Raw genomic sequence first — 288358 nt, forward strand, 5'->3', positions numbered from 1 at the left:
CCCTACCGGGTGAAAGTTCAACCAGCACTTTTTCTACTCTAACTGCAGTTAAACCCACTTCTAAGATAAAACTGCATAGTTCAACATGTCACTTACATTCCTCTCTTAAATGGTCGATGAGCATTTTGTTGAATAATTCCATATTGACCCTGCTGAAGCAGTCGAAGTGTGTGAACACTTGTGGAGGAGTTGACCACAGCTAAAGCTAATCCCAGCGAGCCATGCCTGGCACCAGAAACAAAACTAAGCAGCAGAAGATATGTTAGGATTAAGTGGAATTAGTCGACTACGCCATGAGCCTTTCCTCATTTAGATACTCATTGATACAGGCGCCAAAGCTAGTTAGAACAACTAAGAATATAACTCCAGGAAAACTACCTCTCTAACCCAAAGATAACCAGACGGAGTAGCTTAAGAAGCATATTTACACGTTGTTAGGGGTTTTACACCAGAGAAAGCTCTTTCATGCAGTGTTTAGTATTTATTCTATTGAAATTGCAATTTTGTGTATGGTACAAATTGTTATGCTATTACTTGTTTATTACTAGGTTTATTGCCATTAATTTTTCACTATACATAATAAGTACTATACATAATCTTGTTCCACTTTCTAAATTTTTATACAAATTGTCATGATGCCTGAATACATCTAGATCAATCATTCAACCCTGTTATGAGAGATACTGTGTTAATAAAATGATCAAAAAGAAATATAAGTTTATCAGCAACTACAACCAACATTTAGTCCCAAACTAACTAGACCCCACTGAGAGATGTTGTAATTTAGGCTAAATCTTCTATCCTTTTACCTACTCCTGTAAAATCTTTCTTTTGGTAGTGGCTCCTTTCACCCTTTGTTGTACAAAGAACAAAACTCGGATTCCATTTACAAAACAAATGTTGTACTCATTTGTAGAAAGTGGCAATTAAGTTACTCTGTTTCAGGATGCAGTCAAAAGAAGCATGTTGGCCTACCTTCTTTTTGGTAAAAACATGCAAAAGTTAAGAAAACAACCAAATCATCTAAACATGACAGGACATTATCGGTCATTACTTATGCCGAGTGATTAGCCTTCTAAACAGTGAGACCACGTAGCATGTAACTGAACACATGTAGGACTCAATGTAAAATGCGTGAGGATCTTTCAGGCATGTTCAATAATGAATGGAGATTATATATGTTACAAAACTCCTTGACACAGAGACACAGGAGAAAACAAAAGAGAAGACTAGCCCACCTCAGCACTCAGAAATCACAAGACATTGGGTGTGAGTGTGTAACATGACCTCCCCTACCTATAGTACAGAACTCAGAGGTTATGAGGTGCATTAGCGTACGCATTTTTAAGTGGCCCTTGCTAAGTAAGCATCTATGTTGCTGCTCATACTTAATGTCTGAGGTACTGATGTTAATGGACTCTTCATTTGGGCCAGTAAGCAACCACCTTAAGCACCCTAACAACATTGCAACATTCTGGCAACCTCCTAGATCAGTTTAACATTTTGGTAGAGAGTTAGCAAACAAATGAAAAATAAATAAATAAAAGAAAACATAACTTTTTATTTCAGGCCACATTAAATAAATAAAATTTCCTCAGCATTCTTCTTTCCCTTCTGGATTCCATGGTTTACGATTCGGTACAATCTAAAAATTGTGTCTAATGAAATTAATGATTAAAACTTTTATGTTTAAAATGTAAATCAAATTTAACTAAACAACAAAACATTGCATTTTTTATTGTGGAACAAGAAGTTGCACGACATAACTGCATATACATTAAATAAAAATACCTTGGTTGCATGATATTCCATAAAAAAATGTGATATTTCAGTATGATATATTAGTATACAATAGTATATATCACTTTCATAATTTCTTTTTGACAGGTTGTTGTGAAGGTCTTTTATAGGTATTTTATTTCTTTCTTTCTTACGGACATGCTCTCTGCAGTCCTCAAACATTATATGTTTGTGGATTTGCATTATGTTCTCTTATTGCACACCATGATTGGTCAGCTATATACAAAGCTTGCACACTAAGTTCCCTATCATACACCCGGTGCGATACAATGCAAGGCACAGCGCAAGTGTGTAAGCTAGTTTCAGTCCGGCACCGTTCGCATTCTCCCATCAAGCGCCACGTTGTTTAATTAGCAAATGCATTTGTCCGCCAATGGGCGTGCTGGTCTAAAATGAGAGGTGTGTTCACGGCATGCGCATTACACACAGTGATGTGCATCACACAAACATGCCAAATATTAAAAACAAAAGGATTACAGTGTAAAATAATATTATTGTGTATGCTACATAAATATAAAAATGTAATGATGGATAGTCATTGCCTGTATTAGAATTAGGCTATCTGTTTGCAATTCAGCCTATTACTACTACTACAGTGTTCCTGTAGCTCAATTGGTAGAACATTGCGTTATCAAGCGCAAGGTTGGGGGTTTGATTCCCCGGGAACACATGATAGGTAAAAATTGATAGCCTAAATTCACTGTAAGTCGCTTTGGATAAAAGCATCTGCTAAATGCATAGATTTAATTTAATTTAATTTTACTACTTATAATGATTAATGAAATTAGCTAATTCATTGAACAATTGTGCCAATACACACAAATATATATTAAGTGACTCATCGCACAGAGCTATTTGAAAGCCTGCATACAAAGCATCATCCCACGCCTTCTTCACCTCGGGAAGCTTTGGTGGATTCCTGCTTGTACCTTAGATGATCTGCTCACGCGTTTTAACTCTGCGCATGGGCAGATCTGTTTCTTCGCTAGAGAAGCATTCAGCTTTTCCGCCATGTAAATAGCGATCTGCCATGGCGCGAGCGCATCTCGCTCTTAAAGGGAATGGGAAATGACACTCTGATTGGTGTATTGAATGTTAGGCCCACTAGCCTTACTTATTAAGAGAATGGGGACAACCCTTTCCAAAAATGCGCCCTGGCACACAGACCGTTTTTCCGTCGTTAAAATAGCAAAAGTGGATACTTTACACTTTACACTTTGCTTTTAGATTATTAAAATAGGGCCCTATGGGTCAAACTATAGTCTTCAGTCATTACCTTCAGCAAGTATAAAAACAATAATAAAACAAACCCATTCAAAATCTGGTCATTATAGGTCATTTAAAAATGCCGATACTATTTTATTTGCACATGTTGTCTGTGCTTGTTAAGCATCCAAAGAAAAATGCAAAAATTTTGTACTGCACCACACATCAGATATGCCCGGTTAAAATGTTCCACAATTTGCTGAATTATTGCAGCCACAATCACAACAGAATATACACAAACATTTAATTAATGTTTTATTTGATTAATACAATTCTGCAATGAAGGTAAAAGGCAAATAGAAATACTTTGTGTGAAAATGGTACAATCTAATAAGAAGGCTAATTTACGTATAAAGGAGGTGTGTTTGCCCGCTTAATTTTAATATGGTGCAGCACTTCGCACCTGTATTGTAGGGTGTAAGGTCTTGCACTGAAATACTGTGTACAAAAATGGCACAATTATAAATGTAATGCAATAATGAATTCATTGTATATTTGTTTACCTGTTTTGCCCAGATGTCATCTCTGCCTGCTTTGTATCCAGAAAGCAACTTTACGAAAGTGCTCAGCACTCTGAAACATTTAAAGATAATACATTTTGTACTATGATAAGTCGCCTTATTTCACCTTTTTAAAGAACAAAAGTCAAAGCAACTTGAGGAGAGTAAGGAAACAGGAGCCAGGACTGCCAAGGGAAGAAAGGAGACCTGAGCTAATTTACAAGGCTGTGAGTGGGTGGAAGTTTCAATTTAACCTTTGCAGGAAAAAAAAACCAGAAGAAAGACTCATTTTAAGACAGCATTACAGTGACAACAAATTATATTTAAGCTGTCAAAATAGGAAAAAGTCAATCTAAACAAATATATATATATATATATATATATATATATATATATATATATATATATATATATATATATATATATATATATATGCACATTAAGAAGTTAGCAAATGGCACTTGACACAAAACTTTTTGCAAGTTTTTAATTTTACTCCAAGTATACTATATTTAACCGGTTGTACTACAGTATTATTATTAATAATAATATATTAATTCGCCATGCTACTGCAGAAATTACCAATCGCTTCCCAAAATCACTCATCATCATTGAATCTCATGAAACTCATGTTTACCTGAAACTTTAGATGCAAATCAAACACATCCCTATGAAGTCTCATTGTGACAAAGCCATGTATTAAACCAAGGTACATGTACAAGCACACATTCAAAGCACTGAATTACAGCCAATCCCACACCTGAAGGTATAAGCAAATTACTCAAATTTGGTTATCTAGCCCTGCCCTTACGAAGTTCATCGAAGACATTAAAAATAAATGCATTTAAAATAACTAACAAAACTCAAGCCAGTTCCACAGATAGCTCTACTGTTTGTCTTTAGTAAAAACAGATTTTTTTTTTCTCTATTAGCAAAGAACTGCAATGTGTTTAACTAATACTGTGGTGTCCCTAATTCTAAAAACCTACAAACACTTGATTTTAGATCCAAACATTAAGCAAAAGGTAAAAGCCAACACCATGCAAGTAAATTAACTTCAACTTACAGTTTGCCATGGCTTTTACATGCTCAGGTATCAATCAGTCATAGCCTCCCGTTGCAGAGGAAGGAGACTGTGCTAGTTACTGCCTACAGTTGGGTTATCTCTCTGTATTATGTATTATTCATCAACAAAAAGTAACACAATAGTGTAATAACATGCTTGGCTTCTGATGGGTACTCTAATAGCAGCTCCATGTTGCTGTTAGGCAGAGGTGACCTATGGAAGAAGGCATGCAATATCACTTGCAGATGACATATTAAAACAGGCAGATGTTTGGACACTCATACTGTAATAGGTGCAATGGGGCATGACACCAGACATCAGGCTATATAACAGTGTGTTAGAGTTTCTACCTACAGTGGAGGCACTAGATAAGAGACCGCTTGATTTCTTTGAGGTTATGCTGTTGTTCTGGTCTGACTCAACCCACAATGACTCTGAGAGTGCAACAGATGGTACTGTGATCCAAGCCTGCACTGCTGAAAATATTTAAAGACTTCTCTATCTTAGAGAGACATCTAGTGTCTTCACTTCTGGCAATGACAGCACCATTACCAAGCAGAAAAGGTTATTTCAGTATCGGTCTGGTAAGTACAGATATATTTAGTTTCTCCATTTGTAGCGTTTTATTTGTACCATGTCACAGAACTTTTTTGGCAAAAGTTTTTTTTTTGAAAGCTAAAGTAATAAAAAAGTATCCAGACTACCTGTCCTTTGTAGGGTTGCCTGTTCCAGCGTCTCGGGCTGAAAGAAGCGAAACAACCTTGGATGGGTGGATGGCCAGCCCATCACATGGTTAACACACGAACATACACCGCTATCTCTTCTGCATGTTTTAGGATTATTGGGTAAAAGAGAGCAGAAACGTAATCTTCACACAGCAAGGATCCTAACATGACCAAGGTCCTGAAAAGTAGTAAGGACATCGTTAAAACAATCCATGTGACATAAGTGGTTCTAACGTAATTTTACGAAGCTACAAGAATACTTTTTGTGTGCAAAGAAAACCAAAATAATGATTTAATTCAAGCATTCATCTCCTCCACATCACCCTAGCGCGATTATGGAAAGTATCACATCCGTTAACAACATAGGCTGTTCTGTGTCAGCAGCATCCCACACGGATACGTTAAGTTACGCTTTAATCTGAACGTAAACGATGTATAGATTCAAGATTTTTTATTCATCACATAAACATACATCACATACGCAATTATATATAGAGCATATATAACCAGCAGCGAAATACAGCAGCGAATACATTATACACATTTATACATTGCATACGTTCTGGTTACATAGCAAGCCATTCAGTTGCAGTATAGTTACAACTATTACGAATCAAATAGTTGAAATGCTGCTATTGGTGATACTGTTTTTTCTAAACTTTCATTTACATATGTGACCTTGAAAGAATCCAAAAGTAATCAGAATACATTGAGGTACTTGGATTACATTATTGAATACTTTTTTTAATTAAGTAATATGTAATTGCAATGGAATATGTTTTTAAAATATTTCTCCCAATCCTGGTGTTTAGTTAATGGCACAAGTCACAAAGTCCCACCAGCAGTTCTTTAAGGCTACATTCAAGCCACTATTATAAGCTGCGGTGTCATTGGAGAACACCAAACTTTTTATAATATAGTGTTAAAGAAAACCGTGTATATGTTGGAGCTTATATAAGATTTAACAAACCCAGAAAAAAAAAAAAATGATGTAGCATGAACTTTTTAATTTTAAAAGAACCACCGCAAGACTGCTAAAACTACTTCTTTATGATGATGGTTCTTTGCTGAACCAAAGGTGTTGCACAGGCCCAATTTAGACCTATAACAATTTGCCGGTTCATAGACTAGTTACGTGCCACATACAAATGCAAGCCATCAATCCATTCTACCCTTCTCTGCATCGATCAACACTGACTTCCATCCTCTCTTTGCTTGAGTGGATGTCCAGTAAGTTACAGCATTCAACTCCCATTATAATTCCCAATTATTGGCAAGCATAGACGAGCACCTTTTTCTCTGTCAATCAATTCCAGCAGCCTTTCACACTTCACTTGTGACAACACTCACCAACAGGGGCTGCTGCCCAACCTCTATGCGCCTGTTTATCTGTGTGTCCTGCAGAGACAGAGCATTATACTTGAAGAGCTGCAGAAAGCTGAAATATTCATGGCTGCTTCTCCGTTTCTCTTGTTTGTTATGAAGCTCCCGTGGTGTTCATTAGGTCCCTCCCTTGCCCGAGGTTCAGTTTTTAAGCCGGAGGAGACGCCAGATGCCATGTTGCTCGCTTGCTGTGTGCACCCTACAAAGACTCTGTCAGAAGATGCCGCTACCTCTTCCTGTGTACCTTCATCATCTCTTTTTACCCTCCCTGTCACTTTCCTTCCTTCGCTTTCTGTGTTTAGCACTTTCTCTCCTGTGACTAGCCCAGGAAAACATCATAATTCGAAGCAGTGAGAAAAAGCCGGCACTGATGTTTCAACCTCTAGAAAGAGGACTATCAATCACAGGCTGATGGGAGGACCAGAGGCAATCAATAACTCTGTATGAAGTCATTCACGTCTCGGCCCATGAGGAGGCCCCTCGTCATGCATCACACTGACACATCCCCCCGCCCCCCCTTCAGGTCTCCCTTCATTTCCAAAGGGGTCCAATTTGATCAGGCTCCTTAAGTGGTGCTACCTCAACTGGATCTCCCGGGCTTGAGTTACCACAGCTAAAGTGCCTCATTTCCTGCTCTGTTGGGTTACAAATGGTGAGGTCCAACCCACAGGCGGAGACACAGCAGTGGCCGTAATGACCCCATGATTAGTGTGGGCACTGGGCCCACAACCTACTTGGACTGAATCTCTGTACAAAGGCCGGCCCCCCATTTCAGACAATGAGCCAGACAGACACATTACCTGTTCTGGGCTCTTATTCAAAGTGGAAAAGCACAGTCTCTGTGTTTCACCAACCCCCCCAAAAATACTAATGCATTATGGTGGTGGGAGTGTGCTGCTGTACAGTTGCTAAAGTGTTCTGAATGTTTTGAGAGTGCGGCTATGCAGATGTTTGGGTGTTATGGGTGATTGCAAGGGCGTTTCTGAAGTTGTTGCAAAAAGCTGTCACTGGGGGTGGTACCTTTTCAAAAGTACACTTTTGTACCTTATTTAGCAATGAAGGGTGCATATTAAAACCTTAAAGGTACATATTCTTTGTGTTATTACCTTTTGAAAGGGTACCACTTTTGAACCTTTTTTGAGAGTGTAGGTAAAAAAAGTCCCTCTATCTGAATATGCTTATGTAAAAAGCAATATGTTCAGTATGTCCAAATGCACAGTATTCATTCAATAGTAAGATCCTGAAATGTGCATCTGTATCCAGTAAATACTCTCAATTTGGATCATTCTTGCGATATTCTTTTTTATATGGCAGTTTAATTCTTGGGGGTTTGTTCCAGTCAATAATCCTAATTTTAAGATCGTGAACACTACACATAATAATACTTATTGAGACCTTGAAAAAAGTGGAATAACTGCACTTAGTCTGATGAACTGCTGCATTAATAAGCTACTCAATGCAATGCTTTGCTGTGACCAGCTGTTAGTAACAATAAAAGCAAAGGTACTGAGTGAATGCCAAAAATCAACCAGCCCAGCATTGAGCAACATTCTGCACTGTATCAATGATTATAATCTATTGGTGATCCTTTGCCTTTTGTAATTAAACGGATTTTGCAGGTTGCATTGCCAAATGTGTTAAATTATCAGCAAGACCCTGTCAAAGCCGGTTATGACGATATGAAGATGAATTAAAGACTTTAATTAATCAATCCAGAGAAACACGTCATACGTTCTCCATTGGACTGTGGGGCTGATGCCTTAGGCATATGTTCGACTTACATTGCCGGTTCATCATCTCTCTCTGAACATTATTCACTCACTGTTTGACATTTCATGCTTGCCATTTCCTTACAATGACAATAAAGATCATAATGAGGAAAAAAGGCCATGCCGACAGATGCCTAATGCAAGATGCTCATGGTTATTAAGATATGAAATAGGGCTCATTAATGCTCAGACTCATGCAGTACATTATGTCCCCTTCATGTATGACATGATAAATGTATCAGATAAAACATTAAATTAATATAACACTAATATAATAATATAATATATAATAATATAATAAATATAGTTTGTAAAGATGGAAATCACACATATTTATTTAGTGCAACAAATAAAGGATATTTACTTATTAATAGCAATGCATTTTTGTTAAAAGGAAACAACAGTACATTCATTAGTATCTACAGATAAGTTGCAGAGGTCCAGAGGAACAGAACAGAATTGACCAATATTATCATAGTTTATTTTCAGTAAACAATTTATGGACTTATGGACTTTTTGATTATGAAAAATCAGTGTCTATTTATGCATAAGGGAGAAAGCTGACCTTTGTCTCGTCATGCATCATTTGTGTAAACTATCAGCTTCAACAGCAGAAGACACACAGCTGTCTCTTCATATTCGTCTCATCATTTCATTGTTTTTTTTCTCAGCTTCTTTCCACAATCAGTGCATCACAGCTGGAGATCCAGTGTATTTACACAGTCGTCGTGATTGTTTCCATACACACTTGAGTCTGGGCTGTTGTGAGGCAGGTGTTGATTCAAATGGCTTTGCCTCACGGTGACAATCATGTCAAATTCATCAAATCCCCCAAAACTGAAGGGCCAGCCAAGGTTAATTTACCCATCAAAATCCAGATTTGACTTTTTGTGGTTTTCTAATAGCTGAACAGTTAAATGTATTTATTTATTTTTTTTAATAAATTGAATTTATTGTAAAAAGAAAAATGTAATAATAATAGCCAGCCTTAGCAATCTAATAATTTGTCTTTACTTTAGAAAAAACAGCTTTACACAAGCGTTTGAGTTATGCACTAAATAATTGCTTGTCATTTCAGAGTAGCGATTCTAATTGAGATGTGTCCGGTACAATGCAAAAGGAACGACATGTAATTCAGTATATACGACAGCAGAAATAAACGAGGAACACACATTTACTGTAGCATGATGACTTTAGTTGCTTATCACTGTGAGTACAGCTGTATCAGAGTTTGGCTTCATGTCTTTCCGAAAAAAAAAAAAAAACAACCCACTATAATTAGTATTTCATTCCTCCTACCATTTCAATCACTTCCAATTTCAATTAACCTCACAAGGTTGTGAAATCCTACAAAAACAAATTTACTATTCATAGCAAGAACAGTGGACAATGCAGTGGAGCAAAAAAAAAAAAAAAAGAGAGAGAGAGAGAGAGAGAGAGAGAGAGAGAGCAATGAAATAATTTTAACTTAACCTGAATAAAGAGAAACCATCATAAATGAGATATAAGATATGAGATCTCAAAATGTGTTTAAATGTGCCAAATTAGTCAGAAGTGTCAAAATATTTATTTGGAGAATATAAATTATAAATAGCTAATAGAATAAACAGAATATGCATAAATACTTTAGAGCTATAAAGTTAAAGAACAGATCTTAGAAATTTCCTGAGAAATGCTCGCCCTGAAAATCTGTGCCTTGTTCATTTTATGGTTCTATACTGTTTATACTCCTCAGAAGAAAAAAAATATCAGCAGAAACATCTAAGACAATGGACAACTAATTAAACAACTGTTTTCCTTCTGTTAACTAAAAATCTCCAGGGAATCCTACAAACACAATCTAAATTCCGTACACATTACTTCAAAAGTCACTTCCTTTTTCAGACCAACTAATGTAGTTATCAAAATGTTCTGAAAGATATATTAATAAAAGTTAAGTGCAAACAGTGGAAATAAAGATGAACAATGTTTTGCACTATATGAAAATCATTTTAGATTTAATGACGGATTCTTGGAAAGATATCAAATATAGTGTAGCTATGGTGGAAATAGAGTTGTTCTTACCAGAGGTGAAAGCAGCTGTCTCCAGACATGTTGGACAGTTCTGCACCGAACGATTTGGATATGTGAGGCTGCTTTTAACACAATTATCTCATCCAAAGTGAAGTGGCTTCAGTGGGCGAAAGCATCTTAGCCCACACACTGGACTCAAGACCAGATAATAATCATAATAACCATCATTCAAAACAACTCCATCATAAAATGTCAGATCGGTGGGAATGTATGAGGAGTTTAGCCATTGGGGAACAAGGACGACAAATCTGAAATGGGAAATAAACATGCATTATGACACATTGCTCAGATGTTCTTAAGAGTGTGAAATACTTCATGAAGTTCAGTTAGGATTCATTTAAGCTTCAGCTTCATTCCAGGATGCTTCTTCTAAAATTCCTTACACAAAAAATTACATATATGCACAATTTACATACAGTAACAGTCTAGGGATTTAAAATTAATTTGGATCTATAGCTCATGTGTGATCATTGAGAATTTAATTTGATGAAAAATTGCAGGCTTGACAAATCCAAAAACAATTTGAGACATTGTTGAGATCTTTTCTGAAACTCAATACTAGAGAAGATACATTTGAAACTAATATGATGTTTTTGTCAGGAGGAACATCTGAGAAGGAGATTTTAACATTCCATGTGCCATTTAATCTTGTGTGTGTGTGTGTGTGTGTATAGTAGAAAGTGGAGATGATTTGAGATGATTGAGATCTCATTTCGGAAGTATTCTTTCCTAATGCTTTTAGTGAAAAAAATAATAATTAAAAAAAAAAAAAAAAAAAAAAAAAAATTATATATATATATATATATATATATATATATATATATATATATATATATATATATATATATATATATATATATATATATATATATATTATAGCTCAGAAAAATAGTCTGATGAATTCACAATTGTAACTCATACACTACAGACATATAATATAATACATTCAATCAAGTCAATATATTCACTCCTGAAACTCATTACTCATGCATACCAATCAACTGATGAGCCTTCATTACTACACTGTAACAAATAAATAAAACATCCAGCAAAAAAATCTCAATTCTAAAACGTTCCAGAGGAATTAATAGTTCTGTTTTAAATGAGGGAGAGCAAGTAAGGTGTCTGAAAAAAGATTTGTGGAAAGCTATAGATTCTCTTGGCAGGTTTGATGGGCGCTGAGGGTTTCAGACACGCGTCAATAGACTGATGTGGCCAATGATGAGGCCATTGTCGTGCAGGGGGACGTGAGCTGAATGTGTTCCTGCTGGAGCGCCGCTAAATCTGCTCACCATTGTGAGGGGCTACTGGAGCATGACTCCCCCCAGCTGCTGCTGGAGATAGCAGATGTACTGCTTTACCAGATCCTTATTCACACAAGTAGCTCAATCTGACCACCACCATCATATCACATTACTTTCAGGTTTCTGTCTGCCGTTTCTGTCTCTTTACCTCTTCTCAGATGATAGTGTTTTCTCAGCACAAACATAATCTTGTAATGTTTTTGATCATTAAAAGCAGGTTGCATCTGTTTTCTAAATGCATGTTATTTATATTATTTTGAATGATTCATCTATGCTTGTTTTATTTGTTTTTTTTTTAAAGGAGTCATGAACTGATAAATCTAATTGCCCTTGATATTTTGACATATAAATTAAAAATGTAAAATACATTTATGCATTTAGCAGTCACTTTTATCCAAAGCGACTTACAGTGCATTCAGGCTATCAATTTTTGCCTATCATGTGTTCCTGGGGAAATCGAACCCCCAACAATTCGTTTGATAGCTCAATGCTCTACCACTTGAGTTATAGGAACACTATAAAAGACCATTGTAGTTTCAAAATTTAAACTTGTTAGTTCAAAAACTACGTCTTTTGAAAACAAGCTGCCAAAACAACTCGTTTTGAAATTTGTCATATTGTGACATCATATCAGTGCGCTGATAAAAGACGATCATCAATACCTACTTCTACATTATTTGCTTTTTAGCCCCGCCCACTGATTTGATTTAGACATGGGGTACTATTAGGAAAGAGCTCCAGATTGTGTCGGTGGAACACTGCTTGCTTTACTTCATTTCTAAACTAGACAGGTCGGCACAGGCTTTTCTGAGAAACTGAAACTGAAAGATGATGCAGTGCTAAGACTGATGCCCACACTTGCGGTCTTTGCGCTTGACCACTTAGATGACGTATTTCCTCTATTCGGCCCAAGTGTTCAAGTGAGAACGAAGACCGCAAGTGTGTATCAAGCTTTTCATTACCTGATGGGACAAACATATAGTGTTTTAAAAATGCAAGTGTTTGCATAGCTTTTGATGTTATTTAAAAAAAAATCTTTTGATTTTAAAATCAGCTTCTAAATGTCTGTTCAGTAGTCCCTATAACATGAGACAATTTAATTTGTGGTGCTTTTAATGAAGTGATAAAAAGCATATGCAAATGTTGTACAAAATAAGTATCACCACTACTCATCTTTGCAACAATGATGCAACACTTTGCATTTCTACCAAATTTTAGGCAACATATTTATTATATTAATATTCAATGTACATTGGAAACCGGGGGCAGGGAGGGCTAGCCCCCCGACCTGCAGCTCCTGAGAGGGAGCACCCACAACAAGCTACGAAGAACCCCACAGAAATATACCCCCAGGGATACCCGAGAGGGGGGGAGAATGAGCATACCAATCGGACGGAATTACCGGTAACGACCCAAGCAAATGTACAACGGATTACGAGCGCAGTCTGTATTTGCGGCAAGGTCTGCAAAAACCTGAAGGGCCTGAAGATCCACCAGGCAAAGATGGCCTGCCTCAGGAGGGATCAAGTGAAGCTACGCTCAGGTACGGCAGCTGGGGCAGCAGTTACTGTCACACCGGCTGCTGAACCTGGTGAGACGGAGGAGGAGCCGGGTCCGGAATCTCCCCACAGTACCCGGAACCTCCATGCCACACAAATTCCCCCACCAAGCAGGAAATCGGAACACCGTAGGGTGAAGTGGCCTGCCGCAAACAATAAGGAGTGGCTTAAGCTGGACGAGGATGTAGACAAGTGCCTGGAATCCATCTCAAGGGGCAGTGTCGACCAGAAGCTCCAGACCATGTGTACCATCATAATGAACATGGGAGCAGAGCGGTTTGGTGTCGAGGAAAGAAGAGGAGGTAGGAATCCAGCGAAGCTCAACCGGCGAGAAGCCAAGATCAGTCAGCTGAGACAAGAACTAGGCCCACGAGCGTAAGAGGGCTAAATACGCAGGGCTCAGCTCGGAGTGTCGGAACAATGGCTGGAAAACTCGCTGCGAGCCAGTCGAGGTCGGGTGCCGAGGCTTCGCTGGCCACTCACTGATGCGAACCCTCAAACTCCTTGGAGTGAAAGGACTGCAATTGAAAAAAGCCACCACAAACATCTTAGAGGCCGCAGAGAGGGCTTCTCGGTGGCTGTGGATCCGTAGGGGGGATCCGTGGAGCAACCTGCCACTTGGACACAAGCCGGGGACTGATCACCCCCGGTTGGGTCGCCCGGGTGAGGGTGTATGAAGATTAAAGACCCGAAACACCCTATGACCCCGGGTTTTTCACTGATGACGTGTCCAAGTAGCACCAGAAGGTGTATTCAAACTCGAAAGTTTTCTGTGATCTCTCGCAAGAACTCGGCAAAAAGTCTCACGATTTAGTTCCAGAACATGATGCATGACAGAGTACATTAGGCCTCAAATAGTGTGTTTTTTTGGTGTGTGTTAAGGCATTTTGCTCGGTGCGTTGGCGTTTTTAAGACCTGGGAGAGTCTTGCACACTTAATTCCGGTCACATGCACGCGCTCTCAAGTGGACAAGACCGCAAGTGTGGGAATTTGGACAAAACATGACTATATTGGTCCAATGTCATGACACATAAGTGTGAGTAAACATGTTTTTTACCTCTATTGCGTAGTCTGTTCCATAGTCTATTAAAAATAAATAGCATATTACTTCCAAATTATTATGTTTTTAAGTAAAAACAAAAAACAAACAACAACAAAAAAACTTTAAAATTGGAACTCGGATAACATTTTCAAATAATATAATAAAAAATAGTTTGTGAATAATTTTTAAAGAGGTCATATGTTTTTTTTTTTTTTTTTTAAAGATCATTTTGTGTATTTGGTGTAACAGAATATGTTGACATGCTTTAATGTTTATAAAAACATTTTTTTCAAATACTGCACATAATTTTTGGTCCTCTATGCCTCGCCTCTCTTAAATGTGTCATTTTCTACAAAGTCCCTCATTCCACATGCACTCGTTGGAAATGTAACTCCTCTTTCCATAATCGCGAGCTTCATCTTTCAAAATAAACGTAAAGAAGGTTAATAATGTCCTGACTCCAGTGTGTGACCCTGTCTCTCTCTCTCTCGCACACATGCAATGTGCAAAACTCCACATTTGAACATTCAATAGCAATACTTAAATTAATAACAAAACATACTTACAGTAGCTAATTCAGAAGTATCAGATTGTCGTAGTAAAAGCAGAATAACCTCCTCTCCTAGGTTTCACGAAACGGTTGTCCATAAAATGCATTGCTATTGGAAGTAATCTTAAATATTCCTAAATGCATCTACTTTCGGAAGGCCAAATAAAGTTTTTGCTTTCTCTTAGATACACACAGCATCTCCCTGACATGGCTGCTTCTACACTAACTGCGGTTACTGAAACCATGCCTTCTTTCTTTGAATGAACATTTGGACAGCATTACACAAATATTTCCACATCGTGACGTAGACATGTGGGGACGTGTTTGAATGACACGTTTTAGGGGGCGCGAGTCTTAACTTTGATAAAGAATATCTCTTTGGATTTGAGACTTTAGTCTTTGCAACTTTACAGATCTTATTCATAGACCAAGAGCTTGTACCACTCCAAAGAGAAAGGACATTTTTTTAATGCATCATATGACCCCTTTAAAGAGCCAGTAAGATGAAAATTCTAAGCTTCCTTTCACTGTTTATAAGTCCTGTACAATAGGTTTAAATCCATCCAAGGTTAAAAAACATTGTCATTTTGTCAAAATATCATTTTAAAATTACTTCAATTCTCAGAGATCCCCAAACGGTTCGCGCGAAGCTGTTCCACAGATTCAGTTTCCTTAAACCCCACCTTTCGGGAGCATACTGTGTTCTGATTGGTCAACTGACATAGTCAGGTTTGATTGGTTGTTCCGCACACACCTCCACGGTAAACTATGCGTTGGCATCTGTTTGGGGGGAATTATGTCGTATTCCTCTCACCGCGAAGCAAACAGTAAAATAAAAAACTTGAACAGTCTCGCTGCTTTTTCTTCTGTGTGTGCGTATTCAAGCCGCGCGCTTCAGTTTGAATCTGAATAGCGCGTTCAGCGCGGGGGCGTGGTCACATTAGATATAATGAACGGAGACGTGAAAAACGGACATCGCATTGTTTTCATATGGATTACTTTATCAGAAAATATCTGTTAGCAGCACTTCTTTAGTTTTAAAGTAGACATGTCAAGCTTTCTATAGATATCTCTCTCATGTCTCTTCGTTGAGTATTCACGGAGTTACACTTGATTTTAATGACATTTTTGTAAACGAAGATCAGCGCAGAGAAAGGCTGCAGACAGCACACATACTGATAAGACGCTCGGGAGAAAACAAACACATAACTTCATAATCATACTTCGCGTTGTGATTCGGAGATGCTTGTTGGTCCAAATAAAGTTGGTAATGAACCCTCTTTTATGGCAAAACGCTTTGAAAATCCCGCTGTACTCACCGTGATTAGAAAAGCAGTCATCAGTGAAATGTTGTGAACACAACAAAAGGGATTTGTTGTACTGCTCTGGTATTGTGGTAAAAATGAATTTTAGCCATTGGTTCTTCTGATCTTCATTCTTTTGGCAGTGAAAATAAAACAAACTTGCCTTTACAATTAAAAACACACTGTCTCCTCAACATGATGCTATCACACCAAACAGAGCATCTGTGATTATTATGCAAAGTGTTCTAGAGGATGTACATAGAGATGGGCAAAAGATTTGAAATCTATAATGACTCATTTCAGCCATTCAGAGTCGACTCCTTACTTTAGAAGCCAATAACTTTATAAATCGTGTACTTTTTGGTTTAATTACTTTGCACATTGTTTACACTGATGGACGGCTACATCATACACTGTAATACAGGTAATTTTTGATTTCCCATCTGTGTGGCTCTTTAAATAAACTCAATCATCCGGATATATTACAGACTTCTACTTACTGCTTAAACCCCACCACTTTCAAAAAGCTTGACCTCAGTCTCAAAATTCAGATAATTCTTTATCCAATCAACAACCAATGGATAGAAAAAAAAAAGGGCAGGGACTTTTTTATTTTACAATAATATATTTCCCTTACATGTATGTCACTAAACAGAAAAAAAAAAAAAAAAATCTGTTGCTTCTTCCATTATGTCGCAACTTAAAGGTTAGATGTAGATACCTAGGGCAACAAACAGTTTTTTTTCATTGCTTTAATCGGCTGTACAAAACCCAGCATGCTACTGCAAGTTTAACCACTGCAAAATTAACCAGACAAATTTGACTTAAAGACACATCACACTGAAACACAAAACCACATGTGGTCTGTGCTTCATTTTTGAGGCTGGTTAACATGGGCTGCTGAATTCTACTGCATTTGATGTGGCTTGTTTGAAATCATTATGCAGTGCCTTGATTGAATCTATATTTACAGACATCTTTGATGTACAAATTGAATTCAACATTTCATCTACATACGAAGTGAACTTCAATCTCCACAGGAAATGGTTCATCATTTCTTTAATGATTTAATCAAACCTCTATTATCCACAAATAAATGGCATTTGAATAAATGCCTAGCTTATGGAAGAAAACACTGAATTAAAGTTAAACATGCCTTACTTTTATAAATATCGCAAACAATTCCTAAAATAACAACTTATAACTAACTCTGGCTCGTGTAGGGTCACTTTACTGACTCAAACACACCTGTCTGGAAGTTTTTAGTGATCCTATAAACTACAGGCAGGTGAGTTTTTAACCAGAGTTGGACCCCAAGAGCCAGAGTTGAGAACATTGAGCAGGTTCTTATGAGTTTAATAAGATCTTGGTAAGCACCCCTGCTATAACTAAACCTACATCAAAGATAGGCAACTTTGGTCCTGCAGTTTAGCTGCAACTCTGATAAAAATGCACCTGCCTGTAGCTTTCTAATGAAACATCTTTGATGTTTATAACTGACAACTAAAGAAAATCCTAAATTCAGTATCTCAGAAAATTTGAATATTGTGAAAAGGTTTAATATTGAAGACACCTGGTGCCACACTCTAATCAGCTAATTAACTCAAAACACCTCCAAAGCCTTTAAATGGTCTCTCAGTCTAGTTTTGTAGGCTACACGATCATGGGGAAGACTGCTGACTTGACAGTTTTCCAAAAGACGAACATTGACACCTTGCACAAGGAGGGCAAGACACAAAAGGTCATTGCAGAAGAGGCTGGCTGTTCACAGAGCTCTGTGTCTAAGCACATTAATAGAGAGGCGAAGGGAAGGAAAAGATGTGATTGAAAAAAGTGTACAAGCAATAGGGATAACAGCACCCTGGAGAGGATTGTGAAACAAAACCCATTCAAAAATGTGGGAGAGATTCACAAAGAGTGGACTGCAGCTGGAGTCAGTGCTTCAAGAACCACTACGCACAAACGTACGAAAGACATGGGTTTCAGCTGTCGCATTCCTTGTGTCAATCCACTCTTGAACAATAGACAGCGTCAGAAGCGTCTCGCTTCAAAAAGGACTGGACTGCTGCGGAGTAGTCCAAAGTTATATTCTCTGATGAAAGTAAATTTTGCCTTTCCTTTGGATATCAGGGTCCCAGAGTCTGGAGGAAGAGAGGAGAGGCACAAAATCCACATTGCTGGAGGTCCAGTGTAAAGTTTCCACAGTCCGTGATGGTTTGCGGTCAACTGTGTTTTCTGAGGTCCAAGGTCAAAACAGCCGTATACCAGGAAGTTTTAGAGCACTTCATCCTTCCTGCTTCTGGCCAACTTTATGGAGATGCAGATTTCATTTTCCGACAGGACTTGGCTCCTGCACACAGTTCCAAAGCTTCCAGTACCTTGTTTAAGGACCATGGTATCCCTGTTCTTAATTGGCCAGCAAACTCACCTGACATTAGCCCCATAGAAAATCTATGGGATATTGGGAAGAGGAAGATGCGAAATGCCAGACCCAAGAATGCAGAAGAGCTGAAGGCCACTATCAGAGCAACCTGGACTCTCATAACACCTGAGCAGTGCCACAGACTGATCCACTCCATGCCACGCCGCATTACTGCAGTAATCCAGGCAAAAGGAGCCCCAACTAAGTATTGAGTACTGTACATGCTCATAGTTTTGATGTTCATACTTTTTAATTGGCCAATATTTCTAAAAATCATTTCTTTGTATTGGTCTTAAGTTACATTCTAACTTTCTGAGATACTGAATTTGGGATTTTCCTTAGTTGTCAGTTATAATCATCAAAATTAAAGAAATAATAACTGGAAATATATCAGTCTGTGTGTAATAAATGGATATAATATACAAGTTTCACTTTTTGAATGGAATTAGTGAAATAAATCAACTTTTTGATGATATTCTAATTATATGACCAGCACCTATATATAAAAATATTTGTGCCATTTCATAACTTCTGGTAGTCTGACTACTAAGTAGACATCTAGAGATTAAGTTCTGTGTCAGCAAGAGACCTTTGACAGAAAGAGCAAACGGCTCATCAAGCCTTCAGAGGCTTGTATAACACTTCATCCATATTTATCCGCCAGAAGGATGAGTCTTACGCCAGCATTAAGAATACTGCAATATGACTAACATCAGTGGTACTGTAACAATTGTATTAACTGCCACCATGATGTGACAGTGTAGGTGGTTTCCAGGGCATTGGCATGCAGTTGTTCAGGCGTTTAGAGTGGTTTTAGTGCATTTTGTGTGATTTCTATGACTTTCTATAGAATGGTTTCTGGGCTGTTGCTAAGGTAAGCTTGGTGGTTGCTTAATGGCCTAAATAAACTGTACCCAATGCTAGCCCTGTCTTGCTGCTGATAGGCAACCTTAGTTTGAGGTCTTCAGAATTACTAGCCCTGCATCCATACAGTATATGCCTACATCCCCACTATAAAGTAAAAAAAAAAAAAAAAAATGTATTAAGTGTAGTAGTGGTTTACCTGAATTCATAGTATTCATATACTACCGAATACTTCCGCCCAGATTGGGAAGTGCATAACCAGTGGACACCTTTCTGTGAAGCCACTGGAAAGGAGTTGTGGATGGCAACTGGCAATGACAACATGGCAAATGTAGTACATTTGGATTTAATTCATACTACACATTATTCATATACACTATGTAGGCACAATGTTTGCTCCTCATCAAGTGTCGTTCCTACAAACACAGTAACTTTTAATTTCAGACACATTTCAAAGAACATGACTGGACAACTCTTACCCTCAAGATCCAGTTGAATCCTCTTTTTTTATCCAATCTTGATCAAACTCAGATGCCTGTAGCTTTCCAGTAATCCTGAAGACATTGATTAGCATGTCCAGGTGTGTTTGGTTTGTTTAATTGGTCGGAGCTAAGCTCTGAGGAAAGTGGATCTCAGGGAACAGATTTGCCACCCCCCACTGTACAAACTTGCAGGTGTGTTGGAGCTAAACTTCAGGAGCAGGATTGGACACCCTTGTAATCATCCACTTAATGTCTGTAGCACCAATATCAGAGGGCAATTTACGCACTAAGGTTTAATACTCAAGGCCAGTGATTTAAAAGAAAAAAAAAGAAAAAAATATCTAACCCTAACTATGAGCAAAAGGTCTTTATTGGGGTGTCATGTTTTGCTGGACCTCTAGCATTGCCTTAATCATAACAAAAGACATTATGAACGTGTGGGGGTCGGGTATGGAGCTCATTTTGTCATAATAATAGCTCCATAGTCTGGCTGCTGGTTGGTTTACGCTTCTCCAGGCCTGAGGGAGGAATTTCTAGCTGTCTCATCTTGCTCTTGTCCCAGTTTGATGAGTCTCTCAGTTGCCTGCGTCACCTCGCCTGAGCACGACCGACAGTCAGCCAGTCAGATTCATTTTCACTATATCCTCCCACATGCGCCACCATGAGGTAATTCCATTTGACACAATCAATGGAAAATGCTACAAAAATGGACAGAAATAGTGTCCATGCTAGAAACTCATTTATAGGTATAAATGAATGAATTAATCATTTATATAGCACTTTATTGTGTATTCCTGTACACCCAAAGTGCTTTACAATCATGCGGTGGGGTCTCTCCTCAACCACCACCAGTGTGGAGCATCCACCAGGTGGTGGACAGGTGGAGAGGAGAGAGAGAGCCAATTCAGTGGATGGGGATTATAAAGAGGCCATGACTGACAAGGGGCAGTGGCGGCAATTTGGCCAAGACTCTTGGGATACACCCCAACTCTTTAACAAGAAGTACCGTGGGATTTTTAGTGACCACAGAAAGTCAAAACCTTGGTTTAACGTTTCCTCTGAAAGACGGTGTTTTTGACGTTAGAACCCACACAGACCACAGGGTGAGCACCCACTGCTGGCCTCATTAGAAACTCTTCCAACAGCATCCTAGTTTTCCTAGGAGGTGTCCCATACAGGCTAGACCCTTCAGTGGGCAGCCAGTCTTGGGTTTCAGAGTGATATGGCAGTGGTACAACAAATTAGAGCTATTTTTAATTAAAAGCTAAAAGTTAACACTTAATTGTAAAAATCTGTGGCGTTTGCTAATGCAAGTGTCACTATTTTTCATACTCAACTCGTCCTACACCATTTCAGCAACAGACATGAATGATACTCCACATAATGAGTTATAATGCATCACAACTTCACACAGAACACATTTTTAAATTGCAATCCACTATTTTCCATTGTTTTTTTTTTCTTTCTAAATATGCTAGATTGACATATTTGTCCGCCAGGCCTACGTATTCCTTTTGCATTGTCTTGCGCATGACAAGAAGAATTCTAAAAAAGTGGCACTGGAGTTGAAATGTAAAACAAATTGAGAAATGTTTCAATCTGCTGCTTACAGCTCACTTTTGTCAGTGCAAAAGCTACACTTAAAGTCATCCGCCAGAACGGCTTCCGCGTATGACAGTCAGTGAGAAAAAAAGTGTTTATTACATTTGACATTTAGATATTTATCTTACAAAAATGCATGGATTCGCTACAGGAGGCCATGGTTCTGAAAAGAAGAAAGTCACAAACACCTAGGATGCTTTGAGGGTGAATAAAACACAGGTTAATTTAGATTTTGGGGTGAACTAACCCTTTAAGGAGGATGGAACTAAACCATATCTAGGAAATAACATATCATGGAGACATGAAAACAGGCACTTTTCTCACCTAGCAACCACATAGTAACACCCACTCAGAAAAGCGGGTTTTGCACCACTCATATTTTCTCCAGAAAATGTAATGCTCTAGTTTTCTTTTCAGTATCTCCATTGGCTCACAGAGCACATGCTCTCGCAGCACTTACACGTGCTCTAAAACCCCAAACGTTTCCTTTGTGGCTGAACAGGTGAGCCCATCACCGCATCATTAACCAGGCTTATCGAAAGGGTCAAACCGAGAGAGAAAAATAAAGAATATGGCATCTGCTTATCCCTTCTCCTCGCAAAGGGCGCGATTATGCCTTCTGAAGACCATTAACAGGATCATGGAGCGCTTAAACGGCAAATCATTGCCCTTACCCGCTGAAATCCCATCGCTCCTCATGGCAGGGCATTGTGTTTTAAGGCACCACCACCAGTACAACAGCACAAACCAATGTGTTTCCATTGGTTACAACTCTGCACCCCATCTATCTGTATTGGCTGATAATGACCAGCAGTTTACATAATTTCAGTCCTTTTCTAATTTTCCCTGTCATTAACTCTTCAGAGAGAGCACACAAGGCGGTCAAACACCAGGCGATGCTTTTTAGGGCACAACGTCACACATATACTACAAAAAGAAACGAGACCTCCTGGTGTGTCTAGCCAAAAATAAAGATGAGAGGAGGGGGGGACTGAGAGAAATCTCTCTACGTACGTGTTCCTTGCTGACGTCTGTTCCTTCTTTCGTCATAACGCTTGAAGCCAACTGGGTGGAGGATGTGGAAAAGGGTGTTTTGATGGGGTTTTTTTGCCCTTTTTTGCCTTTTCTTGCTGATTGTATGCAACACTGAGTAAATGGAATAAATTAACTACTAATTACTTTTTATGTAACCCAAATGTGACACAATTGACCTGATTGATTTAAATCTACAGAATGCCAGTGTATAAGAGCCAATGACCTTTGCAGTGCTATACAAATAAAAGTACATAAAGCCTGGAAAGTTATTGAGACTTTCTGGAAATTGTCCTGATATACACCCCCACCTGCCTCTCTGCAGGTAATATCTATACAGTCTGGCATCCCATCATGCACCATGCCAAGATGACACCTGGGGCATAAACCGTAGCTCATGACCCAGAAAATAGAGGTTGTGTCCTTTTTACAGATCCCACAATCCTCTGAGCGTGAAGCGACGTCTGTGAACACAGTTACAGACCTGAAAAAAAAGAAAACACAAAATACACATAACAAAAATAGGCCACCAAATGGACTAAAAAATCTAATCCTCATGTTATACTGTGTAATTTCTTATTTAAATCTTTTGATTTTGAAATTAAACATATCGCAGTTCTTGACAGGTTTATTAAGATTCACCCGTATTTCTGCAGTGTGTAAGCAAAAATGATAAATCTTGTTATAAATGCAAATATTCAATCATCAAACAATTCAGAAACAGACATGATATCTAAATTAAAGTGGATTCATCAGGGAGCGTAAAACAGTATTTTTCCATTCAATCTCTGCCACAATTTTCAGTTTGCTGTGACGATTTTTGGCCCCCCCTCTGTCCCCGAGAGCAGCCATTTTGTCTCTCTCTCTCTCTGAAATGGGGTGCAGTGTGAATCATCCTCTCAGAGAGACGCTCGCCTCTGACAACCGCACACTTCACTGCTGATTGTGCAGGGCAGGAGACGCAGGCTGCCGGCAGGGCCGTCTCAGCCAGAATACATTACATCCCAGCTTTTTAAGTCGGCGTAGACTATTACCCAGAAGGCCTTTGGAAGTTCTTATCAGCGCCAACCAGATGGAGAACATGTGAGCGATGTCAGACCTGCAGACTTGTTGATAAAACAACACAGCCAGAAATCTGAAATTGAAAAGAGATTGTGCAGTATACAGATTTAATTTGGTTATTAATGAAATTTCATTCATATGTGATGTTCAGTTGATTAATATGTATAAGGTATTGAATCCTCTAGTTTGTATTTAGCACCATTAGTGGTTTATCCTAATGAGTGAATGTAATATTTACTGCACTTTTGTTTTCTTATGCAGACGTATGTGCCGTTTAGTGTTCAATCGACGCATGTTACATGATTACAGGGCATGCAAAAGCCACAGAATTTCACAGTTTGACTTCAGTCCAAGAACAACATGCATTCAATCCACTCATATCCTACAAATACACCCCTCAAAACCACAATAATCATGTGTGTCTGCATATGCCAGAAAGACATTTAACAATTCACTTTTACTGCAGAATGCATGTCTGCCCCCTGGTGTCTGAGAATACTTGAGGAAACCTGACCAGGACGTATTTCACTCCAAAACTAATAATAATAATAAAAACAAATAATATATATATATATATATATATATATATATATATATATATATATATATATATATATATATATATATATATATATAAATTTTATTGCCTTCGAATATAAAATCTTTATAGTAATGTGATTTTTTTTTTTTTTTATTAATATCAGTGTATTATTAGTATGGATAGCATAGTATATAGAATATATTATTTAATTTAAATGAGCTTTAAAATCAAATATAATTGCATACTGTTATTCAAAAGTTTTGAAAGTCAGAAAGATTTTCTCTCCAAAAAAACAAGTATAAAAACACAGGTATAAACGGCATTTTAAAATATATCAAAACAGAAAACGCGTATTTTAAATTCTAATAATATTTCACAATATTACTGTGTTACTATGGTTTTGATCAAATAAACACAGCATTCATAAACATAAGACTTCTGAACTATATGCATCATTTTCAGATGCATTATACTCGAAATAGGCTGCACTTTCTGCATATATTATTATTATTTTAGATTCACACTGATGGAAGTATACTATGCACACACATGCTGTAACTTGACAAATAACAGGTGAAATAGAAATAACTCATCAGTCGCATAATCAGATCATCAGTCGCATAAAATGGCTACTGTGACTAAGGCAATGAAATACAGAGCAGTATCCATAACTGTCCACACTTTAGTTCTGTCATAATGAAAGTGTCAGTGATATGCTGACCTGCATTAAACAGACACTGTATCATTCTTCACATTAGCTTGAAGGAAAAATGACCAGGATGTAGCTCAGTATGCCCATTGGTGCATGTGTGGGCCTTTGGCATCCACTTCCTGGCCTGACCCACTTAGAATGGTGTGTTGGTTATTTTAAGACACAAGTCGCACACCCTGCGGCAAAAACACGCAGCACGAACAGCGTTTTAGAGGATGGTGTGACAGTCCAGAGCAAAGCTGGTGTGTGACATCCAATACAATGGCTGCAAACGACATTGAGAACGATTTCTGTGCTTTACAAAAACAGCAAACCAATCAGAAGAGTGAGACAAAACAGGAAACACCACATGATGCCACTGCATTCCATACTGTGGAGGTGGACTGGTTGAAGAAAAAGAAAGAAATGTGCTATTATATTCGGTTTTCAAGGGCTTATACTTGAAGACTACAGATCTATTCTGAAACAATCAATATATATCATCTGGAAGATCTCTCCTGAAATCAAGTGTCTGGTTAGTTCTCTGTTAAACAGATCTGTCAGCTGGTCTGTGGACCTTAATACCTCCACCACAGAAACAAGCACTGATCACTATACTGTCTATGAAGGACAATGAGCCTTACTGTGGCGCTTTCCCAAAATCTAGTGAGCTGTTTCATTGTCTACATAAACAGCTACTTTCCAAGACAACATCCTAACTCAAATGAAACCTGATTAAATTATTGATCTGAAACACTCAATACCATTCCAGGGTTAGGCAATGCAAGTATCATACATTTAACTAAACAAAACAGAGGTTTAATATAAGCTATAGACCCCACTATAAACGGCAATGATGGTTTTACTCGGGTGGTTAACTGACTCTTTTCATAGCTTCATTCTCTGGTTTTTATCCGTCAAATCTCATTTGCCCTTTCCCCTATATGAGTGATTGTATGTTTATTAGAATATTTTATGTTAGTGTTCAGTTAATAAAACCCTTGTGCTCAAATTACGTGAGTAGTATATAGGAAGCACCTCTGTATGTCAAACACATAATGCACAGACAACATTAAACAGACTGAAGTCAACACATTTGACACTCTTTACAAACATGTTACCAGTTTAGTTGACAATAATGATTATCATGTACACATACATATACATACATACATAATATATATATATATATATATATATATATATATATATATATATATATATATATAATTTAATAATTTGACGTTTTCTCACACACAGTATATTCTTAAGTGGCATACTACATACTATACTATACTATGTCAGTATTATCTATTTAGCCGTTTGTTTTCACACAATACATTAGTTTACGATTATTTCATTCTTATTTAGTTGATAGATTTTTTAATGCATTATTATTATTATTATTATTATTATTATTATTATTTTATGCTAGTTTTCTAAATTTTAAGATCGAAGTTCTGTCAAGAGTAGACTGTACATACAATGCATTTTTTTAAATAATTTTAAATAAATAATGATGTAAACATTTCCAACACATTATTAATATAATCTTCAAGCACGATGTGAGTTATTTCGTACCATTATATCAAATTTGTTATTAAAATCTCTTGCAACTTTTTTTTATATTTTAAAAACTTTACTATTAATACAACATACTGTCACCATTTCATCAAATGTAATTTGAAAAAAGTATATAAAATGATACTTTTAGTATGCTTACACTGAAAGAGACTTACACTGAAGGAGTCGCACCATTACAACAACAATGCTGGTAAGTTCCAGTTCCACTACTCTCATGCTAAAAATATCTGACTGCTTTCTGTCATATTCTATACATGTGTGAGGCAGTTCTGAAAAGCATTTCTGGCTGAAAACACGTCCCCATATCAATCTGCTAGATTCCCATTCCCTACACAGGGACTAATGCAGTCATGACTGGTCGGTCATCATACAAGCCTGCAGGTGTGCTCTCCATTCATCAAGCTTTGGATTCTTATAAACGCAGACTCATGAGGAAGGATGGTGAACTCTGGCTCGAAATCATGCCACTGCACCTGCCACACATTCAGCTCGCATGAAACCGCCTCCGCAGCTGCTGCGCTCGGCCCTCATTCCAGTCACATCAGTTCTGATGCTTCAGGCCCCATTAGGTTCAAAGCATGGCGCCCCCTTCAGCGAGACCCTCTGGTACCTTCAGCCGTCTACACGAGGACCACAGCTGTCTGCTTTGAAAGGACAGCAGGTGGACACACTCTTAGCTTGTTTATGTATCGGAAGTCATCCCATCAGAAATGACTGCAATGTGAGGCCTTACTGGCAATCAGCAATCGCTGCTTTGTTTGGAAAAAAAGAGAAAGAGACAAACTAGAAGGAAAGATAGACATGAAGCCGAGAAAAAGTGTGTGAATGACAAAGATAGAGTCCCACAGAAAGATAAACAGCCACAGCGGAGCCCTATAATGGCTTTGCACCGCTAATTTGTCACTCCACTTGAACGGCAAACAGCAGGAAGACAGTGACAACATGCCGCACTGTCACTTCCTGCTGCCCAAAGACACGCTCTCAAGAACCTTCATCTGGGGCTCATTCTGCGGGTGAAGACTTCAGCTATTTATAGACCGCCAGGGAGGAAACATCCACCACAGGAAAAAAAATCACAAGTATGATATCTTTATACAGAATAAAATAAAAAATATTGGTCAATACAGCATTCCAGCCACAACTTATAAAAAGAGACACGTATGAACAGCAGTAGCTACACAACATCTCAAGGTGTTTTTTTTTTTTTTTTTGGTTTTTTTTTTTTTTAATAAGAATACAAAAACCAATTAGTTAAAGTGATATTTGCAGTGATTTTTCTTTTCACACATCACATCTCATGTTCCTCACTAACACTGCTGTCTCCTCGGGGAGAAAAATATAATTATTATTATTTGTTTCACACGATAAATACTGAAATGTCTCTTGTTTAGTCTATGGTTTTAAAAGTATTTAAGTATTTAATACTTTTAACTTGGAGGCTGCTCTGTCAAGAAGAAACTTCACAAATTCAATGTTTTGACCGAACATTTCATCAAATTCCTCCATCGTGTAAAATGTTGGTGTTTACCTGTGTTTTACCCCAGTGTCTCGCTCTCTGTGTATTTTGGCAAGTCTTCAAATTTTGCCTGCACTTCAGTAAAGGAACCTGAATTTCTCTTTCAATGCAACACTAGCTAAACACCCTCTGGCTCAACCTGCGACAGTAGCCACGCCCAAACCTTTCGTGATTGGCTGCACAGAGTTATGCAAATACATAGTCTGACACTGACGGAAAGAGGACACGATAAGACCATTTACTGTCTATGGATAAGACAAGACATCCATTCAGACCAAACGCAATGATTGGGCATACATTTTATGTGCCTGAGACACTCTACAGAATATATTTATATATTAAGACCACTTGATTTTTTGATTGCAATCAAGATAAGAAGAGACTAGTATAACGACAAAAATTTCATAGAAAAAAATACAAAATAAAAATGGCCTTTCCTACCTTTTAAAGGCATAGTCCACCCAAAATGTAAATTATATGATCATTTACTCACCTTTATGCTATTCCAAAACTGTATGACTTTCGTTTATCTGTGGTGGAACATATTTTGTGAAAGCTGATGCTTTTTTTTTAATGCAACATAAACCAATGGAGCCAAAATTATCCCTTTAACACTGTATTTCTTGTCCAGACTCCAAAATTAAAAGTTCGGTTCAAATGCACCTCATGACAAACAAAACACAACATCAATGGTGTCAGAATGCCCTCTAGTGTTCAGGCATGGAGTTCACTAGTGATTTCTCAACAGAGGTAACCGAAATAACAGGCCTTCACAACATCAAAGGTTCACGTGGTTCATCTATAGTGGTTCACATTTTGGAAAATGTAAATGTAAATACAGAAATACACTGCCATTTTACATATTGCATTACAAATTGAATATTGCTACCCATATGCTTCCACACATCTGTGATGCTATAATGCTATGTTTTCTCTTTCTTAAAAAAAAAAAAAAAGTAACCAAGAGAGCTTAATGAACTAGATTATTTAACAAAACAAACACAAACTAATCATTTATAGGCTATTTTGTCAATGTTTCTTTCTTTTGGCCTGTTTGTATTATTACTTTTTATTGGTTGTTCTATTGAAATATAAAGAGAGAATGAACCATCTCACTTTGTGATTTAAGAATAATTAGTCTAGTAACTCTCTCAAAAAAAAAAAAAAAGAAAAAAAAAAACTTTGCTGAATACTGACCGCATTTACAAGTTTACAAGGATTGATGCAGTTTATGTAGCTTATATTTTAGTTCCGTTTTCCCTCTCTTTCTTTGTTGATAACTAAAGCGTTTTAGCACACACAAAAATGTAACATATTTATTTAAAAGCATTATTGTTTTTAATAAAAGTATAACTTTAATAAAATAATTGTTTGATGTTAACATTTAAGTGTAATCATTCTGAAAACATTTACAAGTTTACAAGGATTGATTCAGTTCACATATGTTTTTAAATGGATGAATATTTTGGTGGGGCACCGTCACGGCTGCTACTGAAATAACTAAATTTTGCCAAATAATATTTGATAAACATAAGCAAACTTATGCTTATAAACTTCAGCAACAAAAGATAAAGAAATGTTAAGGTCCCTAGCAAGTCACACAGGTTTGAAATGACATTAGGGCGAGTGCATTTTCACTTGTGCTTAAACTATCCTTAACAATAATAATCATGATAATAGTAATAACAATAATAATCATCATCATTTTATAAAAATATTGAGTACCTAATACATAATTGTTCAAAACTCATTCACATAAATTAATAACAATAATAAAACAAACGTACTTTGAACATAAAGAGTCCATTCAGTTAGAGTTTATGCTCTGACATTAACTTTTTGCAGTTGTTTCATCTGAAACCCCTCGACAGAGATGAGCAGAGAGAGCACTGGTGAGGTTCTCGATCTGTGAGCGGAGGAACCTGCGGTCCTCCTGCAGGTCCTGCACCTGTCTCTCCAGAGCCTCGATCCTCTCCTGTTTGCTCTCCAGCAGACACTGGAGTTTAGTGACATTCAGCATAACACTGCTGGGCAAATCTTCCATGATCGGAGGTGTCACGGCTGAGAAAGAGAGAAAAACATGAAGATCTGTCTCTGTACATGTACTTATTCCTGAAGAAGAGAAGACAGACTCTGACTGACAACTGCCTGGCCGGGATTCGAACATACAACCCTCTGTTTAATGACAAAACTGTACCAATCGGATCACTGAAGCCAATATCTAAATGTCTCCTCTCTCATCACTGTGTTTTGGAGATGCTAATGAGCTAATTAACATTGGTTCGCAGTAAATAACAAATCACATACTGGAGGTGGAAGTGGCACTGCTCGGAGAGTTGTCCTGCTCGGTCTCAGCGGCAGCTGGCAGGGTGCTTACATTGTCCCACTGGATTACTAAGGTCTCTGGTTCCTGTTTAATCCAGCTGTAGCTGTTCACAGGACTCTCCAGTGTGGCAGAGCTGGAGTCAGCTTCACTGCTGGGAGAGTATGGAGCAAAGTCCTGCTGCCACTGGGGGTTCATCTCAACCGGAGAGCTGCACAATATCACATAACAATCAAAGCATAATTACACTTTTATATATTACTTTACTAATAATAACTACATGAAATCAAGTCTAACTCCATGTATGTTCTTAAAGGGATAGTTCACCCAAAAATGAAAATGATGTCATTATTAACTCACCCTCATGTCGTTCCAAACCAGTAAGATATTTTAGATTTAGTCCGAGAGCTCTCAGTCCCTCCATTGAAGCTGTGTGAACGGTAAACTGCCCATGTCCAGAAAGGTAAGAAAAACATCATCAAAGTAGTCCATGTGACATCAGAGGGTCAGTTAGAATATTTTGAAGCATTGAAAATACATTTTGGTCAAAAAATAGCAAAAACTATGACTTTATTCAGCATTGTCTTCTCTTCCGTGTCTGTTGTCTGATCTTTTTGAACCAGTTCACCAAATCGAACTGAATCGTTTTAAACGGTTCGCGTCTCCAATACGCATTAATCCACAAATGACTTAAGCTGTTAACTTGTTTAATGTGGCTGACACTCCCTCTGAGTTAAAACAAACCAATATCCCGGTTACATCGAATGAATATGACAAACTGCTTTGTTTTGAACTGTCTTACAACAGACACGGAAGAGAAGACAATGCTGAATAAAGTCATAGTTTTTTTTTTTTGACCAAAATGTATTTTCGATGCTTCAAAATATTCTAACTGACCCTCTGATGTCACATGGACTACTTTGATGATGTTTTTCTTACCTTTCTGGACATGGACAGTAGACCGTACACACAGTTTCAATGGAGGGACTGAGAGCTCTCGGACTAAATCTAAAAGATCTTAAACTGTGTTCCGAAGATAAACGGAGGTCTTATGGGTTTGGAACCACAAAAGGTCATTAATGACATTACTTTAATATTTGGGTGAACTAACCCTTTAATATTGGTATCTTTGTGCACAATTGATATGCACGTAAAAAAAAAAAAAAAAAAAAATGAGTTGTAAATAAACTCATTGTTTATGAGTTTATTTGTGGGGATTGGTGCAGTGGATAAAACCAAATTATATACCAAATTATAACAGATTACTTTTCAAGGAGTTAAAATGGTGAAAAACAAATAATAATAATAATTTGTATTTTCTTACATTAATTATAATACATAGCTACTAAACAGTGGATAATGAGAATATTTATGACGCCACTGATTGTTCTCATTCAATTTGCTTAATCCAGTTTAGTTTTTTGTTTTTACTGGCTTTTCAAAAGTCTAAAAGATGAAAGATGCTATAAAACAATTGTTATATGGTTTGCAAACAATTAAACAGGCTGAAGGCACATACGAGCATTGCAGTGGTAGATTCCGAATCTTCGTCCTGCGACTTCTCTGGTAGAGTCTCCATTTCTGCCTCAGATCCTCCTGTCTCGCTTTAGAGAGTTCAGCCACTGGAGGATGTTTAGTCTTTCCCTCTCTTTTTCTTCGCTGATAACTAAGAATTTGAAACAAAAAGAAAGTGTTTTAGCAAACACTGATATATAAAAGCATTATTGTTTTTAATAATAGTATAACTTTAAATATAAATTATTATTATTTTTTTTTTTTACTATTAGAATTTAAGATAATATGTGGAACACAAATCAAACACCTCTCTCGTCTTTTTGCAAGGTATCTGGCCCGGGCGACAGGATCAGCATTCACCTTTGCTCTATGTCGAGCAGATTTTTCATTGTTTGATAGTGGCATCTATAAATGTGAAAGCAAAGAAAACAAACAAACAAACAAAAGCTTATTACAACACAATAAATATGTGGAAAGAATATGTTACAAAAGGTATATGCATTAAAACTAGATAGTGTTGTATATCACAGCTAATCTAGATTTAATCTTAGCTAGACTTAGAGTTTATCATAACTGTAATGATAATACTATAAAAAAATTTACTTTTTGCAGTCCGATTTTAATAAAGCATGTGTTAAATCAGTATAGATTATAAATAGCCATTAAAAAGCTATGACTCCACTTAACAGTTTAACTTCTCTTGCAATTAATTAACATTACAGTAAAACTCCACTTCCAATCTAAACTGATCTGGAATAATTAGTGTTACTGTGCACACAATATTTGATTAATTTGATAACGAATTAAAGTGTTTATATTATGACACATATTACAAAACATAAGACAGCTACTGTATAAAGGAAGTATGACATCTAAAAACAACATGGCTCATGCATCAGGAAATCTTTGTGGTTCGTGTGCTACATCTTGCAGCGCGGGTGTCAAATGGAGTGATTGGTTACACCACTTGACATTTCAGTTACCACATTTGTCTTAAAAAGTACCATGTTTCATGAGCCTTCAAAGCTTCCCAGCTGTCGATATGTAATCAATAAACTTTACTACGTCATAAAACGATGAAATGATACACTACTTGGAAAGACATACTAACCTTGAAACACAGCCATGAGGATTTGAAGGGTTCGTCTCTGAGACAGCGTTTCCTGCTTCACGGTCACGTGACAGCTACATGTGGGTTACACCAGGAATGGGAGGGGCTCTGGTTACACCACACATAACAGCTGCACTAGCCTACTTGTTTCAAAGAAATTATAATAAATTGTATGCCAAACTGCTTAACAGAACATTTTAAAAAGAAACTATTTTTTCTGTTGTACTTTTTAGTTATAATTTAAGTTCGGTTACACCAACAAGACTGTTATTTATTTTGTAGTAATTATTTAAACTGCTTCTCGAACGCTTTCTTCACGAATAGGACCGAGTCATATGGTCTTCGAGTCAACAGAGAACCGTCCAGGGATGTTGTTTCCCAAAAGTATCAACTATGGTCGTACGTTCTGTTTTTAACACCGTTGGTTACGACCGAACTTGCAACAGCTGCCTTTGGGAAACGAATCCCAGGTCACGACTGTAATGATCAAATGGCCGAAAAGTGAGCTGATTACAAAGTGCGTCAAATGAGCACGTGACCTGGTCAACCTTACTGTCTGATTAGGTTCAAAATAAGTCACTTTCAAATTTGCGTTTACGACTTGATATCAGCACTCATTGGAAACAATGGATTCGATAGATAGATAGATAGATAGATAGATAGATAGATAGATAGATAGATAGATAGATAGATAGACAGACAGACAGACAGACAGGGTTGAAGACCTTGTTCATTAAGACAGAAAAATAACTACAATCTGTTGCAGCACCTTTAATTGTTACATAACTTGGCAGAAGAGCATTTTTAAACATTTAAAAACTAATTAAAAACAAAGTATGAAAACAAATGTTTCAAACATTAAAAAAAAAAAAAAAACACAAGCAGTGTTCTTGAGCTCTGACTCTTGAGGGTCACTGTCCAGCAGAGTTCAGCTCCAACCCTGATCTGATCCATCTCACCAGCCTGACACTTTCTAGCAATCCCTAAAGACCTCTGGATCGGCTTGTTCAGGGGTGTCTGAATCAGGCTGAAGCTAAACTCTACAGGACGGTGGAACTTGAGGGCCAGATATGAAGAACCTTCACATAAAGGAACAGGGTGACATTGTGTGAGAATATAACATTGGTAGAGATTTCTGTAAACAAACACATATAAGGATCATGTCAAACATACAAGCCCAATCTGTGCTTCGTGAGTGGACTGGATGGTCTGTTCCAGCAACAAGTGCAACTTAAATTTTTTTTTTATTAAAAATGCATTTATTACACAAACCACTTAAAACTTTAAAGAGACATACACAAAGTAATAAACCTAGTGAGAGTTAAAAGATGCATTATATGCATCACAATACATTTCAAATGTCACTCACTACTTCACTTTCTCCCAGCACCATTTCACTCAACAGTGGTGTTAGAGCGTCCCCTAGTGTTCAGTCATGGAGAATGCTCTTGTTTCTAGAGCAGTGCTGCTTCGCCATCGCTCCATCCTTTATGCAAGAGCTTCATCAGCAAATAAAAGAGCTGTTCAGTTGTGAAATCAATTGGTAGATCAACCCGGAAGACTGTGTTAGAGTTTTACTGATGGTTATCAGAATTTTTCAGATTCATTCATTTCATTTTCAGAATCATTGTTAACACAAGTATAATAGTGTAAGTTTTCATTTGACCAATCGTAAGGTGCAACTTGCCTTTTTAAAGCAACAATATAAGCACACTCATAAGTACTCATAAATCAAAAGCCCACTTGAGCAAGGCTCAGATATGAGTCATGCTTTCTGTGGAGACAGGACACACTGCAGGGCTAGCTGACTTATGTTTCCTCGCAAGGCCTGATCAAACCCACCAGATAGAGATTTGTTAGCAGCCTGATGCAGTTCTGCGATGAGGGCCACGTTGGGAATGTTGTCAGCGAGGGTTCAACCAGGAGCGCTGGCCCAGGCCATGATAGAGGGCCCAAATTAGGTCCTGGGCACCCAGACGCACGCTCGTAAAAAACTGTCCAAACTTGTGAACCTTAATGACGCACTTGGGCAGAAAGCCCTATTCATGCTCTTCTTCTTGATAAAGGCTGATCAAGACCTAGTCACAATGAGGAACAGACCCTGTTGGGAACAGATTGAAATGCAACTCAAAAATCCATTTCAAATTTGCCATTTTAATTTAGGCTTATTACTTCTGTAAGTAACATACTTAATTGTAATGAATATGCATTTTTAGTGCACTTCAAATTGCAAAATTATAATTAGTATTCTTGAACTGAACTTAAATGGCACTTTGTGATGTCAAATTAAAAGTTTTACTTTAAAGTAATTTCAAATACATTTTAAAGTACACTTGATTTGTTAAATAAAATTCTAATGTATATGTAAATCATTTATAATTTGAACTGCAGTGTGTTATGCAATGATACATATAAAGTTAATCTATTTTAGATGCCCTAGATTGCAACCCCATCATTATAAATGTGTTATTACAAATATGTTAAAATACATAATGTATGTTTTTCAATAGAAATTACATTAAAGTATGTTTTAGGTTACCATAAATTCATGTCAGTACATTCAGTGCAATTTAACCATATTTCAAGGCAACAGTAACTATGAAATGTCATATAAAGAGGTACTTAAATGGTTAGTTCACCCACAAATTAAAATTCTGTCATTAAAGGTCCCCTTCTTCCTGATCCCATGTTTTAAACTTTCACAAACAGGGGGGCGTGGCCTTGTTGCGCTTTTTTTTTTTACACGCGAAACATGAACACGTTATACTGCACACTGTAAACACAATCGAAGCTTCAAAAAAGCGCGAAAAACGGGACCTTTAATCACTCATGTCGTTCCAAACCTATAAGATCTTCTTTTATCTTTGGAACATAAATGAAGTTATTTTTGATGAAATCCCAAAGCTTTCTGACCCTCTTTAGACCGCAAGACAACTTTCTGTGTCTTAACCGTGGTTGTTTTTTTGCGGTTTATGAAGGGACAGAACTGTCTCAGATTTCATCAAAAATATCTTAATTTGTGTTCCGAGGATGAACTTACAGGTTTGGAACAACATGAGGTTAAGTAATTAATTATTTTCATTTTTGGGTGAACTATCCCTTTAAGTGGGTAAAAAAACCTGTATTTCATATAAACTTACCACATTTTCATTTAAATTCACTTAACATTGCAAGTGTCCAAAAACATTACATACAGTTTACACTTTATAACACTCTTTTAAAGGATATTATGTTTTACATGTATTCTTTTTAATTGCATGCTAAAATGTATTACTTTTTACAAGGGATCTTGTACAGGTAAGGCACATCATTTAGGAGCAATCAGGATACAAAACTGCTGATGTTAAAGTGCTAGTTGTCACATACCTCTCTTTCCTTTCTTCTTATGGCGTCTTTTTTTTCTGATGCTGCTGGACTCTTCAGATGAAGATTCATCAGTGATGCTCTCATCTTCAGCATATGAGCTGGACGAGCTCTTGTGCCTCCTCTTCCTTGACCTGGACTGAGAGAACACTGATGTGCTCGCTGCAGCAACAGAGAACAACAGGAAGAATTCTCCTAACCTTATCTATATACTGTCATGAAACCATTGTTTTTTTCTTTATTTAACCACACCTTCAGGCACTGCGACCAAGCGAGCGCCAGTGAGGTTCTCGATCTGTGAGCGGAGGAACCTGCGGTCCTCCTGCAGGTCCTGCACCTGTCTCTCCAGAGCCTCGATCCTCTCCTGTTTGCTCTCCAGCAGACACTGGAGTTTAGTGATGGTCAGCATAACACTGCTGGGTAAACCCTCCATCGAAGGTAATGATGCTAAAAAAAGAAATGAATATCTCGTCAGTGAAATAAGGAGATCCCAGTGAGCTCACGGATTTATAGGAAATGAAAATACTGTACTAGTGACAGCGCTGTTCAGATTCTTGTCCTTCTCAGCATCGGTGGCAGCATCCGAGTTTTTATTTTCCCACTGGACGGCTTCTGGCTCTGGTTCCTGTTTCACCCAACTGTGGCTGCTCACGGGACTCTCCTGTCTGGCGGAGCTGGAGTCCAGTTCACTGCTGGGGGAGTATGGAGTGGACTCCGGCTGCTGCTGCCACTGAGTGTTCATCTCTACTGGAACACTGCAAGAGAACATTTATCATAATTGCACTGCATATTTATTACCCCAATGATATTACAGCACTGGAAAGTTTCACTGTCTGTATCACTCCACCTGTCTTTGTTTACTGCATTCGGATCAGAGTATATAGGTCGAAGAAAGTTGTGTGAGTTATGAGCAGTATAGTTCTATTACAACAACACAACTAAAACGCTTATATTTTGGTACATCTTGAGAATATGTATTAGCCACTGCTAATAAAGAGCACTTTACTACGTCATGTTTTCACTTTGCAAAAATATTTTAAAAACAGTTGTTGTTTTTTTTTTTAAAGATACTGTATTATCACATATATCAATGTGATATTTGACCCTGGACGAAAAACAAAACAGTCATAAGTTGCACAGGTATATTTGTAGCAATAGCCGACAATACGTTGTATGGGTCAAAATGATTTATTTTTCTTTAATGCCAAAAATCATTAGGATAAAGATCATGTTCCATTAAGACATTTTGTAATTTTCCTATGGTAAATATATCAAAACTTCAATTTTGATTAGTAATATGCATTGCTAAGAACGTAATTTCGACAACAAAGTACGATTTTCTCAATATTTAGATTTTTGTTGCACCCTCAGATTCCAAGCTATGCATTAATGGGAAGCTTATTATATATTAAATTTATGCGTTTAGCAGATGTAAATTTCAGTGCATTCAGGTGCTCCCAGGGAATCGAACCCCCAACCTTGCAGCAGTGCTCTACCAATTGAGCTACAGGAACACATATTTATATATGTACAAACATAGGTATGTGTACTGCGCTACACTAACTGACACTTGTCATGGCGCTTGTAAACTGTTGTGGTTCCCTCTTGGTCTGATTGCTTCTATTGTTCTCATTTGGAAGTCACTTTGGATAAAAGCGTCTGCTAAATGATTAAATGTACATGTATGTGTAAATCTCAATTTCCAAGAACTGACCCTTATGACTGGTTCAAGCTCCAGGGTCACCTATTGTTTTCTTTAAGTATTTAAAGAAACAGTTCACCCAAAAATGAAAGTTCTGTCAGTCACTCATCTTCATGTCAATCCAAAAGACTTTCTTCTGTGGAACACAAAAATACAATGAAAGTCAACGGGGTCCAGAACAATTTAGTTTCAAAATTTAATCTTTTGTGTCGCATTGAAGAACGAGTAAAAGATGACATGATATTCATTTCTGAGTGAGCTATCATTTTTAATGTCGAATTACTTGAAGTAAGTCCTTTATTCTATAATTGACTTTCAATTAAAACTGACTTAAAAACAAGTCCAAGCTTTGACCGTGTTTTCTAGAAACATTAGACCTGCAGAGTGAGGCGTTCCAGGCCCAGTGTTATTTTATGAAATATAAGTATTGACATAGTTTGACATAGTTTGAAGTGAAGACACCCACTCTTGTTTATATTCTGAAGGTTTCAGGCTGAACATACCTGACACACACCGCCACGATCTCCCTCGGCTCGCTCAGTCTTTGGATCGCAGTGAGCCTCAGACTGTGGTTCGTGTAGATCGTTCTCGTGCCGGCCTCTTTGCATATTTTGGGCAGCATCTGGGACAGATAATTGACTCCCATCGGAAGTGGTGTATACCACATCTCATCGGTGATCACATAAGTCCTCTTGGGCTGCAGATACAGCGCTTTAGCGTCGGCGGGGATCTTGCTCAGGTATTTCTCCAGAGACGCGACGGGGCACCGCGGGTTGCCCGGCTCTTCATACATAGCCCTGCGGGGTTTCTTGTCCTTTTCCGGCATGTTTTTCGTGTCCTCCTGTAATGTCATCGTGAAGTATTTAAATCCGTTTGGGTCTCGATGCAGAGAAAACGAGTCTGGCTGCAGGTGTCGGTTGCCCTCCTTGCCCCTGAGTCCGAAATGTAACTGGATATCGTACCAGACCTTATTTAACAAGCCTCTCGGGTTGCCAGGGTCCAGTGCAGGTGAGTTCTTCAGTAGATGCTGGTCCTCAGGTGAAATCGGGGGGTAATGTGTTGTTATATCTCTACCGGAGCGTCGGATCTGTTTAACGACGCCTTTGAAAACATTATTGGCCGCCCTGAACTCGGTGTCCTGCATCAGATTCCACACCCGGTTGAGCGGAGGGTCATTGATGAACCGATTCAGTCCAGCCCGAAGCCCGACGTAGCTGCTGATGCCGTACAGCTCTCCTTTGCTCGTCCGAATAGATCCGTAAAACTCGCGCAGCACCGGGTTCAGCTCCGACTTCTCCACGGTTTTAAAGTCGATTGTCAGCTGCTTCTCAAGTAACCAGGCTTTGAAACATTTCACAGCCCATATTGTCTGCTTTACAGTACTGGATTCGTTCCGGTTGTGCTCTAATTCGTCTAAATCCGCGGAGGATACATTGGCACACCTGGAAATCTGTGCTGTTAAACTGGACTCTGCTCCCTCCGTCTCTTCCTCTTCACCTGATGAGCTTTCGCACTTCAGGTCAAACATTGTATTCATGGGAACACTATTCGTTGGTTAAACTGTTTTCTTCTTCTTTCGTTCAATGTCATAAATATTCAATATTCACTCATTCGCAGGTTCATACTACATGCCATACATAATAACTTTTCTGTACTAAGGTAGAATAAACAATTATTTAAAGCGACTTTCTGACCAGTACCATAAAGATCCACGAGTGTTTACAGGATTTCTTTGTTCTTCGTCTTCTTTGAGATACTAGAGGACGGAGCGCCACTGAAATATACCGCCACCTAGCGTTTACTGCGTAAGCTACATGCGCTCTGAAAGATAAGACTCGACTTCACTATTCGACTGAAATGTCTTCAGTTTTATGCAAATACCCTTTTATTTGGTTTTTAGCTAACACGCCATTGATACTTTATAACTGATATGTTAACATACTCATGCAAAAACAAATAAAGATTCTTAAAAAACCTGGGTTGCTTCTGAATTAGCTACAGTTTCTAAATGTTGCTGTTTTGATCTGCTGCAATTAGTTTTTTAAATACTTTTCTTTCTTCTAAGTTTCCAGAAACAAGTGTCCTTTGATTAAAATAAATAACCCAAATCATTATAAAATGAAATTAAGCTTCTTTTTTTTTCAGAAGTGTTAAAAGGTAAATATTCTGCAGGTATTCAACTCCTTTTGTTTGTTGTTGTTGTTGTTTAAATATAATAGATTACAAATAATTAATTATTAAGAAATGTTGAAGAAGAAGAAATGTTGAAATGTGAATTACAGTAAGACATTTTGTTGTTTTGTATTAACCTTGTTTCAGTGGTTGTTATGCAATATTTTAAAACATTCTTAAATATGTAATATTTATGTCCCCTTAGAAGAAACCACTGACCCGCCTCTACCAATGTTCACTCAGTTTTTTATTTTCTTTATTTATTTGTCCATTGATTTTTAGTATCTAATTTCAATAGTCTTCCTTTTCTTTTTTACACTTTTCTCAAATAAATATTTTTGAGGGGATCATATTATGCATTAAAAAAAAAAATGTCACAATAATATTGATAGTCATCCAGGAACTGCTTTATTTTATTCAGTTAATTACTTCAGGGAAATACATTTGTATTAATACAGAACATCCTACTCCAGATTCCATCTCATGTTTATTCATACCACTGTATGTTTCATTTAAATATTCAAATATTCCTGCGATTCATTTATACCAACTGACACATGGGGCTAGTAAACGTTCTTTATATAAATCTGATTAAATACATTTTTGGGAGAATAGCAGAACTTTGCCTGTATTCTTATGTTACAGGTATATTAAAATATACTGTACGTTATATTAAAATTATTTCATGTAAATGATATAAATACTTTAGTGTTTATGTTTGTGTTAGTCATAACAACACAGAGAATATTAATTGGGTGAGTAAAAAACGTTTCTTCAATAATTTCGATATTTTACCACAAGTGAAAAAAAAAACAAAAAAAAAACTGCAGAAGTCTCATAAATAAGCAACTGTTTCGCATAATGTAAATGTTACATTGTAGTTTTAGCATTTAAGCCTTACAAAGTCATTCACATAAATATTAAGATTCACATGGTCATGCACATTTTGAAACAGTAAAACTGTGAGGTTTCAGTGTGGAAAAACACTGCAAGATGGGAAATGCTGGCTTTGTATCATTCATGCATTGACTTCTCAACTTCATAATGTAACAATGTTATCTTATAATCCTGGAAACTCCACTTAAACTAATTCAACTGGCCAATTATGCCCCAAGAATAAGGAATGCCACAGAAACTGGACACCAATGCATGTTTTTGTTTGTTTACATGAGACATTTGAGTGGTGTTATGCATCTTCATAATATATACGAAATACATATTTGCACGGCATAATAAAACATTCATATCAAACATATTGTACTTGAAGCTTGTGTTACTAACTCTCCACTTCAAACTAAGCTATATAAAACATATATGACTGTAGTGAAAACCTCCTTGGTCCACGGTGAGCACTAGGACTGGGTTTCTTTAGTGAAGGATGGCCAGCAGCAGGCGCTTGAAATCTCCGCCGCATTCCGAACTGATGGCGTCTTTAAGAGACACGTCGTATTTCTCCAGGTACATGTCTTTAATGGTCTCCAGATCAATCTATTCAAACAGAAGAGTGTCCATTACAGGCTGTTTTATAAGACGGTCTAGCCTGACCTCTGTGTAACAACAGAACAGTATTCATTATGCAGTATAAACATACATCAAACTAAATATCAGTGTCTATGGAGGATATATGCGTAATATTCCATGATGCAATGCGTTCAACCTTTCATTTCCAATTGGAGAACTGAACCAAAAGTGCACAACAATTCAAAAGTACAGTATGGTTTATTATTAACACTAGATTTTTTGACAGATGATTTGATAAGTTGTATTATACCTCTGAGCGACACATAATGATGCGGATGAGAGTGTCTTCGTCAGTTCCAGCGCCTTTCATCGCCGCGTTCAGCTTCCGGGCAAAGTAAAGCTGAGGGTTCTTAGCACACCTCACTGTGGGTTCGATGGGAAGAGTTAACCAGTGAGCGAGCCCTATAGTATTACTATACAAATAATAAAAACTGGGACCTCTAAATATTACAAAACTCTAATATTTTACCAAGGCATTTTGGCTTTGTTCACAATGCACCCAATCTGTGTTTGTATACAGTATACAGACTAGAAGGAACAGTTCACCCCAAAAAAATGAAAATATGCTGCAAAACCAGGCCATTCAAGACGTAGATGAGTTTGACTCTTCATCAACAGATTAAAAGGAATTTAGCATTGCAGTGAATGGGTGCCGTCAGAATGAGAGTCCAATGATACCAAAATAATCCACACAACTTCAATCCATCTATTAATGTCTGTGTGTTTATAATAAACAAACCCATCAAGAGGCTTTTATCTTCAAACTATCAATTCTAGCTAAAATATGAGAACTCTATCCATAATATTACTTTCTCCAGTGAAAAGGTGCTCTAGTCTGCATCAGGAAGAAAATACAGTACACACACACATAAAGAGAAAACACTCCAAAACATTTCTAAACAAATATGTTGTTGCATGGACTATTTCACTGTAGAAAGCATCAATATGGATGATAGACTGGTATTTTTTGCCTGAAGTAACAGTTTTAAAGTGCCCATATTATGGATTTTTTAAAATGATCTTACATGCAGTGTGTAACACAGCTCTAAGAGAATGAAAACATCCTGCAAAGTTTGAAATCTGAAAGTGCAACGTGCATTACATATAAGTTATTGTCTGTCAAAAGAAAGAGTCGACTCCGAATCTTTGACGTGTGTCATTTCTAAAACGAATCCCAAGTAATTTCATGTTGACGTCAACATGAAACATTAACATATTTCCCGCCCACTTGTTGATCTTTTCGAGTTGGTTTGAATGAAAATGCTAATTCATTCTTTTCCACTAAATAGCAGCTTCCTCGGTAACGCTGTACAGAAAGCGGCACTGCCTCACAAACGCTGCTTTATCAGGCTTTGTGAAATGCAAATGAGACCAATCAGACCAATCACCGCAGATTAGCGTCACGCAAAGGTGGGGTTTGGAAAAATGAATCGTTTGGGAGTCGTTGAGCAAATAATTGTAAAAATAAATGCATATTATAAGACAATGAAAGTGTTTTTTGACCTTGCATGCATGTCAAATCTGTTATTGAGGACTCCCAAAACCAAAATATAAAACTTTTATATTTATAACTGACTGGAGTGGTGTGGATTATTTGTGGGTTATTGTGGTGTTTTCATCAGCTGTTTGGACTCTCATTCTGCCGGCACCCATTCACTGCAGAGGATCCATTGGTGAACAAATCTGTATCTACGTCTTGGAAGGCCTGAGGGTGAACTGGTCTTAATGTGAATGGACACCACCGTACCATCATAGTTTTTCCTTTACTTTACTTAGATGCCATGTCATTTCTTTGTTGTTCATACTACAATAATACTACAATAAAACATAGGCTTTTGGACAAAGCCTGTGTTTAATACAAACCGAGTGCAGTGTAGCAGTCGTTCAGAGTTCCGGAGGTTTCCTTATCGATTGCATCCAGAATCTCTGTTCCAGAAATCTGTTGGAGAATAAGGTGAAATACAATCTAAAAGTAATCCAGAGCTGTTACACATGAACTAACACAACGTATTATACATATCGTACATAAGTTACTGTCTTAAGCTCTTAAGCTCTAAGCAAACTCACGGCTTCATAAGCTTTGAATGTGGCCTGCAGTTGGAAGTAGTTCCTGGTGGCCAGGATGAAGCTGAAGGTTGACTCATCTGTGCCAAAGCTGCCCTCTCCAGCCTGACAGAGAATTAAAACATCTGGAATTGAACTTGGTATGTGACTAAATATTAAAAGCATTATTTTGCCATTGAATATTCCAGAGTGATCTCAATAATTGACAGGTATTTGTACGTCCTAGCACACATCTTTGTTTGTTTAGAAAGAATCAAGATTAACTGACATCAGAGAACCATGGACATGCAAATGTCTTATTATACACTACTGTTCAAAACACTGGGGTCAGTAACATTTTATATATATATATATATATATATATATATATATATATATATATATATATATATATATATATATATATATATATATATATATATATATATATATATATATGCAGCACATCCTATTTGACTTTGATAATATAATTTCTTTTGAGTAGCAAATTAACATATTAGACTGATTTCTAATCGATCACATGACACTGAAGACAAGAGTAACGTCTGCTAAATTCAGGAGTTCCAGCACAGAAATAAATACCATTTTAAAACATATTAAAACATATATATAAAAAGGTATTTTAAACTGCAATAGTACTTCTCAATATAAACAGTAGTTTTGATCAAATCAAAGCATCCTTATTGAGCATCACACACTTCTTTCAAAAGCGTCAAAAAATATTATTGTGCCAAGTTATAAATAATTAAAAGAATAATATTTGAGATGTTCCAGACATGTGTGTTTCCAGATGTGTATTAAAACTGAGGTTCCTACTTCAAACAGTGAGACGGCATCTTGCTCTGCCAGTGCTTCGTCCACCTCATAGCTCTCGTCTCTGTTACCCTACAAGAGAGAAAGTATTGACGCCCTTGAAATCCAATCTGAGTCACGTCACTGAATCCTGCTTCTACTTATCTAATGAAAGCTCCAGTGCTCTATAGGGACAGCAGGGAGAGGGAGGAGCACTAAACACAGGCCAACAGTGAGCGCTTTACGTCGCTCAGGAATGCAGAGTGGTCATTTTGTAAGACCTAAGCAACCATTTTGATTTCGGATGAAGCGGATTTACCTCGAGGAGCAATGTTAGCAGTCTCCTAACATCCCCACTGGTGTCTGCTTCAATGTCTGCCTCCAAATCCCTGTCATGCACTGTAGACAACAACATACAGGTGATCCTTACCAAACCTAGTTTGCTTTACTTGATAAAGTAATAGATAAACTGTTCAAACTGTGATCTCATAATGGAACTGATGCTGCTGTGTGGTTGTATTTACACAACTATGATGATTTTCACTTCTGAGAACCCCAAGAATGTAAAAAGTGTCTGTATTCTGGTCCCCGGATAAGCATAATAGATTTTATTTAATTTTTCACCCAATATATTGTCTCTTTACTACGACAGCGTTTTAGTGCCACATTGAAAAAATAAAATCTAAGATTACGAGATTAATGTGGTAATGTTTCAAAAATAAACTCGAAATATTACGAGAATAAAATCAAAATGTTACGAGATTAAAGGTCGAAATATTTTGAGAATAAAGTCGAAATGTTTCCAGAATAAAGTCGTAATAGGCCTACTACGAGAATAAAGTCATAATATTACGAGAATAGAGTTGATAAATTACGATAAAAATTTCGAAATATAACAAGAATAAAATCTAAATGTTATGAGATTAAAGTCGAAATATTTCGACAATAAAGTCGTAATACTACGAGAATAAAGTCAAAATATTTAGAGAATAAAGTCTAAATATTTAGAGAATAAAGTCGTAATACTACGAGAATAAAGTCAAAATATTTAGAGAATAAAGTCGTAATACTATGAGAATAAAGTCGTAATACTACGAGAATAAAGTCGAAATATTTAGAGAATAAAGTCGTAATACTATGAGAATAAAGTCGAAATACTATGAGAATAAAGTCATAATACTACGAGAATAAAGTCGAAATATTTAGAGAATAAAGTCGTAATACTATGAGAATAAAGTCGAAATACTATGAGAATAAAGTCATAATACTACGAGAATAAAGTCGAAATATTTAGAGAATAAAGTCATAATACTATGAGAATAAAGTCGAAATACTATGAGAATAAAGTCATAATACTACGAGAATAAAGTCGAAATATTTAGAGAATAAAGTCGAAATATTTAGAGAATAAAGTCGTAATACTATGAGAATAAAGTTGAAATATTTAGAGAATAAAATAAGTGAATTATTAATGCTAATAATTATTATTATTTTTAAATAATGCATTAAATACCTTTAATTAGTTTTAGACATAATTTAAAAAATTCAAATACTTTTAAACATGGCTTTAAAAGGACACACACATTTTAAACTACAATACTTGATGTACAGATCTATTTTGACATAGTTTGTCAGATGTTTTGTCGTGTTCGTTGCTATGGTTATCCCTGTTAATCATAGCAATTTTAGGAGTGACTCACGAAACAAATCATGAATTCTATAATTATATGCATCTGTCGCTCCTGAAACTCAGCAGTACACGTGGACAAAGGTCCTCTTAGCAGTATAAAACCACTAGACTTTGTCTTCAAATTATGAATGAATTAAAGAAATTGAGCAAAGAGGGCTCCCTTTATAGAGCTCACTCATGTGAAAACTTATAATAAATGAATCTAATTTTGAATAACTTAATTATATCGAGTCTACGCTTTTATTGTCTCAATACAAAAAAAAATACATAAAAAGAATAAATTAAAATTATATCCCAGATATATTTGCTTAGTAAGGTGAATATTTAATTTAATTTAATTTAATTTAATTTAATTTAATTTAATTTAATTTAATTTAATTTAATTTAATTTAATTTAATTTAGTTTTGTTTTGTTTTGTTTTGTTTCACAATAAGTTGATCTTCCTTTTGGTAGCCATAGGCAAAGCATTTTGCATTTCGTGCATAAATTTAAATGGACAAAATAAAGTGTTACTAATGACAATTTTAAAGACAGTATAGTTGAGACAATTTTTGAGCTTGGCAGTGTTTAAAGCACATTGGTTAAGTCATTCTTACCATGCATGTAGGTATCTTTGTAAGTGGCAATATCCTGTTAGAAAACAAAAAGTAGTAAATGATTCATTTCATGGACAAACATTTGCCCCAGCTTTGGGGAAGGTGACACACACAGGAACTTGCAGAGCAGACAGATGGACATACAGCATTGGTAGAAGTGCACAGAATCTCCACCAGGACATCCTCGTCTGTGCCAGCGCCCTTCATGGCCTTCCTGAGCTCTTTGACAGCAAACACGTGAGGAGGGTCCAGCATGGCAACAATGGCATTCTCAAAATTACCAGTCAGCTCACTCTTCAAAACCTCCACCAGCTCCTTCAGAGAAAACACAAATCTGTGAAGGCATGCTCGTTATTCTTTAAAATGATTTCTGTGCTGTTTTCAGATTACTCACGTCATCATATTTGTCAAAGTACGCTTCCTTGATCTCCAGTCTCTGAGCTGCACTTCGATTGGCGAGGATGTCTATGATGGCTTGCTCATCAGTTCCTTGAAAATGAAACAGAATGACCACAAACATATCCTCTAGTGATGAAAATATCCAGTAAATTGCAGACTTACTATAACTGCATCTAAAACTGTAATTGTACGGTATATTCATTTAATAAACATACTGAACGCTAATTAAAATGTAAGACTAACTTAAGCATCTCACCTAAACCTTTGCAGGCTTTGCGAATGGCCTTTATGTCAGCAACTACATCAAAGTCTTCATAAGGAACAACGGTTGGCTGTCAAATAAAACCGAGGAGAATCATTTCCAATGTTAATTTAGTTTGATCATGTTCACAGTCAACTACATAATTAAGTAACACAAGCCCAGATCACTAAATTCATGTTTTAGTATTCAACAGTTGTGAGTTTGACCTTGCCTTAACACTCACAGTCATTATGATTAGTTGAGTTAACAGTATTAAAAATTGACCATAATATCGAACTTAATATAACAAGTCATATTTCAATTACTCCTGCTGGAGCAAATATTTAATCGTCACTGTTTATTATTACAGAAAAATTTTAAGAAGCATTTTTTTTGCTGCTGTATATTGATTAGTTGAAATGAGATAAATCCTATTTATTTAAATATATATAAATATTATTATTATTTTTTTCTTCTAATGTTGCAATGGTCCCAAAACACGCCCATGGTAAAATATTTTTATGGCAACATCTACGGCTTCTTAGTTAAATTCAGTCTGGTCAGATTTTGGTCATCGGATATCAAATCTTAAAAATTGGTTGTTCAAAAAAAATAAATAAGAAAAATAATAATATATCTAAAATTGTGAATTAAGATAAGATCACAAAATACAATCCTGGTTTTGATTTGGATAAAATCCTCAGTTTGTGTTGTTCAAAAGATTTCGGTATAATTAGTATAGTATAATAATAAAAAGGTGTGTGAGTGAGTGTGTGTGTGTGTATTGGGGGGAGGGGGGGGGGTTCTTCTGATTCCAGCAGAAGGATGGATTTTAGGAACAAAAATGTAATACAAATGTAAAACTGGTCCAAAAAATAAAAAAATGTGTAACACATAATATATCCCTAAATACCTGAACAGCTGTCCATTTCAAACTAAAATATTATTTTTAATATTTAAAGTTGTTGTATTTTTAAATCACTGATTGTAAACTAAATTGGCACAATCGTCACTGATGGTCAGAAGTAGTTATTTGTGTAAATGCATTGCAAAACTAGAATGCAAAAAATTATATATATATATATATATATTTTTTTTTTTTTTTTTTTTTTTCACCAGGTCATGGCACTAGTGATCCAGATTTGGAAATCTAAAAAAAGTTTGTATCTGGATAAGGGTGATCCAATCCAATTTTGCTTTGAAAAACCGGCCCAAAAGTAAGAAGGTGTTAATTCTGATCCAGATTAAACTTTCTGAACAACTGGCCCCGGAAATTTATGTTAACTTTATACAAAGATATACGTTCAAAGACATCAAAATACTAATCCAACTACGACCAATCCCACCAGTACAACTAAATGAAACACTAAAATTATATTTATTGATTTTTAAGTCAAAATCTTTATTGAGCGACACTCTTTTTGTGAATAAAGAGGTTTATTGTCATACTAGAGCACCCAGTCTCCCCATATGAACAAAAGGCTGTGTGAGGAATGCAGGAGGAAGCGCCCAGCCCTGTCCAAACACACTGTGATCCTGATGGAGGCCCTGCATCAGGACTAAATGAAACTGAGTTTGTCCCAGTCTCCTCCCAATGCACTTCCTCTGACTCCTAACGGGAAACTGATACTCCCTTTACAATATCATATATACAATCAAAATCGCTGTAATAGCTATTCGAAAAGTGTACAAACAAAAGGATTTTTAACATTCAGCAGTAAAATAAAGCCTGGAAAGCTCAGAAAAGAAGCACGAGACGCATATAACGGCATCACATTCAGAGTCCACGCGATATAAAGCGCTGCGTTTGCCGAAAGCAGCTTGGCAGCGGAAGACGTGAGGAATCTTAACTGTCTTTATTATTTTCCCTCTATATCCATTTTTATTTCTTAAAAAAAAAAACGCTTTTGCGACGTGTCCCAGGCCAAACTCAACGCAGAATGTTGAAGTAACGTTAATAGTTAGCTATGTTTCTCTGACGTAGACGTATCAAAAAATGTAATGAAATACTCACTTGGCAGTTTCCCATGGTGAGAGTTTCTGGTGTTTGATGATCAGATGATCTGACCGCTGTCCGAGCTGCAGGCCACACGCGCAAGAGTTTCTGTAAGTGACGTCAGCACGCAGGGAAATAACGGGATGGCTTTACGCTCTCACGAGAGCCGGACAGCACCAACGCTTTGGACACCTGCATTTTGAAAAAAAACATTATAACCATCTATACAGTATTATTATACATAACTTCAACATATATTATAGCATAACTATTAATTCTGCAATTCTAACGTGTTTTTTTTTAAGCAGTAAGAAAATAGTTTGAAAAACATCTCCAAACAACAACACTGTCCACAAGACATCAAACCACAGAAAAACTGTTAGAAAATCACTTTATTCAATTTGCAAATATCACAACTGATTAGGGGACGCACAATAATCTATTTAATTTATTTTCCACCTGTAAAACGAGAAATGGCTCCCTCTACTGTGTTTTGCCTTTGAATCTAGTCAGCAACATTTCAGTTCATTTCAACGTCACATTTAAAAGCAATAGTTGTGTATTTATTTTATTTAATTATTATTATTATTATTTAATAATAATATTAAATTATTAATAAAATTATTAATAATATTAATTTATTTATTTAATTATTATTATTATTATTTAGACGAACTTAACAAATCAATGCTTATGTAAAGTGTAGAACAGTATTAATAACAAATCTGACAAGAAGAGAGATATTAATCTCTCTCGGATCAATTTAGATTCTACACAACTTGATAAAACACTCAAAGCTTTTAATCTGAATACTGTTTACATCATATTTGTTTTAAAGATATACAAGTTAAATATCCATTCTTTTTTGTTGAATGATTAAGTTTAATATACTAGCAGTTATTTTCATTATTTAAACAATCTTGAAGCTCTTGAAAAAAAATATTTAACTAATTAAAGACTGGGAGTTATTTAAAAAAAAAGCAATATAATTAAATATAACATGCAATATAATAGAGGTTACACATAGCATTTTATTATTTATGTTTGAACTCAAGAATGAAATGTTTTGTGTGTGGCTTATGATGTCACAATGCTCGGTCAAAGAGTGCACAAGTTGATGTGTCTTAACAGGTTTGCATACTTCACAGTTACACTGGCAGTGTTGGGGTAATGTATTATAAGTTGTGCAAGTGACATAAACAGATTATTAGTTTTTTACAAGTAACTAGAAAAGTAATACATTACTTTTAAATTTTCAAGAAAAAAAAAAATATCCGGGTTAGATTTTCAAATAAGTAATGCAAATGTTTTACCATTTCACTGACACCTCTCCTTTCCCTACACTTCCTTCCGCCTGAGGCTTAATTAACACCTTCCTGCTGAGGATCCGAGACCTGCTGCAAGCTCCTCTGACTTGCATGATGTGGTTTGTGTCTAGGGTTGAACAGTCGCATGTCCAACTGGGCACGCTGGTCTTTGTGGTAGCGGCAGCCACTCCCCTTTTTACTTCCAATTTAGCGTTCAGTATCATTCCAAGTTGCATGCTCCACTATTGAGAGCCAGCTTCTTTTCCTTAATCGTCTGTTGCACTTCTTTGTTACACCACCATATTTGCTAGACAATGAATATTGTTCCTCCCACAGTTTCTGATCACGATTCACCAATAAATTGTCCAGAGTAGATGTCGGTTTGTTCTTGTGCTTGTTGGATCTCCCACGCTTTATCTTTTTGGGCCGGTTGTTGGCATCTTTGTCGATTGCAGGAGGTCTATTGGAATGTTTAGGGATGCTATCATACTGGGTCACTCTGGACCATCCAGTAGTCAATGTGAATCTCGTGGCTCCCACTACTGTAGGTGACCAGCTGTTTTGGTCACTTCTTGAAATTCATATTAGTTACGGTTATGAGTTGTGGGCTTTACAACAGTCCAGGAAATGGCATCTGTTGTCATTAAGCATGCTAAGCACTTTACATATCCTTGCTTTTCTGAAACAATGTGCCCATACATTTAATTCGACATTTGTAGTGAGTTTTTCCTTGCCACGATGCCTTTGGCTTGCTCACTAGGGGTACTAAGGCAACTTTATTACCGCTTTGAGGTTCTTGTCACTGTCAGCATCCATAAAGCTGTCTTGATCACCGCTTCTGGAATATTTGTAAGGCCAGTGCCCCTGGGGTCTATGTCATGGTCTTGGTTTCTCAGATCGTTTCTGTGACCTGCATCCAAATATGCTTACCACTCTACAAGAGGCATTTCCTCCGAGGCAAGGGAGGCAGTGTTTCCTCAAAATATTGGATGATTTTTTTTTTTTAAGTAAAACAATTAAAAAATTAAAAATGTTTTCTAAGGAAACTTTGTCTAACAGCGACACTAGCAGGTAAAGTTACATCGGGAGTCCTTGTCTGTCTCGCTTCACCTGTGCCCATTTAGTTTTAACAGACCCTATGAAGCATGCATGAGTTTGGAGGAGGGTGATTGAGAATAAATGGGGTAAAGTCATGTGAGAGGAGGCAATTCCTTTATTAAAAAGCAATATAATTAAATATAACATGCAATATAATAGAGGTTACACATAGCATTTTATTATTTATGTTTGAACTCAAGAATGAAATGTTTTGTGTGTGGCTTATGATGTCACAATGCTCGGTCAAAGAGTGCACAAGTTGATGTGTCTTAACAGGTTTGCATACTTCACAGTTACACTGGCAGTGTTGGGGTAATGTAACAGACCCTATGAAGCATGCATGAGTTTGGAGGAGGGTGATTGAGAATAAATGGGGTAAAGTCATGTGAGAGGAGGCAATTCCTTTATTGTGATATGATTGGATACTGGTTAGGTTCGGCTGTGATTGGTTCATCAAGGTAGAAGTGGTCTTAAGTTGGATTGTATGTAAATGATTGTATGTATTGAATTGTATGGATTGTATTAAAAAAAAAAACACAGAACAATGACTATATTTCAGTATAACTCTACGTCAGAAGTTAAATTACACACATTTTAATATATAGGAAATACACAAACACAAATGTTTGGGTCCTGTCTCGACTACATTTACATTTATTCATTTGGCAGAAGCTAGTTCAACTGGAACAGGGAACAGACTTGTGAAAGTATAGAGGAATATTTTTTTCTTTCCCCTTTTTTTCCACCTTAAAAGCGCAGGGAAGTTCAATTAATGTCATTAACAGTCTTCATCACGTTTTAGTTGCTGTCTTTTCCACTAGATGTCAGTAGGCTACACCACAAAAGCAGTAAAAGGTTTGGAGCAGAATTGATGGATTCTGTGATGGGTTAAGTGTGCAATTTCCAGATTCATCACATAAAAAAAGGTACGTTCATTAAAAAGGCAAACTCATATGCACATTTATTTGCATATGAACTGCTCTGTACTTGTATTACAATAAATGTGTCAAAAATCAGAGCTAATGATCGTTAACACAATCCCTTATGGAAAATGAGTTTGTGACAGTTCTGCCTTTTTCAAGTAAAAAAAACATTGAAGAATATGAAGGCGTTTTACATGTTTGCATGATCAGTGGGTTACCAACAACCATAAAAGTTAAATAAATAAATAAAAATTGGTGCAGTATGAATGCACATTGCTGCTTAAATTTCTCAATTATATACTGATTAAAAATAAATAAAAACATTAAACACTAGGTAATAATATTTTATTCCAAATTCTAAACATACATGTATCCCTTGTCCTTTTTCTGCAGAATACTAATAAGAAAAGTAACCCAAATCTTTATAGCTCCTCCCTCTTTATAAGCTCCAGCTCCTCCTCCGAAATATATCAAGTGCTAGCATGAAAAATTACACACAAAAACTGTGTGTGTGTGTGTGTGTGTGTGTATATATATATATATATATATATAGAACATATGTAAATTCAAAATAAATATTTAATTGCAAAAGTTCAAGATTAACCAATGGTGTGTTGATTCATTACATAATAAAGCTGTTCCTACCAAATCAGTTATTTAACATAAAAAGCTGTCTTGTTTACTTCTAAAGGGTAAAGCGTTCAGCACAGAGCTCCTTAAACGACAGCAAGCCAAATTCATTTACCATCATTTACCAACCCTGTAAGTGAATATGTGTATGTAATATTTCTTTCACTACATAGTAGTTTAGGTGCACACTGTGAAGTATTCACTTAGTCAAAGGAGAGTTTTCCATTCTGAGCATGTGTGTGTGTGTGTGTGTGTGTGTGTGTGTGTGTGTGTGTGTGTGTGTGTGTGTGTGTGGCGTGGGTGGAATCGTGGAGTTGTAGCGTTGGTGCTGACAGCCAGGCGCAGAGGAATTTCTCATGGAAATGATCCTCAGTGTAGAGAGGGCCTTTAATTGGGTGAATATGTCATAAGGGCTCACAGTTAATCATAGCAAATAGAGAAACAGAGGACGGTTTAGAGGAGGTTTGTGTTGTTTGGGAAACGGTGAAGAATGTGGGCTGAGGTAGGTGGGTTTTAGCAACGTGTGGCATATGTAATTGGTGGATGAATTTTGTAGATAACTAAATGTTTCTCACTCATGACGGAAGCAGGAACTTTTTGAAACCATTATTCTTCAGTGCCTCTTAGATGATATATATATATATATACATTAGCAACATACACATGGCACTGTAAGCCTGTACAGTAAATAGTGACTCACTTAGCCAGAGTTTACATTAAGAAGAGTGATGAAAATTATTAAGGCATAATTGGTGTGCAATACATCTAATGTTAAACATACGAGCCCTTGAAGCTTCTGACTTAGCAAAGCAAAAAAGCTGAGTTTCTCTCTTGGTGACCACACTGGGCACAGTGAGTTTTGTATGGGTGTTGATGTGTGTGGTGATGAGCTGCAGGTGCGAGTGAACAGTAATCAGGGGAGAGTGAGTGCTGTGTTTTTGGGAATGTGTGTCTTTGACATCAAAATGTAAAAGAATGAGTTTCTTCATCAGAACAGATTTGGAGAAATGTAGCACTACATCACTTGCTAACCAACGGATCATTTGCAGTGAACGGGTGCCGCCAGAATGAGAGTCCAAACACCTGATAAAAACATCACAATAATCCACAAGTAAACCACATGACTCCAATCCATCAGTTAAAGCAGGGGCTGGGAACCTTTCAGTCATGAAGTGCCATTTTTAATCTGTGTCAGTCTTCGAAGTGTGTTCACAAGAGTACCACATGTATGGTGCTGCTAATGCAGGAGATTTGAGTGAACTTTTCTTTAAAATTATTTATTAACAGTAGTTATAATGCATATAGGTATTGAAAGGCAGTCAATGGTGAAACAAACCAGCTGAAGCTAACCAGTGACACCCTGACCCGCTGAGTACACATGACTAGTTTACTGACAGACAGTTGGTTAGTTGACTAGTTGGTTACGCAGTTAAACGCTACCTAAAAGTTGGAAGCTTGGCTCATGAATTTTAATTAGGTTCTGTGGCTGGGCACTCCAGGAAGTTAACCAAGGTACGTCAGCACGACCTAATTCATATTCATGAGCTTAGCCTTGTAGGATTTGTCACATCGCCTCCGGAACACCTTGATGAGTCATGAATTGTCCCATTACAAATGCGTGGCCCGCTGTATGCTGCCTAGGGGAATGAAAAACGCGTGTGGGTGTCTTGTGCTGGATTTATCTTCTGAGCACAGCCAGAGCTAGCAGGGATTTAGCTATACCCCTGAGCTCTGTGGGCATTAGACCACCCACTGTGACGGTCAGAAAGAAATTCTAAAGCTCTTCCTGATATTTTATGCAGATAGAACATCAAAACATTAAATAGTTGGAATGTACAATGCCTTGATTTTATAGAATGATTGTGACTTTTTTTTAATTTTTTTTTACCACTAGCAACATACATTTCTGGATAAGAAAAAGCTTAATGAAATATCATGTGTGAAAGATTCTTTCTTTCTTTGTTCTTTCTTTCTTTCTTTCTAGAAAGTATTTTGAAAAATGTAAAACATGAACAGTTTGCGATAGATAGATAGATAGATAGATAGATAGATAGATAGATAGATAGATAGATAGATAGATAGATAGATAGATAGATAGATAGATAGATAGATAGACTAATCTGCAGCCTATATGTTAGTAATATGCATTCTGATATGCAACTAGTTAATAGTGAGAATTGGTTCCTCACTATGGAAACACTTTCTGTGTTCAAAATTCGCAAAATGTATCTAATGAGCGAGTACATCATAAATTAATCTACCAAGCCGTCATCTTGTCTTATCACAAATCACTACTGTACATTTATAAAAAGTGATTATTTTTGGACTATTGTAGCCTGTTTGGGTCGTCAGAGCTGCGGATTAACACATACCTGCGTGAATCGCCATAGACATAAACTTGGAGAAGTAGCTCCGGTTAGAATGTTCTTCCGCGGGAAGCGTGCAGTTCTGTTTATTAACCGCTAGAGCGCCAAAATTTGCAAAGTGTTGCTTTAATTAAAGTGTTACTGAAACATTTTTGTAAAAAAATGTTTTTTTTTTTTTTTACATTCTCAACTCATGCTGGTGAACATGTGCCTAAGGTTTCATGAAGTTTGAGTGCTGCTGCATTAAAGCAAAAGGTAAGCATTCCAAATACTAAATAATTCATCTTCACAAGTGGTTTGGCCATAAGGATGTGAGTAATTCACAAGGCAGAATCAAACCTGTATCTGCTACTCAAGCTTTCAAGAACATTGCGCTAATTACTAGATCACAGTTCTAATTTCCATATGTTTCAATTTAATATAGAAAATAAAAGGCTACTCATAATTTATGTATGAAATATATGAAATTTTCCCTGCAGTCACAGATGTGATATGTGATAGCAAATCTGAAACAACATTCTTCTCCATTTGTGCCAGTGTATAGAGCGGCCAGTCTCACTGTATTGATTGGCTGTTCTTTCCACTGACAGAGTGCTCTTGAAAAGTGAAATCAATGCAAAAGGGATTTGTTTATACTCTTTTAGTATGCTTTTACCTTACATTACAGCTCATCAGGACTCGCAATCCAAAGAGTTAACAGCGCCCATAGGTCATTAAACCTTTAGTACTGAAGTATGGTTGAAGCTTGGGTTGTAGAATTTGCAGGAAGGTGAGAAAAAAATGCTACAGAGACCAAATATAGGCTTAAGTTTGGTCACCCAGTATTATATAATTATTCACTGATAAAATATCTGTAGTATCATTGATGGTGTTTTTACTGAGGAAAATGCCTAGGAACATTCCTACATTGTCTTCATACAGCAAGGTTGCCAGGTCTGCATAACAAAACCACCCTAATTAACCATTTGCAAAGAGCTTGTTTGACAGGGATTCTGACCAATCATAATGCTGAATCCACCATTTTGTCCGACAAACAAATCAGACAGGAGAGTATAAACTTTGGAGAAATTGATTGTTTATTTTGTGCCTCAAGTAAATATGAAAAGATGATCGGTTCATGTGTTCCGCTTGAACTGAGGCGCTAAGGCATTCTGTCACAACAGATTAAAGAGCCAAAAAAGCCTGTGTAAATTGTAAAAATGGTAAAATAACAAAATTTGAAAACAGACTGTTTCATACCAGAAATAACCTGCTCTGTCTTATCTGTCGGCATATTGTCAGTTATGCATAACAAAAATAATGTTTGAACCATATCACCTACCCTGCCTTTAAAGGATTAGTTCATCACAAAATGAAAATTCTGTCATTATTTATTATTAATTAACCTCATGCTGTTTCAAACCCATGAAAAATTTGTTAATCTACAGAACACATTTTTAATTAAATTCAAATGATTTCTGTCCATCCATTGTAATGATGGCAGAATTTTCATTTTGGGTCAAATTAACCCATTAAGTGTTATTTCAAACACCAAAGGCAACCCAGAACAACTTATCAACACCTGGCAACCATCCACAACAATCAAGAGTTTTACTGCAGCAAGCATCACTCACATATTCTTCTGAAAATCTAGTGGAAGAACTGGAATCAAGTATTCACATCACATTTGTGCAATAGTTGACTGGACTGATCTTCAGCAGCTTGGCTATTGACAGAAATTTGAGGAAAAACCTGGTATCGTCTTATCCACTTTCCCCATACAGAACACCAATTGATCTCTGTCAGAAAGACTTCAGCATCTCCATAAAAGCTTTTCAGGAGCTGAGCCAAACATTCATATGAATATCCTGAAGTGGTAACAATAAAGGCTTTTAAAGGCTTCCTTTAAGTTTAAAGTAAACAAACCTTGGAGAGAAATAAGACTGCCAGGATACAAATTTACTTTGAGAATAGGCCATGACCACTTAGCTGGAGCCTTTGTGGGGAGATCAGTCATTATTATTAATGAAAGCAAAAATGCTGACAATGTAAAACCAGCCAAGAGATTTTTGCAAATGCAACATATTGAACCGGTGAAGAATCAATAATCAGGGCTCTTTGTGGAACCGTTTTAGGTTTCATCAGTGTCCTGCTCCTAAAAACTGTGAGAAATGGTTTAATACTAACTAAAAAATGTCAAGGTCAGATCTGATTGGCTGGTTGTCAAGCACCACTGTTAAGGCACAAAAGGATTTATTTTTTATTTTTTATTTTTTTATGCTGAAAACAAACTTCTGTTTCAAATTTCCATAGAGAAACAGGCCAGAATAACACCAGTATATACTAGACCATTGTAAAAAAAAAAGCAATACAAGGTGCAATACAAGTAAAGTTTTCATTTAAGTTTCTTTTATCCCTTCATTTTGATTTCATTCAGTCAACACAGAATTGCATTTTGTAGAAATATTTATTGCAGAGGAGGTATTTTTATGTACATGCTATCACAATATTACACAATATAAATCTACCAAATATATCCATATGTGTATGCTATAAGCTTGTCATAGAGCGTTTAATATAACAAGCACATAATACAGTGGGTAGGGTACAGTTTCACTCACTATACAACTTGTAACAGTCCAATAAAGATCAAAGATTCTTTTTTAAGTTCTATCAAGGGCAGTGAAACACCAGTCTTACTAATTTCTCATTATCATGCAAAAGCAATGAGAGTTAGAGCTAAGACAATACCGCGTTAAGTAGTAGGAGTGTCCCCCCAAGCTGTGACAGTTGTGGGACACGCGTAGGGCCCAAGTAAACAAGCTAAATAACCAAAATCAAGTCATAAATAGATAAATAATCACTTCTGTAAACTCCAAAAATTGAACTAAACATTGCACTAAGACAATGTAATAGGCAAGGTTACCATTAACATTTACAGGTCATGGGTTGAGTGCTTACATCATACTACATAGAGGTCAACTGAGGACCTGCAGATGGGTAAAACTCGTAAACTAGAGGGATGCATTACGATACAACAACCATTCCCAGAAACATTCTCTATGTAACAAAGTTGGTCAATTTTACACATCCATCTAGGCATCTAGAGTATGAGATAACTAGACAGTTAAGGAGCAGTTGAACTACAGGTTGCTGAAAGTTCCCTTTAGTGTGCCTAAAAATCCATGAGCACATATTTTGATGAGAAAAGTAGAAATTTGGGCTTAGAAATTCTGGCAGATTACATAAATCAGGGATAGTGGTGATTCTCTCTTGGTTACCGCTTTGTAGTCAATACTACTTGGGTCATTCCTACTTGGCAAGACATTTTATATACCATTTACCAGAGCATATTTCTGAAAGTCTGGTGAAAGAAAGTATATATATATATATATATAAAAAAAATAAAAATAAATACTGCCGAAGAGGAATGACCAATGTAAATATGAGCATGGAAAGATAATTTTAGTTTTGTAAGTTAAATTGTGACCAGAGGTCATTGATACATTACCCCACTCTGGAGAAATGGGACGTCATTTGATTTCACACAATGCCAAGAATGATATATTTAGGGAAATGTTTTAACCTCTTTGGTAGCTATAACATCTATACATGGCAAAACCATTTATTCTGTATTCTTGCTAATTTATATTGTGCACATACAAAACACAAGAATCTGTCAATACATTTAAAAACCATTTAGCTACTGTAAGTTTGGGTCAAAATAGTTTGCGATCGCAATATGCCGACATTTATACAAACATCTCATAACTAGGCATCAACCTGTACAATAGTTCATGCCTCGTGTTGTGACACCATTACCTTGACATCATTACAGATTACCAATGACCATGTGCTGAAAAGGCATACAAGATATGTTAACATTCCAACAGTAATTTGAATTCACATCAGCGATCACTGGGTATGTTTCGATAGAAATCGATAAATGTAAAAAAATAAATAAATACGGTAAGAGCAAGATTTTATTTGTTAACTGGTGTAATCATCATGTTTAAGGGTACCAGATACATATAAAAGAAATTGAGGCTTAGGTTGGAATTTGATAAGAGATAGACTGGAATTTGATTTCATGTATTGTCATGAGTGTTCTAATTGTAAAAGACAAAAAGGAAAGACATTATAGGCGTAAATCTTAATGATTGTGCCCTACGCTGAGATAAATTATATCTATGGTCCCATGAACTAAGTAGTGGACTTTTTTTTCATAGCACACTTTTTTCAAAGCATTTACAATTTTGCAACATTTCTAATATATAAACTAAACTTCATTTCTTTTCAAAAATAAGATGCTGATTTCAATAAGTTTTGTAACGTGGGTTATGACAAAGGTTTCACATCTCCCAATACAAAGTAAGACTGGTACGGGACTATTTAAATAGGCACATTCAGGATAACATATCAGCAAATTTGGAAGCATTGGAAATGTTAAATTTTTTCTAGCGTTTTAGATAACTTAAAATTTTGCAGATGTGCACATATGATCGCAGAATGGCATAAAACAGCTAGGCCAAACAACAAACAAGGGCAAATATGAATGGAGTTCTGTCCAGTTTACATCTGTGTCTCTAAGCATGTTCTTTACTAAAGTGCTACAGGCTAATTTTCTAGCAGCCACATGAATTCGGCTCACTGTACAAATGTTGTGTCTCTATTATGTTGTTGAGGTTTGAGTTCTTAGATTTATTAGATTTTACCTCTATCTTTGGCAAATATTCATTTTTATTTAAACCAGATAATAATTTGTAAAACAAATGAAAACAAGGAAATGGATCAGGCTTACTCCATGACACTTCATGCATGGTCCACACCTATCTAACAAGAACTTGTACAATCTTTTGTGGAAGCCACAGTCAAGGAGAGGCTACAGATGCAGCTGTTGTGACAGTTCAAATGTTAATGAGGATACATGTGGTGAGCATAGGCATCTTGTTTACATTGCACATAAAGAGTTGCATAATTGTAAACTACCATTTCTATTTAAAGGTTCAACCAATAGTTTAAAATCTGGAATGCCTGGTGAGTTGTTGCATTTTTTTTTTTTTTTTTTTTTTTTTTTGTGTGTGTGTTTTTCCCTTTTATTCCAAATAATAATAGTAATAGTAATAAAAAAAAATAATAATAATACACACAAAGGGAAAACAAAAGATTGAAGAGAAAGGCAGCTTGTGCAAAGTTAATTTTCTTCTTCAAATCACCATAAATTCTATTAGAGTTTTCATTCCATGGTGTATTTATGAAAGAAAAAGCACATATAATGAGGACTAACTAATGGTTCTCTCAGGTAAAGTGTTATGCCTTTTTTGTTGATCCTTGGTCATCAAAGTCCCAGGGGCAGACATCTGACATTTTAAGACCACTAGTAACTCTGCCTTTGGAATTTGAACTTTTCTGTTTGCCAGCGGATGAACTGGTGCTCCGGTTGACTTCTTTACTAGTTGCAGCATCTTCATAATCCCAAGGGCATACTTCTGCTTGCTTGCTTTTTCCTAATGCAACATTTGGGCTTTTCTGTTTTTCCATTGAGACAATTTCTTGACTACTATCAGCATCCCATGGACAAACCTCAGCCAGTTTAGACTGGCTAACAGGTCTTTCTTTCGTTTTTCCAGAGGTTAACTTGTCTCTTGCATTTGATTTAATTTTGTCTTCATCAGGACCCTTAGCATTCTCTCTCTCCATCTCTGATATTCTCACAGGAGAAGTTCCCTTCTTTATAGCACGGGTCTCCTTTGTTTTAGAAACCTGAGAAGAACAAGGGTTTATTTCAGAGATGGGACCTGACACAGTCTCAAAGTCCCATGGACACACTTCTGCTTTAAATGGTGGCTGTAGTGTACTGCCTGTGGATTTAGTAGGCTCTGAGAAAATGCTCTTTGCTTTACCCTCTGTGGGCGTTGTACCCTTGCCCTTGACTTCAGAGGGTGAAGAGCTTATTTTCCCTTTGATCTCAGTTGGTGTGGTGGCCTTTCTTGGTCTGCTCTGATCAGGGGAGCAATCCCCTGGAGTGTCCTTTGGATTGCTTAACACTTCCTCAAAGTCCCATGGACAAACATCAGCTTTTAGAACCTTGGCAACCTCTCCAGAAGCATGGGGTTTGGACATGACAGGCTTAACACATGAGTGAGGCTTTGGGCCCACTGCCTGACCATGGTCCTCATTTCCTTCCTCCCACGGACATATGTCTGCTCTATCAGCAGCTTTCTGAGTTGGACGCTTGGACATGGAGGGTGACTGCTCTGTGCCTTTCTGCTTTTGCTGTTGTGACTTTGTCGCCTTGTTGCTACTTCCATGGACTGTGGTGGTCTGCTCAGGGGCAATAGACACATGTTTCTGGACCTTGTTTTCGGAGGGAGTTGGCAAGTCCTCCACTTCCCATGGGCACACCTCTGAGAGGTCATACAGGTCTTTCCCCTTGGCTGTTTCTGAGCAAATTGAGGGCTGGCTTCCGCTCATCTGTTGCTTCATTATTCCAGTTTTGGCAGCTGTCTGCTTGTACTCCACTGACTGACTGACAATCATCTTTGGATAACCCTCATTTTCTTCAGATTCTGTTGGGGTCTTGGCATCTTTGTTCTTTTGATTAGCCTTCTTGGTTGGATCCTCCGCTGCTTGGGCCTTTCCTGTTAGACCAAGAGTTTTCTCTTTGGCACTGGCAATGACGCTTAGAGATTTCTGCAGCATGGATGTTCTAGGGTGAATAGGTTTCTTATCAGCTGTCAGGTTGTGAGCGCTGGCTGACTTACACACCAGGGGAACAGACTCTGTTGACTCACTGGCTGCATCAATCTTCTCTGAGGACTTTTTGACCAACTTCTTGCCCATTAGGGTTTCAAGAAGGGAGCCTTCCGTGTTTGTGACTTCCATCTTGTCAGTTACTGAACTGCTGGAATCCTCACTGTGGTCCCGAACATGGTCATAACTGCTGTGGGACTTTTTGAGGGAGAAAACTTTGCTCTTCAAAGATTCATCTTTGGCAGGTTTAAGAGAGTGAGAAGGATCGAAAGGGTTCTTTCTCAAGACACAGATGCTGTTGCGGTTACTCCCATGTTCAACCAGGTCCTTGTCCTCACGGCTACATTGGCGGCCCATTGTCTCTGGAATCTCAGTGATGCGGCGCATGAGGGAGCGACCTAGGCCCTTTTTGGAGCTGCGTTTCTTCTGCAGGTGAGGATTGTTGGCCAGCATCTTTTTCCTCTTATATATCTCCAGCTGGGAGTAGAGTTTCTTCAACTCTTCCTGTGGATTTTAAGACAAAATGGGCCATTAACTCATAACATATGCCTAGATGTAGAAGCAAAAAAAATTAAATGATTCTAGTTACAGTGAAGCAGACGCTCTATTGCACAGAAAGCATGCATAACTAGTCATTATATGCAACTACAGACAGTGGCTCAAAGACGTTAGACCAAATCAACATGCTGTTTTACACTAATTAGAGACAGGACAGTCTGGGACAGTGTCAAATACGAAAATTTCATGTTTTATTGTTAGGTCCGAAAGAGCCTCAGAAGAACATCAAAGCATTTCATACAGCTGTGTCTTGAAGTCATCAACGACAGTTATACCAAGAGCAGAACTTTATCCCATTAGCAAAATGCCCTTTCTATGAACACAATTTGAGTCTTTGGTGAGAGACTTCTTCAGCTCTAACAAACAAACAAAAACCTCTGCTCACGTTGGTACGTTTTTCCCAAAGACTGTCGCAAGACCTTACGCCACAGCCATTAATAGAACTTAGCTGGCCCATTTCCTCTGGTGTCTGCAATAAAAAACTGCCATGGCTCAGTATGTTTGTCAGTTAGAGGACAAGGGGTCAAGAGATATTTGCAGATTATGAAATTTCAGTTAATTACTAAGGCAGGAGAGAGTCAAGGGGAAAAGAAAGCCTGAAAGAAATCAGGGCACCTACCCGAATATCCTCTGGATCCAGACTGTGCTCACTCCAGGCGGACGTGATGCTGCTATTCAGGTATGACCCTGACCGGCCCATGTCCAATTCATCTTCATAGGCCTCTGTAGCAATGTCATCCCTTAGATGTGTACCCGCAAACAAGAACTGTGGGAAAGACATGAGTGTTTAAGAGATTATGTAAAATATGATTTTAACCAACAAATGTTTCAGTGGATGGAAGAGGATTGGTGGGTTTACCTTTGGCACAAGCAGTAACCCCAAAGTGACAGTCACTGTCAAGTGTGTATGAGCAAAGAATAGCATCAACATCCAGTCCGGGTGCAGTTCAGGGGCAAGAGTGAACCTGTGGATGTATTTACAGAAAAATGAATAATCATCTACAATCATCTAACAATATAGTACAATACAATATAACTATCTGGTATGTGTGCATTTAAGATCTGGTCGTATTCCAAAATGCTTATTTCAACAACAAAATTCTTCAATAATTTAACTTACTTTATATGAATGCATATTAAATTAAATAAACATACTGATATAATTTACTATATATGGTATCATCATCAAGTGGGTAATATAGTAATGTTACTACTTTTTCCAGCTTTGAAGCAGCATCTAATGTGTCATGTTTTGCTAACCATTCTCCCCGATAAACCTTGCATGCTCTTATTACACTCTTACACTCTACACCATAGGTCACTAACAGGCGGACCGCGGTCTGGGTCCAGACCCAGAGGCCGTCCCATATGGACCCGGACCTACAACCAAAACGGAAGGTTATGACATAATTTAAAACCTGATAGGGCGATTATATTTAATCCGACGTAGTTTTTGTTGTTTATACGGTGGGGTAGTGGAAAAGCATAGACCAATTGCATGCGAATTAAGCCATCCCACGTGATACCACTCATCCAATCAAGCCTATGCATTCCAAGCGGGAAACATCGCGAGTCGTCTTCAGTGCAGACAGATGAGAGAATAAAAGCCAAGTTACACATTAAAAGATGGTAGAAATATAGCGATACATGTAGAAAACAGAGAGAAACAGATGAGTGAGACGGAGAAAGGGAGAGAAACAGGCGAGTGAGTCAAAGAAAGGGAGAAATACATGCAAGTGAGACAGAGAAAGGGAGAGAAACAGGCGAGTGAGATGGAGAAAGTTTAGAAAAAGATGAGTGAGACAGAGAAAGTTTAGAAAAAGACAAGTGAGACAGAGAAAAGGAGAAAAACAGGCAAGTGAGACGGAGAAAGTTTAGAAAAAGATGAGTGAGACAGAGAAAGGGAGAGAAACTATTGCAATGCTCTCTTGGCAGGTCTTCCAGTAAGTTCCATCAAACCTTTACAATTAATCCAGAACGTGGCACCAAGATTAATTTTTAATGAGCCGAAAAGAATACACATTACACCTCTGTTTATCAATTTGCACCGGCTACCAATAGCTGCCTACGAAACCACCACTGGCTCTGCACCCTTTTACCTAAATTCATTACTCCATCCCAGTAAAGCACAAAGTCACTTTAACTGACTTTTAAATGAAATGTTCCCTCTTGGTGGAATGACCTTTCCAATCCGAGCAGGTGGGTCCTTAGCTATCTCTTCTTAAGAATCATCTTAAAACACATCTCTTCCTTCTTTATTTGAACCTCTAACTTTTGGAATGTGAAGATCAAGGTAAATTGTACTTAATTTGTGTACCGGGAAACATACAAGTATCTTCTGTTGCTTACGAAGGGAAGAATTAAATGGAAAAAAAATATATTTCAACAAAATAAGAAAAATTTGGCCATCTTCATTGTGTTCAAATGTTTTCAACCCCAGCTCTTAATGCATCTTGTTTCCTTCTGGAGCATCAGTGAATGTTTGAACCTTTTAGTTGTGTTTGAGTGCCATCAATTGTCCTCAGTGTGAAAAGATGTATCTCAAAATCATAAAGTCACTGCTGGAAAGGGTTCAAATATGCAAAGATGCTGGAAAACTGAAAAATCTGCAGGACCTGAAGGATTTTTCTGAAGAGCAGTTCTCAGTTTTACTGTTTAGAACAAACAAGGGACTCATGCACAACCATCACAAAATAGAAAGACAGTCGTGGATCATCAGGTAACCACACACAGTATTAAGAACCAAGGGTTCCCAAACTTTTGAATGGGGTTATTTTTTTTTATTTTTTATTTTTTGTCTTTTGGACTAAACGTAAACATATTTTATGTACAAAATCTCATTCAGGACAGTACTAAATAAAAAATAACATGCATATAGTATGATCTCTCTTATTTTTCGAAAATTACTCACATTTTCCAAGTTTCTGCAAGGGGGGGGGGGGGGGGTGTGATCATTGCAATCATTCTAAGAACCTATTAATCCATAGCTTGAACCTGTGAGTGGATTTATAGAATCCAACTGAACAATCATCAATTTTTTTGGTGTTATAAAACAAAATTAAACCATGTATAAACGGTCACTTACTGTCAAAACAAAAACAGGAAACCTACTAAGTGAGTGATTTAAGAGAGTAGAATGGCACTTGCAAATTACACAAGATATTAGCGAACCTGCACTCACACAGTGATATAAGAGCATGTGCACAGCTCCAACACAGCAGGTTTATTTTTAGATTTATGCTTTTTTTATCTGTGCTTGGTCATATACAGTACAGTTTATATCTTTTTTATATGTGCTGACCATGTTTGCAGCGCTGCTGCTTCCAGCTCTTGGCTGGAAATTGATGGTCCCTCTGAGATGACAGATGCACTGCTACATGGAATAGCGTGGATATGTCCATTTGAATGCAGAAAATAAGGTTTCCTTATATTGTTGTCACATCACATTCTGAATTTGCCGAGGTAAGCTAGAAAGAACCTATGTATGCTGAAAACTCTGGCTGCAAAATGGACTAATTACTGTTTATGAAGAAAGGACATGGGTACTGTTACACCAAAATACAGATAGTTAAGTAACACAATCCCGTGGCTCTGTACTGTGATTAATTACTGTAGAAACAGTGGAGAGAGCAGCAAGCGATGCAGAACTTCTAAAAATCACATGCCCTGCCTTTGAAGTCAACTGCCTTTATCTTGTGTAAGAGTTCAAGCCAAGTCCCTGCCTGAATGAGTGCCTCATTACTGCTGAAGTTATTCATACGCTCCACAACCCTAAACCGACTCTTTAGAAGGCAGTGTCAGTCCATCGGGCAGGGAAAGCTAAGCTTCCTCAAAAATACATTTAAAATTAACATAAGAACTAAAAAGCCATAAAATTGTTTAAATTGCACAAGGGGGTTTAACCATGGCCCAAATGCAAGATCAGATAGCTTAATCAAAAATTCTAATATTCAAATGATGTCAAATCATTGGTTTCTGTCAAAATTGTGCCTGAAATGGGAAAATAATAATAAAGAATAAATGCTAACACTTTAGCATAGGGACAAATTCTTACTATTCCTACTAAACTAGTTGTTTATTAACAAGTCTGTTATTAACATATTGGCTTTTTATTAAAGCACATATTCTGCATCGCCATATTCTATAACCCTAATCCTTCCCAACACCTAAACTTTAGTAATAAACTAAAAAAAGTAATAAAAGTATTTATAAAAGAGGAGTTTATTCAGGCAAAAATGGTTTGTCAATGGTGCGAATTGGAAATAGTGTGACATAATAAATGAGATTTTTTTTTTTAACCAGTAAACTACTGTATCATTTTAGTGAAATATTGCAACATACGAAGAGAGACTGTGTATTCTGCCAAGTATACAAATTAGTTCTGATTATTAAAGGATCTCAAAGCAAATGAACAAATTAAAATTTCATCAAAGCTTAAAGAAATGCGAGTGGAGGATTTTCCATTTAATGAAACAGATTGATGGTTCTTAAGACCCAATGATCCCGTCGTAATGGTTAACATTCAATTAAAGAGAAGCAACCTATATTTAGATCTATTCTTCAAAGAAACCACATGACTTTTGCACAAGTCATTGTATCCTTTAGATTATTTCATTGTAATTGCATGTAAAAGATTGACTACTGAATTATTATAAGGGGTCTGGAGCGAAGATGACAATAACTGTATCTGTTGCAAGTTATTTGTATCTTTTAATATGGGAGGGGTTTAAAATTAAGACCTTTCAGAAGAAGGAAGAAGTCCATGGTGGCAAACTCTCACCTTAAAATGTGGAATATGGCAGAGAGGATGAGCTCATTGTGCACTGCGATGGCCATGTAGCGTGGTTCATGAAACGCCGAGGGGACTGTCCTCACCGCAAAACACAGATACACACCCCACAGGAGGAACAGGAACTCAGCTGTTTGAGAGAGGTAGTATAGAGTTAATACCCAACTGACTAGTACCTGGGACCTACCAGTTCCCAGATCAACCCGAGAATAATGTGGCTGTCAAAACCTTTCTGTTACAAACCAATATAGCGCTAGAAAATACCAGAATGATAGAGAGAAAAAAAAGATATTCAATAAATGCAATAAATGCCATCTAGATTGCAGGTGTTCTCTGGACGCCTCTTGACAGACAATTGCAAATGAAGCTGTGGAAGGCAGTCCAAAGTTTTATAGTTCCCCATCCCCTATTGGCACATCCTATACAATGTCAGCCAGTCAGCTGGCTTGACATCAATGAACATGTGTTCCCCGGTGAAACTCTGTCATCATCAATGTGACACTTACTGGTCCAGGTGTTCGACTGGGCACTTTCCAATCTGCCATGCTTGAGGGTAAGACATCAGGATAAACATTTGTGCTGAATTCGATTCGTCACAGTCCGATTGATGCTTCCTGTGAGATTCGCTATGTGTCTGCAATTAGTGCCAAGGCAGCCTTGATTCATCACTTTCTTGGCTTGTATTAACAACATGATGACCTGCATTGGTCTACCACAGTTGTTATGTTTAGGTTAGCATACTCTACACTTACAATGAATGCAGTAAAGAGTATGCACACTATGCAGATATTATTTTTTTGTATGCAAATCATTTGTTAAATTGAGTAGTCTGCACAACAGAGTGAATTTTATGGAATAACTACTTTTGCATATAGAATGTAGAATACTGATATTTGTCATAGCAAAATGTATACTGTTTCACTTACTCTTTTTAAAAACATAAATGCTTCAACTGTCAGGACTCAATATCTTAGAAGTAGCTGTTTGGAACAAGAACAGATTAAAGTTTTGTCTTCACTTACTGACAAATGAAGCACCATTTTATTTTAAAAATACATATAAATAATTTATGAAAGAGCTTATTACAGATGTCACAGACTTTAAATAAAATAAAATAGCTGTCCTACATGAAAAAGTACATGCATTTTAGCATACCTTTCCAAAGATGACTTATTATGGAAATAATATAATTACTGAATGTCAATTACAATTCAATTAAAACGTATTGTAGTTTACATTTTTATGAAATGCAATTAGCAGAACATGAGTGTTTTTTTACGTGTATTTTCAAAATTACTTCTATTGTACTGCTAAATGTACAGACATCTATGGTAAACAAAAATACACTTTTATAAAATTTCTATTAAAAACTGTATGCCATGTATTTAAATATATTTGTAATTGATTACACATTGTAATGTTGCACTTTAATGCACAAAATATATGAACTAAATGTAATACTGGTTAAAATTGATGACAATATTACATTGTAATTTTTTAAATGTACTTCTTTTTAATTTAAGAGTACTTTTTTTTGTAAGAGATGTGTATTTTATTTCTTTTTTAATAAGAATTTAGCCATTCATAGAAAGTAAAAGAATATATGGACTACATTTACGGTGCTCTCGTTTATTTATTTTAATTATATGGAAAAGAGCAGCAAGAGCATTCTGCTAAATACATTTTGTGTGTGTGTGTGTGTGTGTTAAAAGGATAAAAATATTGGTTTAGAATGACATGAAAGTGATCCATTCATTACATTTTTGTGTAAATTATTACTGTAGGCAGTCCATTGAAGAGATCATTTGTATTTTCTTTCATTAAAAAAGTATCCATATTTGGGAGCATTTCATCCAGACTGTTTGATTCCACTAGCAATTTATTCCAGCCTGTGCTCATTAAAATGCCAAATACTCAAACAGGAAACTCTTAGGTAACAGATTCACTCACCCACAGCTATCATGTAGTCCCAACGGTCCAGCAGACACATGCTGAACTGTAGCCCATCAGTGGTGAAGCCTACACTGATGAGAGCGAGATGTCTGCTTGAATTCTGACAAACAGCGGCGGTCCAGGCTATTGCGAACCATAACACAATCAGCAGGATGACACACAGTAGACGTAACACTCTCCAGCTGGTCATGTAGGGGATCCGTTGGGCTGTACGAGACAGGAACACCTTGAGGACCCTGGGAAACAGTGACAACAACCACTGTATCGTTATCACTTCCATATTGGAAAGTACATGGGATTGGATCTGGAAAATTTTGTAGTTTTAATATAACTGAAGAATTATAGAAGAAACTGTGCATTAAGAAATGAAAGGTCAATTTTGATTTAATCTGACATCATAATATATACATTCTTCTCTTTGGATGTAGACCAGTGTTTGATTTCAAAGTATTGTATGTCTCATCGTACAAATGTATAAATGGTCATAGCGTACAGTCTTCTCATTATCACCGTTTGTCTTTGTCACATTGATAAAGTGTCATCAATACACCTTTAATGAGCATCTAGTAAAAAAAATAAAAAAAAAAATAAAAAAAATAGTTATTTTTCACCCTAGTGAAGCACCATCACATTTCTGTCCAGATCTGAACAGAAGTCATTCATTTCTGTTGCCTAATTACAAAAACCATTAAGTTGTTTGGCATTTCCAGCATATATCATCCCCTCTAGCCCACATTTTCTTCTGTGCACGTTCTGTGCAAGATTCTCCTTCATCCTATCCTACTGCAGGCCAGATCCTCAGAACACAGGCTGTCTTCTGTTCATTTTCTATTTATGTTGTCTAAATCATTCAGTAAACTGTAATACATTGTAGCCATTATGTTCTAGGTACCTCCTATTATTGGTTTTCTCACAATGATTTTAAGCAGCCATTTTGGCATGTAGATTAATGATGTGAAATCTTTTTAAACAGTACTTTACCCCTGATGAACCAGTCGTAGGACATACGACTCTGACACTTTATTGGATGCTTAACTTAATTGGAAATTAGGGATAATATAAACTTTAACTGTGCTTAAAAGGGTTTCACAGCAGCTAAATCAGGAGAGGCAAATGCTGCAAGGTCACACAGGAAATTAAGTCTGTATAAGAGTAAGAAAAGTGCATTAGAGAGCCACTCTATGCTGACCTTCTTTTTAGCATCTAAAGTATTTATTAAATAATAGTCTAATTGAATCTGAACATTTTATTGAATATAATAGGGATAACAAAGTTAAAGTACAGTGTTTGATGTGATGGCCAAAATCTAAATAACAATTCATCTAAATGCCTCAAGTAACCTTTTAATAATTTAAGTGTGATTACATAGTAATAATCAAATGTAATGTTTTGTATAGTGCATGTTAATTGCAATACAATTTATGTACATTATAGTTTTAATTTATAAGCAGTTATAGTATTTTTGACCCACCTAAGACCTTGCTAAGCAAGCAATGATTAATCATGATTAATTAATTTTATTAATTTTTATTAATTTTATTTTAAAAAATCTTAAATATATACATGCATGTATGTGTATTTTATATATACATAATAAATACACACATATGTATTTATGTACTCCAAAACTTTTATTTTGGATGCGATTAATCACAATTAATCGTTGCCCAGCACTAATACATTACTTCTATATAATTATTTTGATTGTTTTTAAAATATGATCAAAGTTTCTGTTTAATGTTCTGACAAAAATTTATGTTGCAACTAAAATATTCTTTAATGCAATTTCTATTGAAACGTTGCTATATGTGATGTACTATACAGATAATATACTGTAGGTTTGCAATTACACATTTGTAGAGCTGCACTAAATATTGCAGTATCGAGTGCAGTTATCATGTTTAGGTATGAAACAGTTTCACAAACAGTCATTTAAACCATACAGTACCATTTCTAATATGTCTTACAACATTCATATTATCACAGAAATACTAGGATTTATGTATTTATAAGTGCGTCATTGAATCATTTATTCAAATATTTTTAATAATGTATTCAAATTACTTAAAAAAAAGATAGACTCTAGCAATTAATATTTTGTTACAGCCTGTAGCAAATTACGTTATTTTGCATGGTTCAGAATCATAGGAGAATCTTGCTTTTTTTTAAATTAATTAATTAATTTATTTTTCCTTGATTTTGGAATGACAAAATTACAATTAAGTACAAGCACAGTCAATAAAACTGAGGATATTTCATTTTCACAATGATTTACAAAGTCATGCAGTTATTTAAATATTTAAATTGCATAATATTGTTTATAAAAAAATTGTAAAAAAAAAACAAATATAAAAAAATAAATATATAGTTTTAATACTAAGAAGTGTTTATAATTTAAAATGCAATACTGTATGCAGAATTTTAAGTTGCTGTCGATATTTTTCTATTTTGGTTTAGTAATGGTTAAAGCCCTTGAGGAACAGACGCATCTAGCTGACTGTTCGGTCGCTGTAGCCCAGCCTTTGGCTCTCTCGCCCACTATCCAATCTGCTACCTGACACCCATCCAGCCTTACTGTTTTTTCCAGGCTTGATTCTGAAATGGCAAAGATCTCAGCAGGTTCCACCTCATCGGCCATATTAGGAAAGTGCAAGTTGTGACATTTAATAACATTGTGGTCTGTGAGTCATCCAGCATGAGTGGGTGTGTTATTGTGTGCACAGCTGCACGCGTATTTGTGTGTGTGTGTTTGTCTGAAGCAGATTATCTATTTAGCAGAGGCATCAATCTCAAAACTATCACGGACTGCAGGGTGTCATTCTCCGTTCACATAAGTCATTTTCAATATCTCTTTCTAGCCATTCCTAGGATTAAGATTTGTATCAATCGAAACAATTCATTATAACTAAGACTGTGACCAAAATAACAACACCACTGCGAGTTCTACAGGTATCTGGAAGAGTGACTCATCTTTTAGAATGTAATAAATGTCGTACCTGTAGAGTTTGAGAGTGACCGTTCCATAGACAGTGGCAAATCCGAGCAGACGAACCCATCGTAGTAGAATACAGCGGAAGACACTCGGCTGGAAGTACAGAATCACCACCTAGAAGATAATTAATAGGCACTTAAGGAATATGCATTTATTTTATTATCTAGAAATCTATTTATTCAGATAAGAGGATGTTTGATATGAGACCCCTACTGTTTCGTCATTGACTGATGGTCACAGGATGAAAAAGTAGTTTTATTTTATAATTCAAGTTTATTTGTATAGTGCTTTTTACGATACAAATCATTGCAAAGCAACTTTACAGAAAATAAAGTTTATTCAATATTTAGTAGTAGCTTATTAGTAAAAAATTATTACAAGACGTAGTCAACCAGACGATGAACATTATTATTATAACATGATGCAATCACACTTGTAGCAATATTTGTTAGTTCTCTATAGCCGCGTTTCCACCGCAGGAACTTTACCCAGGAACTAGGGACTTGGTCCGGTACTTGGTGTGTTTCCACCGCAGGAACCAGGAACTAAATAAAAGTTCTGGGTAAAAAAAATGCCCCCCAGAAAGTCCCTGTTGGCGAGGTGGTACTTTTTTAAAGTTCCGGAACTTTCGGGGGCGGGACTTTGGCGCTAAATTGGTTGAGTTCACGCAGCATTGGTTGAGTTCAACCACCATTTATTCGGATCAACATTTTCAAAATATTACTGTTATTGTGTCATGAAATGTAATTTTAAAAGTATTTCAGGCGAGAATGTAGTTGTTTCAAACTCAAATCTGTTGTTTATTAAGATAGCGCCTATTTAAAAATGTGTTCATAGATTTACCGGACTTGCGTCGTCGCGGACATCACACTCCCGAGACAAATGCACAAAGTCTGAACCAACTACCGAGGATGCACGTCCAAAATCAGCGTACTTTTTTTTTTTTTAATCAGCGGTACTTTGTTTTGAGAAACGCGCGCAGACCTACGTCACCAGTCTATTTGCCTAATCTACCCGGTACTTTAACCGCGGTGGAAACGCAGAAAGCAACAGGTCTGGGGGGAAAAAAGTTCCTGGGAAAAAAAGTTCCTGGTACAAATGTTCCGGGTAATTTCGGTGGAAACGCGGCATATGTTGTTTTAATTAAAAAATTAAAAACCACTTGAAAAAGTAATGGATAATAGTCTTGATGTTACCATGAAAGAACACCATTAACTACATACAGTAAACACAGTTTAATAAGCTGCGATAGAAAAAAATAGAAAATCAAATAAATTACATATACTCATTAATTAATAATATTTGCATGTATGTACATAATAAAAGCCCCGTATATAATAATGTCTGCAACCTTTTTGTGGCTAAAGAAGATTTTATTACTGTTTTTTAGCATCTTGCGCCATGAGTAGCACATTATGTTCTTTTTTTTATATTGTTATGCTTCGTCCAACTGTCAAATTTCATTGCATTTTTTAATGCGTATAACTGATTATACATGAAACATGAAATTTACACACATGAATACAAAACAAACAAACAAAAAGACTTAAACATCCTTTTAATAATATTTTTTCTCCCGAGGACTCATGAAGATGCATAAATCAAATTCACTTTTCATTTCTTTGTTCATCACTCAGTCCAGACTTGCAATGAGCCTTAAACCTATTTCAAAATGCAAACACTCTCTATGATGTGTCAGTGATGTGCGCTTTCATTGATCTTTCCATCCATCATCTTATCTGTCATAGTTCTCCAAACAACCCCGTCAGATGCCAAGGAATCTGACTGAGAATTCCAGCACATCACCGCAGTTCCGTTGCATCCACAGAGAGAAAGAGAGAGAGAGAGAGAGAGAGAGAGAGAGAGAGAGACACTAAAGGTGAACTGTAATTGAAGCAGAACCTCACAGCTGTGCCGCCCCTCTGTTCCCCCCGCGCTGGCCTCCGCTCAATCTCTCCATGTGCAAGCAGTGATGCGACGTTCTGTGTGTAATCTAATAACAACAGTCTGCTCACTTCTCAGGAAGCTCTATTATTGGATTTATTATGGAAAAATGATTCCGAGCAGATGAATTGCTCCAGCACGGACTCTTCTGTCTTAATTAAGTTGAGGAAAACTAATGACAGACACAGAGGCACATCCGTAGGGGGGCTCCTGCAGACCCCCACAGCTCTCTAACACACTTCTACAGCTACCACACAAATCTTAGAGGCTGACATGATCAAATAGTGAAGATGCACATCATTTAAAGTCAACATAAGAAGCTGTTCAGCATTGGTAACTCATTTAAGGGTGAGACTATAGTTATCCAACTGAAATTAGATCGACAACTGCTATTTAAAAGTCTTACCACCAAAACATAAAAGGTAAAACAGAAATAATTATATATATATATATATATATATATATATATATATATATATATATATATATATAAAGCTGAATTTGTTATGTCAAGCTTTTTTTTTTTAAGAAACCAGAATAAGAAGTTTCAATCCTTCAGTTATAGACATTATGTTGCCCTTTCATAACTGTTATCACAACATAAAAAATAAAAACATTCATTAACTATTAAATAAAGTACATGGAAGTAATTTTCAAAGCATTGTGTCATTATAGCTACTTTGATCTCAAGTCTTTCCATTGCATTTACTCGTGTCACCAGCAGATGTCCTCTGTGTTTCGAGCGCAGTGAATCATTTTGTGATGTAAATGGTTGAACTGATTCAAAGTAACTACGATTCACTGTTTCAGAAAGCTTTAGTCCTCGCATCACAGCAGCAGCTCCTTATCCATCAATATTATTTTATGAAGCAGTCAAAGAGGTATAACATACCTGGGCTGCTTCCCAAGACCATTATAAAATAGCACCAATGGTCTTTACAATGTACTTGGGCTTAGGATGTTTGGGGAAACGCAGCCCTGGTCTGTTGCACTAGAATGGTGTAGTTATGGCATCTACCAGCAGGTGCTAACTGCTAATACTAATCAGTCAAATTTGACTTTGTCAAAATGGCGCATATGGAGTCAATATAACGCCTTTTATATACGCAAAGAAATTAAGTACGCTTATCTATACGTTTCAGTGCGCTGGCGTCCTCCCACAAGTTAAGAATTTTTAAACAAACACTTGTAGTTAACCAAATGAAACAATACACACATTTTAATGCTATAAAAGTGTGCACATCGAGAGAAATAAACAGTAGATGTTCAAGGTAACAACTTCTTTAACTTGAGCCAATGCTGCTAATACACATATACATTTGTTAGTAAAGTTAACCCTCATGTGGTGTTCAAAACCCAATAACACCTGTGGTGTTCCCGGTCAAAAATGACCGGCCCATAAAAAAAAGCTTATAAATTACTCATTATACCATATTTTCACCCAATCTTGGATTCAATCTTTTTGTCAACTTGTTCTCTTTCAATTAGGACTGGTTTTATATTTCTGTTTGCATCTGATTAATCGTGGGCCTCATTTATCTGAGAGTAGGCATCTCATTTTTTGAGTAAAAAACAAATAATTTATGAGTAAATTTGGAAATATGAAAAGAAATTATGAAAAAAATGGCTACTGTTGATCACACTAGTCTACTCTAATGTTTCACCAGGAATTTTGTTTTGAAACTTTTGTTTTGTAAAAAATATGGCACATAGTCACACTTGTGGTGTTCCCGGTCAAAAATGACCGGCCTGTAAACAATAGCTTAGAAATCACTCATTATACCATATTTTCACCCAATCTTGGATTCAATCTTTTTGTCAACTTGTTCTCTTTCAATTAGGACTGGTTTTGCATTTAATTGTCAAACTATTTAATTGTAGGAGTCATTTATCCGAGCTTATGCACCTCAGTTTTTGAGTGAAAAAAGCATTATTTGTTAATAATTTTGTCAATATTGTGAAAAAGGTGAAAAAAAGTTCCATCTGTTGATCACACTAGCCTACTTTAATGTTTAACCAGGAATTTTTTTTTGAAATTCTTTTATTTTGTACAAAATGGCACAAAGTCACACTTGTGATGTTCCCGGTCAAAAATGGCCGGCCATTGAAAGTGAATGTAGAAGATTACAAAACACAGGGCTTGTATTTTGAAATGCTTTAATTTTCAGAAAAGGGGTGCACAGTAACACTTGTGCTGTTCCCTGACAAATCTGACCATTGTGACATACAAAAAATAAACACATTAACGCTGTCATATAGAGAACACAAATCAAACACTGTTCATTTTCTTTCAGTTTTCCAAATTATGAACTAACCAAAATAAGAAACTGTGACGGTCTCTGTGTGAACTCATGCAAGTGACTAACAAAAGCATTTTTAAAGTAACTTGCAATTGGTCAATTTGTGTCACTTATGCACATGACTGACAACAGTATAATGTATGTGCCTTGCAAATGTGCACTCTGCATTTGAAACAGACAGTGCCTGTTTTCACATCTTTTGGGGCACACAAACTGCCTCTCTTTTGTTTCTCTCCTTTGCCTGTGCCAGCTGAAGTACCTGGTTCTGGTGTTTGTATGTCTCTCACCAATGTAGCAGAGGGCAGTGCTCTGGGTATATCTTGGCGCCTCTGTATCAGGGGGGTCACCATGGATTTCCCCAGCTCTTCTAGGAACAGCCTCCTCCTGAAGGTTTTTCTTGTGTAATGCTCAAAAAAGTTTGTGTGTTTTAATGTGTGTGTGTCTGGGTAGCGTGTGTATAAATGTATCGATACATGCACAGGTCCAAGGGCTCGATGTTTGCAAGCACATGTGCTCATATGTGTACATGAAAATAATGAACATGCTCCTGAAAACTAAATTGTTCTGTTATTTTCAGTCTCTCCCATTCACTTTCAATGGTCGGCCATTGTGACCATTTTTGACCATGCCTACTCTCAGATAAATGAGGCCCACGATTAATAAGATGTAAACAGAAATATAAAACCAGTCCTAATTGAAAGAGAACAAGTTGACAAAAAGATTGAATCCAAGATTGGGTGAAAATATGGTATAATGAGTGATTTCTAAGCTATTGTTTACAGGCCGGTCATTTTTGACCGGGAACACCACAAGTGTGACTATGTGCCATATTTTTTACAAAACAAAAGTTTCAAAACAAAATTCCTGGTGAAACATTAGAGTAGACTAGTGTGATCAACAGTAGCCATTTTTTTCATATTTTTTTTTTCATATTTCCAAATTTACTCATAAATTATTTGTTTTTTACTCAAAAAATGAGATACCTACTCTCAGATAAATGAGGCCCACGATTAATCAGATGCAAACAGAAATATAAAACCAGTCCTTATTGAAAGAGAACAAGTTGACAAAAAGATTGAATCCAAGATTGGGTGAAAATATGGTATAATGAGTGATTTATGAGCTATTTTTTATATGCCGGTCATTTTTGACCGGGAACACCACAAGTGTAACAAGGTAACAAAACCCCCACAAAAAAGTAAGAAAATTTCCCAAATTTTTTTTAACTTTAGTTATACCCTTTGGGAACAAAGTCACTAAGTTTCAGTCCAAAGCGATAACATTAACTATTATTTTCGGGAAAAAGAAAATCTTCTCCGGGTCAAATTGACCCGAACACCACATTAATAAAACAAAAACAAAATGTTTTAATGCTATTGAATAAAAAGAAATGCCTCTGCTCATCGTGACAGGACCTGGAGAAGTGAGCTGCGTCTCGGGCAGATGACGTCACTTCCAGGGAGGCATTTTGTACACGCCCCCGTCCCTTGACTCCACCCCCACGTCAAAACAGTGCCACAAAACAAGACGCGCAGAAAAGTGAAGTGCAAAGGGAATATGGTATCACAAGCTCATACTAGACTGACACGCAAAATAAAAGCAGTGTTGAAAAAAATTAATAGATATGACCATGAAAAATATGTATTGCAAAATCATTGCTTTCGCGTGGTTTCATGTTTTGCAATTCTTTATTTTTGTTTGCAAAAAGCAAATTTATTTTCTTCAAAACTTACATTTTAATTTGCAAAACTTTATTTTCTTTTGCAAAACTTTATTTTTTGCATATATATATATATATATATATATATATATATATATATATATATATATATATATATATATAAGGCGTTATATTGACTCCATAGGCGCCCTTTATGCACAGTGTTGGGGGCAACGCATTACAAGTGACACCAGTAATGTAATCAGATTACTTTTTATGTAAGTATTAAAATAACGCATTACTTTTGAACTAAGTTACTTTTTTTGTCCCATATACTGACTGACAGCTCTCCTGACCGCATGTTGAGAGAAATCAAAAGTGCAGAGGTACTTCTAGACTAAATATGAACATGCATTTCTCCTCACTTGCACAAAATCAGATTCAGTGTTCATGGCTTATTCATTTCACTTTAGGTATAAAAGTACTTTCACATTTGCTCAGAAAATTGAACTTTTTTTATTAAAAACAAACAAGTAAGCTCATCCCAGATGTGGAAAAGTAACACAAAATGGACATAACACATGACTTTAAATAGAAAGTACCTAAGTAAAGCAGTACTGTAATGCATTACTGTTTTCTTTTTTTTTTTAAGTAACTTTCCCCAACACTCTTTATGTGTATATTACTGTGTTAGATGGTCATTACCCTAGTGTCACCAAAGTGTGCACTTGGGGAAGGACTGCAGGTCTTTAACAACATAAAAAAAAAAAAAAAAAACATAGAAAAAGTTTCTTAAAGGTGCAGTGACAAAAATGACTGCACAATTGTAAGGATCAGAGAGAGGGTGGAGAATGGATGGGGAAAGCTAAACTCAGATAAATGTAATGACCCCTTTAAATGCAATTTTAACATCCAGTGGGGCAGGAATGTGTTTAAGATGAAGTGTGTGTGTGTGTATGTGTGTGTGTGTAATAGCTGCCTAAGATCCTTTGGCAGAAGTGTGTGTGTGTGTGTGTGTTGTGGTTGTCAGGGGAGCATCCAGTCAGCCAGCTCTTAATTAGAACTGGGAGTACCACATGCCTCCAGCAGAACAGTTTTAACCAGTCACTGACAAACCATGCAAAACTAACACTTTACACCTCCTCATAAATATCTGATGCAGAGTAAACAGCACTCCTCTCAAAAATGACTTCATTGTCAGCATAATATTCATCTCAACTTAAGTTACATCACTGTTGAAACCTGTACCCTGTCAGCAATATCTATAATGTACTCCAGGAGTGACTAGAACCGCAGTGTTTCAAAGGCCTGTAATGTGTCAAAACGCAATTCATAGTGCAACGCAAGTATGCACAGCATCTCAGCTTTCTGGCAAAAGGAAGCTAGGGTGAGCATTAGCATAAACTGTCATCTTCTACATTCAGTTTGCCTTTTCAGGTCAGCTAATGTGAAGCAGCAGTTCGAAGAGAATCTTGCTGAGCAAGTGAAAGTTAGTTAAACTGTCAATGGGTATAATAACTTCAACAGCGCATTCGATGTAGTGACACAGAAATACAGTATTGTTCAAAATAATAGCAGTACAATGTGACTAACCAGAATAATCAAGGTTTTTAGTATATTTTTTATTGCTACGTGGCAAACAAGTTACCAGTAGGTTCAGTAGATTGTCAGAAAACAAACAAGACCCAGCATTCATGATATGCACGCTCTTAAGGCTGTGCAATTGGGCAATTAGTTGAAAGGGGTGTGTTCAAAAAAATAGCAGTGTCTACCTTTGACTGTACAAACTCAAAACTATTTTGTACAAACATTTTTTTTTCTGGGATTTAGCAATCCTGTGAATCACTAAACTAATATTTAGTTGTATGACCACAGTTTTTTAAAACTGCTTGACATCTGTGTGGCATGGAGTCAACCAACTTGTGGCACCTCTCAGCTGTTATTCCACTCCATGATTCTTTAACAACATTCCACAATTCATTCACATTTCTTGGTTTTGCTTCAGAAACAGCATTTTTGATATCACCCCACAAGTTCTCAATTGGATTAAGGTCTGGAGATTGGGCTGGCCACTCCATAACATTAATTTTGTTGGTTTGGAACCAAGACTTTGCCCGTTTACTAGTGTGTTTTGGGTCATTGTCTTGTTGAAACAACCATTTCAAGGGCATGTCCTCTTCAGCATAGGGCAACATGACCTCTTCAAGTATTTTAACATATGCAAACTGATCCATGATCCCTGGTATGCGATAAATAGGCCCAACACCATAGTAGGAGAAACATGCCCATATCATGATGCTTGCACCTCCATGCTTCACTGTCTTCACTGTGTACTGTGGCTTGAATTCAGAGTTTGGGGGTCGTCTCACAAACTGCCTGTGGCCCTTGGACCCAAAAAGAACAATTTTACTCTCATCAGTCCACAAAATGTTCCTCCATTTCTCTTTAGGCCAGTTGATGTGTTCTTTGGCAAATTGTAACCTCTTCTGCACATGCCTTTTTTTTAACAGAGGGACTTTGCGGGGGATTCTTGAAAATAGATTAGCTTCACACAGACGTCTTCTAACTGTCACAGTACTTACAGGTAACTCCAGACTGTCTTTGATCATCCTGGAGGTGATCATTGGCTGAGCCTTTGCCATTCTGGTTATTCTTCTTTCCATTTTGATGGTTGTCTTCCGTTTTCTTCCACGTCTCTCTGGTTTTGCTCTCCATTTTAAGGCATTGGAGATCATTTTAGCTGAACAGCCTATCATTTTTTGCACCTCTTTATAGGTTTTCCCCTCTCTAATCAACTTTTTAATCAAAGTACGCTGTTCTTCTGAACAATGTCTTGAACGACCCATTTTCCTCAGCTTTCAAATGCATGTTCAACAAGTGTTGGCTTCATCCTTAAATAGGGGCCACCTGATTCACACCTGTTTCTTCACAAAATTGATGACCTCAGTGATTGAATGCCACACTGCTATTTTTTTTGAACACACCCCTTTCAACTAATTCAACTAATTGCCCAATTGCACAGCCTTAAGAGCGTGCATATCATGAATGCTGGGTCTCATTTGTTTTCCGAGAATCTACTGAACCTACTGGTAACTTGTTTGCCACGTAGCAATAAAAAATATACGAAAAACCTTGATTATTCTGGTTAGTCACATTGTACTGCTATTATTTTGAACAATACTGTATGAAGATAACTCTATCGCCCCTTCACCAGTGAAGTGTGTATCTGCCAGACAGATGAAATAAAGTACATTAAATTTGTACCACGGGACAACACACTAGCAACACATTGGGCTAGTCTGCATCTGTGTACTGAATGTATATTGTGAGTTTGCAGTGTGTTTTTAGGAAACTGCTTTATTACAGACTCAGAATTGAATTAAATATTGATTTATATGCACTACATACTGAATACTTTAAAACTGTATATGAAACAGTACACAGTCTGCAACAATACACAGTTTAAACACTAGCTGTTTCTACAAGATTGCACATAATATAGTCCAGCAGTGTAAAATTTGCATTCTGTCAAAGCGTGTGCAGGATGTAAAGATGATCATCAATTTTATAAATTTAATAAAAAATGCAGTATGAATGCAAACAGTATATACTACAGTAAATTTTCCATGTTGTCATTGTCATGCGATCTACAGTATTATGTCACATTAATTGGTTACTTCTATAAATATGAATTTATGGATATGGCAACTTCTCTCGTTACCTTTAGCATAACCCAGGATCATTGGAAAAAACGTGCCTGTGGTGACAATTCTGCAAAATGACATTACACTGTTTCTTGCACAGTTTGTGACAGTTTCAAAATGCTATAAAATGGCACATACTGTACATCATTATAAATTTCTGTCTAAACAGAAAAATATGAATAGGGCACTGTTTTCTTATGTTGGTTATTTTAAGTGTGGAAATTAAATGTCCGATGTGTGGTTGTAAAAGGATAACATTTTATCACGTTTGAAAATGACACACCACCTACATTAAACCCTACCCTAAAGAGTTAGTGTTAAATGGTTAGTTCACCCAAAAATGAAAATTCTGTCATTATTTACACACCCTCATGTCGTTCCGAACCCGTTAAACCTAAATCGAGAGCACAAACAAAGTAATCTCGTAGCTTTGTAAAATTACGGTTGAACCACTGGTGTCACATGGACCATTTTAACAATACTTAACAGTAATTACAATGTTTCTGTGCCTTGCACATGGTAGGACCCTTGCTGTCTATAAAGGGTCTCAAAGCTCTCGGATTTCATCAAAACTATCTTTGTGTTTCAAATTTGAACGGAAGTCTTACAGGTTTGGAACGACATGATGGAGAACAATTAATGACAGAATTTTCATTTTTGGGTAAACTATCCCTTGAATGAGATTAAAAATGAATGAAAAATGCCTTTGCTGAAGCATCCATTATAATTTAAATAGTTTCTACAAGTCCTTGAGCTCTTTTATTGTGACTTGTGTTATACGGGACGTGAGCTACCGAGCAAGTTTACTACAACAAGTCTTTTATAAGTCATTTACATTATTTGACCCCTGCAATAATAATTTATATGAAAAGTTGTTAGTGTTTCACTACAGTGAACTACAGTGAACTTTTAATGTATATGCAATTTTTTTGGAGTTTTGCAAAAATGTAGGTAGAACATTTTAGACAGGTAGACTGATGGTGTGTTGCTCGAAGAATAATAAATTCGAAATGCACTTAAGATTCTTACTATTAGAAATAATACATCATCCGAGGGGGTTTGCCTACATTTTCATGATAGAGAATATTTGGATGTAACACTAGTTTGATACTGCTTACGTCATAAAATAGTGTAAGTAGGACGTGTGGAATATTGAGAGAAGTAATCAACAGTTTTTTTGTCTTTTTGTGTTAAAATGTGTTAGAATTAAAAAATGTCAAGTGATGAAATGATACTGCTTCAGCTAGAAGGGAACGTTCTCAGATGTTTTGCTAACATTCTGCAAAGATTGCTTAAACTTATGAACAAACATTCATCCAGAACTCTACAAATGCTGGGTTAAATACAACCCAGTGCTGGGAGAAATCTGGACAAACCCAGGAATTGGGTTGTTTTGACCCAGAGGTTGGGTTAAATGTTAAATGTCAGTTCCTGGGTTTGTCCATATTTCACCCAACACTGGGTTGTATTTAAACCAGGATTTTTTTAGAGTGTAACATTAAAAGAATGTTGATTCATCGTTATCTGTTCTTTAATAATGTTCTCAAAATGCACAAAAATTTTACATTTTAGTTGGATGTTTGCATTTTTTTTTTATGTTTAGATAACATTTAAAAGTACTGTTCCCATAATGTTTGCTAAATTATGAAATTGTTTTTAAAACTTGTGAACGTTAGCACAATGTTCTTAGTACAAATTTTAGTTAGCAGGAACTTCTAATTTGTCACACTAAAAATTAAAGGTCAAGTAAAGCAAACTGTATTCTGGGATGCATTACAGAAGTGCATGCTGGTAGTATACAGCACATATTTGCAAATAATACTAGCTTATCCAATAAATGTTCTACACGTATAGAAAATTGTGCACAGCTTACATAAAGAAAAATAAAAAAACAGGTGTTACCTATCATCTCCTCCATGCCACTCACAGAAATGCATAATGGACTTTCATTGGTGGCCAGTTGAAAGTTGATCCACACGTACATCAGTCAAAGATCAATGAGAATTAATGTAACCTGACCTCTGTGTGTGTGTGTGTGTGATGTGTGTCAGCACCAGAGCCCCATCCAAAACATGAAAGACAAAGAAGAACAAACATCTGAAGCTGCGTAATTATCAGTGTGTTGCAGATGTGCCGCGACCCCCCTTTCGGGACCGTTCGTGCTAATCCGATTAGCAAAAGCATTAATGGTCGTCCCACAGCAGTGGAAAAAGATGCAGGCACGTGGTTATTTTGGCTCACTAGCTCTGAGTCAGACGAGGGATGTGCCGCAACTCTGTGGGGGAAAGCCGAGAGGAGGCGACGGAAGTCCACGTTGCCTGGATCGGTGAGGCGAGACTGTATTTTACATGCTGCAGGGAAGTCTCACTGCGCTCAGAGCGTTACAAAACACACAGTGCTTCAAGTGGATGATTCCTCAGAGGGCTTGAGAACACAAAACGCAGTTGCCGTGGCGAGAGACGATGGAAAGCCAGACGGTAACCAGGTTGAGAAAAAACATTGAGTTATCTAATACTACACGATCCCTAAGCCTTCATATTGTTCAACCTTTATATGATATCTGATCTTGTGTGTTTACTCTCTAATAACTTAAAATAGTGATTTTTTTTTTTTTTTTTTATCAAAAGAACTATATTTACACCTAAATAGCCATTTTTGCCAATTCGACTCAAAATAAGAACAGTAACATGATTAAAATATTGCAGGCACACAAGAAGGTAAATGTATATTTTATATTATTATCAAAAAAAGATGTATATGTATACACAGAATACATATAATTATTAAATATTTGAAATATCATATCTAGCACCTACTGTGACACTAACACCTTAAAAATACCAAAAATGAATTAAAAAAAAAAAAAAACTTTAAAACCTCACTCTTGCGGTAAAGGGGTTTAGCTGAATGTCAGGGCAGTACGAAACGAAAAAAGGAAAGAGACAGCTCTGACATTTCCACAGTTTGCCCGGGGCACTTACATCCACTCTAAATATTAGTGATGAGAGGAACTTAATGACGAGACCTTCCCTCTTCCCAGAAAAACTGAATCTTATTGAGAGAGAGAGAGAGAGAGAGAGAGGGAGAGAGAGAGAGGTGCACAGAGGGGAAGGTGACGCATGTCTCGTCTTTGGGGATTTGACAGAGCTCTCATCCATCATGCTGTTGGGTCACACCTGCTACAGAGAACACTCATGCATGATCAGCACTAACTTTATATTACTGCATATTCATGAATCAGTTCATCTAGACGACCTATAACGGCTCAACATTGAATTTTAGAGATTTTTTTTTTCATGCATCACGAATGGTTCTGATTCAGTTTCTCCATTTTTTCACCCTTTCCCTAACCTGCAGAATAACTGTCGTTCTGAATAACTGAATTCAGCATAACTGCCTTCAAAAGTTTTGTGTCTTTATACTGGGATTTTGAGTCTCTTGTGATCACAGAGGCAATTTTTTTTATTTTTTTTTATAAAACATTTTTTAATCAAAAATACAGTAAAAACAGTAAAATTGTAAAACATTATTACTTATTAAAATAACTGTTTTCGATTAAAAAGGTAATTTATTATTGTGATGGTAAAGCTGAATTTTCAGCAGTCTTCAGTATTTCTATGTGCCAATCCAATATATCAGGTTTCTATATATATATATATATATATATATATATATATATATATATATATATATATATATATATATATATATATATATATATATATATATATATATATATATATATGTTGTTTTGCTGAATAAAGGTATTAATATAGAATATTTCATAAATTCAAATAAAAAACAAACAAATACTCGTCCCTTTAAGGCAATTAAAATGGAAGAGGATATGAAATCAACAGAAACACATGGCTTATAATTTTATAAAAGCTGTTACATTAATTCTTTTATGAGCTGTAAAATTGTTCTCATCATTTTAGGGTCATTTAAGGTTTTTCATGGCAACAACAACAAAAAAAATTGGATTTCATAGAAAAGGGTATTAGTCCACATATTGTTTGCTCCTCGTTTTCAAACAATTCAAACATTTGAATAATTAATGATGGTTAATACATTTGAAAGTGCCTCATTGCAACACAGACTTTTTCTTTTTTTTCAAGAAAAGAAGAGACAAGTTGAAATTCATTTAGTAATAATTAACATGACAGATCTTCAGTCCATTGATCTGAACTTGCAATACTGATTTAATTTCAGATGATCACATGATTCACAGCATAGCGTGGGTGAATACTGAATATGTGAATATGTAAATGTGGATGTGCTCATGTGACATCATAACCACAGCATCAGAATGTCCTCTTAAATAAATAACAAAAACAAAAAACAAACACATACATCAATACAACCTATAAATCTACAGGCCCAGTTGTTAATGAGAGCCACCTGACTGCCTGTTCCCTCCTCAGCAAACCAGAGTAAATGCCAGTGCATACTGCATACAAAGCCCACCTCTCTCTTTCATTCCCTTGTTTTTAAACTCTCCATTAATAATCAATGCTAAGTGCTGGGAATCACAGTGATATTCCTGCTTGTTCAGGAAGATGGAGGTGTGTAATATGAGTGAAAGGTTGCATCTGATTTGAAGTACACAAAATTGTTATGAAGTCTATTAGCAGCATTTCAATTATGCAATAAGGCCATTCCTATGAATATTGTTACAGCTTAAGTATTTTTCACAATACAGCAGGGTCTCAAGTGCATTATTGTTTTTACAATATATGCTTACAATGCATATAAAAACATAAAACAATAAAGGACTATCGATTTTAGAACAATGGATTGTTATTTTTGGTGGATTGGATTGTTATAAAATAAAGTGGCCTTTATTTTAAGGTGATCTTGTTACGTTTTGTGTACTAACTATTATAATAACATAATTGCATACAAGTAACCCTGAGCCAAACTCTAATCCTAACAATATAGTAAGTATTTCTGGGTGAACTATTCCTTTAAAAGCAGGAAAATAAAGACACATTTCCCTGGTGAAAATGTGTGAGAGGTACTGTCATGCTGTCCGACTCATCTGTGTCTGTGGCACTAGCCTCTGGAGTGTAAACCTGAGAACAGTGTGTTCCTCATCACGCAACATCCACACAAAAACACACACTCCTCTTCCAAGCACGCATGGGCATTCACTCACACACACTTCATTACACCCCTCCAGGGGCTCCATCCACTCACAAGCCGAGGCCAAAAAAGCATTTATTATTTACCTTTACATAATAGTCCTGGAAGATTTATCTTAATGCCTCCTGCTTGCATTTCTTTTCTTTCTTTGTGAGTTTCAACCCCCCTGAAGCTCCTTTTATTCTTCGTCCTTCTCAAAGAAAGCACCCCATTACGTAACATGTCGTTTTCTCTGCACATCTTTGAGTCTTTGTGTAAGAAGGAAAGAAAGAAGCAGAGTAGGAGTGGACCTGTCAAAGAGTGTTTGAACACATGCTTCCCCCCCAAACACACAATCGCACACACACTCTCAGAGATTGATAACATTGCAGTCAATCACGATGGCCGAGGAATTCACACAGCTGACGCCATCAGACTCATGTGGTGGAATTCAGAGAAACCCTATTAGTGCTGTCAGTCAAAACTCACACAAATAGCCGTGATTGGCAGAGGAATACAGGAAACAGATAGTGGCAGTGAGGAAGTGTACAACACAAAGGCAGCAGAAAAGAGGGGCAACATGAATAGGAGTACTAATAATAGTAATAATACAGTATCTGCAGTATTCAATATGTATACTGTGCAAATTATATCTGTATGCATGGAATACCTGGATGACTTACTACAAAATATGTAGTGTACAACCACAGCAAACTGTGTTGAGTACTCAAACAGTGCAAGTCATCTTAATCTTTTTTTTTCATTTGCGATAAATGAATCCAAAATACTGTAACAATACACTATTTACAGTATATATATATATATATATATATATATATATATATATATATATATATATATATATATATATATATTACACTGACAGATGACACTTTAAAAATTTACTTTAAAAATGTAACAAAACTATCTAAATAAATAATGTCATTAGCATTCTCTGAAAAAATACTATCTAAAATAACTTTGTATTCAAGTCAAATATGTTATTTATTTATCATTACATAACATATGTGCATTCATTTATAAAAACAAAAATGATTAGTTCAGCCATGAAACTCTATTTGCACTCTAATTGGTGCATTCAATTCAATGTTCTCAGCCAATTGGGTTCACATACTCATTACTGTGGGCCATATATAACCCGGACGTATGCTTAGTATGCCATGTTTGCACGCAATGTGTATCCTCCTATTAGCCCCCCACCTCCTATGTTACCCTTTGTGAAAATGAAGTGTGCTTAATCGCATCTGGCTCCCAATTAAACATCGTTTAGATTTTAAAATCTTGCTTATTACTTATAAAGTCCTGAATTGTTTATCATCTCATTATTTGAATGAGCTATTGGTACATTATAGTCTTCCATGTCCGCTGCATTTTTAAAACTCTGGCAATTTGATAATACCTAGAATATCCAAATCAACTGCGGGTGACAGATCCTTTTCCTATTAAGTGCCTAAACTCTGGAATAACCTACCTAACATTGTTCGGGAGGCAGACATACTCTTGCAGCTTAAATCTAGATTAAAGACCCATCTCTTTAACCTGGCTTACACATAATACACTAATACGCTTCTACTATCTAAATCTGTTAAAGTATTTTTAGGTTACATTAATTAGGTAAACCAGAACCGGGAACACTTCCCATATCACCCGATGTACTTGCTACATCATTAGAAGAATGGCATCTACACTAATATTAGTATGTTTCTCCCTTATTCCGAGGTAACCGTAGCCACCAGATCCAGTCTGTATCCAGTTCAGAGTGTCGCTGAAGTCACCCGTATCCAGATCATATCCAGACCAGATGTTGGATCAGCACCTAGAAAGGACCTCTACAGTCCTGAAAGACAGAGGAGACCAGGACAACTAGAGCCCCAGATACAGATCCCCTGTAAAGACCTTGTCTCAGATGACCACCAGGACTAGACCACAGGAAACAGATGATTCTTCTGCATAATCTAACTTTGCTGCAGCCTGGAATTGAACTGCCGGTTTCGTCTGGTCAGAGGAGAACTGGCCCCCCGGCTGAGCCTGGTTTCTTCCAAGGTTTTTCTCCATTCTGTCACCGATGGAGTCTTGGTTCCTTGCCCCTGTCGCCTGTGGCTTGCTTAGTTGGGGACATTTCATTTACAGTGATATTGTTGACTTGATTGCAAATGATTGCACAAGATACTATTTAAACTGAACTGAGTTGAATGATTACATCACTGGTTTCCTAATTATTGTTGTTCAGTTGCTTTGACACAATCTTTTTTGTTTAAAGTGCTATATAAATAAAGGTGACTTGAATTTACTTAGTTGTACTTCATGTGCACATTCAGTGTAATTAAAATATCAAAAAAGTAATTATAAAAAAAAAAAAAAAATCTCAGTTTATTCATGTAACCATGGTTCCTTGAGGTAATGAGACTCTGCATCGAAAGATGCTTTGGGAATGCTCTTCAGCATGTCCGGCCGACGTAGCGACCAGGAACCTAGAAAGTGACCAGGAAACTTCAAACTGGCTTCAGCTCCTAGGAGTGAAGCAACCACTGGCAGGGATGCCAGGAGTATGGCCCCAAGACACAGTGTCTCGTTCCCTCGAGGAATCATGGTTACATGCAGAACCTGAGATGTTCCTTTTAAGGAACTTGAGCTGCGTCGGAGGTCGCTTTGGGAACGAATATGCTTATCCTGCAGACTTTCAAATCTCTGCCTAGTATGGAAGAGCACTGCTAAAGCAAGAGAATGAGCCAGGAGCCTGACAACTAGGTGGGGACCCCCAAGAGAGAGGAGATCAGAGGACTTGATGATAGCAACCTTTATAATAGCATCCTGATCAACCGCTTAGCATTAACTTCTTCTAGGAGGGAAATCCAAAAGAACAATACTCGGCCCGGCCAGAAGGGGGCTACTAACAGCAGCCGGACTCGTCCCAGTGCACTCTCTCCAGAACTCCTGGGAGCAGAAAAAAATGGGGGAAAGGTGTACAGACGAAGTCTCAGACACAGAGAGAGTCAAAGAGAGAACCAGAGGGGATAGTGCAGTGTCATCTGTGTCACCAACAGGTCCACCTAAGCCTGGCCAAAACCTCTCCATATCTAATTGACCACCACAGGGTAAAGCATCCATTCCCTGGGGCTTGGCACCTGCCACGGCAGGATGTCTGCTCCAGTATTCAGATGTCCAGGAATGTGAATTGCTCTCAGCGAGTGGAATTTGCACTGGGACCACACGAGGATCTGTTGCACCATCTTGTACAATGGGCACGAACGCAGACCTCCCTGGTGTGTTGTCAGTGTGCACCAACACATGGTGATCTCTTAGGTCTGGGAGAAAGTGTTTTAGTGTTCGAAGCACATCCAGCATCTCCAGGCAGTTTATATGCCATGTCAGATGGCGACAACTCCACAGTCCACGGGCAAGCTGGCCACTCATGACTGCACCCCAACCGATGCATCCGTCGCTAATGTTATGCTGTGACAAGGAGCACCCATCACCATGCCCTGAGACAAGGACCAAGGTTTCCCCCACATGTCTAAGGTATGTAGGCACCTCTGCATGACCTTGAACATGCAAAGTGGGTTTCCCCTCGGGGAGAACCACTTGGTCTTGAGTCACTACTGTAGGGGTCCCATGTACAGCAGGCCAAGGGTTATCACATTGGACACAGCTTCCATCAGACCCAGCAGTCTGGAACTGCTTCTTACTCCCATGACTGCAGTGAGGATCAACTCGATCTGGGCAGGATACATATGTGACTGCATCATGGTCGAATCCCAAACCACACCCAGATAAGTGGTTCTCTGTACTGGAGAAAGCAAAGTTTTCTTGGCATTAAGTCTTAGCCCCTGCTTTTTAATGTGAGCAAGAACGACACAACGACACTTGGACTGAGCAGTTGTGGGAAGTCGTGGCTTAGTGGTTATAGAGTTTGACTCCTAACCCTAGGGATGTGGGTTCGAATCTTGGGCTGGCAATAACATGACTTATGTGCCCTTGAGCAAGGTATCAAACCCCCAACTGTTTCCTGGGTGCTGCAGCATAAATGGCTGCCCACTGCTCCGGGTGTTTGTGTTCACAGTGTGTGTGCACTTTGGATGGGTTAAATGTAGAGCATGAATTCTGAGTATGGGTCACCATACTTAGCTGAATGTCACGTCACTTTCCCTTTTTTCACTTTCATCTCAATGTCGAACCGACATCTTCTCTGATTGAGCTAATATCAACCAGTCGTCTATGTGGTCAAGTCATGAAAATGTGGGGTGAGAGTGCAAGGACAAAGGAAGAACTTGCCCCAAAAAGCAAACCCCTCGAACTTCATATGATGAGGAAGGATGGAGATCTGTGCATCTGTGATTGATCGTGACACACCAGTCCTCAGACTTGGTCTGAGAAGCACCTTTTTGTGTGCGAGTGTGCTACACTTCAGTCCACCGACTGATTGGTTTAAAAGACACAGATCTAAAATAGGATGCAACCCTTCATTCTTCCTCAGAAGAGTGAAGTACCGGCTGTAAGACCTAGAATCTGCTATGCCAGGAGGCACCACCTTGATGGCCTCCGTCCTCAAAGAGTGTCTACTTCTGTTCCATTACCAGTGCCTGCCCGGGGCCTGCCAGTGTGGCAAAGGCCCCGTTGAATTGAGGAGGAGGAGAACCGAACTGGATTCTGTGGCCTTTCACTAAAGTGTGAAAACTACGGCCAAATCGCCTTTCGCTAGAAGCCTTCGGTCTGGAAGTGCCACTCTTATTCTATACATAAATATGTTTATAAATTACTTATAAATTACATATTAAAATGTATGTAATATGTAAAATATAAGTTGGTCAAAAAGGACTCTAACTGCACGGAATATTATGCATTTCTGTTCATTTGAAATTAATATGCAATTAAGTGTCTAAAATCATTTCAGAATATTATTTCTGTATTTTTAAAAGTATGTAACTCTGTACTTCTTTTTTTTTTTGTTAATTGACATCACTTCCACCATTCAATACATGTCTTCTGAAAATAAATTTACAAATGTTCTGTACTGAGGACATCTCTTAACGGGTTCAGGAATGAATGCCGGGCAGTGATGCTGAGATAGCATGACTCAATCTCTCAAGCGCTCTCGCCTCATCAAGGCAGCACTTTCACAATGCGCTTTAATAAAGAACTTCCGTTTCCGTGGAGTGATGTGGCTGCAACAGCTGGGCTGTGAAAGCTCGAGCAGAAGAGATGACGTCCAAAGCCCTCTATGCAGCTGAATGCTGTTATTTATTACAGTCATGCATGATCATTAGCTGGCGTGTTCCTCATCTACACCCCCACACCAATCTCCAGGCACTTCGTAACAAAGGCCACGGATTGTGCCTTTGAAATGCTCAAACTGTTAAATGCTTCCATGCAAATGCTGATGCATGATTCAGAAGTTCCATAGTCTTGGGTTTGCAATCCATGAATTGGACACAAAATATGGTTTAAAGAGCTTGAAGAACTTTTCTTCCATAAATGCCAGTGAAAGGATGACCTCAATTATTCATGCAATTTTTTTTATAATTATTGATTTTTTTGTTTTTATTTTTACATAATAATGTAGATACAGGAATGTAGAATATTTTTACTTTCAGTTCAGTTTTTTATTTATTTCTATTGTCAATACAGTCTTGTATGGGTCATTTTCTTTTCATTAATGAATGTACATTTTATAAAATTAAGTTTAGCCTAAGTTGGGACAGTTTTGTGATTATTGTCAAATTAATTTTACCCATAAATGAAAGAAAATATTTGATTAATGTTTCCTTCTTACAGTAACTTGGCCAAAATGATTGAATACATGAGTCTGACACTATAGTGAACACTATAATGTGTAAATGAGAAAATTGTGAAAATGCAATGAATTTATCCATCATCCTGTACAAAGAATCCACTCAATGTAATTTTTTACCTTAGATGTCACATTTATTTATTGTTTGTTTGAGTAATTGGTTGACTAAAGGATCGATTGGGAGACTCATCATAATCGTTGTATAATTAACTGATAGATACAGAAGGTAAAGACATTTAGTGAAGTGTTTGGAGTGTTTAAATCTTTAGCTAGTTTTCAAGTGGAGGATAATGTTATATAATAATGTAGTAAATACATATGTTTCAGCAAATTGTGCTTCTTACAGTGTAAAAAAAAAGAAAAAAGTAATGGGACATGACAGTGGCTAATGTTCATGACATACCATTTGACAAGCACCTAAATCACAAAGTGTACAATAGTGGTGTTTAAAATAACTAATACATGTATTTTATTATTTGTAATCGAAAGCATGACTGATAAAGCTGACTAAGGCAGAGATCAATGAGACAGACAGCTCAAGGTCAGAACATAGACCATCTGCTTATTGATCCTGGATCAGTTTTCGTGGAACCCCACATATATTCTAAGAAACTGCCTCATGTTCTTGAAGACGTGGTGAGTGTGTGTAGGTGCGTATTATAGTGTGATTAATAATGCAAGAGGTTCCTGTCCTTCAGAGAAGCAGAAGAAACATTGTAAACATTTGCTTTTTATGCGTGAACATAATTCTAGCTAATCCATCCAATCAATCATTGGGGAGATTCTAATGTAGCTGCATTCAAAGGTCCTTTATTGAGTGATCTTTCTAGTCCTTTATTGAGTCTCCTAGCAGTGACCTTATGCCATCCATCCTTGACCCTTGGGAAGCTTTTATGGTATCATATACCAGATGGACAAATGCAGGATTAGAGAGAGAGTGCACCTTTTTCCCAAACACCACAAATAATTGAGCATCAGCAGAGGTCATTCCTGGAGCAGGGCTAATTAAGGATGGAGACGGAGAGTGGTGACTGGTGGTTTCTGGTCCATGAAGGCGAGAACACAACCTCACCAGATGTGTTTGTATGTGTGAGTCAAGAAATGCTTGTGCAATAGCATGCTGTAAGTTTGACAGTGCACAGCAAGAAAAGTCTGGCCTACACATTTGGATATATTGTAATATATTTGGTAGTTTGATTTTTTAATTGATATGGTTGTATTTCTAATGATAAAAGTTTTTTTAATTTTTTTTATCTTACAAAATAAGATGAGAAATCTTGAATCAAAGGGATAGTTCACCTAAAATGTAAAATTCTGTCCCTAATCATTCACCCTCGTGTTGTTTCAAACCTATACAACTTTCGTTCATCTTCAGAACCCAAATTAAGATAATTATTTTGAACGAAATCCGAGAGCTTTCTCACCCTGCATATACAGCAAGGGAACTTACACGTTCAAGGCCCAGAAAGGTAGTAAGGACATCATTAAAATAGTCCATGTGACATCAATAGTTCAATCGTAATTTTATGAAGTTATGATTTAAGATTTTGACAAAGAGGATGACTTGCAATTGTTTCCCAACCTAACTTGTTCGTATCAGAAAATACAGATGATGAACTAAGAGAGTTGATTGATTAAATTTATAAAATTAAGACTGTACCACTGATGTCACATGGACTATTCTAACAATGTGTTTACTACCTTTCTGGGCCTTGAACGTGGTAGTTGCATTGCTGTCTATGCAGGGTCAGAAAGCTCTCAGATTTGATCAAAAATATCTTAATTTTTGCCCCAAAAATGAATGAAGGATTTAATGAATGGGGGTGAGTAATTAATAACAGAATTTGATTTGATTTGAATTTGACTATTACAACAAGTTACTTCAGATTGTGATGGGTCAATCAGAAAGTAATTTTACAGCAATAACAACAGCCTGTCTGAGAGGTGAGAGGTGCTAGTCTTTTCAAGGCTTAGCTAACATTAATCTGAATGGTGATAATGTGAACAGGCAGCTTTGGGATGATAACGTCATCCATTTTCAATCTTTCACTGCTCATCTCATTCTTTTCTCTCTTCTCATCCCATTTGGTTTGTAATCTGTGAGAATGTCTGTGTGAACGTGTCTGGTGTAGGTGTGGGGAGTAGTTGGCTCCTCTTCCCCGCATTCAGGGCAGGAATAGGAGGTAATGGCTAGTGTTGTGTCCCCTGAGTCTTGAAGCGTGTAAATTACATCTAGTTTGGCCCCCACTGAGTCAAGAGTTCTCTCTCCGTCAGAGCCATGCACTGTTCCCTTCCCCGTCATCACCAAATCCACCGAGATATTTCTGATAACATTAGGTTAATAGGGATGTGACCTGTGCTTTGTGTGGGATAGAGAGAAAAAAGATGGGAAATACAGCAAGAGACATGATTGTGTTGTTAGTGTATGGTGTGTGTGTGTGTGTGTGTGTGTGTGTGTGTGTGTGTGTGTGTGTGTGTGTGTGTGTGTGTGTGTGTGTGTGTGTGTGTGTGTGTGTGTGTATATATATATATATATATATATATATATATATATATATATATATATATATATATATATATATATATATAGATACATATATAAATAAACAGACATTTTAGTTTTTTTTTACACCTGCAGCTAATTCTGGCTAAGAACCACAGGAAGTGCACATACACAACATTTCTTTGAGGAAAAAAATATATGTATATTCATATTCATATATTCATGACAAAAAAATAAAAAAATAAATAAATACTGATGCTCAAGAAGGCAACACAATGCATTAAGAGCTGGGGTGTGCAAACTTTTTGAATTGAATGAATAGGGTAACTAACAATCACCAATTTCTGTTTTCATTAATGTTTAAATGAAATATATGAAATTAAGATTGAAAGTAATCACTTAGGTAATCCAAAATACTTGTCAGATATAGCTATTTGATTACCACCCATTTAAAATGTAACTTTAATGAAATACTCATATTTTGTATTTTAATACTTAACTAAGTTACATTCCGTTACTCCCCAACCCTGCCCTATAGGCCATCCAAGATGTACATGAGGAATTAAGCATTACATCACTTGCTCACCAATGGATCCGCTGCAGTAAATGTGTGTGTGTGTGTGTGTGTGTGTGTGTGTGGGCATGTTTTTGTGACATATCAGGACACAACTCTGTATAATGACATGGGTATGACACAGGTATTAATTACAAGGAGAAGGTGACTTATGAGGACATAACCCATGTCCCCATTTTTCAAAACGCTTATAAATCATACAGAATGAGGTTTTTTGAGAAAGTAAAAATGCTTCCTGTGAGGGTTAGGGTTAGGGTTGGTGAAGGGCAATAGAATATACAATTTCTACATTATAAAAGCCATTACGCCTATGGGATGTCCCCATTTTTCACAAAAACAAACATGTGTGTGTGTGCGCGTGTGTGTGTGTGTATGAGAACCAAATCCATTATTAAGGCATTGTTTAAATTTGAACTGATGTTTCTGGCCAAAAATACTATCGAATAATAATGCATCCTCCAGTGAAAATGACCATCCACTGTTGACCCCTCACATCAAAATGTAACAACATATTTGTTTAGATCTTTTTTAGACTATTTTTACTTGTAAACAGTGCTTCATCAGTGCATATTTCAGACAAGATGTATTATCACTGGAGAAAGCAATATCATGGACATAAAACTCAAATTTTAGCCAGGAACAATGGTTTGAAGTTAAAATTGCTTTAATAATGAATCTGGTTTTCATAAACATGCTGCTTTTTCTCTCAAATGCATTAATTGACAGACTGTTGTCGTTGAATATTTGTGGATTATTGTGATTTGAACGCTTATTCTGACGGCACCCATTCACTGCAGAGGATATACTGTGTGCAAGTGATTCTATTCAACATGTTTATCTGTTGTGCTGAAGAATCAAACTCATCTTGGATGGCCTGAGGGCATTTTCTTTTGTAATTACAAATTATATATGTGTATATATATAATGTTTTTTTTTTTTTTTTTTTTTTGAAGAATATCATTTCTGCAGTAAGTGCTCCTTTTAAAAGTATGCTAAAGTGTACTTCTTTTTTTGCAGGGGTTGGTAACATAAGGCGCACAGACAGGAGAACGACGGGTGTCCTGTGATCCACTTAATCCACAGAAAGGCAGTGACATGGAGCGACCAAAAGCATAAGGCCACACCCCATCCTGTGCTGGTCAAAACGCACCAGAGCACAGCAGTGTGTTTGTCATTAGCCTCCCGATGGGCTGGGCTCCAGTGTCAGGATGGCAGCAGGCCATTAGAACACAAAGGTGACAGAAGTGGAAGACTGGAGACAGAGGAGGAATAAAAGGTAGAGACTGCTGGTGGAAAAGAAAGAGAGCCTAAGGTGAAGAATGTACCTATGAGGTACATGATATTCATGCTCTCACACAGATCGATGGAGGGTGGAAATGCTCAGCATGGAGGGAAGGTGTGTAAAACGTATGAGGGACTTGAAACACAAGGGAAGAATCACATCCCAATGGAGATAAATGAGAGAGATGCTTGAAAATGGGGAGATCCGCAAGTATTACAGGAGTAGATTACCCTCAAAATGAACATACTTTCATTATTTACTCATCCCCATGCCATTACACACCAGCAAGTATTCAGTGGAACACAAAATGAGAATCTATTCACAGATCTTTTTCCAAATAAAAAACTGTCCTGCAGCTAAGACCCTAGTTTCCATTAGTTCTCAATTTCTGGCTGAATAATGCAGCTAAGCTAATTATGGAATACCATAATTTTGGCACAGAGTTATCAGAAAAATATTACAAAATATCCTAATGGGATCATGTACTGTAGCTCTGAGAATTTTTTTTTTAAAGGGGGGGTGAAATGCTATTTCATGCATACTGAGTTTTTTACACTGTTAAAGAGTTGGATTCCCATGCTAAACATGGACAAAGTTTCAAAAATTAAGTTGTACGTTTGAAGGAGTATTTCTGGTCCAAAAATACTCCTTCCGGTTTGTCACAAGTTTCGGAAAGTTTTTTTCGAGTATGGCTCTGTGTGACGTTAGATGGAGCGGAATTTCCTTATATGGGTCCTAAGGGCACTTCTGCCGGAAGAGCTCGCGCTCCGGTATAGCAGAGCAATGAGAGCACAACAGACATTCACTGATCAGAGCGAGAGCGTCGCGAAATGTCACAAAAGGAGTGTGTTTTTGGTTGCCAGGGCAAGACAACCCTGCACAGATTACCAAAAGAGAAACAGCATTAAGGGACCAGTGGATGGAGTTTATTTTTACAGAGCATCAACGGAGTTGTGCAAGTGTTTGTGTTTGTTCCCCTGCATTTCGAAGATGCTTGTTTTACAAACAAGGCCCAGTTTGACGCCGGATTTGCACATTGCTTATTTCTTAAGGATAATGCAGTCCCAACGAAAAAGGGTCACGATCGTGTGTTGGAACTGCATGCGGTGAGTAAAACTGCTTCAAATATCTCTGTGTTGTTAACTTAACTATCGGCGTGTAAGCACATCAAGTAAACAACATGCGATGTTGTCATCAAACTGCACTTTCCACATGTACAGCTTAAAAAAAAAAAAAAAGACGACAAAGTGGAACTTAGTCATTTTCCAAAACCGCTAAGCAAATATATACAGTTTCAGTACGTTACATACCACATAGAGACTGATTGCTGATGCTGCTCTTGTTCAATATCAGCCTCTGGATCTGATTCTGGATCATAAATATATGCTGAATCTTACTGTTAGTCATGGTTTGTTTTGGTTGGTTTTGTCCTCACGGTAATGTCACAGCTTCCAGACGCGCTCAACCCAAAAGCCTACTGGCGCTCGTGATTCTTTAGCTCCGCCCACACGTCACGCCTCCAGCCACTCGTGTTTTTTCGGGAAAAATCGGTACAGACTATCTTTCTCTTATGAATATAATAAAACTAAAGACTTTTTGGAGTTATGAAGGATGCAGTACTACTCTATAGGTACTCAAGATTAACAAGATATTGAGTGAAAATGAGCATTTCACCCCCCCTTTAACAAATACACTCTTTAAGATGACCCGTTGCCACAACTTAAATAAAGGCATGGGTGCAGATTGTCTGGTAACTCTCTGTATTTTATCTCTTTCCTTGGTATTGACAAGATTTTTCAACATTTACGGCACAACGCTTCCCAGCCATTGACGTTATTCCAGCAGTCTGTTTTCACTGCTAGGGGGCCGCTCTTCTGAAATACTTCTGCAATACACAGGAAGAAGATGACCTGTGTAAACCAGAAGGATCATGATCATGATCAAAAATTCAACAGCATCTGAATCAAAATAGCGTAATGACACAGAGAAAATTGCTGATAAGAGGTTGTTCGAAAGTGGATTTTATTGATAAAAATAGCAAAGTTGGACCACAATGACCAATACCGATTAATTAACCGATAGTTTTTAAAATGGATACTGAACAAAAATGTAATTAGTGCTTTACTAAAAAAAAAAGTTATTACATTGACTACCTGGTCTCATGGCAAAAACGTACCACTTTTTCGCAAGACGCGAAATACCTACCAATAAGTACATATCTTGGTACGTCCTGATATTGCTGAGTTAGATGTGTTCCTAGGTCAACATATTTTGTTGACCCTGGAAGAACATTTTACTCAAACAATGTAGGCTTGACCATATCCCTACACCTAAACCTAACCTTAACCATGAGTAATCCCTAAAATCAGAGGAAATGATAGATGAATGACACTGATGTACAAACACCAAACAGTGATCGTAAGCGTAAACTTCACAAAATCTATAAACTGGTTCTTCAAATCCGATTTGTTAATCACAATGTTGTTCCAGGGTCAACAAAGATGTTGTCCCAGGAACATGTCTCACTTGGTAAAATCAGGTTCTGCATCACTGCAGTTTCCAAAATAAATGAACACTAGAAGCAATAAAACTGAAACCTTTTATTTTATAGTTATTATTAATTTGTTTCAATTATACGTAAATACGTAAAAATGGTGTTGCAGAAAAGTTCCCAGAAGTACGGATTTTTATGAGACCAGGTTTTATATTGACCATTAAAGTTATTCATAGTTTATTAACTAATGTCAACAGAAGGAACTTAAAAATGTAAAATTGTACTAGTAACAGTAAATGTTGAAATTAATACACTTTAAGCTGGCAACTTAAAAACTGGAAAATTATACATTATACAATGTAAAACCTGAGAAGTTACCAGAAGTTGAAGCTTTTAGGCATTGGCAGCTAATGTGACTTAAAAAATGATACGCTTTAGAAGTGGAGTATAAAGAAAATCTGTGGATGGTTCAAAATTAAACAACACAGGTAACACGTTAATTTTGCTTGGCCAGGGATGAACAATCTGCCAAAAATGTGTGTATGTGTGTGTGTGTGTGTGTGTGTGTGTGTGCACATGTAATTCGGTTTTCCCTCTCTCTCGCTCCACATCCCCCGCCTTATTCCAGACGCCGTGGAGTGAAGTTATTGCATGTGACATGCTCAGCAGTAGGAGAGGGGTGCAAGCTGAAAAAATTGCATTACTCCACAAAGCAGAATGCCAAGGGAACAAGATGAGATACATCTCTGCTTCTTGATAACACTAGAATTATTTAAAGTAGAAGAGGGGGAGAAGGAGTTGAGAATATTTTCCAGTCTATATTTAGATTGGGAGCAATAGCAGCAGAACAGACAGGCAGAGCTTCTATCTGCTTCAGATGAGCTACATGGTGGGCCGTGAGCGGGCAGATCTATCTGTCTCTGAGCTGCAGATTAAACCACAAACTGAATCAGAGGGAAAATGCAGCTCTAAAAGAACACACACATTCTCATAGGCTACATGTAAACTGCTGAACCATATGCACAGATCTAATATTTTGACACCTAGGTGATATTTTCTTCTGTCTTACAATATTCACTTTAAACTACACAGTTGCTTTTAAGGGCAAGTCCTTAAATAAATGTTAACTGAAAAAAAAAACTATATATATATATATATATATATATATATATATATATATATATATATATATATATATATATATATATATATATCAGTGCTGGGCAATGATTAATCGCGATTAATCACATCCAAAATAATAATTGGGTTCGTAATACTGTGTATATTTATTATGCATACATAAATGCACACATGCATGTATATATTTAAGATTTTATTTATGTTTATATATTAAATACATTTATATAAAAAATAATTCTACGGATATAAATTTATACATATAAATATTTCCTAAATATAATAATATAATAAATATACAAAGCACACACACACACACATATTATTTATATATTAGTACTTTTATTTATTATTGCTTACATTTTTATATTATTTTATTCCAGCTAGTTTAACTTTTTGTTTGACTTGATGTATTAAAATAATTAAAATGGAAATTATAAATGAAAAAAAAAATACTTTGGACTGTAGTGTAGACTATAGTGGCCAAAATATCATTAAAAAAAAAATCATAAACTGGTACTTTTCTAAAAAATAAAAATAAGAATAAAAAAATACAGATGAAGGCATTTGTTTTCTATGCACTGGGAATTACGGTCACACAAAGAGCGATTAAATGGCTAAAATGCTCCTCCACCATCATTCCAAAATCATCTCAGATTATTACTTTCCAGGACCTTGTATGTGCTAATTGCTTTAATTACAAGCTTCTAAATCAGTTCACTTTAATTACATTTACCCTTCCATGTTAAGACAAGTCCACAGTTTCCTGTGAATGCCACTAAACTGCAATTACTGTGAGCCAAAAGGCGTTGCTGAATAAAGCACATAATGACATCTGTCTAAATCAATATTTCATCGACACATGGACACAAGAGATTATCCATCAGTGAAATATCTCAACCTTTATTTTATCCTGCATTGCTTCAGTGCATATTTAGCTCCATGTGCAATGCCAACAACTGAATCGTTCTATAATGTCAAACCTTTGGAATTGTGACTTTTGCTATATTGATATGTTCCTGAATCAACAAGCTGAGCCCTAACAAAAATCCATAACATCAGTGAATGCAGCATTGATGTAAATGCTGTGGACTGACTTTATTCTTATTCTTACACGCATCGTGCAAAAATTACCAGATTTAACAGCATTACATGGCATGAGTCCATAGAGCGCAACTCAAAATGATCCCAGAACATTTCTTTAATGCTTAAATTAGTGCCATTAAAAAGACATTCTCCATCTAATGGCAACGTTACATTGCACTACAAGTCTAAGGATATTAGTCACCAAAGTGCCATTAATTTGAACACACCTAAAGTAATAAAGTACATAATAAAAATTACTGTGATCTTTAACGCTTACCGGAAAGTACAGGAGGAGTGCTCCAAACAAGATGGCCTCTAACAGGATGAGTCCTGATGCTCTGATACTCTGAAACACATCAAAAACAACATCACATTGGAAAACCTCTCTCTTTAGACTATTCTCTTACTAGAAATGGGTCATTGGAAAGCCATTCGTTTGTGACTACTGTATAATTTATCCCTTTGTGCACAAATGCGTTTTCCTTGGACTATTCTAATGTGTTCATCTTTGTTCTCTTCAGACTGATGCCTTGCCCTTGAACAAACCTGCTCTGTTTAACATTCACTCAACATTTACTCGATTTAATTGTAATCAACATTGTGTGCAATCCCCGTTATCTATATATAAAAAAAAAAACATTGATAATACTTTATTTTAATAGTCCACTTTAGACATTCTACTAACTTTGTGTAACTTAGTAACAGATCCATCATTTCAAAGCATGAAATTAACATGAATGAACATTTATTTCAACCATGGAGAGACGTCAATACACAATATTTTTCAAGTTTAGGTCGACCGATGTTAATCTACTTTCCTGTCCTGATGGATTCGGCGTTGTGATTGGTCAGATCGCCTGCCAATCAAGGTTTTTGTGAACGGTCAACTGCAGTTCTTAGTGAAGATGGCACTAAAATGTCGCAATGACAAAAACTACAGTGAATACTGCACTAAATTAATGTTACAAATAAGTTACGATATTGATGTTTCATCCCTGGTGTAAATAAAATGGGACACACGTTTAATTGATAAATGCTATCTCAGGGTAGGAAAACTTAAATACTAATCAATGAAAATATGAAAAAAGTGGTCACATTACCCACAGGTTTTATTTGTATTAATTACCGTATTTTCAGTACTATAAGTCACACTTTTTTTCATAGTTTGGCTGGTCCTGTGACTTATAGTCAGGTGCGACTTATTTATCAAAATTAATTTGACATGAACCGAGAGAAATGAACCAAGAAGAAAACATTACCGTCTCCAGCCGCCAGAGGGCGCTCTATGCTGCTCAGTGCTCCTGTAGTCTACACTGAAAGCATAGTGCGCCCTCTCGCGGCTGGAGACGGTAATGTTTTCTCTTGGTTCTTGGCTCTAAATAAATGCGACTTATAGTCCAGCGCGACTTATATATGTTTTTTTCCTCATCATGACGTATTTTTGGACTGATGCTACTTATACTCGGGTGCAACTTATTGTGCGAAAAATACAGTATTAGATTTTTTGCTCTCGCTCTCTCTCTAGGTGTGTCACTGTGGCATATATATGTCATCTGGCTCAGGTATGTCTCCTTTAAAGCAGAAAAAATTAGAATTCCATTAAGAGGCAACAGGTGAGCTGTCAAATGCTTTCTGAAATCAAATGGCCAATAGAAAGCACTTGACAGCGTGAGCTGAAACAGAACAGAATTTCTAATCCTAACTCTGTCGCTTTCATTTAGACTTCTCCAGCATTTATGGATCGCTTTCAGGCAGCGCCCAGACGAAGCATGCTACCAGAGTAAATTAAAATGCTGGCACTATCAAAACTGAGTGCCCAGCCTAAACGGCGCCTCACTGCAGGGATTAATGAACCTTCCTCGCAGTCAGTGTGAATCCAGTCTACTATTACTCAGGCCAAAGTCTGCATGTCTGCTCAAGCTGAGACAGAGTAGCATGTGCGGCATACGCTTCTGAAATACTCTCTATATAATGTCCTAATTATAGTAAGGAGCTGTCCAGATTTTTAATCTGTACAGACTCCTCCTGAGAAAGAAAAAAAAAATCTTAATGAACCTATAATTAACAGAGAGACAATAATGAGTTTGGACATGTTATTAACTGACATCATCGAAGAGAAGGTCAGTGTTAAACTTCAAGTTGAAATGAATCATGCTGGCATATGCCATAAGTGACAGAAACCACGAAACCTGCTCAAACGAACGAAAAAAGAAATGCTTTTGTTAGTGATTAGAATTGATTTGGAACTAAACCTGTTTTTGTTAATTACTATCGTATAGGTGAAACATTCTTTTCAAACGCAGTCACGATTTTAGCACCATTCACCATTTATGCTTGTGGTGGCACTCAATGGACCTTTCGCTTTGAATGTCTCGTAAAGCATGCAAGAAGCAAAGAAAAATTATTTTGCTGAAATGTAGCCACAAGCATGCATTTCCAATAAACCTGGTTTGCACAATATAGATTACACTTGCAACTCTAGTGTATCTCAAAACCATCTGCTTTTTAATGTAACAGGGAATAAAATGTCAACTAACGTGTATAATACTGTACACTCGGCGTACGAGTGACTAATTGTAATGTAACTCAGCATGGAAACACCCCGGTGTCAATAAGAACAGGATGTGCTTCACGGAAACAATTGCCATCTTAATTAGCTCCCTCCGGCAGCACACGCTCACCTTGTTCCTGCGGAAATGGTAGAGCAGCACCATAATGATGAAATCCACCAGCATGCACAAGCCCTGGAAGGAGAGCACCGCCATACGCAGGGCGCCGTCACCCCGGGCCACACAGGGCGTGTCGTCCTTGCAGAAAGCGCAGCCTTCTTGGCAGGGCAGACAGTGACTGGAACTTTCTGGAACATCCCTGTAATGTGGCAAACTCTCCTTGCGCTTCCCAGTTTCTTTCCCTGGAAAACAAATCAAATAATATTACACAATGTTCATGTAATGCATCACTCTTCATTACATTTCAGTTGCTGTTTCTTAACACTTGCATACATTTGCATACATTATAATCACACCAACAAAAAAGCGCAAACAGTCGTGAAATTAGCAGCACAGACGTGACATTTAGAGCGGTCCAGCCCACCCTCCCCTCCAGTCATTGGTGGTCTCATCAGTAGGCAGCTCACACCGTTTCATGTGCTAGCCAGGGTGGATGGGTGTGTACACACCATCTGGGCCGTCACTTTGATGCACCAGTTGTTTCAGCCTCAGTTACAAATTGCACATATTTTTATGATGACAATTTCATGCTATTCAATAGTTTTACTTTCTCTTAAAATCCAGCAGTGATGTGAGTTTAATGGCAGTCTGTGATTACCCACACTGCAAGATAATATAGAAAAAGTAGATTTTAATGGTATAGGGCCCTATCTTGCACCCAGCGCAATTGACTTTGTACACTGACGCATGTGTCATTCCTATTTTGCACCCGCGCAAAGCGCACTTTTCCCTCCACAGAAGCACGTCGCTAAACTAGTGAATGAACTTGCGCTCCCTGGGCGGTTCAGTGCAAAAAAGGAGGCGTGTTCCGGCGCAAACAATCCCTGATGCTATTTTGCTGTTCCATTAAACAATTGCGCCACTGACCAGAAAAAAACTAGTTTAAAGTCAGTGGCGCGTTGCGCGTTGTTCATTATGCTATTTTAAGGGCGCATGCTTGATAATGTATAGCGTGCACAACGCGCATACACTTTGCTCATGTAATCTACACAGATGCAACAGTTATTTTTGCAAATCATAAATTGTTACACTAAAAAATATTAACACGTGAGATGACGGAAATCATTGTGGTGCATAGCAGTCAACCCTCCCGTTTTTTCTGGGTTTCTCACATATTTTAGGTCTTTTCCCGGTGTCTTCCCGTTTTAGTATTTTCCCGTAAAATATCCCGTAATTTTACACTATGTGTTAACTCAGAACACGCATCTATCTGTGTCTGTGAAGTGGCTTGCACTTGGGTTGCTTGACCTCCAGTACAGCAGGTGGCAGTAGCTTAGGCTACCATCGAAGAATAAGACAGTTACAGCGGCGCCAGCAGGCGGGAGGAAGAGGGAAAAAGTAGCGGGAAGTGAACTTCGAGAGAGTAGACGAGTGTGATGTGCGATGATGGATTAGGACGCCGAATGCCAAAATCACTGAATTAATCACCAACCAAAATTATGCCGATATTTGAATAAATGGGAGTCCACCTTCCACTACCTGACAAGCAGCCATGTAGGTCCAAATAATGCCTACTGCAAAATTTGTCGTTGTCAGGAAAAACAACGTTTCTCAGCACAAAATTATTATTAATATTAAATTATTATTAATATTACCTTGTTCATAAATAAATCACTTTTAACATATCAATTGGTCTGTCATTCTTTAATATATATTGTGTAGTTATAAACTCTTTAGACTGTTAATGATTAGTGCTTTTTTTTAAGTTTGTGGATAAGAATCGTGTAAAAACAAAAAAAATCCCTTATTTTTGGGATGGATTCCGGGAAATGTCCCTTATTTTCAATGTTCAATGTTGACAGCTATGTTGTGGTGTGCCACGAAGATGTGAAAAAATAGGCATAAATCTAGCTTACAAATTATTCAGGCTAATTGTAGTAATTAAGGATCAGACCTGTTGGCCAAATAGTGGCAAGACATATGTGTATATAAGGACATCTGACAAATTTTGGCTATTTCCTCCCACGCCTGTTTAACCAACGCTATTTTGGGTGGGTTTCTCCCATCCCCATACAACACAACTTCTCTGTCTTACACTGCTCTTACCAGAACATCAGTCTCATCGGCTGTGAACCGCTCCTGGCGTGCGCCTGGTAAATACGTCATAATAATAGCAATCTATAATGGAACTTGCGCACCTGCTTTTAAAGGGAATGTTGGATGAAGCTCTGATTGGTTTATTTCACGTTACGCCCAAACCACACCTATGAATAATGAAGCTACTTCAGACCAACCCATTTTAGATTTGCGCCGGGCACCAGAGCCATTTATCCCGCCGGGAAAATATCAACAGCGCCGAGACCCGCCCACAAACTTACTTGCGCTTCGCGCTTTGACACTTGCGTTTCAGATCGTTAAAATAGGGCCCATAGTGTGTAATGTTTTCTATGCAACGATATGTTGCAAGGTCATGAGTTTGAATCCCTATGCATGAACAGAAAAAGTCTGACTGAAAAAGTTGCTTTAGACGAAGAGGTCTGCCAGATATAAATGTACAAAAATATATTTTCTACTATCTTGAACCAGAAAACAATTACTTGTGAATTTTGACAGTCACTTACGGGCACATTTGCTGCCAGCGCAACATACAGTAGTTTTTACTATTTTTTGTTAGGATAGGGCAATCTTTGGCCAAAATACAACTATTTGAAAATCTGGAATCTATAAACATTTCACATTTGCAGTCTAGTAGTTGGGAAGTTTCTCCCAAGGTTATGAAACCCTTTTAATCCTCTTATCCTGTGCTCATATTCATGTTTTAGATGGTCACAGAATCACTGAAAATTGTGTAAAGTTGTTTCAGCATTTGAGGGGGAAAATGTCAAATAAAAAAACAAAAATGATGTGCAGTGCTAGAGCAGTTATGTAAACAGGTTGCATGCTGTGTTTGTTCATTCAAAGGTACTGACAGTCCAAATATGCAAAAACTGCAATTTATACCAAGGATTAATGGTTAACTGTTAAAGTGTGAAACGGGACACAACATAACCCAGAATTCTGTTTACCTGTGATCACCCAGGGTTAACTATTTCAAGTGCAAAAGCCTTTGTGTGTGTGTGTGTGTGTGTGTGTGTTTTTCACGAAAGGAACAATCATACAGGTTTAGAACATGAGGGACCACCTTTTCATTTTAGGTGACATGTTCCTTTAAGGTTATTTTACATGACATATGGAATAAAAATGTAACTGATGATATGAATATACATATTATATATATATATATATTAGGGCTGTCAAAAATAGCGCGTTAACGACGTTAATTAGTTGTTTGTTGTTAATTACGTCAAATTTTTCAACGCATTTCACGCATGCGCAGTGTGACAAATTATTCAGGTCAGGAAAGTCTCGTCGATCAATGAATTCTCAAGATAGTAAAAAAACAGCGGCGAGCGCTGCGACGAAAACACAGAAGAAGCTTAAGGTTTTACCCCAGTTACTCTCAAATACATTCATGCCAAGCTCGATAAACAGAGATGACTTTGGTAGTTGATACGCTGGAGCTTCTTCCTGTTATAGCGTCCTGTGTTTCACACAGCGCATGCGCAGAACGCATACATGCAATGCAGCGAAAATTTACAGCAGTTTGGAAAAGCATGTGCATTTTTACTTGGTTTTACTGGCACTTGAAGCCTTCAGAACGTGAAAATATCGATCCTAAAGTATTGTGGCAGAGCAAATGAACACCTCCCAAAAACAAGAGTGTCCAGAGTGCTGCTTATGTGATGGTGGCGCATGTTTGTGTTTCTGAGTTCATTCTTTCGAGTTTCTCTATGCATAATTTCATAGATATGTGGCTATATTTAACCACTGGTTCACCTAAAACTCTTACACTATGTGTAGTTAAATGGCATGGTTTGATATAGTGCTCAGGTAAATTTGATCTAAGTAAATGTAAATACACTTTTGAAATTCAGAATAAAAGAACCACATATTGATGAATCAATACATGAAAATTATGTATCTGTGTCCTGTTATTTATCTTTTGGTATGCATTTCAGAAAACAAAAATGGTTAGTATTCAGGTGTAATTGCAAATAGTGATTAATCCTGATTAATCCACTGAAAATTCTGATTAATTTGATTAAAAATGTTAATCATTTGACAGCCCTAATATATATATATATATATATACAAATGATTGCATTCTTATCATAAACCGGGATAATAAAGGCCTGTAAGACGTCAACATTATTTATCCAGAAAACTGAAGGCATAATGGCTCAGTGGAGCAGATAAAAGAGAAACACACAGAAGACGGCCAACTTCTCCCAGGAACACACTTATCAGAGATCACTGGAGGAGATCCAGAGATGAGCTATCACAGATGGAGGACCTGTGGTGATGTCCACATATCTGTCTGCCTCTCTACCTCTCTGCACAGTATGGAAGGAATATAGCTTTACAATCTGTTCCTAAAGTTTCTGACTTTCACCACAACTACAAACTCATAGCAAAACGGTTCAGTAATCCAGAATGCGGACTGATTTTATGGTGCCTTTCTATTGGTCATATACAGAGTTTGTCCTTTTGCAGGAGCTTGACATCTGTCAATTTAAGGAATACAGCTCCAGTTGTGGAAAAGAGTATACCAATTATTTTGATGATTAAAAATTCAGTTAACAGTACTGTGAAATATATAATGCTGCAATTTAAAAGAGCTGTCTTCTATGTGAATATATAGTAAAATGTAATTTATTCCTGTGATCAGAGCTGAATTATTCCTCAAGTCTTCAGTGTCACATGATCCTTCAGAAATCATTCTAATAGGCTGATTTGCTGCTCAAGGTATATTTGTAGCAATAGCCAAAAATACATTTATGAGTCAAAATTATTAATATTTATTTTATGCCAAAAATCATTCATGTTCTTTAAATGAGAACAATTATGCCAAAAATAAAAACAATTATTAATAATTGATCACAAATAATAACTGATAATAATTAAGCATCAAATTAAGCAGCATTCAAATGTTTTCTGAAGGGACACTGAAAATTGAGATTTACAACATTCCAGAGTAAGACTGAGAATGATTTTTATAGATTTTTAAACGTTTTCTTAGACATGTGAAATCACAGAAGAATGCCTACATAGAGATATAGACATTAACTCTTATCTCATGTCTGTTAAAAACTGCTTAGTTTTGTTCATTGTGTCGAATAACGTATATGGCATTAAAATCTGAGAAATTTGAAAAGAACAGTAGCAGTTTGCATTCCTGTAAAGTACTCTCTGTTGTTTAACTTTTTTAAATATTAAATATTTAAATATTTTAAATATTTCTGAATTGTCTCGTCATGTTTAGCTGCTTACATCTTACCTCAGCTCGCATTCAAGTCTCACACAACTCAGTGTCTGTGAACAGTAAATCCCACCTTCTACACTTTGATTGGCTATTTCAAACATTTTGACATTGACGAGTGATTTTGAGCTGCACTGAGCCGGAGCACACCAAATAAATTAGATTTTTTTTTAATTAAGTCAGCAGTACGGGCCATTCGATTGCCGGAAATTACAAGTTTTCTTCAAAAACAATACACATACACTAATCATAACATTTAAACATACAACTTACTTTTAAAGCCATTGACTGCAACTCTGCTTGGATGATAAAAGCCACTTTTGCAGTGACATTTATACTTGTCCAGCACAAATCCATGACCTGGGATTGGCAAACACTGTGGAAAAAAGAGAGAGGATGGAAATATCAAAACTGTAAAATCAGGAGGCAAGAAAATACACATGGGAAAAAGAGATTCAAGAAGTAAAGAGAAAATAATAATAATTACAAGAAAAATTTTAATCATTTGCAAAATTTACTAGCAATTTATAAGCAAAAATAGATTCAAATGTAAATCCTACATCATTCATTGAATCACTTTCAGTATATGTATATTTATTTGGTGATGAAAAAAAAGTGTTAAAGATGCTTTCAGTATATTCTTCAGAAATAAACAAAGTAATCAACAATTGGAAATGTCATTTTTTAAAAGTTGCAAATGAGGTTTCAAAACAAATATAGCACCTACTAGCAATATGAGATATTATACTAAATATACTGTAGTACATGCTACAAAGTTCCACACCAAATCTAGTGCATACTAGCAATATGCAATATTTCTGTCACTAGTAATATAATACTTGCTATATTCACACTAGAAAATGCTTTTTTTATGGTTAAAAAAGTTTCAAACAAAATATGGTAAAAAACAAAATATTGCTATCGGTAATAAAAAGTACCTACAAGCGATATTCATATTACAGCATACATTTTCAACAAAGTAAGTTTCAAACCAAATATAGTACCTACTGGTGGCATGCAATTTCAGATAGCTACAGAGTTATTTTTCAATTAATATGCTTCTGTAGCTGCCTCTTCAAACAGTACACAGCAAGGCAGCTCATTGGTTTTGGAACAGAGTGAAAATTTCAGAGCTATACAGCTTGTACTTTATTGCTTAATTATAGGATCTACACAGCTTCTTCTCTGTCAATAAAGACAAAGGACTAACTTTCTACTAATAGCAAAGAGTCACTGGGGAGCCTGGCTGCCGAATCTAGAGCTGCAAGCTGTTCAGCAGGTTTAATATAAGCGCGGTGTGAGTTTGACTGAACTGATTTAAAAAGTCCTCTGATATATAATATTCAAACAAGGAGGGTTTTGGCACAGATCTCCTCGCGTGTGCCAAGACATAATTAATATCTGAATTAAAGACAGACTCATTTGCTGAATTCAAAAGAAAATTAATTCAGTATCTAGAGGTTTCCTTCATGAAACAATAGGTCAAAAGCTGTAGTGTGTAATCATAATCCTCAGTATTTCAGGGCTGAGTGTTTTGGACTGCAGTCCAGGGCCCAAAGCAGACATGTTGACCCCAGCTCAATACCGATCCACTCCAGCACACACTTAACAAGCTATGAAGGGCCAAAGCCTTCATATTTGGGCAGAACAGCAGCGACATCAGCCTTAATGAAGCACAGAATGGTAGAACACTTACACAAATCCATCTTTAGAGAGAAGAGGGCTCTATTTCTGTTTTCCATGCTTCTATAGGATCAGTATTTTAAGACAGCCACAGGAGAATGGCCAAATAGCATTATGGGCTCACAGCTAAATTATAAATATATAAATTATAATATATATAAGTGATTTTCAGCAGCATGTTTTGAAATGGATATTTTGGCAATAACGGTAAAATATTGTTGGTACACTGTAGCATAAAAGAGTGTTTTAATGACCTAAGTACACTCAGTATGCAGTAAACAGAAGGAGGTTATCAGGAGTGAGAAGTTTTTGTTGATGATGCACAGTGAGAGTTATTTGGCTTAAAATATCATTTTATTTCTGGCTTTGTTTGCACCTCCAATCAGCATTGGGTGTTCATAGAAAAATATAAGTTACTTAATTCTTTACTAAAATACACAAATGTTCAAAATTTTTGGGTAGGTAAGGTGTGTGCATATCTCTCTCTCTCTCTCTCTCTCTCAGTTGCATCTTTAAAATTTTAATATTGTGAAAAAGCTAATTTTGCTCGTAACTTATTTAGAAAAGTAAAACTTTCATATATGCTCAATTCATTACATGTAAACTAAAACATTTCAAAAGTTTTTTTTTTTTTTCCTTTTTTTTTTTTTTATTCTGATTATTACAGCTCATGAAAGTCAAGAAATCCAGTATCTCAAAATATTTGAATATTGAATTTGTGAGAAAGATTTCTACAAATGGAGCGGAGAGGAATATCGGTAGATGAAAGCCACACTTTTTGACCAATGACGTAGATGGGAGGCTTCGACTGGTGGTGATCGGACTGGGCCTTGGTGCGCAAACCAACGTGGAGGAGAGTCTCTCTGGCTGTTCTCCAGATGTGTCTGCACCTCTGCATGAATTCGTGAGCAGAGGGAACTGCGACTTCGGATTCCAGACTGGGAATAATTGGTGGCCCTGAACTACATTCAAATGATGAGACAGGCCCGTGGATCACACCGGTAATGATTTATGAGCATACTCAACCCAAGAGATATGCTTACTCCAAGAGAACGGATTCTATGATGCCAAACATCGCAACCCTCAATCCAATTCTTGGTTGGCCCTCTCCGTCTGACCATTATTCTGGGGGTGGAAACGAGAGGTAAGACTGACACTCGCTCCCAGCAACCAACAAAATTCCCTCCAAAATTTGGATATAAACTGGGGACCTCTGTCAGAGACCACGTCAGTCGGGAGTCCATGAATACAGGGAGACCTATAACGAAATCTAGAGCAATGTGTGACCAGGGTCTCGAAGGAACTGACAACAGTTGAAGGAGCCTAGCCGGAGGTCGAGTAGAAGTCTTAAAACTGGTGCAGTGCAGCCAATACAAAACGACGAGTGTCGCAAGACATAGATTGCCACCAGAACCATTGCTTAATGAGAAAAATAGTAAGATTTACTTCTGGAGGACAAATTACCTCTGATCAATGACCCCACTGAATATTGTTGGACCACAAACTCTCTTGCACGAATAACCTACCCGGTGGGCACCCGGGCAGAGGCACTACCCCATGTAAGGCTGTGCGGATTTGATCTCCCAAGTTAGCATTGAAACCACACATCTCTGTGGAACAATGGACTTCGGAGAAACCGGACATTCTGATTGGTCAAAAATACGGGACAATGCGTAAGGTTTGATATTCTTGGAACCTGGATGGCAGGAAATGGAATAATCAAATCGACCGAAAAAAGTGCCCACTGAGCCAGCCTAGAGTTAAGTCGTTTAGCAGATCTGATGTATTCAAGATTCTCGTGGTAGGTCCAAACAATGAAAGGTACCCTCAAGCCCTCCAACCAATGACGCCACTCCTCCAAGGCTAACATGACTGCCAACAATTCTCTATTACCAATGTCATAATTGCGTTCGGCGGGTGACAAACAGTGAGAAACATAAGCACACGGATGTACCTTGCCGTCCACGGAGGTGCGATGGGAGAGAACCGTACCTATCCCCACCTCTGACGCATCGATCTCCACCACAAACTGATCAGAGAAATCAGGGACGACAAGTATGGGGGCTGAAACAAAGCAGTGCTTGAGTTTGGTAAATGCAGTCTCAGCTGCACTAGACCACCTGAAGGTCATCATGGTGGAGGTCAAGGCAGTCAGAGGCGAGGCTAGTTGGCTGTAATTGCAAAAAAAAACGCCTGTAAAAATTACAGAAACCCAGAAACCTCTGCAGGGCTTTTTTAGCTGGAGCTGCCCAATCCACCACTGCCTGAACCTTGTCGGGATCCATGTGCACCCTCTCAGACGACATGAACAGACAAACCTGCGAACCGTTACATTCTCATCTTTCTCCTGATATTTCATAGATTCCATATGCTTCTGAAGTTGATTCTGTTTCAGAAGTGACTTGGTAGCCTTTTTCCTGAAGACGTATGAGTGTGGTGACTCTTGATGCACTGACTCCAGCTTTAGTCCACTTCTTGTGAAGCTCTCCCAAGTGTTTGAATCCATTTTGCTTGACAGTATTTTTTTTTTTTTTTTTTTTGCTTGACAGTATTCTCAAGGGAGGGAAGTCATCTCTGTTGCTTGTGCACCTTTTCCTGCCCAGTTTCTTCCTTCCAGTCAACTTTGCATTTAATATGCTTTGATACAGCACTCTGTGAACAGCCATCCCTAGTAATGACCTTCTGTGACTTTTGTCCCTCTTTGAGGACCTTTGCCAATAATTCATTGATAAATATAAAGTAAAAAAAAAGCTTTAAATTGAACTTTTGTAATAATGTAACAGTCTTCACTGTCACTTTTGATACATTTAATTTTAAATAACTTGAAAAAATAAAAAAATCTTACTGACCCTAAACAAAATTACATAAAAAATATGATATTTTCTTTTTTAAAGGTATTTATAATGCCTTAAATATATATTTTTAGTTGTTACACTTTTTCATAAATACAAGTATGATAGTATTACATAAATATTAAGAACATGGTTATATGACACTTAAGTAAAATACTTTATAATCCATCATAGAATGAAGAGGTGTCAAATTACTATATAAATGTGCTTACAATAACCTATGAGAATAGTGAATATGCAATTTTGGTTTTATAAGGTATTTTAAATAAATAACCTTATAATGCATTTAATATACAATTTTTAATCAACTCCATGCAACCAAATATTCAAGATTGTGAGATTCAAACAAAAGCTTAACAACTGTTCACTGGTTTGCCATTAATTGGGTTACTGTGGTTATGACTGTCCTAAATATTTTCAATTTACATATACTGTATTCTCCACTTAGCCATCAAATTGTGAGCTAGCGAGATCAAGCATATCTTGACTTCCAGCAAAGAGACAGCAACCCTCCCAGTATGTTTCATTGTGTACTCCAGGAATTGACCCCTTGAGCTTCAGTCAATTCCTGCAATAAAAGCTTCAGGAACATCACAACTGATAACCGCTTTTGCCCGAAATGAGAGAAACAGACACTGGCCCACGCTGAGAGAAAGGGACATGTACTTCTGATAGAATGCGAGCTGACTGTGGGTATTGAGCAGGTGAGAGCTTCAGCTGGGAACACTCTATCCTAATTAAATCCAGACAGACACATCGCAGACACTGACACTGGCAGATCTAAGCTGCTGGGAAGACTCAGGATGAATTCAGTAGCTCTACACACCTTCACACTGTTCACTTTTAATCAGAGTGAGAAAGTTAGAAACATTTGAAAGAACATTTGATTGACTAAGACTAGGGATAGGTTTAGATAAAGGAGCTCCATTTCCACTAGGGCTGCCTTGACCATAGATTTTCCTAGTGAACTGGTAATCATTCATTCATTTGACTAGTCATATGTTTATGACATTTAATATGTTATAATATTCACTGCTTCGTGCATTCAGAGGGCTGTGGGACATGAGCATCTTAATGTCTTCTCCTGATGTTCCAAAGCAACTGACACTTGTTGCAAAAGTGCCGAAGACTAATTTTAAGACATTAACTATTTCCACGCCATTGATGGAATTTTTTATACAGAAGAAGATGCTATTTTAAATCTTTGAAAAGGCGCTGAACGTCTGGATCAAATTATGGTAAAGACAAAGCAGAAAAAAGCAATTGCATATGTAAGCAGATGAATGTGTAAAATAATGTCATCATCAAACAGCATATAAATCAAAACTGCCAAATGTTATTGAATGAAATGTCGACAAAGTGGTATAAGAGTGTGGAAGCTTTGGAAGATAACTGATGGAAGTGTTCTGATCATTGTTCTGAATCTGACCTGAAAATAGTCTTTGCCAAAAATGCAATTTTTCCAATTAAAATAGCAGAAGCTTTGTTCTTTTCTTTGACATATTACATGTTCAGATTTTCATATAACAAAATATTCTTGGGGCCATGAAAGTTTTGTGAAAATAATGAAAAATGCTGGAGGTGACAGGCAACTTTTTTTTTTCAAAAAGAAGAAAGAAAGAAAGAAAACAAAAAAACAAAGAAAGAATTATTGAAATATTTAATATTTCACTGCCAGATAAATTGAAATTAAATTACTAGTGTGTGTGTGTGTGTGTGTGCGTGCAAACGTGCATTACAAAAGTATAATAAGCAGAAACTTAGAAAATAGGAAAATAGGTTTGACGAGATTGCATAATACAATGCAAACCCAAAATATATCTTAAATTTATGGACTCGTGTACCTCTCTAATTCAGCAGAAATGTTTCTATATTTGCGATATAACATCTATTTGCATATCTTATATTTCTTTTGTAAACAAAGCTTTGTCCTAAAATTGTGCTGAAATATTCACGTAAAACAGAATTTGCATATAAGGGTAGTGGCTATTTGCACTATTTGCAACTGTAAATAGCAAATAAATGCAAAAGTGCAAACAGCAATAGATTCTATTAACATTATTAGCAGGATTTTCTGATATTTGTACTAGCTATTGTAAATGTGGCAATTATCTCCAACTCAGTATTGTAGTACATTGTAAAACAGTATGCAATAATAACGTAAATTATAAGTTGCCCCCTCACTCAGACTATCCCGCCCCATCACTCAAGATGAGTGTGAAAATAGATTTTAACGTATAAAATATAATGGTTTATAAAAATAAAAAATAGCTGCCAAATGCATAGGCTTTCTAGCATTAATATGATGCCACTATAGTAACTATTTAGGACTGTCCGTTTCACAGTCACATTTTTCATTGTTACATCTGACACAATCTTCCCACACAAGCGGTTCAACTAAGAATGCAGCACTACTGATAAAGCTAAAGGTATGATGAAATAATTTTGTAATGTTTGATAGAGGGCTAGATGATCATAATTAGTTGTTTAGTTTCGCTGTATGGTTATTGTTTGTTGCTGTTCATGTTGTTCAGTGAATGTATGATGTCAGGGAATCAGTCACAATAAGCTTGTTTCACTGTAAAGAAGACACAGTTAAGCATTTCCGGTGGTTGTGATATTTGTCGTAAAACCACTGCCTAAAACATATTTATTTCCTGGATGTCAGATTTTCCATTTTGTTGGCTATGCTATTTTGTATTATTCAAAACTCTGACATCTGTATTTGCTTAGTAGGATCATTCACTCAGAACCCATGTTTTAAGTCCACTGCTGTACTTTTCCATTGTATTTCAATGTAAATGCGCTACTCGATGTCTTCGAATGCTGCTCTCTCATCTCAGCTCTTCATATTCTTGCACATAATACACCATTCTAAAACATGGCGCACAAGTTCAAATAGGCTAAATTCAGCCTCTAAAACCACGTCTCATGCACTTTGTGCTACGTCATCACCCGCTTTCGTCACCTTGGCCGCCTCTTCATCAGTGCTGCGCTCGCGCTGGCTCGCGCAGTCACTGATGTTCATTTGTGTCATCTAAAATGGGCAAACTTTGCCAAAACTAATAGAGTACACAAAATATCTTTACAACAGTGACCAACAGCTTGCAGAGGTTAAATCGATCTAACTTTCCAGCCATAAATCACAGTGATCATCAGACATCCAATAGTTTCTTGCATGCTCTCCCTGTTCCTCTCATCCTCTTTTAGTCTTTTTGTGAATGTCAAAGGCACAGTTGTGGCAGCTGTCAGTCAGTTTGTGTGTGTGTGTGTCTGTGTGACAGGCTAATTGGCCCAGTGACACTGCTCACACTCAGAGCTAGAGGTTTTTAATGGCTGCGTCACACTGTCATGCCAGGAGGTCCATCCGCGTACACATGCCTGTGTCCCAGCAAACACCTCGACCAATAATAGGACTCCAACTGCACTGATGACTGACACTCTTTTATCTTCCATACCTGTATATGATCCTTACTCCAGAAGCATATTAAAAGTTTATTGAGCAATGTTGGTTGACCAAGTTATACCAATGCAAACTTCCACTATTGGTCTGGACTTGTTGATTTATAGTGCTGGACTTATAGTGCTTAGACCAGACATAGCCAGAACCAGTGCGATCCAGTCCAAATTAACGAAATAAAAGAATGGTCTCACATATCTAACGTGACTAAAATTACTCTTACACATATGTTTTTGTCCAAAGTGACTTAAGGTGCTACCACATTTACTGTTAATTGCAGAAATTTTCATTGTTGAAATAGAGTCATTATGAATCTGCACAATCTGGACTTTCACTTAAGCTTTAAACGGGTCTCTCAAATTTGTTGTATTAAAGCTGCGGTAGGGAACTTTTGACGCTCTAACGGTTAATAAACAGAACTGCTTGCGTCTTGCGGAAGAACATTGTAGCCAGAACTACTTCTCTCTGTTTATGTCTATGAAGAATCACAAAGGTACTGGGTTACTCCACTGCGGTACCCCCGAAGCAATCTAAAATAGTCAGAATATAAACACTTATTATAGGTGCACCCTAGTGATTCAGGACAAGCTAAAAACATGGTTTGGAAAATGGATTCATTGTGTACTCGCTTATTATATAAATTTTTCTACATTTTGAACACAAACAAAGTTACGGACCGCAGCTCTGATTGGTTGTTTTTTACCAGGAGCGGATTAATTTCTGCAAATGGAAATAGGACCACTGGGAGGAGTCAGAGGAGCTTGATTTTTTCATAGATTATCTGTCTCATATTCTACTGTCAGGACATAATGACAGGTTTAACAAATATGTAGAAAATATATTTTTACAAAAGTTACCTACTGCAGCTTTAACCAACAGAAAGCTGCTAGTTGTGCATGTTATAGTGTTTGAGCTTGCTTAACGTAGCTAACATTTCCTGAACAAAGAACAAGCATGACTAATGTTTGATACAATGATGTGACTAAGGAAATATTAACTGGTTATTAGCAATGGAACATAACATTTACATTTACAGACCCGAACAAAACCCTAACATCAAACTATGTAAAAAGAAAAAAGAACAAAGGACTTACAGTGTATTTACACTTGCAATTCTGGTAAATTTGGATAATTTTCACAGAGGTTTAATGGCCCTCAGAATATTTTGATGTATGAATATCTGAATATGCCACATGCAAAAAATGCAATATGCCAAAATAAAAAACAGACATTCAAAATAAGAAAGTGCATTATAGCACCTCCTACTGTACACCTGTGAAATATTCCTGGAAAATTCCATCAACGGTGGAGAAACGCTTCAGGACATCACATCATGTTTTTGGCTAATTTAGATGCATTCATCTATCAGTCAAACTGCACCGAAGTTCGTTTGGAAATGGACCAAGATTCCCTTAAAAAGCTGCTTCTTTGGTCACATCCTGTTTGGGTTCATTTAGATGTCTTTGTTCTATGTTGCATTCATATATCAGTCGAATCCACAACAAAGTTCGTTTGGAAGTGGACCAAGATTCCCTTAAAAGGCTGCTTCTTTGGTGTGCACCAAGGTATCAACCCTTATGTTAAATGAACCATACTAACAGAGCAATCGCACCAGATTTTCATTAATTATCCCTTCATTTAATATCCCCATAGCAGGTTGCTTTAATTAGCTTTGCATTGTTTATTTGACAACTTTTATGCTCTCTCACAGGCAGAAATTGGAGAATATGCCAGCATAAGCAAACAGCTCTACCTCAAATTGGCCAGGGAGTAGAGAAACAATAACGCTGTGGTGTGGATCTATTTTTGTGACGATCTAAACCAGCAGGAGGGCCTTTGAAAGTGCTTCTAAACATAGAACAGCAGCGCACAGCACGCAGCCCATCACTCCTGCTTCTGCGAGCCGACAGATTCAGGAACAGAGTAAGGCAGACACGTGCAGCGGGACAGAAGGGATGGCCAGCATGCGGGGTCAAACGCTGGCTGTACTGAGAGATGTTGTGTCCTGAGATCTGGCCTCAGATCAGCTCTGGAGCTAATGCGAGTCCTCGGGTGGGCTCTACAGCAGCTGAGGGTGAGAATCAAAACAACCAAATCCATCTGCTCCATATGTTGATGTCTAGCAGTTTCCAGGATGATATTATAAACAAAAGGTGCATCACAACAGGAAACAGAGCTCTGGGTGTCTTCCTACAGCTTCCCCAGTCTGCGCAGCATGTTTCTGTCTGCTCATCAAGTCTCTGTGGAGTCGAGGAGTCGATTTTCAGTGTTTTCTCCTATTTCAGCTTAATAGGTATAAGTAAGCCATCTACAGGTTGATTCCCGTGAAAAGTGTAAACACTGTCTCTGTGGTGCGTTCAAAATATCTTGATCAACCCAATCTCTCAAACTTGCAACACTTTATTTTAAGAACCAGTTCTTAGTATTAACTAGTTGCTTTTTAGCATGCATGCCGGCTACATATTAGTATTTATAAAGAACATATTAATGCCATATTCAATTTTAGATCCCTTAATCCTACCTATACTTAACAACTACTTTACTAACTACTATTAAGCAGCAAATTAGTAGTTTATTGAGGCATATTGTAGTCGTAGTTCATATAGTGGGACTTGGTCCCCAAACTAAAGTGTGACCATCAAACTGAATCGACCAATAGTATGAGTTTGGGGTGGGTCTATAAACAGTATTAGGCGGAAAGTTTTCTGGAAACCTATTTGAAACAGTAATTATTTATTATTGCAACACAGATATTCCACACTTCATCTGAGGTTTTCCTGTGGAAAAAAAATAAGTACACTATACCTTTAGAACTTATTGTGGAAATTATATACTTTAAAAGAATATAGGCTACTAAAGTGCAAACTGTGTGCAATAATTTCAAGAGCTTAACTTCAAGTTAATTGCAAATTAATGAAAAAGTGTTATCGTTTAAATTTGCAACTGCAGAGCACTTTTTAAACTTTTTTTTTGTTTTAAAGGAACAGTGCAGTGCGGCAGTTCGTTGTGTTTGTTTTGGTTCATTTGTGATTTAAAATATGTTTATTTCAATCCAGTTCCTGCCTCCTTCCTCCCTTATAAAGGTTTTACTGTCATATCTACTGAAACGTGTAATGCTTTTACATTTATTAGTAGTTACACATTTGTAATGATGAATCATTGATATCTCTCCTTGTCATCTCACTGGCTCACCACTGGATGGACTACGGATATGAGAAAGGTAAAGTAGACATTGATGTGTTGCTGCGGTGGAGGTCACATGCAAATATCTACCACAGCATGACAACCAAACTGTGGACGAAATGTGGAAAAACAAGTCATTTCAGACAACTGGTTTAACTAATGCTCTTTTTTTATTTATACTACAATGACCTTTTATATGCAAAAAAACAATTATAACTTTAATTAATGTTATGACCCCTTTAAACAAATAGTCTGTGTCTGTGATGATCATGAATATTAATACTATCTGTTTAACTGCACTGTTTAACGACACTATCGGATGAGAACAAAAGAACATTCCTTGAAGACCAACTCTTGTGTTTTGGATTAATGAATTCTGCCTCGGTGTCACCTGATGATGTGCTTAAAAAAGAAAGTGTATTTCTAGCCACACGTATTTAAATCTTCAAGTCATTTCCCAGTTAAATCATAGTCAGATTCATTCTCTATGCACCCAATTAAAGCAAGCAGTGCTACACCAAAGGCCATACAGACACGACTGGAGGCTACACGTTAACAAAGACACATCCTCTGCCTGTCTGACAAACATCATTAGGCAGGAATAGCTCGTCTTCTTTAATTGCAACATCAGGCCACAGCTGGGATGACCCTGTATTTGGGTTGTGAGCATTTCACTGACAAACACTATTAATTGTTTGGGATTATTATCAGGTCAGAGCATAAATGTCACATAGATTTCATTAATACTAAAATGAGGCATAATATACTGAGTGTGTTGTACAGCAAGCAAGATAAGCAAGCAAGATAATAAATAAATAAACCATTAAAAAAATACATAGTTATTAATGAAGCTTAATAAACTTGATTCAAGAGTGATCCATAAATGTCTATATTAAACTGTTACAACATTAACCACATACACTGATTTTAGGTTTTAGGATACATTTTTTATTGTAACATCAGGATTTCCCTGAAGAAATGCACAACATAATTAAAGACTGCAAACAGAACTGTAACGCGATGTGACATTTCCCCTACTTAAAGGAATTGAAAGTTCATCCAAAAATACAAATTTGCTAAAAATGCACTCAACCTCAGACTATCCGAGATGTAGATTAATTTATCTATTCACTGAACAGATTTTGGAGAAATTAAGCATTGCATCACTTGCTCACTAGTAGATCCTCTGCAGTGAATGGGTGCCGAGTGCAAACAGCTAATAAAAACATCATATTAACCCACAAGTAATCCACACCACTCCAGTCCATAAATTAACATCTAGTAAACTGAAAAGCTGTAGGTTTATAATAAACAAATCCATCATCGAGACATGCTTTATTATCTGCACAGTTTAAACCATCCCATCTGGCTGAAACATAAGTCCTCTAACAATTGCTTTCTCCAGTGAAAAAGTCATCTAATCTGAATTTAAAGAGAAATATGCACAGATCAAGCACTGTTTACAAATGAAAATGGTCCAAAACAGTTCTAAACAAATACAGTATGTGGGTGGATTTTATGTTAGAGGACAACAGGGAATTTCACTGGAGGAAGCATTATTATGGATTATGGGCTCATATTTTGGCCAGAAGCAACGGTTTGAAGATAAAATGCCTAAATGATAGATAAGTTTATTAAATACATACAGCTTTTCACTTCACAAAACATTCACTGATGGTTTAAAGTTACTTGTGGATTATTGTGTTGTTTTGATAAGCTGTCTGGACTCTCATTCTAATGGCACCCATTTACTGCAGAGGATCCATTGGTGTTAATTTGTTAATTTTTAACAAGTTAATTTTCAGAAAATCATTATTTTTGGTTAAACTATTTGTTTAGGCATAATTTATCAGGATATACCAGAAATACAACAAGGCATCATCATGTATTGAGTGTGATTACAATGTCCAAGGACCAAGGCTAGGGTTTGCTGGATATGTGTCATGATTACACCTGGCCACATGAGAACCCTGGATGGCGTATGCTGTGATGTTTGCAGCGGTGGAAGCCACCCATGGGGATGGAGGAGATAAGGCTATTTTTACAGCCAGACCTGCAGCTGACACTCACAATAACACATTTCACATGAAAGCTAATATGAGAGATCCTCTTTCACAGGCATACAAAAATGTAACTGATTCTACACACTTGGTACTTTAGTTGAAGGGTGATAAAAAAAATACATAAAAATAAATAAAAAAATAAATAATAATAATAATAATATAGATAGATAGATAGACAGATAGATAGATAGATAGATAGATAGATAGATAGATAGATAGATAGATAGATAGATAGATAGATAGATAGATAGATAGATAGATAGATAGATAGATAGATAGATAGATAGATAAAATCTCAGTATTTGTGCAAATTGGTTAAACGTGATTCTAAAAACAATGATCAATTTAAATCAAACTTTAGTTTCAAAATTAGTTTGAAAATGTTAATGTTAAGTTTAATGTAATATATATATATATATATATATATATATATATATATATATATATATATATATATATATATATATATATAATTTTTTATTTTTTTTAACATTATTAATAAGTAATATTTCTTGAGTAGATTTCTGAAATCTTGAATAGATAGCATTAAAGGAATAATTGTAATTTTTATATATATTCCAATAAAAACCAATTATTTTAAATTGTAATAATATTTCACATTTTTTGTGTGTGTGTGATGATGCAAATTGGACTGAAAAATACGGTTTACTCATAAGTGACAAGACAAGTCTTTTCTAAACTTTATGGGAAAATCTCTGAAATATTCTTGATATTGCCTAAATGTGCTTAAAATTAGTGCAAATATATAGCAAATATTGTAAATAGTGTTTATCTACCACATTCTGTCATGAACATCCACTTCCTAAATAAGAAACAAAAAACAGGTTGATTACACATAGAAAATCTGATGAAATCTAGATAAAGCTGAAACATACAGGATTCGGTGATTTGATGATTTAAGTGTACATTCGACCTCTGTCTTGTTGTATTTCTGAAGCTCATGATTGTATTTATTCAGCTTGCTAACACTGCTACAGCAGAGCTCTTCTTCTGCACGTGATGTGACCTCATGCTGGGAGATGACATCATTTCTCATCCTCGTGTCGCTAGAGGATTCTTTCGACATCTCTCCTCTCCTGAACTCGCTCCCTTGATTCCTGTATTAACACTCGACTGAACTCACCGGGCTGGCTGTGCAATAAAACTTAGTTTACTCGGCAGCCTTGGATCCGATTCCAGATACAAGGATCAGTATCAAGAATGGATCTGAAATTGCTATCCTTTGGCATTATTCTTTTTCGAACCTACAGTATACTACATGAATCAATAAATGTTGCATATAAGCATGTCCATTTCTCGATCGTTTCTCGATCAAAAATCGTATCAATAGTATTATGTTATTAAACACTTTCCCTTGTTAAAAAAAAGAAATGCACTAAACTAAACACTATGGACCCAATGAATTTTCATATGTTATCAATACTATTTACTATTGGGTTTTGTACAGAGCCCCGCACATGACACGCAGGAAAAAATATAAGGCTAAATCGTGTGCACGATTTACTAATTCATTCCCTCAATGTACTAAAACGCACACACGAATTACTATAGCGTTCACTCGATTTATAAATTGTGCGCACAATTTACTAATTCGTTCCCTCGATTTTGAGTAAATGCAATAGTAAATCGAGGGAACGCAATCGTACTCATGTGCACGTTTTAGTAAATTGAGGAAACGAATTAGTAAATCGTGCGCAAAATTTTTTTTTTTTTCTTGCATGTCATGTGTGGGGCTCCGTAGTTTTGATTCAGTGTAACATAATAAAATAATGTATAGAGGAAATGCTTTCAAAATTACACACAGAATCGTAATTGTTTCAAAGTTTAAGAAACTTACATACTGTGAAATGTATGTGTGTTAGTGTTATAGAATTGATATGGCAAAACTATGAGAAAATGAAATATATTACAGATAAAAAAAATATGACATTTCTTAAATTATAAAATGTAATACACATGACACTGATAAAAATAAATAAAAATAAAAATGATAGGAATTACAAATGGTCAACTTCCCTCCCTCTGAGGCCAGGAAACACAGTGCTCTCATCCGGGTGGTCAGTCAGATAGCAGGTATCAGATTGAAACAGCATTAGTCAATTACACGCTGTTCTGTTGACACCTATTTTAATACGGCCAGGGCAGCGGCTGCCGGTGCTGTCGAGCAGATGAAGTCTCTCTCTCCTCTATGAAGATGAATGGCCACAACACTCGCCGAGGACACCGTCGTTCACCATTACAGCCAGACAGCTGTGCAGCCAGTGAAATGAGGAAGAGAGGGGGAAATGAAGCTGGCTAAGTGGGGCTCAGTCAAACGGACTGAAATCCAGAGCAAACAAACATGTTTATCCTCGGCTATTTTCTAGCGGCTCATTACATCAGCGTCACTAGCAGATCTGAGGATGGGACGGGAACATCAGAGCGAGCTGACGGAGCCAGAGGTCACGGTAATAGCGCACAGCAGACGAAACAACTGCTTAAAGGTGAAGTGTGTCATTTGTGCACCACTAGGGGCACCAGCCACTTGTAGGCGGTTGTCAGGGCATTTCTGCACAGATGCACTTTTTTTTTTTTTTTTTTCACATTGCTGCAGTTGCTATGTCATTGATGGTTCCTGAGTATTTTGAGGCATTAGAATCAGATACTTAATGGTAAATACTGAAATGTATTTAAAACACAAACAGTGAAGTAATTATTACTTATATTGTTATAATTAAATACATTACCACAATAATTTGTTTCTTTTTTCTTTTTCTTTTTTTCAAAAGACATTTATAATGATACAAATCTTCAAATAAATCATTTTATTCAAAGAATAAAAAAATAAAAACATATCAGGATTTCCACAAAAATATTAAGCAGCACAACATTGACAATACAAATTTTGTTATTTAATAAATTTTTTACAAATGTAATTGTGACTTTTCATCTCAAATTCTGACTTTTTTCCTCAATCACTTTTTTATCATCATTTTGAGCTATAACCTCATAACTGTGAGTTGTAATGTCAAAATTGAAAGATTTTTTTTTTTTATATGTCGCCGTTGTGACTTTTTTTCCCTCAGAATTGTGAATTCTGACTTTATAACATATAATTGCGAGTTATTAAGAAGGATAACTCTGAAAACATATCAGCTTTTCCCCCTCAGAATTGGATTGCAATTTTATATTTCACAATTCTGAGAAAAAAAAAAATCAGAATTGCAAGATATAAACTCAGAATTGTGAAGAAAAAAATCAAATTTTCTAACGTTCAAAAAAAAAAAGTCAGAATTGTGTGTAAACATGCAATTGCAAATATAAAAATATTTTGAGATATAAAGTCACAATTACCTAATTTATTTTTTATTCAGTGGTGGAAATGTGCTTCCATAGAATTGTGAAGAAAAAAATCAAATTTTCTAACGTTCAAAAAAAAAAAGTCAGAATTGTGTGTAAACATGCAATTGCAAATATAAAAATATTTTGAGATATAAAGTCACAATTACCTAATTTATTTTTTATTCAGTGGTGGAAATGTGCTTCCATAGATTTTACTGTATTTTACTGTCTTGTTGTCATAATGAAAAACACATTTATTATCGTTATTATTATTATTATTATTGCACTCAAGCAATTCCATTAAAATATCATATACATAAAAAAAATAAAAAATAAATCCCAGTTATGGGGCCCTATCATAGACCCAGTGCAATGCGCCGCAAGTGTTTTTGCTCATTTCAGGCAACGCAGTTCTCATTTTCCCGTCCTGCGCCACTTTAAAAAAAAAAGCAAATTCATTTGCACCCATCTATGTGCCCATGGTCTAAAAAAGAGGTGTGTTCAGGCGCACTGTTGGCGCATCGCTATTTTGAGGAACTGAAAATAGACTGCCCCATAGATCAACTCAAACCTGGTCTAAAGCCTGGCACAATATCTTTCTTTGTTATTTAAAGAGCGAGTTAGTAATATTCACCTATAGGCGGGTGCACAATGAGCATATAGTTTCCTTATTACACTTACAGAGATGCACATCAGCACACAAACATTTTTAAAATTGAAAAATTACATTCCGCATTTAAATAGCCATGGTGTGTGCGCCTTTTAAAGTTTTATTGCATGTTATTCCCAAAAAACACCCATTACTCATTAAGAGTATAGGGACAACCCATTTAGACCATGTGCCCGGGCACACCGAATGTTTTCCCATCGTTAAACTAACAAAAGCAGATTCAGACATGTCCTAAGTGCACCTGCGATGTGCGCTTCAGACCATGTGCTTAGATCATTAAAATAGGGCCCATGTAGTGTGACCAAAATTTTAAACAAAAGTAGTAAAAAAATTGTTACGTGCTTTCCAAACACTACAGTTTTTTCCCCCTTGAGCCAGACATTGACATGCATTTGCATTAGTAAGCTAGCATATATTTCACTTTAAGTTAAAATTTTAACTTTAAAACAAATCTTCTATGAATACACTGTCAAAAAGTAGATTTTGGCTCTAAGCATCTGTCTATTACTATGTGAGAGGTTCTTCAGATAAGCTGAAGGAAGTCGGGATTGGCCATGTGGAAATTATTTGGCAGCACATGCGGCCAGCAGTGTGGGAGAGTGTCCCACGGGTGGGTAGAAGTGGAGTGTGTGCCAGCCGAGTGATCAGTCACGCTCAAAACTCATGCTCTCAGTGTGAGCCGCAGACTCTGTGTGACCGTGTCTGGCTGCAAGAGGACTGACACTCGCTCCTGTTTCCACAGCTTTAGCTTTACACATGCTCACAAACCTGTACAAATAAACTGAAATATAGGGTGTCTGCTCTTTTTCTATTTTCAATATAGTGCCGTCGACTTGCAGTGACATGAGGAACAGTTGTCACTGGCAACTTGATATGGGCATGATTAACATTGTAATATTCTGAGAATAATGTAAGAATGTTTCAAACAATATTTTGACTTCATTCTCATAATCTGGACCTTTTTGACATAGTTTTTAGTTTTAGATTTATTTATTTTTTATAACTATTTGCGTTACTGTAAAAAAAAAAAAATTGCTACATGTCAGAGAATTTGTACTTTTTTTTTTTTTTCGTTTTTGCAGTTTTTACAAGTCAGTTGAAATGAGTAGAACAGACAGGTACATAACTTTCAATATTTATTGCACATCAACAGACAGCAAGAGTTTTATCCTGCACTTCAAGTATTATCTTTGTAAGAAAAGTGTTTTTGGCCAATAGCTTTGTAGATGCGTGTGTCACACATTACATGTACACATTACATGCACGTTCTTGCCTTTGACCACAATGAATTTGAAGTAGTGCTTATATCTTCACCTTGAAAATACCAACTTTTCATTGGGTTGCTCCTGACTCGCCACCTCTGCTGCGAATCTCTGTGTAGCTGTTGCGTGTGTGTGTTTGGCGCCGCTAGCGCAGTCGTGTGTGCCGGCATGTGTGTAAAAGCACTGGCTCTGATTGGCTACCATGAAACACATGACTCTGCCTTAGCCAATCACAACCGCTTATCTCGTCATTAACCCACCTGCTCACTCGCTGTGTGAGTCAGGGGTGCGTTCCGATTGCATAGTTCATTAAATCAATGCGTAGTAATGCACCGCATTTAACGTTCAGTAACGTTAACAGCATTGTAACGACGGGAAAAGTAATTAGTTAGATTACCCCGTTACTGAAAAAATAACGTCGTTACCAAACGCCGTTCTTTTAAATGGCGTTATTCCAAACACTGCTAATCGAAATTGAAGTTTTGATATATTTACAGTAGGAAATTTATAAATTATATTTATCAAATTATCTGTGGAACTTGATCTCTACTTAATATCCTAATTATTTTTGGCATAAAATAAATATTGATCATTTTGACCCATGCAATGTATTGTTGGCTTTTGCAAAAAATATATATTTGTGCTACTTATGACTGCTTTTGTGGTCCAGGGTCACATACATGCATTATATAATGAATCCTCAAACAGCAGAATATTAGTTCTTTAGAATAAAGAAAACAAATTCCTTGATCCAATGGATTTATTGCATTAAAAAAAAAAAAAAAAAAAGTATCATGGATTTATTGCATTTTGGGAAAGGAATAATACGGTTGTGATGAGTGGGGCGGGGCCGAGAGACGTGGGAACAGGAGCGAGGCCGGTGGAGTGATTGGAAATGGTCGACACCTGCTCGACCCACCGGTCTCAAGTACCACGGAGGAGATGGAGGGATATAAAACCAGAGCGACGACAGAGATGGACGAGAGAGGACCAGGCCTGGATTTTAGTTGTGTTTGGTTTTTATTTGTGCACGTCAGTCATCCGTGAGGGGCTGACGCAGGGTTTTGTTTTTATTTTATTATTAAAGCTTTCATTTGGATTGTTTGCCGGTTCCCGCCTCCTTCCCGTGAATGTGAAATTTGTAAGTCGTTACAACGGTTTTAAAATAAATCTTTGAAAATCAAAACCTGGATTAAAATTTTTTGTTATTATAACCTAAAGATGCTATGTTAAGGTTTGAAACAAAAAATAGTGGTTTTCATCTTGCCACTTTCTTGGTAAAGGGAACTCATTTTTACCAAAATTTATCCAAATGGATTTATTGCGTTTTGGATCCAAACTCTTCAAATATGTCATGTGATCGCATTATCTAAAGATAATTTCAGAAATGTAGTCTAACAATAACATTACAGCAACAGCACTATAGGAATGCCCACAAGTGACTTGAAGTACGGAGACAAGCGACATGCAGAGACAAAGTTGTTGGCAGTGTGAACACCGCTTCACAGTCCAGACCTAATTCCAATCAAAGAAATATGATAAGTTAATGCAGCAGACTCTTGTTCAAAAAGACTGGCTGCTATAAAAGCAAACGGTGCTTCAACAAATAAATTATATTTGACTAGTTATGTGAATAACAGGACCTAAAATTAACCCTCGCCAAGTGCCAAATACAAGTTAACAGTGGCAGCTCCAGAGTTAAAAGGAAATTAACTCCTTGTGATGGCTACGGCCACACAGGGTAACATCACCTCAGATCTAAACATTTTATTATGGTTTTATTTCACCTCAGTTTGTTGCACTTATTATTTACAGTCATCTAAACCATGATATTTAAATAAGGAACACAATACAGTCTTGATTTGGTTTATTTTGCTTTACCTTTACATTGATTTACAGGGAATGTACTAATCCCATGTTTCTTTGTGTTGAGTTACCTGGACCTGTAGGGGGCGGTCCCTTCCTGGTTGGGCAAAAGGAGTGGCTAAGGGCTGAGGAGACCTATACCTGGGAGCCAGCTCATTAGGCCATACCATGTCTCACCATGTGCCGGAGGGATTTTGTCCTTAGTTAGCTCTCAAGTTCCCAAGTGTTAGTTTTGTTTACCCCTATGTTATTTGGGTTTTGTCAAGCTTTTATATAAGCTTTCTTCTGTTTCTTTGGGGCAGGTCAGTTTTTTGTTTAGTTTAACCTTGCGTTATGAGTTGACATATTTTAGCTTCTATTCAGTTATTTTTTGTTGATCTCTTTTTAGGCCTAGTTATTAATTTTGGTCCTTATGTAACTTTTCAATATTTTGGGTAATAAAACCCCACTTTTTGAAAAACCTCCTGTGTCCTCTTGCCTCACTGTCTTGGTTCCTGACACTCCTATAAGCGTCAGCTATCTAAATAGCATGCAAATTCAGATACCTTGTGTGGTGTGTGTGTGTGTTTTTTTTTAATTTTTTTTTTTTTTTTTTTATGGACAGTAGCTTCTAAAAAGGCACATTTTCAAGTTTTTCTGGTATTAAATTTCTCATATGTCACTGTTATTAGTAATATAACTTATAATGTCAACTCCCAAATATGACACTTAGAAATTAATACAATTTATGAACGCACAAAAGATAAAAAATATTTTATCTATAGATTTTTTTTTTCTTTTTTCATTATTTTCTTTATTTTCAACACATATCACAACAAGCAATTTTTTTTTTTTTAGTTTTTTTTTTTCAACCATCAAGTGTCAGTCACTCTCAACGCCAGCTGGCAGGAAAACATGGTAAATTTAATTTATTATTCTTTTTTTTTGCCATAGATAAAGTGCTGAAAATTTAAACAACTAGTGCTGGATGGGCACTCACTGCGGGACTAAGATGCATCGTATCATGTGTCGATGATAGTCAGAGATTTTGTAAAAAGAATCAAAAATTGGTTAAATATTAAGAGGATTTAGCATTTCCAATTAACGTGGGCCTTTTACCTTATTATTATTATTATGCCTATTTCTATTTGTTTACTTTTATTATTAAATTATATGAAAATATTGCTCCAGAATATTTTCATAGCATGTCACCGCATAATGCGCTGTCCTTATTAAGATTTTTTAATTGTTTCTATAATTCATTGTATATTTATTTATACAACGAATTGTATGCCTTTTATAAAAATTATTAACACTGCAGTCATCAATGAAATTGTAAATGAGAGCGACACAAAAAAAACAGGAACATCAATGTGAAATCATTGGGGGGGTGAGGGGCAGGTGTTACAGCCCCGTCAAGCCCCACCCTAGTGCCACCACTGCAAGTAAAAACTGCCTTTGATGTACAATTAATGAATAGTTTTTTTTTTCTCTTTCTTTTTTATTTTCTTTCCTCTCTAAAAATGTATCTGTTTGTTACATTATTTTTTATTTACTTTTTTTTTTCATATGTTTGTAGAATTTTTTTCCCAATCAGATTTCAGAGTAAAACTATCCATCTTACAACATAGAATTTGTTAATATATAATTCACAGCCATACATAAATCATCTGAGGTTTTTGGTTACTATTCTCATATAAAATTGTAACTCACACATTGTATTTCCCTTTTTTTATGTCATTAATAAAATTACATCATATCAAATCTACTTACAGCTCACGATCGGACTAATTTATTTACACAGGAGGAAACTGCTCTAAGCAGTCACCAAAAAAAAGCACAGCTATTGAATGGTATTGCTGGCCTGTTGCCACACATCATGATAGAATTGATTGTCATATTGAGTGAGGCGGCAGTAGTTTTGCCATGACCAAATCAATGTGATTCATGCGTCTTTCCGGTTATGGCTCTGGCACACATTCCTTCACGTGCTCTCTATAAATGGAGCAGTACTCCACTGTCTGTAATTCTTTCATATCAGCATCCTATTCATTTACACAGTCTATAAATAGAGACATTATCACAGCAGATTGTAAGAGGATAGCAATTTATCATTAATGAGGCAGAAGGTTATGAACACCATGACAGCCAGAACACACAAATATAATATGAAATTATGAAGAAAAGAAAAAGAAGAAAAAAACCTTAGGCCTAGTGCATTCGGAAAAGCACATTTGTAAGCTTGTGCTATAAGGCAAGCTTTGATTTGAACAAAGTTCTAGAATTTCAGGGGCCAGTGAGAGTAAAAGATTTCCCCATGCTAATGTTTCTCTACACTGTAAAATTTTTCCAGGATTTCACAAGATATAACTGTAATATTTCACAGTTAATTACATTATTACCACTTCACAGGCTTTAACTGTGATAATTCACAATATAATACCGTATTTAGACTTTTACTGTGAAAATTTTGCAGGCGCGGGGCTTTTACAAGAAACTACTGTGAATGCCGTCTTTTTTGAGTGGCAACTGCGGCAGCGTCATCAGAGCGTCATCAGAGCTCTCTGATCTACGTGGTCTCATTCGGTGGATTCAGACAGCGGTAAGTGTTTAAATGTCAAACTTTATCAATTTGATGTTTTTTATATGATAGTGCATGTAATTTAAAAGTATGAACCAAATTAGCGTTAGTTGTAGGTTCTGTTGTCATGTTTTTGTAACTTAGCTGGAGCAGACTCGCATCGACGTTTAAGCGCGCAAATTTGAATGAAAAGACGTTGGTTGTAGTGTTAATTATACCGTATTAAGTTAACTGTGAGATGTCTGATTAGATACACCGTCGAACATTTAACTTTAGCTTTACTTAAAGCTTATCTTAGTTACTCTAACAGCGTTCTCTCTTTTACCACAGCATTTTCTACATTGACCGACGATAAATAAAGTTATAAGGTAAGATGTGGTCTTAATGTGGGTATTATGACAGTTATTATCAACTAGATAAATTATGGTGTTTGTGGATTTGGGCAAAGGTGGATTAAATTCATCTCAAATTAGTAACTTTATAATTTTCTTCCCTGCTGTGTGTGTGAAACGGAGCAACCGTTGTCTTTCTCGTCAACAGAAAAATGAATGGGGGGCTTCATCCAGCTGAGTTCACGCAGCATTTTCAACCGCCATTTTTATTCGGATAATTTTCAAAATATTACTGTTATTGTGTCATGAAATGTAGTTTTAAAAGTATTTCAGGCGAGAATGTAGTTGTTTTAAACTCAAATATGCGGTTTATTTATAATGACAGCGTCTATTTAAAAAATGTGTTTCGCCGATCTCGGAGATGAGCTCCATGAGATCAGCGGGAGCTCCGTCATCATGTATCCGCCGAGAGTAGCCTTACCTCGGCTAGATCTTCTGACATTTGCCGCTGGCTCTGATGTGTCTTTAGTGGTTCAAGATAAAATATAATTCGTTTGGGGTAAAATGAAACGTTTCTTATCTTTGGCCTATATTCAATTTATCTATTAATATGTTTTATATATATATATATATATATATATATATATATATATATATATATATATATAGGTCATTTTTATTCCTGTCTCTATAGAAATATGAACTTTTTTCATATAGCTCCGGTTGACTGCTCACTGACAACATCTGTCGTTCCTCCTTGTTGAATGAGTGGAGAAGGGTATTCCTGCACAACCGGAGGCTGCAGGAACATACTGTTGAGTTCAAATTTTTCAACTCGGGCGGCAGACGCGAATTCGCGTCAAACGCTAAATGCACAAAAAGCACCATTCGCGCTTAACGCGCGTTTCGCGCGAAGCGCTCTATTCGCGCGTCAATTCGCGTCTTCCGCGCCGCGCTTAACGCCCCATTCGCGCCGCGAGACCTCCAGACGCGCGTAAACGCGCCTTTGCATTGACTTAACATTGAAATCATTCGCGCCAGACGCTCTATTCGCGTTTGGTGTGAACACAGCATTATACGCAGCTAAAACGCTGGTGTGGACGGAGATATTCGTTTTAATTCTCCGTTTCTAAACGAAAACGCAGTAGTGTGGACGGGGCCTTAATTTGTGTGTCTGTGCTGGAGACCAGACCAGATTAGACCAAAGACAAAGCTTAAAAAAGTCAGAAACAACTAGAAAACTGGGTGCTTTATTGTGAAAACGGGTAATAATTCTAGGAGGAAGAGTACAAGTAGAAACAGCCATAGGGAGATGGACAGGCAACAGGCTCTTACTCCATCCTCTGCAAACGGAACATGTAAATTATGTAAATTGTTGTGTGCCATTGCTTTGCCTAGGTAAATCACACACCTCTACTTTGGTGAAGGTCTATTCTTGACTGTGTTTGTGATGGAAATGTTTTTCAGTTCAGTTCCATGCATTTTTTTTTCTGAATTGCAGTACTTACACCTGAATTACACCTTTGTTTAAACTGAGCTAACTTTAATTTGACTCTGTACTGCAAAAGCAGTGACCCACTGAAGGTGGTGACTGGGAACTGACACCTTTTTCATCACACGAATTAAACTAACAGGTTTCTTCTGTCTTTTTGTTTGTAGGTGCTTCTTGGGCATCAACCCAGAGCGAGGCACAAAATCTAAGAGGCAGAGAGGTCACATGAACCAGCAAGTCTGCACTCTTATCAGGAAGCTCATTGACTTCGAATGGATGTCAATCTAATGTAAGCTGTGTTCCAATTTAAGAACGGACTAATGAAACACAGTATCTGTGTTAAAGGAACATGCTGACTTTTTGTGACAAGTCTATACATACCCTTCTCATCTCCGTGCTTGCCGTAAGTCTGTCTGAGGCACCCACCGCTAGCCTAGCTTAGCACAAAGACTGGAGGTAAACAGCTCCAGCTAGCATACTGCTCCCAATAAGTGACAAAATAACGCCAACATTTTCCTATTTACATGTTGTGATTTGTATAGTCACAGTGACTCTAACCATCTTCTAACCGTATACATACTGGGAACTATATTCTCAGAAGGCGAAGCACTGCTACTTGGGGAGTGATTTTCTCACAGCACCTGAGAAGCCCTGTGGTGAGGAGCAGAGAGTTTGCTCAGAGTTGGAGTAAATCACTCCAAAGAAGTAGCAGTGCTTCGCCTTCTGAGAATATAGTTCCCAGTATGTATACAGTTAGAAGATGGTTGTGTCTCATATGACCTTGTTATTTGTACACACTGTGACTATACAAATCACAACATGTAAATAGGAAAATGTTGGCGTTATTTTGTCACTTATTGAGAGCAGTATGCTAGCTGGAGCTGTTTACCTCCAGTCTTTGTGCTAAGCTAGGCTAGCGGTGGGTGCGTCAAACAGAGGCACTCAAGGAGAAGGGTATGTATGGACTTATCTAACTCTGGGGGATACGGTGAATAAGCTAAAGTCCCAAAAAGTCGGCGTGTTCCTTGTAGTTATGCAGTAAGAAGTTTACTGAAGCTATTAAAGGGTTAGTTCACCCAAAATTGAAAAATCTGTCATTAATTACATCCCCTCACGATGTTCCAAACACAAGAATTTTGTTCTACACAAATTAAGAAAATTTTAAGCAATATGAGAGCTTTCTGATCCCACCTATAGACTACTATGTTATAACCATTTTCAAGTCCGAGAAAGGTAGTAAAACCATCGTTAAAATAGTCCATGTGACTACAGTGGTTCAACCTCAATGTTATGATGCGACGAGAATACTTTTTGTGCCCAATGCAATCACATGCATGATCAAGAACACATCACGTGAACAGCATCGGATACTGGCACAGAAAGGAAAAATGTTGAATAAAGTCGGTATTCTATTTTGTTTTGTTTTGTTTCTGCGCAGTAAAAGTATTCTCGTCGCTTCATAACATTAAGGTTTAACCACTGTATACATATGGACTATTTTAACAATCTTTCCGGGCCTTGAAAGTAAAATAATTGCTGTCCATGGAGGATACAGAAAGCTCTCGGATTTCTTAAAATATCTTAATTTGTGTTCCAAAGATTTTTGGGGTGAACTATCCCTTTAATGTGTTCTATAGTGTCTCCTGATTCAATGTAGAGTTTAGACAGACTGCAAAATAAATGTGTAAAATTAATTGTTTTTACGTTTATTTGATTTTAACATGCCTTGACGTCTAAAAAACGTCAAATTTACAGTACTTTACAATAGTTTTAAGTGTAAATTTACATTACTTGCTACTGTGTTGAATTACTATGCAATTTAGCATGCAATTTTTGCTTAAAGGGTTAGTTCACCCAAAAATGAAAATTCTGTCAGTAATTACTCACCCTCATGTTGTTCCAACCCCGTAAGACCTTCTCTCATCTTCGGAACACAAATTAAAATATTTTTGATTAAATCTGAGAGCTGTCTCACTCCTCCATAGGCTTCTAAGGGATTGAAACTTGCTGGCCCAGAAAATGTATTAAAAACATCATTAATATAGTCCAAGTGACTACAGTGGCTCAATGTTACGTTTACCAAGCAACGAGAATACTTTTTGTGCGCAAAACCCCCCCAAAAATAATGACTTTATTCCACTATTCATTTCCTTCTCTCTGGGCCTCGGGTGAATTCATGTAGTAAAACAGCGTAGCGCTTCTGTGTTATACGTCACATGCATCACACACATGACCAGCGTCGGCCAATAGTGAGCCTACGTGTGACGTATAACACAGAAGCGCTACGCTGTTTTACTACATGAAAAAACTCAAGGCCCACAGAGAAGGAAATGAATTGTGGAATAAAGTTTTTTTTTTTTTTTTTTTTTACGCACAAAGTATTCTCGTCGCTTTATAAACTTAAGATTGAGCTACTGGAGTCACTTGGACTATATTAAAGATGTCTTTAATACATTTTTCTGGGCCAGCAAGTTTCAAACCCTTAGAAGCCGATGGAGGAGTGATCCAGCTCTCAGATTTCATCAAAAATATCTTAATTTGTGCTCTGTAATTACTGACAGAATTTTCATTTTTGGGTGAACTAACCTTTTAACCTCAATCATGTTACTTTCAGTCCTGTTACTCACGTGAAAAATAATAGGACTGGGTAAAAGTAACAGGAGTGATTAGAGTCCTGGTTTGTTGATTTAATATTAATTGAGAGTACTATTCACATTTTTTTTAATAGTTGAAATTACTTAAATTGTAGACATTTTAGGATTAGTGTTACAATGCGAGCACCATACTTACAGGGAGTCAGTCCACCACAGAGTAACTTAAACTTTTTGTCTTTCTTATCTTTTGTATATAGTGGATAGAACCCACACTATGCAGGTGCCAGCTGCGAGGGAAGGAGCGAGATACCTGCGACCCTCTCTATTCCCACCTTTTTGTCTTTTCTTACATCTCTCTCCCTCACTCTCTCTTCTCTGTCTCCTTCTTTCTCTTTTGACACACATTCCTGTTACCCAGTGTCAATCCCTGTTGCCCAGTGTTTTATTCATGTAATTAAATTGTATTTTACTTCTAAAAAATAAAAGTTATGTCACTGTTTTTATCAGTTTTGTTTGGTCCATCATTTATGCTAAATCACAGTAATAGATAGACATTCACAGTTATGTACAGTAATTCTACAGCTGCTTACTGCTAAATCACAGTAATAGATAGACATTCACAGTTATGTACAGTAATTCTACAGCTGCTTACTGCTAAATTACAGTAATAGATAGACTAATTTCACAGTTAAATACATTAATTCTACATCTGCTTGCTGCTAAATTACAATAATAGACACTAATTTCACAGTTAAATACATGAATTCTACAGCTGCTTACTGTTAAATTACAGTAATACATAGACACCAACTGTAATTTCACAGTTAAATACATTAATTCTACAGCATCTTACCGCTAAATCACAGTAATGCGATGTCAGAATTACTGTGAAGTCACAGTATACAGCTGTCATTTCACAATAATTTACTGTAAAAATGTTACAGTAACTTACTGTGAAAGTCATGCAATTATTAACCTGCAATTTATTGTAAATTTACAGTCAAATAATTAACAGTGTAATCCGTCAACTCAAACAGAGATCCCGGACTCAAATTTAGTTTTTGTTGTTGTTATTTATTTATTTATTTATTATTATCATTATTATTATTACTACTACTACTTCTATTTATTTATTTGTTTGTTTATTTACTTATTTGTGTGTCATGGAACAATATTTACTGAGTAATCCACTATTTTGTAGAGGGGGAGTAAAAAGGTCTAGAAAAGTATGAGGGACATTGTCAGAATAGTCCATTTGCCATCAGTGGTTCAAGCGTAATGTTATGAAGCGACGAGACTTTGACAGTGTATTTTATTTTGGCAGTCAATGGGATAGTCACAAGCCTCTTGGTTTTCATCCAAAATATCTTAAATTGTGTTCTGAAGACGAACGGAGCTTTTACGGGTTTGGAAAGACATAGGGGTAAGTGATTAATGACAAAATTTTCATTTTGGGGTAGAGTATCCCTTTAAGACCCTGTGTGATCTGTTTTCAGAGATATAGGGATTTCAATGTCTCTTTGAATAAACTGTTAAATTGTACACATTTTCAGAGGTCAAAAACCAAATTTTGGCCAATTTTGCATTTAGCTGATACTTTTTCTGCTTTTAAAATCTCCACACAAACCAATTAAAGATTTTTTTGGCTTTTAGTATGAATATGTTAGCCTTAAAAGGGTCATGAACCGAGAAACTAAACATTTATAATTTTCATCATTACATAAAGCTAACAGTTACACCAGCATTAAATACTTTTTTAAAATAAGCTGAGCTCAAAACTCACTTTCAGTCAGCAGCGAGTGTCTAAAATAACTTGATCCAATGTGGATTATATTCACCATACAAGGTCAGAAATATTTATAAACGATGCAAAAGACATGCCCGCTAGACATTAACCATACCATAGTAAACATGGTCAATAAGACCACTGGAGAAATCAGATGTCAGATTCTTATTATATCACAATCGTGTATTTCTTTAGTAACATATTTTATCTGTCATAATTCTAGTCTTGAGATCAACTCCGCGTAGCCTATGTAATTAAAATATAATAATGTTTTTTTTGGGGAGCTTTTATAAAAATAAAGAAATTATAATTATTTCTAAATGTGATATATGTTACTACAAATAAACAGAAATCGACTCGACTGAGACCCGGCCCATTTAATGCACTGGCTCACACTAGCCCGACAGTGGTAAAGCGGCTAATGAATGCTTCTACATTGCTGCCTGTTTAGCCACACCCACCGATCCATGCATGTAGTGTTTATGAAAGAAGCGAATGAGCATGCATATACAGAAACCAAACAATTAAGATGATCCAAAGACAACAAAGACTCTGTGTAGTGCCAAGTTGTGGAAAACAATCTTTGCACTTGCCTTCCTTCTGATCCCAACATTAGGAAAGAATGGATGAACTTTATTTTTAATTAAGTTTCAGAACACATCAGTGAGATCTTGGTCCTTTTTTCACTTTATGAAAGTTAAAGTTATTGAAACTGATATACAATTTTTTGCCGTCTATATTGGATCCAACAGCAATGTCGCAACACACAAGTGTAAGGAACTGTTTTTATAATGTGGTCACTATTGCATTGTCTATTAAACAGATTGTTTGATTGGAGTATTTATGCGTTTTAGACTTAAATCGCATCAGCTTCTATCTATGAAGGATGTAACCTGTCAAACATACATAACTATTAGCCAATCAAAGCAGTGGGCATTTACTTCTGAAGTCCACCATCATTCCGTAGCAGTGAATGAAGAGGTATCATATTGATCACAAGTGCAGAATGGAGTACCTCAAGGCTCAGTACTAGGGCTATTACTTTTCACGCTTTACATGTTACCCTTGGGAGATATCATCAGGAAACGTGTTAAAGGAACACTCCGACTTTTTGGGACTTTAGCTTATTCACAGTATCCCCCAGAGTTAGATAAGTCCATACATACCTTTTTCATTTCTGTGCGTTCTTTAAGTGTTATTTGACGCACCCACCGCTAGCCTAGCTTAGCACAAAGACTGGATGTAAATGGATACTGTTAGCATAGTAATCCCAATAAGTGACAAAATAATGCAAACATTTTCCCATTTACATGTTGTGATCCGTATAGTCACAGCGTGTACAAATAACAAGGCTATATGAGACAGAGGCCATTTTTAATCGTATAAATACTGGGAACTATATTCTCACTAGGCGTAGGAGCACAGCTAATGTTACTTGGGCGGAGTGGCTACTTGTGCGGAGTGATTAGCGCAGCACACGAGACGTGCTGTTGATGGTTCCGTAAACCAAACAAGTGACTAGCTAGATGTGACTGGTGATCATGGCTGACTCTTTGAGGAATTGTCAGACTCAGAGGAATTTTACTGTGTATCAATCCAAGATCCAGAACCATATAGTTTTGAGCCAGAATACACAGACGAGGAGTTACAAACTTTGGAAGCTGTAAGACAAGATGTCGAAGGGAGAATCAGAACGAACACAGACTGGTGCTGTAAATGTGGAACATGCCAACCTATGCCGACAGAACCGAGTGGCTTTGTTGTAATGAATGGGACCGGGCATTGCCATCAATGTCAAGGCTTGATGACAATCAAAATATTTGCGTCACTACCACGGAAGATTTCTCTGCCCTGATACACCCGGCAGTTGTCGCTTTTTTTCCCCATTGTGACAAGATCAATTGGAAGAAACGCCCCATGCCGATTGGACCTAATGGTCAGCTGTCCACCAAGTAAGTGATTTGTTATAATGATCACGAGCAGTGTGTTCATGACAACACAATAATAACAATAAAGGGGATACAAGGAGCCCCTATTCATGTAATAGTGTCACTACTAAGGTTATATTACATTAGCATGGCACTGTTACAGTATGGCTAATGTTAGTCATCTCAAAACATAACGGAACACTTACCGCAGCAACAGGTGATCCAATTTGTCCTGTCTTTATTATCGATGGGATGGCGCTGTATCCTTTAGCACACGTTTCATGGTCCGTGTGGCAACTTGCATTTTTTTCAAAATAGTCGTCAACAGTAAAATGTTCAGAGCAAACGAAATACTTTGTGATGGTGTTTACAGGTGTGTTTGGAACAAGTAGCCATCGATTCATCAGGTCAGCGTTTTGGGTTGGAATTCTATGAAACATCATAGTATTACCTGGTCTCCCCTGTTTATTGTCGCAGCTCTTTACAAAAGAGCAAACACCCATGACTGTACACTATAAATGTACTATCTAGTAATTGCTGACTCTATTACTCCAACTCTGAGCGAACACTCTGCTCTTCACCACTGCGCGTCTTGTGTGCTGCGCTAATCACTCCGCCCAAGTAGCCACTCCGCCCAAGTAACATTAGCTGGGCTCCTACGCCTAGTGAGAATATAGTTCACAGCATTTGTACGATTAAAAATGGTCTCTGTCTCATATAGCCTTGTTAGTTTTACACGCTGTGACTATACAGATCACAACATGTAAATAGGAAAATGTTTGCATTATTTTTTCACTTATTGGGATTACTATGCTAACAGTATCCATTTACATCCAGTCTTTGTGCTAAGCTAGGCTAGCGGTGGGTGCCTCAAATAACACTTACAGAATGCACAGAAATGAAAAAGGTATGTATGGACTTATCTTACTCTGGGGGATACTGTGAATAAGCTAAAGTCCCAAAAAGTCGGAGTGTTCCTTTAATTATCAGACCTAAAACCTCTGCATTTAATATCAATGTCTAATACTTGATGGCTGTTCTGTTAATTCATCGTCATCCATTAGGATCCTAGGTGTGCTATTTGATAGCAACCTCAAGGTTAGATTATTGTAATGCTTAATTAGGTGGTTGTTCTAGTCAACTAATAATAATATGTTTTATGATATAAATGTTAAATGACGACAGCTATATTCAGTGATTTATTTTCTCAAATATGGCCATTTTGAGAGAAAGAGAGAGAGAGAGAGAGAGAGAGAGAGAGAGAGAGAGAGATATGTAAAAATGTCTGCATCTGTCTCTCTCGAACAATGAAGCGATTTTGCCCCCTTGTTGTTGAGAAATATAAAGTAGCGATTCAGTATCGATTAATAAAAGTCGTGTGGCAGCACTGACAAGTTTATGAGCTTCTGAATGTTACTTTTTGCACAGCGTGATCTCAGTTATTCACATTTTTTATTTGAGTGTTGGCACAGTGGTTAACCAGAAAAATTTTAAATGGCACATCGTGCAGAAAAGGTTGCTGACCCCTATGTTATTGCATTATAGTCTTTCACGTCCGCTGCTTTCTCCAAACTCTGCCAATTTGATATTACCTAGAATATCAAAATCAACTGCGGGCAGCAGATCACTTTCCTATTTAGCACCAAAATTCTGGAATGATCTAATAATACATTTCTAATATTCAAATCCTTTAAAGGATTTTTAGGTTGCATTAGTTAGGTCATCTGGAAACAGGAACACTTCACATAACACCCAATGTACTGTACTTGTTAACTTGTAAGAAGAATGGCATCTACGCTAATATTAGTCTGTTTCTTTCTTATTCTCAGGTCACCGTAGCCACCAGATCCAGTCTGTATACAAATCAGATTGTCACTGCAGTCACCCGGATCCAGATGGTAATCAGTCCAGATGGTGGATCAGCACCCAGAGATGACCTCTACAGCCCTGAATGTCTGCGGAGAACAGGACAACTAGACAAGCCCAGAGACAGATCCCCAGTGAAGACCTCACCAATTAGACGCCCCTGGGACAAGACATCCAGAACCAGACGAGTGCTCTGCACAATCTGACTTTGTTGCATCATGGAACAACCTGCTGGTTTGTCTGTCCAGAGGAGAACTGGCCCTTTGACTGAGCCTGGTTTCTCACAATGTTTTTATTTTCTCCACTCTGTCAGCGATGGAGTTTTGGTTCCTTGCCGCGGATTCCTCTGGTTTGCTTAGTAGGGAACACTTAATTTCCAGTGATATCATCATCTTAATTGCACAGATACTATTTAAACTGAACTGAGCTGGATGGTGACATCACTAAATTCAATGATGAACTGCCTTTAACTGAAAATTTTGTGTTTACTATCCTCCTTTTGCATTATTGACACACTGTTTTCCTATTTGATACTGGAAAGCTGCTGTAAATGGTCTGTATTGTTAAAAGCAGCATATAAATAAAGGTGACTTGACAACACTGCAACACCAATTCAAATAGTGTTTTGACGAGGGGGGTTAAATACAGGACAGAAAATAACCTAAATAATGATGTTTTTTTTATATAAAAAGAGAACAGTACAAATTAAAAAACAAAGGCAGTTCATGGTGATTTAGGTTTATCTATAAGCTAGTGTGCTCCAAAACACTGACAAAATTTGCATTTAGGAGATATGATCATTCAATATATAGGGTATAAAGAACAATATTCTTTCCATTGGGCCAAATATAGTCTGGTTTCGCATATCACACAGTTAGCTCTGGTACAGAGACACAATATCACACAGAAGATCATATGTGCAAGTCGCCATTGACCACAATGCGTTTTGGACCCATCTGAATTCTACACAGAATGCTTTATTTTAAAGCAATGTGAATGCGATTAGGATGAGAAATGGTTAGACAGACTCAACATTAGAAATAGCACTGACAAGTAGAAGAGATAACACCAGTAGCATAAACCAACATACACACTTTTCAAACTACACATCCTCAGCATGATTATGATCACTTTTGTCAAATGTGGCTTTACTGAGCTGTATCTATGGCTCTGGCTGAGCTGTGAAATAAGCGAAACACTAGTTTTTTTTTTTTTTTTTTTTTTTTAAACTGCTTGACATGTCTTGCCCTGTCTTCCGGTTTCAGTTTAAATGACATCAACACATTGCATAAAAGCAGTTTCTATGGAAGCATATGGGTAGCAAAATTTATTTTTAAATAATTACATTATTTGCAAAATGGCATTGCAATATGTAAAATGGCAATGCATGTCTTTATTTAAATCTACATTTCCCATTCATATGTGCAACATTTAGTGCAAAATGAAAATTGTATTATATAATTTACATTTGCCATTTCCAAAATGGCAAATTAATTTCAAATGCATTCTCATCCAAAGGTGCAGCAAAAGGGTACCAACATGGTGATTTAAATGTCTTTTATGTTTCCTAAATGCATTCACACTTACAAATAAGACGTTTGAATTGCATTTTCATAAATAAAATAAAAGAAAATTCTCTTTCCGGCTTAGACAGCACTGATGGGACACACTTTGAGTGTTGTAAAAATGTGTTTACACAGCTTTATTTTAATTTTAAATACTTTTTAAAAAATACTTTAAGTGCTTTTTAAAATCACCTTCTAATGTCTGTTTAGTAGTCCCTATAACATGACATAATTTTAATTTGTGGTGCTTTTAATTAAGTGATAAAAAAACAGTTGCAATTGTTGTACAAAATACATATCACCAATACTCACCTTTGCACCAATAAAATGCAAAAACTCGGTTTTCTTACCAAACTATATGTAATATCTAATTATTATATTAATATTTAACTTACATTGGAATGGTTTCCGTGACCTCTCATGTAATCTCTGCAAAAAGTCAAGCAATTTATTTCCAGAACATGATTCATGATGGGACACACTAAGTCTCGAATAGCACTCTGGAGCAGTATTTGAGATATTGTGGATTTAGTGTGCATTAAGTGCACTGTGCTTTGCCATTTTTAAGACCTGGGACAGTCTTGCACACTTACTTCCTGTCATGTGCATGCGCTCTCAAGTGGCCAAGACTGCAAGTGTGGATATTTCCGGCTCAGACTGCATTGGATACGTTTATGGGGCTGTCACATGATGAAGGAATGACTCAAACACATAGACTTGTCAGATAAGAGGTGAGGTGAGCTAATCATGAGCTAAAGACCCAAGTAAATAATGAATTATACTTTCTGTTCCTTATAGCATTATAGTTTTGTATTGTTTGTAGTGTGAGCAACGTTTAAGTAAGTAGTAGATGTGTTAGGCAAGGCACATGTAAAATTTTAATTACATTTTGCTAAAATGAATGAGATGAATGAAATTACTCGAAAAAAAGATTTGGGTAACACTTTAGAATAGGTAACACTTGTTAACTATTAACTATGACATTTCTCTCAATAAATTCTTAATATGCTGCTTATTAATAGTTAGTAAGGTAGTTGTTAGGTTTAGGTATTGGATTAGATTAGGGAAGTAGAGGTCAGAGTCAGTAAAATAATCCAAATTTCCCATCACTACTGTTTACAGCCACCGGACACCACGATGCCTGTGATATTTAATATAAAGTGATCTCAGCTTGTCTGTAGCATGTTCTGTGACAGCTACATCTAGATTTGACTGGCGAAGTGTCTTCTGGGGCAGGCAGGAGTAGCAGCAGTGTCTTCTGTTTGGTCACGGGCTTCTACCGGAGTGTAAATAGAATGAGGGAACTTAAGGCATGCACAACGCTTAGGTGCCATGGGACATGTGCTCAGTTATGGGCGAGGAAGAGAGGAGACTACACAGGACGCAAGTGGCACAACAAATGACAGTACTGAACCTATTATAATCAGCAATCCTGTCTACAATGGATGTGGCATGATGCGACATTTATCATTTTCATCATTACATAAAGCTAACAGTTACACCAGCATTAAATACTTTTTTAAAATAAGCTGAGCTCAAAACTCACTTTCAGTCAGCAGCGAGTGTCTAAAATAACTTGATCCAATGTGGATTATATTCACCATACAAGGTCAGAAATATTTATAAACGATGCAAAAGACATGCCCGCTAGACATTAACCATACCATAGTAAACATGGTCAATAAGACCACTGGAGAAATCAGACGTCAGATTCTTATTATATCACAATCGTGTATTTATTTAGTAACATATTTTATCTGTCATAATTCTAGTCTTGAGATCAACTCCGCGTAGCCTATGTAATTAAAATATAATAATGTTTTTTTTGGGGAGCTTTTATAAAAATAAAGAAATTATAATTATTTCTAAATGTGATATATGTTACTACAAATAAACAGAAATCGACTCGACTGAAACCCGGCCCATTTAATGCACTGGCTCACACTAGCCCGACAGTGGAAAAGCGGCTAATGAATGCTTCTACATTGCTGCCTGTTTAGCCACACCCACCGATCCATGCATGTAGTGTTTATGAAAGAAGCGAATGTGAATGCATATACAGAAACCAAACAATTAAGATGATCCAAAGACAACAAAGACTCTGTGTAGTGCCAAGTTGTGGAAAACAATCTTTGCACTTGCCTTCCTTCTGATCCCAACATTAGGAAAGAATGGATGAACTTTATTTTTAATTAAGTTTCAGAACACATCAGTGAGATCTTGGTCCTTTTTTCACTTTATGAAAGTTAAATTTATTGAAACTGATATACAATTTTTTGCCGTCTATATTGGATCCAACAGCAATGTAGCAACACACAAGTGTAAGGAACTGTTTTTATAATGTGGTCACTATTGCATTGTCTATTAAACAGATTGTTTGATTGGAGTATTTATGCGTTTTAGACTTAAATCGCATCAGCTTCTATCTATGAAGGATGTAGCCTGTCAAACATACATAACTATTAGCCAATCAAAGCAGTGGGCATTTACTTCTGAAGTCCACCATCATTCCGTAGCAGTGAATGAAGAGGTATCATATTGATCACAAGTGCAGAATGGAGTACCTCAAGGCTCAGTACTAGGGCTATTACTTTTCACGCTTTACATGTTACCCTTGGGAGATATCATCAGGAAACATGATGTCAGCTTTCACTGTTATTCTGACAATACTCAGATCTATAGTTCTTCACAGCCCGGTGAAACATACTAACTTGAAAAACTAACAGAATACATAGTCAATATAAAAAAAAACTGGATCACAAGTAACTTCTCACTGCTACATTCTAAATAAACTCTCCCCAAAGGTGTTAAAGGAACACTCCGACTTTTTGGGACTTTAGCTTATTCACAGTATCCCCCAGAGTTAGATAAGTCCATACATACCTTTTTCATTTCTGTGCGTTCTTTAAGTGTTATTTGACGCACCCACCGCTAGCCTAGCTTAGCACAAAGACTGGATGTAAATGGATACTGTTAGCATAGTAATCCCAATAAGTGACAAAATAATGCAAACATTTTCCCATTTACATGTTGTGATCTGTATAGTCACAGCATGTACAAATAACAAGGCTATATGAGACAGAGGCCATTTTTAATCGTATAAATACTGGGAACTATATTCTCACTAGGCGTAGGAGCACAACTAATGTTACTTGGGCGGAGTGGCTACTTGTGCAGAGTGATTAGCGCAGCACACGAGACGTGCTGTTGATGGTTCCGTAAACCAAACAAGTGACTAGCTAGATGTGACTGGTGATCATGGCTGACTCTTTGAGGAATTGTCAGACTCAGAGGAATTTTACTGTGTATCAATCCAAGATCCAGAACCATATAGTTTTGAGCCAGAATACACAGACGAGGAGTTACAAACGTTGATAGCTGTAAGACAAGATGTCGAAGGGAGAATCAGAACGAACACAGACTGGTGCTGTAAATGTGGAACATGCCAACCTATGCCGACAGAACCGAGTGGCTTTGTTGTAATGAATGGGACCGGGCATTGCCATCAATGTCAAGGCTTGATGACAATCAAAATATTTGCGTCACTACCACGGAAGATTTCTCTGCCCTGATACACCCGGCAGTTGTCGCTTTTTTTCCCCATTGTGACAAGATCAATTGGAAGAAACGCCCCATGCCGATTGGACCTAATGGTCAGCTGTCCACCAAGTAAGTGATTTTGTTATAATGACCACGAGCAGTGTGTTCATGACAACACAATAATAACAATAAAGGGGATACAAGGAGCCCCTATTCATGTAATAGTGTCACTACTAAGGTTATATTACATTAGCATGGCACTGTTACAGTATGGCTAATGTTAGTCATCTCAAAACATAACGGAACACTTACCGCAGCAACAGGTGATCCAATTTGTCCTGTCTTTATTATCGATGGGATGGCGCTGTATCCTTTAGCACACGTTTCATGGTCCGTGTGGCAACTTGCATTTTTTTCAAAATAGTCGTCAACAGTAAAATGTTCAGAGCAAACGAAATACTTTGTGATGGTGTTTACAGGTGTGTTTGGAACAAGTAGCCATCGATTCATCAGGTCAGCGTTTTGGGTTGGAATTCTATGAAACATCATAGTATTACCTGGTCTCCCCTGTTTATTGTCGCAGCTCTTTACAAAACAGCAAACACCCATGACTGTACACTATAAATGTACTATCTAGTAATTGCTGACTCTATTACTCCAACTCTGAGCGAACACTCTGCTCTTCACCACTGCGCGTCTTGTGTGCTGCGCTAATCACTCCGCCCAAGTAGCCACTCCGCCCGAGTAACGTAAACTGTGCTCCTACGCCTAGTGAGAATATAGTTCACAGCATTTGTACGATTAAAAATGGTCTCTGTCTCATATAGCCTTGTTATTTTTACACGCTGTGACTATACAGATCACAACATGTAAATAGGAAAATGTTTGCATTATTTTTCACTTATTGGGATTACTATGCTAACAGTATCCATTTACATCCAGTCTTTGTGCTAAGCTAGGCTAGCGGTGGGTGCCTCAAATAACACTTACAGAATGCACAGAAATGAAAAAGGTATGTATGGACTTATCTTACTCTGGGGGATACTGTGAATAAGCTAAAGTCCCAAAAAGTCGGAGTGTTCCTTTAATTATCAGACCTAAAACCTCTGCATTTAATATCAATGTCTAATACTTGATGGCTGTTCTGTTAATTCATCGTCATCCATTAGGATCCTAGGTGTGCTATTTGATAGCAACCTCAAGGTTAGATTATTGTAATGCTTAATTAGGTGGTTGTTCTAGTCAACTAATAATAATATGTTTTATGATATAAATGTTAAATGACGACAGCTATATTCAGTGATTTATTTTCTCAAATATGGCCATTTTGAGAGAAAGAGAGAGAGAGAGAGAGAGAGAGAGAGATGTAAAAATGTCTGCATCTGTCTCTCTCGAACAATGAAGCGATTTTGCCCCCTTGTTGTTGAGAAATATAAAGTAGCGATTCCGTATCGATTAATAAAAGTTGTGTGGCAGCACTGACAAGTTTATGAGCTTCTGAATGTTACTTTTTGCACAGCGTGATCTCAGTTATTCACATTTTTTATTTGAGTGTTGGCACAGTGGTTAACCAGAAAATTTTTAAATGGCACATCATGCAGAAAAGGTTGCTGACCCCTATGTTATTGAATTATAGTCTTTCACGTCCGCTGCTTTCTCCAAACTCTGCCAATTTGATATTACCTAGAATATCAAAATCAACTGCGGGCAGCAGATCACTTTCCTATTTAGCACCAAAATTCTGGAATGATCTAATAATACATTTCTAATATTCAAATCCTTTAAAGGATTTTTAGGTTGCATTAGTTAGGTCATCTGGAAACAGGAACACTTCACATAACACCCAATGTACTGTACTTGTTAACTTGTAAGAAGAATGGCATCTACGCTAATATTAGTCTGTTTCTTTCTTATTCTCAGGTCACCGTAGCCACCAGATCCAGTCTGTATACAAATCAGATTGTCACTGCAGTCACCCGGATCCAGATGGTAATCAGTCCAGATGGTGGATCAGCACCCAGAGATGACCTCTACAGCCCTGAATGTCTGCGGAGAACAGGACAACTAGACAAGCCCAGAGACAGATCCCCAGTGAAGACCTCACCAATTAGACGCCCCTGGGACAAGACATCCAGAACCAGACGAGTGCTCTGCACAATCTGACTTTGTTGCATCATGGAACAACCTGCTGGTTTGTCTGTCCAGAGGAGAACTGGCCCTTTGACTGAGCCTGGTTTCTCACAATGTTTTTATTTTCTCCACTCTGTCAGCGATGGAGTTTTGGTTCCTTGCCGCGGATTCCTCTGGTTTGCTTAGTAGGGAACACTTAATTTCCAGTGATATCATCATCTTAATTGCACAGATACTATTTAAACTGAACTGAGCTGGATGGTGACATCACTAAATTCAATGATGAACTGCCTTTAACTGAAAATTTTGTGTTTACTATCCTCCTTTTGCATTATTGACACACTGTTTTCCTATTTGATACTGGAAAGCTGCTGTAAATGGTCTGTATTGTTAAAAGCAGCATATAAATAAAGGTGACTTGACAACACTGCAACACCAATTCAAATAGTGTTTTGACGAGGGGGGTTAAATACAGGACAGAAAATAACCTAAATAATGATGTTTTTTTTATATAAAAAGAGAACAGTACAAATTAAAAAACAAAGGCAGTTCATGGTGATTTAGGTTTATCTATAAGCTAGTGTGCTCCAAAACACTGACAAAATTTGCATTTAGGAGATATGATCATTCAATATATAGGGTATAAAGAACAATATTCTTTCCATTGGGCCAAATATAGTCTGGTTTCGCATATCACACAGTTAGCTCTGGTACAGAGACACAATATCACACAGAAGATCATATGTGCAAGTCGCCATTGACCACAATGCGTTTTGGACCCATCTGAATTCTACACAGAATGCTTTATTTTAAAGCAATGTGAATGCGATTAGGATGAGAAATGGTTAGACAGACTCAACATTAGAAATAGCACTGACAAGTAGAAGAGATAACACCAGTAGCATAAACCAACATACACACTTTTCAAACTACACATCCTCAGCATGATTATGATCACTTTTGTCAAATGTGGCTTTACTGAGCTGTATCTATGGCTCTGGCTGAGCTGTGAAATAAGCGAAACACTAGTTTTTTTTTTTTTTTTTTTTTTTTTAAACTGCTTGACATGTCTTGCCCTGTCTTCCGGTTTCAGTTTAAATGACATCAACACATTGCATAAAAGCAGTTTCTATGGAAGCATATGGGTAGCAAAATTTATTTTTAAATAATTACATTATTTGCAAAATGGCATTGCAATATGTAAAATGGCAATGCATGTCTTTATTTAAATCTACATTTCCCATTCATATGTGCAACATTTAGTGCAAAATGAAAATTGTATTATATAATTTACATTTGCCATTTCCAAAATGGCAAATTAATTTCAAATGCATTCTCATCCAAAGGTGCAGCAAAAGGGTACCAACATGGTGATTTAAATGTCTTTTATGTTTCCTAAATGCATTCACACTTACAAATAAGACGTTTGAATTGCATTTTCATAAATAAAAAAAAAATCTCTTTCCGGCTTAGACAGCACTGATGGGACACACTTTGAGTGTTGTAAAAATGTGTTTACACAGCTTTATTTTAATTTTAAATACTTTTTAAAAAATACTTTAAGTGCTTTTTAAAATCACCTTCTAATGTCTGTTTAGTAGTCCCTATAACATGACATAATTTTAATTTGTGGTGCTTTTAATTAAGTGATAAAAAAACAGTTGCAATTGTTGTACAAAATACATATCACCAATACTCACCTTTGCACCAATAAAATGCAAAAACTCGGTTTTCTTTCCAAACTATATGTAATATCTAATTATTATATTAATATTTAACTTACATTGGAATGGTTTCCGTGACCTCTCATGTAATCTCTGCAAAAAGTCAAGCAATTTATTTCCAGAACATGATTCATGATGGGACACACTAAGTCTCGAATAGCACTCTGGAGCAGTATTTGAGATATTGTGGATTTAGTGTGCATTAAGTGCACTGTGCTTTGCCATTTTTAAGACCTGGGACAGTCTTGCACACTTACTTCCTGTCATGTGCATGCGCTCTCAAGTGGCCAAGACTGCAAGTGTGGATATTTCCGGCTCAGACTGCATTGGATACGTTTATGGGGCTGTCACATGATGAAGGAATGACTCAAACACATAGACTTGTCAGATAAGAGGTGAGGTGAGCTAATCATGAGCTAAAGACCCAAGTAAATAATGAATTATACTTTCTGTTCCTTATAGCATTATAGTTTTGTATTGTTTGTAGTGTGAGCAACGTTTAAGTAAGTAGTAGATGTGTTAGGCAAGGCACATGTAAAATTTTAATTACATTTTGCTAAAATGAATGAGATGAATGAAATTACTCGAAAAAAAGATTTGGGTAACACTTTAGAATAGGTAACACTTGTTAACTATTAACTATGACATTTCTCTCAATAAATTCTTAATATGCTGCTTATTAATAGTTAGTAAGGTAGTTGTTAGGTTTAGGTATTGGATTAGATTAGGGAAGTAGAGGTCAGAGTCAGTAAAATAATCCAAATTTCCCATCACTACTGTTTACAGCCACCGGACACCACGATGCCTGTGATATTTAATATAAAGTGATCTCAGCTTGTCTGTAGCATGTTCTGTGACAGCTACATCTAGATTTGACTGGCGAAGTGTCTTCTGGGGCAGGCAGGAGTAGCAGCAGTGTCTTCTGTTTGGTCACGGGCTTCTACCGGAGTGTAAATAGAATGAGGGAACTTAAGGCATGCACAACGCTTAGGTGCCATGGGACATGTGCTCAGTTATGGGCGAGGAAGAGAGGAGACTACACAGGACGCAAGTGGCACAACAAATGACAGTACTGAACCTATTATAATCAGCAATCCTGTCTACAATGGATGTGGCATGATGCGATATGGCAACTGTCATGTGTAGCCACGGTGTAAGGTGACAAGTAAGCAAGTGTAGAATTGCACTGTGTTTGCTTATGTTCATCAAGTGAAGTGAGAGGCTGAGGCAGGTGAAAAGCATTTGGTTAATGGTGAATATTGACCTATTGTGCATCTTGTTGCCGAGCCCCACCTTGATAATGATTGACAGGTATGGGGCGTAATCAGCTCGAATGCATTTTCAGATCCACATTGACTTTACATTATCACAAGGTATTTAATGAAAAAGCAATTCAAACATATTTTGTGTAAGTGTCAATGCATTAAAGAAAAAAAAAAAGACATTTAAATCACCTTTTTTGCAACCATTTTTGTTGCACCTTTGGCTCAGAATGCATTTTGAAATTCACACTGCATTTTGCTACATTTATCTTGCGGTAGCACGATGAAAATTCAATCCCAAGTGTCCTACCCGTAAGTCTTAATGTATTTAGGAAAAATGGCATTTAAATGATAATTTTGCTACAGTTAATGCTTGAACATGTTAAACTTCTAATCAATTTGGGTAATACAATTTAATTTTGCAACTTATAGAGTGTTTTAATACATTTTTAATTTACATATTAAAACAAGTGTAGGAAATGGCAAATGTAAATTATAGAATTTAATTGTCATTTTTCACTAAACACTGTATATTCAGTATGTATAAGAAAATGTAAATTTAAATATAGAAATGCATTGCCATTTTTCATATTGCATTGCCATTTTGCAAATTACATTTTAAAGTGAATTTTGTTACCCATATGCTTCCATATGTTTCAAGACACTTCAGTAGACCTAAAAGGAGAAATGTCTGAAGAACAAATAATGTTAAACTGGAAATGTATTGTCTTTTCCTCTATCACAACATTAACATACCAAAAAATAAGAAAAAATACTTCTTGAGCTATAGGCATACAAACATTGGAGAAACTAAAATAATAAAAATAAAATGAAACTTTTTTCTGAAAGTCAATTTTGTCCCCCTGTAATTTGGCTCCAAATCTCAGGTGAAAACTGTGACATTGTAACATTAGTTCGGAAGTTTCCGGACTTTTGTTGATTTTGACTCATAACCCAAATGAGAGTGCATCTTGAGGCAGCCATCGTAAACAAGGGTTTTGCAATTACCACTCAGATTTTTGTATCTACTTTGATCTACTTTTAAAACCATTTCTACCTGCATCTTTGAAACCTGAGAATTGCTTCCTATATGGGTCCTTTATAAATTAGCAAACTAAATCTGTGCTACTACTTTTAGAGCAGAATTTCATAAGGAAGCATACTTTTCTCATAACGTCCATACTGTGATTTTTGTAAGGAATATCAGGCCTGCAGAGGCACAAGGTTATAAACGATGGCTCTCTTTAATGCCACTTCCTCTGAGCCTCTCTCGGCCTCGTTTCCTCATTAGTACCGCAGCCTATCGAAACCATACATCCCTGTCATACAGCAAGTGAGTTCAACGGATATTTCATCTCACACTAAATCTTTTTTTTCTTTAACACAGCCTACAGAGAGACATAAATGGAAGGAAAAGTAATTACTCCACCGGTGGATGTATTTCTAAATATCAAACTTCAGAGGGGGTTCAAACGCACAGGCTCATCTGTTAAGTTCAGTGGCTTAAAAGTAGTAATAACAGCAGCGTTTGATCAATGCAAAACCAGCAGGTGTCTGACTCACCAAGAAAGATCAATTCAAAGTACCGCTGAAAATAGCACAGCTATTTCACCAAAATAACCGAATGGAAAGTCCAAATAGAAAATGTGTGCATGTCTTTGAACCATGCATGTTTTTCTACAGACTATTTATACTCTGGTGGATATTTGTCTGTCTTGTCTAATTTTGGCCTGATTGTATGACTAACTCTACAAACACTAGAGGATGAGCTGTTTACTCTTGTCTGGTTGGGTGTACAGCACAGAAAACCTCAAATGACACAACATTTTCAAGAAGATGTGTGTTTGAAAGTGTCTGAAGGATCTCTTTTTTACTATAAATTCTTAAAGAGCAACTATGTTTGCAATTATAAAGGTCAATAATGTATATTACCATTAACACATATGCGTTCTCTTTTTTAGGATAAAAGGGATAGTTCATCCAAAAATGAAAGTTATGTCATTATTTACTCTCATGTCATTCCAAACCCATGGCTTCCTTTTATTTTTGAATCATAAATGAAGACATTTCTAATGAAACTTGAAAGATTTCTGTCCCTCCATTGAAAGATAATGATATTTTCATTGTTGGGTGAACTATCCCTTTTACAGCTCGGCTGGCTGCTATTCTAGAAAGTGTTTTAGTGAGTTCCTGAAAAAAAACTTTGAATTGGAACAATCACAGAGGTTGTTTGCTGTTATGAGAGACCACACAACTTCAGAGATGTCAGAAATAAATACATTTTTTAATGGATTTTAGACTAACCTCTGTCCAACCTATGACATACTGAAGAACACAGTGTGTCAATAGCCAGGTTTCCGTGTGAATTTAACTGCGCATAAGCACCGTTATCATCCAAAGAGTCTAATGCTGGCTGCATCCTAGAGGATTTTAAGCCCGATTTTCATTCTGAAGGATTGTGACCAAATTTGTGGCATGTCGCAAACGATGCTTTTTCCAAAAAATCCTTAGTGTGGTGTCATTATAATTATTTAACTGCTCCTGATCGAGACGGAGATCTGGGAAAGCAGTTGTGTAACAGTTCTGGGAGGCAATAAAGAAATACTTAAAAAATGACCATAACAACATTTCAGATAAGATCGTCTCATAGCGCAAAGTCATATGACTTTTTTGATGCACATGGAGGAATTTACTCTGCAAATGCAAGCGAGAGAAAAACTTTTTTATTCAAAATATTTGCGTTTCCATCACTTGTTTCTGATGCGATCCTTCAAAATGCATATAAAAACAGGGTGATGGAAACAGCAAATGATTATCAAGATTTCTCTCATTTTAAGTATTCTTTGATCGTTGCTGTATTGCTGACTTTGACTTCTTCCATTGGAAGTGCTGAGACCACCGTCTTTAGTAAACTCTCTCAATTGATTGAAACTCAACTCCTGGCCATTGTTTACACTGGCTTCTCCAATGGCTCCAGCTTTGTTTTTAATAATGTTCTGCTTTTAAGTACGCTGCTAGGGTGGCTTCTGTAAGGTTACCAAAGGACTGCACTCCTGTAGATCACACTTTAAAGCATGATACTAGCAAGGTCATGGGTTATGCATGAATGCTACACATCAAAGCTTTATACTGAGGGTTAGAATTTGCACTGACCCTAAGTATGATTGATGCTTGTCTTACACAGTAGGATGGTTTAGCATTGACAGTCAACCCAAAACCAAACCTTCAACCACAATAGCTAACTGCATATGCAATACCGGATTACACATTCCAGTAGTCTTTGCAAATTATATTCTTGGCCTGATGAAGTCGGAAGTCTCTCGACTTGACTCGCTTAAACAGGTTCAGTGACATGTGGGCTGCAGTTTCAGCATCAGACATCCGAGATAATCAGAGTGAATTACAGCTTTTTTGCATACGAAGGGTTCTCTGGTATGAAGCCGCTATATCACATTACATTAAAACTCCTGATTGCAATGCAGCTTTGAGCTATATTTATAGTCAGCGTCACCATCAACAGACCTGTGATATGAGGGGTGGATGAAAGCTATTATGACAGAGGTCACAATTCAGTTTTATAATATAAAGAAGATGCTGTGTTGTTATGCTTGACTGTGTCTCACACATGCACACTATGCAGTGTCCATCAGGAGGCCGAGCACACAAAGAGCTTTCTCAATTATTCAGTGCACCCTGTGCAATCTATTACATCGCATCCATTATGAAGGAGCCAGACCTTAAAAATCTATTCTCTTTATAACTGCAATACTCCAAGCATCAGGTTAACAGCATTAAGACACAGCAAAATCATTCCCTGTTGAGCCAGAAGGTCAGAGATATATATATAAAAATGTCTTTTGTTATTCAAAATAACAGCAGGATGAACGCCATGAATCAAGAGCGGAAATCACAAAGTGAGCTGGCATGCTGCTCTGCAATGATATGATTTTTTTTGACTGCTTTGTAAGAGGTCCTGAAAAGTTCAAATTATTTGTGTTCTGCAGCAAACTGGGGATATTAAAGGAATAGTTCATCCAAAAATGAACATTCTGACATCATTTACTTGATGTCAGTGATTTCAAACAACATTGGTTTCTGTTTGTCTCATGAAGACATGGGCATAAAAATGAAGAACCAAAGCAGTAAATATATCATCAATGCCTTTTAGCATTAATGGCATCAACACACCATTTTTTACTACATATAACTTCATTTTAGGGGTTAAGTTTTGAGCTGTTCAGAAGCTATCATATGAATTTTGATGACAATTTGGTGCTTGACGTTCTGTGAAAAAAAGGTAGGATTTTTAAAAAATAATAATATAATATAGTAGTGTGCTTTTTTCTTAAAGTTCTTAAAAACCTGAATTTATTTATTATTATTTTTTACAATTAACCGTATGTTAACTGTATTACATGAATATTTAATTATAGTTTAAATAGTTTACATCTATATTATAAATGCAATTAGCTGCACTTTAGAGTGACATTTTGTAATTTATATGTAATCTGAGTGACTTGATGTAATTTCATTATTAAAATAATCTTTGAAAAACTGCCAATATATTTAATGTAATTTCTATTGAAACGTGTCATGTATATTTGTAATAACAGGGTCAGAAAGCTCTCGGATTTCATCAAAAATATATTAGTTTGTATTCCAAAGATAAACAAAGGTCTTATGGTTTTGGAAAGACATGAAGGCGAGTAATGACAGAATTTTAAACTTGTAAAAAAAAAAAAAAAAAAACACTGTAATGAAAGTTTTAACATTTTTAAACTTAAGTGAGCTTTTATTTTATTAGTAATAGCTATATTATACCTTTAAGATTTGAAATACACAAGTGCTCATTAAACAGAATTGAGTGCATCTTTTTTCACAAAGGCTGCCATATGTACTTTTCCTTTAACGTTTTATACTAATTATATTTTTAGTCCACTGAATTGTGTTGGGATGTATTAAATAAGACAAAACTTTGGTGTTTGCAATCAAGACACTGAAGCAAAAGCTTGAAGTTGGACTCACCTCCATAGTGGTGAGGTTGCACCTGTGTGGCCAGGCATCTGCAAACCAGCCATCTCCAGAGCACTGATCAATATCCACATCCTGCAGGCTGACGTCCACTCGAACAACACCCCTATATGATGTGATAGAGCACAAGAGCAAAAGAGAAATTAATCTATTGCAAAAAAAAAAGCAGAATTTTTCTTTCAACGTTTTAAGTAAAACACTGGCTCTTTAAATATACACTTACAGCACATCACACATATACATTGAATGCTAAAAGTGTGCTAAAAGGATTCTTCAGCTTTGATTGCTAAGCAGAAAGTCATTGATTGACAAGTCTCTTCAAATCCTAAATTGTGCCTTTGTTCAAAGTGACATAACAGTCAATGCTGATGTGTGTCTACACGGATCCATTAACTTTGCATTTTTACGTATTTAGATTTTTACCCAGTAAGCAACAAATCATCAATAAGATGATCAATACACTCTTTATCAGTCTGGTCTTCCTCTTCAGGCAGCAGAGGAGAGGAAGCTTTTGCATTCCTCATAAAGGGAAGAAAAGGATATAAAATCCTCCAGAACCTTACAGGCATTCACAGCTGTCTACACCAGCATTCTCACATCTGCTGACAACGTTCTGGAACATTAAGAACAGGCTTGTGCAACATCCCAGTCTCAGTTGAGAGAAATCACATTATGAAGCACAGACACCCATGCGATCTAAAGGCCTGTTCACACCAATAAGAATTTGGTTTGATTTGATTCAGACGGGCTGCATACATATGCAAATCACTCTCGGCTGAAGGTGCCGCTTAAGAAAAAGCATACATTAAGATAATGTGCCATGGCTTGATTCCTGTTGCAGCTTTAAAAGGGTCATATGATGCAATTTCCATTTGTCCTTTCTTTTTAGAGTGTTACAAGCTCTTGGTGCCTAAAGAAGATCTGTAAAGTTGCAAAGACTAAAGTCTCAAATCAAAAAAGAGATTTTCTTTATAAAAGTTAAGAGTCAACCACAGCATCCTAAAACGGCTCATTCAAACACACCCCCACATGTCTGCATCATGATGTGGGAAAATTTGCATACCGACGGTCAAATGTTCACGCAAAGAAAGAAGGTGTAACTTTTATTCTTGCTGTTGGCGCCGCCACTGCCGACATGTTATGGAGATGCTGTGTTTCGTTGTGAAAGTGAAGCTACTTTGTTTGGCGTTCCAAAAGAGGACACAGCTAGAAATCAGTGGTTCAACACTGTTCCAGAACAGTTCAACCCAAATATTCAGATGTGTGCAGTGCATTTGCGGAGGACAAGGACTGTTTCCTGGGAGAGTAGCCTACAATGCTGGTGTCTGTTTCTATAAAGTGGGGCGATTCCAACTTTGCAAGGACAGTCTGGTACTTCTGACTCACAGCTTCTGACTCGAAGTCCATTTTCATGTGTAAAGGATTTGCCACTGATGATTCAAACGTGAGTTTTGAGCAGTGTATATTAGAGCTTGTTGTTTGTTATTTATCCGTTCACAAATGCAGACATGGTTTTATGTTTACACAGTGCGATACATCTTTTAAGTTATAATCTGTAATTATGTCCCCACTGGATACAACAAATGCGTCATTTCTAATGGGTTTTATTGGTTTTGTCTGGCCGTGCTGGGACACACAGCATCACAGTATGGTAAGAGGCATAACATTTCTGTCACATGCTCGAGGCATTCATCCAATCCCAACAAACTGGAGAGCTGGCCAATCAGCATACACCTCGCTTTTCAGACCGATGAGCTTTGTAAAAAACGGCATGTATCAGAAAGCCGGGGACAGTATGTGGAAAATTATGTGTTTTTTAAACCTTAAACTACATAAACACATTTCATTACACCAAATACACCAAATAATGTTATTCTTAGCAACGTCATATGGCCCCTTTAATTATGTAGCGGAATGGAACTGGCTATTATACTCTGATGTACATCAGACACTATATATAGTGCAAAGTATTTAACATAGGAGACTAATTTCTTGAAATTGTACTTAAAAGGGGCTTCTTTATAAATGGAACAGGGTCTAAATAAGAAACAAGAGCTTTTACCAGTAAGCAACCACCAGCAAAATATTGTGGTTTGCAAAGTCACCACTCACGAATTCTTCAGAAAATTATCCTATTTCTCAGCAATAAATCATATATGTAATCCAAAACCTCTCAGATGCTGATTGCTCACTGAAACCATTGTTGATGCTTTCAGGTAAAACTGAGCAATATTCCATTTGACCAGTAAATGATAACATACAAAGTTTGCATTATTTATACCTTACTTTCTAACATAATTTTAGTGTTTTGTTTATTCATCCAAAAATAAATAGAATAAACCTTTGAAATCTTTGATATATTAGCAATCATTACCAATGTCACATGCAGTCATATGCAATTATGTTTTTTTTTTTTCTCTCTCTCATCAGAAGACATTGATGGACTTGACTGGTATGGATTCCTTTTGGATTATTATGATGTTTTTATCTTTATGAAGGCACCCATTCACTGCAGAGCATCCATTAGGTGCAGTGATATAATGCTTAATTTATCCAAATCGATTAAGAAAAAAGAAACTCATCTACATCTTGGATCTCCTGAGGGTAAACTATTCTGAAAACAATTTGATATAGAAGATACTTCATATCAAATACTAAATCAAAATATGCATAAATATGATGATTTATATAACTGAAACCATGGAAACCATTCGTGGGAATTCCATAAATTGTATCGATGCTGTGGTCTGTGGGGGTTAAGGAAGTAAGTCTATGTGGATATAAAGTGTCAAAGGCATATGAGAATGATGCTAATAATCCTCTAGACTCCATCTTTCTCATGTACTGCAGGTGAAAAAAAAGAATCATTAGAAGCTATACTGCGGTGCAAGCTGGTCCTGCAGGCATGCAAACATAGATCAGAAAACACTGAGGAGGAGGACTGCCTGAGGTAACACAGATCTCTCTGCGATTATATCCGTTTCCTATCTTTTTCTCTTTCTTCCTCTCAGACTGGCACAGAAGGTGCAGCCATGGAATAGTCTCTGTCTGCCTTAATTGAAGCCTTGGCCAAGGCAGTGTGCTAATTTTAGCAGCCGTGTTCATCAAGCGTCGGAACGCCACATCCTTCATCTAAGGTCAAACAGGACCCATGGCTCTGTATTGCCGTTATTAACTCGCGAGACAGAAAGTGAATTGGTAACAGTGCCATCATTTTGTCTTGATGATGAAAAGCCTGATGATCATTGGCATTAGTATAAATTGACTGTAATTACTGTAGCAGACTATGTGACATTAGATTGTATTTCAGTCTTCACTGAGATTGAAATGAGATCTGGAGACACTGACGAGATCTGTTGAGATTTTCTTTTGTATCTTAATCGACTTGTTCAACCTAGACGTCTATATCTTGTCAAAATGCACGCCATAATTGTCAACAATTTTCTCCGACCTCTCAGAGCACATTAGCTTGCTTGACTAACACATTATAAAGAAGAAGTGATACATAAAATGTTGCAGTTTACTTTTTATACTTTACAAAAAGGTAGAAAAATACGACTTTTAATTATATATATATATATATATATATATATATATATATATATATATATATATATATATATATATATATATATATATATATTTTTTTTTTTTTTTTTTTCTATTTCAACAAATGTTATCAATTAATTAACATTGCACTATATTTATTATTATTTTTTTATTTTAATTATATATTATATTTAAATTAGAATTTTTGACAGCCCTGCAAATAGACATGAACAAACAAATAAACATGACATAATAATCAACTCAAATCAAATAAATAGTTTTAGGGTAATGTCTTGTACTTTTGCACTCGCAATTTTTTATGCCGTAATGGTATACAGTATTACACAATGCAATTCAATAATGATTCATTTGTGAATATTTTAAGTAGGTCTGCTGCACACCTAACAGTGATATTAAAATATTATAGATTAACAACAATCTATCTAATTAACAACTATTCTCTAATCATTATCATTTATTTGCATTGTCTCAAAAATAATTGTATTCAAACATTTAAGTTACACAGGTAGTTTGCATGAAAACATGATATACTTAAACACAATAAATAATTAACCGTAAATAAGCTCCATCTAGGGCATTTTGATTTTATTTTATTTTTTACTGCTAACTAACAAACTATGAACACTGAATAACTTTCCTGAGGTAATGATACTTTAAGTGGCATGTTCACAAGCTCTTATATTTACATAATTTCTGGGGTTGAAGCACTGATTGACTAATTAGATGAGAGATGGCGCATCCCTAATTGATACATTTATATCTACCATAAATCAATAAAAATTATATATTATCTTCACATTATTACATTATTATTATTATTACATATTTTCTCACATTACAGTGCATAACTAATTTTTATAGTTTTGTTTCACTTTTATTTTTAATGTTTCTTTATGAATTTTGACATGGTTAAAACATAAATCATATTAAGTTTTTGTGCTCATAAATCTATTATCTGTTATTCCTCTTTAAATTCCTCATAAAGTTCCCATGCTTGCTAAATATCCTAAATAATAATAATAATAATAATAATAATAACATGCAAAAATAGTATGAAATCTGTAATAAACCAGTGTTTCAAAATTATTAATCAAAGATCTTATAAAAAATGTTGACCTAAATTTGTAACAAAATATTGATGCTGCTACATGAAAATAAATAGTGAAATAATGATTACCACCACAAAATTACATAAGAAACATAAAAGAAAAAGTGAAATATTTTTTTTTTGTTAAATTTTGTTACCTTTTGTAAAGCTACATTTGTTAAAATGATTTGATTCTAAAGATGCATTTTGTGCCTTTTTATTGCTCTATTGCTTACATGAGAGACCCATTTTAATCTATATAAGTGCACTTTTATCATAATGAATCATCTACTCCGTTACACAGCTGTCTTTAGTGGTTACAGTACAATTTTCTTCTTACAAACATTAAGAAGCATTATAATGATTATCATTATTTATTTGTAAGCTATTGTTGGCATTGGCAAAGGTTAGTCAAACGACTTGTGTAACACTAATATCATGTTACATAGTGGTGATCAAACCTGCTCTACTAATCCAAGTTAGATTATGATCCAGTAATGTCCTCAAGTACTTTTTATTGTAAAATCCTGTTTGTAGGAATGAAGCAAAATATCAGCGATCAGGCCAAATAAGATAAGACGTGTCCTCGCTGGATGGCACACAGACGATGCAGTTAATTAGTTCTGAGGACTATTTTGGGCACTGTATGTCCAAACAGCTGATCAGAGAGAACAGCAAAGTGACGATGTTGCATTCCATTTAAAGCTGGATGTCTGATATGATATTTCCTACTGCTCCTTGCTTTGAAAATACAAAATGTTAATGCTACACTGCAATTACTAACTGATTTAACCCAAATGACCTACTTTTGGTGGCATAAATGAATGTATATGCATTGAGTCAGTGATAATTCATATGTCTGACTAAAATAGTATAAGATACTTTAGTTCAAATTCAAAAGATTTAATTTAAATTCATTCAGTTAGTGTTCGTGCTACAAAATCAAAATTGATTGCATTTCAAATGCATTTTAACGTTTAAATCAAATTTTAGCATACTTAGTATTTAAAATACTGTTAAAGAAATACTTACTGAATATTTTTCAATGCTTAATTGCATAGTTTATTGCAATTTAATGAAAACATATTATAGTTAACATTTATATTAAACTCAATTAGCTGAACTCTAGAGTGCTTTTCTGACACACTTCAGTAGAACTAAGTATGACTGAGTATCTTTATAGGTAATTTTATAATTATATTATACTTATATTGTCTCATGCAAGTACTGCTGAATAAACTGACAAGCATTTATGGTAAACTAACATGGCATTTCTTTTGAAATTTGTTTATCGTGTACTTAAATACATTTATAATGAAGTTGCAAGCTTCGGTACATTTGAAATATTAACTGTAAATATACTGTAGTATCAGATAACACTACAGTTAAAATTATAATCTAGTATTTCCCATATGCTTATGTTAGTCAAGACAGCAAAGTAAGTGTATTTCTTCCATGCATTTCTTGCAAGCATTATTTTCAAATTTATTTTCAAGAAAAACGTTGAATGACATTATTGCAAATGGCATTTTAAAATAGAAACAACAATTAAAAAAACTAATAAGTGATAAAGATACAGTTCTTGTTGATCTTTTAGTGCATTACAAATTGCAAATACAAAAATTAAGTGCACTATTTTTATCACAGTGGTGTATGGCTTAAAAAATGATTTGGAAATGACTTGTTTTGCTTAAGTCGTCAGTTAGGTATATCAGTAGATATCTTTTCACAGATGAAAACAGAAGTTTACTAAACGTAAATTCTTGCTACGTTTAGCATGTAAAGGAACAATGTCTCCGGAGATAGTGTTTGTTGATAGGGTTGCGTAATGGCGGTGGGGTAAGGGCTGAAATGTGAAGGCACAAAGAGACGCTGACATTAAAGATCGCTGGGCTGTCTGCTTTGATAACAGCCGACAGTACTCGACAGAATGACCCCGGTGTCACAGCACAGACGACAAGCAGGGCCTTGAGTCACATTAGCCAAAACTCGTCCTGTCAACCTAATGAATTCCCCTCATTTTGTTTCCTTAAAATAGAAGCACAACATGACACGAAGATCATACTAAAACATAATGCTTCAGTGCACTTGATTTATTAAGAGGATGCTTTTAAGACCGTCTGCTATTCAATAGACATGTGCCTTGAAGCTAGCTGAGGGACTGTCGCTGCCTGAACAAATACTAAAAATTACTTTACGCTTCGTCCATCCATTTTTCATGAAGTCCACGGCAGAATGACAGTTTGCTCTTTGGAGAATATGTATAGCAGTCTCCTGTTTCATTGTGCAGGTTTTGTTGGCTAATTGAATTTTATCTGTCTTTCTTTCTTTTTGGACTACATTAGCATAACAGCGCTCGTGACGAGATCCAGCTTCGCGCTGGATGAAAAGAGGTGACATCCGTCTCCATGCGTTTTCTTTTTAATGAGCTCCCCTTTTTTATGCCAAACTGAAATTCAATTCAAACAGAGGAGAATAGCAAGAAACTGTTCCAGCTAACACAGGAAATGGATGGACTTCTCCCAAAGGACTTGATTTGTTCAGACAAGAGGTCAGATATGATATCTATGGAAGCCTGTTTCCACCACTGAATAAAAAATAAAACAAGGTAATTGCGACTTTTTATCTCACAATTCTGAGTGAAAAAAAAAAGTTCATATCTTGCAATTCTGACTTTATAACAAGCAATTGCGAGTTATAAAGTCAAAATTGCGAGTTATAACATCAGAATTGCGAGATATGAACTTGCAATTCTAACTTTTTTCCCGGAATTGCGAGTTTATATTGCAATTCCGACTTTTTATCTCGCAATTCTGAGAAATAAAGCACATCACGGAATTGTGAGTTTATATCTAGCAATTCTGACTTTATAACTCCCAATTTTTTTTTTTCTCACAAATGCGTGCTCATGTCTCGCAATTCTGACTTTTTTTTTCTCAGAATTGCCAGTTATAAAGTCAGAATTGTGAAGATATAAACTTGCAATTCCGAGAAAAAAACTCAGAATTGTGAAATATAAACACACATGCATTTGTGAGGAGAAAGATATAATCTCGCAATTCAGAGAAAAAAGTCAGAATTGCGAGATTATATCTTTATATATTGCAATTCTTTATAACTTGCAATTTTGACTTTATAACTTGCAATTGCGAGTATCACACAATTATGAGATTATGAGATAAAAAATCACAATTAGCTTCTTTTATTTTTTATTTCGTGGCGAAAACGGGCTTCCATAGACATCAATATTAACATTAGCCGTTGCCAATGCATTCATATTAGCTATGTTCTGAATTGAATACCAGTTAGTGCTTAATGAATACATAGAATTAATATTACAAGCAAGTAAAGTGTCTATTGTTATGTTTCAAATAGCTTTTGTGAAAATAAAATGTCAAAATATTGGTAAAATAATGCTCCATCATCATTTAGAAATCAATATAACAGTATATTTATGTAAAAAATATTACATCATTCATATTGTGGCCTGTACTTATTAAAATCTAGAAAATAAAAGATTATCAACATAAATTGCTTTATATTTTAAATGAATAAAAACTGACAAATATTTAGCGGTTTGAAGGAAAGTGGCAAAGACTGGTAAAGATTTAAAATGATAATTAATTCATTTTGGGGGGTTCTTTTTAATGTCATCTAATGATTATTGTTCTAGATATGCCTCATATGATTTATGGTATATAAACTATTGCTATGACATTTTAGTGGATGTGTTTTGTATATCATGGTATATTTTTATTATATTATTATTTTTGTTTCATTTTAAATAAATAAAGATAATAAAATAATAAATACATGCACACAGTGGAACACATTCTAATGTATGAAAAATAATAAGTATAAATGTATAGAAAAAATAAAGTTGTATTAAACTTATTATTGTTTTGATGCTTGAAAACCCTTTGAAAACTCATACTTGAAAATAAATATTAACACTATGTTATAGAAATGGCGCTGTCTCTTTAAGACTACCATGCTAGTAGTAATTGGCCTATTCCAAACCCAGCCTCCCTTGGGCTCTTGGCAGGATCTTGTAGGGCAGAGGACCTACAGCCCATGTGGGTTATAATAGGACATTGTGGATTTGTGTATCCCCAGAGGCCCCTGGCAGACTGGACAGCCTTAATAGAGTTCACTTTTCTCTCCATCCAACCCTCACTCACACCTGACAAAGGAGAAAGAGTGCATGCTATGGTAGCTCAAGTTTAATCTATTTAAAGTACAGTTATTTAAATACAAAATATGCAATGAAAGTGCACTAAATTACTAAATGTATGACGGGGCAAATCTGTGTGCGAGTTTGTTGCAGCATTTTGGGGACAGTACTCCAGAGTGCAAATCAAGGTCTACATGGTAGCAGTCAAGGAAGAACTGAGAAATGCCTTTCTAAAAGTTCAAAAAGTAAATCCCCCATTACACTTGAGAGAAATCAATCCATAAATGTATGGCTATATAAAATAGCAGCATCTGTGAGAGAAAGGAATAGCCTTCACCATACAGACAAGTACTGTTGCTCATCTGGAGCCAAGAGATAAAATGAATTTCAATCTTCTAGAATGATTTGCCTCTGCGTGTCATTTTCTGATGAGCACTTCTCATATGATAATTAGTCCTATACCAGACAAATGCTTATAATCAACAAAAAACTCCTTTCCACATGATTTAAAACAAACAGTGGCCTCAGATGCTATTAATCTAGTAATTTTATAATAATCGATTGCAACCCTGAGAGACCCCAGAAAAACGTTTTACAAATAAAAGGAGTATTTTGTTAATTGTTATTTAATTATTATACAAATTAATTCATCAATATGATCTATAATTTTAATTTTTTTTGGAGAGTTGCACAGCATGCCATTTTATAACCTGACCTAACCTTCTCTTGACATAAAATGTTCACTTTATGTATGAATTGCATTTGAATGTATTTTTGAATACATTCAATTTGAATAGATCTAGACAAAATAATGAACATCACATCATTGAACCTTGTGCCAATAAGCAGCCACCTAGAACAACCTAACATAAACCAACAAACAACCCTAGCCAACTATATAGCAATGTGCTAAAACCAACCGCATAGCAATATTCTAGCAACCAGCCACAACACCCTCGCATTGTGGTAATGAGAATGTTCTCAGATTTCCTTCAAAAAAAGTACAAATATATTTACAAATCATCATACGTGTGCTCTGCATGTCCTTTAGCTCAACCTAGACAAGATAATGGAACTTGTCAAAGTGAAGAATGACTCAACTAGATGTAATTAACATTTCATCTACATAAATATCAGGTTGTCCATCACAATGAGAAGTCTAAATTTAACATTCAGACACACAGCATTAATCTAAAAATGTCTGCAGATGTATGAGAGCTGCCTCTAGTTGTTGTTGTACATCTTTCATTATTTATTCATTATCGTATTGACTGAAAGGTATCCTTGGAGTGAAGACTGGAGACATTACATTACATTACAGAACACCCCTTCCCCCCTCCATTGCCCCTTTAGAAACATGTGTAGGTGGCAAAGAGTGGGCCTAAAGACAACAGGATGGATCTACCTTAACGTCATGGCCAGCAAGTGTTTCGGAATTCATTACCCAAGGGATACGAGCCATCATAAGACGAAGCCTTGGCCAAATATCGACCTGTGCAGAGAGGTTACAAATTACAGCATAACTACTGAACAAACCCAGAGAGACACTGGCTTCCGCTGGCTTTTCTCATTTAGACGATAGACTGGAGAATTTGACGATGGCAGATATAAATGGAAACACCATTTTGCTACACACTGCAAATTGAGCTCGGTCCCTGAATTGTTTACATACCACAGTCCAGCTATGCATTTAAAGCAATCACATAAATGATTTGCCTGAAAGAAGCTACTGTACAGGATCTGCTACAGATTTTAAAGAACAATTGTGGTTGTAAAAGCAGTCCATGGTGCTGGTGCCTGTGGGATTAATTAGTAAACAGGAAACAGCCCTATTCCGGTCTCTGAGCTCCAGTGTTACCGGCAACTCTTAACTCATCTTTGAACAGAGTCGAGGATCCTTCTACATAACATGTTAGCCTGGTCAGTCTAAACATCTCCAATGACCGCGCGGTTGTATATTGAGAAGCGAGCTGATTGTTCGGGGGCCAAGGGGGTTCTTGCTATGCAACCAGCATTGGTTATTTTTAGAAGCACTCTCTACACCTGCAGTGATGGTTAACCATACTAACCAACAGCATTTGTGGTATAAAATACAAAAACATAAAAAATAAGACTATGAAAAACCTTTATTGTTACTGTAACTTGGAAATTATGTTATAATCAATATCTTACCGATATCAAAATACTTCCACACTGAAATGCACACTGAACCACGCATTCTTCTTTTTTTTTTGTATTGTAAATTTAACAAGAATAAAGTTATACAAATAAACCTGAATTAATTCTACAGTAATATATATATATATATATATATATATATATATATATATATATATATATATATATATATATATATATATATATATATATATATATATATATATATCCTGATAAACAGAACATAATCATCATTATGATAACATATTCTGTGTGGATAATCTACACTGCAAATTGTCTTTATTTTATTTTTTCAAAGTTGTAAATAAAGATTATTAGATTGTTTTACCAGAAAATTCTACTTTAAAATGCTGCATTTAATTCAGTGTTTTACTTGCTTTTTATTTATAATTGTGTGTGAAATTTTCTGAGTAAAAATAGTTTCTACAGCGTCAATTTCTTTCAGTTTGCATTATGAACCACTGAACAATCCACCCATGTTACCAAAGTTACCTGAAGTCTGGATTCCGGTTGGGTTTAAGGCCATAGAAGCCAGCAGACAGTGTCACGAGCCATCTGGGAATGAAATTCCCATTTTCACACTCCAAATACGGAGCTGACCAGTGAATTTGAGTTTTGTCGGTAATATAACTTTCTCCACTGCGCACAGACGCGTCAAAAGTGGCAAAATCTTGACTCAGCACTCGTTTTTGGAGATGGGTCTTCTTTTTATTTTTATGCTCATGGTACCACTCGGTATCAGCCGTTCTGTTCTTCAGTATATGGTGGGCAGTGCTAGATAAATCCTGGAGAATGATCTCTCCACCTGCCCGTGTGGCCTGAAGGTAAACAGGTGGCCCTTCAGGAGGGGACTCGGTGCTCAAGGTGACCACTGCTCGATGGATCTTGGTGTCTCCCTCCAGGATACTCCTGACCAGAGCGTGGTACCACTCCATATCGCGTCTGGGGCTATGATCTCTGGACCTGTTCGTTTGTAGGATCATGTTAAGGAAGTTTGTGGCGTGAAGGACCGTGTCCAGGACGCTGCGCATGGATTGATGCGGGTCTCCGCGTGTCCTTCCCCGCAACACCGCCAGCTCATATCTCCTTGAACAGTTGCCGTGATTTAAGGTGGAGGAATCCCCCGTGTGCAGAAACGCACTCACCACTCTGGGTACCTGTTCCTCGGTCTTCTGCGCTAAACCCGAATGGGGCTTCCGGAGGTGCGCTTGCTGGTAGTTGTGCGTATTATAAATAGGCAGCTTTGCTTTTAGGTCCCGATCATATTCCACATATCTATAATTCGATCCTATAACAAAACCCACTTGCAAGAGTAACGATATCCGGATTATGGCCATATCCTTCAATCCCGCTCTTTTACCTTAACAGCTTCAGTTCACCAAATCTGATGCGAGAAATCACAGCTGGAATGAATTAAATCAGCACAGCATTTTCACCTGTGGATTTTCACGCATTTCTGACACCTGATTCCTCGCCAGAAGACAATTATTGCATCAGTAATCCCTTTCCCCTCAGGTGAATTGGTGTTGTTTGTGTAAGTGATGCCGATTCGGTCTTGTGTCTCCTTGCAGGAGCGCAGCAGATGTGCAGGATCCCCGACGCTCTCCTCCCAATATGATGCTGGACCCCAACAGACGTGATCGAATGAGAAAGAGAGAAAAAGAATCCTATTTTTCGGAGGCAGGGAGTCAGTACTTTACATTTGGATGACAAACACACTCCGCCCTCTTTCGTCCACTCCAGTCTTAAAGCATGAGAACGGCAGAAACCATTTGCTGTAACATCTAGTGATGTCCGATTCGCGTAGGAATCGTTTATTGAGTCGGTTCTTTCAACGAACCATTTCGCAAAACAGACTCGTTCGGTCAGAGCGCGTATCCTGTTCTCGGCTTGCAAATCAGAACTGAACCGTTCGAAGGAACCGATTAGGGGAAATGAGTCGGACTTCCCAACACTACTAACATCCCGTCTTCTTCATCACCTTATAGGGTTTAGGAAAGTGCCCTTGATTGGTGTATGGTCATTTCTGCTGTCAGTCATTTGACGGAGGGCGTGTTTGTAAAACAGAAGGAGCTATCCAGTGCTGAAAGGAGAAAAAAAAAAACATACATCGAAAGAAACGACGATAAATCACATTAGGTTTCAGGTTACGGTAAAACCAGACAGGAGTACATTTATAACAGCTTTGCTATAAACGTAGCCTGCGTAAGCGTCAACAGGGCGATGCTGTTTAAAAGACACTTTGCGCCGAGATAAACGGCGGCGCTGTCGAGGTTAAATTATGCGCTAGTATTGAGAAGTTACAAAAAATGGAATTGCCGTGGTTGTTTATCGTAATAAACAGATCGCGATCCTGTTTACCGTTTGCTTTGTTTTTTAATTGTTGATCTATATCATAAGTATGACGGGCGTTTTTCGCCGTCGTCTTGTCTCGCGATTATTTCGAAGCTCGTCTCGTTAAGACGCCCTCAGCTGTTCAAAACGTGCTTTAAAACCCCAAAACAGATAAAATAGCTAGTGCTCGAAAAACCGCGTCTCGTTGCGTTCCGTCTATTTATTGAACGCAAAACGTGTCTTGACACAGACACATTCGAACGCGTTCTTGTTTACAGCACTGCGTCTTAAGAAGCCGTATCAAGTTTTAAACAGTTTCAAAGCGCGTCTCCGCCACGCTGTTGGAACGCAAGTATGCGTCCTGTGCGAACGGCCCCTAAAGCTGATTTAAATACAAGCCAATGCTGTGATACCAATCATTTATTCTTTGAATTAAACATATAAGCTGGACAAAGCTGTTTGCTTCGAGGAGACATAGAGTGCGCAGCACTGCTTGTCGCTCACTGGGGAAATAACTGCAGTGAAGCGAACAGCACACTATGAATGCATTCGACTGCGTGAGGATGTGAATCATGGTGCAATATGAGTCATCACCGCACGAGCGCTTAATCCAGATCTGTAAACAATGAGATGTTCAGAGCGGAATCTAAACGCGTGCGTCAGGGGCGCAAATGACTCAAGCGTCTAAATGAACTGAAATGGCACATAAGAGCAGACAATGGGTGATGCCATCACTGTCTCTGTGAACCATATGTGTCTGTCTCACAGAAATTAATCTCTCTGAACCATATGTTCATAAAATTGAAATATTTGCACATTATCAAATAAATCTCAATCCGACAAGATCATTTGGTGTTGCTTTAATATACTGATAATGTATCCAATCATAATTTAGCTCCTGATATGAATTATATAAAAATGGAAACATGGAGATTGTTTTCATGGAAAGCTTCACCAGGGATATATTTAATATATATATATATATATATATATATATATATATATATATATATATATATATATATATATATATATATATATATATATATATTCCTGGTAATTTATTATATAAATATTTATCTTATTTTGAATTAAGCATTGCAATTTTAATGTATGCATTTGACAGAAGATGTTTATTTTGTTATTGCATTGCATTTAGGGAACACAATTTTAATTATTGCTTTCTCTGTGAATCGAACCCATGGCTGATGCTAGCAACATGCTTTACTGTTTGAGCTACAGAAATGTTTTTAGGGTTGAAGGACGTTTTCATAAACTTGACAGGTCTGGAAAAGCCATAGGTTATATTTTTTTCTTAGATATTTCTGATCTTTATTGTATAATTCATGGTTTTAGCAGTGGCTTCATTGACACTCTCTTTCAAAATGTTAAATTATTTAGAGATTTTCAAAAAGGTTGAGTTTTAAAGGATCTTGTGTCCGTAAACTTGGGATAAATATGTTGAAGTTCATTAAAGGTGCCATGTGTAAAAATTGAGGTAAAAATATCCAAAAAAATGACCTACACGCATCAAAAGAATGAGAAGAAATAAGGGCGATGATGTCATTCAAAAAATGTCAAGTTATAGTGCTGCAGAGATATCAACCTTAATTAGCATTAGCATTATTAGCCACAGCCCGATAGGTGTCGTAATACCAGTTTCGGCCATGGGAGGCGGTATGCGGGCAACATAACCACCAGCCAACCTGTAATACACGAATAACTTGCACGGCTTCTGGGCATACTTGAACCTGATGTCAATCGTGTGGAAAGTACAGCCCACTACTTCATTTCAGTTCAGGGAAGAGAGCGGTAGGATGGCTGAAGCCCTTGGCAAGAGACCACCACCCGCTACAGGGAAACAACCGCGCTCGGAATCACGAATCAAATCCGATAAGAAAAGGAGCCGAACCAGAGTAAACATCGGCACTGCTTTCCATCGCTGGAGACAGCTGATGGACTTGAAAGAAATGAGGTTCGACTCCGAACTTGCAACATTTCTTTTGGATTGGTAAGTAAGATGCTTTTAGCATTTTGCTAAAAGTTTGTTTTATATGTTTGCGTATTTTTTTTCGGGAAGTTATAACATAGAAATGTATCGAAGGCTGTTCGATAAACGTGCTAATGTTAGCGATGGCTAACCGTAGGTGCGTTTGATAATTAGCTAGCTATAACTTATCCATTTTTTTATATCATAACTAACCTGCTCTGTCTAGTCTGTTGGTCTCCGTGTCCTCTTTGCTTCGTGGTTTTTCTGTGCACAAGAAAATTTATGTGTGGCGTTAAAGCGTGTGAAAAGAGTCAGCTGTCTGATGTTGACCAATGATGTTGACAGAATGCTGTCTGTCAAATTAATTTAATTCAAATAATGTGTATATACAACTCAAAATGTAATGTGAACAAAACGAATATGAACATATTCACTGGTAAAGGGGAAGGGGAGTAGCTTGAAGATGTCATGTTTCAAAATCACTTGACATCACCCAAATTTCCTCTGGAGGCAAAACGTCCTCTTAGGCTTCGGCTATGGCTCTAGGGTTGTTGTGAAGGTAGGGGTGGAGCATAAAGACTATGCCGTTTCTCGTTTGTTGCTCTAGAGTAGACCAATTCACTTTATTGAGGCATACTGCCCCCATCTGGTATGGAATGTGGAGTATGACTTGATTTTTTTGCCAGACATGACACATGGCACCTTTAAACTAAACTGTCTTTTGGCATCCTTAGCGCAGTTAAATGAAAATAATCACTGGTAAATGATTTTAATGTGAAAGCAATTTCTACAAGCATAAATCTCTTAACAGACATGTTAATATACAATATGTGTGTGGTGGCATGCATTAATAGGCTGTCACAGTTTCATGTTGTGACGAGCTTCTGAGGTGATTGGATCCTCACATGATACATTCAAAGCAAAAGGAATGTAATAATGATCTTATGGCACTGTTGTGTCGACAGCTTTACAGATGTGCAGTTTTCAATGCAGTTTTCAACACTAAACTTCTCTGAGTCAGAGTTTTCCCCCTCTGTTTCTTTATCTTTTTTTGGGAGTTTTATGGTGTGTCATCATATCATATACAGGGAGAAGACAGGCGAGACCAGGGGTGACTGGAGTGTGTGGCCACAGAGGGGATGTGTCAGACCCTTATAAACAACCTGATCAGGTGCATTTGGCAGCCATGGAGGTAGAATATGTCCATCTGCCTTAGCATCTGCTGCACCTTATAATTTTTAATGAGGAACAGTGTATACAATAATTTTGTAAATGTATACATTTTGCTATTTTATTGAACAGCCTATTCACTGAATGTGTACACACATTTGTCTATTAATAAAACCACCCTCCGGGGCCTTTTTTTGCACTCCTTACTCTCATGTGATTCTTCACTCCGTTACCATATATATATATATATATATATATATAGAGAGAGAGAGAGAGAGAGAGAGAGAGAGAGAGAGAGAAACTTTCTGTCTTAATTCCTGAAATGATTGCTACACTTTCTACAAGTGAACTGCTAGAATAAAGTAATCTTGACAAACAGTCAAGATATTTCAGTCTTTACAGATTCAAACAGATAGGAGCAGTACTTCCAGGAAATAGCTGACCAAGTTGGCCGCTGAGTGAACTGACCTGCCTTAAAAGGATCTATAAAAAGAATATATTTAGATTAGGACTTTCTTATATTTCAGAACTCTCTAAAGGGTTTTGTTCTGGGAATGAGTGGTACCTGCTATTGTAAAATATTAGGTTTGTGTGCAAAAGCTATCTGGCAGAGTGGCCTGCAATCATATTTGCAAATAGACACCTTTTTATAGATTAAGAAGTCACAGCTTCTAAAGCAACTACCCAGTTTATTGATAATCTAGAGTTTACATGGGTTATTCCAGACTACAAAATTGCAATATTTACATTATCTTTATTATGTCATATAGTATGCCAACATTCTTGTAGTGCTGAGGTATATTCACCTTTCATTCACACAAATGGCCTGGGTTAAAGTAGTATTTTTTTTCTAAATTAAATTTTCTAAATTAAGTGAATTGTGGAATTTCCATTCCATTCAGATTAAAACTTTGAAAGATTAATCTAAAGCTTGATTAATTTTACTTTTTGGAAATCTGTAATTATTAATGTGCATTTTTATCCTTACATTTCTTTACATTTCCTTGAAACATAATATGCTTGAATAATTGATTGCTGCATGGTTTTTGTATAATACTGTATTATGACACTTTTACCATAATACCATGTAATACATTTCAGTGCTTATATCATAGAACCAAATGAAAAGCTATCTGATTTGACAAACTTAGTCAGTTGTCCACCTGGTACATTTAGCACTTTGGATGCGTAGAGCTTGGGAACCAATCTCATTTAATAAGGGTCAAGTTAAAGACATGTAGAAGCAAGCAACTGTACAATGGCATGATTTGTTCAGCAAATAATGTTTTTTTTTTTTTTTTTTTTTTTCATGTTCGCTTTTGTTAACACTCTTGGTTAGGTTTATGTCAGTGTTGAGGAGTAGCTCGTTACATGCAACATCTTTACGTGATTTAATTACAAAATAAATGTAACTGTAATCCATTACAGTTACTGAGAAAAATTTGTAGTTAAAGTTACTTATGAAAATGTTAATCATTACAAATTGGGTTACATCTGAATATTTTCAGTAACAAGCTAGGGTATGTTGAATAGTTTTATTTTGTTGCTTTGCCTGTTTTTGATGTGCACAGTACCTCCTGCCGTTTAAAAGCTGTTTAATAAAGTAATGCAATTCTGATGCTTTTCTTGGTTCGTTGAATTTCCAGTGCATCACATCAAAATCACCCATTATATCAATCCATATAACCTGTCTGAGAGTTGCCACAATGGTGAGTGCTAAAAATATGTTCCAGAGCTGTGCTTTAGAATGAAATGTTTGAAAATGATTAACAGTTTAAAAGATATGTTATTAATTTAGGAAAGTAATTTAAAAAAAATACTTTAATAAAGTAATTGAAACAATTACACTACTTATTACATTTTACATAGGGTAACTTGTTCCAAAGTAACCTTCCTCATACTGGGTTAACAGTAGGGCTTAGTTTAGGTGCTGCGTTATTTTCAGAGTGATAGATCATTAATCCTTCAGCACAAGTGACCGGATCTATATTTTCAAAACTGTCATTACACGTACAAAAACAAACATAATATATCTGTCAAGGTTGGGTGAAGAGATGAGACCAGGACACAGTGATGCAGGAACGATAGGCTTTTATTAATAGTAAAAATAAAACCAAAACCGACAAAAAATACCCAGAGGGGGGAAATAGGCAGGTAGGCAGGCCAGTACAGGGCAAAGCAAGGCAAGGCAAGACAGGATCAGGCAAGAAACAACAGGGGTACATCTGACAATGAACTGGCACAGGACTGCGAACACAAGGAGAATAAATAGGGAAACAAGTAGGATAATGAGGGACAACAGATGGGGCAACAGAACCAAATCAGGTGCCATGGTGGGTGGGGTTTGACAATAGACATGAGAGCACATGGAACACAGAAACAAACAAAACAAAAGCCATGTGCTCAAATAAAACAAAAACACAAGCACATGGCCAGCAAAACATTCACAAGCCATGTGCTTGAACAAAACATGAACACGCAGCCGTGTATTCACACAAAACATGACAACATGAAAGCACACAGCCAATGAAAAACCCAAGCACAAGACAAAACATAACAAGAAAGCACACAGACGACATAAACATGAGCTGCATGCAACAACACGAGACAGTGAGAAACACAGAACACAAAAACACACAAGGGCAGAAGAGTGTATGGCCCGGGTGAATTCGAGACCACGCATTCACACTACAAGACAGAACATGGAGCACGAGTGTCTGAACCCCGGTGCAAAACCAAAACTGAACAAGACATGTGCCAGGATCCGAACACCAATCTCCAAAGAGAAAAAATGCAAGCAGACAAGAGAGCACAGTCAAAGCCGCACATTCACATAAAAACAAAGCCATGAATAAACTAGACCGAAGTGACAGAACCCTGACAATATCAGATTCACATTCAACTATTTCAGATAAAGCTATACACGTCACACACTGGACATTTCACTTTGAATACATTTCAACTTGTCAATACACAATACTCACTTTCTCTGTTAAATGAACCTGATAAGAATATGTAACATAATATCACAGAGAAACTAAAGAATGCAGACGTTATTTACATGACGAATGTACACTCGGCTTCTATGGACAGTCCGGGTCATGGCACCAACCTGAAGGCATCTCATTATTTGGAATAAAATATATTTTAGTACTCTGTGTTTTAACAATTTGTCTAGAAAAGTGACAATTGTCCTTGGTAAATTCATGGTTATCATATGTCATGCTTTTGTTTTCAATTAAAATTACTTTTGGAATAACACCATGCACAGTTGTTGTTGTTTTCTTCTTAGTTTCATTTGAACTACAGGACAGTAGGGTCAGAAACACTGGGATGAAGACGATACTGTGAGCCAAACCAAAAATCATAACGAGAAACATGATCTTAAAGAATGTCCTGAAGATGTGGTTCTTGGATGCAGCCAAAACTAGTACGCCTATTATTGTTGAGGCAGCTCCTTGTAGCACCGGATATCCCAGAGAAAACAATGCATCAACTACCCGTTCATTGGCTGTTGATTTTTTGCTCGAAACAAACGCATATGAAATATGTGCAGAGAAGTCGACAGTGAAGCCAATGCACACCACCAGGATGATCATCGAAATGGAATCTAGGTTGACACCCCATAAGGCCATAAAACCCGTGACACCGGTGATGACTGAGCCGATAGAAAATGTGACCCACAGGGAACAGATTGGGTTTGGGATTAAAAACAAGGAAACAACCAACATGACAGCTGTGGTGAAGCCAACATTCTGAATGGTGCTGGTCACTATTACCAAATATTGGTCCAAGTAGATGAACAATGGGTGGAACACTAGAAGTTTAGCTACACTACAGCTGTGAGCTGTGTTTCTGAGTTCATTGAACATCATTATCTCCATACTGGCGTTGGAAATATCCAAAGTCTGTACAAAAAATCTTGAAGCATTGATTTTGCCTTCTGCAATGTTAACGTCAAGCTTAAACTCTGGATAGAGCTGGAAAAAAGATACTAAATTGTCCATGAAGATGGTTTTATTGTCTAGATTCAGGCCTTGGGTTTGAGCAAATTGTAAGTAAAAGTCTAACCAAGAGACAGACAGATTTCGATTGACAAATGTCAAGTTGTAGAGTTTTTCCATGCATTGGTTTAGTTCTGATCTACTGCTCTTGTTCCAGTAGGGCAACTCTTCAGTCACTACAACCATGATATTTGGACCATACCTGGAGAAGAATTTCTGATCATCATCATAATAATTTACTACATATGAATCATCAGCTGCCAGGTCCCTCATATTAATACCCTGCTGTAAATTAAAACATCCATAGATGCTTCCAGCCAAATAACCCAAATACAGCAGGATCACACAGACTTTGGTCCAGGGCTTGGTCAGGAACGGACCATAACAGAACTTGAAGAAGTGTGCTAAGGGCTGTTGTTTCTCAGCACTGGTTTCTTGGTCATAGTCACCACCTACACAACAGAGACGATACGCCAAAGACTTTCCTTCAGGAGTGTGTGTTGGGAGTTTGCAGCAGGTCAGCCAGTGTCTGTTACTCTGCTCTCTCCTGCCGTTTAGGGCTAGAACACTTCCAAAGAAGAAGATGTTATAAATGTAACAGAAAACAATGGATGTGCTGGTGTACAAGCAGAAGGCCTGGACTGAGCGAAATTCACTCATGAGCCCGATGTAGAAACCAAGAACATCAGTCAGTGTAGTGATAGTTATAGACATGGCAGCTTCTTTGAAGGTTTCTGCCATTCTCTTCTCCACTGGATCCTTCACTTTGGTTTGTTGCCAGTTGGAAAGCATGATGAACATGTCATCAACACCAATGCCTGTGAGAAAAGTGTGCTCTTTATAAACCAACTCTAAACCAAAGGGACAATATTAAATTTGCACTTTTAATTGTTTATGCTAAACATTTTAAAACAATGCTCTTAAAGTTATACAGACATTTGCATTTGACCAAATTTAGACTAAGAAAATTGAGGTTTGTCAAAAGTTGAAAAAAAGATTAAATCTAGTCCTGCAGGCTGCAGTGTCACACGATTCCTCAAAAATAATTATAATATTCTAATATGGTGCTCATGAAACATTTCTTATTGTAATCAATATGCAGATGTACAGCTTAATACTGTAACTCATGACTCTTTTTTTTTTTTTAAATGGCACATAACAGGAAAGCACTTATTGAAACAGAAACCTTTTGTAACATTATAAATCCCTTTACTGTCACTTTTTATCAATTTAATGTTTCCTTGCTAAATAAAATAATTTGTCAAATAAAAATACACTTTTGAATGTTACTGTATTTATGAAAAGTGCATACTTCTAAAACAAGTCATAATGGAGAGGTCATGAAATTACAGTAGAGTTGTTTTTTCTTTGTTTTTGTTTTTTTGTTTTTTTTTGGAGCTTGACAGCACCCATTCCATTCTACTTAAATTTTATGAAAATGAACACAATTACCATCTTATTTTGTGTTAATCAAAAACAAGACAACAATATTAATAAAAAGTTTCTGTAGTGTATATAACAAATATGTAATTATGCTTAAATTAATTTTCTATTTTGCACAAACACACACTTACCCAGAATCAGGAAAGGTGAATTAGCCACTGTTATTACGAATGGCACTCGGAAAAGGAGCAGCAAGCCGAAGCTAGAGAGCACAGCCAGACCCGCAGACAGAACTCCCACGAAAGAAACCCACATCTTGTTCCTCACATTATCAAGACTGAAATTAAATGTAAAATAATGCATGACAACTAGTGATTTTTTTTTCTCACTCAATATAAATATTTAATCAAAATGGGTTTGTCCCCCTTTTGCTTACTAGCATTTAAGGTGGCTTAAACACTTTTCTTTGTTTTAACTTATTACAATTATAAAACTTTCCAAGACAAACATTAATAACACACACAAACACACTCACACAATTGTTTCTATAAGGACATTACATAGGCGTAATGGTTTTTATACCGTACAAACATAATTTTCTGCCCCCTCACCCTAAACCTCACAAAAAAAAAAAAAAAAAAAACGTTTTTTTTTATATTTTCAGAAAAAATAATTCTGTACAATTCATAAGCTACTTTTATTAGGTAGCAAAAATTCTGGTAATTTCCTTATGGGGCCTTTTGATTCCCAGAATACACACACACACATATTGATTTCCATTTTTTTCAAAGCCTTTTTCTAACCCTACACTTACAGTATACACTTAAGAGTTTTTTTTTCAACTGCTTACACACAACAGTTTTACTTATCACACATTTCTGAAACCACACACCAAATCTGCAAATGCCTATACGTTCATTCTCTGCCTTTGACACAATTTTTAATTTCATAAAACACTTTTTGCACAACACAACACACAAAATGTGTTTAAAATGTATGCTTTTGAGATGTGTTTGTGATATTTTGAATGCAGTGTTTCATTTTGCAAGAAATGTGAGGCATTTTGCACTTTGTGTGTGCAATTTTTGGAATTATTATTATTATATATATATATTTTTTTAAATGTAAGCAGTTGAAAACAACAACAACAACAACTGTAAACCTAACCCTTACAGAAACCATTCAGCTACTTTAGATTTTTAAAACATTTCATTCTGTGTGATCATATTATTATTATTTTGTATAATTAGATTATACTCCCTGTCTGAATATGTGTGATATCAGTTGCTTACCGCATGCAAGATACCACCGAGAAGGAGATTGCAAGTGAGTAAGTTATTGAAAAGAGAGGAATGCCATCTGTTGTGTGTTTCTCTATCTCCTCTTGTCTGGAGACTGAAGTAAAATAAGACACCTGCAGATTGAGACGGTTATCTATATATATATGCTCCTTATGAAAACACAGTATGTATAATGTATTTGCCTGTGTGAACAACTCCCTCACAGGTTACTTACTGTACCTTAAGTCCTTTGCTGAGTGTTTTTTTGGATAGAACATTTTGGAACTGTTGAAGCCATTCAGAGGTTCCATTGTTATCCTGCAAAAAGTAGAAAAGTCTGATGGCACGTGCCTCCTGGATCACACCTCCTCTTTCTTCAACACCTCCTACTGTAGAGCCAAGAAAAACATCTTTCCCTTTCCATGTTTTTATCGGAAATGATAAATTGGAGGATTTATTACCAATAATGTCCAGTATGGGATTTGAGACACAGTCCCCATTTTCTCTGGCACAAATATCTTTAAAACTTATCTGAGTTTGATGGGCTTTGACAGACAGACTCTGCACTTGCTTGTCAAGTGCACTGATTTCCTTAAACAGGTCACCTGTTAAAATGTTTCCTTCCAAAATAGAAAATACAATCACTGAATAGTTTCCTTCAGCATTGAGTCTTTGTTTTGAAAACAATGAATCGTTACTTGGAAAAGTTTCTTTTATAAAATGTCTGGCTTGCTTGGATGGTCCATTGATAGGTGTGAACTGATTCTCAACGTCATTGTTCTCGAGGTCTTCGAGAAAGTACAGTCCTCCTCCCAGAGCAGCGGACATTATCAGAGGAATGACAAAAAACCAAACCGGATAAGAGCCAACCAGATGGCCAAGTTTCTCAAAAAGCTTAGAGACAGGTTTCTCAATGCAGTCTGTACGATAAAACGCCATAGTCTTCAAGGAAAGGGGTAACAGGCAAAACTAGACTGAAATCTGTTCTGAAAGATGTTCTCATCTGTTCTATTTATCAGTCTACACATTTGCTTAAACCATGCCCAGAGGTGTGTTCATACAATATAAGGAGTGTGATTTTGTAATAATTATCCAGAAGTAAGACTGGCATATTTTATATTTCCTCAGAATCATCTTCAAGAGCCTAGGACTTTTAAACTATGAATGAAGGAAGTTTTTATTTATGGAATCAGTTGGTGACAACAGTTAACCATTAACAACAACAAAGGTTAAACATCTAAAGGTAAATTCAATATGATCAACCAAATCATATAGCTTGAAGTCAGTAAACAAACACCTTGGAAAAACTGAGGCTGGTGTGGGTTTACTTCCTCATTCATTTATTTTTTTGCAGGGTTACAGATAACTAGTCAATAGTTTACTTATGGCAAGACACTAGAGGCAAACACATTTTGTTTCACACACTGGTCAGTTTTGAGATTTTGGTTGGATTTAAAAATTGTATTTCTAAAATATGGTGAAAATGTTTCTTTTCTTCTTTTCTTTTCTTGTCTTTTTCTTTTCTTTTAAAATCCTTAATTATCAGCAACATGAAACAATAATTGTGAACCTGGATTTATCCCGCTTTTTCTTTTTTTTCTTTTTTGAAAATGTATGCCAGTTGGTGCATACTTAATTTGATAATGTTTAATTTGCATACTTATAACATTTCTGGAAAAGAAGTTTGAAATTCTTAATGTAATCATTAACCTAGGGAAGAATGGTATCTAATATATAAAATAACAGCATGTCAATCACAAAAGTGATTATACAGTACATGACAAACTGTTACATTTTACTGTCCATGTTCAATAAACCATAAAAAAATGGCCCATGCATATGTGGAACAGTCTTTAAAAGGTCAGTTCACACAACAAAATTAGACTGTGTTTTACTCACCCTTGAGACATCCTAGGTGTATGTGACTTTCTTCTTTCAGACGAAAATATTCCTTTAAAGGGATACAACAAACAGCCTAGCATTTTTTACTTAAGTTTTAAGTCTTGCCTGTCATAAAGGGGCTACCACTTGATTTCGCATAAGCCTGCTGAAGGAGCTTTCTCAACAGATCCCTAGTAGCAACACCCTGTTTAGATCCGAGGATGCATAGGTGGAATGGTGCCCAAGATGAATGGGGCTTTTCAAAACAGTATATTTGAGAGTCATCGACTCGATCCGTGTAAATAATGCTGAAGCACTCTGGGGAAAAAAACAGAGAACTCAGTATCATATGAGAGGAGAACTCAGAATTCAGAGTAGTGCGCTCATAGGCGACCCTTGTTGAAAAAGGGGAGCGCTGCTAAACTACCACAAGAATCGCCCAAATAGCCCCTCATGTTGAGGGAAGCGATGCTTGAAGTGTATAAACAAATACACACTTTCAGCTAACTTCGCGATCAAAGGCCTAAGCCATAAAGTTGAAATTGTCACCCTTTGATCACTGAATACACAAACATTTTTTTTTACTTTTTTACCATTTACAACACCAGAACCCCAGCAATACTAATTAGATTACAGTTGAGTTGCAAACCCCGAAAACCTTAAATGTTTTACAATCTTCGCTGACATGGTCGTAACAGTAAACACAAAGACGTTAGATGCCAGACACCAGATGCGTTTCTATGCACTACTTGAGATGAAATATTTTGCCTTTTGTGTAATGTTGTAAAAGTTTAGACGTTTTTCGATACAAATGATAGAAAGTCTATGGCAAGAAAATCAAAGACTTTCCAAAACATTTCATTCCAATTAGATTTGTGTATGCCTAAAAACATGTTTTAATTGATATAGCAATGATAGAAGTTAATATTGTCAAAATAAAAGACGTATTCAAGGACTTAGGTTAGACTACTGAAGTAAGTGTGAGTGACTTATTAAAATTAAATAAAAAAACAACACTTTTTTCCAACAAGGATTTTTGTTGAGACGAAAAAATAAAATCGTATAGGTTAACCTTTTTAAAGTAAAAACATCGGTTGCTTTGAACATTAACACAGAAAGGCATACATTACTGGTAGTTTTACTAATACGGTCTGAGATTACTCAATTTTCATTCACACTCTGCACATCATAAAACAGAATAAATGTAAAATAAATAAATAAAACAACACTGAAAAAAAAAAAATAAATAAATAAATAAATTATATATATATATATATATATATATATATATATATATATATATATATATATATATATATATATATATATATAAAGAAAAAGTAGGGCAGTAACAGATTTTCACATTAAGAAACCAAAGTCCTCTAATGAAGAATACACAAATCTTGCTTTGGGACTTTTCATTCCTTTTAACATCTCCAGATACATCAAAAATTTCCTCTTTAAGTACCACTAAACGTGGGGGGATTTTGAAAAACATACATTTATGAATGTAGAATTTAGTGCCAGAAGTTAATATTAACAAAATAAAAGACATATTCAAGGACTTTTGTTTAGAAGAAAAAATAAAGAGTATATAGGCTAAACCTAGTTTTAAAGTAACTCATATACATAGATGCATCTAAAAATCCGGAAAGAGTCCATACAGCAGCAGCAGCTATATATTTTCCAAGGGTTAGGTATAGAATACCAGAAAGAACATCTAATCATCCGTCAGTTTATACTACAGAAATGATTGCCATATTTTTGGCTCTTCACTGGGCTGAACACATTAATATACTAAAGTGGTCATATATTCAGACTAATTTTCAGCACTATCAAGTTTAAAGAGTGGCAAATCTTAACAAGATCTTAACAAGACATTTTGTCAGTCATTTTACAGAGTTTGTTCAGAATACAAGCAAAACAAATATTTATTTTGTATGGATAACCGCACATTTAGGTATAGAAGGTTATGAAAGTAGTGGACCAGATAAAAACATTAAAATATCAGACATCAAATTTAATACTCCAATGAGTAAATTATAAATAAAAGGGTTAATTAAACAACAACAACAACAACAACAAAAAAAAACATTAAAAGATATGTGGCAAATTAAATGGGGTTGTGAGAATAAAGGACGGCATTTATATAATATTCAAAGAACAGTTGGAAATGAAAGGAGAATTTTGGGGATAGAAAGGAAGATCTCATCATAGAATTGGACACATTGCACTTAATCAGTCATTATTTATAAGAGGAAAAACATGTGTCTGGACTTTGTGTTAAATGTGATCTTCCTGAAACAGTTGCACCTATTTTAATAAAATGTAAAACATATGACAACGAAAGATTACAACTTACAGAAGCACTTAATATGGAAATAAACCAGATATTATTTTAGACATTGTTAAATAAAGATGTGGCTATAGAAATGTTTCACAGATTAAGTATCTCAAAGAGTTGATAAACAGTATTTAAAGAATCACTACTAAGTTTATTATTATCATTAATTTTATTTTTGTATTTCTTTTATCTCTTATGTTTGAGTTAGTTTTCATTAATGTCAATGCTCCACACTCCTGTCCTGTAGGTGGCTGTAAATCCACCTAAAGCTTTGCGTCAAAACGAAGAAGAAGTGGTTTGAGTGGGACCAGATGTAAGCATTCTGAGTATGTCAGCGGTGCTGTGAGGTTGTTTTACCAGAGGCTTCGCAAACTCTGTCGGAGGATCTTTGAGATCAGCGTAAATGCATACCTATTTTTTCTTTTGTTTTAACCTTTCACCAAGCGTTACAAACATCAACTTTTCTTGGTTTGAAACATTGCTTTACATTAGCTTCTTTTTTTTTTGGTTTGAGGCGATCTAACGTTACCGGAGACGTCGTAACACTTTGCTGGGAAATCTTTATTTCTTTTGTATAACTCTGTCATTAACCATCTCGATTTTTTAAATTGTAGTTAGTGGTACAAGTATAGATTTGACAAGTATCTTGTGCTGGTGTTTTAAAGACGGGGTCTGATGTATTTTCGAGATCAGCGTAAATACATACCTCTTTTTTCTTTTGTTTTAACTTTTTCTAACATCTAACATTGACAAACGCCAACTTTTCTGGTTTTTGTATCGTTGCTTTACATTCGCTTCTTTTTTTTAGTTTGAGGTAAGGTACAAATGCTATAAAACTCTGTAACCTAGTTTTCTAGCTGAAAACAAAACACCTTTTTAAATTGTAATGCTACAAGCTCTCACATCTTTTTGACGTGTTGCTTAACGAAACATATCTGATAGTTTTTTGACTTGTTTGGTTGTTTTAGATAAATAACCAGTAACCTAGTTTTCTTTTTATTTCATTTGTAACAACTTTAACAACGTTTTTACATTGTTTCCATTTCGTATGTGTTTATAACCTTTTTCTTGAAATGCACTGTGTACTTAAAACCTTGGTAAAAGCTTCCCTTATACCATTTTCACATTTTTATGTTTAAAAAAAACACATAGCTTCCCAACACACACAAAAAACACCCCCCTCCTTCTTAGGTTCATAAGTTCATATTTAGGTCACTGGGGTGTACAGGGAGGGGAGGGGAGGGGAGGGGGCATGTAAAAACAGGTGTCCAGAACAGATGGCTTTTATGACCCTCATCGATCAAATTTTTGGAGACAAGGAAGCCTTTACCCTCTCTGAAAGTGTAATTTAAGATCTTTTAGGGGTTATCAGGAGAAAACGCCTCATCACGCGTATACACGTGAATCGACTCCAGAGGGTTAAGGGTGGAGAGAGATAGCCTTCACTCTGACCCCTTGCTGCATAAAAGGAAAGCATGACCTGATTGGGTATCTCGGGGGGTCTTTTCAATGAAAAGAACACCACTCGAAGAACAGGTTCCACTTCAAGGAGTAAGCGTGCCTTGTAGATCCGTCTCACCAAAGTGATCATGACAACTACCTCTTGGGGTAGGTCACCAAGAACCTCCGACATGAAGTTTCCACAGGTCTGGAAGCAGGTGCCACAGGGTGGCCCATCTCTGAGTCAGTAGATCCTTCCTCAGCAGAATCACAAGCAAGACCAGCTCCTCGTCCTCCCTGACCTTGCACAGTGTCTGTGTGAGAAGGCTCACTGGGGGAAATGCATACTTGCGCAGGCCCCGCACCCAGCGGTGTTCCAGTGTGTCCATGCCAAGTGTTCCCTCTGGAGAGGCAAACATGTCTACCTGAGCGGCTCCGAAACATCTCCACATCAGCTGGAAGTCTGGGGATGGAGAAGCCACTCTCCCAGGGGGCAGAGTTTGAGGCAGCTCGTTGGCCACACGGTTGAGCAGGTCTGGAATGTGAATGGCACAAAGTGACCACAGATCCTTCTGACTCCAAAGGAGGAGGTGGTGGGCGAGTTGCAACACGAATGCAGACCACCTTGTTGGTTGATGTATGCAATGGTCACTATGTTGTTCGTTCAGACCAGCACGTGCTTGCCTTGTAAGCACCCTTTGAGATGGTTCAAGGCAAGGTACACTGCCAACAACTCTAGACTATTGATTTGCCAGTGCAGATGGGGGCCTGTCCATACCTAGACACTGCATTGCCATTGTATGTGCGGTGGTGGAGGCATCTGTGTAAACCACAGCATGCCTGGAGGCCTGTTCTAGGGGCACTTCTGCCTGGATGAACGTAAGATCTGACCACGGGGGGTGAAGGTTTGGTGACAGGTCAGTATAACTTGACCCCGGTGAGTACCGTGTTGCCACGCCCACCTCAGGACTCAGCCATGAAGCCAGTGCTGAAGAGAACTCATATGCAATAGCCCTAGTACTGTAAGTGTGCCCCAGGAGCCTCTGAAATAATTTCAGAGGGACCGCCGTCCTGCCCTTGAATGAATTCAAGCAGCTCAGCACCGACCGTGCACATTCCTCTGTGAGACATGCTCTCTGTAAGACCGAATCCCACTCCATACCGAAAAAAGAGATCCTCTGGATCGGGGAGAGTTTGCTCTTTTCCCAGTTGTCCTGAAGACCCAACTGGCTGAGGTGCCAGAGAACTTAGATCCCTCTGCTTGCACAACTGATCTTGAGACTGTGCTATTATAACCCAATTATTGAGATAGTTGAGGATGTGAACAACCTGCTCTCTGAGGGGAACAAGATTCCCCTCCAAGACTTTAGTGAAGACATGGAGAGACAGGGACAGCCCGAAGGGCAGACACTTTTAATTGTATGCACATCCTTTGAAAGCAAACTGCAGAAATGGTTTGTGGTGCAGAAAGATCAACACATTAAAGTACACTCCTTCAGGTCAATCGCTGCAAACTAATCCCAGCGATGGATGCACCTGAAGATGCATTTCTACATCAACATCATCAACATTGCCCGGTTCAAGCCACTCTTTACTGTCTATGAGGCTATCGGGGGAACGTGGAGGCATAAAGTCAATGGAGATAATTAATCAGAATACTTACCAAAATTTGCTCCTGTTCAAGCTCGCCTTCTCTGCAAGATTCGGTGGGTGATTCAGATTTCTCTTGGCACAGCGATTAGAAGACGTACAGGTTGCTCACGTGACATATACATCATAAAGCTCAGTTTGAGTCTGCGCAGTACGCCCGACCCCCAGGACTTCATTTTTCTCAGTTGAATCCAATGGGGTCGCTGTGTCCATTTCTTTTACTGTCTATGAGAGCTACATGTCTGAGGCACAGATAGCAGGAAGCAATCAGCTGTTGGTGTACTGACGCACAAATAAGAGTCCCTTTCCTGCGTGCACTAAAGCTGCGTGAGCATATACTGTATCGGTCCGTGCCCTGAACACGAGTAGACTGTGAAGAGATTTTCAGAACAACTTCTCACGTGTTGGATGAGAAATGAAACGGACTAAACTTTGACAAAACTGAAATGTTTTTTTTATTTTTTTTATAGATGTGAATCATTACCTTAATGTTTTTTTTTTTTTTATTGGATGAATGAAACACTTTGTATCTTTGTTTTATTCGCACCAACATTATTTGATTTTAACATTTTGGAATAATGTATTTATATAGCATACTTTTATTTAGTCTCACTGGTAAAGACTAAAAAAAAAAACTAATTTAAAAACAAAAACAAATACTGAATGCTTATTAAAAAACCTCTTATTGAATGTGTTTGGATTGTAGAACTATGCAGTTGTTAACTTTAATTTCACATGGTTACAGTTAATATTTTCATTTAAGGCCAGTTCTCTGTAGTTTCAACCCAATTCAAAAACAAAAGCTAAATGCTGATGTCTGTACCATCTATGTTTGTATTGAATGTAAGCTATTTACTGTGCAGTTATTGCTGTTAATTTCAGATGGTTACGGTTATTGTTTTCAATAGCCAAACGCCAGTTTGGCCTATTAAATACCAAATAAACATCTTGTTTATGCACACTTTCCTTCTTTCTTGTTTGTTGCTAAAAGATAAGAAAAATCGGAAATCAGTATCGGAATCAGCTAGTTTGATTGTAAAAAAAGACAGTTTGAAGTAAAAATAAATATATAGATACTAAACCAATTTGTTTTTCTTTAGTAACATGAGATAATATATCCTATCTGACTAATGAGCTCATGGACGCCAAATGGTTATTCTGAGGAAGCACTGTTTACAAGATTTACATGAGATATTTCATTATTTTCTTATTTAAAGTCAACAGAGCAAAAAGCTTATTGTGATTATTGGATGGCAAGTGCACTGCAAAATAGTATCAAGTTCATGCAAAAACAGAACACAGCACATAGACTAAAGATCTTGATAACAAGAAGTCATGATATTAGTATCGACTATAAGCCAGAATTGTTAATGATATCGCTAATGTCCACACAGCTGCAAGCTTTACTTGTTATTGTTTGTTCCAGTTCCAAAATAGACACTGATTTTCTTGCACTTTTGTTTTGCACATTTATGTCATTTTTGACCTCTCTAATGCCACAACTGGATCCAGCTTTTAGCAGGTTTAATGCTGCTGTTTGGCAAAAATAGAGAGTATCATGCTCTTATGTCAGCAGCAGCATGCACATGCATCGTGGAACTCTGAATAATTGTAGAAGACAATGGAGGAGAAATATTGTTTTTTGTGCACAAAATTATTCTCGTAGCTTAATAAAATGACCACTGAAACACTAATTTCACATGGACTATTTTGTTGATGTTCTTAGTGCCTTTCTGGGCTTTGAATGTGGTAGGACCCTTGCTGTCTCTGGAGAGTCAGAAAGCTCCCAGATTTAATCAAAAATATCTTAATTTGTGTTCTGAAGATAATCAAAGGCTTTACAGGTTTGGAACTATGTGAGAATTAATGACAGAATTTTCATTTTTGGATGAACTATCCCTTTAAGGACAACAAATATAAAGTGGAACCCACAACTGTGCTGCATATCTTGAGTATTATAAGATGTCACCTCACTAGGAAATTTTGCAATTTGAAGACGAAACTTTTTGCCACTGTTACTTTCTCATAAAATACTCCATTCTTCTAACCCTTTCCAAGATTTTTTTCTCTGCATGGTTGAGTGCGGCTGTGACGGCTAGTGAAGAGTGCTGTTCCAGCCTTTAACAGGCCGTAGTTTTGAGCCCTCCAGGCCCCTGTCACTCAGCTGTCAGTCCAGGCCCATATGGGCCCTCAGAGAACAGACTAATATCATATTTCACACACAACCCGCTCAGGGTCAGTGATTTCCCAGATGCAATATGAGAAATGGACTCTTCATCAAAGAGAAATAAAACAAAAGAAAACACCCCCCACAACAAGCTTAAAACCATTCTAGAATGCGCTTTTAAGGGTGTAATTATCAGTGCAGTTGTATAGGAAAAGACTTATATGGAGGAGATGAAGAGATCAGTCACATCAATATTTATGTATATAGCTGTCAGTTACCAATGCCATAGAAACACATATATTTACTCATCCATGACATCCATGGTACTCTAATTTATAGTCCCTAATAACTTTAACAAAATATTGGCTGCTGTGTCCAATCCAGTCTTCCCTGCAGTGTCTACTTTAATCCCACAAGTCTACATTAAAGAGCAGGAGACAGACTGGCACCTGCAATTATCCCTGTTCATCCAGCCATGGGCCTATTTCCCTACAATACACTCTTCTTTACACACACACACACACACACACACACACACACACACACACACACACACACACACACACACACACACACACACACACACACACCTGCCAGTAAAGGCTAAATAATATGACTAGCAGACCTTTACAAACAAGCACACAAAACTTGTTTGCATTCCCATGCAAGCCTAATATACAAGGACAGCCTCACAATGTCATGCAGCATTTAATAATTCATGCCAACACCTTGCAAATATCACAAAAGTTCCCTGCATTGCTACATTGTCCTAACCATGCTAAAACTGCAGTGCCCTTAAATATCCAGTCAGGATGCATTGTAAGAAAATAGCTGGTTAAAGAATTGCTGAATATATATTCTGCTATATTTGTATAAGACTAACAAGGGCACTTAGACTCCCTTTTGTTTAAAAATATAAATGTGGAGTTATTTTAACAGATATTATTGCTGTCATAAGCAGTCCTGGAGATCTACGAAAGCCCTTTTCCTCTAGGCGTACAACTGCTGAGTTAGCAACTGGAAATTCATATCTCTATGCACAGATTTATTTCTGTTCCTGTCCCTGTTGAGCTGGAGCTGGTTCATTCATTATATCCAATTTATTCAGCAGAAAAGGCAGATGTTTATTTATTGTGTTGTGGTAATAAAAAGATATCAAATTTATAAAAAAAAAAATTAAGTTTGTGGTGGGTGTTTAAAAAAGAAAGAAATGCTTGTAACTGAAATTAATCTAGATTAATCTAGATAAAATTGACAAACAGTAAGTCTTTGAGAAGGGGTTTATTAGGCTAGAAGGTGCATTAGAAAAGGTGCTCATCAAATGCATCACAAAGTGCTTGAGAAAGCTGTAAACTAATTCCACATTGCTCAAGGTGACAACAACCTTACGCCTGTTTCACACATACTCTGTCTGCAGTGCGTATGCGTTGCATATTTTTTTACGCACCCATGTTAACGGATTCCAGTTGCGTTCCAAGAGCGTTGCGTCTGCAGTAGTGTATCGATCGCTTACGTACCTAGTAGCGAACTGCAAACGCGTCCTGTTTAAAAGCACATCGAGTCCGTGGCCGTGCTGCACCACATATGTAACATTAGTTGTGCTATTTACACAATGTTTAAGTTTTTTTTTTTTTTTCAAGTTTGTAGGTGTCAAGGTACAGAAACCAAATAATTAAATGTAAAATAGCATTGGATAGTCTTCAATGTAAAAATCAAACCTACATTTATTCAGACACCTTCAACATTTCTCACATTATTAAAGTTTTACAATATATATCAAAAATTATATCTGGTGTCTGAATATTTTTTGGTTTGACTGTTAAAACTACAAAGTAATTCAGTCAAGAGCAGTGAGTGATTTTCATTTTAATTTTCTTGGATTAACATTACACCAGCCAGTAGCTAAATTAGGCGCGGTCACTTTAAGAGACGATGAACGCATCCAATATAATACACATCCCATTTTTTTCCTTTTTTCCATTTTCTTCAACTGTTTACTTTCACTTAAGAAATAACTGACAGTTTTTTTGAGCATAATTTCCAAGGTGGATACTTTGACATATTTTGTATGTATTTGTCGGCACAAGAGCAAAAGTAAGCAAATTCGATGTTCAAGTATTTTGAGTATTTTGAATTCTTTCACATCTTTTTGTTCGTTCAAACTGCGATTTGTATTTGTTCGTTCAGGTGCAGGAGGGACATCGAGGAGAACTTCTCAGAAGAGAGCTCGGTTCAGTGTCGCTGTCCGTGAAATGCGGCTCTCGATCTCTCTCGTGCGCACTGAACACAGCGCGCGAGTAAGCAGCTACTCTGTTCAGCTTTTCCGCATCTTGTTTTTGGATGCTTTAATGTTAAAATCGACAAGCGGAAAAAGATAAGCTTTCATGACAATGCGCAGCAGTGGCCCGTCAACTGTCCTGAGCATCTTTTTAGGCTGGCCTCAGCCAGTCGGTTATATAAAATATCAAGGTGAAGGGTGAAGCTTGCTTAGTATAGACTGAGCTCCTAACCCAACTTTGAGAATAGATTAACGGCGATATTTTTTTTAGCGCCCGATAAGAGTCTCACGTTAACGTATCACGTTAACGCCGATAACGGCCCACCACTAATATATATATATATATATATATATATATATATATATATAGTACTGTGTAAAAGTCTTAGGCCACTAGTATATTCTGGAAACTGGTATTTATTGAGGGAAGCAGAATATAACAGTGGGTGAATAGTGAATGGAGATTGAAGGGGGCTCCTTGACAATGGGTATCAACTTGCTGGATGGAGTGACCAGAGTATTTGAGGATGGTGACAGGATTACCCTGACGACGTGGTGGTCTTCCTCGGCCTCTGGGAGCAGGGCAATCTGGGTGCGAGGTATGGAATTCCTCTAGGAGCATAGGGTCTAGGATGTCGTCTCGAGGGACCCATGAACGTTCTTCTGGGCCGTAACCTTCCCAGTCGACGAGGTACTCTAATCTCCCACCACGTCGCCAGGATTCCAAGATCTCCCTTACTTTGTAGATGGCCTGAGGAGCCTGAGGAGCTCTGCAGTTTCGAGGGCAGTGGGTAGACCCTGTAAGGGGATGAGCCGACAGAATTTAGAGAACCTATCAATGATGACCACAATACAGGTATTGCCCTCAGAGGGGGGTAGATCTGTGATAAAATCCACTCCTAGGTGTGACCAGGGACGGTTAGGAATGGGTAATGGGTAATTGGTGGAGTTTACCAGCTGGAAGATGTCGGGGACTTTTGGAGATGGTGCAATCCGTGCAACCTCGGACATATCTTCCAACATCTTCTGCCATTTTGGGCCTCCAGAAGTGGTCTTTTAGCAACGAGAAAGTCATGTCGGTCCCTGGGTGACCAGTGCCTAGGGAGGTGTGAGTAGTATGTATTATTGGGGTGTGTTGTGTCCGAGGAACATATCATAGAACACATAGTCCGGGGGGACAGCCAGGCGGAACAGGAGGAGGGACTTTGGAGGCAACTGGTGGAGAGGTCCATTGAATCGGGCTGGTGATGAGTTGTGTTGGGATGATCGTTTTAGGCTCGTCTGTACTTTCGTCCAATGTGTGAATGCGGGAGAGGGCATCAGCTTAAGTGTTGCGAGAACCTGGTCGATAGGATATAGTGAAGTGGAATCGAGTGAAAAATAGGGCCCATCAAGCCTGGCGATGATTCAGACGTTTAGATTTTGTATGTTTTTGTGGTCAGTGAATTCCATGAAAGGATGTGCTGCTCCATCGAGCCAATGTCGCCATTCCTCCAGTGCCAATTTGATGGCTAGAAGCTCCCAGTTACCGATGTTGTAGTTTCTCCCTGCCGGGCTGAGATTCTGGGAGAAGAAGGCACATGTATGGAGTCTTGGAGGGGTCCCCGGATGGTTGATGGAAGGTGCATTTTTCTGCATTGAGGAATAATTGGAATTTATGTCTTTACATGTTGGCGATGTTCAGCCAGGCTCTGGGAGTAGATGAGGATGTTGTCTATGTAAACTATAACAAAGTGGTTGAGATACTCCCAGAACACCTCAAGCATGAAGTCTTGGATGACTGAGGGGGCGTTAACTAGACCATACGGCATCATCCTATACTTGTAGTAGCCAGTAGGGGTCACAAATGCGGTCTTCCATTCATCACCCTCTCGAATACAGATGAGGTTATATGCACTTCTGAGATCTAACTTTGAAAAGATGACTGCTCCTCTGAGCTGTTCTAGGGCGGCTGGGACGAGGGGAAGAGGGTACCGGAATTTGACTGTAACTTGGTTTAATGCTTTGTAGTCGATGCAGGGTTGCATATCTCTGTCCTTCTTGGCCACGAAGAAGAAGCTGGAAGCGACAGGGGATGTGGAAGGAACTATGTCACCTTGTTTTAGAGCCTCTTCAATGTACTTCTCCATGGCCTTCTTTTCCGGAAACGAGAGCGGGTTGATATTCCCGTGAGGCACTGGCACACCCGGAATCAGGTCAATGGCACAATCCCAAGGGCGGTAAGGAAGAAGTTGTGAGGCTTTGTGCGGACAGAAGACATCTTGGAACTCTTGGTAAGAAGGTGGAATATCAATGGATCATTTATCAACAGGGCTTTCAACAGAGGTGGCATTGATGGATAAGGCTTCGGAGGTCCTTATCGTTGGTGAGGGTCTGTGTGGGAAGCAGGATGGGAAACACTGGTCACCCCACCAGAGGATTTCGCCTGTTGACCAGGAGTAGACTGGGTTATGTTGTACCAGCCACGGACAACCGAGAATGATGTCTGCTGTTGATTCTTCTAACACTAGGAAGGTAATGGATTCTTCATGTAACAAGCCGATAGACATTTGGATGGGGCCCACACTGTATCGGATGTGATGGTGGTTAAGGGGTTTTTCCGGTGATGGTGATTACTACGTAGGTAGTTTTGATTGTGCTGGCTGGTAGCTTGGGCTGGTGGCAGAGGCTCCGAGATAAAGTTCCCGGCTGACCCCGAGTCAAGAAGGGTCGTAACTGGAAGAGTGACGTTGTTAGCAGTAAGCTGTACAATGGAGGTGAGTGGATTCATCTTAATAGTTGATGGTTGGATATAACTCACCGCTGGCCATGGTGGTTGAAGGGAGCGAGGTTTCCTGAGCCACAGTAGAGGCATAGTCCCTGGGTCAGCCACCATTGCCGCTAGGTGTTAAACGATGGTGACAGTTTCAACTCAAGTAACTAACAGGGGAATGTTCCGCTGGGTAGTCACAAGATCGGACAACTGAGGATTCGAGGTGTGTGCCTTTATAGTGCTGGGGAATACTGATAATTGGATGGTGAACAGTTGCTGATGATTAAAACTCAGGTGAGGGAGTGCGTTGTGATGAGCCTGACCGACTTGTGACATTGTTATTAAGAAATATCAGTTTACATTTCCAAACATTATTTTTGCCATTAAATGTAATAATCCAGTGAGATTTTTGTTTGCACAAGGAGTCTGACAGCAGCCAGTGCTCCACACAGAGATCTGTTCTCACCATCATCCAGCCGGTCTGGAATAACATGAAGAAACAGAAAAAACGAGACAGACTCAGTCCATAAGAACTGTGGCAATGTCTCCAAAACGCTTCAAGAAACCTGCAAAGTACTGTGCGTGCAAAGTTTAAGGCACTTGTATAAAAATGCTCTAAAGTGAGGATGCCATCAAAAAAATTCCATAAATAGATTTTATTAATTAACTTCTATTAACTTAACTAAATTAAATCAACATTTGGTGTGACCACACTATGTGTTAAAAAAAAGCTTTTGTCCTGGGTGCACTTGCTCATTGTTTTTCAGGTAGGTTTCTTGGAAGTTTTCCACACTTTTCCACAGTTCTTCTGTATTGAGTCTGTCTCAGTTTGATCCGTTTCTTCATGTTATTCCAGACTGATGATGATGATGAGATCAGATATCTGTGTGGACCACACAGAATCTTTGTGCAAACAAAAATGTCACTGGATTATTACAGTTAATGGCAAAAATAATGTTTAGAAATGTAAACTGACATTTACTACTAATACACTACAGCAAAAAATAGAAATAACTGACAAATATATATATATTTTTATATTATATTTATATTTTATATTTTTATATTTTTCATTTGTGTGTGTGTGTGTACTGTATGTGTGTGCAAAATAAAAATTAAACCAGATATACAGTACAATATTGTTTATAGCTTTTCCCACAGAAATAAACATTTACTTTGCGGGTAAATTAATGATGCCAGTAATCATGTTTTTGCATAGTTATACTTTAAACGCTTGTGTTAAACATAATTTGTTAGTTTTACTTCCTTTTACTGGCACAAGTAGCTCTGGGAATCCCATGAAGTCACTGTATCCCCTTCAAGCTTTAAATGTTGGAACAAGTCTCATAAAAATTAACTTGGAATAATAAATCATTAAATTTGGGCTTTGCCTTTATGATTTGATTAGTTTTTGTGAACAACAAAAAGGCAACATCACAGTAAACTGCACATATTATATTTTAAAGAAAGTTTGTATTTTGCCTGAAAAACCAAATTTACCATGTTCTACAAGGTTGGTTAATGGTGATAATAATTATGCCGTTAGATATGCCATTATGGATGATCAATATGCTGTCAACTTCATATTCAATAAGTCAAGTTTGGTGAAATGTTACATTACCCAGAATCCAGAAAGTTAATTTACCAAATAATGGCATTACTTAATAGTAGTCATTATAAGCATGCAAATGAGAAAAACAGTTGTGACAAGCAAGCTTGAGAATTGAAAAGCAAATTAAAATAGGATGTGGAAGAGTTAGAACATCTGACAAGAGAGCATATTTAAAAGATAATAAGACCAATGATTAAGCAAAACAAAAATAAATAATGTGGTTATTCACACAGTCTTATCACACCTTAATTTTTGTATCTCACTGTATTGGTGGCATCTCCACTGCATCTGCTTTTAAAAAGAGTAAAGGAATACAATTCCATTTCCCCGGTACTAGAAATCTGTACTGGCTCCCTGTTCATCTAAGATCTTAATATTTTTATACAAATCTTTAAATTATCAGGCACCTTTGTACCTTACAAACCTCCTGATACATATTCAATCTGATAAATCTAGGTCAGTGTGTTTAATAATTTGCTTAAAGTTTATTTTGTGCTGGCAGTCCATAGTATGGTGTATGTGTTTGATTGATTTGTCAATATATTGTTTTTTATTGTAATTTCTTTTAGCTTTTTATGTGGCACTGTGGTTAACCCACATGGTCTTTTAGTAGGGCTATATAAATGATTCTAAACCAAAATCAAACCATCCTTAACAGTAGTGAAAAGTTCTGATTACAGTAGTGACTTACAAGTGAAAAAGGCTTTAATCGCAAAAGGTCTAATTCTCACTATTAACAAACTATTAATTTTGCCTTTATAATCTCCTAATTTGCTACCTATTAAAAGTTAATAAAAGTAGTTAAATTTAGGTATGGGGTGGATTAAGGGGTCTAAAATATGATCATGCAGAATAAGACATTATGTGCTTTATAAATACTAATAAACAGCCATATGTATGCTTTTTAAGTGTTAATTGGTTCTTAAAATAAGGTGTAACCTTTCTTTTTCCCAATGAAACAAATCAAATAAACAAACAAAAAATTATTCATTTTTGTAACTGTCGATATTTAACACTGTTCATAATTCCCCTTAAATGGAGTCTGGTACATCAGTTGTTTTGGTTTATTTCAAATTTATTTCAGATCTAGTTTGTTTAGTTCAAGGTTTAGTGCTCTTTATTAAAAATTGTTTTGAAATGCATATGCAGAAATTGAAAAATACTTCTGTTGCCCAGGCAGCTAAAAAAAAGAAAAGAAAAGAAAAGAAAGAAAAGAAGAAGAAAAAAGCACTCAAACTATTTTATTATGTGTCTGAAGTTGCCAGAATGTCAAAAAGGAAATAAAAGTTGCACTTTTGACATTACAGTACTTCCTTTTACCAGCACCATCAGGTCCAGGAAGTTCATCAGATTGAAGCAACTACGCTTCATGCTTCAAAAGTTTCTTAAACTGGGATTCAAGAATTTCAAATAATAACAATAAAAAAATAATGGCAATACAAACATTTACTAGTAACTAGGGTTTACACAATGTTTTACAATAATCACCCTGCAAAATGTTTCTCCATATAAGTGGGAGGTTCGGATCTCCACTTGAATTGGATGACCCAAACAACAACAACAACACCAAATAATAATAATCATTTGTACTGCCCTGGGCCATTCTGCTTCTATACAGGTATATATATATATATATATATATATATATATATATATATATATATATATATATATTGAGGTACTTATGAATATATATATATATATATATATATATATATATATTGAGGTACTTATGATTGCACAATGCCCTCTTCTGTCCAAAAAGCGAACAACATTTAACATTTATATTTAATTAAAATTTCATCCTAACCAATCAAAAGTTTGTACTTGCTGGTCTAATTTTTTTTTTTCTCTTGATCTAAATGATGGCACAAGTCTTTTGATCTAAATGTCTGCAAAACTAAAATTGAAAAAGTTGAAATTAAAACAGATAATTTAGGGGGAAATAATAACTTAGTGACTGGTTGTAGAGTCTACATTAAATTGATTACCAATGACAATGAGAAGTTGACAAAGATAATTTATTTCCAGTGTTTTTTTTTTTGCGTTTTTTTTTTTGTGTTGTTTTTTTCTCTGCAGTTGCGAGTCACACATATGAGCATTCAGAGGTAAGATGAAATCCGCACACGTATGAAGTCATGCATACTCTCCCGAGGAATCAAATGCTGGCTACTACACTGGCCAGCTCGGACAAAATATTTGACTTTTTGACAAAGGTAACATACAGAAAAAATAAAATACAAATTTAAGCTATTGCCTCAATAAAAGACCAGGGTAAAGATGAATACAGTGGCAAAGCACAAAATGACTTAAGACTACTGACTGATGAAGCAGTGGAAGCTCTGCGTCTGCTTTTGCATCGTTTTGTATATATATAAAAAAAAAAAAAAAAAAAAAAAATTCTTTTTCCTTTCTATCTTTTTTTATTTTTTTATTCTGACAAAATTCAGTCATTCATTCACAATACATATTCCATATTAACAAACAACTAAAATAAGAAATGGCACCTCTCCTGTCACCAGAACCAGTTGAGGCACTTTTTTTTTTTTTTTTGTAAGGAAACAGAATTCCTTGTAATTTTATGACTTATTTGCTGTTAGGTTGTTGTATTTTGCATTAAAATGGTTCAACATGACAATGACCAGTAAGCCTAGTACTGCTACAGATGTTCAGGCTCTGGTGCTTTCACTTTAGCACTTACTTTCACAATCCTGTAAAAATATAAAAAAATGATTTCATTCTTCTTCCACATGTATATCTGGCTGTTATGATGCACTGTAAAGGGATTTTCCACAGCGCACAGCTCAGAAAACAGCCCATATCAAGGCTAACCTTCAAAATAATAATAATAAAAACAGAAAAATACTTCAAGTACAGACATTATTTACACTTTTCACGAATGAAAACTGCAACAAGCAATTTACGTGTTAGTCAATATAACAGCAAGCATATTACATTCTTCATATGAGTAACATCAGGAGTTTTTTTTTTTTTTTTTGTCCTAAACTTGGACGAGATGTCTTTTCTTTTCCTTTGATATTAGTATCCTTCAGTAACAGTTTTGCAAATGCATGTCTGTCAAAGTCAGAGAAATTGTGCTGTCGAGGCAGTCGGTAAACATTGGTATTGTACAGCCTCTGAATATCAGGCCACTTCACCGTCATGCATATATTACTAGCTTTCAAGAAAACAGCTCCAGTACTGATCCAAAAACAATGAGTCAGATAACTCAGAATTGTTCAAATTACTCCAGTTACTTTTTTATAAGCCTATACATATAGATATATACAATTTACATTTATAATATATATTCATATTTATAGATACTTTGTTTAAAAAATAAAAAACAGGACATGGGGATGGAAAATAAAAATGAAGTAACCTTAGCTCTAAAGAACATTCATTCAGTTTAAGGCCTGTTCACACCAACATGCATGTTTGGCACAAAAATTCATCCTGATTTTCACATATAATTAGTCTTTTCAGACCTAAACATATAAACTGCAGACAGGATGAATGAAAATGCTCATTTACTCTCTGGCAGGTGATTATAGAAAAGCAGAAATACACCGCTAACGTTAACCCTGATACACAAATCGGTGTGCAAATTCTGCCACCTGCTTGTCACAGAGAAAAAAGAAAATCAATTTTCAAAAAGCCAGATTTTTGTATTTGCTTTGGTGCTTATTTACCAAAACCGAGTACAGAGACAATAGAGCAGGTTGTGGATTCATATGCTATTCATTACCATTTAGCAAACTAATTGTGTCTGAGAGTGCCACCATGCCATTTTATGTAACAGCAGTGCTATAGGCATGCCACAAAAAGCACAAATCTTACTGGTTGGCCAGTTGTCTTCACAATGTGATGGAAAAGAAATTTGTCGCATTGATGGCTCTGCGAAAGTTCATGCCAGAACAGGGCCTGGAAGACCACTGTCCTGAAGAGTTAAGCTCCAACCCCGTCAGACACACCTGAAGAAGCTAATCAGTGTCTTCAAGATCACTAGAAAGCTACAGGCGGGTGTGTTTGTTTAGGGTTGGGGCTAAACTCCACAGGACAGTGGCCCTCAGTTGGTCTAAACAGATGTATTACCAGTTTGTGTTAGGGAAATCCGAAAATGCGTAGAATTTTCACACCTAAAATTCACTTTGGTTTGAATAGGCCTTGACCCACACATTATGACACTTACACGCATGCAAATTATTCTTTATATTCAAAGATATTGGTAGAATCGTGAGCGCACCACTTGAGCTCCTGACAATTTTTGTGGATGAGCATCAGCTCCAGAATTCAAACTGTTTCTGGATTTGCCCTTTGACGCGCCTCCGTTTACTTGTTCAGAGCTGGACTGGGGACATGGGGAAGCAGAGGGAGTCAGTCGCTCAGCATTTCCTGCTTGGGCCTCTTCCATTTCAGTCTCTATCCCATCTTGACTTTTCAACTCTAGACTGGCCTGGGAGCCCTCAGTTCGATGATGCTCATGAGCAATCCAGTCCCGGATAGACACGTCCTGAGAGTCGAACTTAGATCTGAGGTGCTCCACAGAAGACATTTCAGCACCCTGGTCCACCCCGCCCTGTTCCCTCCAATCATGAATGATATCTAGTTCAGCGAAATCCTGCTGGCCACCCATAGTATGCCGTCGACGGATGCCCTTTTTCTTTCCACGTGTCTCCGTAGAGCGGGTCTTTTGCGTGCCAACACCGAACATGTCATCAGCAGAGGCACGTAGACGGGACCTGAGTCTCTCTGTGATTTTAAGATGCCACGCTGGCTCAACGCGATCCGATTCAGTACGCAAAGAGCCACTAAGGCTGCCAGTGGAACGGCCTCTCTTCATCACCTCCAGAACTCGAGATAGTCTGTTTGATTCATTCTTGCTGACCCCTTGATTGGTGCCACCAGCCCCGGCCTCCACAGATGAATCGCTGTCCGTCTTTTGTCGGAGGGATCGCCTCCTGGTCAGAGAGTCACATTCTATGAGCTTATGGGAGGGCAGCAAGCGGCAAGCCAGTTTGGGTGTGCTGTTGCCGGCATCTTCTGTGGACGGTATGCCTAGTCCAGCGATGCCAGGGCTAAACATTGGGAAGTCGCTCTCACTGTCGGTTTCCATCGGCCGTCCCTCACTGATGAGCTCACTGCGCTCATCATCTGCTTCATCTCCTCCCCGGCTTTCTGCCACAGACTGCACCTCTGGACTTAATGTGATGGACTCCACTCCTGTCAGAAAGGTGGTAGAGGAAGTGGTCGAGTAGTCCGACGTAATAGAGCTCACCTCGGCAGTTAGAAAAGCCCCCCCAGGAGCAGGTGATTGCTCAGGGGCCGGTGATGTTGTGCCCCATTTGCGAGGTCTGGTTCTGGGTACGGAGGCTCCAGAACTCATGGTACCCAAGTCTGAGGTGGTCTCATCTAACTGTGAGAAAGGATCTGAGAGGGTGGATCTGTTGGTGCGGCGGTTGAAACCAGGTGAATATGAGAGCTTGGGCGAGGGGGAGAGAGCTGAAGAGGGTTTGTCTTTCATAAAGAAAGAGTTTCTGTGCTCCTTCTTGTTCTTCGGTGTTGACTCTTCACTTACGGCGTTCTTCTTCTCTCCAACAATTCTTCCGCAGGGGCTGGACCTGCCTGCCACCTCCTCCTTGTTCTGCTTTTGAGTTAGGTTATCATTCTTGGTGAACAAGGTATCAAGGTCATCATCAGAGCTGCTGGGTTGCAGCTTCTCCTTGTGCTTCTTTCGTTTGCGGTTGGCCGCAGCAAAAATGGAGGAGACTCGTGGCTGAAGGAACTCGCGGCTGCAGTGGTCCTTCCCTGATCCCCAGGAGCCCTGGACAGAAAGAGTGACAGACTCAGTCACAGCGAATAGAAAAACAACTTTGTAAATCAAGGAGCCATAAAGCACAAAGGCCTAGCAAGGAGAAACATGGAATACAAAGCCCAACCGATGCCCTTAGAGGTGGCTAACCCAGAGTACTCCACCTGCTTCTCTGATAGCAGCACAAATCAGAGGTTGAAGGACTGAACATAGAAAGAAACATTAGAGACAGTCACAGAGCTCCAAATGAGGCCTCTGTTTCAGAACAGCCACACAGCACAAGCAGCACCCAACAGCACTGCCACATGGAAAAAGCTGCATGGGTTGCATTTGAAATCAAAGCTGGAGCCAAATGACAGAAAAAGGGATGGGAATCTTAATCCATTTAATGATTTGTCTAGTACTTTTGGAGTTAGAGGAAGAGTCTAACTACAAGAGATCAACTGTATTCCCAACATTTATCTTATGTCCACCAACCTAACATAGTAATGGTTCTTGGTTGACAACGTGTTCAGTCTTCATTCAGTGAATGTCAGTCAGAAATTAATTCATAAACTGAATGTGCTGTTTTAGACTGAGTTTGAGAGACTGATTCACTAAAACACAAGTTGTACGAACAGCATGAAGATATTTCAGCTGCAGTAGTTTCTATAAAATGGTTAGATTCCCACCCCTAGGCAGGAATGCTTAGTGCACCTTCTAGCAACATCTCATTTCCATGTTACACTGAATGCAGGGCATGTTCAAAGCATGACATGATGGCCTCTGATCCATCTGTCCAGTCTCTTCAAGATGGCAACTGGCTCCCAGATGCTGCTTTGGGAGTGGTGGAGCATGTCAGCCTAGTGCAAGGACTACACTCACCCACTATACCTGCCCTATCAGAGAAGAGGCCTCGATCCGAAAGTCAAACTCACCTTAGATTTAGCAGAGTCACTGGTTGGTGAATCTATGGAGTAAAGAAAAATGATACATGGTTAGAGACTTGCACATGTCCTTCTACTGATCTCAAACAAACTCATATACAGGAGGGAGGCAGAGAAACATATGCATGTAGAAAGGGTGTGCATGACGACGAGATCATGGCAAACAACGAGAGAGAGGAACGCAGAGGAATATAGTTCAAAAGCAGGCATGCAGATACATATTCACCAGTAGGGAGCAATCGTTCACGTGTAAGACCATCCAGCAAACACAGACAATATGGTAACATGAATCTGGTCCAAAATAAATGTTTATGGTTGCAAAAGAGATCAGCTGGACTTTAACTTTTTTATTTTATTTTTTTATGAAGTATTAACTTGAACTAACATGATGCATGGACCACAGAGTACACACACAATGATGCAGGTTTTGCAGGCAGTGTCATTGAATGATGTCATTGAGTGACATTTGTGTTATAATGACCTATCTGGGAAAACTATAACCATCTGATTCTGACATTCTGACAGATAATACAAAATCTATTATTATAAAAAGATACCAGAGATCATTTTAATTATATTTACATTTTAAGTAGAATTTTATATAATTTTAAGTAATCAGCAAAATATTGTACACAATAAAGTATATAAAGGCTATATAAATAACCAAAAGTTAGCCTGTATAAAAGAGCAGGCCCACTAATAATACAACCATGTAGACAACATCTCAATTTAATTATTATTATTATTATTTTTTTTGTAAATTAGGTCTTCAACTTAAATTTCACATACATTAAAACCCTTCTAAAGACGGCAAGCCCATTACTGTACATTTTGAAAAACAAGTTGAAATTATTTTCTGCATATCACAGATGTTGTTCACACAACTCAGGCTTTTTTTTGTTTTTGTTGCCTGGATGTTCAGCTAAGTGAATTTTCTAATGGTAATTGGAACTTTTGCAGGTCAACAATTAATTCTACAACTCTTTTCACCCGGAGCTCAAGTACGATGTGTGTGATTCAGAAATGGATGTTTAATGACAGTGCTGAGGCCGTTCTGATGTGTGCTGTTGTGACCACGATGAAGACGAGACACTCAAGGCATGAACCAAGGTCAGAAGTGACAGGGGTTAGAGAGGGGCTAGCTACGCAGAAAAGATGACACTATGGGAAGACAGAGGGCCAGCAAGGAAAAGTAAAAAAAAAAAAAAACATTCACTGCTGTCTTTGATCTCATTTCATTTTCCAAACAAATTTTGGAGGCTTATTTCTTCTGTGTCGAGCCAAGCCCCCCTGCACACCCCTTGGTGGTGACAAATGGTATGACCAAGTGACATTCAAAGCCGAGTAGCATTACCATGCCGTCTCTCCGTTTGGTCAGCATTCAGAGAGAGAGAGAGAGGGGCGAGATACAGCGAAGAGCCTTTGAGACAGCAGCACTGCTCTACGCCAGGTAAACTCACAAACCACACCCCACAGAACCCAACACTTCTGCTGCGCTTTCCCTTTGCACTTTTGTGTTCTCTTTTCTCAGTCGCCCACGTCATAAAATGCGAGGGTGTCTGCAGACTAGGCAGCTACACTGCGGGCAACAGTCCTCCCTCTTCCTACAGTTCCAGCTGCCCATCACGGACACTACTGAGTCCATCAGCGACATCAAGGTGTGATAGACTCCGCCCACTTGTCCTGTGTCAAGATCAGTATGTGTGAATGCTGGGAAAGCCTTTAGGACACGCGACAGAGGGGCACTAGGGACAGAGGGATCAGAGATTGGCAAGCGAGTTCTGCGGTTTGGCTTTAGCTGTTTGTTTGTTCTCTCTTGGAGAAAGAACATGACGTGTTAATGCAGCAGTTGGCAGAATTACAGCGACGACCCAGTTGAGTTTGAATGCGTGGAGAAAGAGACACACTTAATGAGTGAATCTCACGGAAACGGTTGTATTTCACCCCAAAATCAAAAGGAAGAAAAATCTGAAATTGTAATTTGCATAGAGTAAATGAAGCCTATTCCAGGCACCATTAAGTTCTTTTGTATTATAATATTATTTTCTTAACAATTAAGGATCTTTCAAGTCATCATTCTAATTACGGTAAAGTGGCGAAATTCGAGCGAATGTTTTGCTTTCTTTTTTTTTTTGTGTATAAGCTCATTATTGTTTGCCATTCTTCTTACTTGTAGAAAACATCTGGTAATACTTTATTTTAAGAAACAATTATTACGCAATTAGTACTTATACAGCACATGACCATATTTTAGATCCCTTAATCAACCCAATACCTAAACTTTACAACCACCTTTTCCAACTTTTTAATAAGCAGCAAATTAGAAAATTCTTAATTAATAGTGACTATATGTTACATATTATGATACCAAACATGTTTATTGATATTAGTAATGTGGGGAATAATAATAAAAAAAAAAAAAACATTCATTTTTCTTTTGCAAAATAAATTTAATTATTTTATTTTATTTTATTATTATTTTTTTTTTATTAATTTATTTTTTTGGGGGGTGAAATATGACCTAGCCATGTCTTTGACAGGTTTTGTGAGATTCACACAAACATAAGAAATGAGCAAAACAGAAATGGTATAAAGAAATCTACACAATTGAAATTAAATCAGCTAAAGCATGGAAAGTAAAAATCCAAACCAAATAATTTAACGCGCACAAAGCAAGCTTCTGTACGCAAAAATGTCTAACATCTTGCCTCTCAAACTCGCACAGGCTTTTTAATTAAACCATAGCAAAGAGAAAAAAAAAAAAAAGTTGGGAGAAGCTGCGTCTGTTCTCAGAAAAGCAAAGCATTTTTTAAAATCAATATTAAAATCAAATGTTTAAACATATTATTATACTGTAGCTTTTTATTTATCTCACTACACAAGGTCTGCTCTTAGACATAATTATATTTTACAGAAGAGGGGAAAAATGTCAACCCGTGTCGGAGAGGGTCCAACCAAGGGCACATGTTACCTGACACTTCCCCTGGAGAGGTGCCTGTCCGGCCGATGTTGGTCAGGAGGTGGTCAATGTTAGGCACAGGCTGGGACTCCACAGCACTCTCCTCCTGGACCGTAGTCTGAGCAGACATAGAGAAAAACAACTCAGTGAAGCTGCACTGATTCAAACTAATGAAAAGAAACTAGATTTGAATGGTTCTTGCTCATACAAAATTTCGCCTCCATGATGCTACATGTGTCTTTTTAGTGATTTTCAGTTTAGGGGTTCTGGGTGGCTGCTAGCTGGCTACTTACTCAAAAGAGCATATCCACAGTTATGTTAATTAGGGTTAATTAGGGTTAAGTGTGTGTTCAAAATACTGATGCCAACATTAGCAAACACACCTAAAATGTAAATTAATAATAATAAAAAAAAAAAAACTGTACTAATACACACCGTAGGTTCCTGGTCACCCTCCTCAGTGAAGAACCAGTCGTACTGCAAGAGAGCACCAGACTGCATTCAGAATTATTTCACCAATGCTCAAATACCTGACACCTCTGAGACAGTGTTTTATCTTACATGAGAAAATTAAAAAAACTCACATGCTGAATGAGCGTTTCTACGATCTTGTACTGGTCTGGCATGTGCGTCACCATGTGAGTCATATTGTCTTCAGATGTTCTCACCAGTGTTGGGCCAAACACAATAGCCAGATTCCGTGGCTCCATCTGACACAATGACAAATGAGAAAGATGAGACATTTCTCACAAAGTGAGTGTTCACACAAGACATATTCTTTTGAATGTCAGGGATTAAGATCAATGCACCAAAAAAGCTGTATTGTAAAAATCACCAGTGCACATTATTATACAGTAACTTGCTCTGCCTATAAACACTACTTTACCTTTGGTTATCATCACCAAGCCCTCAATGCAATCAATTTCTGATGCATAAAATCAAGTCCCACCCAGGAAATAACATCTAAAATCAGCTGCAAACTTCATTTCGTGTTTTCTTTAAAAACAAGCTTTATATTAAATATCTGGATCACTGAAAATCTTGGGGGAAAGCTTGAAAACTTGTAGAGCCCTGTATTATGTCTTCTGTTCCATTCTGTTGCACGACATCTTGTTGGTGCTGAACAAAAGCGCACATTCTGTGTGTACATCCTGTGGACTACCAGAAATGTTTTACCTTGTTCTTTTCCGAGTTTTCTGCCACAGTTTTGAGATGTGCCGAGAGGAACTTCAGTGTTTCGTAATGGTGATCAGGCAACTCGTGAAGCTGGAAAATGTGAAGTTTATTTAGGGTTGCCCATAACAAACAGTGAATTATTAGCACTATAAACGAATGGTAATCAGGTAAACAGCTTCATACCAGTCTTTTGAGCACTTTGAGTCTCTCTACAGGATCCTCTATTCTGTTGGCATCAATAAAGTCTCCATATCTCTCTACAGAGGGCATATCAAGAAGGAAAATTACTTCAACTGTCTTATGTTGAAATTGCATGTCTCTATCACTAGATGTATATCACTCAGCCACTAGATGGCAAACTTCATAATTAATGTTGTGCAAGAGCAAGATATATTAATAAAAAATAGCCCCAAGCAAGGGAATTCCAACATGGACTTTTACCGTTAGTGAAGAGAGGTTCAGGAAGTTTTCTGAAGAAGGATTTGAGTAAACTGCTGATCACATTCAAGTCCTTCCATTTCTGTGGGGAATAGATAATGTATAAACAAAATAAAAAAGAAGAAGAAGAAAAAGACCTCAAGGAAGAAGCAAAGGAAATATTACACCTGGCACCTGATGTGACACCAGAACTATAAACTCACATCATCCTGAACATCGATGTCGTCCATGCCCTTGTTATTGAGCTCTTCCTGCATAATGGAGATGGCGGCATTATTTCCTGGCACTCTGTAAATGCCAGTGTATTCCAGTCCTCGTTCTTCCACAAGCTTGCAGCACACTTCAACTATCAGAGGAACAAACTAAAACACACAAAGAACAGTCACATGCATGCAAGCCAATCTAAACCTCTAAGACTGCACACCATAGGAGTGTGTGTTGCTTACATAGACAAATATGACTCCAAAATCAGCAGTATGAAAAACTTAGCAGGTTCCAATACAATTACATTCATCCCACAAACTAAACAATTACTCTTTAAACATTATTTAACACCCACAGCTAAAAATATCACTAGTGTAGAACACACTCGCTTGTGAAAAAGTGTGCTTAACTGGACTGAATGTACACCTGTAACATATGTACACCATAAAAATAAAATAAAAATATATATTATATATAACATTACTATTTTTCATGTTTTTGAAAGAAATCTCTTCTGCTCATCAAGCCTGCATTTATTTGATCAAAAATACAGAAAAAATGTAATATTGTGATATATTATTACAATTTAAAATAATTGTTTTTAAATTTATTATACTTTAAATTATCATTTATTTATGTGATGCAAAGCTGAATTTTTAGGATCATTATCACATGATCCTTTAGAAATCACTCTAATATGATGATTCATTATCAAATAGGAAACAGTTCTGCTGCTTAATATTTTTTCAGAACATGTGATACTTTTTTAGGATACTTTGATGAATAAAAACAAAACAAAAACAAAAACAAAAAGAAGCTATGTTTTTAAAATATTAATATTTTGTAATAACAATATACACTACTGGTCAGTAATTTGGGGTCAGTAATTTTTTTTTCTTTCTTTAAAAAAAAATCAATACTTTTATTCAGCAAGGATGTGTTAAATTGATAAAAAGTGATAGTAAAGGAAATATATTATTAGAATATATATTATTAGAATTTTTTTTTTAATAAATGCAGTTCTTTTTAACCTTTTATTCATCGAATATATTAGACAGCAGAACTGTTTCCAACACTCATAATAAATCAGAATATTAGAATAATTTCTAAATGATCATGTGATAGACTGGATGTCACGTGACACTGAAGGCTGGAGTAATGATGCTGAAAATTCAGCTTTGCATCACAGGAATAAATTATTTTTAAAGTATATTCAAATTGAAAACTATTATTTTAAGTTAATATTTCACAATATCACTGTTTCTTCTGTATTTTTGATCAAATAAATGCAGGCTTGATGAGCAGAAGAAACTTCTTTCAAAAACATTAAAAATAGTAATGTTTCCAAACTTTTGCCAACAGAAAAGTCTGGAAACACCTTCTCATTCAAAGAGTTTTCTTTATTTTCATGACAATGACATATATATATATATATATATATATATATATATATATATATATATATATATATATATATATATATATATATATATATATATTAAAGAAATTAGGTCACTTAAGTGTGCTTAATTACAGTACACTTTCATTTCTTTCTTAATTCACATAACTACACTTTTAAAAACTGCACCGTGGAATGATGTCAAATTCAAAGTTTTCATGTGCATTTTAAATATACATATATATATTTTTTAAATCTGTTAATAATTACACTTATTGTGATGTGTTGATTAACATACTAAGCAGCTGATAATAATTTTAACTGTAGTATGTTATTCAATGTTGCCTTTAAAATGAATATATTTTATAGTATATTCAGCATATTCAGCAGTACACTTTAACCATATCTCAAACACAACACAATTATAAAATTACATGGTAACACTTTATTTTAAGGTTTAAAGTCTTTGTAACACGTTAAATGTATTTACTATTATAATAACAATAAATGATGCTTTATTACATGCAAGTAACACTAAACCAAGCACTTATCCTAACCCTAACCAAATAATAAGTGTATGTAGTTAATTAATATTACTCAATACTTAAATGTATTATTACACTGTAACAAGGACACCTTAAAATAAAGTGTAACCAATAACAGTACATACTGTATAAAGATGTACTGAAGTCATATACTATACAGTTAAAAAACTATTTATTTATTTTAATGTAAATCTAAAATGTATACTCATTTAATTGCAATAAACATTCCATTACAGTTAAAAAAAATATATATTCAGTTAACACTTAAGTATATTCTTCTAAATTATATTATTTTTAAACTTTTTTATACACACACTACAGAGTACTTCGTTTTCCCAAGCGACATCTTTAGGTTGTCACTGAAATCATCTAAGCCAAGTGCAACAGTGAGAGAAAGGACATTCTTTGTGGTCTTACTCTGTTGGTCTGAGCCGGAGGGCAGTCATCTAGTCTTACTCCAAATGTGATTCCATGAGACGATTTCTTCTCAAATGGCTTTCTCATGAGTCCAGGGATGCCCTTCCTCCATGTGCCCTTATCTTTCGGTGGACTGGTTTCATCTATTCAGACAACCATAATACGATTTGTCATAGAGACACTAGTCTGAAACTTAGTGAGCTATATACCTTTTAAGACAGCACCATACCCAACAGAAACCCATAAATGACTGATTTGCACTAATGAAATGACGTATGAGTGCTGATTACAGTAGAGTATGATGTTAACATGTTACTAAGCAAAAATACTTTAAGCACAAAAATACTTAACATACACAAGCACACAATAGATTTTTATTGATACTCAAAAGTACTGAATAGAACACAAAGAGTAAGTGCCCTTGATTCTGTTACCTTTGTGCATGGCTTTCCTGTCGTGGTCCTTGTTTGGTGAGTGAGGGCTTGTAGCTTTATTCTCCCCTTTACCGCCCAGTAACGTCTGCCTGATGCTCAGGGACTGACGGGACGCTCTGGGTGAGGGTTCTGTCTTACTGCTGGGTGGACTGCAACACACAAAAACCAGGTCAAGATGTAGAGGAAGAGGAAGAAGACTACAAAAAATGTATGGGAACCCTTCCCATTTTCCTTCTTACCTCATTAGAGTGTTGTACTCCTTTATTTTCCGGTTGATGAGGTCTGTGCTAGTTACAGTAACATTCTACAAAAAGAAGAAGGAAAGAGAGAAAAGGAAGACAAAAGCTGATGTCAGACGAGTGGATGAAATATAAGAGTGGAATCCCCAAACACACCAGAGGGCTTGTGGATAACCCAATGTTGTAAGAAGACAGAAGAAAACGAGCTTTAAAGAAGATGCAATGGTTTTCCTGAAGTGTTACTATTTATTTTCAAAAAAAGCCCTAGGCTATGTTCAGCTATTGTAAGAACGTTCTTTAAATAGGGTCTTTTTCCATTCATGAGGAAGTCCAAAACATCCACCGTATCTATATCAGGCACTAGACCTGGATAGACTTACCTGATAATTCAAAGATGAAGTGTGGTTTCTGCACCACTCACGTCACTAAACGAAACGGCCAAAAGGACGATTATTTAATTTTTTAAAACACCTTTCCCATCTGCCATTGGACAGACAAACCCATTGTACTGGCTGAGCCAAAGTTAAGTCACAATTCACAATGTTTCAAAGCGGCTTTAAAAAAGTCATACTTAATGTTTATAAAGTTTGATGCTAGGAAACATGCCTTAGCATTCAAAGGTAATTAAGGATTTAGATAATGCTCAGTTTTGTTCGAAGTGAGAGTGTACAATACTCAAAAAGCATCGATGAGGATACACTCAGCTGTCTTACAGTAAGTGAAAAATAGCTGGTTGTCAAAGAGTCTGGTGGGAGTTTAACATTTTCCATTATTTTATAACATTATGTAATTTAAATTTTGTTTATAAATTTCTACACACTGGAAGCATCACTTGAAAAATAATATATGCAGAAATATCATGATATAGATTCCCCAAACTTCAAATTCATCAGTGCCACTTTGTTCACCAACACAACCCAAAAAAATTTTTTTTTTATATATTTTTTTTTTTTTTTTTTTTTTTAACTCTCTTGCAAAGCATGTGTATGGTTTATGAGGTACATAAGATTTTGTTTTGGACATAAAATATATTATTTTATTGGACAAGAAAAAAAAAAAAAAACCTTAATTCATTCTTGAAATGAAATTATATGGTAAGATTCACTGTTTAGGTCTGCCACCTTTAACTTTAGCACACAATTACAGATGTTCCTGGAGAGCGATATCTTTGAGTTGTGCCAGCCAAAGTATGGCATCTCTCATCTGGTGTACGAGAAAAGAGGCTTGTATAGAGAAGATATGCAGGTGACTTGATGGTGAGAATAGGGGTTAATGGGAAGTGATGCAAAAGTGTATAACCTGCATAAGCACCACAGCTCAACGTGTAGGAGCATGAGCACTAACCACTAGGGCTCCAACAAAAGTCTCAACAAATATGGATTCAGCAAAAAAAAAAAACAAACAAAAAAAAACTTCTAAGCATCCAAGTCTGTCTTAACATAACTGGGATAGCGAAGATGTACATAACTGGAACACTGACGAATGAATTCTGAAGTCACCACCTTATTGTCAGGTAAAGCTTTTTTATTTGTGCGTAATAATCGAAATTGTTCTTGGATTACAAAAGTGTGTGATGATTACTGATCATTCACCTCGTCGTCCAAGTTGCTGTTCTCTTGAATGACCCGGATCCAGGACAGCATTTCCTCGCGGTCTTCCGCCTGGAACAGGTATTCACAGTCTGACGTTGTCAGCCGAAGTACGTTCTTCCGCTTCGTGTCACTGTAGGAGATGTCAATCAGACAGGCTTTGATGCTGACCGGCAGAGGCTCTTCTTCAATATGGGAGTTGACATTGGTTTGTCCGTCCCTCTTGTCCTTGTACAGGTAAAGGCAGTGGCCACGAAGCACAGCGTAGATCTGCTTCCACGACCGCATGCTACCGCTAACACGCTGTAGACAAGACAACAGAATTATGAGTTAAAATAGCAAATACAGAATGCACAAGTTGATCAAATTAATAATTAATAGCAGCTTCTATCATTGAACACCCTTAACCATGGTAAAATCACTATAATCTACAGACGTATTGTTTAAATGTAACCCCATATTGTATTAGTGTTGTACTTTATCTGAATGGTGTAAAATATGACAAGATCTTACAAGACAAGATTTCTGGCACTACATTTGCCAACATTAAATGTTTCTGAAAGCCTGCCAGCCATTCTTATTCATTCAGAGGTGCAAAGACTCGTTGCAACATGTTTGCACTATGTCAAGGAATCCTACAGCATTACAGAAAGACCAATGCTCTGAAAACACTTTCATTCAGTATTGGGACCCGGAACAAAATAAATCTTGTGGATTATGGTGTTTTAGTGGTGTTGTACCTTTCCCTTATCTGAGTTGAGCTGCCGGAAATGAAGTGGACCCTCTTTTGTGGCATCAGTGAAGACATCTGAAGTAGAGTCTCTCCTAGAGCCAGAGTCCTCAGAGGATCTGTCAACCGCCTGAAACACACCAAACATGGGTTAACCAGGAAACATCCTTTAAGACAACTGCCATTGAAAACCCTATGAGATACTTTATCAGTTTGGTAACTGGAATTCCACTGAGTTCAATATTCAGTAATCAAATTTCAAGAGAAGTCAGATTACAACATTTAATCATAAGAAATGCTAAAGGTTTAGAATATAATACAAGTGCTTGGATACAAAGTCTCTTTCCATCTCACTAGAATTATTATAGGTGCTATTCATTGGCCAAAAAGAGAGAGAAAAAAGTTCATTTGCATACAGGTCAGGGTACATGATCAACATATTTTAATAATACATTTTCAGACTTAATGTTAGCTGGAGATCAGATGCCAACAAGTCAGACCCAAGGTGTGAACTAGTGAACTAGACAATTTGTAAAGTGTTATCTGTATTACAGCAGTTTCACTCACCTTTCTAAGTCCCTTGAATCCATGGGTGTGTTTAATCGACCGCCTGTACAGACACAGTAAACAGAGAGATCATACAGTGTGGAAGACAGCGGACTGACACCTCAACCTTGTGGCAGCTTATGACTTCATGTCCTGATCGTAAGCTTACCCTCTCTCTTCTCTGTAGTTATCCAAGCCCTCATCGAAGGACCTGGAACGTTCCGTTTTAGTTCCAGAATCTGATTCCAAAATTGTGAGTCGTAAGGAATCTAGATTGGAGATACGGGAGAATGCATGGTTAAAAACAAACACACATTTTTGATGCTACTGAGATATTGTAGTTTTTGGCAGAGCTGTTCCTCACCCTGGTCGTGGGACAGCTGTCGGCGTATTACGGGAGAAGGGGAAGTTGGACTGGGTGGGTTGGTGGTGATTATAGGCTTGTTGGAAATCACAGCAGATGCAGGAATGTGTGTGGTGTCATGGTCGTTACTGGAGCTTGACGGCTCATCTGATGACAACAGACATGAGACACTCAAGATATAGTAGCATATAGCATGGATTAATGTAGTCCAGTAGAGACAGCAGAATCAGACAGTCTGGAGGAAACATGCTTACTCATACAGCTAAGAAGAATGAGCAATCATTAAACTGATAAGCCTCCCACACCTTTTCATGCAAAGACAACACACAAACAGTAGGGCAGACAGATTGCATCACTGGGTAAAATGTTAAATTTTTAACCACAGGATTTCCTTTTCTATAGTTTTAGTGGAAAGTCCTAGTGATTGCTTTCCTTGCATTCTCTGTGTAATATACTAATACACTTTATGAAGCAAACGCACAAACTGAGAAAACTGCCATTTTGGAAAACCATTGCATTGGCATAATTTTTATAATTATATAACTTGACTTTAAACTTCATACATGTTACTAATTCTTTGAATCCATCAGTTTGAAAGCCTAGATGTGTAAAACCCAGCACTGTTGACTGGTTCTGTATAACAAAAAAAACAACAACTAATATTTACATTTAGTCTTGGTTAGTCTTACGGCTAATATATATAAACAAAAAGAAAATCAATAGACAGAATATAAAAAGAATAGAGAAAGCAAGTGTTAGTGTCAAGTCAACAAATAGATAAAAAAAGAATTAGAATAGGAAGTGGGAGAGTTAGAGGGTCAAATGAAGATGGAAGAGATGTGTTTTTAGCGGTTTCTTGAAGATGGCTAAGGACACAGCTGCTCGGGTTGAGTTTGGCAGGTCATTGCACCAGAAGGGAACGATTAATGCAAACTTCTGTGAAAGTGATTTTGTGCTTCTTTGGGGATGGCACAATAATGTGCTGTTCACTTGCAGAATATGAAATAATATGAAATATTAGAATATGAAAAATGAATTTTATACGAGCAGCTAAAACAGAAACATATCAAACATAAAACACGATGAAACATTAAATACAGTCTACCAAACCCAACCAAACACAGTCTACCAAGTTAAATATCAACCATACCATAACAAAAGTAACAGCCAATCAAATAAAACAGCCTAGGTCTATAAAACCGAACCAAACTATATTCAAATCAACTTCAAAACACTACACGCTCCACCAAATCACATTCCAAAAATGGAGCAATCTTAGAGCTAGTTTCCATTGGCATGTTCCATTACTTTGTTATATCACTTGTCATATCACTTAACTGTATGGTTGAACTGGTGTCAGGGAATGGCAGTGCAAGTGTCTTCCTCTGCCCCGCTGGCATGGGTGGAATGTGTCAGTATGTCACATTATCTGTGCCCCTAGAGACTATGATGTCATGTCCTATCACTGTACTAGTGTACATTACAGTTTGGAGATGCTCCCAGGGACTTCATGAACCCATGTGCTCCATCAACACTCTTGAACTGCAACAATGTCTAGTTGCATATGCATATCAAAGCTGGAGGAGTATGGAACTGTTTCATAAGAAGCACAACATTTTGAGATGTCCAATGACACTGACTGAAAAGTCCATGTGTAGGACAAACCTGGGAAATCTCTATGTATGACTGTATTGTCTAGAGTTTGGCCAATATTAAGGATGACTGATGACTCGAAAGACACAAAACTGCTTTTTTAAAGCTCCTCTCTCACACAAAGAGATTAATAGAACTCAGATTACTCATCAGTCATCTCTGCTCAACAGTGTTTACATTGGGTTGGGCTGTTCATCCTGCTGTTATTACTATGATCATCATAAAAACCCACTGCTGTACATCAATTTGGTCTAAAGATCTTTATGCAAAGCCTGGGCCACTAAGGATGGAGAAACAGTGTGGCCTTTTATATGAGTTATCTGAGCAATAAAAAGCAAATTCATCAAGTCCTTTCCTAATGTGAAGCTGACAATGACTTCCTTGTGTTAAAAGTTGGGGGATAAAGTTCAGATGTTTAGTTTACTATGAATGATATAAAGCATGACTACTGAGACAAAGTAATTTTCCCTGTGTCCCCTCAGCTGCTTAATATAATAAACAGAAAGCCAGAACACATTCTGACAACTGCTTTGGCAAACACATAAGCTACATTAGATAATAATGAAGCAAGAAAAAAATCCAAAAGAGATGCAGTTTGCATATGCAAATCAAATTTGAATATGTCAGAGCCTATATTTATGTACTTACTAAAAGTTCATTTCTGAATTTGGCATGCTTGTATCCAAAGAGACTACTTACATTGTATTAATTGTGTACATTTAAACTGTTTAAGCATTTTTGTAAGTCCACTTGAGCTACAGGACATATATTTTACATTTTTGAACAACTTGTTAACCTTATCAAAACTAATCCGCCTTTGAGGTAGTAGTAGCTATTGCAACAGAATCAGAAAAACAGAAAAAGCTCTCACCAATGAAGGGAATGGAGTCCAGTGAGTCATCAAGGTTGCTTGAAAAAGAGGTTTTACACTGGTCTTCTAGCTTCCTCATGTGCATTTGTCGTTGGGTATCACTGGGAACCCAACGTGTGTTGGATTCTACAAGTGTTTCAGCCCCTCTCTCCGTCTCATTCACTGCAAGAATGTAGGAAGGATGGCGGATAGGTTGAGATCCAGACTTCTCCCTTCGAACCACAACTACAGTGGCATCTGGGCCCTCGATACCTTCCGCTGTCTTCTCATTGGCTTGGGGTTGTGGTTCTGTGCACATAGGTTGCGGAGGAACTGTTCCATTACTGGTGAATCTGGGCTTGGATCCACCCTGCTTTGTTCTATGGGGTTTAGAGGCGGCAGAACAAGAAGAAGAGCGACCACCGCGGGCTAGTTCTCTGATGGGATCCTGAAGGCTGTCAGACCGCCCCCTGGGCTGCAACTGCTTTGCATTGTGGGGCATGTGGTTGGCAGTGAGAGGTGTTCTTTGGTCTTTGACAGGGCCTGTGCTGGAGCTACCACTGATGTGGCCTTGTATTGAAGCCAATGCAGAAGCTATATAAGAAGCAGCAGCAGTGGAAGGGTCTGAGACATAATTTTTTGCAGGTAACAGTGTGGGTCTGGTTATGGAAGGTGCAGAGGTATTACCCAGGCTTTCAGATCTGGAAGTGAGGAAAGAATCTGTACCTCTACTAAAATGAGGGGTGATGGGCAACCCTGGGTAACTACCCCCTCGTCTGTCTGTGTTAAATACACCCTGTGTTCTGTGAGGCGCCATGCGTAAGGAAGAAGACTGCCTGCTTGCTCTTGCCTCATCCCCTCTGTGCACGAGCATCCACTCGTCTGTCTCAGTTCTGCAGCATGCTTGCCTATCTAGTGAGGATGGTGCATTTTCATTCTGTCTGCTTAGGTAGCTGCAAGAATATGCTCTGGGTTTCAGGATACCTATAGGGGCTGATGGGAGGGCATCCTGGGAAGCACTACGAGGCCAATTCCCTGTTAGACCAGCCCGATCAGCACCACCAAGCCTCTCTTGAGAGGCGCTACGCATTGGCAGCGCACTGGATACCTGATAACTCCGATCATGTGAGGCACTCCTTCGTCTAAGCTGTGATCCAGAAAAGCCCCGTGAGGGTGTAGCTGTTGTTGATGCACTCTTCTGCTTGCTGTATTCAACTGTACTGGATCTGGATGCGGCTCTCAAACTGTCCAGGCGCTCCTGAATAGTCCGGGAGCCATACATGTAAATCCGTTTGTTGTCAATGTATTCCTTGTAGGTGGTGTAGTTTCTCCAGTCAATGTTCTGGTGTGGAGAACACGGTGAGGGGGTGGCAGGTGGAGGGGAGGGTGTGTAAGGGGTGGGAGAGGTTGCTGATGGGAAGGTTTCTGCTGTTGTGGTTAGAGTATGTCTGTAGGAAGATATAGGCTTTGTATCTATGCAAGTCTGTGACGTTCTGGGGGTAGTGTCAGCAAAACATGTGGGTTCTCCAGTTCTGTTGGGTTTGTGTTGTGATTTTGCTGCCCCAGTTGGAGATACAGTGACATGGTCACTGGACCTGTTAAAGCTTGGGTCTGTTGAATCCGCATACTGGTTGTCCTCCTTCCTGTGGCTGGGACCAGCCCAGGCCACATGTGTAATTCGGTCTGTGGATTCAGGTGATGCTACCATTGTCCTAACATTTTCGTTAAATACACGCACAACAGTTTGGGTGTTGGGGATCAGTGGAGTTTGGGATGTGGTAAGGGAAGAAACAGGGATATCAATGCGGCAACCTATGTCCGGCTTATAGCATCGATTTACTCCTTGTCTGGTTCCACATGAAGTCTCAGCAGAGCGTGAAGGCTCTGACACCTGTGCCATGGCCAAGGCATTTGGCTCTATCCATGGGTAACATATTGGGGGTGGCTCAGGGATGTTCTGGGCATTTCCACTATATGCCTCGTTTCCTTTGAGGTATGCATCTTGAGAATAGGCCTGAAAAGAAGGGAGGTTCTATTAAATGAATGAATGACACCAATTGCACTAAACAAACACTGGAGTGCCAAATAAATTCACTGCCAACACGGTAAAATCAAACCTGTTTTCAAACATCAGAAATGTTACTTCTTTACTACTTCAATAATAAAATACAGGGGACAGGTTGACCCCCATTTCAAGTTCAAATGCATCCCAGGAAAAAATGACAGGGGAAAAGGTCAAGAAGCCAGGCTCAAATGCATTTAACCTCATGGAGAGATTAGGTATCAGAGGCTTACCTACCTTTAGCTGAGGAGTGAGAGCAGTGCGCAGACAAGAGGAAAAAGCTAGAGGAGGGTAGACTTTCACAGTCGATAGTGGCAGCTCTGTTATCATCTTACGAAGCCAACAGCCAAGTAATATCCTTAGGTTCTGACTACTACATTCTGCTCAGGAAATCACTCCCATTTACAATGAACTCTCTTAATCCAGGTTAATATATGAAGCTATTTATGTCCCGATGTGCACAGCACAGATCTCAGACGTTAATGCGAGTGTAGACGTGATAGGTGGACTTTTGACTATACACCTAAGGTGTCGAGTTACACTAGTAGACATGTCCCTCCCCCTCTATCTCTTTCTGTCTGCTCCACCTCTTCTATGAAAATAAAGATGACTCAGAAGGTGACAAATAGATATAAAAGGTGTAACCTCACAGCAAAGATGTGTTTTGTGATTGGATAAGCAAATACTTTACACAAGCCTGTAGTTATTAATATAGGTAAAAACTGCATTTTATAGACAACATAGGTATAAAGGGATATGGAATACACATGCACTTTCACCCAAAGGCAAACAAACCACAGAAGGGAGGAAGCAGGTGACAGGTTTAGCTGCTTCTTACCAGAGCTGTGATATCCCTGGAGAACTTCAGCCGAAAAGTTAGATTGACAGCGGGAAAAACAAAGAAAGAACAAGAAAAAAGAGCAATGATGAGGGAAGATGACAAGAGCTCTACAGGTACACCAGACACAATCAACCCCTACTCCAGTGCTGCTGTCATTCTAGTGCAGGATAAAGCATGCTATAAATACACACTGCAGCAGAAAGAGAGAGAGAGAGACTGCTGGAGAGTTGCCAGTCCAACACCAGAGATGAACTAGGCAGAGGAGGACACACTTAAGATCAGAGGGGCTGGCTGCTGCGCTTCTCCAGAGTGATCCTGGAGCTTTCAAACATATAAAACACACACACACACACACACACACACACACACACACACACACACACACACACACACACACACACACACGTCCATCTTGCCTATCTTGCCTAGTGTGGCCAATGTGGCTTCTTTCCATCCACACAGTGACTGTCTGCACAATTTCTGTCTTTTCAGATGGCAGCTTCATTTGTTCATTTATTCTGTTGTTTGTCATAACCACCGTCTCCTAAATGTGGCCCAAAAAACCAAGGGGTTTATAAGTACACAACAGTTGCAATGGTTGTTCTAAAAGAATAAACAGCATAATTATGTTACTCTGCAAGATACTTAGTTTTTCTATCAATATATGCAACCACTGCATGTTTGCTTCACAGAACATGCCCTTGTGACTTTTGGAAATTACTGAATACTGATGTTTTTTGTTGTTGTTGTTTTTTTTTCGCAAAATCACAGATGGTCTATAAGGGAAATAATCGGTGCTGTCAAGTAAAGCAAAGGGTTCAGATGAAACAAAAGTTCTCAAGCTAGTTGTTTCTGCAGTGGGCGGGTCTTACACATAAGTCATAATTCCACTCTCTGTTTTCATTCAAGCATTTCACCTTGGCTGAATGCAAACAATTATTAATATTCACAGGTTCAAGAGCATACCAGGCATTACCCCAATAGACACTGAGCTGATGACAACATTCGGTTTACCTAAGGGAAGACATGAGTAAAAAGAGAAGCCATCTTTGACTACTGTAAGTTTGTGTTTGAGAAATTGTCACAACTTGGCTGTTCGCAGGAATTTTAGAATGTTTTGAACTTTTTTATTGTTTAATGAAATGTTATAACAAAAAATAAAATAGGAGTAAATTTAGGTTATTATTTATATCTTATTTATTTGTAAATTTCTTCAGCATTTAAATAAGAAAATACACAAAAAATCTACACTTCTATGTTAAAACATAAATTGCACACATAAAAATGGGTGACCAGGTTTTGAACCACACTGATTGATAAATCAGTCAATTGATTAAAAAAAAGGAAAAAGGAAAAAAAAAGGTAAGAAAATCAGTCAAAACTGAAGTTAATGAAGGCCAATACATTTCTAACGTGCTCCTAATCTCAGTTCTGATTACAGATAATATAAATAAAAGTAACAAAATAATACCTAAAGATAATACAAGTAATACATCAAAGTAACTGTAACAAAACAAAAATTGTTTACTCCAATCAAAGTTTTTAACTGTTTGTGTGATGTAATATGACTGCTAGAATCCAAGATTGGATAACAGAACATTTTCACAGAGAACCACCAGAACACCTTCCTGTTAGCTGAAATAACAAGCATGAGTGCCATTCCTAAGTCTTAAATTCAGCACTGGATGGACTCATTACTGTCAAGTAAGAAAGTGCCCGAGGGCTTCACAGTGGAGTATGAGTTTATGCGGTTGGCATGTAACAGCCTGAGATCTGGAGTTCTGTTTGGAATGTGCTCAGATATGGGGGTGGCATTACGACCCTAGTTCTGAGGAAAACCTCATTACAGCTGAATTCAAAATAAGCACACACACACACACAAACACAGGCGCCATCACGCTTCTCTGCTCTGCCGGATCACTGAACTCTGGCTGGGAGAGCATCTTGACACACATACTGGTGCCATTTGTTCCACTGGTCTGATCTCCTTCCCACAATTCCTTTTGCTTTAGCAATTTAGTATGTACTGCAGTTTATCCATTCTACATTCAGAAACGTTATATACTGTATATACCACTGAACACCTGAACATACATTACTGCCCAAAACATAAAAAATAAGAGGGCACATGAGTAACTTGTAACAAGTAACATTTTAACTGAAAAAAACAATATAAAATCCTTTTTGCACAAGAAATTACCATTAGTTTTCTGTGACATAAACCCAAAATAAATGAAACCTACCAGCTGTAAAATGTCTTCATCTTTTGGCATCACGCAGAGCTCCAGAGATGTGTCACTGCAAAGAAAAGTTTTGAAAGTTAAAATGTAATATCACAGATGATGTCATGACTACAGTATGACATAGTACAGTGTTTTCGTTTAGTAAATTCAAGAACAAGAAAGGACTTCCAGCTGTTAATTCCAACTAAAATTACGCAATAAACAGACTATTCATTAAACGTCCTCAAGGATTAAGAGATTTATCCAGATCGAGACTTAGCATGAAGAGATAATCAACCCACAAAATGAGGGAAAAAGGAGCATATGGATACAGATAAGCAAGTATTCCTAGTTTGGATCGAATTTAGGTTTTAAATATTAAAACTATTTACCAGACTAGATCTTTAACCATGAAGCTACACCACCCCTCAGGGGCGGAAACAACCTGCAAGGTTGCAATATTACCTGTTCTGAATAAGGGCAATTACTTGAGAATACGTTTTCCCGATGATGCTTTCTCCATTGACTTTTACAATACGATCCCCTGTATGAAAGAGAAACAGGAAGAGAATCAGATGCTTTACTTCAGTTACGGACTTGCATATTTTATAAAATCAGTCAGTCAGTCAGCAATATACTTTTCCTTCATAGTAATGAAGTAGGCAAAGCAATAAGGCCCAGTGATCAAATTCATTTGTTTGAACGACTAGACGCTACGTTTATATATATATATATATATATATATATATATATATATATATATATATATATATATATATATATATATATATATATATAGTATTAAATAAAAAAAAGAAAGTAAATATAGTATATAAACTATTATTTATTATTTCCTTTTTTTTTTGCAATAACCTGTTAATTTCATTTTGTATTTATTTTGTTAAAATTATATCTAGCGTATTTTTTTTTTAAGTTCTCTGTGTTTATTAATTTAATGGTAAAGTTATTTCCTAGTAGTTTGTTTGGTGCATGTATGCAGTAGGCCTAGCCTGCGTTTAAAAACTGAGGTGCCGCTAGTTTAGGTTTTGTTTTAATGGTTAAGTGGTTTTTATAACACTAATTTAAAAAAATACCCAATGTTTTTGTCACGTGTGGTGCTTTGGTTTAGCATTGCTACTTCATATTTATTTAAATGCAATCATGTTTAAAATCTGTTATTCTGGATGTTAACGAATATTTAGTCTGAGTACCTATTTGTGTACATTTTTCACAAGCTCTGAGAAAGTCTGCGGGAGCGGGCGGGAGTGGACACAAACATTGCGTGTGCGAACGGGAGTGGAACACATAGGTCGCGAAGGGGGGCGGGCCTGGACATACATTCAGCAGGAGCGGGCGGGTGCAGGTTTAAAAAAACAGTCCCACGCAGGGCTTAAGAGCTTAGTTCAAACTTTACTACAGGATTTTGATACTTTGATAGCAATACTAGAGCCACATATTAAAAAACCCCCCACCCAATTTAAGGTATAGACACGCCTGAACAAACTGTGGCAATGGAAAGGCATGCACCAGGCATTGAAACCAGCCATAGGCGGAGTTTCACTTTTGTGCGTGGGGGGGCACCTACCAGCAGATGCGGTGTAGCAGTGGATTCTTTTTATTTTTTTATTTTTTGGACTTTTTTTTTATTGCAGTCGAAAGAACAACAACATATTTGAAGCAACAGGGGGCAAACGGACACCATCACAAGAGGATATCTTAGAGACACAAATTTACAAGACATATTAAAGATAAAAAATAAAAAAAAGTAAAGGAAAGAAAGGATCACTTAAAGATAGCTTACAATAGACGGATTTGACATATTCTTAAATGAAGTAAAAAGGGACTTTATATCAGATGAAAACATTCTAAAGTTAGGTTTGCAATGGATGGCTCTGGCTTTATGTAGGTGAAATTTACCCAGAAGACAAAGTAATAAAACAGTAGCAGTCGATTCTGTTCCACTACGAATGTCTGTTTCCCTTTACGCAAACATTACACTACAATTCTTGCGTAGTTGCCGAGTTACTATACGTACGATCATAACTAGCGTGCGCAAGAAGCGTGACTGGATGTACGGCAAGTCAAATAGTTCAAAAAAACGTCCTAAATCTTAAACTTGAAAATAAATTTAAGACCAGAGGTTTTTCAACTTGAAATGTAAAAACATAAGACAAAAATAACGGAACAACTGCAAGATGAATAATTTTATAAAAAGAACATAAACGGGAGTGTGAGAATCATTTTACTATGCTGCAGTGTAGAAAGAAATTTGTCCCTTTTTGCTTTCCTTACATCCAGGTGTGTTTGGTGCATTTGCATGTGGTGCATTTGCATGTTGCCAAATCCGTGGAATTTAGGCTACTTAGGGAAAATGTTTGATTAACTATTTGGTTGGGTTTATTACACGGACCTGGCAACCCGAGGGGAAACGACTGCTACACGGGCCTCGGTTGCTGTGTCAGTAGCAGCAGAGGAATTGATGGTTGAAGTGCCAGAGTTAGAAAACTCCACACTTTTACTAGTCGGTTTATTAAAAAAACGACGAATGTCCATTTAATTATTTAGCATGTAGACTAAAGCGGGAACAGAACGAGAAGAGAGTCCACTCACGTAACTTACCACGATATCCACCAAAATAAGCTTTTTCAATATAGTAATTAAAAATAATTAATTCTAAACGTACTTATTATATTCACAAAAATTATAAGATAGGACAAATAAAATTAGAAAATATGAATTCTGTATTTATTTTTATTTTTCAAAGCACAAGACAGGCATTAATTGGCTCTGGTCTTGGGGGGCAGTGCCCCCCTTAGCCCCCCTTAGCCCCCCCCCCCCCCCCCCCCCCCAAACTCCGCCCATGAAACCAGCATACAATTTAGGCTTTTGCTTCTACGGAATTTCATCCAGATTTTTTTAATGACGGACAAAAGTTTCAGAGGTAGTGTGTTAATGTGATTAACAGAACGTGGGGTTGACGCAGTATGCAATGACCTTAATGATCCTCCGAGGAACTGATGACCCACATAATTCTGTGGTAAGAATAATTAAAGATTTGGATAGGAGCCTTTGAGTAAGTATGTTCAGATATGTTGACTAATTTGAGCTGAAGATGAGATTCACAGGAAGACAGTCAGAGTGGGTCAGCAGCAAAAGATTGTGAATTAAATGTGGCAACATATGTTACGGACCCTCCCAAACGTCTGTCTGACGACATCAAGGAAACAGCAATAACTCCTCAATGTTTCTTCGAGTTCAGACTGATCACACTTGCGTAACACTTCAGCTGCTTATGATGAAGTTCTGCCAGTTAAATTTGGATGTTGGCTGGTGGTATGACCTCTTGCCTGGTTTACCTCCAACCGTTTAGTAGTGATGCTTTCATGCCTCAATGAGCACAGATTTAAGTCTTAAAGGGGCCAAGCAGCAGGATGTTAAAATAGTCCATGTGACATCAGTGGTACAATGGTCATGTTATAAAGTTATGAGAACACTTTTTGTGTGCATTTATTCAACAATTTCTTCTGTTCCGTGTCAGTCTCCCCCACTATTCATGAGAGTACCATGATGCATGCTTATGGTGCTGCTGACACAGGAGCCGGTGTTCTGATGTAGAACCAAGATGCACTGCACCTTAAGTCTTAATTTTATTTTTCTTTGTGTAAAATGTTACATGGACTACGTTATATGTCCTTACTACCTTTCTGCGTCTTGAATGTGGAAGTTGCGTTGCTGTCTATTTAGGGTCAGAAAGCTCTCGGATTTCATCAAAAATATCTGAATTTGTGTTCCGAAGATGAACAAAGGTCTTACGGATTTGGAACGGAATGACGGTGAGTAATTAATGACAGAATTACACTGGTTGACACTCCGATATTGTCACCTAGTGTATAGCTACTACTGCCAAGCAAAATCATGTTCAGTAAGATGATGAAAAGTAGACACTCGCTTTCAACACTCAAAAAAATAAAAAAGATCCTGTCTGTGTGGGAGTTTTTGGATTCCATAAAAAAACATGTGGTATACCAAGTCTGCGGGAAGTTTATATACACTTTTGTAACATTTTTTGTTACAAACCATCTTTCCACTTCCCTAAAGTCATGTTTTGCGTGCGATTCATTGGCCAAAAAAAGAAAACACAAAATAAAGTTAAAGATGAATTTGAATGATTATTATTTTTATTTTTTTTGGTCTATAGATATTGTGATAATATCATTATCGTGAATTCTTTTTGTCATGATATCATCTACTGAAAGTCTGATACCATGACAGCCCTACAGCTAACCAATCAGAATGTTATAGAAGAAGGACAAACATTTTCTGTTTGAGTGTCTCCTACACTGTTAGTCTCTTAATACCCCAATTATTAATAACTGATTGACACGCCTATGCATTAAAAACATATCTCCAGATCCCCATGTCTGTCTGTACCTGTGCAGAGTCCAGCTCCGTGCGCGGGGCCATCCTCTTTCACCTGCTTGACAAAGATGGTGTCCATCGGCTCCAGTCTGTTCCGTTGTTTCCCTGATGGCATTAGACACAGATCAAGCGTTACTAAAGAGTTTAATCGGTAAAAGAATCAAAAATTCATGTTGTCATACATTACAAAGGAATACTGAAATCAGGCCTTGGTCAGGCCCTCTTTTTTTCCCTTGCATTTCTCAAATGAAACCGGTAATGTCTTACTCACACTTTTTCTCAGACATATATCGCATGACAAGACAGCACAAGTTAATCTACTGTACTCTAAGTCAAACTCAGTGAATCTTCTGTGACAATCTGTCATACACTGATCTGACTAAAGCATAAGATAATATAAGATATGAGCATGCCTACGTGTGAGAGTGTGCGTGCACATATTTGATGGGGTTAGATCATGCTGACAGCCGCATACCTGCAGGGATACACTGAGGAAAAGTATGTGTGCTTTCTGAAACATCGTAGCAACTAATAATATAACCTTTTATATAATGCATAGAACCGACTGATTATCCACATTATGACATATTGCACACTGAACAGTATTTAATATGTAATGCTAATCCTGCATTCCATACTGAATCAGACCTGCTAACTCACTCACTACTTTTTTACTAGTAAAAAAAAATCCTACTCTTCAATACACAGAAACTGCATGCCAAAGCCTTCGCAAAAGTGCATCATCTCTGGGTCAACTGTCAAAAGCCACATACTGAATTATCAGATACATTAGGCCAATAAGGATTCTCCACGTTTTCATCATTTTCTGTGCTTAAGGAAAACCGGTGGAATTCTGTGGAATGTTAAAACACAGCTGACTAACCAAGATATTTAATATGCAAACACCCATTGGACAGGAGACAAATGCCGATGTCTTTGTTTGTTGTTCAAATTCTGCAGAAACCAAATGAATCAATGACAGCAGAATATCTGCTGGCTTACATGTAACTGCTGTCTGGGACCAGACAAATTAAGCCACACCAGCACAGAAAAGTGCACTGCAGAAAACATACAGCCACTAAACATACAAATCACTGATATGTCTTACAAATATGCATCCATTAACACATAGCTATAGAAGTGCAGTATTTGAAGATGTGTTGTGTGGTGTCAGGCTCCCTCCACAGGCAGATGAGGTATTGCAAATATTTTCACCATGCACTGAATGACGTAATACCTCACTGACCAAAATAGCATGCTGATCTGCCCTGTTTCTGACATCTGGGCATGTATGTAAAGTACATACTGTACATTAGTTTCCGACTACATGTCATGACCTGAAAAACTAAGAGACAAAATGGATTGGTCAAGTCAATTTTATTTACAACATAGATTGCTTTAAAACCACTTTACAGAAAATTCAGCTGTGAGAATTTCAGGAATCAATCGTTTCAAGTAGTATAACAAAGCATCTCTATAGAGACCAGTGCATTGGACGTAAGTTAAGTGCTGCTGCTTCTACAGTAGTTTCATTTTCCAGCTTTAAATATGTCATTATGCCCCTAATGAGCAAGCTAAAGGTAACAGTGGCAAGGAACCAAAAATCAGTTTCCTCTGGTTTACAGGATGAGCAAATCCAGATTCCAAGTCCATATATTTCAGCTGATAGTATTTAACTTAAAATAACATCTTCTCAATCAGTTGCCACAATGGTGGATATTTTATTATTAATATTATTATTATTATTTCTAGTAGCCCTGATTTTTCCAATACTGAACATCCATCCATATCCTGTAGAGGGCAGTAATAATATGATCAATTGATGGTTTTGCGGAGTAATGTGATACTATCAATATAGAGCTCAGTAGGTTAACATTTTAAATTACATTTGAATTGTGGTTCCATCTGATAAGTCCTGGCATCTCGTGAGAGGCTTTGGATAATATGATATGGCTCTTCCTCATCTATTGAATCATGCTGCCAAGACTGGGTTTTTTAATGGCAGTGCTTTACTGAGAGGGGGAAATAGACAAATGCTCCAAAGGATGTCCCACTGATAGTATTACAGACATCGACTAATGGGCTGTGGACGTCAATCAGAATATCCGTGGTAATGGTCATTTACTTAAATCTTCAATGCTTCAAAAGAGTTAGAATACAGAGCATGAGTTGTACACTGATCAGCCACAACATGAAAACAACCTTGTTAATGTCATGTAAAGGCCTCGATATACTTCAAATGAAGTTAATTTTCTTTCTTCGTTTTGGGACAAAAAGAAGTTCTAAATGGCTGAGCGACGGTATACTGTTTCCGAACATTCCGACCCCCCCACGCTGCTGGAGGGGTGTAGATTAATGTAAACATGACTCGTGACAATCGCATGTATCCCCTAAACACAACAATGATGAAGTGAAGGCAATCTAGATGTGAGACGGGCACCAATGGTCAGAATATTACAGACAAAACAATAATGTTTAGCAGCAGTTCAGAGGCAACCTCAAAACGAACTTCATTTCGGTTTGATTTTGTTCAAAATGGCGTCATATTATCTGACGTCATAATCTTCGATTTCTTTGGAAGTATATCGGACATCAAGTCCCCCTTGTGCTGCCAAAACAGCTCTGATGCATTGAGGCATGGACTTCACAAGACCTCTGAACTTGTCCTGTAGTATCTGGCACTGAGACATTAGCAGCAGATCCTTTAAATCCTGCAAGTTGTAAGGTGGGCCTCCGTGGATCAGATTTTGGTCTAGCACATCCCATAGAAATACCATCAGATTAATATCTGGGGGACCTTGAACTCTTAGTCATGTTCCTCAAACCATGTTCTCAAACTATTTTTGCACTGTGTATAATCTTGCAGAAAGAAGACACTGCCATCAATAAACACCATTGCCATATAGTGGTGTACGGGGTCTGTATCAATCTTTAGGTAGGTGATATGTACCAAAGTATCATCCACATGAATGCCAGGATCCAACATTTCCCAGCAGATCATTGGTCAAATCATGCTGGCCTGCTGCCACACCTTACCCAGGAAAATTATGAACAGTGTGTGTACCATCTACCTGATCTAAAATGTGATTCAACCAGGCAACCTTCTTCCATTCCTCCATGGTCCAGTTCTCACACTCATGTGCCGATTGAAGGCACTTTCGGTGGTGGACAGGGGTCATCATAGCTGTTTTTTGGCTATGCAGTCCCATATGCAACAAACTCTTATGCGCTGTGTGTTCTGACACCTTTCTATCATGGCCAGTGTTAAGTTTTTCATCAATTTGAGCTACAGTAGCTCTTCTGTGAGCCCTTAGGGGTCCATGACCCTGACAATGGCTCACCGATTGCCCTTCCAGGTGCCACTGTAATGATATAATCAATGTTTTTCAATTTACCTGTCAGTGGTTTTAATGTTGTGGCTGATCAATATCTACTACATGAATGTTAGTTTTAATGTGGTTTTAATGTGCATATTCGCTTTTGTTGTATGAAAGGCACAACATAAATAATTCAACATGATCCTTTGTATAGTATTTCAAGAAAATGTACAGGTGAATAAACGATAGAACAATTCATTTGATTGTTAAAGCATCTCTGTAGAGTTGAGAAACTAACGGCTGTAACTCTAGTCTGATCTGAATGTGTCCACATGTGAGATGGTGTTTCACACTGGCTGGTGTGCCAAATTCTCTGCCGTCCCTCGGGTGACTTATTCAAACATGCCTTTCTTCAACACATCAATAGATGGCAGAGGAGGGCACACTGAAAAAAAAAAAAAAACGTCTTTGTTTGGACAGGTTTGTGTAACCCCCCTGCATCTGGAATCTCTTTTGTAAGTCTGTACGAGTTTGTATGGGCTTCTGAATAAATAAGGATGCTTCTACAACAAACATGCAGCTTTGACTGTTTTGCAGTATAAAACAAAAATCCCCCAAATTTTGTTCATATCCCAGTGTTCTCTTCTACAGGGCTCTTTCTTCTTTCAGTGTGAGGTATATAAAGTACATGACTGATGTTTTCAGCTTGAACTTCACTCAGCCTCAAAACCCAGCCAGTGTCAACACACTATTGTGAGAAATCAAGGCCTGTTCTGCTGTAGGCAATCTGCACCTGCCCCTCAAACTGCTCGCCCGGCCGGTGTGTGTGGAACCAGTGTCAGGCGGTCAGGTATAGAATGCTCTAGAGTTTGTGGGGCAAATGAGTTCTACCCAAAACCAGGCTCTGTGGAAACTTCCTGAACCTCTTGATTTACATTTATCTCTATTGTCTAAGATCGCCTTCATTTTTCACTCAGGCATAAAAATGAATTTTACATTTGGAGAGTAATTGTTTGTTGTTTGTTTATATATATATATATATAAGTTTCTATTATCAATGTTAATACATTGCTTTTTGCTGCTTTTTTTTGTGGATGAGGTGATACTTTTTTCAGGATTATTTGATGAATATTTACATGTAATATATATAGTAATAAAAAAAAATTTCAATTTAAATACATGATCAATTCTCAACATTAATATATATAGTATATCATTTCCATTAAAATACTAGGCAGCTAAATCGGTTTTCACAACTGATAAAAATAAGAAATGTTTCTTGAGCACCAAACCAGCATATTAGAATAGATTTCTGAAGGATCATGTGATACTGACTGAATTAATGGCTGTTGAAAATTCAGATTTTCCATCACATTTAAAAATAGGGCTGCAACAACTAATCGATAAAATTGATTATTATCGATAATGAAAATAATTGACAACGATTTTCATTATCGATTAGTCGGGCCTGCCCACAGTGCACGTACAACTATAGCTGGTCGCATCAAGTTACAGCATTGAATAACGCATTTCTATGGACAAAATGCATCTACAAATATTGGAGGAAACTGAATGAGCTCTAGTAGGTAAAGTATGTGATCCAAGCTGCCCAAAACATGAGAAATCTTTATTTAAAGCTTCAAGCTGATTAGCGTAATGGCTTGCCTGTCAGTCACTTTTACAGATGTGTATGCGTCCTCTGTGCAAAAATCTTTTAGTTAATGGTCATATACTTATCTGTAAATGTCACAAATTCACACAAGCCTTTCCATTTTTGCATAAAGGCCCATCCTGACAGTCTGTGTTAAGTTGAAACCTTACTGAAATAGCGGCGTGCGCGCCAGATGGAACACAGAGAGGCGAGGGAGACAATATTCAGTGCAAAAACAATCACTGTGCTAAAATATCTGTTGTTTGATATTTATATTTATGTTTAAAAGTTGACATGCCCTGCGAGTAATTTATGAGAGAAAGAAATGTGAAGGGGCAGCAGCGTATAATTGTCTGAATATAAATATCAGACGCTTTTACAGGATAAAGATATGACAGTAAGAGGAGACTGACTGTGATCAAAGTGCATGTGACGCCTTCATTTTTTACTTTTTTTAAACTATATTCACTATATAGCTTACAGTGATTAACAAATGTATTAAAACAAGTTGATGTAAGGTTTTTAAACAATTTGTAAGGTTTGTGCAGCTGCTGCTCTTAACTAACAGTATTGGCAAATACCAAAATATTGTTTTAGCTTTCTGTATTGGTTAGACCTCCAATATGCATAAGCTTTTTGGTAACAGCAGTAAGCTATTTTTAATGCTATAATATAATCATCGCGGTTATCTGTGAAAGGCAGAGAAAAAAAAAATGTCAAGTGCTGTGTAGTTGTTTTTTTTTTTTTTTATTCAGGTACCCATTACTCAGAAAGTACATAAACAATGCCAGCAAGCATGTGAGCTGTTATCAAAGGCAAAGGAGGCCATTTGTGTTATTATGTGAATGAATGCTATTTAGTTGCTTCAGTTAGTTTTTTGTCCAAAAAATTGCAATACAATTTTTAGAATTTAGTATTTTTTTATATATAAAATATTTGTGTTTTATCTTATGACAAGTGGTCTAATAAACTGTTAAGTTTGATTTCATAGCATACAGTTGGCACTTTTGATTTAAGGACATTGGGAAAAATGTGGAATAGTGTGTTTTTGTCAGTAAAATGAAAAGAAATAAATTAGGAGGTTTAATCCAATTAATCAATTAATCAAAAAAATAATCAACCAACTAATTGATTATCAAAATAATTGTTAGTTGCAGCACTATTTTAAAATATATCAAAACATAACATTTTAGATTGTTAATAAAATTCCACAATATTACTGGTTTTACAGCAAATAAATGCAGCCTTTGTGAGCATAAGAGATGAGCATAAGACTTTAGCCTGAGACAGAAGGAATTTAAAAACTGTGAAATCTTTATAATACACTCATCACCAAGCCTGACTGGCTAATGTGTTCTCTAGCTGATACAATTAGCCCTGCCAAATTCTGCTCTATATGGTTTACTCTAGTATTTTGGAGTCTTCTCTATTTGACCTAATCTTTCCTCTGTCTTTTTTCCGTCTCGGTGTGTGTTATTTTGGCTAAAGTCTCTCATGCGCAGCTGGCCCTCCTGTTGTTTTGTGTTGGATAATGTTGTTTGGCAGCGGTTGGGAGGACGCCCATTCCCTTGATTCCCCTCAACATTACACAGCAGGGCCAAATTCCTGCACAACACAGCACCGACTCTTTCTTCCTGTCTCTCGCTCTCAGACAGTGGAGGAAGAAAGGGAATAATTAGGGAACTGGACTTGGTAAGCTGCACAAGTGTAAAAGACATGAATGCCCATCGTTCATTTGACTCTGGTGAACAGAAAACTACAGGAAAACTTTGCAAGATAGTAATATGGCACTGCAGAGAAAACCCTGATGATCCATGCATTAATTTTTTTTTTTTCGAATCAATTAATTAATGCAATTAAAAAAAAAATGATAAAAAAAAAATAATAATATTACTTGAAAGTATGGTTCCATGTATGATTCCAGATATAAGTCCAAACAAATAACCAGCATTGGGGGTAATGCATTACACCAGCGGCTCTCAATTCCAGTCCTCACGCCCCACTGCTCTGCACATTTTGTACATTTCTCTTAGCGCTTTAGACATTTGTTCTATTCGACACAAGTGCCACAAGTGCCCTGTGAAGTGGACATCACTGGATATGCCGCCATGATTCTGAAGTGAACGTGAATGTTCCATTCAAAATGCACTGAAGTGTGCGAGACGTGAATTTAAATGTAATTTACTTACAGAGGTATATGATGTCAAACTTGTCCGTGTGTGGAGACGTTACACAGCGCAATTCTATGAATTAATGTTCGGAAGTGAGGTAAACCTCAACAGATTTCCCCTGCTCAGGGAGTAGAGAGCATGTCAATGGGAACACAGTTCATGCACAGAGCTCACTTCTAATGAGCTGATTATCTGAATCAGGTGTGTTAACAAAGAGAAACGTGCAAAATATACAGAGCAGTGGGGTACGAGGACTGGAATTGAGAACCGCTGCATTTCAAGTAGAGGTCATCCGATGTATCGGTTTTGCCTATTAATCGGCACCGATAATTAATTGCTGGAACAATCGGTTATCTGCAAAAATCCATGCTGATAATTTTTCGGGTTGTGTCCACTGCTGAGAAGGGGCTGTTTTCATTATACAGGGTGAGAGCAGCCTCTAGTGGTTGAAATCAATGACAGCATGTGCTATTTGTTTATACACGTGATGCTGCACACCGAAAAGACCAAGAAACTTCTGACACGGATTTAAATAGAGCTGACAGAAAATTCTGCCGTGCCACTGAGTGCCATTCACATAGTTTTCCATTAAATTACATTATATTTGCCCCGATTAGTTGTTAATGTACACAATTAATTTTATGTTGAGCATTTTCATCGAAACATTTGTCTTTCTGTGGCTCTAATAAAGTCGGTATGCCTCAATGAGAGCTATAATAAAGATTGCTTTTTCCATTTGCTCCATTTTGCTCAACTTATCTATGTCTCATTGTTCATTTTTGAAGTAAACTTGTGACCCTTTGGTGAATAAATAAACCGTTTTAGACCGCTGAGTTCTCCTAGACCCAGCACTGCCCTTTTTGATTAGATAACCATTAAGTGATCAAGAATAGAATCAGTTAAGTGTGAGAGTATACATTGTGCTGGTATAGAGTTTAGTAAAAAACATTAATTTACTATTACTATTATTATTACTTTTATTATTATTATTACTAATGCGATTTTCATGTGCATCTCATCAGTAAATGTGCTCCTGTGATTAGTAGTATATCTCCAGCACGTGCGTTCAGATCAGGGTTGCCAGGTTTTGACATTAAAGCCCCAGTTACTTCTCAAAACTAGTCCAAAACTAGCCCATTTATGTTTATAGGGGGTTCTATGATAAAAATGGCACTCCGGGGATAAAATACAAGTTTTTTTTTTGGCAGGGTTGCCTTGGTAAAATTCACATTTTAGGGGCTAAATATCACACTATTGGGATATTAGGGTCGCTTCAACCCGCGGACATAAAAAACAAGCGCGGACTTGGTAACACTGGTTCAGGTGAAGCAGCACTTACTACACAGAGCCATAGTTCACTGACAATCTACACAAGATTGGTTTCAAAATAGCAGGAGATTTATTGCCAATTTTAAAAGCGATTTCTTTTCTGTAGCTAGTCAATGAACTCCAATCCGATGCAATCCCAATAACGTGATATTCAGACCCTAAAATGTGAATTTTACCAAGAGAACCCCGCCAAAAAAATGTGTATTTTATCGCCCGCAAGGAAGCGCAAATGGGATAGTTTTGAGAAGCAATTGGGCAGTTTTTTTTAAACCTGGCAACCCTGAACTGAATGCACATACTGGATATATACTACTAATCACAGGTGCAGCTTTATTGATGATATGCGCATGAAAATCACATTCTATTTTTTGCACAGCCCTAACTACTAGTATGGTTCAGTACCATTTTTTGGTGTTGTTGTTGTTTTTTAATAAAGCCCTATTTTAGTTTTTGTTCAGCATGCATTTTAAAAACTATCAGTTAATTAATCAGTATCGAGCAGTGTGGTCAAACCTAGCCATTGGTGTCGGCAAAATCCACTGTTGGTCGACCTCTTATTACAAATACAACAAGATATGTAAACAAACAAGTAAGCCCAGCCTAGCTAAGATAAAGTAACGCAATATAGTAATGCATAACCTTTAAAAGTAACTTTCCCCAACACTGCACAAAGCACTGGATCTGTTCATCTGTAATCAGGTGCAGGAACACAGTGAAGGTTGAGGACACCAGCCAAGCTTTTGTGTGACAGCCGAGCCAAAAATACATTGTTTTTTGAAAACCCAGAGCTCTTATTTACGAGCGGAGAATTCTCCATATCTACTGCATTCAGGCAGCACTAGTGAAATAAAGCAGTGGAGACACAAGGGTCCGTGTCTGGAGTGCATCCAAATCGAGTCACGTAAGGTGGGGTTTTACTGGTCCTCCAAGAATCGTGTGGAATTCTATTTGCTTGTGCTATTGCTCCCATCCCTGTCCTCATGGACGCCACCCAAAACACTGGCAAGAAAATGAAATGAAATGAAATATCTCTGGCATGTATTTTCACAGAAAAGGAAAACAAATATTTGAACAGATGTTGACTTTTTATTTGTACAGCATCTTTATTCAACTGCAGCAAAGTCTTAAAGCAAAACACAATAGGGGGAGTTCACTACGAATGAACTGTGACCGCAGATATGAAATATTTATTTGTCCGCATTGTTTTAAAGTATAAATTCAAATCATACAAAGGAGCAAACAAACTGATCACAAGGGAAAATGGTCGCTGATAAACAGAGATGCAGAATGGCCTTCCTACCTTTTCCTTTTGGAACTTGAGGGACGCAAATTAAAAATCTGACTCTACACTTCTAAATTACTTCTACTCATCCATGTTTGATATTTTATATACATAATGAATGCCCCAATGAGTTTTCAATCTAAGCGGGGCAGTTGCTCATTGCATTGGGACAATATATTAATTGATTTTCAATTTTAAAAAAACATGTATTACTACATTTTATATAATACACATCTGGATAGAACATTGTTTTCTAATAAACCTGCTTACTGCAGGCTTAATGTGTGTGGTTACAGCATCCTGTTAACTGCATCATGTAAACACTAATGAATTTTGTCAAATTCTGCACATTCTGGAATGAGAGGCAGGGTTTTCGCAAAAATGCTAAAATGGCACAACTGTGTAGTAAATTTGCCCCAATATGTGAGTTCAACACCAACCTCAGTGGAAGTGAAATTCATTCAGGGATTTACAAAATTAAAGCAAAAACAACAAACACACAAAAATTCTTTCATTCTTTCAAACACATTTTAAAGGCAGTAAGAGCACTGATCCCATAAAGCTGTTTATACACAGCTCAAACTGAACGACATGCAACTATTCCACCCAGATTGTCTGCACGTGGAGAGCAGCTCTCCATCCACACACGCGTCAGACAAATAAACATCCTAATTACTGCGAGGAAACATCTAGTCCTTTGCAATGATAAGAAGCAAAAGAGGAAGAAAACATCCTAGCTCATCTTGTTTGGTGACAAATCCAGAGTTATTTCTTAGCAGACTTGAAATAAACTCTACACAGGCAAGTGACTGCAAAAAACTCAAGCTTGATGTCACTCATTGTTGCAGTATGAAATGCGCCAGGATGTGTAATTAGTAAAGCAAAATAATCTGTCATTTAAAGGGATGGTTCACTCCAAAATGAAAATTCTGTCATGTTTTACTCACTTTCTTGTTGTTCCAATCATTTCTTGTTTTGTAGAACACACTAAATAGATATTTTGGAAGATCTCTTTTTCCCCATACAACAAAAGTTGATGTCGAGGATGGAATATATATTTTTTTTTTTCACAGATTAAAAAGTAATACAGTTTTAAAAGCATAAGGGTGAGTAAATGAAGGCAGAATTGCATTTGAACTATATTGTATTACAGACTGAATCTAGCTAAACCTGTGCAAATGTTTGAGACATTGGTGAGATCTCTTCTAAAATAGAAACGTGAGATTATTAAGGTCATTTTCTCAGGAGAAAAATCTGAGAAGCAGAAGACTTCGCAGTAAAACTTTCAATTCAATTATGTTGCTGTCTAGGTAAAACAACTAATTTTTTAAAAATATATTTTTACTTGTGTTCACTAAGGCACAAATTGCTAAGATAAGGAGAGGGACCGGAGTCCTATCTAGAATCCAAAATATCACAGGTTCTTTTGGGTTCTTTTGGCATGGGCCACTAAGAAATCACCTATCAACTGCTGTCAGAAAAAAAGGGGCAAAAATATTACCTTCAGGGGTAAAAGAGCTTGCCACTGGAGCAATATCCTCAAAAGCACACATTTGTACCTTCTTTACCCCTAAAGGGTGCATATTAGTAACTTAGAATAGTAATATGTAACCTTAAGGTCACATTATAGTATTATTATGCACCATTTAGGGGTAAAGAAGGAAAAAAAGGTTTCTCTTTGAGGGAACTGCCCTAGTGATAAGCTGTTGTACCCCTAAAGGTCCAACTTTTGCAGGTTTTTGATTTCATTATTTATTTATTTATTTTTATTCCTTAGAGTGCATGTACCAATGCTTAGAAACCATTCGGTGAACTCTGATTTTTGAGTACTGCCCTTCAGCATAGTACTGCAAGCTGCCAAATGAAGGCGTTTGCTACACATACAGGCTGCATTTCCTTAACACTACTATAAATCTGTGTGTGTTTTTGTGAGAGGGAGTCTCAGGTTACACACCCCCATGGCAGCGCTCTCTGGAATGCACCATTTAAGAATGGTTACGAGAAATTTCTGCAGCTCAATTTCCTGTAGGAAAACCTCTTTACCAAACCTGTCGCTGAAAGGCCAATCAATTCGCTACAGTCCTTCTGGAAAACATCCCTACACAGCCGTCAGTTGTAATATGCCTTTAGCTTTGCCTGTTAAAGGTTGTGATTAGTGCTTAATTACTGAAGACTATTTAGCATGCTGAAATTATTTTATCTGTGAATTAGTTTTTTATTTTCAATTTTGGCTGTAACGAGATTCACAAAGCAGGCCTTAAATGCCAACATGATTACAAAACTACATAATAAAAATTGTTGAAACATTGTTTAATTAAGTTTCAGATGAAGTCAATAAGATTAAAGGAAGCCTGAAGCTGGAAACAGTTAGACAATCAGCATCCAGAAGGGAAACTGATGTTATAATTTATAAATGTGTAAAAATGACAATACATCTCTATATAGGCTTTATTACAGACAAACTCACTGTGAGTATGCAGGAATTTACATACTGATCTCCTATAAAAAAGGTTTTTATGGCAGGGAGATATATTGAATATCTTGTGTGAGTGTGCGCAGTAAAAAATGACGAACATGTGCAGCAGATGCAAGCCAGAGCAGGTCTTCCTGCTGTCATGATGGACGTGATTCGGATGTGAATGAGGAGAAATGTGACAAACACTGCAGCAAAAGAGAGAGAGAGAGAGAGAGAGATGGTGCAGCCTTGACCAGAATGGACAAAGAGATCATTCATTCATACAGTAAATGTTTATTGCATATTGTTAAGTTGCTGGGTTTCAAGCCAACTATCTATGTATATGCAAGTTTAGAATTTGCAATTAAAGAAAATATGAATTTAAATTATTGATATGCAGACAAAAATTCACATTAAAGTTAATGCACAGATGGATTTACTGAAACTCAAAATGTGCTGGAAACAGATGATGGAAACAGTTTTTCCACATTATCTATGGAATGCTTGGACCATTTGAACACTAAAGATGAGGCAATGTACTGCAAAGTTGACAGGTTTTTTACAGTTAATCCAAGAACTAAGCTCGGAAGTATTTAACCCACTATTGCTCAAAATATGGAGGCCACTGGTGGTCATTATGTAAGCTATTGCATTTATTCTGTGCTAAAGATAATACACATAATGCAGACTAAAGAAACATGCAATCTTTTGTTGAAATTTCAAATAAATGCTTTAAAGATGCTGAACTCAGCTAATATTCAAGGTCTTATGGGTATTCCAATAATTTAAGATCATATAATGTGTGTATAATGACCTGTGTTTTTGTTTTGTTTTGCTTTGTTTTGTTTTTAATGCGGAATGCTAGAATTTCAAGCTATATAATTTGGGCCCTATTTAGACTGCTGCATTTTTGTTTTAAAATGGCATTTTAAAATGAAAATGATCGTCGTCTACACTGGCATTTTCACTGCATTTCAGAAACAATCTCCATTTATACTACACAACCTAAAACGCATGTCACACGACCATTATGCAAGTATAATTATAGCTATGTATAGAAAGATTCCATTTTATTTAAATGGCTTCTGTATGCTAGGAATGGTCGAATGGGGACTCAACCTATACATATTTATTGGTACAACGAGCAAGCTGTCATTGTTTACACGGTCGTCAAGGGTACAACAGCCACGCCATCATTTTCAAAAGTCTCCGTTATGCTCCGTTTACACTGAAACGCAACCCCGGAGTTTTCAATCTAAAACAAGGTCTGCAGCGTTTGCAAAAGTCTCAGTTTTCGACCTCGAAAACGCCAGAATTGTTTAAATGCAAGGCGTAACTGTAGCAAAAGTTATGCATTTCAAAACGAAAATGCAGTGTAAACAAGGCCTTAGTGTCAACAAACAGTGCCAGTTTGAATGCTGCTGACTAAACGAACAGCATATACAGCCTACAAATAAAAAAAAAATTATTTCAGTTGTTTTGTGTAAAACAATCGGACATTAATTGCAATCATTAACTTCATTAACAACAGCCATATACTCTTGAACCAACGTAGTTTAAACAAAAGAGGTGTGACAAAGTTACTATTCAGGATCACCCTATAGTAGTTAAGCAGTGAGTTGTCATTGAATAGGAAAACAACCCTGCTTAGGACATGATGTTGGGGCTAACACTGAAAGACTGAGAAAGAAACCGCCAACAAAATGTACAGATCTGGACAGACCTTGCCAGGGTCACCAACACTGTGAAAATCAAACACTTGCAACCCTCTTCTCGTATACTGTACATATACAAACAAACTTTACTTAACTATGTAGAGTATATTTCAGCCCCAAACTTTCTTATAGTTAAATCACTCCTGTAAGCCTCAGGTTCACTTCAAAGCTTCTGATCTTTATTCTGCTGTTTTTTTCTACTGAAAACAGACCTGTGTAGATTCTACTACATTGCATGATTTGTAACTCCAAAAACAGTCATGACACTCCTCTGCAGTAACCAAACACCAGCCCGCAGCTGATCATCCGCCAGAGAGCACGCTGCACTGCCAGCTGGGAGTTTTCCTGCCCCGGGCGCAAGCATTAAAGATTCCCAGCAATTCACATGGTGCAAGGTCAGACACAGGCCAATGAAGATAACACCTCACTCTGAAGTTCATGACAGACACAGCAGATATATGCCTGAATTTCTGAGAACCTCCATTATGAAGCATGAATCTGATTATTTTGTTTCTGGCTATCATCTTATGATGTTTGATTCTACAATCAACTCAGTCAGTCCAAGACAGCCATGTTGAATGTCTCAGAGAAAAGCCTTAAAGGGTTACTCCACTCCATAACGAAAAATTTGTCATTAATCACTTACCCCCGTGTCATTCCAAACCCTTAATAGCTTAATTCGTCTTCAGAACACATTTTAAGATATGTCAAGTAGAGCTGAAGATCTTTGCCCGAACCCAATGGGACCCGACTTTGTTCGGTCGGGTTCGGGCTTAATTTATATCATCTTACAAGGGGCTCAGGCCGGGCTCGGGCTTGCGCTCCGGTTTGCGAGGTAAACGAGTGGTCATGTGTTGTGTTTCGATTAGCACGAGAAAGACGCGAAAAAAACTACATAACTACACTCTGGCGATTACGATTTGGTTGCAACACCAACTAAAGCAAAGTCTGAGGTGTGGAAAAGTTTATAATGAGAATAATGAGTTAATAATAATAATAATCAGTGAGTACAGGAGCGCGCTGAAGCCATCTACAGTGGATTCAATAATGTTCCTCCACAAAAACATGTAGGCTTAGCCTAATCTCTGAGAGTAAAGGTTTTTCAAATGACAACTAAATATTCATTGAGACTTAAATGCATAATGTGGACAGAGTATGTATACGTTAATGTTGGAATTATTATTTTATTAAATGTCAGCTGCTAGTGGAGAAGCAAATCCGGCAGGGCGTTTATCTTAACATCGTTTATTGCCAAATACCCATCTTAATTTAATATTTAATTTGTTAAATAAAAGACTAGTTTTTATTGGTGCGTAGGTCTATTTATAGGCTAAATGAGCCTATGCCTATTTAGAATGCTGAGATGTTAAGATGTTACAGAGGACTTACTTTATTTCTTTATTCCAACTTCCAAGTGGCCTAGTCTACATTAGTTATGAATTCATTATGTTAAAACATGTATAAATGACTCATTCTTGACAAAAGGCAAAAGAGCTGTGTGTGTGCGCACATTTGAATAATGTCGGGCTGTAAACAGGTTCGAGGTTTCAAAATGTACTTGTCGGGCTCGGGCCGAAACCTGTCATGCTCAGGTCCTGTCGGACCTAACTTTTAAGGCCCGATTACATCTCTACTGTCAAGGTCCATAAATGCATGAAAGAATAGTCAGAATAGTCAGGATCTGCCATCAGTGGTTCAACTGTAACATTATGAAGCAGCGAGAATACTTTTTGTATAGAAAGAATACAAAAATAATGACTTAATTCAACAATTTGTCTCCTCTGTGTCTCTCCGCATCACCGTAGCACCATAGCCCCTTTCACACTGCACGTCGGACCCGCAATATTTCCGGAACATTGCCGGGTCGCCTTCTGTGTGAAAGCAACGACGTCCCAGAATTGATTACCGAATTGAACCCAGGTTGGGGACCTAGTAATATTGGGGGGTTCGACCAGGGACGAGCGCTGTGTGAACAAAAGCCAGATCTAATTCCGTGTCGAAGTGATGACGGGCGTTATCGCGCGACTCTTAAACCCGCTGTTTTGAAGGAAGATCAACATTCGCGACGAAAACATATGTGCAAACTGTAATGAAGCAGAGATCGGTTAGTTACTCACTTTCTGCGCTGACGCCGAGACCGTTTGCTTGCTTCAGTGAAAGTATAACGTGCCTAGAGTTGTCGACTCGTACATTACACGTCACGCGCTGATGTCACGTGTCGTTACGGGATCTTCAAGGGTTGTGTGTGAAAGCACGCACATATACCGGGTCATCACTGGCAGTGTGAAAGTGCAAAATCTAGTGACCAGGGACCAATTGCAGGAACACTTTACCCCTGTATTTGCCGGAATGGCAGTGTGAAAGGGGCTTATGAGTGATTACGGTTGAATCACTGATGGCAGATGGACTATTCTGACAATGTCTTTCATACTTTTCTGGACCCTGACAGTGTAAGTTACAAGGTAGTCAGTGGGACAGTCACAAGCCACAAGCTGGTTTTCATCCAAAATATCTTAAATTGTGTTCCGAAAACAAACAAAGCGTTAACAGGTTTGGAATGACATGGGGTAAGTGTTTAATGACAAAATGTACAATTTGGGACGGAGTATCCCTTTAAATATACAAGTACAGTGAAGGTGGATCACAGAACGGTTAAACTCACCTCTGCTGCTATTGTCTTCATCCTGAAAGAGAGAGAAGATAAAAGATAGTTAACATTTTGTAAAGACATTCATGAAATCAAGAGCTTTGTGGAACTGGAATCATGTTCCATTTGAAATTTCAGCAGTCATTACTCCAGTCTTTATTGTCACATGATCATCATGAAAATGTTTGTTTAAAAATGTATAAAAGCATTAAAAATCCTAATCCAATCAAATCTAATTGGATGGATCAAGTCCAGCCAACCAACAGTTTGTTTTACTTGGAAACACTTCTGAAGCTAAATGTGTTCCAAAAGCTGTTTAATGTAGCAAGAAAAAGTAATCTCACTTTTATATGTCAAACAGATTACTGTGAATCACAGGTTTGCTAACAGTAACTAATCTGTAAGGAAGCAGCATCTGAAGCAGCTGATGGTAACAGCATTATCTAAATGCTCCAATATCACAGACTGGTGATGGTGAGAGAACAGAGATTAATCTCTTTAAGGGGATAATGTCGTTTTTTTTTTAATATTGCTATAAAGTCAGGTCACCCTCATAGCTTGGTGTGTCCAGAAAAACAGCCTTCTGACCAACATGTTAAACATCCATTTATGTTTAGGAGCAGAACAATCTGAAAATCTGAAACACAGAGGGCTCAAGGATAAACTGTGTTTCAATAGGCGTCTCAAAATAAATTCTGAACATCTTTGATTCGATGCCTCTATCTTGGCAAACCTGGCAAACACACTGATTAGTTCTTCCTTGGAAGTGCTTACTGTAGTAGCATGGGAACTTTTTCCACGCAAATCTGTGCAACGAGACATACAATAATTGTGGAAATCCAGTCAACCAGATAAGACTCAACTTTTTGCAGCTTGTGTTTGGCATTTTTGTGAGTGAAATGCATTAGATAATGTGTTAATGATCCACAGGTATGCCATCAGAAGAGGAGACTTGGCAGCCTACTGTCAACTTTGTGTTAGACTTATCTTTTGAGCCCATACCTATATGTTCCTACAGTTCATTCACTGTCTGATGCATACTACAAACAAAAATGGCTGACCTGATGCAACTTGCATGTATTATTTAAATAATATAAATTTGATCCTGGATCACAAAAACAGTCAGAAGTAACACAGGTATGTTTGTAAAAATAGCCAAAAATGCATTGAATGGGTCAAAATTACTTTTTTTTTTTCTTTTATGCCAAAAAACATTAGGATATTAAGTGAAGATTATGTTCAACGAAAAAAATGGTTGGTCACATTACATGTAGGTCAGATGGTTTCTTTCATAATAAAGTGAACCAGAATTTTTAACTTAGAACTAATTACCTGCAAATGATGCATGAAAATATTGGCAACAGAACCAACAGAAACTTTTTTACGGTAGTATTTGTTAAATGCATGCACTATATTACATATTCATTACAGTGATGTTGTTATTTAATACAATTTAAAATATCATGAAATCAATCTTTTATTACAGACAGTTTATATTTCAATGAATTGGAGTAGAATCATAACTATATCATTAAACCATTAATATAAAAACTGCCTTATGTGGAATTTAAATTTTATACAACTTAATTTTACTTGAGTGCTGATTATGAAATATTTTTGATTAATTAACCACTTATTAAATGCACTTTTTTTTATGGTTTTCGACTAAATGAAAATGTTTTGGTTTCAGTAATAAAACAGATTTCAGTGCTTCACTGCTTCCAAGAGTATGTGGCATATAGTTTACAACAGGCTTGACAGCAGCTGACGAGAGTTTCCGGATCCCATAAAAATTGAATAAGCTGACAGAAATGGCACTTTCAAGACTGCTCAGCTTTAACACTGAAGTAAAATATGCTGAGATACTTATTTCTACAAGCCACAGTCGAGTACATTGAGAAAAAGCTGAGAAACACATACAAAAGCACTATAAGGTGTTATGAGGCCTGGTAGATGTTATTTTTTCCCTGAATGAGGTGCAAACATAATACATTTTCCCTTTTAGTGTATGAGGAAAAGCACCAAAGGTAAGCATTTAGATTTAAGCAAGTCTCTGAAGCTAAATTAATTGTAGAGAGGAAGTAAACTGACAAAACCAATTGACCCAATTATCTGGACTGCACTTCTTTGTATGTTTGCTGTAGACTGACCTTGAGAGAGGATTGCACGGCTGACTCGGGTGGGTACACAATGAAGTGACGGAGCGTGAAGCCGAAGCCATGAGATGTACGGCGTAGGTGCAATGTTTTGGGCCCCGGCCATGAGAAGTTCTCCTCTTCAGCGGCCGGAGACAGAGCCGATGCCTCGCTATGCTCACAACCATCCTTTTGTTTAGCCTGAGAAAGAAAACAAACCCTGTTAATTAGTCATTCAGATACTCAGAATTTAAAGAGTATGATCTCCAGAGGGTCTTTCCTAATCTGTTTGGCCCAAAACCGACATGGTTAGAGTGAAAAAGTACTGAAAGGATCTCAACATAACACAAAGCACTCTCTATTTGAAAGGAACAGCAGCAAAACATTTGCCTTTTTAACCTGGCACATCAGCACTCACATTGAGACTCTTGGTATACTAAATGATGTTTACAGGCAGTGAACTGCATTATGACCAGGATATGCAGATAAACTGTTACTCATGAACAAACCATGAGACCCAGGAAACAAGCTACCATTCAAGAAGTTCATTAGAGTTCAAAATACATTTATTTCGCACTAGCAACTGGTCATGATTTTTGTAAGTATTGATAAAAAACATTTAAATGTGTTTTAACTGTGTTTAACGGTGTATGTTAATGCATATTAGTGTACCAAATCATTAGCTTAGCAAAATGCTAATATCTGACTCAATATTAATGAAACCGTTAAGTCCCCATGTGTTTAATTTTCAGCACACTGTTAGATGGTTAAATTGTTGCCTTAGAAAAACAGCAAGGCAGCTCACCAGTTTTTGGAAAAGAGCTCCAGTGCCCTGTTTCTCATGTTATTCATAAGAAAACAATGGGTTTCTCTTAAGGGCAGAAGGTATTGAAACAGTGTATCCTGTGAGTGTTTATAAAGCATCACTGACATGATTTTACACTTCTCAAATATCTGCCATGACAATGACGGTCACACAGAAAATGCTCTGAGTCAACTGAGACATTTCTTTCCTGTGTTCAATGAACAACACATACTGTATGAACGTACCACATACATCCCAACACAGTTTTTTTGACACCCATATCACTAACGTTCTTCGGGTTATGTCACACTGTAGCATCTGGGCTGGTGATGTCAGTCCATCCTCCGTATCCTCCTAGGAAACGTGTGTCAATTACACTATGAAATAATGACAGTAGGATCCCATTCCACCACAGGGTTTATGTTTGTGGTGGGCTCTGACAACACCACACTGACTCTGGGTCACTCTGGCTGCCAAACAGACCAGACTGTGGTCTAGCCCTGCAAGAGATTGATATATTATAAGGGAATGGATGTATTTTAGCTTGTGGCTGGGCTCAGGTACAGACAGCTGTGGATGTCTCTAGAGTCTGGGCTGGGCTTTTACATAACTGAGCCTGAAAATGACATCACCAGGACTGAAATCACTTACATCCAGTGTTGGACAGAGTCCACTGAAAAATCTCACAAAGAAATGGTTAGAGAAGTTTGGGATGGCAAACTAGCATACTACAATGTAGTACACTCTTGTGTATAGTGATTTCTGTATGATTTTACACATCCTTCTTTTTCTATTTACCAGATTTCTTCACACAACATATTCTTGAGCTAAACTTCCGAACAGTTTTTTTTATATTTTTTTTATTTTTTTTATGTGGAATCTTTCCGTATAATTATGCAGTTATGTGAAGGTCCACCTGTGAATGCTACCTTGAATCATACACATGGTTTTCCAAAAACACCCACTATAACATAACATTCCACTGCCTTTCATTTTTCATTTCCCTACCATTAACCAGTCATATTCTCTATGTGGTGGGCACACAACCCTGTTTCCAATGCTAAATTTAACCTGTTAAATTATACATCTAGAAAAAGCTCTCATCTAAATGGTGGAAAGTCCAAGAGAAGTGAATGGCTGCCCTGTGTGAGACTCCTTCTTACCAGAAACAGCATCATTCAAACCATCCAGTCCATCAAAGAGCATGAATAATACACACAATCCCATTGGTCACTGGGTACATTTAAGATCACATCACATGCTCTGATTTCACTAGCACGTGCATCTGTTTTTTAAAAAGTTCCAGCTACATTGGTACTTGTAATACTAGAAAAGTTGGCATGACAAATTCAGCTAAGCTATGGATCAGCCTTCCAATCTGGTGGATCTCTTTTGTTTATCTAGAAAGCAATGCAATTACATCATTTCAGAGGTCACATGTTTATTAATTTTTATCTTAAAAGACCCTAGCAATATGACATTCATTAGAAATCTCAACATGGTCTCAAACTCATACCAAAAACTTATCTCAAAATGAACTCAAAAGTTTTTCATCAATTCTTCAAAGACCAAAGGATTCGTTTTCTAGCTCTATTCCCCTACCGTCAACAACTGTCTCAATTGTTTATTTTTTTATTTTTCTTGAGGAACATAAGGAGAAACATTTGAGACAAGGTTGATAGTTAGCTAAATGAAAAACTTCAGAGAAGTCCATTTCAGAGAAGTCTCCTGAGATATGACAGAGCAACCTGTAAGCAATAACATTTTCTTGCAAATGTTGTCATGACAAAATGCACAAATATGCATGTGCGTCCTGTAGTTATGGCAAGCATGAGTCACTCTTTAGCCACAGTGGAGCTCCCTGCAAACACAGAAATATCTTGATTTCCCAAACACACACACTTTTCCGAGCATAAAAACAACTTAGCCACAACTCTGTTCTCCAAGTGAAACAATTATCCACTGTGTTTAGGTTAAAAACGTGAGCAATTACCCATCCAAAGTCTGTTCAATCCCAAGTTTGCTCCACTGGGAAGGTTGCTTACATAGGAACAATAACGGAAACGTGAAACCAGGGCACATACACACAGTCTTCTTGCTGTGAAAAATATGTTACATGTTGGCTCAATGTAGGAGACATAACCAACCACCCTGGACGTCAGTGATGCACAAAGCATTTATGAGAGCCACCTCCTCGCCCCCTTCAGCCCCAAGTAATTCAATACACCGCCGGGAGCCTCTGCCAATGTGAAAACCATCCATCCCGCTGCAGCACCAGACTGTCATAATGAACCCGTATTCTCCTGTTTAGTTCTGCTACTCTTAACCTACAGCAGATCCACAGATCCTTACCCAAGACCGCATGCAGTTACTCGGAGATGTCTTCTTCAATTTTTGCCAAGAGACGCTCTTCTGGGCCTCCCAAAGCCCCAGTTCCACATCCCCCCAGTATGCCCTGGCCAGGAGCTGGAACCAAAGGCAGGAAGTGTCCGATAAACAGCCGTCCACCCCTGTCAGACAATCCCAGGGACAGTCCCCTATTGTGCAGGAACACCCCGGTACATCCATCTGTTCTGAGCCGTCCTTCCCGACCAGAACACAGTCGGTACACGCCCCATTCCTCTGAGTAAGCATGGCAAAGCCTGCTGGTCCCTGCTATGACTTCTTTCCTCTGCTGATATTCTGATGATGTGATTCTTTCTAGCTCTTTGCGATCCCTCCCTCTCTCTCTTCCTCTCTCTTTTAGAGTGGGAAGGAGTACACATGCATGAGGTTTCCATTGAGACACGGATCACGTCAGGGAGAGAGTGAAGCAGGCAAAGAGACATCAGAGCTCAAATCAGTGTAACCCAATCACAACCATCTGCCTGTGCTGGACAAAATGCCTTTCTCTTCTTACTTACAATGTTCCTTATTTGATTGTTCTCCATTGCATTATAAAACATACTTCAAATGGCTTCCACATTCGTTACTTCACACTAGAGCTTACGGTGTCCTACGTCATCTGCTGATATGCAACTCTCTTGTTTACAGGTGTATAACAGTTAGCGGAAGCTAGAGATTATGGTTTATAAAGTTTAAAATATCCACCCTCTACATATGTGACTAAATCTTTACTCTGGCAACTAAATGATGTCTAATATTAGCCAATGGCTAATAAATTCTCAGATTTTCCTCGCCAGTGTTTGAGTTGGAGGCTAATTATAAGTTTGGCACAGAATTAGTTTTACTTGCCTAACACTCTCTGACTGAGTGGTTCAGAGTTTCACTCTCTGTTAGGGCTGGACGAGTATGGCCTAAAATCAAAACCTTGATTAATTGAACATATTACCTCGATTACGATTAATGAACAATTATTTTGTTTCGGTTTTGTTTTTTTTGCCCTCATAGTTCACTGACAAGGTTTGTACTGTAAATATGATTGACTATTAAAGGTGAGATATTTTTCCCTATTGAAAGAGCGATCTGACATCATAGATAAAATAACTGCTGATAGTGAGCTATGTTTGTAACATTTCATACAGATTACTGCTCGGTGTATATAGATAAAATAAATATATAGATTAAATAAAGATCAGCTAAAGATAAATTAGCACAGTACCAGTACGAGTGATTGCCAGTGTGAATTAGTCATACAGTCTCTATATTATTGTAAAGCTGTGGGTTGTAAATAGCTTAGTTCCTTCAAAAATAGAAAATATGCTATAATAAGTTTTGAGATTCTAAGGTACTTTCACAGGACAGCGCTGACAACTAGTTTCTGCGTTCCTCTGTGCCGGCGATCTTCACAGCTACTGTTTATATGAGAGTTCGTGCCACAATGCAGCTGTGAGAACTAGGGCTGTCAAAATGGCTGAAAAACTAAATTCAAATTTGTAATTAAATATTATCCAAATTCTACTTATATTCGAATTTAAAATGCATAATTTTAGTTAGGGTAAAGAAAAGCTTTTGGCTTCTTAGGCCACAAGAGGGATCATTGGGCAAAATATTACTAATGCACATTTATTCATTTACATTTACATTTATTCATTTAGCTGACGCTTTTATCCAAAGCAATTACAATTGCTATATATATGTCAGAGGTCGCACGCCTCTGGAGCAACTAGAGGTTAAGTGTCTTGCTCAGGGACACATTGGTGTCAACCAGTGGATTCGAACCCAGGTCTATCCGACCAATGGCATGCGTCTTATCCACTGCGCCATCACCACCCAAAAGATGGAGCACTTCACAGATTTGCGTGTCATCCTTTCGCAGGGGCCATGCTATATGTGCAGCCGTGGCGAGCACAACATTGCTCCAGGTGAGGCTCAAACTCACAACCTCAGATTGCTCTGCTGAATACTGTCTTATAAGTACCACGCGCTGACCGATTGCGCCACTGGAGATTCAAAGCATAAGAAAATATGACTGTGAAAAAAAGTGCATAATATTTAAAATAATGTTTATAAAACAATTATAATTAGGTAGCTTAAAGAACTATAAACAAAACAGCACCATGTGTGCATGCATAGTTTAATTCAAAGGGGTGAAAGCCAATAACACAGAGTACATTTTTCATTTAAACATGAGATGCAATAAGATGGGGAACCCTACCATAAAGTCTCAAGATATGTTTTTGAAAAAAACTGAATTCACCTTAATTTTACATGGCTTTCTAAACGTGCATCTCTATTGTGTGAGACGCAAGTGCAAGGGTAATAGAAGATGTCCCTCTAGAAAATTTGTGAAATATGCATTCTGTGTGAATGGCTTGGTTTCAGTTTTGACGTAAACAAGATCTTCTCCAAGGCCAAAGAATAATTTGACCATCCGCGCACTGTCCGCATTATGTGATTTTAGTCATCAAGAGGGCTCACAGACAGCCACGCATTCGTCCACGCGGTCTCAAAGTGCCTGCAGGCGGACGGGGTGTGCGGCTGTCAACAGCGCATGCACGAGGTGAATGATGACCGAAGTGGTACTGCTCGTCGAGCTCGTCCGCCTTCTGGAAGCTGTGCGGATGAAGCTGTGTGAGACGGAACCTAACGTGGAATGTGAAGTATACCCGAGGCGGGCCCCTACAATATCGAATGCATAAATGTGGGGCTACCTGAGGGACATTTTTTTTACCCGGAACTTTATTTAGTTCCTGGTTCCTGCGGTGTAAACACACAGAGTACCAGGCCAAAGTCCCTAGTTCCTGGGTAAAGTTCCTGCGTTGGAAACGGGGCACAAGAAGGAGAGTGATGGGGTGCTGCACCAGATGACCTGGCCTCCACAGCCACCATACCTGAACCCAATCGAGATGGTTTAGGGGTGAAATTACACTCTTAACATCAGCCAGTCAAGCATTATAATATGATATCTGGATAATCTCAGTCTGGCAATATTTCCATTTATGTTGCAAAACATGTCATGAAAATGGCTCATGTGACCTCCAGCCACAGACCTGCAGCAGACGCAAATAACTGCTTTAAGACCTGCCCCCCAGTCCCCACAGCGGCCGATCCTGGCTAGATAGCACTGAGAAAAGTGAACTGATAGATCAGCGTCCCAACATTAAAACCATGCACCAAAATCACACACAGCACAAAGAAAACAACGATATTAAGCTGCACTTCCTCTGAGGAATCAATAATTAATTCAATAAATCACATGCATAAACACTTTCCATATCCCACATGTGTGTTCTGGGCTATTTTGTGCAAAACACACAGAGACCTTTCAGAAATGTAAAAACAGAAAACCAATGATGGCATGCTCGTCTTCATTCCTCTACATTGGCATGGCATCTCATTACCACATACATTCCTTTAGACATACACAAGCACTCACTCACACTATTGCGTATGGTAAGCATATCACAAAAATAACTCATCCTGCCATGTGAGGCATCCTTGTTTGTGAGGATCAGGGTGAGAGGGAACTCAAAGAGGGCACTGTTTGATCCCCGCTGAATATATCAGCCCAAAAAAGAAGGCATGCTGCGGTATTGGTTGGTATTCATCCCAATGGGTTTCACTCCACACAAAAAGCATTCCAGTTCAACTACATATATATCTAAAAAGAGAGCAGTCATAGTTCAAATGCATTTTAATGTTGGTGAAAATCATAAGAAATCCACATTAAAATATATTCCAGCTGGCTGAAGTCATACACTGTGTTCATGGAGGTTATTTCATAGAAATAAAGGGTGAGGAATGTTTCAGTTTAAATATGTATAACCATGGTTCCCTGAGAAGGGAATGAGACACTGTGTCCTCTAACGATCGCTACATAACATTGGCTGGTGACAGCCTATGAAGGCGCGACCACAGTATAAATGGGCACCGGACGAATACGTCATCCACTTCTTCTAATCAAATCACTGTCTACCCAAAGATTCACAACCCTACCTTGTATCCTTAACCACAAATCAGACAGGAGAGTAGAGTAACTTCAGTGGATATGAAAAATGGTGAGTTCCATGGTTGACATAAAACACTTTGCGATGTTTATTCATTAATTTTGGTTCTTTAAATAATATGAAAATATGATCAGTTCATGAGTTTGAACTGAGGCTATAAAGTGATCTGTCACGACATATTGAAGAGCCACAAAATGCTACTTATTGTTTGATTTCTTAAAAAATGCCAACATTTGAAAACTCAGTCCCGAGACTGTTTTGTCTGTCAATGTGTTTCCTCTTTGCTCTGCTATGTATTTTTCACCGTGTGAGAACATGTGGTGTGAGAGCAGCATTGTTTGAAGGGTGGTTCATTGCGAACAGTCAATTGAGTAATCTGATATTTTTTAGTAACACAAATAGACCTAAGTGAAAACCAGGCTTTCGTATGACTATATATATATATATATATATATATATATATATATATATATATATATATATATATATATATATATATATATATATATATAAACTAACTTTTTTTTTTTTTAAACTAACTTTTATTCTGAAATTGCGATGTACCACAAATGGCATATTTAGAAATTGGTTGTTGTATTCATGTTGGCAAAGGTTTATAAATGATTTGCGCCACAAATCTAGTGAGATAATGCACATTGTTTTCCCAGATGAACGTTAACTTCAAGGGGCAATTCAAATTCATAGCATATGCAGAGGAGGAGTTTTGCCCCCTTTCACACATAATCTGAATTTGGTAAAATCGCCTTCCGTTTCAATGCTCCTTCAACATGGAATGCTTTGCAGAAACAGTTGAAGATAAGCACTATTATCCCACTTAATGATTTTAAATTATATGTCACAGAAACCTTCAGCTATAAGTGTGATTGTATATAGGCTGCTGTTGTGTTTTGATTTTTGTATGGAGCTTCATGTGGCTGTCATACTCCGTGTAGTAGGATGTCTTGGTTATTTTGTTATTGTGTTATATTTTGTTTGTTGTTGTTGTATCTGACTTTTGTCTTAGTTATGTGTTGTGTTATGGTTTATGTGGTGTTGATATGTTATTGTGTAATTTGTAATGCTTTGTTTGTTGTAGATGTAGTTTTTTATTTTTATTTTCTTTTATTCTCTTCTTCTTTTTTACATTTTTTAAGTGCTGCCTTTCTTGGCCAGGGACCATTTGAAAAAGAGACTATCATCTCAATGTGATTTCCCCTGGTTAAATAAAGGAATAATAATAATAATAAAGTTACAGTCTTTACTGGTAAATTACAGGTAAATTATGATTAAGAGATTGTGTGTGAACAGGACCTTTTCAAAAATCTGGTTAAATTTGTTCTAGCAATCATATTCTTATGGAGATTATATGATTACTCTGAGCTATTTACAAAACTCTTCTTCTTTTTCATTAGTTTTTATAAGTAAATATGCTAGATGGACATCTCTGACCATTGCACCCTGCAGCTTTTTGTTGCACTTCTCTATTCATCAGGGTTGTGACATCGGATACTATTCTGCGCATCTCATCTTTATAAGAGCCAAACGCTGCATGTTGGAGAACCAACAAAGTGTCTGAGAACCTTAAACCCTGAGATTGACAAATGGGACAACAGAAATGGGATCCAGCTTTGAAGGTGAACAGACATTCCAACAGGGAGCAACAGGGTCCCACCATAGAGTCAACTGGCCAAGGCAGTGACATGGACAGGCCTAACAACTTGATATGGTTACACATGGAGTTCTTGGAAGCTGCCTTCTCAACACTATATCTTCATAGGACCCGTAGAAACAACAGGACCCAATAAACCATTTATGCCAGAAGAGCTACTGCTCCTCAGAGCCAAAGCACTCCGGAAGAGTTTCCACAGAAACACATCTCACTCGTACCTCAGGGAAAGCAGTGTACTCAAGCTCACTCCACAGAAGGGCGATACACTGGTTCAACCATAAGGGCAGTGTGACAGGGAGGACTAGGTGGGCCTAACCATCTATCAAACTGCAGAGTGGAGTGAAGCCACTTGACGCCTCAGCGAGAGGAGCTCTAGCTCTGAGAATGTGCAAGATTGTTGAGTGAATGACTCAAAATCTCAGGAGGCCTCTTGGGGCAAGACATGAGTAGTGCATCCTGACTGGGGCAGCTTCTTTAAGGAAGCACCCAGTCAGGATGTCAGGGAGCACATCACAAAGCATTAACCCCCAAAAATGATAGCCTGAATGGAGGACCCATAAGTCCTGAGTTTGCAGTACTATACTGGGAACCTGATGACAAAGGTGTGAGTGAGACCACATAAAATTTTAAGGTGAAGTCAGAAGAGCACTTGGGTCCAGACGGTCAGTAGGTAGTTCTATGAGAAATAGAAACTAACCAAAAAACCTCAGAGGTCCAGCATTAGAGATTGCAATGCAAGCACAAGAGGCTCATAGGAGGCGGGCAATAGGCATATAATTCTCATCTCAACCACAATGTGAAACACGTATTTAGCTCCCGCAGGAGCCAAGCACACTTCACTCATGCACTTGATTTTTGAATGCAACGAATGCGTTGATATTCCCACGAGAGGTGAACGCACTCATGCAAACAATTTCTACAAACTTGGGTAAATGGTGAAGTTCTCACCTCCCCAGGTAAATGGTAAAAAATGGACTGCATTTATATAGCGCTTTTAACAGACCACATGGCCATCCAAAGCGCTTTACAATTTTGCCTCACATTCACCCATTCACACACACATTCACACCAAATGCAGTGTCTGCCATTCAAGGCGCCATCAAGGTCGGGAGCAGCTGGGGTTAGGTGTCTTGCTCAAGGACACCTCGACACTTGGTCAGGTGGAGCCGGGGATTGAACCACCAACCTTCCGGTTTGTAGACAACCTACATGACAACCTAGGCTCCTGCCTAACCTCGATCAGGTGGAGGGATGTTGGCGTCATGGTGAATAAAGGCTTTTCTCCTTCAAGTCCCCTTCATGATACTCAACCACACCAAACTGTGGGTACAAGAGCATCAACATAGTTCAGGGCCAAGCATCAAGGAGACTCGAGAGCCAACACTTGAGCACAGAGAGTCATACAACCCTGACTGAAAGTAAATGTTTTACACAGAAAAATGGGCTCCTGAAGTGCAGTATAATGTGTCTGATATCATCCGTCCAACAAAGCACACAGATATCGACATTACGCAATTCCTTACATAAACAGCAGGAAATTACTGATAGTAATTTGAAATTACAGATTATCCTTTCCAGTTCTGTGCATCAACCACGAATCACGGGCAATAGGCATATAATTCTCATCACAACCACAACATGCAGCATGAATTTAGCTCCCGCAGGAACTAAGCACACTTCGCTCAGGCGCTTGATTTTCGAATGCTGTGAATGCATCGATATTCCCGCGAAAGGCGAACACACTCATGCAAACACTGTCTACAAACTTCACCACACCACACACACACACACACACAACCAGTGAGCCTAGAGGACAGAGTTAGAAGTTCCCTCGGAAAGGAACTCCCTGCTGCTATGGAAAAAAAACAACAACTATAATTTGGAATAATTTGGAAGGTTTCAAACAAATTAAAAAAAATGGAAATATTTGAAGCAAATATCTAAACAATCAATGATCTGAATGTATCACCTAAATGCCAGTGTGAACAGTCAGTCCTAAAAATTGCAGTTGAAAAAAAGAAAACAAATTCAATGGGTCAATGTGTTTTTCTAATCACTTCTGATATGTATGTTATGTTATATGTTCTTCATTTGAAGTCAATTTGTATTTCATGTAATCATGTCTAACACTCATAGACTTGAAAAAAGTAGATTGAGAATAATTAAATTTTGTCATCATTACTCATCCTTATGTCCATTTGTTCATATGCAAAACACAAATGAAGTTGGTTTTTAACGATCAAATACACCACATCTAATATGTTAGTTGGAAGGTCACTAAGGACAAACAAAATCAGGGAGTCAACAATAGTTGGTGCATTTCAACAATTAAATGGATAAAAGCATTTTTGCACATTTCAAAGCCTCACAGGCATCCACTTCAAAGAAACCACAATACACTGAGAATCTTTTGAAATACAGAGTGTTAAAGCCTTATGGCATCACAGGTGTGTCACTTCAGTAGACCTGTTGACCTTTAAGCGTATTGACTGATAGTCATTCCAAACCCATATGCCCTTTTCTTCTGTGGAACTGAAAAGGAGATGTTTAGCAGAACAATTCAAATGTGGAGTTTATACCAGAGCAGCTGACAGCACTGAACTAAATCATCTTCAGACAGCAGTGTTTCATTAAAGCTCTTCCTGTAGCAGGTGAGCATTCTAACCGCAGAATCACTGCATGTAAAATGATCAGCAGTTTAAACATCCCTCTGAGCTATTGTCTGCCTGCTACTTTTAAAAATCAGTAGCAGACTTCTATAATATGTACTGAACACATACAAAAGACTAATATATGATTACAAACTGATGATTACAAACTGAACTAGACTATCTCTAAACTTTTGACAACCATAACAATGGCTTTTCTATCAGATGAACATAGCAGTGGGCACAAACTAAAAGACTACGGCAGCAGGGAACACATTTTTATTTTTTAAATGCACATATTTTGTTAAAATACTTAGCTTGGGTGCAATGTAAGTTGCTTTGGATAAAAGTCTATATGGCCTTAAGCACTGCGGTAACCCTTTCATAGTACCAGATCTACCCAATTTGCGCCTCGCCCGCAATAATTTAAAACACTGTGTAAAGATACTGTAAATATTTAGTCAACTTATTTTGCAAGTATGATGAACGGCATTATATGGACGGATGCTGAAGTGCAGGCACTTATCGCAAAAGTAGCACTGCCAGTTGTCGTTGGAGATTCTTATTCCACGTTTCAATTCTTTCAATCGATTTAAGTATACGTCGGCATTCCATGTCCATTATTGTGAAACCCGCGATACACAACAAAAACACAGCTCCGATCACAGCGTCCTCCATTCTCCTGTTGTTAACGTTGTTTTTCTTTGTTTCCGTTGCTGAATGCCACACATCAGTAAGTAAAGTTTATTTCTAGAGCGCTTTTCAAAGATACAATCACAAAGTCCTTTACAAGGTACAACCACATTAATATACAAATAAAATTAAACAAAAAGTCCAAAGTAAACTGGCCCAATCAACTAAAAGCTTGTTTAAATAAGCTTAAGTCACTTCTTAGTACACACTGTTGGTGCGAACGCAACCCTTTAAATGGTACTGGGAAATAGTTCACGCAAAATCGTCCCCGTACTTTAGTACTGTACATTTAGTTCTGAAACTAAAGCGCTGCAAAAGGCCCTTATACCACCACAGTACTATTGTTTAATGGGGAAGTCGGGGTGGGTTCCCTTGGTTTTTAAATTTTTTTGTCTGATCTGTAGCCTCCTCAGTCCACAGTTCAGAGCATCTTTGCCAGGGGATTGTGGGTACATGTATTAGCATTCTCCAGGCCAAGCTGAACATGCTGTAACCATGGTAGGGTACGAGTATTGGCGTTGTTATTTGCAGTCATGTTTGGGTTTTTTCCCCTTTATTGCTAGGTAAACTAAAACCAAATTAGTGGTAAAGAAGACATCCTAAGGGAAAAAAGTGAGCCAGCTTGTGGATTTGGACTTTCTGCGAGTAGTAGACTAAGAGCCAAATACAAACACATGGCTTTACTTCAGTTCAGAACAAGTGGAATGTAAGTGAATCTCACAAAAAAACTCATATATATATAATTTTAATTTTTTTAATAAAAGGGAATTTTATTATCTTATTTGTTATGATTTGTAACAATGATTTGTTTTATGGTACTCATCCCAGTGGGTTTCAGTCCAAAGAAAAATTAATTAATTAAAAATTCAATAAAAAATAAACATTGCAGTGAATCTTACAAAAATGGTCAAACAATTTCTGTATCACATTTCATCTCAAAATCAAATAGCTCTTTATAATAATTAATAATAGTAATAATTATAATTAATATATATATATATATATATACTTCATTAAATTTTGGAGTGAACTTTAACTTGGACATTTCTTTTAATTTTAATTAAAAAAAATTTTTAAATACAAAACTTTCTGTAGTCACACTAGTAATTTTTTTGCAAACCGTTGAGGTTTATTTTTTCAAATTATGGTGCCTAAGATTTATTGGGCAATTATTAAGGTGGATTTGAGTGATAAAATAAACAAGGGCGATGCTTCAAGACAAAAGGGATGTAGTGGATTGGCAGCAAGAGATTAGATCCACAAGATGACCACAAAGGAGCCCGAGAAAACATGGGCATTCATACGAGAGTGAAGCAGAGGAAAGATTAGGCTTTATTCAGAAGGCCTGAGACTCATAGTGAGGGTAAATTTAATCTGGGAGACTGCATCTGGACTCACTTATGAATAAGGCCAAGATCCCTAATATAGCCCCCTAACCATATGAAGTTCAATGATATGCCAGCTTTAACCACAAAAAAACCTTGCCTCCTGACCTGGTGCCACTGGCACACTCCAGTACACTACACAGGAAGTGAGATAGCATGAACAGACGAGCCATTATGTGTAATAGTGACTCGTATTACTTGTTTCCGAGAGGGAGGCAGTTGTGGGAAAGTCATTCCCAAGGGTATAAGGATATTTTGGCATCTCTGATCATGAGGAAAGTCATTTTGAACTGTTTGTGTGGCTGAAATGTGGCAAATAACATGCCTAGGACAGTGTTGGGTAAGCTCTGTTAGCCTAGCGCTGAGCATAACTGAGAAGGCTTAGTCACACTGGTTTTCTCTGTTCACATTTGGAAAAGAAAACAATGTTCAAAAATGTTTATATGCAGACCAAACATCAACATAATCTGTTGAGGAGTCAGTGAGTCACACCTATAGACTGTTTTGTTAAAAAAAAAAAAAGAACACGACCATCTTTTCCTTTTTTTATGTGAGTCACACCCTTACCACATTTCAGAGGAGTTCAGTGTTTTTTAACCATCACTAGAAACCACACAAAAAGTTATGCTTGGTCTACATAGAGGACAATTCCATTAAAATAATATGAGTTAAACTCTATCAGCAAATAATGGTCATAACTCTTAAACAATGTAATACACATCAAAATCACTCACAAACCCTTAGTTACATCCATTTTTCACTGCCATGACCTTGTCAATCCAGTCACTTTTGAGTGATATACACAAAAAACAAAATTACACAAAATGTAATAGTAGATTTAATTCCAACTGTTTAACACTATTATTGGACATAAACGAACACGTTAAATAGAAAGTATTGAAAACAGGTAAGTTTATATATTTGGAGTAAGTGCTCGACGCACCGCCACAGAAACAAGAATGAGATGCATTCTAACATTACTGTGACATTAAACTCTGTTAATGAGGGATCATTTAAAATATTGCACACATATAGACGGTTCAGATTACTTGTTAAAGTGCAATGAAATGCCTTATATCTGCAGACAATGTATGCCTGTTTGTGGACGGAGACTTTGTAACAGCCAAAACTATGTATTTTGCATGCATCAAATTATAGTGCGGTGTGCCCTTTAAGAGACTGATCACTTAACTTGTAACGCACACTATGTGGTGATGACATAAAAGGACTACAGGTGCTGGTCATATAATTAGAACATCATCAAAAAGTTGATTTATTTCACTAATTCCATTCAAAAAGTGAAACTTGTATATTATATTCATTACACAAAGACTGATATATTTCAATTGTTTATTTCTTTTCATTTTGATGTTTATAACTGACAACTAAGGAAAATCCCAAATTCAGTATCTTAGATGAAAAGGTTCGATATTGAAGACACCTGGTGCCACAAAGCCTGTACATGGTATCTCAGTTTAGTTCTGTAGGCAACACAATCATGGGGGAGACTGCTGACTTTACCGTTGTCCAAAAGACGACCATTGACATCTTGCACAAGGAGGGCAAGACACAAAAGGTCATTGCAAAAGAGGCTGGCTGTTCACAGAGCTCTGTGTCCAAGCACATTAATAGAGAGGCGAAGGGAGGGAAAAGATTTGATAGAAAAAAAGTGTACAAGCAATAGGGATAACCGCACCCTGGAGAGGATTGTGAAACAAAACCCATTCAAAAATGTGGGGGAGATTCACAAAGAGTGGACTGCAGCTGGAGTCAGTGCTTCAAGAACCACTATGCACAGACTAATGCAAGACATGGGTTTCAGCTGTCGGATTCCTTGTGTAAAGCCACTCTTGAACAATAGACAGCATCAGAAGCGTCTCGCTTCAAAAAGGACTGGACTGCTGCGGAGTAGTCCAAAGTTATGTTCTCTGATAAAAGTAAATTTTGCATATCAGGGTCCCAGAGTCTGGAGGAAGAGAGGAGAGGCACACAATCCATGTTTCTTGAGGTCCAGTGTAAAGTTTCCACAGTCAGTGATGGTTTTGGATATCATGTCATCTGCTGGTGTGGGTCCACTGTGTTTTCTGAGGTCCAAAAGCCATTTACCAGGAAGTTTTAGAGCACTTCATGCTTCCTGCTGCTGACCAACTTTATGGAGATGCAGATTTAATTTTCCAACAGGACTTGGCACCTTCACACAGTGCCAGAGCTACCAGTACCTGGTTTTAAGGACCAGCAAACTGGTCTCTCATAACACCTGAGCAGTGCCACAGACTGATCCACTCCATGCCAGGCTGCATTGCTGCAGCAATTCAGGCAAAAGGAGCCCCAACTAAGTATTGAGTACTGTACATGCCCATACATTTCATTTTTATACTTTTTAGTTTTTTCTGAATTTGGGATTTTCCTTAGTTGTCAGTTATAATCATCAAAATTAATTTGATATATTTGAAATATATCAGTCTGTGTGTAATGAATTAATATAATATACAAGTTTCACTTTTTGAATGGAATTGGTGAAATAAATCTTTTGATGATATTCTAATTATATTACCAGCACCTGTATGTGAGAACCACTATGGATGATAAGTTTACTTTGCCACCTTGTTATTATTTTGTCTTTACTTTATTTGTAACACCAAGAAGTACCAAGAGCGCATTGCTGTGTACCAGCCATTAAATGTGAGGGACACTGTAACAATGTAAAAACTTCATAATCACTGGAAGGAGGAGGGAACCGGCGAACATTTAAATCAAACTTTAATAATAAAATAAACACAAAACAGCATGACAGCCCCTCACAGACGACTGCCGCGCATAAACAAAACCAAAACACAAAATAGTTCAAGTTCAAGTTCGTTTATTTATAAAGCACCTCTTAACACAGTCACCCGACTGACCAAAGTGCTGTACAAAATAAAATGCATGACATATAGAGATAAAATAAAGCAGATAGAATTGACAACACTAGAACATGTTACATGCCAGTCCAAGTTAAAAGAATGTATAACTTCCCTTGCGCATTTGATGGTACATAATAATTAAAAACACCAAGTGTGAAAATTTACAGTAGACAGTATGTCTAGCACTTTATCACAAATATTATGTTTTTACACACGACTACCTGAAACTAATGAACATAATAAAAACTATCCCTGTCAATCCAAAAAGGCAAGGGAGAACAGATGGGTTTTTAAAAGAGATTTAAAGATATGTAGTGAAGGAGCAGTTCTGATGTGGCTTGGAAGGTTGTTCCACAATCTCGGGCCTGCGATAGAGAATGCTCTGTCACCTCTGCGTTTGAGTCTGGATGAGGGGATCTTGAGCAGCTTTTGGTTTCCAGAGCGGAGCTCTCGAGTGGGGTTGTATGGGGAGATGAGTTCATATAGATAGCTTGGGGCCAGATCGTGCACACATTTGTAAACGAATAAAATTATTTTAAAATTTACGCGGTACTGGATCGGTAACCAGTGAAGGGCTCAGAGTAGAGGGGTGGAGTGGTCATATTTACAGCCATTTTTTTTAAATTTCGCAGCAGCATTTTGGACTAATTGAAGCCGATCTAATTGTATTTTTGAAATGCCGCTATATAAAGAATTACAGTAGTCCAGCCGTGAAACACTAAAGGCGTGGACTACTGTCTCGAGCGAGCTAACAGGCAATGCGTGTTTGATTTTTGATAACTGACGGAGCTGGAAAAACTAGACGCAACTACTGAGGAGATGTTTGTCTAGAGTGAGTTGACAATCCAACAAGACACCAAGATTTTTAGCACACTTTGTTTGGTGAACAGCCAGGTCATCTATATGTTTGGTGAACTGCCAGGTCATCTATAACAGAGGTATCAATTTTGGAGACATTTGAGGAGTTAAACACAATAAACTCTGTCTTTGAATTGTTAAGGGATAGAAAATTATTTGGCAGCCAGATTTTAATCTCGTCGAGGCAGGAGAATAGCGAGGTGACAGAAATAAAGCCTAGGCCTGGACCTCTCTCGTCTTTCTCTGTAGTAACTCCTCCTCTTTATACTTTCGGAGCTCCTCTGTTGGACTCGTGACCGGTGAGTGGTGCAGGTGTCGCTCATTTCCAATCACTCCACCAGTCTCGAACAGTTCCCACAACGTTCCCATTTTTCACAGACCACCATCTCCTCATTTTCCCTCTCTTTCATTTCATGGAATTAATTAGTTATCCGAGTCAAAGTGTTATAACTTCTTCACCGACTCCAGGCTCTAATCCTCTTTTGCATGCACGCATGCATGTGTTTGTGTGTGTGAGTGTGTGAAATGCGGTGCTGAAGTGAAACAGCTGGGCAGTTTGATAGCCAAATTACAATAGGCCGCCTAATAAAAATAATAATAGTTATTATTAATATTATTTAATACATTAATATGAGAATGAGCCTAGCAGATGTTATCGTCGATATCTCTAGACAATTGTCTATCAGCACAAACCTAGCACACACTCTTTATGCGCACGTGTCAGCATTGTGGAAGCTAGGCCTGTCACGATAACAAATTTTGTTGGATTCAATTCAAGCATCTAGTTAAAAACATCTCAGCTGTTCAGAATGACGCAAGCACAGCAGGTCATGTGACAAGAACCAACTCAATCAGCTTCCTTCGGGGTGAAACTCCCCGTAGTTTTTGAAAAATGGGATGCACCCAAACACTCCAGAGTTTTTTTTTTTTTTAAATCATGAAATGGCCTTAAACATTTATTAATCAAACTGTTTTCTAATACATGCACGTATTGCATGTTTTCTGAATGCTTATTAACCAGGGTTCAAAGTCCAAAGCACAGGGAAAATCTGCACTGAAACTCGTCACTTGTCATTTGCTCAGTCACAGTTTTATGAATTTTTACAAGGCATGTGAAAATTCGATATGTATGACGTATTCGTAATGAGTCTTATTTATAAATCTGCTATTGTCGACAAAAAGAAGCACTGAGGTCTTCCTGCAAATTTTTGCCAAAATAAAAGTTGGCAAGAACTCTGTCAGCATTCACAAATGTTAGTATTGTAATTTTACAGTTATTCTGTAAAATAAAATAAAATGTAAGACAATAATAATGACAATAAACAACCATTGCAACTCTTTTAATACATTTATACAACATTCATACATTGTGCTCAAATTAGGATTTTGTATTTTCTAATGTTTTAAAAGAAGTCTCTTCTCAGCAAGGCTGCTTTTCATTTTACAGTAAAAAAAAACATGCATGATTCAAGAAATCTCATGGTCAAAAATATGATTTTACTAACTTATTAATTTTAAGTTAAATTGTGCTTTGTTGGTATAGTGTCTGCTAGAAATCTTAAAAATGTTAACTGTTAAATTGTTTAAATGTAAATTTTTGTTTTGTAATTGATTGAAGACAAAACAGTAAAAAGCACATTTGAGCTATTTAATGTATATAATGGTGAAAAAAAGGGAAAATACATGGAGAAAAACGTGTTCAGTGTTTGGTACTCGGCCTTCATTCTTCGGCCCAATGTTTCATTTTGTTCAGTTTTGGTTTTGGCCAAGAATTTGCATTTTGGTGCATCCCTAGTAATTGCAAATATTGTATATTTATATAGCCTACATGATTTACAAGTTTCACTGAAAAATACACTTTAGAATAAATGCTTACATTTTACAGTTCAGCTAATTGTGTTTAATAACATTTGAGGACATATTTATTCAGTTCACACATAAACATTATTTTAAAGTATATTATTTTCATAATAAGTACTTTTGTATGCTACTTATTACCAATTCAATTCAATTTAATTACACTTTATTGTTGGAATTCTTTCTAAAATGTGTCTTGAAACAAAATTTACCAAACAAACAATACAATAAACTAAATTTAATACAAAAATATTAATATTAATACATAAACATGTGTTTGGTGTATTAGAATAGTACGCCCTTTCTATTTTCCAGTGTCCACAGGGCCTACAAGGACACCCAAGAGCTAGTATGTTACACTTAACCTTATTTTTTTTACACTTATTTTTAATTTAGCATCATTTTTAAGAGGCATCTAGGTATCATCTCTGAACATTTTGAAAAAAAATAGTATTAACATTTTTTTGGCAGTCAGATCAAATAAATACACAAGAAAGATTTGCAACTATTTCAAATGGAGGGTTGAACACAATGCATTGTGGGATACACTATCCATATTGTGCATTGTACACACAGAAAATGTGTATATTGTGCACAGAATATATTATTAACATATTATCCCTGCATAGTATGAACAGAATTTTAGAATGATTTTCCAAACATAGTCACAGTAAACCTGGAACAAACTCAAGTAGTATCACAAAACCAGATGTTCATGCACCTAGAGAGGTAGCCTCAGCTCAAAAGGATGATTTAGACAACTTTGCAACTCAAATCACAATGAATTAGTTAGGCAAACGCTTAAAAAAAGTTCCTCATTTCTGCTTTTAAATCCTCCAGTACAACTCTCCCATATACTTCCATTGTAAGTGAATTACTGTAAATTACTGTATTATTTTATATTGTATTATTATTTACAACTCAAAATTATTTTCTGGTGTAACCGCCAGCACTCCACAGATGTTGTTAATCTACTTTATGTTGTAAATAATGTTATATTACATGAGGACTATTATTTTTAAACCAAGCCTGCATCTCGATGTGGAGAAGATTCCTAGTTCCCTATAGAGAATACCAACAAAAGGTCCAATGGTGGGGTGCAGGGCCTGAGGTGTGGTAGCTATTGCTCAGTGAAGGGCCCTGCCATTGTCCCCACGGGTCCCTAGACACTTACAGACAAATGCTGCTGTCAATCACACACCCTTTCATTGGTTTAACAGCAGCTGCTCCCGTGCAGAAAAGAAGGCAAAATATGTTTGTGACAAAGGAAGAGTGTGGCGATAATTTGAATATTTGCATTCAGACAGATTCTGCCTGAGGGGATTAAACCAAATCTGAAAAACACAACCATCAAAAGTGAAAATAACAATATATACAGTCCAGATATGTAGTGTTCTTAATATAAAAATAATTCTTATATTTATATTTAGAATAAGCAACTGTTTCACCGAGTAATATTGTTCATCATCTGAAGAACATGATTTTATAGATTTAAAATAATGCAATAGTTTGATTTGGAATTTCTAATTTGAAATAGGAATTTGCTCACACACTCGGGTCTAGACATTCAACACAGACAGATTTTTCATTCGCACAAGCACCTGATTCATTCACAACCGACTGAGACGTTAACAGTTGGAAATATAAGGAACATGTGAAGGTATAGACTAGCCGTGTGGTGTGTCTAATGACTCAAGCGTTCCAGTGAGCTGAAAGAGGCCTTAGTCTTTAATGTGCAGCACTAAAAAAAAAAAAAAACTGACACAAAGGGGCTACAGTGCCAGCCGCATTTTCAAAAAAATAAAAATAAAATAAACATTCTGTCATCCCTACATTATTAAACTCACCTTAAATTTGTCCCAAACTTGTATGATTCAAATACAAGAAACAGGTATTTTTCCATTCAAGTAAGATGGGACTGAAATGGGACGCTCCGAAAAAGACCAAAAGGCACTACCAAAGTGGTCAATGGGACTCATTATTATCAAAGTTATAGGACAGGTTTGTGTCAGAAAAAAAAAAAAAAAAAATTAAAAGGGATAGTTCATTCAAAAATTCTATCATAAATAAATAAATGTATGTATATATATATATATATATATATATATATAAATATAAATATAAATATAAATATAAATATAAATATATATATATATATATATATATATATATATATATATATATATATATATATATATATATATATATACACACATGCATACATGCATATTAAATTAACAAATTTTCAAGAATTGTAAGAGTTTTTTTTCTTTAGACTGTACAGTGTAAGTCAGTGGTCAACAAAATAATTTTTTAACAAGGTTCTTCAAATTAGGTATATATTAGGTAAATAATAAGGTATATTATTTAGTGTTCTGATGAAGAAAGAAAATCGTTGTTTGAAACCACATTAGGGTGAATAAATTATAATAATTTTAAATTTGGGGTAAATTATCCCTTTAAGGCATTTATGAAACCGATAGTTTGACAAATTCAGTAGTTATTTGAATAAAAATTGAGGATGAGCATATAAAAAATAATAAATAAAAAAAATAACAGATCACTTGAAAATCACTTTAAAGACCGCAAAAATCACAGCCTCGCAGATGTGAAGATTGAGACACAGTCTCAACAATTGCTTTTGAAAGCTGTTAACTAAGTTTCACTTCATTGATTCTCCAGTGCGTGACCGGGTTCAGTTAAGACAGTGATGTAACTCAGAGGCAGATAATGTGACAGAGCTAATGAACAAAAGTAGCACAGAACCTCCACAGCTGTTTATGAACCAGAAATCCACCATGATCCTGCCATGAGAAACTGATTTGCAATTTGACTTTCCGAACACAACCGTAGCTAAGACATGCCACATATCTTATTAGCTGCGTCTGCCATGTCTATTTATGTGACTCGTGAAATATTCACAAACGGGATCCAAAATTCATTGGTGCTTTGAAAGACATGCTAAAATCTAAAAACACCCTGCCTTCACATGAAAGATTAAAATCCATTTGACTCCTGTGAGCATCCAGCATGAGCACAAGCTCGGGTCTTTCTCGCCATTGGTTAGTACCTCGGTTGACATCAACATTTGGATTCAAAGAGTTTCCAGCATGATGACTTCATAACGAAAGAGCCAAGTGGCTGGGGTTAGACTGGAGAAAACAAGACTTTGGCCAGTTGAGTTGTTTTTTAAGAGCAGTTGCTGTGGGCTTTGGTGGAGTTTATTGCACGATAGTCCTGACTCCTGGAAACAGGATCTTCTAAAGAACGCCGGAGCCGTTAGTGTGACAGAAGCGGTCCACACCCTTAGAGCTGAACCTAGAGTAATAAATTAGGGGGAATTTTATACAAGAAAGCGGGGGCAGTCATGATCACATAAATTGCTTAGAATGCTTAGAAACTGTGCTGGTGTTTTTCCCCATATAAACAAGCCTTGGGCCCTGGCACATGGAAGAACACTGTGCCTCCACCTCCATCAGCTGATGGGTGTGTACCGCTCTCCTCAAACACTGCTAATGTTGCAGAATTCCTGCCAACCGGCCAGTTATGGTCATTTATAGTTTTAAAGGAGTAGTTCACCGAAAAATGGAAATTATTTTATTTATCATTCTTATGTACATTTATATAGATATATCATTTTAATTCAGGCTATTTTCCCATACAGTTAAATGACAGTACACTTGTTAAAAATATGCTCTAAATTTTCTCTAGTCTATTCTAAAGTTTTTTTTTTATTATTATTATTCACTGACAATGTCCTTCTGCAGCCAATGGTGTTTCAAGTAAATGATGTCAGACCAGTGTTATTTAGTTTTAGTTTGGTGTTTTTTTTTATACTATTATATACCAATCTTTTTCATTTTAGTTTTGGTATTTGTAATTTTGTAATTTTATTAATTTCAATTTCCGAATATTTATTTTAAACTTTAATTTGTTTTTGTTTCAGTTTTATTTATATAAGTACTTCAACTTAAATATATTTTATTTCAGTAAACTGCCAAGGTGAAATGTTTTTGTTGTTATTATTGCTTTTTTTTTTCTTTTGAATCTAATATTTATATTTTATTTAAGCTGCAAAATGCAATGATAATATTTCGGGGTAATAATAACAACAAATCTGGCTAATAATAGTCTAACGGGACAGCGCAACCAAGAATAAAAGGTAGCAGTTTATTTTACAATCTTGTTTCTCTCTGGACGGTAAAAGTCAGTTGTAATAAAAAAAATATATATATCATACAGGTTTGGAACAACATACTGTAATAGTGGATAAATAATTACAGATTTTTCATTTTGGGTGAGCTATCCCTTTAAATTTGAGTCTGTTTCTCACAAAAATATGAGTATTGCTTAGGGGTGTGCCGGTTTCAGAATTGGTGATGACGGTTATGACGTGAGTCAAATGTGACGGTTCATAACATAACCGTCGGGGGGGGCTCCAAGTCAATTGGTTGTTCTTGGAGATAGTGGGTTAACTCCGTGTCAGCGCGCGTTCTGATCGGTAAAGGGGCAGACATTTCAGACCTCCGTTTATTAAGGAGATCTGTCACAAAACTCATCATTCGCGCCAACGTTTTTTGAGCAAATTTCAAAGCCGCACCCGCCCGCCATCCGCTGATTGTTTTGGGGTCTATGGCGATGCAATGCTTTGCTGATGCGAGCCGCAAAAAAAAGGCATTGCCATTTGCCCATTAGCTCCGCCCACTACCGGAGAAACTGGTATGTCTTCTGCTTGTTCGAAAATGAATATGAATATTTCTAAATTTAATCCATTATTTTGACAGGAGAAGACAACAAAGAATAGTTTACATATAGCGTGTTGTTTAAGCGTGGTAAGACTCTCGCTCTCTCTCTCTTTGCATGTGTGAAAAACAGAGCTATCAGTAAAGTGACGGTGAGTCATGCGCATTCACAAAGAGTTTACAGAGTGTCAAATACAGGTGCGCTGTGTGTCCATTGAGATGAGCTGAAAAGTTCAGATCGCTTGAAGGAGAGAGAACTCTGAAGCTCAGATGCTGAAATTAATGCAAGCGTCATGCGCTTCAGTCTATGTAGTAAACAAACCTGCACGTCTCTGCCATTCATTAATTCACACAGAGACGCGCAGAACACGGATTTATATTTTAAACAACTTTTGCGGCTTAACATTTACAGATACTGGTCCATATGGAGATCTGATTTGATTATTTTATGCTAACTTTGGCAAATTCCATGACTGTCCATATTAAAATGCAAGTTTCATTTTCATGACTGGATTTCGAGATTCCGTCCTCGTTTTTTGCTTCATGGAAATCATAGAGCAAATTTCAAAGCCGCACCCGCCCGCCATCCGCTGCTTGTTTTGCGGTCTATGGCGATGCAATGCTTTGCTGATGCGAGCCGCAAAAAAAAAAAGCCATTGTCTGTTCTAGAAAGGATGCAGCAAAGATATTTAATGCTAAAGTATGAGGCATAGGCCTACGCTGAGTTTCATTTACGATGAGATGCGCTCTAGTTCACAGTGCAGTGCAGTGCAAGCGGCGCGCTGGCGCTTCCATGTCACGGTTATCATTGTCTGCTTTACTTGCTTTTTATTTATTAAAATACATGCAATTGGTTGATGAAACATTTATTAAAATTAAGATAAAATTTGTACAAAACGAAATTCGTTTTTAAGAAAGGTTTTCTACAAAGCAAAATTTTATGAAGTGGTAAATATCATGTCTGACGATTTACAAAACTTCATTAAGTGGTAAAAACCATGTCTCCTGATATATTGCGCATCTTTTGATCTTATCTAAAAAATGAAAATAATTTTTGATAAAAAATGTTTGTAAAAAATATTTTAATGACACGGTTTTGGCGGTTATAGAGTTCTAATGACGGTGTTCAACTATAACCGTCGGTCTCACGGTTATATACTAACCGTCACACCCCTAGTATTGCTCTGTGAACTGCACAAATTTACAGTTTGGTTTCAGAGGACTTTTAAATTGCAAAACAAAATGTATTAACTAAAAGTATAATATAACACTGTTTTGGGAGCTAAATAACTTTTGCAGTATGGAAAACTATGACTAGCATCTCCTTTTGTCTTCTGTGGGGGGAAAAAAAGCATTTTGGAACAACAGGGTAAATAAATGGTGACAGAATTTCCATTCTGAGTTCCTTACTATTAATTAAAACTAATAAAAATGACAAGAATTGTCAAATTTATCATTTAGCACGCCCAAAGTTTTCCACTTGCCACCTTGTTTGGTCTGAAGATATGAGGTTTCCTGTGATCTTTGAGACCGCAGGAGGGTGATATCACCCGTCTGAAATATCAGGGTTCTCTGAGGACAGCGGAGAAGGCTTTAGGGGAAATCCCACCGCTGAACAAGCCCATCTGTCCTAACACTGGCCTTACGAGCTGTCTGTCCAACTGTCTCCTCTGAGGCATTCCTCTAGAGTTGAGTGAGAGATCCCAAGCAGGATTTGCTTTGATTTACTGTCTGCTGTGTTGTAGTGTTGTAATCGGTCGCTCTGCGTAATGTCTGTGCTCAGCTGAAGCCCTGCTGAAAAGTCAGAGGCTGGAGTTTAACAAGAGGATAGGGTTAAGGTCAGGTCAGGTGACTTGGGAGAAGAAAGTTTTGGAGCCAATGAGAAGAATTCTAAATTACTCAAAACAAAAAGATGATGACTTAACAGAAAAACTAGGATGTTAGATGAATTAAACTCATGATGATGCATCCTCGATAACGCCTTAATGGTTGACAAAGATGATGACAACAACAAAAACTGCATTGGTAGACCAGATTAAATAATCAGATTAAATCAAGTAGATCAGATTAAATAACAATAAAAATGTGCCTGATTAAAAGAATGTTTACATTGCATCACTCAATAAAACAATAAAGAGCATTCACTGATGGGGATTTGATAAGAAGACTTCCAGAAGTCATTCATTTGTGATGAGGGGTTGACAGCTTGAGTAACTATGAGTGTCAGACTATAAAGCAGTGGTCGGCAACAGGTGGTCCGCAGGCCAAAACTGGCCCGCCAGCAATAATATCTGGCCCGCGCCCACAGCCAGATTATTTTGATAGAGGTTGGTTCTGAAAAAAATCTGTCATGACAACAAAAGTTACTCACAATCAGATTATGTGAGCGGAGTGGTGTGATTTTGAATGAAGCGAGGAGCGGATTTCTTTTAAAAGTCGGAGCGTCATGGTTTTCACTCGCTCCTAGAGAGCTCCATCACCACTCCATCACAAGTGGCCTACAATTCATGCCAACAGCAATGACCTGTAATATTACTGCATATTTGCAAGAATTCACAGTAAACTTTTAGCTAGCTAGATAGAGAAGGATCACTCAAATCAGAAACAATGTGAAGGTTATGATGAAGGCAATGGACATGATCAGGACGTTATAGCTTAGTTCGATCAGAGTGGCGCTGATACGGAGTTAACCCGCTATCTCCAAGAACAACCAATTGACTCTACGGCAGATCCCCCCCGACGGTTATGTTATGAACCGTCACTTTTGACTCACGTCATAACCGTCATCACCAATTATGAAACCGGCACACCCCTACATATTATGCCCCTTTTTACGTCTCTGGTGTCCCCAGAATGTGTCTGTAAAGTTGCAGCTCAAAATACCCCACAGATCATTATATCATTTTGAAAATGCGTATTTTGAGTGGAAGCAGAAACACGCTGTTTTTCGTGCCTGTCTCTTTACATGCAAATGAGCTGCTGCTCCCCGCCCCCTTTTCCAGAACAGAGCTGCATCATTACAGCTCAGACCTGCAAAAACACATGTGTTGGTTCTGATTGCCATGTGTATCATGCTGAAATCATGCGATTAAAAACATATTTGTTTAAACTTCTGTTATGGGGTTTTCTGAGTGCATACATCTGAAGCACACAGACAAAAAGCTGTTGTCACTGCATATGAGTACTAATCTTCTAAGTTTTCATTCACACACAGGTTTACCTTAAAAACACATGTGTTACAGAAACAGTCGGTTATATCTGTGAAGGTTTTAGATCTGTGTGGCAGCCGCAATATACAGTAAATAAATTAATAATCACGATGCTCTCTTGTCTCCTCTGAGTTTGGGACTCTCAATAATAGTGTTCTGTTCTCTTCTGTGCAGAAAAAGGCCGAACAGTTAATATGTTTTGCTCAAACTTTCGTCATGGTATTAGAGATGGTACTCTGTTGTCACCTGCGAAATCAAAATGACGGCGCCGTGGGTATAAAAAAAAAAAAACTTACAGATTAAGGGGCAGTAATATTATAATAAGATCCCTTTGCCATGTCACCAAAGGAAGAGAAATCAGACTTTCTCATTTTCTCAGACGCTTGCTCTATTGGCAATGCAAATTCCAGTTTGGTTCCTCAAATCTGGTCCTTGAGGGCCACTGCCCTTTAGCTGAAACCCTGACCCTCCTACCTGTGATTTTCTAGTGAACCTTAACCTTACTCAGGTGTGTTTGATCAGGGTTAGAGCTAAACTCTGCAGTGCATTGGCCCTCCAGGGTAAGATTGGTGAAAACCTGGTTTAGCATGTCCAACATCTGCATCCTACATGAGCTATCACTGGACTGTTCAGGGTTGAACAATCATGCCCCTGGAGGGCCACTATCCTGGAATGTTTCGCTTCAATAAAACACATCTGAACCAGCTAATCAAGGTCTGCAGGATCGCTAAAAGCTCCCAGGCACGTGTGTTGGGGCTGAACACTGCAGGATGCTGGAGAAGGTCTCCAGAAGCTGAACTGGACATTTCAGTCCGAGTTCTTGGTAAAACTCACCACTGTGACTTCATTGCAATAATGACCGAAAGGGGAATACCAAGGAATTTGGATAAACATAGTTTTATCTTTTCCATTTCTCAAGTCAATATGGTTTCACAGTACTCAAAAATGTCTGCAGATGCTTGTAGTATTTATCAAAACACAGGGTCTCTCTGTGGTGCTGTTGCTGATTTGTTTTTTAAGTCCTGCTTATGCAATCAGGACCAAAGCCAGATGAAGGTTGGAACTGGCCATTAAACCCTCCACACCTCCATCCCAGCAGTCTTCCAGCTGCAGAAAATACTTTACCGTGAGCTATATATATATATATATATATATATATATATATATATATATATATATATATATATATATATATATATATATATATATATATATATATATATATTAGTGGTGGGCATAGATAAATTATTTTAATCTAGATTAATCCCACTGTAATATATATATATATATATATTAGTGGTGGGCATAGATAAATTATTTTAATCTAGATTAATCTCACTGTAATCTTGGAATTAATCTAGATTAATCTAGATTAAAATGGCCCACAAATAAAATAATGACTAAAAGTAACGTTACGTCTTTGAGAACGGCTTTCTCAAGACAGGTGGTGCATTAGACCAGGGGCTCATCTCTTGTTTCCAAAAAACATCACAAACTGCTTAAGAAAGCTGTAAACTAAATAACACATAATCCGTCTGCATTGCGTATGCGTTTCGTATTTTTTTACGCACCCATGTTAACGGATTCCAGCGTTCACGCGGTTGTGGTCCGTCAGTGCGTTCCAGGAGCGTTGCGTCTGCAGCAGTGCAGAGATCGTTTACATACCGAGTAGTGGACTGCAAACGCATCCTGTGTAAAAGCACAATGAGTATGAGTCCGTGCTGCTTCAGAACCACATACGTAATGCATAGGGATGCACGATATTGGATTTTGGCCGATATTCGATATGCCGATATTTTCTAAATAATTTTGGCCGATGCCGATACCGATATCGATATATATACAAATATATACTGATATATTTACAAATATATACTGATATATTTAAACTTTAATTTTACTGAAGAGAAATCCATGTATCTCTTCTGAACTGATTCTACCATAAATTTATTATTTTACAAATGTAGACAGACATTCACATCTGAAAAACAGGTCAATTATTTCACTTGGAGAATATCGGTTTGGCTCATCGGCAGAAATATTCATATCGGCCGATACCGATAATGGTCATTTTAAGCTTTTATCGGCCGATACCGATGTTGTGCCGATATTATCGTGCATCCCTAGTAATGCACACGGACTGCATACACACTGCAGACGGATTAAGTGTGAAACAGGTGTGCGTCTTGTCGAGGTTTCCATTGGGAAAAAAAAATTCCCTCAAGCAAACCCGGCGGCATCTTAGCTGCATCCATGTTAGCACGTCACGTTTGATGTGGTAATTTCACAGTAGGCATACACACAGGTTTAAAGACTCATTTTCGCCCCCTACAGTGCAATTCGGTTAGGTATACATCCGCGCTAAAATATCAAAGTGAAAGTCATCATAGCTCGCCTAGTATAGACACAGGTCCAACCCCAACTTTGAGAATAGATTAACGGTGATATTTTTTTTATCGCCCGATAAGAGTCTCACGTTAATGCAGCACGTTAATGCCGATAACGGCCCACCACTAATATATATACTGAAAGCTGTCATTTGGCTTCTTTCACATTCAAATGTATGTATCTTTTCAAGTGTATTCTTGACTGATACAAAAATTCATAAATGTGTTCACTGGATTTGATGTAACAAATATATTCTGTTTTGTTACTTTTCTTATGAAAAAGCACTGCAGTTTTGTAATAAAAACAAGAGGAATTTAGAATGCAGAGAATGTCTATAATGAGAGAATGACCAAAGATGTTGAAAGAGGGGGTCACTCTTTCACTCTTTGGCTGAAAACTTTATCTCTATCAATCTCTGTTGCAAGAAAGTTTCTCTCTCTCAGTTTCTGATTTTGCTTGTGGAAAAGCATTGATTCCACATAACTTAATTTTCTTAGCTGTATTTGACATTTAATCAATATTTCATTAATCTACTGCTGTCATATATAATCGATTTAAGGCAAACCTGTGCTTTGCCTGACACTTGGCAGTACAGAGACTAAATCAAGCCAGATGAATCAATCAATCTGTCAATCCCCACTAGGGTCCAGAATCAACAAAGCCTACTTCAGGATCTCAAGCTTTCACACAGACTGATCTTGTTAAATCAAGTTCTTTGGGCACCACGGGAACATCATCAATCTCCCTCAGTCATGTAGAAGAATACAGAAAGTGATGTTTAGCAAATGCATTTAGCAGGAAAATAATGATTTGCATCCTGTTAGAAACAGAAAATGTCTACATAAATGAAAGACCAATATATCGGTGAGACTAACATTTTAGATGGCAGTGACACTTTTTTGCATTTTTTTTTTTCAAAAAAATAAAATAAAATTATAAACCACTGTGTATTTTGCTTATTTAGCTATTTTAGGGACAGTTGACCCAAGCACAAATAATCTGGTCTGTCCTATGAGAGTCATCGCAGACTTTGGCAGGGTTGAGTTAGACTTAGTAGACTCTGGAGAGGGCAGCTCTCGGTTCCGGAGCAGTCCCAGATTGACGGCCAGATGGCCCCACCAGCTAAGACCACCATCAGCCACTCGTGCTGGGTGGGGGTTGGTTAAGCTTGGGTGACTGATTAAGAATCAGCCTTTAATCTGAATGCAGGCAAGAGTGAGTCAGTGCGGGTTGTAGGCAAAGCCCATGCGTCTGTCATTCAGACACATTCAGATCAGTCGGTCTGTATTTTCATCAATATTAAGATGAAAGAGTGAGAAATAGTGGAACAAGGTAAGAGGGAGAAAAAAGTACTGTACTGTAATGTAAAGATTAATGTTATGGACTGCTAAATCGATTGCAGGTGCATTTTAAGACTTGGGAATTTAGGAATTAGACCATTGTAAAACACTGAAGATGTTTAATGGAACTGGGCTGGATGGTGCCTACAGCACTTGTGGTCTTCATCTGAGCCATTACTTGACATGACAGATAGGCTGTCAGATAATAGTCCTATGAAGACCGTACCAGTGCAAGCTCAGCAAAAGAAAACGATTGTGGGTGAACGAGCACCCTTATTAATTCTACACTTCACAGGAAACATCAAGTTCACATCAACTGAACTATTTTGGACAGGGCCAAAGATGGGATGAGCCCCTGTGGACAAACTGTCCAATGAGAACAGATGGACACAAGTCAAGGACCATGGTGATGCACTGTCCCATTGAGAAAGTCTGTCTGTGGGAGCAGACTGCTCATTGGCAGCGAGTGCAGGTCATGCTGCACATTTCTGTCTTAAAGCGAAGGTAACAGAATAAAGACGGGACACAGAGCAGCAAATCTTCCAGTCTAAAATTCTGCTCCCCAAAACCTCATCTCAAACCTCCCCCTGAGCTTGGCAACAAGCATGTGCCCTGAAGTTTGAGTCTTTAAAAAAAAACATAAAGCGATCCTTTAAGCCTTTTAAGAGGAACTGGAATCTGTCCGAGGGTTCCATGATGAAATCCTGATAGATTGAGAGTTATGTTCTATGTGAAACATAAGCCCTCAGAAGAGGTCAACTGGTTCAGCTACAGTAACCAGGTAACCTGCAAAACAGTGCCCAAGCTTACATTTTGAAAAACAAAGCCAGAGTCCTGTATGAGCAACTCAGGAAATGACATAATACAGAAAAACCTACCAAAAGGCTAGAACAGGACTCTATTTCTTGTGAATGCTCAGATCCTTTGTTGTATGCTCCAAGATGCTTCACATGTTCTTTCTGCCTGTTGTTGACATTGCCTTGATCTATGCTGAAGTGTGCTGGGGCACTGGGATTAGAGCTGGAGATTCCAACCGGCTAAATAAACTCATCAGGAAAGCAGGTTCTGTCATTGGAGTTGATCTGGAACTTGGAAGTTTGTTTCTGAGAGAATAATGGTGTCCAAATTGTCAACAATCATGGACAATATGTCCCAACTCCTCTAGGACATGCTTAATAGAATGAGGAACCTGTTCGGCAGAAGGCTCATCATGCTTCAGTGCAACACCACCTGCTGCCATAAGACTGTACAATTCATCCATCACATGCAGGGGCATCATGGACTTGAAAAGGAATGTTATCTTGGGTCTTTTTGAGGACCAATGAGAACATAACAAAACTGGAGACCAAGTATAAAAAATGCATTGCTCATTGTGGGTAGCATGCTGCAATCGCAGCTGATAAAAACATTAATCAAATTATTGTTTTTCTGGTTATGCTGACATTTGCAGTATCTTATGATCCGACTGGTTAGTGTTAGGTCAGCAAATGGTCCAAATCAGAGAGCAATAAAGTGAAACTATAGCTTTGAAAATGCATAGTGTTGCCTGGAATCATTTTGCCAATGAATCTAAATATCCCTGGGAGTACTCCTTTATTGACCTACTCGTTTATTGGCCTATCGTTAATGCATAATTAATTACTTTTTTATTTTTTTACATTGTACTTCCATGTTTGAGGCACATCTCTTGCAGAGGGGCTGTCTACTCCACGATGTCGCAATGATAAAGTTAAGACCTTGCTAAATGACACTCCAACTCTTATCATCTATGGATTGCTATGTTGTTTGCACTGATGGAAGAGCTTCCCATGACAGTGATTAGCATGTAGAACACACCCGTTATGATAACAGTTAATTATTGCTCCTCATTGACCTACAGAGTCCTTTACGTCAACACTTAAAGTGGTCTGAGTGAAAAACAGACCTGTTTGAGGCAAACTCTCCCTTTCTTGACAGAGCTCAGGCCTGGTCTCAGCGGAGGGTGATGTCATATGGAGAAGAGGGTCGGGTCTAAAGAAATATGTTCACTATTAGAGTTTAGGGTCTACCCCTCCCTCCGCTGTCCCACCCAAACCTAAAGCAGCTGGGCCGCCTCGTGACCCACATGATTAAAAGCAGTTGGGGCCCTTAGTGAGATATGCCGAGTGGAATGTGGCGACTGGATACGTGTGTTTGTGTGTGTGATGACTGTAAGCTTATAGTGATCCGTCAGGAAAAGTTTCGTTGCACAAGAGGACATACATTCCCACACCTGCGTCACACCTGATTACCACACCATTACTTCAGTGTCTGTAATTCTCCTTATAAACAGACCAGGATGAAAAGCGAAACATGACAGCACAGGTGGAGGAACAATAAGTAAGCAAATCTTTAAAGGAGCTCAAAAGTCATGAGACCACCAGGTTGATTTTAGGAAACACTTTTCACACAGTTCCGACCACATTAGAGGAACAGGAAATGAGGGACAAAAAATCTGTGTGAATGAGAGAGAATACAAGTGGTTCCTGTACACACACACACACACACACGCACACACACACACACACACACACACACACACACAGAGAGACCAAACCACACAACTTTTACTCACTCCCTGATGACCCAATACATCCAATAACCACTTTAAAACCACTAACTCAGGAAAGAACTCAGGGAGGAATGTACAGTCATATACCTGTGAGGGGAAGCAATCCATCTGTTAAATGGGAGTCACCAAGATACACTGCGCATTAATTAGTAAAGTTTGCCAAAGGAAGCGTCACTATTACTATTGCTTCAACAAACCCTTTAAACCTTAAGCTCAAAATATACTTCCATCTATATGCATACACTGGAGTATGTATACAGTGCACATTAAGTAAATATAATCATCAGCATAGTATAAATACTTTTGTGTGAAGATTTTTCTAACAGTGTGTTCTCTGTACATCACACACACACCTTATTAGTTTGTCCACGAGGTGGTAACATTGATCCTAGTCATTGTTTCACAGTCAAAACAAAAAAAAAAGAAGAAGAAACAAACTCTTCATGATGGGAACAACAATAGATGGCTGCATTGACAAGTGCTTGTGTGGAGGGTTAAACGATACCAACAACTCTTATATATTTTTCTCATCTTAACTTCTGAATAGAAAGTGATGATTTTAACCTAATCAAAAGCGGATACAAATTTTGATGATAGGAAATTAAATCCCCCATAGGCAACTATGGGTTTCATACCAAATATTCTAACATAAACCACTAAGCTTAACTTTTGGGAAAGTTGTGGTTCTGTCTATGATGTATAATTCAATGTTAAAGCCTGTCATATCTGTGACGTAGTGGTTCACAGATGTGCTACAGAAACTGGATCACTCTGATAATGTGGGTGATAAAAGCTCAATCCTGAATTCCCCTCTCCTGACAAATCATTTCCTGATGCTCTCTACTAAGTTTGTCAAATAAAAACTAGCAAAAGGCAAAACTCCAAGAATAGAACATAATACGCCTAAACCAAAAACAGCTACATGTAAGTTGCAAAATACAGACTGTAAAGGGATATTACATATAAACATTTTAATTATCTCTCCATGCTAGGGCTGCACGATGTGTCGTTTAAGCATCGATATCGCGATGTACGAATCCACGATAGTCACATCGCAGGATGTGCGATGTAGACTGTCGTAGTTGATCCGTTAATTATTAACTGTACAGGCCAGCTGCTCCCCGGCCCTTGACGAATGTGATTCGCGGATTAATTGCACAGCTTAACCATCATAGAGTGAAAGTTTTGACAGGGCAGAGAGAGAGAGAGCGCGCGACAGAGAGAGCACGAGAGGGAGAGAGATAGAGAAAGAGAGAGACAGAGGGAGAGAGAGATAGAGAGAGCACGCGAGAGAGTGAGCGAGCGAGCCCCGGCCGCATGCTCACCGTCTTCAAACAACACAAGCTCTCTCTCCCTCACGCGTATTAATCAATTGACACGATGGTGTCGATGTTTAAATCATTTAAAATGAGAATGTAAGTGTGCTCACCCCATTTTTGTTCGTAAGAATTTTTTAAATTTGTTCCCAATATCATGCAGCCCTACTCCATGCCATTCCATATGATCATAACTATATTGTTCAGATGAAAAGAATGAATCCCTGTGAGTCCATATAATTAAATAGTTGACAAGAAAAAGATGTGAAAAGCACAGACTCGTCATGATGGTAATTCATACTATATCAGTCGATGAAACTGATATTTCACTAATTTTTTAAGAAGCTGACTTAGAATTTGAACTGGAATGACAGGGACAGAATTTTACTGAACCAAACACGGATAATGCAATCTGGGAAAGGAAGTGTTCTTCCACTCTGAGTTATAAAAGTTAGTTTATACATCATCCTCTTCTAAAACTTCAGTGCTTTTAGCATTTTTTAACTTCCAAATAAGGTTTGTGTAAACAAAAGTTGCTTTCTAGTTACATAAATGTCTTTACATTTCCAATTAAAACTGAAGTTTTACATCCTGTTTGCCATCTCAGTTCAAAACTAGGAAATGAACTGGAATTTACAAGGCATACTCGGTTCATTTCTGTATACACAATAGGGGTTCTCCGATCACGATCGGCCGATCGTTAATGTGCATCTCGGTTAATTCCATCAGGTGCATGATTTCACATAGAGCGGCTGTTACTACACAGAGCCGTTGTTAACTGAGAAGATGCGCCAAAAAACGATTTTTGCGCATCTTCTCTATTAACAATGGTTCTGTGTAGTAACAGCTGCTCTATGTGAAATCACACACCTGATGGAATTAACCGCTGATTAGATAACCGGCTTTACTGACAAGATGCGCATAACGATCGGCCGATCGTGATCGGAGCACCCCTAATACACAACCCCGATAAACTGATACCAAAAATGGCTTTTCACACTTGAAATAGTTACCTGGGTCACCCGATACCTGAAGCCTGGGTTATGTTGCTTCAGTTTTGACATTCACACTGCTCACAATTTACCCAGGATAATAAACATCCCTGGGTTCTCATAAAACTGACGTTTTACACTCAAACCCCCTGGTTAACCATGTGGCTGTCAGCTGCTAAGACTCTAGCCATATCATTGTTTTACACAAGTTTGGCACCACAATGCAGGGTTAACGCCACAAAAGAAGACTAACCCAGCTTCAGAATAGGGTCTCTTATAACCCAGGTAACCTGCCGTTAAATGCAGTTTGAAAAGACCCCCCCCCCCCCCCCAAAAAAAAACCCTTGGCCTACAGAAAAACCAATTAAACAAATTAATTATCCCAGAAAAAGCACGTTACAGTGCAAGATCAGCAGGGTTAGAAGCAACTAACACGCAAGTAGCAATTTAGGGTGGGACACTGCAGGCCCAAGGCAGCCAAATCACACAACAGGACATGCCGTATGACAGCTGACCTGCCTGCCCAGAGTAGGTCATAAAACTCCCTGCACAACATCGACTGTTACAAGGGACATGTTCAGACTTGTCAGTACTAGCATTAGTGCAGACGCCATTAAGCACCAAGGCGTTATGGGACAGTCAAGTGGCTTATTCTATGTAAATAGATGCCACAGCGTTTTTTGCCCTCCTGCGCAGTCAAGTCAGTTCACACACACAGAAACACACTCCGTTTGGCAGCGGGCTCAGAAACTCTGACTGTAGCTCCACTCTGAGCTCCGCGGGTCTCTCAGCCGATGACCACACCCCAGCCCAGCTGGACCCAATAAAGACGCTATTATACACTCCCACGTTCAATCGGTCTATCTTTATATGGTTATCTCTCTCACATAATACTTTCTTCCTCTATCAGCTTTCATTACTGTCTCTATCTCACTCTATTACATTGTTTAACTGGGCCGTTCTTTGTTTCTGTGTTTGTGTGTGTGTGTGTGGGTGTGTGTGTGTGTTAGGGAGGGTCAAACGGCTCACAGACAGGAAATACTCCAGCTCTGAGAACTCATCTCTGGCATGCATGTGCTCTCTCAAATGAAAGCAGCATCACTCACTAACATATGGATGAGGCCCGTTAACCGCACTCAAAACCAAAAACACGCTGTCAACTCAACCCATCTTATATCAATACGAGATCACCAAGCAATTGACATATTTTCAATGAGCCATAAAGTGTGTTTTTGAAATAAAACCAGCTTCATATCTTCCATGTTGCACGCTTTTGATGAGGTGAACAAACTTCAGTGTTCAGCACATGTTTAAATTAACAGCAGCTTTATTGCAGAGAGACGCAAAACAGACACCCAATCACAGCTAAATCATGCCATTTATAAAACATAATCAGGCTTGTCAGCTTTACCAGTGTTTCTCTTACAGAAAGTACTATAGCATTACCGTGAGAATATGCTTTGAAAACCATGGTAATAAGGTGTCTCTGACCTTTATAACGACAATGATATATATGATAATACCAACTTCATTAAACAGCCTTCAGAAACAGTAGGAAGAAATGGACCACTACGAATAAAAAAATTAGCGGAAATGTCAACACTTAACAGTGCTACAGCTTTAAAAAAAAAAAGCGGAGTGGGTGGAGTTATAGTAATACATCACTGATGTTCTGATTCTCTGCCCTTCATGCTGCATGTTACATTACCACACACTGTTGCCATGGTAACTGCCTCCTCTTTGACGTGTGGTTGTGATGTGTACGTTAAGAGAGAGCGATTCGGTATATATATTGAGAGAGAGATTTGTGCTTCATAGATGGGTGGAGGTGGGGTTTGAGGAACACAGTCATAAAACAACCCCTCCCACCCAGAATCTGCCCCTCTGATGACTGCTCTAGCTCCGCCTCCTCCTGCCTGCATTGCACCAAAAGACCCGTGTCGTTTCACAGAATAGATCTCACGTACTCTCTCTCTCTCTCCTGTTTCACATTCAGAGCATGTTAAACCCCGGATAACAGCAGACAGTAAAGGAACACACACACAGACGAGCATTTCCAGCATTATTGTCACTCGTGTGTTTGAATTAGAAGACACTAATTCATTCTGAATCACAACAAATGTGTTTGAGCAATTTACCTAGTGTTGTTTCCACATGGTTTGCATGATTATATCAATTGGACATGTACCAAGATAATTCTTTGAAGTATGCATGGTCAAGTATGTGCAAATATGTTAATTAATATGGCAATCATTAAGCACCATGGTGCATATCAAATTATAATTGTATTTAGGGTTGTGTTTCACCAGTTCCTCATGATACAGTATGCTTTAGAATGTATGTACGTTGTGATGCATCACAGTTTAATAACTATACAAAGCTTTTTGCAAAATATGATTTTATAGTATAGCCCTGGTGGCATTGCCAACTGATACCATCACTGTACCATGGTATTTTACACTGTACTAAGTTTTCATAAGTGCAGTATTTTAGGATGCATTTTTGGAGGCAGCAGTTCCATGTCATGATAGGACAGGCACAACAGTATGGACAGAGTATTTGGGGTGCATTAGCACATATTGATTTTCACTGCATATGGTAATGTACTGTGTTGGACAGTGTCAATATGAGTAAAATCAGGACTAACTAACTAACTGTACACACACTTCTATACAGAAAGCATGCATTACATGTTGCCCAGTCCATGTATTGTTGGTTACAGTAAGCACTCTAACTACAACAACTATTTCTACTTGTTACAGACTAAAATGTACGGTTAAACATGTAAAAAGTTTTACTTATTTGTTTATTATGGGTTGTTGAGGAGTTTTTTACACATTTTAAGCAAATACCTAATCAACTACTGCATCAAAAACCAGCTGCACTGCACATAGCTTAAGTTCTTGAACCCGAGTCAGAAAGGAAATGACACATAAAGCAGGCCTGCAAAAATCAGTCATATATGCAGTGACCTCTATACTGTGTCAAATACTGGCAACCAAACCAAAGTGTCTTAGCCAAAAGCTCTACTGCAGCTGATCTGGAGGCTTTAGGATACCATTTTCATGTCAATGGATGCGATTGTGTGGTTCTGAATTCCTCTTTATCACAGCAGCAGAGGCGCTTCTCTAGCTATTACTCTTCCCAGGAATCAGGATAAAATAAACGGACAGGGAATTCTCTCCTGGGACCGGGTGGAGTGAAATTATGTCAGAAAATGTTGGTTATCCATGGACAATCTGTCTTTGATACCTTAATCCATCTCTTCCTCAAACAGATTCCTATCTGTTCTCTCTGAGTGGACACCGCTAGCGGGCTTTCCGGTTTTCCCATCAGAGATCAAGTTAAAGTTGAAGTCAGCTGCTCCACAAAAATTTTGAAATCAAAGAATATTAGGTGTCTCAAACAAAACTGAGAGAAACTTTCAAAGATTGAGTGGTAAGGATCTATGAAGCTGCAAGCTTTACTTAATCTAGTGACTAACTCTTCTTTGTAAATGCAGCCTGAAAATGTATAGTTAGATAAGCACCAATACCAATTATATCGGTCTGATATTGCACTCATAAAATGCACCGATACCAAACTGATACTGGGCAGCATGAGCCAATTCACTGCGAGAAAAAAACAACAACAATGTATATATTATATATATATATATATATATATATATATATATATATATATATATATATATATATGTTTAATTTCACTAATAAAGATGAAACAATATTCAAGTGAGTCAAAAGTATACTGATGACAAGCAAATATTTTATTGTTATGTAAAATGACTGTAAAAATTTTACCAGTATATAAATTACCCATCTAAATTACAATATGAATGAATTGATTCATTAAAATGAATCAAATTTCCAATGCATTGTTTAAGTGAGTGGGCGATTTAAACTTGCATCCACAATTGCATACTGATGAGGAACAAAGTTTCCAATTACATAATATAAATGTTTGTAAAATGAATTTAATCAAGATGTATTACATCTGCCATGTTAGTTACACAGGAGTCAGTTGTGTTGCTTCAATGCCATTCACAAATCTCTCCAATGGCCTCATGGGATAGCAAAGTGTCATGTGCTCTTCAGAAACTCCTCAGAAGTAGCATGTCATCTGTCTATTGTTTTAAAAATACTATTAATTTGGACATGATACTGACTTCATTAACTGTTTTACTATATAGTAGGGAAGTACGCATATTCAGATGCAGGATAGCTGAGAGTATGAGATTATTACCTTAGTCAACTCTGCTAAAAAGCTGAGTGCAATACAGTATTATAAAAACAGCAATATACCGTCTACAGTCATACTACTGAGAAATGCAGTTAAGTTAGTTGCATTTCTATTCTTAGTTAGTTACTCCCTAGTACCACATGCAATGTGTATCAGACAGTCTGTGAATGGGCGAGAAGCCAGAAGCAAGACCGATCTCAGAAGTACAGAAGGTGAAGCCCACAGGCAGTATCATTAGTACAGACATACAGCCCCAGTGAAAGTAAACCAGCTCAGTCTGGAGTCTTTCTCTAATGCTTTAATTCCCTTCAGATCCTCTTCACATGCTCTATACATTTCTCCAGGGTGTATTGTCAGGGCGGGTGTGATGCGAGCGTGAACTAGGGTCGTAGTCACACAAAGAGCTGGAGTCCCCCCCTTAGCGGAGCAGGTGGGCCAATTAGAATCCCCTGGGCCTCCACAGATGCTCCCAAAGACCAATATAATTGGGATCTTCTCTGCTGGGCCGCTATGAATTATTAATACGCTTTATGATGGATACGATCGGTTGTGGTAATGATGAGACTAGCAGGCATGCTCATTTAACCACAATGAACTGAGTTAAGACAAAAACACCACAACGGGACACTCTTCGAACAGATTTTGGCCCTTCTGGAAGGTTAAGGATTTACCCAGCGTGGGACGGTCACTTTTTCCACCAGATGACCAGGTGCTGGAGTGTGAATACTGAATATCATACCACAGGCTTTAGCACAAAGACTGCGTTCACGGCTCCAAACAGAGGCCCGTCAGTCCTGCATGCTTGCAAACCGTTTCAGCAGAGCTAAAATTAAATTAGTTCAAGGGGCAAAGCAAGAAGGCACTGCTGAGTTAGAGTCGACACAGCATGACCCACGTCTCAGATCACACAGAAAGACAGAGCTGGACAATGATTACAGTCTCTCACTTGTCTGTCTATGAGTTCCGTGCCAAATGAACTTTGAAATGAAGCCAGAGATATATGCACACACACACACTCACACACATACAAGAAAGCTGCACCAGCTGTGTGCTAGGGTTTTTCATTTTACTAGTGCCAAAGAAGGGACTGAAGTATAATGTGCTGCTTTTTTGGAATGTAAAAAGCATTGCAGTCGATTATAATTACTAAGATAATGCATTAAGTGTTCCTATGTAGTCTTGTATTTCATCTGCACACTTACAGCAGACAAGTGCATGGAATTACTGTATAAAATGGCACATAAGAAGCTCATACTGCTAAACTATTGTTATATGATGTGCAAAAATATTATGCATATTTATATTAGTCTTCTACTCATGCAATGTTAAACCAGTCGTATGAGACTTTTTATTTGTTTCCTCAAGTTACCCCTTAATCAACATCTATAAATGTGCTCTTTTTAACTCCCATTATACAAAATATCATTCAATATTATAAACAAACAAAATACAAGAGTCACTGAGTAGTGCATGTATTATGCTCTGAGTAATGAAAAAAAAAAAAATAGTATGCACTTTAAACAGATTGCTGATTTTCTTTTTTAAAAAGTAACTGAATAAAACATTGATGAAAGGGATTTTATTGGCAGTCCTAACATTTCAGTGAAAATAAGTCATTTCTGAAGGTTTTCCTTTCTTCTTTTTTTTGACATTAAGCTAACGCTACCAAGTGCACATGATAAAAACATTCATCTTAATATAAAT

General features: G+C 37.3%; 7 protein-coding genes and 1 long non-coding RNA gene across 15 annotated transcripts in view; 1 reads left to right on the plus strand and 7 right to left on the minus strand.

Moving 5' to 3' along the window:
• myo3a (myosin IIIA) overlaps nt 1-20741 on the minus strand; it is a 93877-nt gene extending 73136 nt beyond the window's left edge. The window contains exons 1-3 of the mRNA XM_026200758.1: nt 20107-20741; nt 19827-19935; nt 10574-10830 (exon numbers count right to left, since the gene is read on the minus strand). Of these exons, the coding sequence (XP_026056543.1) occupies nt 10574-10602 (29 nt within the window). The 5' untranslated portion in view covers nt 10603-10830; nt 19827-19935; nt 20107-20741. The remainder of the gene's footprint in view (nt 1-10573; nt 10831-19826; nt 19936-20106) is intronic.
• A 9198-nt stretch (nt 20742-29939) lies between these two features.
• Nucleotides 29940-33696, minus strand: LOC113042156 (uncharacterized). The gene is made up of 5 exons (XM_026200760.1): nt 33087-33696; nt 32283-32380; nt 31980-32126; nt 30445-30671; nt 29940-30198 (listed from the first exon to the last, which is right to left on the minus strand). Exons 2-5 carry the CDS (start codon nt 32378-32380, stop codon nt 29969-29971), a joined length of 702 nt encoding a protein of 233 aa, XP_026056545.1. The 5' UTR covers nt 33087-33696; the 3' UTR covers nt 29940-29968.
• Nucleotides 33697-34949: 1253 nt separating this feature from the next.
• Nucleotides 34950-40033, minus strand: zgc:174877 (uncharacterized). Of its 2 annotated transcripts, none has more exons than XR_003275543.1 (5): nt 38655-40033; nt 36981-37204; nt 36702-36896; nt 36453-36588; nt 34950-35187 (listed from the first exon to the last, which is right to left on the minus strand). XR_003275543.1 is itself a non-coding variant. In XM_026200759.1 (5 exons), exons 1-5 carry the CDS (start codon nt 39686-39688, stop codon nt 35165-35167), a joined length of 1635 nt encoding a protein of 544 aa, XP_026056544.1. In that variant the 5' UTR covers nt 39689-40028; the 3' UTR covers nt 34950-35164. The 2 variants fall into 2 exon arrangements, 1 of the variants encoding a protein (XP_026056544.1); XM_026200759.1 differs by having other exon boundaries at nt 36453-36611; nt 38655-40028.
• A 675-nt stretch (nt 40034-40708) lies between these two features.
• On the minus strand, nt 40709-49768 carry LOC113042157 (annexin A13-like). The gene is made up of 11 exons (XM_026200761.1): nt 49642-49768; nt 47643-47718; nt 47382-47476; nt 47132-47302; nt 46988-47021; nt 45020-45099; nt 44725-44793; nt 43912-44013; nt 43708-43783; nt 42095-42207; nt 40709-41811 (listed from the first exon to the last, which is right to left on the minus strand). Exons 1-11 carry the CDS (start codon nt 49654-49656, stop codon nt 41692-41694), a joined length of 951 nt encoding a protein of 316 aa, XP_026056546.1. The 5' UTR covers nt 49657-49768; the 3' UTR covers nt 40709-41691.
• Nucleotides 49769-58376: 8608 nt separating this feature from the next.
• LOC113042158 (probable G-protein coupled receptor 158) lies at nt 58377-171153 on the minus strand. 2 transcript variants are annotated; one of them, XM_026200762.1, is made up of 12 exons: nt 170309-171153; nt 158802-158913; nt 110890-110992; nt 105270-105499; nt 102866-102934; nt 72976-73085; nt 69977-70215; nt 68018-68156; nt 64097-64202; nt 63857-64003; nt 63623-63706; nt 61237-63183 (listed from the first exon to the last, which is right to left on the minus strand). In XM_026200762.1, the coding sequence occupies exons 1-12, from the start codon at nt 171151-171153 to the stop codon at nt 61237-61239; spliced, it is 4131 nt and encodes a 1376-aa protein (XP_026056547.1). The 2 variants fall into 2 exon arrangements, with proteins under 2 accessions (XP_026056548.1, XP_026056547.1); XM_026200763.1 differs by lacking the exon at nt 63623-63706 and having other exon boundaries at nt 58377-63183.
• LOC113042160 (uncharacterized) lies at nt 133442-138476 on the plus strand. The gene is made up of 4 exons (XR_003275544.1): nt 133442-133578; nt 133888-133925; nt 135549-135670; nt 138233-138476. It is a non-coding gene; the product is annotated as an uncharacterized LOC113042160 (long non-coding RNA).
• A 6037-nt stretch (nt 171154-177190) lies between the features above and the next one.
• Nucleotides 177191-183539, minus strand: LOC113042161 (patched domain-containing protein 3-like). Its single transcript, XM_026200764.1, has 4 exons — nt 182218-183539; nt 181990-182111; nt 180889-181034; nt 177191-180132 (listed from the first exon to the last, which is right to left on the minus strand). The coding sequence occupies exons 1-4, from the start codon at nt 182914-182916 to the stop codon at nt 178394-178396; spliced, it is 2706 nt and encodes a 901-aa protein (XP_026056549.1). The 5' UTR covers nt 182917-183539; the 3' UTR covers nt 177191-178393.
• A 16621-nt stretch (nt 183540-200160) lies between these two features.
• LOC113042162 (rho GTPase-activating protein 21-like) overlaps nt 200161-288358 on the minus strand; it is a 100227-nt gene continuing 12029 nt past the window's right edge. For 3 of the 6 annotated variants that reach the window (XM_026200768.1, XM_026200769.1, XM_026200767.1), the window contains 24 exons: nt 246644-246829; nt 244509-244530; nt 227939-228031; nt 223973-224051; nt 223529-223583; nt 221283-221306; nt 218404-220396; nt 215880-216026; nt 215685-215784; nt 215537-215579; nt 214980-215099; nt 214243-214542; nt 212651-212715; nt 212412-212560; nt 211978-212120; nt 209616-209774; nt 209416-209494; nt 209158-209231; nt 208975-209064; nt 208383-208508; nt 208234-208275; nt 207811-207916; nt 204831-204862; nt 200161-203925 (listed from right to left, as the gene is read on the minus strand). In XM_026200768.1, the coding sequence (XP_026056553.1) occupies nt 202318-203925; nt 204831-204862; nt 207811-207916; nt 208234-208275; nt 208383-208508; nt 208975-209064; nt 209158-209231; nt 209416-209494; nt 209616-209774; nt 211978-212120; nt 212412-212560; nt 212651-212715; nt 214243-214542; nt 214980-215099; nt 215537-215579; nt 215685-215784; nt 215880-216026; nt 218404-220396; nt 221283-221306; nt 223529-223583; nt 223973-224051; nt 227939-228031; nt 244509-244530; nt 246644-246829 (5835 nt within the window). In that variant the 3' untranslated portion in view covers nt 200161-202317. Of the gene's footprint in view, nt 203926-204830; nt 204863-207810; nt 207917-208233; nt 208276-208382; nt 208509-208974; nt 209065-209157; nt 209232-209415; nt 209495-209615; nt 209775-211977; nt 212121-212411; nt 212561-212650; nt 212716-214242; nt 214543-214979; nt 215100-215536; nt 215580-215684; nt 215785-215879; nt 216027-218403; nt 220397-220681; nt 221254-221282; nt 221307-223528; nt 223584-223972; nt 224052-227938; nt 228032-244508; nt 244531-246643; nt 246830-249785; nt 250918-288358 lie in introns of those variants that run through there. The other 3 variants (XM_026200765.1, XM_026200766.1, XM_026200770.1) reach the window with 3 other exon arrangements.

Source organism: Carassius auratus, chromosome 24, assembly GCF_003368295.1.
Source record: "Carassius auratus strain Wakin chromosome 24, ASM336829v1, whole genome shotgun sequence".
Taxonomy (NCBI): Eukaryota; Metazoa; Chordata; class Actinopteri; order Cypriniformes; family Cyprinidae; genus Carassius; species Carassius auratus.

Coding starts and splice junctions, on each gene's coding strand:
- LOC113042156 (XM_026200760.1), bottom strand. CDS start 32,380: ATGCCACTATCAAACAATGAAAAATCTGCTCGACATAGAGCAAAGGTG. Junction 32,127..32,282: donor CTTGCAAAAAGACGAGAGAG/GTGTTTGATTTG, acceptor TCAAATTCTTAG/TTATCAGCGAAGAAAAAGAG. Junction 30,672..31,979: donor AATCTACCACTGCAATGCTC/GTATGTGCCTTC, acceptor GATATTGTGCAG/CTCTCCGGTTGAGATGAACC.
- zgc:174877 (XM_026200759.1), bottom strand. CDS start 39,688: ATGAATACAATGTTTGACCTGAAGTGCGAAAGCTCATCAGGTGAAGAG. Junction 37,205..38,654: donor ATCGTGGCGGTGTGTGTCAG/GTATGTTCAGCC, acceptor GTTCTCTTGCAG/TGTTCCAGTAGAGATGAACA. Junction 35,188..36,452: donor TAAGAAGAAAGGAAAGAGAG/GTATGTGACAAC, acceptor TGTTCCCAACAG/GGTCTGTTCCTCATTGTGAC.
- LOC113042157 (XM_026200761.1), bottom strand. Junction 47,303..47,381: donor ACTTTGACAAATATGATGAC/GTGAGTAATCTG, acceptor TTTTCTCTGAAG/GAGCTGGTGGAGGTTTTGAA. Junction 45,100..46,987: donor CAAAGATACCTACATGCATG/GTAAGAATGACT, acceptor TGTTGTCTACAG/TGCATGACAGGGATTTGGAG.
- LOC113042158 (XM_026200762.1), bottom strand. CDS start 171,153: ATGGCCATAATCCGGATATCGTTACTCTTGCAAGTGGGTTTTGTTATA. Junction 158,914..170,308: donor AACCGGAATCCAGACTTCAG/GTAACTTTGGTA, acceptor CACATCATATAG/GGGTGTTGTTCGAGTGGACG. Junction 63,707..63,856: donor TGGATCCAGAGGATATTCGG/GTAGGTGCCCTG, acceptor TTTTTATTGCAG/ACACCAGAGGAAATGGGCCA.
- LOC113042161 (XM_026200764.1), bottom strand. CDS start 182,916: ATGGCGTTTTATCGTACAGACTGCATTGAGAAACCTGTCTCTAAGCTT. Junction 182,112..182,217: donor CACTCAGCAAAGGACTTAAG/GTACAGTAAGTA, acceptor CTCAATCTGCAG/GTGTCTTATTTTACTTCAGT. Junction 180,133..180,888: donor TTCACCTTTCCTGATTCTGG/GTAAGTGTGTGT, acceptor CTTTTCTCACAG/GCATTGGTGTTGATGACATG.